Here is a 288,358-nt window from a genome sequence, read left to right on the forward strand (position 1 = left end):
AACAAGTACAGACACTTTTAAGCAGCCAAAATCCTTTACCCCTTAGACTTTCAGCAACCATTCCTAGTCCAGGCCCCCCCAAACTGTCTCTTATATGAATTTCATCTACTTTCCCTAAATCATTTCCACTATTTGCTATGTTTCTCCTCCAGTCATTATATAGTTCTTTTTTTTTGGACCCAGAAATCAAGCGAGGCTGAGTAGCAAAGACAGGCTTTATACTACTTAGGTAAAGCTAGCAGCACATCTTAATATGTTCTTATACTTGTAACTTCACGAAAAAGTGCGCCAGTACCTTTTTAAGAGAAGACGTAGTATCTACTTCACAAGTTAGACATAATTTTTACATATTCTCTAATAGGATAGGTGTATATGCCTGTGTATAGATAGATCCTTAATATACAATATATTTCACTGAAGTAGTCTTAGAAGTCATAAAAGACTTAACCCAGTGCTGAGAAATATTACCAATCGGTCTCTTTCTCTCTCTTTCTCCCTCTAATGAACATTATGAATAATAAATAATATGCTTACTCTCTTGTAGCCAAAATCAGAAATATATTTTCATTTTCCTGGATTATACCCAAAATATGATTAGTGTGCTGTATTAAATTTCTGTATCATATTCAGCCTACACCAAAAATAGATCTAAAAGAAGCCTTCTGGCTTTAAAAAAAAATTAACAAGTCTACTAGAATATCTAATGAAAAATCAACAAAATTATTAAATATAGTTGTTTTAGTTAATGACATGAAAAACAAAATCTGGATAAATAGAATTTAATAGTAATGAGACTTTTTTTCTTATATGCCTATTTTAAATTTACAAATAGCCCTAATAAACAAGAACAACAAATAGCCCTAACAATTAGGAAAAATTCATACCACAGGTAAGTTGATTTTAATTTACTGCCCACTTTATTCAGCTGTCCGGCAAATATTTGTTGCATATCTACTATGGTTCGATGGTGTATATTGGAATTATAACTGTCCCTGCTTTCAGCCTTTTACCTTTTCAGGTAAAAATAAATAGTAATTCCTGTACAGTATGATGAGTGCTACAACAAAGAATAAGCAAAAGCTTTCAGAGTCACCAAAGTAGTCTTGGTAGGGGAGTAATCGGGGAAGGAGTCATAGAAAAAGTGGCATATTCACTGAGGCCTGAAGGAAGAAGAAGAAGTAGAGACAATTATTATTCTATAGGCAGAAAGAAACATTGCATTCAAAGGGCCTGAGGTGAGAGAGAATGTGAAAACTGGGAGAAGCTACAGATAAGTGGGTGAAGAGAAATATCAGAGGCGGGAAGAAAATCTGAAGAATATCAGAGAGAAGATGTTAAAATATCCACTACAAGGCACTTGGGTAGCTCAGTAAGTTAAGTGTCCAGCTCTTGATTTCAGCTCAGAGCATGATCTGAGGATCATCAGATGGACCTGTGTCGGGCTCCATGATGAGTATGGATTCTTTCTCTCCCTATCCTTCTACCCCACCTCCCCTCCCTTCTCTATCTCCCTCTCTAAAAAACAAGACAAAACAAAAAACAAAAACAAATCCAGGAGATTTAGTGACAAGGAAGTTATTCATGTCCTTGGGGGAACAACTACTAGTTGAATTAATGGGAAAGAATGAAAGTCAAGAAAAATGGGCATAGCAAAAATGGACAATTTTTTCAATAGGAAGACAGAAATGATAAGGATGGGGAATGAGAGGTTTCTTAAAGATGGAGAGTCTAGAACATCTGTAAACAATAATGGGAAAAAGTCAATATTGGAGTGTTTGTAAGTAAAACTCATTCACAGTAGCTTTAATGCCAATACTAAGAAGACAGGCAGGAATGGGATTTACAATACAGGAGAGATTTGGGGTTGGCATCTAAAAGTCTTTTAGGTAAGCTGGATCCTTCTGCTTTTTAAATTAAACCACATGCGTTACCTCTGAAAATAATATAGCTATCTGTGCAAAACTATCCTGAAAAGGTTCTGTTTTGTTCCACTCTATCTAATGAGTAATGGGAAGGGGGGGGGGGGGGAAGGCTTAATATGTCTAAGTGGAGACAGCAGTGGAAGATAAAACTTCCTGCAGCTCAATACTTTGTGAAATGGAATATATGGTCACATTTATTGGATTTACAAAGCATTTGGCAATTAGTAAAATGCTTTCACGTTGCATTACTTTTTAGACACATCAACTTAACATTTGAAGTTGCTAAATAATGACAACCCATTTTACAGGTGCCTAACTCAAGAGCCAAAAATCAAAATGACATTTAACAATGGGCTAGTATGTACCAGTACAAAAATAATATACTGCCATACTGGTATTCCTATTTCAAAAGCTGACATTAGCTGGCAACATATTCTATTATTGATATGGTTGTGCAGTTCTTAATTGCTTAATATAGTTTTTCATGCACTGTACTAGTCTTCATTAAATGTTTAGAATTCATTCTTATTGTTTTAAAATACATTTAATTAAAAGTAACCCATAAGTAAATTCATTAAAAAAGTAACTGGCTGTCAGAACAAAAAACAGTTGACCCTTGAACAACACGGGTTAGAGGGGTGTGCACTGCCTGCAGTCAAAAATCCATTTAGGGATCCCTGGGTGGCGCAGCGGTTTGGCGCCTGCCTTTGGCCCAGGGCGCGATCCTGGAGACTCAGGATCGAATCCCACGTCAGGCTCCCGGTGCATGGAGCCTGCTTCTCCCTCTGCCTGTGTCTCTGCCTCTCTCTCTCTCACTGTGTGCCTATCATAAATAAATAAAATAAAATTAAAAAAAAAAATCCATTTAGAACTTTTGACTCCCCAAAACTTTACTGATAGCCTACTGTTGACTAGAAACCTCACCAAATAAGATAAACAGTTGATTAACATGTATTTTGAATAGGTATTATATACTCTCTTCTTACAATAATGTAAAGAGAATACACTTATAGTACTGTAGTATAAAAAAATCTGCATATAAGTGGACTGATGTTCAATGGTCAACTGTATCCCTACTGTTGTGATTAGATTTTGGTTTAACATAAAAATGAATTTCTCCAAATTTTGCTTAACTGTATTTTATTTTTAAAAACATTTTATTTATTTGAGACAGAGGATGAGTTGGGGGGGGGGGAGAGAAGCAGAAGGGGAAGGAGGAGAAGCAGACTCTGCACTGAACAACCTATGACCCTACGATCAGGTCATGTTCTGAGCTGAAATCAAGAGTTGGACACCAAAATGACTAAGCCACCCAGATGTCCTTGGCTATATTTTCTGATTGGAAAACTAAATATATAATTAAATGGCAATTTTTGCATCTGCATTTTTTTCCTTTTCAGATTGCACTAATATGGTCACAAGTTTGATATCATAGTACATACCTAAATGCAATATTTGATAAGTATACTGCATAATTGTGGCAAGTTTCAAAATGCAAACTCTGAGTGATCATGCATTTCCGGTGTATTTGTATCTGAACCAACCACAATTCAGTCTATGCTTAACCTCCTCACTAGGTTTCAATTTATGCCTCAGCTAGGTCATGGACAGAAGCTGTTGTGTCTTTTTGCAGACCCAGATTTTCAAGAGCAATGGAGTGGAACTCAAGTATTCCATGGAGCATGGTGGCAACATGGGATTTTGCTTTTGTTCAGATAAAAATGCGATTACTGACTATTGCTTGTGTGAGCCACCTAATCCCCCATGTTTTGGGCTAGCACAAAGGGTCTTTTGGTATCCCTGAATGAGGCCAGCAGGCAGTTTCTATAAACTTGTTTCTTCCTACGGGAAAAGTTGAAAACTAGAGATTTCCAGTCTTTTAACATGCTGTCAGTGACACAGCTGGAACCAAGATGGGACTCATAACCACATTTTTATCAAAGGTATTGAGAAGTAGCAGAATATGCCATCCCAAAATGTGCCACTTTAACATGTGGATACTTTTGAGCTGAAGGCAATTTGGGAAAAAGCTTATTACCTCTCCCTTAATTGCCTAAAAGAATATAGATACATGGCTTATACCAGGAAGAGAGATAATTTTTTATATTTTATTTATTTATTCATGAGAGACATAGGGAGAGGGAGAAAAGCAGGCTCCCTGTTGGGAGCCTGATGTAGGACTCAATCCCAGGACCCTGGGATCATGACCTGAGCTAAAGGCAGATGCTCAACCACTGAGCCACCCAGGTGTCCCACTAGAGATAATCTTTTTAGATCAGAAAGACTTATCAACAATGGCATGGCAAACATTTGTTTACCCAACATTCACTCTTTTTATCTTTCTGTGAATTGTCTTCCCCTTTGAAGCCCCAGACTCCTATCCTCTCTCATCTGCTCAGGATGGTATATAAGCCTCAACTGGCCTGTGAGTTTCACATCTTTGTCAGCCTCCCATATCTATATAATGAAAATTCTTTTTCTCCTGTTAATGTTTTATGTCTATTTAATTATTAGTCCAGCCGGGCAGCCCCAGTGGCACAGCGGTTTAGCACCGCCTGCAGCCCAGGGTGTGATCCTGGAGACCCTGGATCGAGTCCCACATCGGGCTCTCTGTGTGGAGCCTGCTTCTCCCTCTGCCTGTATCTCTGCCTCTTTCTCTGTGTGTCTCTATGAATAAATAAATTTAAAAAATCTTAAAAAAAATTATTAGTCCAGCCAATGAATCTAGAAAGTGAGGCCAGATACTTGGTTCCTGGACCTGTTTTGAAAGTGAATGCAGGGACTCCTGGGTGGCTCAACGGTTGAGTGCGCCTACCTTTAGCCTGGGGAATGATCCGGGAGTTCCAGGATGGAGTCCCACATCAGGCTCCCTTGTGGAGCCTGCTTCTCCCTCTGCCTGTGTCTCTGCCTCTCTCTGTGTCTCTCATGAATAAATAAGTATTAAAAAAAAAAAGCAGAAGCAGAACTATTTTTCTATTAGTTGATTATTTTAGCTTTATATCCCATTTTGTTCCCTACTTGTGTTTTATGCATCTCTTAATCTCATGCACGCACGATCAATCATTACATTAACTTTGCCTTTTTCACCCAAACTCCCTGTTTACCCACTGCAGAAACCTAATGGGTACTGGATGGTAACATTTGTCTTAAAATTACCTGATGTACCTGATCATACCAGGTCCCAATGGCACCTCATAGTCTGGAAGAATGCATACCTCTAGATTCTTTCAAGGCCTCTCACTTCATGGTTCAAGAAATTCTTCACCCTTTTCTCATGTATTTACCTCTTTCTCCAAACATATAAACTGTCCCTAGGCTCAACAGGGAAGGCAACTTTGAAAATGATCTCCTGCCTTCTCAGTGGGCTGCTCTTCTGATAATAAAGTTTTCTTTGCTTAAAAACCGGGGTCTCAGACATTGGCTTACTGCACATTGGGTGCACAGACAAGTTTGAGTTCAGCAACAAAAGAAAGAAGGGAAAATTTTTCACCAGCAACAATATGAATGCCTTTGACTAATTACTATTTTTTTTAAAGATTTTAAAAATTTATTCATGAGAGAGAGAGAGGGAGAGGGGCAGAGCAACAGGCAGAGGGAAGAAAAGCAGGCTCCATGCAGGGAGCCTGATGTGGGACTCGATCCCAGAACTCCAGGATCACGTCCTGAGCCAAAGGTAGATGCTCAACTGCTGAGCCATCCAGGCGTCCCTCACTAACTACTACTTTGAATAGTACAGGGATACAATGGATGAGGAAAGCTTTTGCATGAGGAAAGCTGAAATTCCATACAAGTACTACAAGATATTATGCATGCTCTAATTCAGCAAAATGTCTACTACCACATGTAGTAGACTGAAACACATGTATCATAGTGTGACTTCCTATCTCCTGGATGGCTAAGGCTCCAAGTTCTGTGAGGTAATGTCATTATGTTACATTCTGATCTGTCTCATCTTATTGATCACTTTTGGCAAGAAAGAGCAGATGATACCAGAGCAGACTGTACAGTTGAAGAAACTGCATATACATTTTCCCTAGAGCACCAGTATTGTATTTGTATGGCCTCTAAGAAAACTGTGATATTAATGGTTTATATTAGAGATCTTCTCATCAGGGAAATCATTCCTGAATCTGTGATTTGCTGCAGAATTAGGTTTTATTTGCCAAATCACTCATCAACCACTACCATCAGTTGTCATACCTACTTTGCTATGGTGCATTAAGACAAGAATCCCCTCAGAAGTAAATTCAACATCCAGCACTGGGCCTGTTGCTCCAATTGTACCTGCCTTCCAAATGGCCGCTGCTATGGATGATGGTGGAACAGTTTCCAGGGCTTGAACACCTGCAGGCCCAGAGGGGGTTGGAGGAGGAAGCATCAGCTCAAAGCTAAAGAGGTGCAATAGGAGGTAGAAACTGCTGGTGGAGAGGCAGGTTTTGCAGGAGCTATGCTGCTGCAGCAGCAGCAACAGGAGGAAAGCGAAAAAACCCAGGAGGCCCCCAGGTCCTCCCACAGCCACATGCCTGTGACCACAGTGGCATGGATGGGAGTCTGTAACCTGTTGGGTTCCTGGGATAGAACAGTGAGAAGTCAGCGTAAGACCCCAAGGCACTAGCTGAAGCTGGCCTATTTTCATTTTCCTTGAGGTTTTTTTTTTTTTTTTTGATGAGTAAAACTAAACCAAAAGTATACATGATTTTGTAGAATTCATCGAATATTACTTTTTAAAAGCTTATCTGTAACTTTACTTTGATTTACTGCTGGTAAATGAAATATGCCCAGATTTACCTTTAAATTAATAAGAAAGCCATGCATTAAAAACATTATTATATTTATTTATATTTCAATAATAAAGTATATAACATGGGTATAAAAATAAATATAATTAGATTATATTTATGTACATCATTTAAATTGATTAGCATTTAGTTTATCAACAAATAACAGACTAACCCTGAAATAATTCTTAGTTTGACAGTCTCAAGTAGAATTAAGATATTTAAGACATAAGGGAATACACACAATAATATATCCATTCTTGTCGTTCATTCAGAGGCATTACATGTTGACAAACCTGCATATAAAAAAAATAGAAAACTTTTACTTTCCTTTCACATGTTGTTATTTTTGGCTAATTTTTAAACAGGAAAACATTTCTAGACCCTATGCAAAACATATCCCTCTGCAGATAAAATTCTATACCATTTGTCCTTAGTGGGGAACTACAATATGACCTGGTATCTAACAGAATAATTCAGCATAAATTCTACTCAAATATAGTATTTGATAGTATATAAATGTGGGTAAAGAGGAGCAGTGGAAAGGGGAGTAAATATCCTTTTCTCACTAAGCCTAGAGCATTTTCCAAAATCCTCACTGGGATTCTGTAGAATCTCTCCTCTTTATTTGGTTCTAGAATATTTTAGGATTTCATGGACAGAATGGAGGAAGAAAGGATAAGAATAGAAGGTTTTTTTTTTTTTTTTCCTTTTTCCCTTCACTACACCAGTTCCAGGATCCCTGCCTTTGAACCTCTGACTAAATTAGAAACGTACAGCTCTGCTAACACCAGAAACTACAACTATTCCTGGCTCTTGACTTAGATGGTTATTTGAAACTTAGAGGCATTTTCTCTTTCAGGTTACATTAGAAAAATCTTAATAATGTAGATGAAAATATTTTGGATTAGCAAAATTGCCATTTAGTATAAGCACTATATTGTTTTTCTGTATGATGCTGCAAAGTACTGTCACGTACATTTTATTTTTTTATTTATTTTTTTTTTTACGTACATTTTATTTTTATCTTTACATTAACCTTGTGAACTATCTAAAGCTGGTAATATTATACTAGTTTCACATTTAAAGAGACAGGAACAGAGTGGCTAAGTGAATCTCTCATAATCATTCAACCAAATAGAACTCTACTAAACCCCAAATCTCCTAATTCCTAATATAGGATGATAATAATATAAATATCATACTCAAAATAATTTTCGACTTCATTTCATATTTCCATTTAGTCATAATGTTAATAGTAAAAATATTTTTTCAAATTGATAAAAGAAAAAGCTTTAATTAGAAAACACTGCATTACCATTGTAGATTTTGGTGCCACTTCTACTGCAAATATGTTGAGTCCTCTGTTGTTTACGCAGTTTTTACTTAGCTCATTGTTGATATGAATAATCACTTTATTATCTGACTATATAAATGCAAACAAAATGATTATTACAAAACACTTTGTAAGTCTTATGATAGAGGTATTCACAGAATCAGTAGAAACACAGAAATTATTGAAACACAGAAACATTAGCTCAGACTGGGTTAGCAAGCAAGACCTAATGGAAGAAGCAATACTTGAGATACTTAGATGTCAGATCATAGATAATCGATAGCCTCTAGGATGGACAGGAAGCAAGAGAAGGCAGAATGCAGCTGGTCAATGAAAGAAATGTAGATACCAAAGTATTCCCTTGCTAAAGAAGCTACAAGCACTCCCCAATGAATTCAAAGGGGCAGGATAACATTAGACTACCTGGATTCATTTCTCAGCTCTACTACTTAGCATGTGACCTTCTGCAAGGTATTTAACGTCCTCATGCTTCAGTTTCTCTGTGCGTAAAATACAGATAGTATTTATCTCATTGGGCTGTTGTGAGAAGTAGATGCATTAATAAATGTAAAGAGCCTAGCAAATGGGAAACTCTAAAATATTATTCATTTTGGTGCAGGGAAGTTTAATTTTCCTTGAGGGAAAGGAAGGAGATGGAGGGTTGAGAATTGATAGCTAACTAGAGAACTCAGAAACTGGTAAGATAGTGACTCCCAGCCACCCTTTTAGTTCTAATAAAATGTAGAGGATGGAAGGGAAAGCATGCTAGGTCTTAGGAATCACCCTTCAAAGCTTTATGATCCACTTGAAGATTGGAATCTCCTGGCTGGGGACCTTAGTCCTCTACCTCATTTTTAAGAATATATATATAATCTGAACCCATCCAACCTATGTTATTTATCTTTGTAATACTCCTCTCCAAATAAAGTTCTCTGTTTCTGCATTGTGGATGTTCCCACTCTTTCCTCTATACTTCACATTAACCGTCTCATGTTACTACTTACACTGTTTCTCTGCTTCTAATGGCTGTCTCTACATATCTAATCCTACCTCGTTTGTCTCCAATCCCATACCACAGTCCCCTTCCCCTCATCATAACTCCTTCCTCAACTTCTATGGTCCAAACTAACATCAACTACAAGAAACACAAAAACAGTAAAACTACTACACAAATAAACAGTCTTATATAACGTCCAATTATTCTCTGGCTTTTGAGAGTATTAATTTTGTCTCCCCAACCAGCCTATGAAAGCAGAGACCATATTACACTTATAGTGGCCCCTATAATGACTAGAAGAGTTAGTTACATAGTATGTACTCACATTGACTCAAAACTCAGCCAAACCTTAAGCACTTTAAGAAATTTATGGTAGGCATAACAATAATGTAAGTCTCACTCAGGAACTAGAAGAAATAACCCAACAGTCCTAAAAATCTAGCCATATAGAGTTAAGATTTTATGAAAATTTACGTTTCTAGAAAGCTTGGTATCCCTTAGCACTTATGCATGTACTCTCTTGGCCTGCAATATCAGAAGTAGCAGGGATGGTAGCTAAAGTTAGCAATAATTGGCTTGATAAAAATAGTTACTGGGCAGTGGAATATATTAGATAAAATAATGACAATCTATAGAATTTCTGATATTTCAAAGTGTGTAAAAAGTTGGGTGAATTATTTTGCTTTGTTTACATTTCTTTAAAACCCACTGTCTGTTATTTGAAATAATTATGTGTGAAGACAAACTACTTTGTACCCAGATTATGCTCTATCTTCAGAGATCCCAAATATTTAATTTTCATAATATAATTATCTCAAACTTTTAAAAAATGCATAAAAATTATGATGCTCAATTTGAATTAGAAACCAGAGAAGAACTGCCCATTATAAATATTATTAATACAATGTGATATTAATTACTATGTAAGAATAGAATAAGAAAGAAGATGGAACACATTAGTAAACAATGCAGTTATGAGGAGAACCACCTCATAAATAATACCTTGTTTTCAATAACTGATGTTATCCAGGTGTCATGCTTATAAGTATGTACAATTATATCTTCATAGCCATCCATTACCCTGGCATTGCCTTTGTTAAGAACAGATTTACAGATGGCCTTCTCGAGTTGCCCACTGCATGCCTCCATATGGACAGCTTTAATTCTTGGCTTGCATTTGTCTGCATAGATATCAATGATAAATGGACATGCCTGATAAGAAAGAAAAAACAAATCTTGCTTTAGCCTTCTGATAGAATTTAAAATAAATAATTATTAATATGTTTATAATGACTTAAGATGTACTGTACCTTCTAATTTGTCCTTTTCAATACACATTTAGATTTTAGAACTATGAATCAAATAATATAAAAAGCATGAAACTATGATTCTTTTTGTTAGCATGTTAACTAACAATTTTCACAGAAAAGGAAAGAAAACCAGGGCAGTGCAGGGTGGCTCAGCAGTTTAGCGCTGCCTTCAAGCCCAGGAAGTGATCCAAAGACCCGGGATCGAGTACCACATAGGGCTCCCTGCATGGAGCCTGCTCCTCCCTCTGCCTGTGTCTCTGCCTCTCTCTCTCTCTCTCTCTCTCTGTCTCTCATGAATAAATAAAATCTGAGAAAAAAAAAAAAAGGAAGGATGATTTAAAAAAAAAGAAAAAAGGAAAGAAAACCATAATCTCAAGCAAATCAGTAATACCTCCTTTAAGTCACAGCACCACCCCTCCATTTGGTTTAAAATGAATATATGTCATATTAGTTATTTAATATCCTTTTCTAACTTTAAGGCTACAGAAAGAAATCATCAAGGGAATATAAAAGAATTATTATATTTACAATTATAAACTTAAATCATGGATATAGAGCACCAAAAAGAATGTAGAAAAAGAAATGTACAGCTCAAAGTTAGTGTAAAAGTACCTTCAAAATCTGAGATCTAAGTGAATTCTGCATTTGGAAATGGATCTTTCTAATGTCCCTTATAGTCTTTACCATAGCCAAAAGATAGTGAACACAACACAGGAGCCTTTGTCTCTCTGTCCAACCAAGTCCTCCTGCCTTGTTATAGTCCCAATACTCTGATCATCCAGATCCCAGAACAAATAAAGCTCTTTCCTACATCAGAGACTTTGTGTATAGTATTCTATCTGCTTGGAAGATTCACATCTTTTTACATGGGTATCTTCAGGTTGAGGCTTATGGATCACCTCTGCAGAGAGAGTTGCTCGGGTCTTCCAATCTCCTGTCCCCCCGCATTATTCTTCCCTAGTTTGGTCTCTGGTTTGTTTCTTTCCAAATGTTTCTGAAATGATTTTATTTTCCATTTAATTTATCATTCTTCTTCATGGAATGTAAACACCATAAAAGCAAGAATTCTGACTATTCATCATTGATCTTTGGTGCCTCTTTATTACAGACTCACCACATGGTAGGCATCCAATATATTATCTGTTGAATAAATAGTGAATTTATACATACAGCTGGTCATCTTTTTATTTGGGGGACAAAAGAAGTCTGAAGTTAGCAGAACATCAGCAGAAATTTTTATTTTTAAGAAAGTTTTTAATGATTCCAACCTTTGGCAATAATAAAGTCATTCTTTTTTTTTAAGATTTTATTTATTTATTTATTCATGAGAGAGAGAGAGAGAGAGAGAAAGAGAGAGAGAGAGAGAGAGAGAGGCAGAGACACAGGCAGAAGGAGAAGCAGGCTCCACACAGGGAGCCTGATGTGGGATTCCATCCCGGGACTCCAGGATTACGCCCTGGGCCGAAGGTGGCGCTAAACCGCTGAGCCTCCCGGGCTGCCCAATAAAGTCACTCTTATAAGAGAGACAGTAAAATGAAACATCATTGGACTAGAAAGCAGAAGATCTGGGTTTGTAATTGGATTTTGCCATTTGCTTGCTATGTGACCTGGAGAAGTTAGTTAACTTTTATGAGGCTTAGTTTCTTCATTGAAAAAAATGGGAACAAATAGTATATATTCTGCCAAGGGCTGTTGGAAATATCTAATAGGTGATATGTGTGAAAATATTTTATAATGTAGAATTCTTAAAAAAAAAGATTATGATAGTTATAAGAATGATTATGGAATTTTATTTTTTTTTAAATATTTTATCTGGGGATCCCTGTGGCTCAGCGGTTTAGCGCCTGGCTTCGGCCCAGAGCATGATCCTGGAGTCCTGGGATGAGGTCCCACATTGGGCTCTCTGCATGGAGCCTGCAACTCTGCCTGTGTCTCTGCCTCTCTCATGAATAAATGAATAAAGTCTTTTAAAAAAAAGATTTTATTTATTTATTCATTATAGACATAGAGAGAGGCAGAGACACAGGCAGAGGGAAAAGCAGGCTCCATGCAGGAAGCCCGACACAGGACCCGATCCCGGGACTCCAGGATCATGCCCTGGACCAAAGGCAGGTGCTAAACTGCTGAGCCACCCAGGGATCCCGATTATGGAATTTTAAAGGTTTAATTTATTTTTTCAGTATTGAACAGATTCTGGTATTTTGCTATTTTTCAAGGGTTGGTTATCATTTTTATTCAACCAAAGAATATCAATACATAAAGATTTATGAAAGTAAAAATCTTAAAAGGCCTTTGTTAAAAATTTTATTTATTTATTCATGAGACACACACACACACAGAGACAGAGAGAGAGAGGCAGAGGCACAGGCAGAGGGAGAAGCAGGATCCATGCAGGGAGCCTGATGTGGGACTCGACCCTGGCACTCCAGGATCACGCCCTGGGCTGATGAAAGATGCTCAACTGCTGAGCCACCCAGGCATCCCTGTTCTCTAAAACTTTAAAAATCTTTATCTACTCTAAAAAAAGCTTCCCTATAACTACATTATATTTTCTGTTCATGGGCTTGATCTTTTATTTATAGGATAGTATAGGAAGGATACTATAAGCAAGAATACTATTCATTATAAATTGTTAATTGCAGAATTACCAATATACAGTAAGGAAGATGAGGAAGACTGTAATAATAAAACCCAGCTTAGGCCATGATACTTATATTTAGCACAAAATTTGGCTCTCAGCTACCTGTTAGCAAGACAAAACTGAGGTAAGATATCACATAGCTCTCAAAATCTAAAAAAAAAGAAGTAAAATTCTCCCAGTTCTGAATTGTAAAAGGAATTTACACAATGAAATTCTTTTTAAAAAATAGGAAAAAGAGGGGATCCCTGAGTGGCTCAGTGGTTTAGCATCTGCCTTCAGCCCAGGGCGTGATCCTGGAATCCCGGGATTGAGTTCCAGGATTGAGTCCCGCATCAGGCTCCCTGCATGGAGCCTGCTTCTCTCTCTGCCTGTGTCTCTGCCTGTGTCTCTGCCTCTCTATCTGTCTGTGTCACCCATGAATAAATAAATAAAATCTTAAAAAAAAATAGAAAAAAGAGGGAGAAACTAGACATGTGTTTTGTATATTCAATAAAGGAACAAATTATTAAGTCATGGTGAAATAGAGGCAATGCTCTTGTAGTAAGAACAATAAAGAAGTTATGTTGCTCTTTGATAGCCTTCAGAGGTTGATACAGTGAATGGATAATCTATTAATTCTGAAGACTGAATTAGAGGGTTTAATAAGAAAAAATAAAGTAAAAATGACTGGTTATGCCTGACTATGGAGGGAAAAAATAAGACAAACTGAGAGTACATAATAAATTCTAGAATAATTAAAATAAATGGAATTTTGTCTTGGTCTACTAAAACCATTCGAATAATGAGATTTCCAAAAATCCTAAGTCCTTTCCCAAAATGTAAACTGTAACTGATACTTTGATTATTCTTTGTGACATCATATCTATTAATTTATTTATTTATTATTATTATTTTTTAATTTTTATTTATTTATGATAGTCACACACAGAGAGAGAGAGGCAGAGATACAGGCAGAGGGAGAAGCAGGCTCCATGCACCGGGAGCCTGACGTGGGATTCGATCCCGGGTCTCCAGGATCGCGCCCTGGGCCAAAGGCAGGCGCCAAACCGCTGCGCCACCCAGGGATCCCATATCTATTAATTTAATAGGTGGGATCAAATTAGAATTCACCTAGACATTAGATTTACCTACATTATACATGATTCAAGAAAGTACCACAGAAGGTTTCCAAATTCCTCTCAGCAAAAGACTCAATATTCAAACCAACTGGAACACATTCATAAGACTACAGACCGATTCTTCCTAGATTATCATAAACCTTTTATTTTTTTCAAATATGAAAATGTCAGGTCATGCTCTTGGTATATTAACTCAGTAAAATCGGACATATCAAAGAATCACTGGAAATTAAAGCTAATATCTTAACTGAATAGCCTCCTTGTCTTAGAACAATTATAAGCATTAACTAAATCAGTCAGAACAACTTCAGGTCTTACATGAACCATTTATGTTTTTATATTTACTTTAATACCAGTATAGTTAACCAGTGTAATATTAGTTTCAGGAGTACAATATAGTGATTCAGCATTTCCATGCATCAACCAGTGCTTATCACAAGTGTCCTCTTTAATCCCCATAACCTATTTTCATGCATCCCTCCGAGCTACCTCCCCCTACTCGAATCCTTTAAATCAAATGTTACCACATATATACATTCCTATCACTAGTGGAAAGTACCTAACATTTTTATACCAATTAGTTAATTGTGAATTGTTGTTTTCTCCTAGCATTACTGTCTGCTGGTGTAACATTCTCAGTCCAACAACTCTATAAACCTTACTGAATTAGGACAATGTCTCCACTATTATTCTGTAAACCAAAAGTATCTATGCTAAGAAGACTTTTTGGATGTTCCTGACTAAATTTGGATGCTCCTGACTAAATTTTGTTTGTTAATGGGTCTCATACTAAAGAAAGAAAGAAACGAAAAATAACACTAGGTTTGACATACAGTAAGTTGCCTAGTCTCTTGTAAAACCTCTTTCCTTACCATGAGATACACTCAAATGACGAAACTGTGGCTCTTTCTCAGACATAAGTAAAATATATAAACTAATAGCTAGTATGCTTTTAGAATAACTTTTTAAAAATGCTATAGAAAAAAAAGGGGGGATTTCTTTTCCCCCTCTGATCAGGTACCCTTTAAAAACGAACAAGGAGGGATGCCTTGGTGGCTCACTGGTTGAGCGTTGGCCTTTGGCTCAGGGCATGATCCCGGGGTCCTGGGACTGAGTCCTACATCAGGCTCCCCATGCAAGGAGCCTGCTTCTCCCTCTGTCTGTGTCTCTGCCTCTCTCAATCTGTGTCTCTCATGAATAAATAAAATCTTAAAAAATAATAATAAAAGAACAAGAGTCCTGGGATCAAGTCCCACATCAGGCTCCCTGCATGGAGCCTGCTTCTCCCTCTGCCTGTGTCTATGCCTCTCTCTCTCTCTCTGTGTCTCTCATGAATAAATAAAATCCTTAAAAAAATTTTTTTACAAAAAACAAACAAGGGTGCCTGGGTGGTTTGCTTGGTTAACCGTCCAATTGTTGTTGGTTTCAGCTCGAGTTGTGATCTCATGGGTTTGTAGGATCAATCCGCCAGTCAGGCTCTGGGCTCTGCAAGGAGTCTGTTGAAGTTCCCTCTCCTCCTCCCTGTGCACTCTTCTGCTTTCTCTCTCTCAAATAAATAAATAAATCTTTTAAAAAAGAGTTTTATCTCAGAAATCCTTCTTGCCTATGGTTTCAAAGGCCAATGACATCAGTAAATGCTGTAAAATGTCTTAAATTGCTCTTAACTAATTTCTCTTATTAAGCTAAGGGAGTGTAGTAGATACAATATTATTCAAAGATTTGAAGTTAATTTTGCACCATAGTCAGAATGTGGGATTCACTGAACTGTTCGGTTAAAGTAGGATATAAAAAGTTACTGTAACTATTTACTTCTTATTTTTTAAAATGGCAAAAAAATTATAGAGAACTTCTCAGAAAAGAGGTTTAAAAGAGATTTTGAATGATGTCAAAGCTAGGTCTTAAACCAAAGTCTCAATACACTTTGTTGATACTACTAATATTATCCTCCTGAGCTGATGTATTTGGAGAAAGGACAGATACTATTTTTAAGTATATAAACAACAAATGTACTATTATCTGATGCATGGCGTGAAACTCATTAGTTCTTTATTTTAAACTTGACACCAAATACAGAATTTAAGAAGTAAGGCCTCATTTTTATTATTTCTCTGGCTTACTGCAAGTCTTAATAGTAATAGCTAATATATACGCAATATATATATAAGTCAAGCACCATCCCAAGTGTTTTACAAATATTAACCCAAGGAGTATTTTTTGTCAAAAGATCAGAATTCCAATTCTTATACGGACACATTCCCCTTATTTTTAGGCTTTATTCTTTAGGACAAAGAATTCCCTATAGAAATGAGACTTTAGCAACTAAAATAGCCATCACCAATTAAGAAACAGAATTTTTTAATTACCAATTTTTTTCTGCATCTCATATACTCCAACTCCTTTGTTCCTGAATTACTTAAATGTTGGCAGTAACTAAATTTCAGGTAAGAACAGGAACTTAATTACATAAACTAGCAGAAACACATTGCTGCACTCACTATTCATATATTGAAGTTCAAGGATTTGAGTGCCCAATTCAAAAGTCAATGTGTCAAGAAAATGTTAACAAAGTAAATTATTATGGACATTAAACCCACTGCAAAACTTTCTGATTGCTTTACCTCTGTCAATTCCAGAGCTTTATTGTAGCCCATTGAGTGTAGAGTTACCCAAAGGTCACGAGGATCTCCTTCTCGATCATTGGCTTCCATTAGATTCAGATCCATAAAGCCTTGTCTTGTTAGTTCATTCTTCTTTGTATCAAAATTGTCTGTCAAAAAAACCAAAAGCTTCTTTCTTACCTAATTTTTTAAAAGGTTTATTTCAGAAAGAGTGTGTGTATGCAAGAGCAGGGGGAGAGACAGAGACAGAGAGAGAGAGAGAGAGAGAGAGAAAGAGAGAAACATAACCCTGCCAAGCACAGACCCCAATGTAGAGCTCCATCCCATGACTCTGAGATCATGACTTGAACTGAAATCAAGAGTCAGATGCTCAGGCAGCCCAGGTGGCTCAGCGGTTTAGAGCCCAGCGTGTGATCCTGGAGACCTGGGATTGAGTCCCGTATCAGGCTCCCTGCATAGAGCCTGCTTCTCCCTCTGCCTATGTCTCTGCCTCTCTCTCTGTCTCTGTCTCTCTCTCGGTCTCTCATGAATAAATAAATAAAATCTTAAAAAAAAATCCAACTTCAAGACGTTCTTAAAGCTATAGTCCTCAAGATAGTGTAGTAGTGGCAAAAGATTAGACAAACAGATCAGTGTAATAGAATAGAGAGCCCAGAAATAGACCTGTACAATATACAGGACTGATATTTGACAAAGGAACAGTCAATTCATAGGAGAAAGGATAGAAGGATAGTTTTTATCAATAAGTGGTGCTAGAACAACTGGACATCTATAGGCAAAAAAATAAATGTAAATAAGGATCTTACATCTTTCACAAAAATTAACTGAGTCATAAAGCCAAAGTACAAATCTATAAAATTTCTGGAAGATAACAGGAGAAAATCTGGGTGACTCTGTGTTTTGCTATGTGTTTTCAGATACAACATCAAAAGCACACAAATCAAAAGCATGACATGTGAAAGGAAAAATAGTTAAGTGGGATTTCATTAAAAGTAAACATTTTTGCTCTGTGAGAAACACGATTAAGAGAATGAAAAGACAAACCACATACTGGGAGAAAATACTTGCAAAACACAGCTAATAAAATTTGTATACAATATATACAAAGAACTCTTCAAACTCAAAAATAAGAAAATGAACACTTCAATCAAAAAATGAGCAAAATATTTGAACCTCACCAAACAAGATATACAGATGGTAAATAAGCATATGAGAAGATCCCATCATTAAGGAATTGCAACTTAAAACAAGATACACACCTATTAGAATGGCTAAAATCCAAAAAACTAACAATACCAAATGCAGAGGAGGATGTGGAGCAACAGGAATTCATTCATTCCTGGTGGGAATAAAAAATGGTACAGCCACTTTGGAAGACAATTTGGCAGTTCTTTTAAAGTTAAACATAGGTTTACTATACCAGCAATCACTAAATTGAAATGAATTGACACAAATTGAAAAGCATATATATACACAAAAATATGCACGAGTGTTTTTTTTAAAAGATTATATTTATTTATTTGACAGAGAGAGAGAGAGAGAGAACAAAAGCAGAGGGAGCAGCAGAGGGAGAGAGAGAAGCACATTCCTGCTGAGCAGGGAGCCCAATGTGTGGCTTGATTCCAGAACCTCGGGATCATGACATGGGCTGAAGGCAGATGCTTAACTGACTGAGCCACCCAGGTGCCCCTGCACATGGCTATATTCATAATTGCCAAGAATTGGAAATAACCAACATGTCTTTATAGGTGAATGAATAAACAAACTATGGTACCGTCATACAATGGAATTATTACTCAGTGCTAAAAAGAAATGAGCTATCAAGCCAAAAAAAGATGTCTAAGTATGAAATTTTCATATTGCTAAGTGAAAGAAGCCAGTCTGAAAAGGCTACATACTGCATGATATTTCAACAACAAGGCACTCTTGAAGAGGCAAAACTAGAGAGACAGTAAAATGATTAGTGGTTGCCAGAGGTTTGAAGGGATGAATAGATACATGAATAGGTAGAGCACAAGGGATTTTTGGGGCAATTAAATTATTCTGTATGATACTGTAATGGCAAGTACATGACATTATATATTTGTCAAAATCCAGAGAACTGTACAGCACAATAAAACCTTAATATAAGCTATGGATTTTAGTTAATAAAAATGCATCAGTATTGGTTCGTCAATTTTAACAAATGTGTCATACTAATGGCAAGATGTTAAAAATAAGGGAAATTGGTAGAGAGTGGAGAAGGAATATATGGGAGATCTATGCAATCTTTACTATAAACCTAAAACTGCTCTAAAAATAAAGTCTTAATAAAAAATAATAAAAATTAAGGTAACTTTAAGTATAAAAAAAGTTTATTAAAATGATCTTCCAGATAAATAATACATTTTCTCATTTTCATGGAGAAGGATGGATAAAATTAATATTATGTAAGACAAGAAAAATAAAATCTTCGGAACTTAAAAAAAGTCCAATTATTTGCAATAGTTCAATGTTGATGAAGGAGACATTCCCTCCAAATCATTTTTTAAGTCAACCCAGTCTTGAGGAATTTTTTGCAGCAGAGTATTCAAGGTTCTGGAGTTTAACTGCCTGGGTGTAAAACTCAGCTGTGAAATTTTACCCTCTTTGATTCTGTTTCCTTATTTGCAAAACAAGCGTAAGAATATACCTCAGAGAGCTGATGTATATAGAAGTACTTCCAACTGGGGGCACCTAGGTGGCTCACTTGGTTAAGCATCTGACTTGATTTCAGCTAGGTCATCATCTCAGGTCATCAATCTCAGGGTTGTGAGATTGAGCCCTACACTGGGCTCTGTACTGGGCATGGAGTCGGCATAAGATTCTCTCTCTCCGGCAGCCCCAGTGGCCCAGAGGTTTGGTGCCACCTTCAGCCCGGGGTGTGATCCTGGGGACCTGGGATCGAGTCCCGCGTTGGGCACCCTGCGTGGAGCCTGCTTCTCCCTCTGCCTGTGTCTCTGCTTCTCTCTTTCTCTCTGTGTCTGTCGTGAATAAATAAATAAAATCTTAAAAAAAAAAAAAAACAGATTCTCTCTCTCCTTCTGCCTCTCCTACCACTTTTCTCTAAAAAAAAAAAAAAGAGAGAGAGAGAGAGAGAGAGAGAGAGAGAGTACTTAGAACTAGTATATAGTAATTTCTCAAAAGATGAGAATTATCGGGCAGCCCCGGTGGCTCAGCAGTTTAGCGCTGCCTTCAACCCTGGGCATGATCCTGGAGACCTGGAATCGAGTCTCACGTCAGAGTCCCTGCATGGAGCCTATTTCTCCCTCTGCCTGTGTTGTGTCTCTGCCTCTCCCTCTCTCTCTCCGTGTTTCTCATGAACAAATAAATAAAGACAAGAAAAAAAAGATGATAATTATCAATTCTACCAATTAAATTATTATTTTTTAAGTAGACTCTACTCAGGGCCTGACCTCACAACCTTAAGACAAAGATCTGAGCTGAGTTCAAGAGTCAGATTTTTAACCAACTGAGCCACCCAGGCTCCCCCAATTTAATTAAACTAAAACTTTATTTATCAGAAACTTTACCTTAAGAAAATTCTAATTATGACTCACTCTTACTGAATGTGCTCTAATACCAACAATAGACAATCAAAAGATTGTATCATTAAAGTTATAAGATGATTATATCTTCCTAAAAATAATATTCTTTTTATTATCAATCTTGTTATTCAAAGCTTAATAACAGATCTTGGAAACTAGCCCTTTATCTGATACGTCATTTGCAAATATCTTCTCCCATTCTGTAGGTTGTCTTTTAGTTTTGTTGACTGTATCCTTTGCTGTGCAAAAGCTTCTTATCTTGATGAAGTCCCAACAGGTCATTTTTGCTTTTGTTTCTTTTGCCTTTGTGGATGTATCTTGCAAGAAGTTACTGTGGCTGAGTTCAAAAAGGGTGTTGCCTGTGTTCTCCTCTAGGATTTTGATGGAATCTTGTCTCACATTTAGATCTTTCATCCATTTTGAGTTTATCTTTGTGTATGGTGAAAGAGAGCGGTCTAGTTTCATTCTTCTGCATGTGGTTGTCCAATTTTCCCAGCACCATTTATTGAAGAGACTTTCTTCCAATGGATAGTCTTTCCTCCTTTATCGAATATTAGTTGACCATAAAGTTCAGGGTCCACTTCTGGGTTCTCTATTCTGTTCCATTGATCTATGTGTCTGTTTTTGTGCCAGTACCACACTGTCTTGATGACCACAGCTTTGTAGTACAACCTGAAATCTGGCATTGTGATGCCCCCAGATATGGTTTTCTTTTTTAAAATTCCCCTGGCTATTTGGAGTCTTTTCTGATTCCACACAAATCTTAAAATAATTTGTTCTAACTCTCTGAAGAAAGTCTATGGTATTTTGATAGGGATTGCATTAAACGTGTAAATTGCCCTGGGTAACATTGACATTTTCACAATATTAATTCTGCCAATCCATGAGCATGGATTATTTTTCCATCTCTTTGTGTCTTCCTCAATTTCTTTCAGAAGTGTTCTATAGTTTTTAGGGTATAGATCCTTTACCTCTTTGGTTAGGTTTATTCCTAGGTATCTTTTGCTTTTGGGTGCAATTGTAAATGGGATTGACTCCTTAATTTCTTTCTTCAGTCTCATTGTTAGTGTATAGAAATGCCACTGATTTCTGGGCACTGATTTTGTATCCTGCCACACTGCCGAATTGCTGTATGAGTTCTAGCAATCTTGGGGTGGAGGCTTTTGGGTTTTCTATGTAGAGTATCATGTCATCGGCGAAGAGGGAGAGTTTGACTTCTTCTTTGCCAATTTGAATGCCTTTAATGTCTTTTTGTTGTCTGATTGCTGAGGCTAGGACTTCCAGTACTATGTTGAATAGCTGAGTGAAGTAACTCAATCGGAGAAGGACAAACATTATATGTTCTCATTCATTTGGGGAATATAAATAATAGTGAAAGGGAATATAAGGGAAAAGTGTGTGGGAAATATCAGAAAGGGAGACAGAACATGAAAGACTCCTAACTCTGGGAAATGAACTAGGGGTGGTGGAAGGGGAGGAGGGCGGAGGGTGGGGGTGAATGGGTGACGGGCACTGACGGGGGCACTTGACGGGATGAGCACTGGGTGTTATTCTGTAAGTTGGCAAATTGAACACCAATAAAAAATAAATTTATTATTAAAAAAAACAAAGCTTAATAATATAAATCAATATTTATTTCTTGTTCCTGATTATGCTATATAAACTTTCAGTCAAAAAGAGATATATTTTTGAAAACTTTTGTATTAATAACACTTCTACTTTATTTGCTGTTTAGATAGATAGATTTAGCAGACTCCCACCTGGCTCACTGATTTTGTCAAGCTTAGACCATTTTAAGAACCAAAGGAGTAGATACATTGTTACCCCAATGACACCAATATGTGAGCTAATCTGCCTCCTGACTGCATTCTGGCCTTCTTACTCTGTGATCCATAGCTGGCTATGGCTTTTTGGTTTTCCCTTTGATCTTTCAGTCCTTGGCTTAAATACACAAGTCCTACCCTCTTCCCAGACTTCTCCTAAGAGATAACAGAATTTGTCTCATTCTCAGTATTTTTCTTTGCCCAGCTTGGTATTTTTAGTTTTTATACCTCCATGTACTTTCTTAATTCAGCTCAAATACAAGAGACTAAAGAATTCTTAACATATATAAAGAACTTCGTGGAGGGCCACCTGGGTGGCTCAGTCAGTTAAGTATCTGCCTTCGGCTCAGGTCATGATTCTGGGATCCTAGAATCATGTCCCACGTGCTCAGCAGGGGACCTGCTTCTCCCTCTCTTTCCCACTTGTGTGTGTTCTCTCTCGCTATCTCTGTCTCTCTCTGAAATAAATAAAATCTTAAAAAAAGAACTTCCTTGAAACTGCTTAATTTTTAATAAAACCCTAGCCTATTAGTTCTTTGCTGCCCTCTCCTGGGCACAGTTTGGGGCTCTTGACAACTTCAATCCTATTAGTATCAAAGAGCTGGGACAAAGTTTTTTTTCATTCTAAGTTCCAAAGAGCAAGGGCTAAAAATGAAATTACATTTAAGTAATTGATATTTTCTTTTGACTTACATATTACAATAACTATCAATTTAAGGAAAACAAATGTTTACATCTTTATGGTCTATACACGTTATTCCTTTTTTTTTTTTTTAAGACTTTATTTATTTTCGAGAAAGATGGAGAGTGTGAGCAGAAAGGAAAGCAAGGGAGAAGGTGAAGTAGGCTCCCCACTGAGCAGAAAGCCTGCCTGGATCATGACCTGAGCCAAAGGTGACACTTAACAGACTGAGCCACCCAGGTGCCCCACAATGCTATTACTTTTTAACTGTCCTAATTGCCATAATAATATTCTATCTTCATAGTTTTATATTTTATTTCTTTTTTTTTAATTTTTATTTATTTATTTATGATAGTCAGAGATAGAGAGAGAGAGGCAGAGACACAGGCAGAGGGAGAAGCAGGCTCCATGCACCGGGAGCCTGACGTGGGATTCGATCCCGGGTCTCCAGGATCGCGCCCTGGGCCAAAGGCAGGCGCCAAACCGCTGCGCCACCCAGGGATCCCTTTATTTTATTTCTTAACGATGAAAGGATGCTACATATTTTTAATATATCCACTAAGAAAAAGAAAAGTGTAGGGTGCCAGGGTGGCTCAGTGGATTAAGTGACTGACTCAATTTCAGCTCAGGTCACGATCTCAGGGTCATGGAGATTGAGCCCTGCATCTGGCTCTGAGCTCAGCACAGAGTCTGCTTGTCCCTCTCCCTTCTCCCACTTACGTACCTCTCTCTCTCTCAAATAAATAAAACCTAAAAGACAAGAAAAAGATAAGTGCTTACCTCGGCAGACAGCCCAAGCATCCTCATCACATTTCTCACCACTTGTTCTCAATTCAAAAAAATTATATTCTTCTAGGCTTAGAAGACCATTTCCATCTAAATCAATTACTTCAAATATATCTGATAAAGTTGACCTAAAATTATAAAGATAGGAAATTATTTGTCCCCAAGGCAACTAGACTAAAAGGAAGTAATATTAAGGCATTAAAACAATTTTTGTGAACTTAAATGTATCTAGATATATTTCTTATTCAGTCTAATATGAGATAAACAAGGTTTTAAAAGAACCATAGTATCTCATAGTATCTCATAGTAAGAACTCAATGAATAGTAATTCCCTCCTTCCTTTCTACTTTCTCTTCTGGTTTTCTCGTCCTTCCCCCTCTGCCTCCCCCTCCTCCTTTTTCTTTTTCTTCTTCCAGATATTATTGTATATATCTAGGGTATGAGAGAACCACCTAAACATTTGGATTTCATATTTGACAGTTATCTAAGTTAACAGTGCAACTAGCAGGGTCTATTCCTAAGGCAGTGTCTAGTCAGGTAGAAATCTATACATGTGTGACTAAAGTTATTTTGCCAAATGTGTGGAACCCAGAAATGAATGGCAATCCCAGACCCGTGAATGGAAAGTCACTTTCAGATGCCCAGTGAATGAGCTGAATTACTGAATTAGAATCTGGGGGTGGGGGTGGATAGGCAATTGATCTATAACCAATCTAGATGTTATAGTCCTAACCTTAACAAACAAAACTTACCTAAATTCCTTTGTAAGAAATAATTCCCCTGTTTCATCTCTGTACACAAGTTGGGCCTCTTCAGTTATTGGTTTTCTTTCTTTCCTTAGCCTACAGCCAGTTGTGGAAGGAATTAACCAGTAAATTCCAGGTCCTAGTTCACCAGTCCAACCAAATACCTTTTCTCAAAAGAATTAAAAAACAACCACCACTATTAGTCTTAATGATTTTTCATCTTTCTTCTGAAACAGAAGTATTATAAGTAATTTATCAATATTCACCAACTCTTTTATGCTTCTATCAATTTTTTACAGGCTTCAAAATCTTTTTATTAAAGGTAGCCCTAGCACAAGACCATTAGATGTAGTTTGTAATATATTTTAAAAACAAACGCCTAATACTATAACAGGTAAGAAGTTATATAACTTCTAAATCTTCCCAATAATCTTCAAAAACATGTGATATAAACGACTTCAACAGGTAGCAAAGAGAGAGATCTCAGAATAATTTTTGAGTTACACTTCCCCAGTTTGATTCAAATATAAAAATATGAAAAAAACAAATATAAAAAATGACTTATAAATCAAATTTCAATAACCAAAAGTAAAAATTAAATGTATTTCAAAGAGTTCTCTATTTGTATGAGCTACCCATATGTTTAAGAGTCCAGTCATGTAGACACAAGCACTGGAATCTAATTATTATGCAATATGGACTATAAAACTATAAAAGATGGTAGAATCCCAGATAAACCTGAACCTTATACAAAATTCTTTTCTATCACAGTATATTTATAATGAGTGCCAAGAATTTTGTATAAGGAACATTTTATTCTACTGTTTCATAAAAGAAAGCATAATGGCATCTCTCTGTGGACCTTCTAGGTGCATTCTGCAACCAAACAGCTTCCTATAAAACCTAGGGGTCATCTCTGTCAAATACATTAAATCTAAGCATCTTCTAATCATGTGTAATAGCCAAGGAAATAGCTATTTGCCTTTCAGCACAGAATCACCCTACAAAATTTTATCTAATATTGTGTCCCAAAACTTTCAAAACACAGATGTATTTTGGATCATCCCAGGGACTCATACACAAAATAAAAGTTGCTTATGTGAATTCTGGGTTCAGCCCTATTTCTGTCCTCACAAGTTCGAGGAACCATAATCATCCTAAAGTAACCACATCCTATCTTGATACAAGACACAATCTAATAAAACCAGGGTCATTTCAAAGACTAAAAGAATGACCAAATCCCTCCTTGGGAAACCATAATCTTGTAAATTGGCCAGATGTAGACTGATATCCAGGAGTGAAAAGCAGTTCCTGCTGTTCTTATGACATGTTATCCCAAGAACTTCCCTTATCTCCACATATAACCTTGAATTGCCACTGTGGATGGCAAACACAAAGCCTTCCATGGGCACAAAACTCTTCCTAAAGAAAATAATTATGAAACTAAAACTGAAAATAAAATCCTTTGTAAACATGACATATTACAGAAAAACAGAAGCCAATATAGTAAAAGGGTAAATAGAAATTCATTCAAAGTTTATTATAGGCTTGCTATGTACTAACATTTTTATACACGGAATATCATAAGAAAGTAATTTTATCCAAAACAAAATGGGAAAAGCTATTTGGACAATGCTTTATCTTGAACTTAACTTCGTAGTCAGTTCTGAAGAAGAGTTTCATCAAAACATTAACTTCTGTCATTTTATTTGTTTCTTGCCTATAACTATTCTCGTCTGTTAGCAAGCCTACAATAAAGACTTTTATATAACATTCCATCAGGGAAATGTTTATCTGTCATTGGACCTATATAAAGATTAAATATGATATTGCAGTAAGCCCTTGAATAGTATTATTCCTGTTGTGTAGCAGATGTATTTTGTAGTCCTCATAAAATAAATAGCCACATTTATGTATCTGCCTCACATATTTGGTCTCTGAGTAAATATATAATTAGAAAAGATCAGAACAACCCCACAGGCAATATATAAAATCATTTAAAAGCATTCCTTCAGATCAATCTGTTTTTGAACCCTATAATATGAGTCAAGCCTGAGGATAGTAATCTTGAAGTTTTTCTTTTTTGCAGTAGTAGTATAAGTAAGACAAACATCTAAAGCAACTTTTCCAAAGTCTTGAATTGCTTGTATTTAGGAAAAAAATCCACTGGCATTGATCATTTTTACTGCATTAAAAAAAAAAAAAAAAAAAAGAACATGTGAGGCATCTGAGCATTTAGAGAAGAAAGTAAAATGTCACACAACTTGTAAGTTATAAAGCCAAGACTACTAATCAATCCTCAGCTCTTAATCTCAGCAAAATAGAAGAAATCTATTACAATTAATAAGGCACATATAATATGCATAGAGCTTAAGTACTATATATATCCTAATTGGAAGGGAAGATAAAAAATTAAAAACAAATATAGAAAAACCACTGTGTCCCCAAACTTGAGATATTATATTTTTAAATTAAACATTAGGAAATAAACATGTATACTTCTCTATTTCGTAGTTCAGTAAAACACATGAGTTGTAGGTTTGCTTGATTCTCATTTTCCTTAAGAATATACAAGGTAGTATCAACTGATAACCAAGGGGATGGTTTTCCTATTAAAAAAAAAAAAATCTTAAAATAAGCAATTACTACTTACTCTGTCCCCTATCTAAAAAAAGAAGTTAGTAGTTTCTTTCCCCTTTAGATTTCTTTTTAAGAAATACACAACCCATTTTCATATAGAAACATCATAGCATTTGTAACTATATATGGTGACCTTGCTAGAAATATTCTATCTACTTTCTAAGAATCATAACTTTCTTAAATTTATCAGAAAGCTGAGGTTGCAAGGCAACCAAGTAGCCAGAAATTCAAGGAAAAACAAACCCTTTCAGAGAGCTGAGATCCAAATACTAGCTTACCTGTGAAGAGGCACTCATAGAAAAGATGTCAGACCCCATCTATGTGCTCACAACTCCATAATTTATGTCTCCAGCTAGAATCTTTTCTCTGAACTTTACATCCATATAATCAACTGCCTATTTGACATTTCCACTTGAATATCTATATCTAAAACTGACCTTCCCCAACCCCTTAAAAAAAACTCTCCATCTATACTCCTCTCTCAGGCTCAGTAAATAGTAACTCATCCTTCCAGTTGCCACGCTTCTAGTCAAGCGAAAAATCTTGAAATTATCTTTAACTTTTTTCTTCTCTCACACATCATAGCCAATCTTCAGAAAATCCTATGGTTTACCCTTCAAAATATATCCAGGTCTACTTCTTATCACTTCTACATTCCTGGTTCAAAACATCATCAGTACTATCCTAGTAGTCTACAATAGCATCATAGCTGGCCTCCTTGCTTTCTCTTGGGTACTCTTCAATCTATTTCTAATATAGCAACCTGACTGCTTTTTTTTTTTTTTTTAAGATTTTATTTATTTATTCATGACAGACAGAGAGAGAGAGAGAGAGAGGGGCAGAGACACAGGCAGAGGGAGAAGCAGGCTCCATGCAGGGAGCCCGATGTGGAACTCGATCCCAGTCTCCAGGATCAGGCCCTGGGCTGAAGGCGGCACTAAACCGCTGAGCCACCGGGGCTGCCCAACCTGACTGCTCTTATCAAAATATGCCAATTATGTCCTGTGTCTACTAAAAATCCTCTGATGGAGTTGAGAGTTGGAATAATGTTGCTCCCAATATAACAACAAGAAAAAGTACATGAACTAGAAAATCATATTTTTTTGAACTCATCAGAGCTGAGGTCTCAGGGCAACCAAGGATCCTGAAAACCAAGAAAAGACACCTTTGCAAGAAGAGAGGAGATGCAAGCATTGGCTTATCTCTGGTACAGCACAGAAGACAAGATGTCATGCACCATACAAGTAGAAGAAGAGAGACCAGAAAAAATACTTGAAGAAATAAAGGTAGAAAATTTTCAAAAAATAATGAAAGACAAGAAGCCAAAAAAATCCAAGCAGAGTAAATACAAACAAATGAACCTCACAATAACAGCACTAACAAGAAAAACGCAAGCACCTAGACATATATTCTAACAGTTATATTAAAGATAAAAGAGAAAATCATGAGGGCAGCCATGGGGAAAATCCTCCTATGCTTCCTCATTTCTCTCAGAAGCCCAAGTCTTCATTATGGCAAAAACAAACAAACAAACAAAATCAGCTCTACCTAATTTTGTCCTGGTTCCTCCCTGTCCTCATCTCCTACTTCATTCCTTCATTCTCCTACCTTATTCTAGCCATCCTAATCACCTTGCTGTTCTAACTCTCTCTCTCTCTCTCCAGGCACACTGTCACCTCAGAGCCTCTGACGGAGTATTCCCTCTGTGTGAATGCACTGCCACTTCTACTCTTCACCTCTCCTTTCCACCAGCCCTACATCCATAAGGCTTATTTCCTTGCCTTCTGTGGAAGACAGCAGAAATGGCTGCCTTCTCTGTAATCACAGCCCACTGCAATTTGACTTTGCAGTTCCTCCAACAAGAGATGAAGTCTATTTCTCTATCTTATAAATCTGAACTTGCTTTGTTACTTGCTGTGAACAACAGAATATAGCAAAAATAATGTGCCAGTTCTGAGCCCAAGGCTCAGGAAGCCCTAAGTGCTCTTGCTTTTTCTTCCCTTTTTTTTTCTTTTTAAGATTTTATTTATTTATTCATGAGAGACACAGAGAGGGAGGCAGAGACATAGGAAAAGGGAGGAGAAGCAGGCTCCATGCAGAGTGCCTGATGCGGGACTCCATCCCTGAACTCTGGGATCACACCCTGAGCCAAAGGCAGACACTCAAACGTTGAGCCGCCCAGGTGTCCCTGCTTTTTCTTTCAAATCCCTGTTATACCGAGAGAACAAGTCCAGGCTAGCTCACTAGAACGTAAGAGATTATATGAGACAGAGTCAAGTTGTCCCAGCTGAGACCTCATATAGAGCAAGCCCAGCCAAGTCCAATAAAGCCAACTGTGAGCTAATCTGCTGTTGATCACAGATGCATGAGTGAGTCCCCCAGAGAAAAGCAAAGCCCAGGTCAAAACAAGATATCTAGCAAACCTGCTTACAAGTGAACAATTGTTTAAGTCACTGAGTTTTGGGGTAATTTGTTATATAGCAGTTGATAATTGATACACCTCTTTCAAAGTCTTTGCTCAAACGTCAACTTCTTAATGAAGCATACACTAACCACTCCATTACAATGGCAACTCATATTCCCTCAGTATTCACAATGCCCTATCCCTCTCTATTTTTCCCATAGCACTTAGCACTTTCTAACATAGCATATCATTTACTCTTTATTACGTTTTGTATTTATTGTTAGTTTCTCCCACTAGAACATTAAGTTTATAAGGGCAAAGATTTTTGTCTTTTTTGTACTCTGATGTATCCTAAGCACCTAAAGTGTTACTTTAGGATATATTAGGTCCTCAATAAATAACTGATAAATAAGTGAAAAGAGGATCTTGCTCTTAAGAATATGCAGAATTGAGCAGACCTGGTGGCTCAGCGGTTTAGCATCGCCTTCAGCCTGGGGCATGATCCTGGAGACCTGGGATGGAGTCCCATGTCAGGCTCCATGCATGGAGCCTGCCTGTGTCTCTGCCCCTCTTTCTCTCTCTCTCTCTCTCTCTCTCATGAATAAATTTTTTTTTAAGTCTTTAAAAAAAAAACAAAACACTACCAACCACCAAAATGTCGTAAGTATCCCACGATATATACTGAAAACCATTCAAATCTCTATTTTAGGAGGCAAAAAGAATGGAGTGGGGAAGAATCTTCTAGTAATAAATTATGTTCTTGGGCAGCCTGGGTGGCTCAGCGGTTTAGCGCTACCTTCAGCCCAGGGCATGATCCTGGAGACCTGGGATCGAGTCCCACGTTGTGTTCCCTGCATGGAGCCTGCTCCTCCCTCTGCCTGTGTCTCTGCCTCTCTCTCTGTGTCTCTCATGAATAAATAAATAAAATCTTAAGAAAAAAAAAGATTTAAAATAAACATGTTCTTATGTAAACACAATAAAAGAAAAAGAAAAATTGATACTTAGAATGATGAACATTAAAAGGATATCTAGGGAAAGCACCCCTATAGACATTTTCCCTAATTAAAAATTATATAATAACCATTTTATTTTTCTATAATAACCATTTCAGACAGGCTATTAATTTGTATCCAGCATTTATATACAAAAAAAAAATTAATGTGAATGCAGTGATTATTAAGAAAGGTTGTTGAAGTCATATGACATAGGACTTTGAGGGTATTCAAAAATATTTGCACTGGGATGCCTGGGTAACTCAGCGGTTGGGCACCTGCCTTCGGCTCAGTGAATGATCCCAGGGTTCCAGGATTGAGTCCCGCATCGGGCTCCCTCCGATGTCTGCCTCTGCCTATGTCTCTGCCTTCTCCCCGTGTCTCTCATGAATAAATAAATAAAATCTTAAAAACAAAATTGTTTGTATTTCGTATTGCTCCAAATTATGTTTCTACATAACTTCTCTTAAACATATTAATTTAAAAAACTGACAAATGGAAAGGCTAAAAATTAATTAGTAAATAAAAAGTTCATTCTGTGTCATGAAAAAACCAGGGTACACTTTGTTCTTGTTTTTAAATGATTTAAAATAGGGGATCCCTGGGTGGCTCAGCGGTTTCGCGTCTGCCTTTGGCCCAGGGCACGATCCTAGAGTCCCGGAATCGAGTCCCGCGTTGGGCTCCCAGCATGGGGCCTGCTTCTCCCTCTACCTGTTTCTGCCTCTCTCTCTATCATAAATAAAAATAAATTAAAATAATAATAAAGCCACTAACTTTAATAAATAAATAAATAAATGATTTAAAATAAAACATGCTTTAAATATACATGAAAAGAACTTAAATACTTTGTAAAATATAATAACACAGTCAAAGTATAAACTAAAGCTTTCTTTCTTGAAATGTATGTAACCAGGATGCCTGGGTGGCTCAGTGGTTAAGCGTCTGCCTTTGGCTCAGGGAATGGCCCCAGAGTCCTTGGATCGAGTCCCCACATCAGGCTCCTGGTGAAAAGCCTGCTTCTCCCTCTGCCTGTGTCTCTCATGAATAAATGAATAAAATCTTAAAAAAAAAAAAACTAAAAACACAAATTTATTCTAAAAAAAAAAAAAAAAAAAAGAAAGAAATGCAACCATGTTTCTTAGGTACATTTTCTTCAGTAAGGCTACCAAATACTTACATAAGTATTTTCAAAGGGAACATGAAATGATATTTTTAAAAATACATGAAAATTTTAAACTTGCCTTCAACTTGACTCAGGTTTAATGGTTTAATGGTTAGATAAACCATGGATCTCTGAACTATTTGCATCCTATATTGATGACTAATGATTTCACCATCTTCTTCTAAGAAAAAGCAACCTTTTGATTGTACACACAGCCATTCCTGAAATGAAGGAAAAAAATTTTTTCAAACATTTATTAAATGTTTCCAGCATGCAGAGTAATAAAGAGAAACCTGAGGAGGATATAAAAGAAATGTCAAATAGAGCCACTGACTTCCAGGAATTTGTGACATCATTAAGAGGTAAAAACAACACACCAAATAGGCATAACACAATTCAATTATAATTGACAGTACTATATGGTTAGAACAAGAAAATAATTACATGTGCAAAATAATAACTCTAATTCCTAAAATAATGCCTGGCACATTGTAGGTACTCAATGGTATCTGACTGATGGGATGGTGGGGTGGCCATCAATGTAAACTGAGAGGGCAATCTACGAACTGTATCTTGAAGGGTTAGTGGAGTTTAGACAGTGAAAAGCTAAGAAAAAACATATGGAAAGAAAAAAGAAAAATAAGGTTCATGACAGTGGAAGAAATACTGAAACAAAGTAATAAATAAAAATGCTGCTACAGGGGCACCAGGTGGCTTAGTCCATTGAGTGTCGACTCTTGGTTTTGGCTCAGGGCATGATCTCATGGGTCTTGGGATCAAGGACCTGCCCCACCTCCCACCCTGATCAGGCTCTGCATTCAGTGGGAAGTCAGCTTGTGGATTTGCACCTGCCCTGCCACCACTCACATGCTGTCTCTCTCAAATAAATAAGTATTTTAAAAAAATACTGCTACCACAATTAGGGCAGGATTAGTGCTTGGAACATACTAAAGATGACTAAGGACCGCTGAAACTGATGTCAAAAGGAAAAGTGATGACTTTGTATTTAAAAGTTAATGTATATGACAACCAAAATAACTGTTTCAAGTCCAGGTAACTAAAAGAACACTGAATAAGTTTTACAGCTATAGAGAAATGCTGATAAACATTAGTTTAGAGAAAAGTTTTTCTATATGATTTATTCTGCAATTTCTGACTAGCCAAATCCCTTCTGATCGAAACTAATAGCTCTATAAGGGATCTCTTAACTAAAGAGATATAAAAAATATAAAGAGATATAAAAATAAAAAATAAAACTCAAAGATGATGCCATATGTAGAAAGTAAAAAATTGGGGCAGCCCGGGTGGCTCAGCAGGTTAGCGCCGCCTTTGGCCCAGGGTGTGATCCTGGGGACCTGGGACTGAGTCCCACATCGGGCTCCCTGCATGGAGCCTGCTTCTCCCTCTGTGTCTCTGCCTCACTCTCTCTCTATGTGTCTCTCATGAATAAATAAATAAAATCTTAAAAAAAAAAAGTAAAAAATTCTCCACTGAAGGTATGAGGAATTTTGCCATTGCCATATGTACAAAAATGGTCTTTAATTTATTATTAGGCTTGTTTACCTATAATGTAAAATATACTTCTGTTCTACTCCTAATGGCTTCCAAACATATTTATAAGGTTTTGAAGTGACTTTAAAAAAATTATTTTGAAAAATTATCTGGAAGGATATTTAGGTAATAAGGCCAAGATTTCACTAATATTAAGAAAGCTACTGAAAAGGTATGTATTAGATGTGAATAATAAAATAAAAAAATACCAGTAATCCCTAATAGAATTATCTACTACGGCACTAAAAAGGTGAGAACAAACATAATTACATTAAGATTTCTTTCCTTTTTTAATGTGTCAAGATTTTATTTATTCGAGAGAGAGAGCAAGCATGAATAAGGGGAGGGACAGAGGGAGAAGCAGACTCCCTGCTCACTGAGCAAGGAGCCCAATGCAGGGCTTGATCCTAGGACCCTGAGATCATGACCTGAGCCAAAGGCAGATGCTTAACCGTCTGAGTCACCCAAATGCCCTGAGACTGACTTCTTACTAACTTCTTTTAAAGGCTAAATTATCCTAACATGTATTTATGCATCATTTTGCTCTTGTACAAATGGTAATTAATTTCATATTTAATATTATTTTCATAGTACCAAAATACACTTAAAATTAGAAAATTTAAAAATAGGGGAAAAAATCTCCATAATTCTATCATCCTAGTTTGATTTCCATGTAATCCATCCTAATACTGGCTTTACATAAAAACCTATTATTTACATTCTAATTAACCTTTTTTATATTATGTCTTTTCCATTTAATGTCATATCCAAAATATTTTGCTATTAAAAAATAAGAACAAGTTGGGAGGACTTACATATCCTGAATTTCAAAACTTACTTCAAAGCTACAGTAATCAAAACAGTGTAATACTGGCATAAAGACAAATATATAGACTAATGGTATAAATAGGCCAGAAAAAAATTCTCACATATATGGTCAGGTAATTTTCAACAAGGATGCTAAGACCAGGGGCATCTGGATAGCTCAGTCAGTTAAGCCTCCGACTCTAGGTTTTGGCTCAGGTCATGGCCTTATGATCATGAGAGCTGGCCCAGTGCCAGGTTTTGTGCTTTGCTCAGAGTCTGCTTGTCCTTTTCCCTTCCCTTCTAAATCCCTACATCCCTATTCCTGCTCACATGCAGGATCTGTTTCTAAAATAAATAAACAATTTTTTTTTAAAGGATACTAAGACCATTCAATAGGAGAAAGGACAATCTGGTCAACAAATGAGACTGGGAAACCTGGATATACAAGTGCAAAATAATTAATTTGTACTCTTACCTTATACCATATACAAAAATTGATATAAAATGGATCAAATACCTAAATATAAGTACTAAAACTAAAAAACTCTAAGAAGGAAAGAGTAGAAAAGCTTCATGATATTGGATTTGGCAATGATTTCTTAGAGATGACACCAAAAACACAGGCTAGAAAAAAATACAAACTGGACTTCATCAAAATTAAAAACCTTTGTGCATCAAAGGACACTATCAACACAGTGAAAAAGCAGCCCACAGAATGGGAGAACATATTTGCAGTCATATATCTGAAAATGAATTAATATCCAGAATATATTAAAAACTTACAACTCAACAACAAAAACCTAAAAAGCCCAATTAAAGAATAGTCTTAAGACTTGAGTAGACATTATTCCAAAGAACATACCAGATGGCCAATAAGCACATGAAAAGAAGCTCAATATCGCATCATTAGGGAAATGCAAACCAGAACCACAATGAGCTACTACTTCCTACCCAATAGGATGGCTATTAAAAAAAAAAAAAAAAAAGGTAAAAACACAAAAAATAACAAGTGCTGACAAGGACGTGGAGAAATTGGAACTCTTGTACAATGCTGGTAAGAATATGAAATGTGAAGTCACTGTGGAAAAGTCTGTCAGTTTCCCCCAAAATTAAACACAGAATTATTATATGATCCAGCAATTCCATTTCTGGATATATATTGAAAAAAGAGACTCAAACAGATATTTGTACACCCATCTTCATTGCAGCATTATTCACAACAGCCAAATGGGAAGAATCCAAATGTCTACTGTTAGATGAATGGAAAAACAAAATGTAGAATATACATACAAATGTAATATTATTCAGCCTTAAAAGGGAATAAAATTCTAACATATGCGCCACATAAACACTGAAGACACTCTAAGTGAAGTAAGCCAGACACGAAAGGACAAATATTGTATAATTCCACTTATATGAGGTATCTAGATTAGTTAAATTCAGAGGCAGAAAGTAGAGCATTATTTGCCAAGAGTGGAAAGAGGAGAAAATGGGGTTACTGTTCAATGGGTAAACAGATTCAGTTGGGGATGATGAAACGCTTCTGGAGATGGATAGTGGTGACAGTTGCACAACAATGTGAATATATTTAAATGCACAGAACCATACACTTAGAAATTGTTAAAATGGAAGATTTTATGTTATGTATATTTTTCCACAATTAAAAAAAATTTTGCTAAGCAATATTTAAATTTTTTCAACTTAACTGGTTCTATAATTACTCATTGAGTTGGTATACCATTACTTATTTCTAAAATATTAGATATTTAGGTCATTTCTAATTTCTCTCAGTATAAATAATAATAAAATGAAGACTACTGGGCAGCCCAGGTTGCTCAGAGGTTTAGCACCGCCTTTGGCCCAGGGTGTGATCCTGGAATCCTGGGATCAAGTCCCACATCTGGCTCCCTGAATGGAGCCTGCTTCTCCCTCTGCCTATGGCTCTGCCTCTCTCTCTCCCTGTGTCTCTCATGAATAAATAAAATATTTTTTTAAAAAATGAAGACTACTTTGTCCAAATGCTTTTCCTTTCATGAATAGTATCCTTCAAAAGAACTCCTAGGCCAAAAGTATACACACTTTTAAGGCTAATGAAACTGATCCAATTTTATAATACTATCAACAATGTAGAATGTTAACAATTTTGTCACTACCATAACTTGGTCAGTAGTATTATCATTTAAAAAACTGGGTGACGGAGAGCACCTGGGTATCTCCATGGGTTGAACATCCAATTCTTGATTTCAGCTCAGGTCATGATAACAGGGTCCTGGGATGAAGCCCTGCACCAGGCTGTCCGCTAAGCAGAGAGTGTTCTGGAGATCCGCTCTTTCTGTCTCCTTCTACCCCTCCCCCAGCTTGTGCTCTCTCTCATTGTCTCTCAAATAAATAAATAAATAAATAAATAAATAAATAAATAAATTTTTAAAAAATTTAGTGGTGGTAGGGAATGATTTCTTAAGTGTGGGTATATAAAATATTCATTATAGCATTCCACATATTTTTGTATATGGTATTGCATCACTTTACATTAATGCAGTTAAGAATGACATAACAATTAAAATGGTAGTGAAACAACTTTGCATTAATTTGAATTTCTCTGATTATTAGCAAGATTGAACTTTTCCCCATGTGTTTGTTTTTGTCTCATTTTGTGTGAAATGTCTACTCATCCTCTTATTTTCTTAGCTCTATCACAGACTCAGTAGTTTTGTTACATATTTTAATAAATTCTTTTGATTTAGATGATGACTACCCTTTGTAAGCTTTGATATATGTATTTTCTCTGTTTTCTCTTATTTTAGTTTTGGTTACTTTTAAACTTATGTAAGTTTTTGATTTTTATATTCTTCTTTGGAGATTTCTTCTTAAACTGAATTTTAAGAAATTACCATTATTGCTGAACTATTACTCAAGCTTTCAGTCAGTCATTAATCACAAGCACTGTCACACCTTTGGGGTATAAAAGATATGTGTACTTTTAATTCTGAGAAATTAAAATGTGACCTTAAATTATTGAAATTCATCTTCGTAAGTATATTGCCCATGACAGAAACGAGTCATTATATATATTTCAACAACATCCCTATGAGGCAATAAGGGGTAGATATAAATTAGTCATTTTAATAAACAGAGAAATTAAGGTACCCAGAGGTTATAAAGAATCTGAATTTTACAAGAAGTTTGTAGAAATATTAGGTCGACAGTCTAAGACTTTTGGATCAATGCTTCTAGCATTAGATCATGTTTCCAAAACAAAATATACTCTGGATACTAAATTCTAAATTTTTATAACTCAATGAGGCTCAAATAGGGGCTTGAGCCAGAAGTTCAAATTCAAATATTAATGATGAGTAAGAGTGTATACAGATTTTCACATAGCCTTCCTGTGAATCCCTTGGATGTGAATTTATTAAGGACTAACAACAGATGCTGACATTACCTCAAAGCCAATTGACTGTAATATAATCAACACAATCCTAGATGCTTACAATTGTTACAGAGAAGAAAGGGAAAGATATACTCACATAGTATTTAGACAAGTTACCATTTGAGAGTTTGAATTAAGATTCTGACATCAAATGGAAAACATGTTTTCCGTTCAAATCAATTTTGACTATAGCATTATCAAATGGAGTTTCATCTCAAATATTTTATAAATATGTTTTTATCATCACCCATCTGGAATGGTAAGGGATATTAGTTTAGAATTATAAAATATTTAAAGTAGAAGAAGTATAAAAAGCAATCCAAAGTCCAGGGCAGCCCCGGTGGCGCAGTGGTTTAGCACCGCCTGCAGCCCAGAGTGTGATCCTGGAGATCCGGGATCGAGTCCCATGTCAGGTTCCCTGCATGGAGCCTGCTTCTCCCTCTGCCTGTGTCTCTGCCTCTCTCTGTGTGTGTCTCAATAAATAAATAAAATCTTAAAAAAAAAAAAAAAAGCAATCCAGTCCAGACTTCTCTTTTGATGGAAGTCTGAAAAATAAAGGAATTTACTTGACAAAATTCTCCTTGATTGCAGAACCAAAGCTGAATCTAGATCTCATTACTTTCTCTCTAAACTACCAGCTATATTTAAAATTCTGTTCTTTTTCACACTTAAATATTGGCCATGATTTTTTCAAAAACTAGTATGTAAAGAAAGTTCATGTTAAAAAGAAAGCTCATGTTTATAAAACTACTATAATAAAATATAAGAAAACATTGTCATTTGGAATTACCCACATATTTAAATGTTAAGATAAACATAATTATCTGGGTTCCTTATTGAAAAATGCAGATTCTTTAATAGCTGGAAAATCTGTATTTAATCATGGGTGTAGTAGCCTTCTCCCCCACGGTTAAAAAAGTGTTTAAACTAAAAAATAACAGGCGTACCTCAGAGATATATTGCAGGTTTGGCTCCAGACCATTCAATAAAATGAATACCACAATAAAGCAAGTCAAACAAATTTTTTGTTTTCCCAGTGCATATAAAAGCTATGTTTACACTATCCTATAGTTTAAGCATGCACTATACTATAGTTAAGCATTATGTCTAAAAAAAATGTATATACCTTAATTAAAAGATACTTTATTGCTAAAAAATACTGATCATTTAAACTTTCAGTAACTCATAATCACTGATCAGAGATAACCATAACAAATATAATGAAAGTTTTATTATACTTTTAAGAATACTACAAGAATTATCAAAATGTGATACAGAGACACAAAGTGAGCAAATACTGTTGAAAAATGGTACCAACAGACTTGCTTGACACAGGGTTGCCATAAACCTTCAATTAAAAAAAAAATGCAGGGACTGGTTCAGTCAGAGGTACATGCAACTCTAGATCTAGGGGTCATGAATCTGAGCCCCATGTTGGATGTAGAGCTTACTTACATGAATAAAACCTTTTAAAAATGCAATATCTGTGGAGTGCAATAAAGTGAAATGTAATAAAATGAGGCATGCCTGTAATGCATTTTGCCTGGTACACTGATAGTGAACATAATAATTTCTGACATTTGAGAAACTCAAATGTAAGAATTTTTCCATGTGCGTATTATACTTCTTGGGGGCAGTGCCATGGGCTGGCAGGAGATGGCTTTACATGGGGAGTGGGTTTAAACATTATTATTGGAGGTCTTTCCTAAATTCCAGTTTTAGAAAAAGTACAGAAAGGAAATTTTTAAGTTTCCTTGGAAATATACTACTAATCTAGATACTACAATACATGGTTAAGAAGGCTGTAAAAAGGGATGCCTGGATGGCTCAGCAGTTAAGCATCTGCCTTCAGGGTTCCAGGGTGTGATCCTGGAGATCCAGGACTGAGTCTCATGTGGGGCTCCCTGCTTCTCTTTCTGCCTATGTCTCTGCCTCTCTCATGAATGAATGAATGAATGAATGAATAAATAAAATCTTAAAAAAAAAGAAAGCTGTAAAAAGGTGGAAGAGCTATTATAAAATAGAAAAAAGACAAATGCCACATTATTTATATCAAGCTTCAATGTAACAATCAGATTATTCTAATACTGAATAATGACTACTAGAATTTGTAGCTCTCCTGCATAAAAGGAAGCAAATTCTTAAGATCTGCCAGAGTTATTAAAAACCCAATGTTTATTCAATCTAAATTTCTTTAAAACAAATAGATTTTTAATCACACAAAGCTTTTCCTCTAGAACTTAGACTAAAATGTTATAACTTAAAAGAAAAAAGTACTGATAAAGTGGCTGGCTCATTCAAATAAATCAATTTGAAAGGATTATAGATTAAGTTGACAGTTTGAGTATTATGAGAAAAATGGAAGGAGGCTGAGTTTTTTAGAAAACTATTAGAATGACAAGAGTAAGAAATTTTACGTGTGATACAGTTTTTTTTAAACAGTATAAAGCAGAAATAAAATAGTAGCTTGTAATTCTTACACAGGGCATAAGGTGGTGCTATATTCTACCAATTCAGGTAAATTTATATAAAAGGAAAAAGAACTATTAACTCATTTGTTATATACAAATTTTATTTATTTTAAATCACAATGTATAAGGAAATGCTGAAAAGCACAAATTAAAAATAGTTGAGTTGAAAATGCTACCTATCAAAAAACTTAAATGTATCATCAGTAAAGTTACATTTTTCTTGGAAAGCTGTAGAGAATGTAATTTGTTTTGACACACAATTCTATATTATTATTAAAGTTTTAGGTGAGGTAAAATTATTAAGCTGTAGATCTAGCATAGACTTAGAGGAATTTATATGTATTGCCATCTAACTGACAAGCTGAATTGATCATCATTTTGAAAATATGAGAAACTTTTATAACAAAATTATTTAGAGACTTCACAAAAATTCAGACAATATTTAAACTATTTATATTTGTATTGTTATGCACATAGACATAAATAAAGCAAATGTTATACAACATATTATACACACATATGCATATGTTCTAGAACATTTGTGTTTTATACTCTATCAACACATATTTAAAACACATTCTAGGAGCCTGTATGTAGGAAGTATTGCATCTCTGGAGTTTAACTCATGGTTTGGGTTTTCTCTAACTCTAGTTTTTTCTAGAATTAGAGAAAATTCTAGTCTATTTTCTCTATTCTTCTCTCAAACAAAAACTCCTGACATTCCTTGCACACTACAAAACCTAAGCAGACAGAATTCAGGATTAGAAAAATAGTGATGAAGTACTTATATGTGATCTATAGAAAAGCTCCTGTAATTCACATTCTTCACTAATTGTGTGAATTTGTAGTTTAAAGTCTGGTTTATGCATACCCCATTTCAACAATTTTCTAAGTTCTGAAAAGAACTTCCTCTGTCCTAATTCCATAATTCTCTACTCCACATGAAATTGAGGTACTCAAATTTGTTTAAAATAAAGTATTTGAACATAATTAATAGTTCTAGTAATTTACTCTATCAAGCTCAATTAAAATAAATCACACTTACACTAAGTGTAATAAGTCAGTCAGAAAAAGACAATTATACACTTTCATGCATGTGGAATTTAAGAAACAAAAGAGGATCATAAAGGAAAGGAGGGAAAAATACAAGATGAAATCAAAGAGGGAGACAAACTGTAAGAGACTCTTAATCATAGGAAACAAACTTGAGATTACTGCAGGGGAGAGGGTAGAGGTATAGGGTAACCAGGTGATGGATATTAAGGAAGGTAGGAGATGTAATGAGCACTGGGTGTTATATAAAGACTGATGGGGGGAGCCTAGGTGGCTCAGTCCATTAAGCATCTGCCTTATGCTCAGGTCATGATCCCAGAGTCCTGGGATCCAGGCCTGCATCAGGCTCCCTGCTCTTGCTGGGAGCTTGCTCCTCCTTCTCCTTCTGCCTGCAGCTAGCTCCCCCTGCTTGTGCTCTCTCTCCCTCTTTCTGTCAAATAAATAAATAAAATCTTTTAAAAATATTAAATTATAAAAATAAAATTTATGAAATTTATTTTAAAAATTCAAAGTAAAATGCAAACAACTGAATCATGCTAAAAAAACAGAATTTTTTTAATTTACAGATTAAAAAAAATATCATTTCAGCTCATCTAAGAAATACCAGATAGTAAACAATAGCGGGCAGTATCATGATCAGAAATAGGATATAAAAAGTCAGGTAAATTATATAAGTAATATGAAGATTATGAAGTATTTCTAAAATGCTAAATTTTATATGAAAGCCACAGAATTTAAAAGTAGACAGTATGCCATCTTCTTTTAATCATTAAATTCTTCTAGTATCTTTTACTTAATTCCTACTTGTCATCAGCACCCTTCCATGCTTCTTGAGTCTTAAATGCAAAATGTTGTCTTTTGTTACACAATCACTACGGCCTATAGACTAATTGTGGCATTGTCTGTGAGATCTGTCCCTTCTGTGGAGCCTGGGTGGCTCAGTCGGTTAAACCATTAAGCATCTACCTTTGGATAAGGTCAATGATCCCAGGGTACTGGGATTGAGCCCCAAGTCAGGCTCCCTCTCTCCCTGCCTGCCACTCCCATCTGCTTGTGCTCTCTCTCTCTCTCTCTGTCAAATAAGTAAATAAAATCTTTAGGAAAAAAAAAATCTGTCCCTTCCTTATTATGTTCAGCCTACTAACCTAGGCTGAGCTGACATCACTTTGTATCAGGATGTCTCTATTAGCTTTTCAGATAGTCTCTCTAAATTGAGGTCTCCATATACAACATATATAGCATAAGTTCTTTATATTTTCATCATATCATTCCCATATAAATATCTACACTTATTTCTTAGTTCTCTAATAATATTAGTAACAATATTACTTATTAAAGTGATTATTACTATGTTCTTGGCACTGTGCTAAATGCTTAATACATGTGAGATGATTTAAATCTTTCAAAAACACACTAAGCATAATTATTCTCAATTTATAAATAAGGAAACTGAGACTCAGAAGGATTGTTGACTAACTTACCAAAGATCACACAGTTAATATACTATGTGACAAAGCTAAGATTTAACCCAAACTCTTAATCAGCATCTAAAACAGTGCTTGGCACAGTTACCAGTCAATAAATATTTGTTGAATAAATGAAATACTATGCTGGACTACCTTGGTATAATATTAAAAGTCAAGTAAATTTTTTATTTTTTAATATAATATACATGTTTTATACCAAGCAAAATAGCTGGCATATATTACCTTTTTAATAGTATTTGTTGAGTTGAACTACATTAAGAAATTGTATTGATCAAAAAAAGAAAGAAACTGTATTGCTAAGGGCCCAATTAACAGGAACACGAAACTGAGAAAAAGCCTTATTACGATTTTAATATAATCCATATTAATATTTTTGTCTTTACACTGGGTAAAATTATTTGTTTATACTTTTGAATTATGTAACCCACAATTATTTAACTAAGTTAATTTTATGAGCATTTAACTTAGTTGCAAAATACAGAAAGCTTTCATTGGTGGAAAATAATATTGTCAGAACACTAAATATTGTGTGTGAACATTTTGGACATGCACATGAAATTGCTTAGGGTGTAGAGATTCCTAAACAGTCTGAACAAAATTCCTTGGAGATAATGTTTTAAAATTTTAATATAGAACAAATGTCACTCTCTAGCAATTTAAAGATATAAGGGACTTCAGAGTTCAATAACAAATACAGAGTTGTTATTTGAAACAAAAATGTAGCCCTTGAGAACAATCAGTTCAGTTTTCTAACAGCAGTTACAGTATGTGGTCATAACCATTTTTCCCCCTTTTACAGAGGTCTCTAGGTACACATTTTTAATGTATCCTAGCAGTTTCCAGTTAATGTTTTATATTTCTGTAGCTATTATTTTCTGTTGAAAGAAAACTAGTAAAGGTTGAGTCTAAAAAGGGAAAACAAAGGAAGAAGATCAATATTAACACTCCACAAATATTGACTTAGTAAAGTGACTTTGTTGTCTTTCTCTCACAGGAATTGATATTGAATGAATGATTTATTTATAAGAAATACCTATGGAAACTATTTGTTAAACAAAACTTAAAAATTGCTTGGCAAAGTACATAATCAGATAATTCTTCAGGTTCAAAAATTAAAGGATCATCATTTTCAAACTAAAGACCTTTTAATAATATTCTTATTCATCATTTTTACTTTAGTATTATTAAAATAGACATAGGTAGAAATGCTGTAATCCGGAGAAATATCTCAAGAGAATTATTCACAAACTTTACTGGTTCTCTGTAGACACCAAATAGTTACTTATAAACTTAATGTCAAATTTTTTTTTAGAAAAAGTCTTACCTATTAATTTAAAATACTCTACCTTTGGGGTGCCTGGGTGGCTCAGTTGGCTAAGTGTCTGACTTCAGCTCAGGTCATGATCTCAGGGTCCTGGGATTCACCCCCAAGTCAGGTCTCCCTGCTCAGCAGGGAGAGTGCCAGTCCCTCTGCCCCTTCCCCTGTTCATGTATGCACTCCCTCAAATAAAAAATTTAAATCTTTAAAAAAAAAAATATATATATATATGTATATGTATATATATACATATATATAAAATACAATACCTTTATTGAGTCTGGCTCAGTTAACTTTGAGTTTCGGTTGCTATTAACATCCATGGTAATTGTAAAGGAAACAGATGTTTTGAACTTTCTGGTTGCTGCCAGTAGAGAACTCCTCATATCACCTGTAACAAGTAATAGTTATTTGGTCTCACATTATGAAAAGTTGTCAATACTAAGTCTGTTTCTAAACAGTGTAGCAAAAAACTACATGTGCATTAATTTCCTTCTTTTTGTTCTTCCTATTGAAATAAAGTTAGAAGTTTCATATTTATCAGACTTTAATGGTCCCTAATATATTGGCTACTAATAAGGTTCTATATTTCAACATGTCACTCTTACCCTAAAATTTTAGTTTTAACAAAATATAATAAGCATAGCCAGGTCAAGTTCCATAATAAAATTTTTACTTCAATAGATTTTTAGAGCTGAGAGTCTAGAAATAGTAGCTAACAAAAGTTGGATTCTCATTTATCATTAAGATAGTAGACAAATATACCCGAATATGACTGTTCATTCTTTTTTTTAATTTATTTATTTTTATTTATGATAGTCACACACAGAGAGAGAGAGAGGCAGAGACACAGGCAGAGGGAGAAGCAGGCTCCATGCATCGGGAGCCCGATGTGGGACTCAATCCCGGATCTCCAGGATCGCACCCTGGACCAAAGGCAGGCGCCAAATCGCTGCGCCACCCAGGGATCCCTGACTGTTCATTCTTGATCAAGAAATCCTTAGTGTCAAAAGTAAATACCTTTATTTGAGAATGTTTCCTGATCAGTTTTTCTTATGGTTCTAGGCGATGGTTTTGGTACTGGTGATGGGTCCCTTTCAGGGGATCCTTCAATGTGGCTTCCAAACTGTTGACGCCTCAGTTTACTATCAACCTCCAGTTTTTCCACAGTAGTTTTGAGACATTGCTCATTGGTTGTCATATATACTTTACAAAACTACAGGAAATAAAAAAGTAGTCCAGTGGGTGAAACATTCAATCATACATCTACGAAGAGGCAAATGCACATTAGTAGGCAAGGGATAGACTGATAGATGGCATATATTTCCTATTGAACTTGGTTACTCATTTTATTTTCTTGAATCAGACTGACCACCCTCAAGTGACCTAGTGAAATGCAGCCACGATTCAATGAGGAGGTCATACTCTGAGTGAAAATAAAATGTTACACAAAGAGAGGTGATTTATTATTTTTTTATAAGACATGTGTAGACTTGAGTTGAGTTTTTTTCTAAATAATTTTTTATGATTCTTCCACCCCAGAAAAGGTATATTCCTGAAGAGTCTCTATGTTTGAGCATGTGTCTGCTGTGTGTGAGCACATGCATGTATTTTACCTTTATTATTTCAAATACAGTCATCAGATTACAAAACTCTTCAGATTTAATTTCAGGTACAATTTCTACACAACATATTCAGTGTGTCACTGCCAATATTAAAAAGATGTGCCCCTTTAAAAATTCACAGGATGAGCACTGGGTGTTATTCTGTATGTTGGCAAATTGAACACACTACTGGACTACTTTTTTTATTTTAAAAAAATAAAATAAATAAAATTGCAAAACATAAAAAAAAGAAAAAAATAAAGTCTGTTTTGTCTGAAAAAAAATTAAAAAATAGAAATAAAAATTCTTCTCCTACACGGTATACAAATTTACATTAACATGAACTGACGTACCTTGATATAGTCAAATTTGCCATCAGCATTTACATCTGCCAAACTTATTATAGCATTTACTTCTTCTTGAGTCATCTTCTCACCTCTCTGAAAAAACAGAATTTATTTTAAAGCAACATGAATATCACTTTGTTACGTGGGGGAACAGGGAGAGTGGAAATTCATTTTAATCTTTTCTACAAGTCAGTTTGAATATATAGTTTCATTATAAATCTCAGAATGAGTATTATGTCAAACAAGAATGAAACCTATATAAAATAAAATTTCATGATTCTATTAAATTTTGTAAAAGTATAAACTTCAGTTTACTAAATTTCAACAATATATATCATATATCCAGTAATAATATTACCACTGAATTTAGGGTAATGATAATTTCTCACAGTTTATCAAGAATCAGAATGGATTCCCAATCCCATTTATACTTTGTTTCTCTTTTACTTACATATATGAACCTATTCTTGAATTACAAAAAGTTCTGGGCAGCAAATAATTGCAAAGGAACACAATGGGACTGCAACAGGGGTTCAATTTTATACTTTATGTTTTATTTACAAAGCACCTTTCATCCAGAAGGATCCTTAAGTACTTTATAAACAACATGTATGTGATTCATTTCACCTGCCAATGAAATAGTTATTTTTAATGTGGCCTTGGTAGCTAAAGCTAGATTCCAAATAGTTTTGCTAGCAATTTGCATATTACAAAACTGTTTCACAAATCTTACCTTTGTTAGAAGTTTATAAAGGTCAGTGTGTAAAATAGAGCCATTATCATTTACATCTAATTGCTTAAATGATTTTAGTAGTTCTGCTTTTGAAGTAGGTTTTTCTTTCCTTAAAATTATACAAAAATCATCAAAATTCAGTTTGGCAGTTTGAGGAGTCCAATATTTATTAATGGTTTTTTGGGATGGATTTCTTCCTGCATGCTGTAGAGCTGCCCAATAAAACAAGTGTTATTTGTTATCATAACATTGGAATTGGTATCTAAGTGTCTTTTTTCTTTAAATCATTATACACTACAATATAATACAGAAGTACATGCACACACCTTTGGGGTTGATAATCTACTGATATCAATGCATGCCTGACTTTCAAAAATGAAAAAAATACATATGTTACCAGATACAGATTCTTGATCTATTAATGCCAGAATTAAATACATTTTTTCTTATTCTGACAGTTGGTTCTCAACCTACATTAACTATAACATCTGATTTACTTTGTAAAAGTGCTTGGAAGAAAAAAAAAGATTAAAAACCACCATCCACTTAATTGTTTTGAATACCTAAGAATAACCACAAAAAGCATAAATTATTACCTTTCCTGGCCTAACAAATACCTTAATGAAATGAGGAAATCATTAATCTGAGAAAATTATTGCCAACAAGTCATGATATCTAAAATGTTCATTATTGCTATAGTAAGGTTTCAAGAATATTAATCATGTCACAAAAGTCAAATACATGCACAAAATTTATCTATGAGCAGTTATAGCCTTGCTAAAAATCAAGAATGTCAATATAGTTTTGAGAGAAGGCTATTATGGAGATGCAATGGTTAAATTACTCTTGATTTTTAACCAGAATCTTTAAAAGTCTTTTAACAAGTTATTCATGAGATATTCTTGTTTTAAAAGGCATGCCCTTATTATATATGTGAATGGCAACAAATTACGATGTGAGAAAAGCTATTTATATGTCATACACACTAAAATATGATGGTTTTAAATAACTGTATTCTGTACAGTTTAAAGGAAGTAAATTGGTAGTTTGAACATAAACAAATCTCTACATATTAAGATATAATACCATCTAAAATGAATCAGTGATTAAGTTTCCCAAGCACAGAGGAAGGAAGTAATAAAATTTTAAAGGTATAACTGTCCTGAACTATGCTACCAACTTCTATTATAAAACCTCATATTGGGCATTTCTAACTATCTTAGGTAAGATTTTACAAGATCTGGGCATTATCAACTAGCACTAAAAAAATGATAATCTGGGTAGTCTACAATATAATGAATAAGGACTAATATATATAAAACGATTTTTAAAAATATCCTCAAGGAAATAGAAACTAGAGCAAGTAATAAATACAGACATTTGTGAGTCCATTATATTGAACATTCATTGTGTATGAGAATACAGGGGTGTTTGTTTTTTTCAGAGACTCAAACTTTTTGGTTCCTAAATTTTATAATCTAAACAGAAGTCCACACTTGAAGTATAAAATCTGTACCCAAGGTCATGATTTATGGTTAGTAACAGATTAGAAGTCCACAGACTAAGAGAAATGTTCCCATCCTCCAGATTATGACAGTACAGCATACCTAGACAATTTAAACTTTGGTTAGAGAAAAGGAAACAAGACAATCATCTAGAGCTAATAGAGCTAACAGAAATTACACCTAGAAAGTCTTTGTGGAAATTTCTAGCAATGGAGATAATATAAGTTTTTTTTTATTTCCAAAGGTTTATTTTGGATGTAGACAAAAGCCCCGATTACCACACTGCCCTAGGAATGAACAAAAGGTAAGTATTTTGTCTAGCATAAAAATGGACAATTCCAGGGGAATCCCTGGGTGGCTCAGCGGTTTAGCGCCTGCCTTCCGGGATTGACTCCCACATCAGGCTCCCTGCATGGAGCCTGCTTCTCCTCTGCCTTTCTCTCTGCCTCTCTCTCTCTGTGTCTGTCATGAATAAATAAATAAAATCTTAAAAAAATGGACAATTCCATAATTCAGCTATTATGAGAATCAGGGAAAAGATAAATGTGTTTTTAGGATCTCCAGCCAACCTCCATCCTTTAAAAGATAAGAATAGGGCAGCCCGGGTGGCTCAGCGGTTTAGCGTCGCCTTCAGCCCAGGGCCTGATCCTGGAGACCCAGGATCGAGTCCCACATCAGGCTCCCTGCATGGAGCATGCTTCTCCCTCTGCCTGTGTCTCTGCCTCTCTCTCTCTGTGTGTGTCTCTCATGAATAAATAAATAAAATCTTTAAAAAAATAAAAATATAATAAAAGGTAAGAATACAAGTACGACTTAAATGAAGTCATGATTTGAAGTCAAAAGTCCATGTGAAAGAAAATACTGGGGTGCCTGACTGGCTCAGTGGGTGGAGCATGCAACTCTTGATCTGGGGGTCATGAGTTTGAGCCCATTAGGGCTGGAGATTACTCAAAAAAAAAGGAAGAAAGAAAGAAAGAAAGAGAAAGAAAGAAAAAGGGAAGGAGAAAGAAAAAGAAAGAAAGAAAGAAAGAGAGAGAGAGAGAGAGAGAGAGGGAGAGGTTAAGTGTTTGGCTCTTGGTTTCAGCTCACGTCATGATCTCATGGATCATGGGATCAAGCCCCATGTTGGCTCCATACTCAGAGGGGAGTAGGCTTGAAGATTCTTTCCCTCTGCCCCTCCCCCTACTCATGCACTCTTTCTCTAAAACAAATAAATCTTTGAAAGAAAAAAAAAAGAAAATGTTATTTTCTGTACAGCTTTGGGAAAATGGGTGTGTAACTCTTTCCCACAAGTGGCACTCAGCATACACTTGATGCTATGTTCAATAACAAAAATGGGGTTTGGGGCACCCAGGTGGCTCAGTCAGTTAAGCATCCAAATCTCGATTTCGGCTCAGGTCATAATCTCAAGGTTGTGAGATCAAGCCCCACATTAGGGTCTGTGGTGGGCATGGAGCCTGCTTAAGATTCTCTCTCCCGGGATCCCTGGGTGGCGCAGCGGTTTGGCGCCTGCCTTTGGCCCAGGGCGCGATCCTGGAGACCGGGATCGAATCCCACGTCAGGCTCCCGGTGCATGGAGCCTGCTTCTCCCTCTGTCTATGTCTCTGCCTCTCTCTCTCTCTCTCTCTCTGTATGACTACATAAATAAATAATAAAAAAATTAAAAAAAAAAAAAAAAAGATTCTCTCTCCCTCTTCTGCTCCCCCTCCCAAAAAAACAAAAACAGTTTTTAAATATACTATTAATTACAAAACAACTTTCTCAGAATAAAATTGATTATGCCTAAACATGTACTCAGTAAGTAGACAGTGTCATATCTAAGAAACTATACTAAGAAACTATACTAAGGTATAACTTAGTAATTACTAATCTAACTAAATTTCTACTTTTAGAATTACTTGGTGCCCATTATTATGTCTAATAATAGTAAAAACCTGTAACTATAAATGTTTAAAGGCTTACACCAAAATACCAATCTTTTGCTAGGGTTTACTTTAAGCTTTGACATGAGTACCTGTATTATCTATAAGTTAAAGGGAAAAAAAAACTATAAACCTCTAGTAATGGTACTATTCTATCCAACCTTGAAATGGAAAGTCAAAGCATATGTTATATGCATAAGTGGCAGAAAGATACAGATGAAAGACATAGTAATAAGAAAGATATCACTGCTGCACTCTACTTTATAAAACTCTAGATTATCTGAACTCAATTATTACACACTAAAGAGATAAACACTGAATAATCCAGATAATTCTCTGAGAGCACCTTAGTAATTCGTATACTCATTGATTCGCAAACTAAATGCCATAATAATGAAAGTCAGGCTAAACTTTTAAACAGGAGATTCATGATCTCAGACTACTTTCAAAAGAATTTTTAAAACCCTAAAATTATAGTTTATAATAAAATATAAATTTTAATCTTTTCAATTTTCATATTCCCCAATATGGACTTCCTCAAATAAGATCTTATTGCATACTAACCCAAGACATTATTGCAAAAATATGTCGGAATTTTTCTTTAAGGAAATCACTTGTAACAGTTGGCAAAATAACTGTTTCTCTATTCATAAAGTTATTAGCCTCGATGAAACTGACATGAGTATTCAGTATTATCTGGTATTGTTTACATTCTCTTGAGAGTAAAGACCTCTAAGTCACTTGATATACCTGGCAAGGACAAAATTCGTTGGGTTTGAGGGATGCTTGCAACCAGAGAAATTTTAGATATGACCATGAAGAGAAGCAAAAAAAGACCCAACTTCTCCACCCACTAAAAACAAACAAAAAGCAAACAAACACTCTTTTAAAATTTTACTTATTTCCTAATATTTATCTTTTATAATCATTTAACCCATTTTTATATATTCTTTACATTTTCCCCAGCATAGGTCGAATTCAGGCCAGTGATTCAGATGCCAAGTGTTTTAAATTCTATTATAGGGAATCCCTGGGTGGCTCAGTGGTTTAGTGCCTTCCTCTGGCCGGGGGTGTGATCCTGGAGTCCTGGGATCGAGTCCCACATCGGGCTCCCTGCATGGAGCCTGCTTCTCCCTCTGCCTGTGTCTCTGCTTCTCCCTCTCTCTGTGTCTCTCATGAATAAATAAATAAAATCTTAAAAAAATTCTATTATAAATCTCAAGTTACCAAATAAGAATTTTTTAAAAAATATTTTTAAGCAAGTAATTGATAGAAGCTCTAAAAATACTAATCTAGTCTATATAAACATTGAATGTTTTATTTTGAAGCTACCAGAATATATGAATATATAAAATGCACAAAAGCATAATGTAGTTCCACTGCTCAAGCTTCCCTAAGAAATTAGGATGATGTAACAATGTAATTTTTACTCCTGTCTTTCTGATCTATTAACTTTCAACAAACAAGGCAAAATACATATATTTTAAGGAAAAATTTACCCAAGTAAAGTTGTTCTTTAGAAATAATGTTTTCTAAGCTGCTTTTAAAAACAGTTAAGTAGGCAGCTCTACAATTCATATAAAATATCTCTTCTTCAGTTAGTGGAAATCTCTTTGTTCGAGGACTTTCTGAAAGCGCTGACTTCTGACTGGAGAAAGATGCATCTCTTCCTGGACTGATGGCCATTCTATTAGAAAAGGATTTAAAAATTTTAGTCAGTGTTAATCCCCTAAAATGTCAATGTTATCTTCCCATTCAAATGGGGGGAAGGGGAATCAAAGCATTAAAGTTTTCATATGTGTGGAAAAAAGACATAATATGCATACAGTTATATTATTATATGCTAAATTAGAGTAAGACTTTGCCAGTTTATATATATATATATATATATATATACACACACATGTATATATCAAATATCTAGTATATAGAAACATAGAAATCAACTGAGTGGAAATACATATAGAAAAAATATATATAGGAGAACAAGAATAAAGCCAAAGCAAAGCTGTAATATAATGCAAAAGAAGTATCATAGAGCAAAGGCAAAAGCAAAGCACACAGCAATACTCTCAAAACAAGAGGATAGTAATTTGGGGCACCTGGGCAGCTCAGTCAGTTAGGCATCTGCCTTCAGCTCAGGTCATGATGCTGGGGTCTTGGGATTGAGCTCAGTGGAGAGCCTGCTTCGCCCTCTCCTGCCCTCCTCCCAACTTGTGCTTGCTCTTGTTCTTGTACTCTCAGATAAATAAATAAAATCTTCTAAAGAGAGAGGACAGTAAGTTAAGTCTTCATAGGGTTGTCATGAGGATTAAATATGTGTAAAGCATACAGAACAGTGCCTTGCACATAATAAGTGCTAAATAAACTTTGAAAGAGTGGAACAGCAGCAATAATGAGAATTTGGATGTAATGTGACTGGGAGTTGGCCATCACCTCAGCAGTATCAACCAGGTCATTTCACCAACATCTCAATAATGCAGGCGCACATTTTAAATGAGTTTTTTGGGATCCCATTTATAGCATTATCCTGAGATTTTACTGCATTTGTTACTAATAATGTGTGGGGTTACATAGCACCTCATCTCATAAGGCTTAAAGAACTATCCTATATCTTAATGTATCCTTATCACTGCGGTCAGGTATCTTTTGTCCCTTTTACAGGTAAGGAAATTGAGGGAGAGAGATGTCACCCAGCTAGCGGTTAAGTATCAAGAGGCAGTAAATTTTGGTAACAGTTTCTTCTTTATTAACGTGAATGAAGGCTTCTTGTACAACAGTTAGCTATGAGGCACTAAATTGTGCTGGTGGTCTAACAGCTTCCAACATTATTTTACCCAGCTTTGACTTCTAAAAATACATTCCAACCTAATAAATTGAATATTTCAAGTTCAACAATAAGACGACACAGGTAGGGTCCCCTTCAGGACTCATTGGATTCTTACTCAGGAGGCCTAAATCACTTGCACCTTCTTGAATTATATAGGTCTTTTACACTTGGGAAAGAAAGATAATAATCGCTTATCATGGATGAAGTACCCTATTTATAATACACAGACTGCCTGCCTGACACTTTCATATTACACCAGATTTAGAAGGACCCCATAGGGATGAGGTGTCACAGTCTGCTTCCTGCAAATTGATATCACTGTAATTAAGCATCAGTTTTAAACACATATGCGTGCACGCAGCTCCTCACCAAAGTGGCGGGGGATGCGGGGGGAGGGGAACTGTTCCGAAAAGAAAGGAAGAATACGTGTTCATTTTGCAACAAATTAGCAAACAATTTTTAAGGTTTTTTTTTTTTTTCTTTTTTTTTAGGACCGTCCTCGAAATAACTCTTTGCAAAAAAAGGGGATTCCCTCCCATGGAAATCCCACAGTAGAAAAATGTTCCACAATTCTATGCTTTCCCCTTTAGTGTGTGTGTGTGTGTGTGTGTGTGTGTGTGTGACGAGAGACTAAACGGAAGCTTCAATAAATATATAACTGAAACCTCCATTTAAAACTCCAGCCCGAGACCGCAACAGGGGCCACCCCGCCCCCCGCCCCCCCGCCGGGAGCCCGGAGAGCACATTGCAGCAAACGGCTCCATAAATAACCCGCCACACAATAGCAAGAAAAATAAACTGTTCGCCAGCGCCCACGGCTTCTGAAGGGCCAAGTGAAAGCAGCGGCGCCCAGGAGCCGGCCCCGCACGGTGAAACAGGCTCGCGGCTCGCCTCGGGCAACCTCCCTGTGCTTCGGGAAGTCTCTTTAGCACCACAACCGCGACCGCGGCGTTAGTATGACAGAGAAGCAAAAGCAGCAGCTGAGAGAGAGAGAGAAAAAAAAAAAAAACAAGCCGAGGCGGGGTGCGGCGCCGAGACAGAGACAGCGAGCCGTCTGCTACCTCATTCCAGCTCACAGGCGAGGAAGCGCAGCCAGTTCCCTCCACGGATTCCGCGGTCCCCGCACCAGCAGCCGGACCGACCTCGGCCTTTCCTTGAATCACCATGGCAACTGCGCCTCTCCGCCACCGGAAATAAGAGTCGGAGCACCTCCCCAAACAGTCCGGGTAGAAATCGCGGGACGTAAATCCGGAGAGGACCGACGGCTGTGCCGCTCGTCTGTCGGGGTCTGGAATGGCCGGAGTGGAAGGAGGGCGCTGTGTTGCACTGGCAGGGACGGGATGAGGTCCTAGGTCCTTAACTAGACTCCTCTCTCCTCCCTCCCGCCCCTTACAGTCGGATCCCTCGAAGCCGGGACGGTGTTTCCAGCGGGCCACTTTGCGTGTGACACCGGCACTGGCGCCCGCCAGGCCCGCGCTTTTCAGGCGCCAGTTTTTAACCCCCGCGAAGGTTCTCTGCTTTAGGAAGAGGCTGCTCGGTTCCTTCTATCCGGCGGTGGTGCTTTCCTGAATGTCGAAATGCCGTAGGTATCTACCGTCCCCCACCCCATTGCTGTTTCTTGGGTCGCTTTGTGAGCAAGGAGAGTAGATAACTAAGTTGTCCTTCAAAGTAACAGTCCGTTATTTTCCTAGCAAAGATGGGCTTACTGGGGGCTAACCAAGCCGTGCAATCCACTGCGTGCAAGGTATGGCAAAACCACAGGTAAGTCCAACAAAGTAGAGGAGCTATTTTATGGAGAAGGAGGAAGACGTTGGGAGGGGGTAGGTTGACCCAGAGTCGGTGGGAGAACAGTCCGTTGAGGTCAAAGGTGGTGACGATTTCTCCTTGGCTGAGTTGCAGGGGTGGCCCCTGTTTTGTAGGAGATGCAGTGTTTATCTTTCCCTATTGGGAGCTGTGATTAATGACTCTTTCCTGTTGAAATTCTTCTGTCGGGGTCTGTGATTGACAGTTCTTCCTAGAATTGACGTTCAGTGGCATAAATTCCCCGTTGAGCCTCCCTCTCTCTCCTCCCTGCTCCACTCTAGTGAAGTTTCCCCTTTATTAATTTTCGCATTTCCTCCCTTTGGTCGAGATCTTTGTCCAAACACATTGCTGATGAAGAGTCAGATTTTTCTAGTCAGTGACCTTTTTGCCACTTAGTGCCAGGAGGGATCTTTCCTGCATGTCCTGTTCCACTGTGGAGCCAAATTGTACAAACTGGAAACCTTTTGAGGTAAAATTTGAGTAACAAGGAGGGGTATTGGGAGAACTTTCAGGCAGTTCCCCTCTGTAGTCCGTATTTATCAAGATTGTAAGCATTGAAGATCATCTTATCGGGTACCTCGGTTTTTTTGTTGTTGTTGTTTTTGTTTTTGTTTTTTTTGCAAAGATTTGACAGCAGGTACAGATTCAAAAGTAAGGGGACAATTCCAAAGTGTTGGATGGTTCTAAACCAGGATCCTAGATCTGAAAGTAGCCAATTAAAAATATTGGCACTTATTCCAACTTAGGAGAAAAAAGTTCCCCTTACAGAGGCAAACCCAGAGTCATGTATGCCTCCTGGAAGTCCCTCCTTAAATCGGTCACGAAAGCAGAACAGCGATGACTTCAAGAGCACACGGAAAGGATTAACCCAGTGCATTTGAGAAGAAACAGTGTCAGTATAAACATGAAGCAATAGCTGGTTAACTTTTTGTGAAAGAGCAAAACTTCAAAGACTTTTTAAAAAATATTATCTCAAAAGAACTTGTTGGAACCAAGTGTGTTGTTAATAATATGGTAAAGTTGAAAATTCAGAAACCATGATTTTTGGACAAGAATCCAGAGTCAGTTAATAGTCCAGATGGAAAAGAGAGACTTCCGTGAATCCTGAACCTTTCAACAGGCCTGGTCCAGACATCTTGTGAAAACTCTCTCATCAGATGTTATCTGTTTCAGTTCCAGTAAATCTTTCTGATCATGTAGTGCTCTGGTCCAGTCAGAGTTTGATGCTTTCTTTAGATGTGTCATATGAATCCAAGAGTTCATTCCCTTAGGTGTGGTGCAAAAGGGTTGGCTAACAGTCCAGGGTAGGGAGCTTTCCAGCAAAGTTGAAGAGAGTCTTTCTGGACTCTTGGAGTCTTTCAATCCCCAAGTTGCAAGGTGTGGTGCTTAAGGTCGTTGTCTCCTGGGAGTGCACTGTGAAAAGATCACTCTACCAAAGCATGGTTGCTTTTAATAGAAACAATTAGGCTTTTACAATATTGAAATATATCTCCTTTTACCAACTGTGGATCAAAGGAATCAGGAACCAAGTGCACTGGATTTTCTGTGACTGTCTCAAACAGTGAAAGGTCTATGAGTTCCCAAAGGAGCAGGTCTGAGATTTAGAAGTAATAAAGGCAGTGCATTAGGCCAATTGAGTCTTTAGGCCAATTTAGACGGTCTCTACAAATTTTGTCAATTGAGTCTTACTAGTGCCACTAGTGTGTTGGACTGACCCTGGGGATTGATGATTGGATGCACAGTAAAAGTAAAACTAGCCAAACAGCAGACTTGTTAAAGCATCTAACTGATAAAATGGGCTCCCCAATCACTGAAGTTCAAGAGGGGTTCACCAAGTAGGGATAAGTTTTTTCTAACAGAATTTTGGTCACAGAAGAAGGGGAAGCCAAAAGAAGACTTTAGTCCAGTGAGGAAACATACAAACCATGACCAAAGCATACTTATATCCATTAGATGGGGAAGCTGTATGAAATCCGTTTGTGAAAATTGAATAGCCTTTGAGGTAATGTAAAGTGTTGGAGAGCCGTGCAGACAGATTTCCCTGTGTTGTGTTTTAGACAGGTGGGGCAAGTGAGGTATAGGTACCTCACTAATATTTCCCCACCAATATTGGTTCATAAACACTATCATTTTGTTAGTAGACCAATGATTTAATGCATGTACAGTGGTAAATAGTGGAATTTTTAAAATTTCTGGTAGGGCCAGATTGCTATTTGGTCCAAGCAAGTTTTTTTCTTTTTATCAAATGAACAATTATTAGGTTTCCAATTTTTTTTTCCTATTCCGGGGCCTATTGTTGGATGTCTCTGGTCAGTTTTTCAAGATTATCATTTGAGATACTATTCCTTTGGACCATGACAGAGGTTTGGCTATTGATTTCCTTGAGAGCAGCATTTTTGGCAGAAATATCAGCAAGGTGGTTTCCTTTGGCATCCAGGGAGTCAAGTTTAGAATGCCCAGGCGCTTAATAGCCAGAGTGGCCAACAAAAATATGGCATCTAATAAGGTCTGGACATAGGAACCATTTTTAATTTATCCCCATCAGGGGTAAGGAAACCTCATTGTTTCCATAACATTTTCAAAGTATTGAGCTACCCTAAAGGCATACTGGCTATTGGTATAAATGTCTGTGGAGAATAGCCAGATTAAAGTTACTATAGTGAAAAAGAATTGTATGAGGACCAGTTACAGGAGGGTTTCATAGGAGACAAAATGACTAAAGAGTGTTGAGTGTAATGAGAATTAAGGAAGGCTTCTTATGCATAGGGCACAAAGATGGGATCCCCTGACTATTCCTTCAGTTGCTTTATCCACAAAGGCAGTGGCTGGAATGGCTCTGAGGTGAGGCGGATATCCCTGTGCTACAGGGTCCAGTTGTTAGCTCTAATACACTATGAGTTGATGAGGGTCTCCCTGTTTTGGGGTGAGTACTCTAAGGGTATTATTCCCTTCCGTTTCATATACAAAGGGAAGTTGATAATTAGGACATCTGAAGGCAGGGGACTTTATTAGGTTTTTCTCTAAAGTCCCAAAAGCTTATCTTTCCAAATAGTAGGGTCAAGTTTGTTATTTTCAAGTAAAGCATATAGAGATTGAATCATAAGAGAAGTTTGGAATCAATTTCAACAGCAGCTACCTGGCCAAAAAAACCTTGTAATTGTTGCTTTGGGTTGGGTTTTGGGAAGTTCAGAATGCCATGAATTCTGGATCTAAATGTGGTGCTTATTTCAAGATCAAGTGCCCTAAGTATCAAACCTGGGTTTGAGTCAACTGTAGTTTTTCTTTGGAGATTTTTTTTTTTTTGGGATCCCTGGGTGGCGCAGCGGTTTGGCGCCTGCCTTTGGCCCAGGGCGCGATCCTGGAGACCCGGGATCGAATCCCACATCAGGCTCCCGGTGCATGGAGCCTGCTTCTCCCTCCGCCTGTGTCTCTGCCTCTCTCTCTCTCTCTCTGTGACTATCATAAATAAATAAAAAATTAAAAAAAAAAAAAAAAGAAAAATGGAGATTTTTTTTTTTTAAGATTTTATTTATTTATTCATTAGAGACACACAGAGAGAGAGGGAGAGATATAGAGGGAAAAGCATGCTCCTCACAGGGAGCCTGATGCGGGACTCAATCCCCAGACCTGGGATCACATCCTGAGCCACCCAGGCATCCCTTCTTTGGAGATTTTATGTCCCTTTAAGACCAAAAGTTTTTGTTTTGTTTTTGTTTTTTAATTTATTATTTATCATTTAATTTTATTTAAATTCAGCTAATTAACATATAATGTATTATTGGTCTCTGTATAAAAGTTATAACAGGTAGATGTTGTCTTCCTGTGAAGAGGTTTGAGAAAGACAGCAGAGAAGCAATCATCTGTGTATTGTAACAAAGTAGAACCTACAGGAAACTTTATATCATCCAATTTAAAGGTTTGTGAAAAGGACTCTCTGTGTAACCCTGGAACATTACTATCCGGGTGTATTGCCATTCTTCCCAAATGAAAGCAAAAATACTTTTATCAACTAGAATACTAAAAAATGCACTGCAAAGATCAATTATAATAAAAAGTTTTGCTTTCAGTGGCAGTTGGTGCCAGTAGTATGAGGGGGTTAGGAAAAGTCAGGTGCTGAGGGAATAACAGTGTTACTTATTGCTCAGAGGTCCTGGTAGACCTTTATCATTGGACATTGGGTTTTCTCACAGGAAAATAGGGGTATTGCAGGGACTAGTGCAAGGAATGATATAGCACTGAGTCTTGTAATCTTATTTTTATTTTTAAGATTTTATTTATTTATTTATTCATGAGAGACACAGAGAGAGGGAGAGGCAGAGACACAGGCAGAGGGAGAAGCAGGCTCCATGCAGGGAACCCGATGTGGGACTCGATCCTGGGACTCCAGGATCACACCCCGGGCTCAAGGCAGGCGCTAAACCGCCGAGCCACCCAGGGATCCCCATCTTGTAATCTTATATATGGGCTTGATGCCTTGAAAGATTTCCTTATTTATAGGGTATTAATTCTGGGGAGAGGTTTTGAGAGATCTGTTTGAATCTTGATTGGAGGTGTACTGTAGATTTTACCAACACCAGTTGAAGATTTTGTCCATAAAAAGGGTGATAGCTGGTCCAATAGGGGCAACTGATCATTGTCCCCAGACTCAGCTATCGTGCCATCAGAGATGGAGCGAACAAAAGATGTCAGAGGATCATTTAATTTGCCTGGTTGACTATTTTGGTTGCTACTATCAAATTTTAGAATTATTTCCCTCTTTGGAAGAAATTCTAGCATATTTTTCTAAGAAATCTCAGCCTAATAAAGGAATAGGGGTAGAGGAACTAAAGATGTAAATAGGGGCATGTTTATGGATTTGAAGTCTCGATAATGTAAAAATAATAGTTCTCCCCAGTTGATCTTTAGATTCAATGCTTCTTATCAAAGGACACAATTAAGAAAATGAATTGTCAAAAGCTGGAGATAATTACAATTCCAGATTTCAAGTTATACTATGAGGCTGTAGTAATCAAAAGAATATGGTACTGACACAGAAATAGAAACATAGATCAATGGAACAGGATAGAAAGCCCAGAAACAAACTCATGATTATACGGTCAGTTACTCTTCCAACAGAGGAGGTAAGAATATGCAATGGGAAAAAGTCTTTTCAACAAAATGGTGTTGAGAAGCTGGACAGCTACATGCAAAAGAATAGAACTGGACCACTTTTTTACATAATGCATGAAAATAAAGTCAAAATGGATTAAGGACTTCAATGTGAGACCTGAAACCATAAAAATTCTAGAAGAGAGCACAGGCAATGATTTTTCTGCAGTTGGCTGTGGCAGCATTTTTCTGGATCTGTCTCCTGAAGTAAGGGGAACAAAAGCAAAAACCATTGGGACCCCATCAAAATTAAATACTTCTGCATAACAGAGGAAACAATCAACAAAACTAAAAGACAACCTACTGAATGGGAGAAGATATTTGCAAATATATATCTGATAAAGGGTTAGTACCCAAAATATGTAAAGACTTATACAGTAGAACACCAAAAACCCCTAAATAATCCAATTTAAAAATGGGCAGAATACATGAACAGACATTTCTCCAAAGAAGGCATACAGATGACCAACAGACACATGAAAAGGTGCTCAGCATCACTCATTATCAGGTAAATGAAATAAAAACTACTATGAGACATCTCACACCTATCAGTATGGCTAAAATAAAAAACACGAATATGTGTTAACAAGGATGGGGAGAAAAAGGAGCTCTTGTACATATTTGGTGGGTATGCAAACTGGTGCAACCACTCTGGAAAATAGTACATAGGTTCCTCAAAAAATTAAAAATAGAAACACCCCATGATCCAGTAATAGCACTATTAGGCATTTACCCAAAGAATACAAAAATAATAATTTGAAAGGATATATGCACCCCTGTGTTAATTGTATTCATTGCACCATTATTTACAATAGCCAGATATGTAGATAGATATAGATAGAATATTATTCAGCCATAAAAGAGTGAAATCTTGCCATTCACGCTAGAGAGTATAATGCTCAGTGAAATAAGTCAGAGAAAGACAAATACTGTATGATTTCACTCATGTGGAATTAAAGGGGAAAAGAGACAAACCAAAAAAAACAGACTCTTAACTATAGAGAGCAAACAGATGGTTACCAGAGGGGAGGTAAATAAGGAGATGGGTGAAATAGGTAAGAATATACTCATCTTCATGAGCACTGAGTAATGTATAGAATTGTTGAGTCACTATTTTATATATTTGAGACTAATATAACACTGTATGTTAACTATATTGGAATTAAAGTAAAAATTAAAATTTTTAAAAATGAATTGTCAGGGTGCCTTGTTGCCTTAGCATGCAACTCTGGATCTCAGGGTTGTGAGTTCAAGTCCCACATAGGGTATAGAGAGTACTTAAAAATATATATCTTAATGAGACACTGGGGTGGTTCAGTTAGCATCTACCTTTGGCTTGAGTCATGATCCCAGGGTGCTGGGATTGAGCCCCTCGTTGGCTCCCTGCTCAGCAGGGAACCTGCTTCTCCCTCTTCCGCTGCTTGTTCCCTCTCTCTGTGTCACATAAATAAAAATTGTTTTTGTAAGTTTTTATTTATTCATGAGAGACACACAGAGAGAGGCAGAGACATAAGCAGAGGAAGAAGCAGGCTCCCCCCAGGAAGCCTGCTGAGGAACTCGAGCCCATGACCCCGGAATCACGACCTGAGCCAAAGGCAGACACTCAACTGAGCCACCCAGGTGTCTCAAAAGTCTTTTTAAAAAAATCTTTAAGAAAATGAATTGACAAACCACTGAATAGGAGAAAATATTTATAAGACATATTTTAAACAATTTATATTGAGAATATATGAAGAATTCTTATAACTTGAACAGTAAAAAAAAACCTTATTATTAGTTCAAAAACTTGAACTAATACTTAATTTTTTTAAAAAGTTACATAAATGGCAAGGAAAAATTTTGTTAGTCATCAGGAAAATGCAGTTTAAAACTATATAGAAATACTGTTAACACCTGGTAGAATGACTTTTTTGTACATTTTACAATTAATAATATGCAAATACTGAATCTTAGTAGATTTGCTTTGCAGGGGGTCTAGGTTAGCACTTCAAAACTAGTTTTTATGTATTCTAGGCTTGAGCAAATGATGTGTTTTCCAGATAATGGGAGCTAGGTTTTTAATGTTGGATAGAGGAATTTAAAATATGTTGGCTTGGCTTTAGAGGTATCAATATGAAATCACAGATTTTTAAAAATATACATATAAAGATAGAGAAGTGTATTTTCTGTTCTAGCTCTGTCCATTGCCTATAAGCAATGACATAAGTAGCAACAGACACATCCAGTGCCCAGATCATGATTTCTACGTACCATTGTCCATTAAAAAGAGCCAAGTCTCACTGAAGCAAAAGCAGTATCCAGGCCCTTGGCCAGAGGATGTTTGTGCTGGAAGGTAAGAAAGATCAAAGAATTATGGACATATAGGATATACTGAAGGCAGTATGAAAGGGGAATGGTTCATTGACAAATCTGGGACAATTAAACATCAAAATATATGATAGGAAGCAATTATAATCCATTGAATAAAATAAAATTCCATGATTCCATAGTGATATAAATAAGTGAATAAATAGAGGGAAAAGGAAAGCTCTTCCTTGGAGTAAAATGCCAACTAAAAATTTAAAGGAATGACAGAATTTGAAAATCATTAGTGGCTCTTTAAAATACTAGGAGAGGGTCCCTGGGTGGCTCAGCAGTTTAGCGTCTGCCTTCGGCTCGGGGCGTGATCCTGGAGTCCCAGGATCTAGTCCCACATCAGTCTCCCTGCATGGAACCTGCTTCTCCCTCTGCCTGTGCCTCTGCCTCTCTCTTTCTCACTGTGTCTCTCATGAAATAAAATCTTTACAAAAAATGAAAAATAAAATAAAATACTAGGAGAGGAATGCCTGGGTGGCTCAGCGGTTGAGTGCCTGCCTTTGGAACAGGCCATGATCCTGGGGTCCCGAGATCGAGTCCCACATCAGGCTCCCTGCATGGAGCCTGCTTCTCCCTCTGCCTGTGTCTCTGCCTCTCTCTCTGTGTGTCTCTCATGAATAAATAAAATCTTTAAAAATAAAGTACTAGGGGACAGTTTTATATGAAGCAAGGTATTTACATATAAGTCTTCTCATTTATTACACTGGAGAAAATTGGTAGGGAATATCTTAATCAATGATCAAATACATATCACTGATATTGTGACAAACCAATATCATGTACCTCAAGTTATCAGGCTCTCAAAAAAATACAGCATCACTGTTTTATGCCAAAAAAATGCATAAGCTTATCATGGAAAAATATCAGATAAACCCAAATTGGCAGGTAGTCTCCAAAAATAGCTAGCCTATACTCTTGAAAAATTCAAGGACAAGAAAAAGTTTGAAGAACAGCTCTACATTAAGGAAGACTAAAGAGGTGGAATGAATAAATGCAATGAATGATCCAGGATTGGATCCTAGACCGGGGGTAAGGGAGAGAGGTGTGGATTGGCTATATTGGAACAAGTGATAAAATTTCTTTGTGGACTGTTGATTGATTTTTTTTTTTTTTTGCTTTCAATAAGTTTATTTTTTAAATTTTATTTAAATTCAGTTAATTGTCATATAATGTATTACTGGTTTCAGAGGTAGAGGTCACTGATTCATCAGTCTTCTATACTACCCAGTGCTCATTACATTCACATGCCCTCCTTCATGTTCATCACCCAGTTACCCCTTTCCCCCCCTACTTTCCTCCCCTCCAGCAACCCTTAGTTTGTTTCCTATGATTAAGAGTCTCTTATGGTTTGTCTCTCTCTCTCTCTGATTTCATCTTGTATTTTTTCCTCTCTTCCCCTATGATCCTTTTTTCTTTCTTAAGTTCCACATGAGTGAGATCATATGATAATTGTCTTTCTCTGATTGACCAATTGTGCTTAGCATAATATCCTCTAGTTCCATCCACGTTGTTGCAAATGGTAAGATTTCATAATTTTTTTGATGGTTGAGTAGTATTCCACTATATACATACACATATGCACACATACCACCTCCTCTTTACCCATTCATCTGCCAATGGACATCTGGGCTCTTTCCATAGCTTGACTATTGTGGACATTGCTGCTATAAACATTGGGGTGCAGTGCCCCTTTGGATCACTACATTTGTATCTTTGGGGTAAATACCCTGTAGTGCAATTGCTGGGTTGTAGGGTAGCTCTATTTTCAACTTTTTGAGGAACCTGCATACTGTTTCCTAGAGTGGTTGCACCAGCTTGCTTTCCCACCAACAGTGTAAGAGGGTTCCCTTTTCTCAGCATCCGTGCCAACATCTGTCATTTCCTGGCTTGTTAATTTCAGCCATTCATACCGGTGTGTGGTGGTATCGCATTGTGGTTTTGATTTTTATTTCCCTGTGCCAAGTGATGTGAGCATTTTTTCATGTGTCTCTTGGCCATTTGTATGTCTTCTTTGGAGAAATGTCCGTTCATGTCTTCTACCCATTTCTCTCTTTTTTTAAAAAAAGATTTTGTTTATTCATGAGAGACACAGAGAGGCAGAGACATAGGCAGAAGGAGAGGGAGACAGGGAGCCTGATATGGGACTTGATCCTGGGATCCAGGATCATACCCTGAGCCAAAGGCAGATAGATACTCAACCACCGAGCCACCTAGGCATACCTCTTCTACTCATTTCTTGGTTGGATTATTTGTTCTATGGGTAGTCCTGGATATAGAATATACGACATGGTAACTACATTTCATAAATACTGTATATTTGAAAGTTGCTAAGTGGGTAGATCTTTTAAAGTTCTCATCATGAGAAAAATTTTGTAGCTGTGGTGATGGTTCATTACTAGACTTATTGTGATGATCATTTCATAGTATATATGCATATCAAATCAGGTATGTTGTATACCTGAAACTAATACCTTATGTGTCAATTGTATATTAGAAAAATTTCCTGATTTTGATCATTGTGATTATGTTAGAGAATGTCTTTGTTCTTAGAAAAGCACACAGAAATATTTATGGTTAAATGTATATGATATCATCAACTTATTTTCAATGACTTATAAAAAAGATTGTACATATAAAATATTGATGATCCCCCAATTTACGATGATTTTACTTAAGATTTTTTGACTTTATCATCGTACAAAAATAGTGCATATTTAGTAGAAACCATACTTCAAATTTTGAATGATCTTTTCCTGACTAGTGATATGCAATATGATAGTCTCTTGTGGTGCCAGGCAGTGACAGTTAGCCATAGCTCCCCATCAGCCCCACCGAGTTGCAAGGGTGAAAAACTGGTATACTTAAAACCATTTTGTACCCATATAACCATTCTGTTTTTCACTTTTAGTATAGCATTCAGCAAATTACATAAGATATTCAGTACTTTATTATAAAATAAGCTTTGTGTTAGATTATTTTGCCTAATTGTACATAAATGTAAGTGTTGTGAGCATGTTTAAGGTACACTAGGCTAAGCTATATTTTGTATGTTAGGTGTATTCGTTGCATTTTCAATTTGAGATATTTTCAAGTAGATGGATTTATCAGGACAAGAATTCAAGAAAGAACTACAGTGAGCAAGCGAATGAGGGAATGGTAAAACAAATAGGACAAAATGTAAATAAGTGATAAGTCTGGGTAAAAGATAACAAGAACTCTTATTCCTAGAAATATTTTTAAAGTTTAAATAAGTAAAAATTAAAAGCTACCCATCAAAACTCATCAAAATGTTTAAAAAAAAGAAAAGCAGAACACCAATGGGTGGATTAAACAGTAAATTAGATACAATTGAAGAAAGAATTAGACAACTAGAAGATAGATCTGAAGAAATTGCCCAAATGCTCTACACAGAAAAGAAATACTAAGAAATAAGAGTTTAAAGATCTGGAAAGTGGAACTAGAAAGTCTAAAATTACTTCTAGATGAAGTCTAGAAAAGAAGAATGAAGGAAAGTCAGTATTTGAAGAGATAAAGTTTAGATTTTTCCAGAACTGTTAAGACATAGATCTATATAAAAGACTACCTTCGAGATAAGACTGTTAATATGACATCTTTTAGGAACCTGCATTTAAACTACCTTAAACAGGTTTGGAAGCTCATAAAAAATTAAGGGAATTAAATATATTCCTCAGTTTGAGGCTGAAGTTTTAAGTTAAAAAAAAATACATTAATTAAATAAATCATTGATCTGTATAATACTTTTGTGCCCATCACTGTGTCAGGTTTGGGGGATTCAAACATGAACAGATGCTATATTTGCTAGGGGTTTTAATTTTTGTGGGAAGCGTAGTTCAACGAGGATGTTTAACCCAGAGAAGTTGCTAATGACATAAATATCTTAGTTCAGGGAGGAGAGACAAACATATAAATAGACTATTTCAACACAAGTTTTTAGAGGTGCATGCTCAAGTCCTATAGTGCTATAGAGTAGAAAAGTCCTTAATGCAATGTGGACTGTGTCAGGGAAAACTTAAGAGGTAATTGTGCGGGGATCCCTGGGTGTCGCAGCGGTTTAGCGCCTGCCTTTGGCCCAGGGCGCGATCCTGGAGACCCGGGATCGAATCTCACGTCGGGCTCCAGGTGCATGCATGGAGCCTGCTTCTTCTTCTGCCTATATCTCTGCCTCTCTCTCTCTCTCTCTCTCTCTCTCACTGTGTGACTATCATAAATAAAAAAATAAAAAAAAGAGGTAATTGTGCTAGAATCTCAAGGGGAGGGTAGACAGCATTGTAAATCTATTATTAATTTTATGCTGTAAAATATAATAATACAAAAATATGTAAAATATCACCTTTTCCCCATACTTAATTCTGATAAAACTATGTGATCCCTTTTGATAGATTTTAGAGGGATTTAACTTATATTTTTTATGTGTATGTATGTGTGGTGACACACACATATATATGTATAAAGTATATATATTATGTATTATATATAAAAGTTTCTGAGGAAGGAAATAATTATTAATGTTTTCTTGTTCAGTTTTGAGAATACTCATGTGAGAATGAAATTATTTTAGGGCATTTCTTATTTTGCCCAGTGACAATTTCACCTTTATCTTCTGGGTTCAGTATTCCCAAATATATTCCTTTACCTCTGTAAGAATTTTTTAGCTAATTCTTTGTTAATCTTTTAATAAGGAAGCTTTTGACACAAAAAACATCTGTTGTCCAATAACTGCTTAAGGTTTTGGTCAGTTTTCTTGTGTAGAATAACAAAGGATTGAATATTTATTTAGGTGCTTTCGCATGGTAACTATATCTCTACATATAACAGAGTAATATTTCTTTCTTCTCACCCAGACATGATAGTGAATTATTGTATGACTACCATGAATGTTGAACACAAAAGAGCAAAGGCTTAAATGAAAGGGAGAATATAAAAAGGGTATGAAAAGATTCTTTTCCCTTCTTTTCTCATTCTCATACATAGAATGGGAAATAAATCATTTCAGATATCTCAATTTACACCAAAGGAGTCATATGGGATGTGAATTTGGTAATTGCCTTTCATCAAAGGATTTCTAAGCATCTCACAAGTATAGTCAATCCTTTAAATATTCTTGCAATATTGTCATCACCATTATAATGAGAAGTAAATGGAAGCACTGATGTTGTAAGTGATTATTTTCCATTGAGAAATGCCCTGCTAGTTTACAGGCCAGTATGATTACTAACTTTATGAAACGTAGATTATGTGATTTGCCCAAACTTAGGGGAGGAATTTGGGGTAGCATCAAGGACCTCTGAGTCTTATCTCTTTTACCAAGTTTATTGCTCTCCCTCCCTACACACACTCTGCCCTCAGCTCTACTGTTAAAATTATATTTAATCCAGTATTTTAAAGGGAAGCTCAAAGGGGACCTGGGTGGCTCTATCATTTGGGTGTCTGACTCTTGACTTTCACTCAGGTCATGATCTCAGGATCTTGAGATTGAGCCCTGCATTGGGCTCTGCACTGAGAATGGAGCCTGCTTGAGATTTTCTCTCTCCCTCTCCCCCTTCTGCCTATTCACACTCTCCCTCAAAGAAAAAAACAAAAACAATGAAAGAGAAACTTGAAGCATGTAATTTTGTGTTTTTTGAGGTGTCAGTCCTCATTCTTAATTAGAAATGAAATGAAAGTTCATTTTTTTCTAGAGTAATTTCTTTTATATTGTCACCAGTGTTAGTACTGTTGTACACTGAAGCTCATGTACTAGTTCTGTTCTGATAGAATCAGAGAATTCTGTTCAGGATTCAGGTAGTATCCTGATACTACCATGTGATAAGTTAAATAAAATAGGGAAGGATAGTCCTACTAATACGACTAATCCTAAAAATATGGTTACTTTCATCTCTCCTTGATAGAAATTGCAAGTCAAATGTATTTATCTTTCCTAAATTCTAAAGAGCAAAATGCCAGTAGCAACCAGAATTTTCATCCCAATGAGTCTAAACTTAGTACACCTAAAAATGAAACAGGGTAATTAAATTATGGGCATAGGTGTAAATTTGGGTTAAGTTGGAAGTGGGAAGTAACCTGCAGAGGTAATAAGGTTACCAGTAGGACAGAGGAAATTAGAATATAGTAGATACGTGCCCATTTAAAAAATTATTTATTTGGGATGCTTGGGTGGCTCAGCAGCTGAGCGCCTGCCTTTGACTCAGGGTGAGATCCTGGAGTCCCTGGATTGAGTCCCAAATCAGGCTCCCTGCATGGAGCCTGCTTCTCCCTCTGCCTGTGTCTCTGCCTCTCTCTCTCTCTCTCTCTCTCTCTCTCTCTCTCTGTCTCTGTCTCTCATGAATAAATAAATAAAATCTTTTTTAAAAATTGTTTATTTTTAGGAGCATCTGGGTGGCTCAGTTTAGTCAGTTAAGTGTTTGCCTTTGACTTAGGTCATGATCCCAGGGTCCTGGGATCAAGGCCTGTGTCAGTCTCCCTGCTCCTCAGGTGGAGGTTGGCTTCTCCTTCTCCCTCTGCCTCTTCCTGTTTATGTTCTCTCTCAAATAAATAAAGTATTTTTTTGAAAGTATTTATTTTTAAATTGTGGTAAATATATATATAACAGAATTTACCATTTTCTTTATTTTTTTATAAAGTTTACCATTTTTTAAAAGATTTTATTTTGGGGGGATCCCTGGGTGGCTCAGTGGTTTAGTGCCTGCCTTTGATCCAGGGTGGATCCTGGAATCCCGGGATCGAGTTCCATGTCAGGCTCCTGGCATGGAGCTTGCTTCTCCCTCCTCCTGTGTCTCTGCCTCTCTCTCTCTCTCTCTCTCTGTCTATCATAAATAAATAAATCTTAAAAAAAAAAACTCTTAAAATATTTTATTTTTATTAGATAGTGCACACAAGCAGGGGGCAAGGCAGAGAGAAGGGAAAGAGAATCTCAAGCCGACTCCACACGAAGTGCAGAGCCCAACATGGAGCTCGATCTTAGGACCCTGAGATCATGACCTGAGCCAAAATCAAGAGTTGGACATTTAACCAACTGAACCACCCAGGCATCGCTGAAGGTTACATTTTAATCATTAAGTGTATAGCTCTGTGACATTAAGTACATTTACCTCTTGCAACTATCACCCTCATCTATCTCCAAAACTTTCCCTCTTGTAAAACTGAAACTTCATACCCATCAGACAGTAAGTCCCTATTCATCCTTCATCCTAGCCCTTGGCAGCCACTATCTATTTTCTTTGTTTATGAATTTGACTACTTTAAGAACCTCATTTGAGTGGATCATTATGGTATTTGCCATTTTGATACTGGCTTTTTCACTTAGTATGATATTTTCAGGGTTCATCTGTGTTGTAGCATGTGTCAGAATTTCTTTCCTTTTTAAAGCTAAATAATATGCTTTTTTGTATATCTATACTACATTTTGTTTACTCATTTACCTGTTAATGGACACTTGCATTACTTTCACATTTTGGCTACTAGAAATAATGCTGCTGTGAACATGCGTATACAAATACCTGTTTGTGTCTCTGCTGTCAGTTCTTTTGGATATATACCCAAAAGTGGAATTGCTGAATTATATGGCAATTCTACATGTAATTTTTTGAGAAACTGCCAAACTGTTTTTCACAGCAGCTGTACCATTTTACAGTCTCGCCAGCAGTGCACGAACATTCCAGTTTTCCATATCCTAGCCAACATTTTCTGCCTTTTCTGTTTTTTTGATAGTAGACATCCTAATCGTTGTGAAATGGTATCTCATTGTGTTTCTGATTTTCATTTTCCTAATATTAGGGATGTTGAACATTTTTTCATATGTTTATTGGCCAGTAGTATATCTTCTTTGGAGAAATGTCTATTTGACATTTCTTTTGGGACATCCCGTTTTTTTAAACCAAGGTAGCAACCCCTAAAACTGCTTATAACTTTACAGAACTACCATACATATATCATTTTTAATTGCCAACTAATACTGGTAACAAGTGAGTAAATACTAAAGGAAAATACTTATCCCATATATCTAATCAAATTTTGTCTTCTTCCTTTATATGTTTCAACCGTCTCTTCCTCTATGTTCCTATTAACATCATCCTTTTCCATGTAACATAATTTCATGTTTATATTACAGTTGTTTGTGTATAAGAGTGAATAAAAAAATAAAAACATATAGTATGTGCTCAATTTAATAACATATTTTAGCAGCGGGCCTAGTTCTAATAGATCTCATAAAATCCTCTGCTAGGTTTGTTCTTTACCTTTCCCCCTCAGTTCAACAATGATTTATTATGCACAGAACCTGAGATCTGAGTTTCTGCCCTTCATGCTGCGTGACAGTGGGCACGTCACATTAACTCTTCCATATTGGATGAATTAAGTGATTTCTTATATTTCTCCTAGTCACATCTATTAAATCTTTTCATGATTCTAGTAAATAATACCAGGTTTTAGTTTACATGCCTGAATTATCTGAAAACCATATCATCTACAATAAATCGTGTTTTTAGATTCTCACTAAACTGTTAAAGTGGGAAATAATGGTCTAACCTGGCTCGCTTTCTTGTTTACATTTATATATTTCCTTGGGCTTCTTAGATCAACCCTAGGACCTAAACTGGAAATCTAAATCCAAACATTTAGTTACTTTCTCTAAGAATTAATCATCAATAATAAAGCAATATTTTGAACGGTTAATATCAAAGTAGGGTTTGCTTCCTTCTAATAGGTAGTATTACATTTTAGTTTTTAAAAACAAAGGATAAAAAATGATGTGCTGTGTACTTAGGTTTTTTTTTTTTTTAAGATTTTTTATTTATTAGAGACAGAGAGAGAGAGACACAGGCAGAGGGAGAAGCAGGCTCCATGCAGGGAGCTCAATGTGGGACTCGATCCTGGGTCTCCAGGATCACGCCCTGGGCTGAAGGCGGCGCTAAACCGCTAAGCCATCAGGGCTGCCCTGTGTACTTAGTTTTTGATTTCTACTTCTGAAATTTTATAAAATATCAAAATATCTCATACACCTAAATAGAGCACTTTATATTTCAAAACTAAATATATATACTTTTTTGGGAATCACTTGCCATTGTTATTTGTTTATACCTCTATTCTCTTCTTGCTTCATTGAGAATTCACATTAATTCCAAGTGGACTTCTAAAAGATATAAGTAAGTTTTCAAAGTGATTTAATTAATCTCAAGAAATAATGTTATGTGATAAGCTAATGTAGATATAATAGCAAAAGAAGTGAGCCCTTTTTTGATAGATTAAATTTTTGTATTTAATATTTACTACTCCATAGTGATTGTAAATTGTCCATCTCCTACTATTTTTTCTTGTTCTTGTCACTTGTTTGAAAGTCAATAGTCAGAAAAAAAAGTCAGTATTTATGAATAGTCCGTTTCTAAGATGTATAAAATTTTTGTTTTCTATAATACAACCTTTACAATGTAATCCTCTTTTTTCTTTCTTTCTTTCTTTCCTTCTTCTTTTTTTTTTTTTTTTTTTTGCTTTATGCACAAATTCTCTAATATTTTAGATCGAGTAATTTCTATTTCTTAGGGATCAAGAAAAGTACTTTTAACATTGCATTTGTCACTGGGAAAACTAGTTTTAATTTATATTGACCTTTTCCTCCTTTGAGCATTTAGTCTGCATTCAATAAAATGTTGATCACTGCTCTTTAGAAGACAGCTGTACGAAATAAAGTATTATAAATATTCAGCTTTCCTTTCTAAGCATTGTCACCAACAGCTGGGCATCCAGTTTAGCAGAACAGATTTTGCACAGAGAGAGCCTGGCATGTTCCTGAATCAGTTTAGTGAGAGAGACAAAAAATAGTTTCTTATGGATTGGGGACTTATAAAGACATAGAGCATCTGTTCCTCAGTTAAGTCATAGTCTGGTAACACTGAATCATGTTTAAAGCTAGAATAATGTGCAAAACTTTTTTCACCTTGTTCATACTTTAATACCTAGTACATTATTACCGCAAATAATATACTTTCAACATCTCCATTAAGGGAGTGTAAATTATTCTGTCCTTATACATAATTTTTCATTAGTGATATTTTAAAACACAAATATATTAATATTTACTAAGATTATTTCATAATATGATTTTAATGCTTGAAGAGTACAATTTTGAAATATGCTATTAAATTTAGTTTCATCATCCTGAAAATTGCTTTGCTTTCATCATATAATATTCTTGCTTTAGTTGGCAAAAGCAACTCAGAATCTTTGTTTAAATATATTGCTCTTAAATATATAGCTGCCTAAAGCATATAAATCTAAGATTTTTTATATATATATATATTTTGTTTGCAGTGTTAGGAGATCACTGAAATTGGATCATCTACTAGAAGCAAATGTAAGTATTTACCTGTGAATTTGTAATTGCATAACAAGTGTATTTTTAATTTTTTAACAGATTTACCTTAATAAATAGAAAAATTGTCAAAAAACATTCTGACATAATTGTGATTGCTACACCATTTTCTACATAAAATGGTTTTTGTAAATCTAGTGTATGGAAGTTCTTGGCCAGATTGAGGTTTTCATTTAAGAGGCAAATTATTTAGAAACCTTAATAAAGTAATTCAGTAGAAATGAATTTACTACTATTTGTGGAAAAAAATATTCTGCTATATAAAGGCACAAGAAACAATATGGAACAGTGGCAGTGCTTTAATCCACGTTCTCTAATCTGCTAAATTGAAATAAAAACATTAACAGCATTTTTATATCAAAAATGTAATTACCTCCCTCAAGCTATCCTGGCATAATTAAACAATAAAATACTAACACTGTAATAAATTCCACCATGGTTGTCACAATAAAAATAAAAATGTACTGTTGCTATTACTTTTTGTAAATCTAGTCATAGTACATTGCCACTGCCGGCATATCATGACATATGTTGGTTTATTATCTTTTCATATCAACTATAGAGCTAGATACAAATACTGATATTGAGATACTTATGGCCTCAGTAATCTTAAATGCAAGTAAATTGGTGAGAAAGTAAATTAAAACAAATAGCTAGTCAATAAACAGCGCTCTTACAAAATCCCATATGAGGATGTCATTTCAAGAAATGGGTGTTATATGGAATTTCCCTTTGGAAGACTCACTGTTATTTAACAATTTACCATTTTTAAAACTTCCTAGATGCTTTTAAAAAAAATTTAAACAAAAGTGGCAAAATAATGCAGTGCCACTAAGAAAATCGTTAGCAGTGCAATTAGCAGTTTAGAGTACCATTATCCTACTTGTTCTGTACAGAATGCAGCTGTGACTGTAATTCTGCATCTGTTTCTTTGGTCAGAATGGTATTTTGGTAGAGGAGTAGTCCAGCTTGAAATGAAATACTGTTCTTTCCTGCCCCCAAACCGTTCTTTGGGAGATGGTAACAGTATTTGAATAGCAAAGACTGGCTATTTAGGAATTCATCCTCTTTGTGAAGTACAGTTGTCATCATGGCAGGCTTTTTATCCATTTTTACTTCAGATTAGGATGTGTCAAGGTAGCCAGTGCCACAGCTAATATCCTGTATTAGAAAAATACATTGTTGTGTTTGGCTCAATCCTATACCTTTAAACCAAAGGGATTTAGCTTAATTTAGCTTGGTATGGCCACCTCTGTTAACTGCAGGTTCCTAGCATCTAGCCTGGGCCTTTCTTCAACATTTCTATTTTCTGACCTATTTCTGATAATTTCTGCTTTTGTACTCTGACCTCATTGTTTGTTGGCAGCTCTATATTCACAACTTAGAATTGGCAACTTTCGTTCTGGTGTTGTCTAAAATTCTCTCTTTAACTGCATTTATGCTTGCATCCACTCCAATTATAACTTAGCCCTGAAGCAGCCTGGCTCCTCAAGTCTACTCACATGTCAATGATCCTGTTGTGGCTGCCTTAGCCCATGCAAAGAAAAATCAGACATTCAAGACATATATCTATAATTCTAAGAGTACCTAATTGCTATAAAACTGCAGAGGAACTAGTAGTAACTTTATGGTCATTTTGCCTTACCAGTATCATACTGAAGGAAGAAGACTGATATCCACAGAAGGGAGATGGCCCTTATATACCAATTGGTTAAAGTGGAGCCTATTCATTCTAATCTACTGCTCTTTCCTCTCTCAGAGATGTTCGAAACTCCCAAATCCCAGTGTTCCCAAAGCAGCTACAGACCTTCATGGAGATTAATGCACCATGATGTTAGGGCAAGTCTGCAAAAGTCATTTTCCTTATGAGTCTCCTAATGGAGAAAACAGAGGTATGAATCATTCCCTATGACCTTCCTTTAATATCTGGAAAGCATATGACTAGTACCATTTTTTGCCAAACCTCCCAAATTGTTGGGGGATAGTGAGGAGTAAAGAAGGTTCCAGTGTATCATCACCTACAGTATTTGAGCTGCTCAAGTTATTGTCCTCCAAGAACTGTTTCTAGATGGATTTTCAGAAATGAAGATGAATTTTATTGCAGACTGCTGCCAACGGCAGTTCAGATGAATTTACCTACCTGATCATATCCATGGTCTTATTCAGGCCACCTCAGAAGGAATGGAAGAAACAGATGCTACAGATAGGAAGAGAGGGAACATACTTCCTACCAAGGCCAACTCAGTAGGCTTGCTGCTTGAAGGAATAGCGGTGCAAGTTGGGAGGAGGGCAGGGAGGTTTGCTAACTTAGACACAGATTCCCAGGCTAGATTACTCCATTACTATTGGTAGAACGCTTCTAAGTCTGATTATTCCTGGAACCTAAACTTGTCTGATTTCTCTGAGACAAGACTGCTGCCAACTCCTGAAATTAGAAAGAACTTTGAATTTTAGGGCATTAGGAAATTTTATAGTTCACATTCTGTAGTCTTACTGATCTGGTTCAAAATCTACTTTCCTCTCTCCTTCCCTTCCTCTCTTTCCCTTCTTTCTTCCTTCTCCTTTTATTACAGAAATTTTCAAACATAAATAAAATAGAATAATAGGGGATCCCTGGGTGGCTCAGCGGTTTAGCGCCTGCCTTTGGCCCAGGGTGCGATCCTGGAGTCCCGGGATCGAGTCCCACGTCGGGCTCCCGGCATGGAACCTGCTTCTCCCTCGTTCTGTGTCTCTGCCTCTCTCTCTCTCTCTATGTCTATCATAAATAAATAAATAAATCTTCAAAAAAAAAATAGAATAATAAAATGAACTTCCATGTTCAACAATTAATAATATTTTGCTAATTTTGGTTCAGATATGTATGTATGTATATGTACTTAGGTGTATGCATGTGTGTATATCTGTATATTTTTTCCTGGCATGTTTTACAAGTCCCAGATACGTCATTGCATCAGAAAATTCTTCAGTATATTATTTTCAATAGATAATGACTTTTTATAACCACAGTGCCATTATCATACCTTACAAAATTAGTAGTAATTCCTTAATAGTATCTCCTACACAGTCCATATTCATATTTCCATGATTGTTTCAAAATATCCTTTTATACCTGGCTTTTTAAAATCAGGCCCCAAGGGCAGCCCCAGTGGCGCAGCGGTTTAGCGCCACCTGCAGCCCGGGGTGTGATCCTGGAGACCCGGGATCGAGTCCCACGTCGGGCTCCCTGCATGGAGCCTGCTTGTGTCTCTGCCTCTCTTTCGCTCTCTCTGAATAAATAATAAATAAATAAATAAATAAATAAATAAATAAATAAATAAATAAATAAATATTTTAAAAAAAAAATATCAGGCCCCAAACAAGGCTTATACATTGTAATGTTTCTTACATATCTTAAGTCTTTTTAAATGTTGTTAAACTTCACCCTCTTTTTTTAAAAAAGTATTTTTATATTTTCTTTTGAGAGAGAGAGAAAAAGCACAAGCCAGGGGAGAGGCAGAGGGAGAAGTAGAAGGAGACTCCCTGCTAAGTAGAGAGCCCATTGTGGGACTCGATCCCAGGACCTGGAGGTCATGACCTGACCTGAAGGCAGACGCTTAACCATCTGAGCCACCCAGGCACCCCCACCTTCTTTTTTTGTACAGTAGTTTATTTTTTTTATTTTTATTTTTTTACAGTAGTTTATTTTTTGTAAAAACCGAGATATTTGTTTTATAAACATATTTCACATTCTGGACTTAGTTGATTTGTTTGCTGTGATGTCCTTCAAATAATTCTCTATTCTTCAAATTTCGTTAGAGACTTGATTAGATTCTGGTTCAAATTTTTTATAAGAATACTTAATAGTCTGTGTGGTTTCTACTGCATCCCCTCAAGAGCACAAAATGATCTGATTTTGGGGTTCGGATATTAACCTGATCCACCCATAATAAATTCCCCATTAATCTTTCTTCAGTTTTTTTTCATTGATGATTATTTCCTAGATCCTTTATTTCACTACAGTTACAGGATAGTGGGATTTTTTTTAATCTTTTTATTATGAAGAATTTCAAACAGAGACAAAAATAATGCACTCCTGTTCATTACCCAGCTTTGAAAGTTATTAATACAAGGCTAATCTTATTTCATTTATACTCCCATACGTATGTCAGTACTCCATACTAGATTATTTTTAAACAAACCTGAAATATCATTTATAAATACTTCAATAATTATTTTTAAAAGATAAAGACTTTTTATTTTTTTATTTTATTTTTAGTTTCTTAAAAGATTTTATTTATTCATGAGAGACATACAGAGAGAGGCAGAGGCAGAGGGAGAAGCAGGCTCCCTGCATGGAGCCTGTGCAGGACTTGATGCCAGGACCCCAGGATCATGACCTGAGCCAAAGGCAGTTACTCAACCACTGAGCCACCCAGGCATCCCAAGATAAAGACTTTTTTAAAACTATAATAGTATTATATTTCTCAGAACTGATGATAATTCCTTAACCATCAAATGGATAGTCTTTGTTCATATCTTCCAATTATCTCATGTAATTTCTAATAGTTCTTTTAATTTCAGCATTTTTATTGAGATATAGTTCATGTAACATTCATCATTTTAAAGCATACACCAGTAGTTTATCTTATACTCACTATTTTGAACAACCATCACCACTATCTGATTCCCCTGCCCCTACCCCCCCAAATCTTATATCTATTAGCAGTTAATTGGTCCTAATTTCTTCCTCTTCTCTTTCCCTGGCAACTGATTTACTTGCTGTCTCCATGGATTTGCTCATTCTGGACATTTCATATAAATGGAATCATAGAATATGTGATCTTTCATGACTGACTTCTTTCATAACATTTTCATGTTTCATCCATGTTGTTGCATATAATAGTACTTCATTCCTTTTTATAGCTGAATCATGTTTCAGTTTTCTTAATTAGATACCTAGGAGTGGAATTGCTGGGTTACATGATAATTCCATCTTTAACTTTTTAAACTGTCAAACTCTTCTATAGCAGCTGCACTGTTTTACATTCCCACTACCAGTGAGTGAGGGTTCCAACTTCTCCAGATCCTTCTTCTATTATCTGACTTTTTGATTTTAGCCATCTTACTATGTGTGAAATATTATCTCATTGTGGTTTTAATTTACATTTCCTTGATGATGTTGAGCACTTTTTCACACGCTTAATGGGCCATCTGTATATTTTCTTTGAAGAAATATCTACTCAAATTATTTACCCATTTTTAAATAGGATTTTGTGTTTTTACTTTTGTGTATTCTGAATACTCTCACCTTATCAGGTATATGATTCTCTGGGTTGTCTTTTCAACTTTCTTGGTAACATCCCTTTGATGCACAAAAGTTTTAAATTTTGATGAAGTCCAGTTTACTTCTTTTATTGCATGTACTTTTGGTATCATATCTAAGAAACTATTACATAATCCCTGGTAATTCAAGTTTTTACTTTGTTTCTATGAATTTTAAAGTTTTAGCTCTTATATTTAAGTCAAAAACCTAATTGAGTTAATTTTTATATATGATGTGAGAGTAGAGGCACGGATATTCAGTTGTCCTAGCACTATTTGTTGAAAAGATATTCTTTCCCCCTTTGAATAGTGTTGATACCCTTGTGAAAATGAATGAACTATTAATGTATGGATTTATTTCTGGACTCTTAAGTTAATAACTCCATTCATCTATATCTGTCTTTATGCCATGACTACACTTTCTTAATTACTGTACATTTTCACAATAAAAAGTTATAATTACTGTAAATTTGAAATCAAGAAGTGTAAAGCCCCTTTTGTTGTTCCTTTTCAACATTGCTTCTGCTATTTTGTATATCTTGCAATTTCCTAGTAATTTTAAGATCACCTTGTCCATTTCTGATAAGCAGCCATTTGGAATTTTGATAGGGATTACACTCAAGCTACAGATCAATTTTGGGAATTTGTTGTCTTAACTTTAGTAATTTTTTCAAACTGTGAACATAGGATGTATTTCTATTTATTTTTATTTTCTTTCATTTTATTCAACAATTTTTAAAATTTCCAATATACAAATATTTTTGGTTAAGATTTTTTGGTTAAATTTATTCCTAAATATTTTGTTCTTTTTGTTGCTAATGTGAATGGTTTTTATAATTTTACTTTATATTGATCATTGCTAGTTTATAGAAATACAATTGATTTTTAGGGGTGCCTGAGTGGCCCAGTTGGTTAAGTATCTGGCCCTTGATTTTGGCTCAGATCATGATCTCCAGGTCATGAGATTGAGCCCCATGTCAGGCTCCACACTGGATGTGGAGTCTGCTTGGGACTCTCTCTCTCCCTCTCCCTGTTCAAGCATGCTTCTTTTTCTCTCTCTCTCTAAAAAAAGAAAGAAAGAAAAAGAAAGAAAGAAAATAAAAAATAAAAAGAATACAACTGATTTTTGAATTTTATTTATTTATTTATTTATTTATTTATTTATTTATTTATTTATTTTAAGATTTTATTTATTTGTTTACGAGAGACACAGAGAGAGAGAGAGAGAGAGAAGCAGAGACACAGGCAAAGGAAGAAGCAAGCTCCATGCAGGGAGCCCGATGTGGGACTCCATCCCCGGTCTCCAGGATCACACCCTGGGCCAAAGGTGGCGCTAAACTGCTGAGCTACCAGGGCCGCCCCATACAGCTGATTTTTGTATATTGATCATGTATTGTGCAACTTTGCTGAACTCATTTATCAGCTCTAAAATTTTTTATAGGTTTATGGTATTTTATACATCAGATCATGGCATCTGCAAATAGAGACAGTTTTACTTCTTTCTTTCTAACTGAATGCCTTTTATTTCTTTTTCTTGCTTATTTTCCTATCTAGAACCTCCAGAACAATGTTGAGTAGAAGTGACAAGAACAGACATCATTGCCTTCTTCCTGATCTCAGCAGGAAAGCATTCAGTCTTTTACCATTAAATACGGTGGAAGCTGTGGGTTTTTCCTAGATGCCCTTTATCAGATTGAGTTTCCTTCTATTTCTAATATTTTTTTTTATTATTTATTTACGATAGTCACAGAGAGAGAGAGAGAGAGAGGCAGAGACACAGGCAGAGAGAGAAGCAGGCTCCATGCACTGGGAGCCCGACGTGGGATTCGATCCCGGGTCTCCAGGATCACGCCCTGAGCCAAAGGCAGGCGCCAAACCGCTGCACCACCCAGGGATTCCCCCTTCTATTTCTAATTTGTTGTTCCTTCTATTTCTAGTTTGTTTTTATCATGAATATTGGATTTTTGGCAAGTGCTTTTTCTACATCTACCGAGATGATCATATGGGTTTTTTTCTCCCTTTATTCCATTAATATGATGTATTTTATTTTTTATTTTATTTTTTTTTTTTAAGATTTTTATTTATTTATTCATGAAAGACACAGAGACAGAGAGAGGCAGAGACACAGGCAGAGGGAGAAGCAGGCTCCATGCAGGGAGCTTAATGTGGGACCCGATCCCGGGACTCCAGGATCACACCCTGGGCCGAAGGCAGGCGCTAAACCACTAAGCAACCCAGGGATCCCCAATATGATGTATTTTATTGATTGTTATTTTTAAAAAATAGGACTTGATGCCCAGCATGGAGCCCAATGCAGGACTTGAACTTATGAGCCTAAGATTAAGACCTGAGTTGAGTCAAGAGTTGGATACTTAACTGACTGAGCCACCCAGGTGCCCCATATATTGATTGGTTTTAACCAATCTTGTTTTCAGAGGATAAATCCCACTTGGTCATAACGTATAATTCTTTTTATTCAATTCTTATTCCAGCTTGCCAGTATGTTGAGGATTTTCGCATCTATATTCATAAGAGATATTGGTTTGTAGTTTTCTTTTCTTGTGATGTATTTGCCTGATTCTGGTATCAAGGGTAGTTATGGCCTTATAGAATGAGTTACAAAGTGTTCCCTATTTTTGGAGAGTTTGAGAAAAACTGATGTCCATTCTTCTTTAAATATTGGTAGTGGGACACCTGGGTGGCTCAGTTGTTGAGCGTTTGCCTTTGGCTCAGGGCGTGATCTCGGGGTTCTGGGATCGAGTCCCACATTGGGCTCCCTGCATAGAGCCTGCTTTTCCCCTGCCTATGTCTCTGCCTCTCTCTCTTTGTGCGTCTCATGAATAAATGAATAAAATCTTTAAAATATATAAATCTTTTATATATATAATATATATATATATTAATTATATATGTAGAATTCCTCAGTGAATCTCTCTGGTCCTGGGCTTTTCTTTGTTTGAAGTTTTTTGAATATTGATCCAGTCTCTTTACTTTCCATTGATGTATTCTGATTTTCTGTTTCTTTATAATTTAGTCTTACTAGGTTGTGTATTTCTGGAAATTTGTCCATTTCATCTAGGTTGTCTAATTTGTTGACATAAAATTTTTGTAGCACTCCATTATAATTCCTTTTATTTCTCCAAAGTTAGTTGTAATATCTCCCCTTCATTCCTGACTTTTGTAATTCTAATCTTTGTTTTCTTCTTTCTTTCTTGGTCAGTCTAGTTAAAGTTTGTTGATTTTCTTTCCAAAGAACCCACTTTTGGATTTGTTGATCTTCACTATCTTCTTATGGTCTTGTCACTTTTTTAATATTAATATTTAATATTTGTTTTCTTCAGCTTCCTTTGGGTTTAATTTGCTTTTTCTAGTTTCTTAAGGTGGAAGTTAAGTTTATTGATTTGACAGCTTCTTTCTTTCTTCCTTTCTTTCTTATTTAAAATAATCCCTATACCCAATGAGGGGCTTGAACACACAATCAAGAGTCACATGCTCTACTGACTAAGCCTATCAAGCATCCTAGCTCCTTCCTTCCTTCCTTCCTTCCTTCCTTCCTTCCTTCCTTCCTTCCCTCCTTCCTTCCTTCCTTCCTTCCTCTCCCTCCCTCCCTTCCTTTCTTTTTTTGAGAGAGAGTGGGTGACCCAGGAGTGGGAGGGGAGCAGAGGGAGAAGGAAAAGCAGACTCTGCTGAGCTTAGAGCCCAATGTCCCACATGGGGCTCCATCTCACAATCCTAAGATCATGACCTGGGCCAAAATCAAGAGTCACACATTTAACCAACTGAGGCACCCAGGTACCCTTCTTTCTTTTTGGATGTAGGTGTTTGTTTGTTTTTTGGATGTAGATGTTTAAATTTCTCTCTTAGAACTGCTTTCTTTGCATCCTATAAGTTTTTATATACTCTATATTTCATTTTTGTTCTCCTCAGTGTGTTTTCTAATTTCCATTTAGGAGTGTATTGTTTGATTTCCACATATTTTTGTATTTTCCAACTATTATTTTGTTACTAATTTCTAATTTAATTCCAATAAGATCAGAAAACTCAAAAGAACACTTAGAAAAACAGATGAATCACCAAATCAGCAACTCAGTAAACTTTATAAGTATCAGGCAATAAAATAACTAGAAAGGAACATTGGAAATGACAAGAACCCTGGGTCAGACACATCACCTGACACATTCTGTTGTATTTTCTCTATTTCAATATAGCGATACAGTTTTGCAGTGATTTTACAGCTTGTAAACTAAACCCTTGTTCTTCTTTAGCTAATATGATACCATAGTTACTACTACAGCAGGACACTGGCTTCAGTACAACAAAAAAAAGCCCTAACTAAAGAGTCTTTCTAGAAGCCAACCAGGAAAGGCCCAGAATTGTGAGTAAGGTTTTTCCTTCTTGCCTTTACATTCATTCATTCATGGGCAGCACAGATGGATACAAATGTATCATTCTTAAAACCTTTGCATACCAATTCAGATCTTTAGTACACACACACGCACGCGCACACACACACACACACACTTACATGAATGATACCTCAAACCTAATCCAGTGAAGGATGAATATGGATGTGAAGCAAGTCCTGTGCTCTAGGATTAGAGGTTTGAAATAAGAATACTTTATTATATATATAGACGATCTTTCATCCAACTTAGCTTCCTCTCTAGGCCCTTCACTTGGCTCAGCCTCTATTCATACGCAGCACCAGCTTCTTATTTATACTCATTCCCAACCTTCCAGTAGAAGGAGATTGAGTCATGGAACAAACCAGTTAAAACCAAACATCCCATGAAACATTTTCATGATGAAGGAATTTCAAGAGAACACTGTGATAGAAAAGTTAGGTAGTTCAATATGCTATATTCCCCCAAAAGATAACTGATAGAAGAGTCTAACCCACCCCCAAGAGATTCCCTCCTGAAGAATGTAATGGCTTCTGGGTTAGGTCCATCAATTTTGTCTCATTCTGAATCTTTTCACTCTGGCATAGGAATTATTATTATATATCCTTTTTTGAAAGGAAAACAACTTCTCTATCTAGGCCACTTTCAGAAGCTTAAGATTGTGGGAGTTTCAAATAAAGTGTACAAGTTCTAGGGAGATTTTCCATGAAAGCCTGTGTTAGGATAGCAGTGTTGGAGTTCCTTTGCCTCACTCCTTCTCCTCATCAAGAGAGAAGAGGAGGTGATGCTGTGGATCCTGAACTAAAAATTATGGCAATACCAGCTGCCCTATACTGACCCTATCTATCCTGCTTTTTCTACTGTTTCTGATTGATGCCTAACCCTTGAACTTTTCTGATTGCAGAAGGATAGTCACTTACCCACCATGGCAAAATTCTATGCCTCTATGAGTAGGGCAGGTCTGTGAATCTCATCCTTTTCCTGAAAGTAAGCTGGCTTTCTCTGTGATGTTGGGGCCTGCTGGGCTTTCAGTGGATATGAGGCTATCATATGGCCAATGCTCTGATAGAAGTGGCATTTCTTGGGCTGGAGTAGTATGCATTCCTTGGCATGATAGTCTAGACATTGATTTGTAGTACCAGTCTTATTTGCATGTGTGCTTCTGCATGTTCTTCCCGTTTGGCCACCTCTCATTCCCAATATTGAATACCCTACCAGGTCTGGACACAGATTCCAGGCCCTTGCAGACTTCTTATAGGTGAACTCCAGGGGCACCTGGGTGGCTCAGTTAGTTAAGCATCTGCCTTGGGCTTAGGTCATGATTCCAGAGTCCTGGGATCGAGCCCCATGTCATCAAGCTCCCTGCTCAGGGGGTATCTGCTTCTCCCTCTGATACTACCCCCTCTCATGCTGTCTCACTCTCTCAAATAAATAAAATCTTTAAAACAAATAAATAAAATATTAAAAAAAATAAAGTTGAACTCCACTGCCTTGTCCTCCTTCCTTCAAGCTCTAGAAGCCCTCCATATCAGGTGGCATTAATATTCTTATGATATGCTAGTTTGGTTGAGGAAACTAAAATTCAGAGTAAGTGGCGTACCCACAATAGCACAATATCCACAGCTAGGACACAGCAAAACTATTATATGATCCCAGGCTTCCTTCCATATAGCACAACTGTTTTTTCTTTAGTGTAATTACTTAAATGCTTTATGAATCTTCATTCTCTTTGGCAACATCTAATTTCTAATACCCTTTTTGGTTCATATTATCTTTACAGTTGATTAAATATATGATAAATTTTTTAAAAATATTTACTTATTTGAGAGAGAAAGGGAGGAGGGGCGGATGGAGAGGGAGAGAGAGAGAATCCCAAGCAGACTCCCCACAGAACGAAGAGCCCGATGTGGGACTCAATCCCACAACCCTGAAATCATAATCTGAGCAGAAATCAAGAGTCAGACGCTTCACCAACTGAGCCACCCAGGCACCCTTGAATTGTTTTTAAATATTGGGCTGAGTCAATAGGAAAAAAGAAAGTCTTAAATATCCATATGGAAAAAAATAGCCTCTATCTTTATCTCACTTGATGCACAAAAATTAATTCAAGAAATGTCATAGTCATAAAGTAAAAGTTAAAAGCATCAAGCTTCTAGAAGGAAATATAAGAAATTATCTTTGAGGGCAGCCTTGGTGGCTCAGTGGTTTAGCGCTGCCTTCAGCCCAGGGCCTGATCCTGGAGACCCAGGATCGAGTCCCACATCAGGCTCCCTGCATGGAGTCTGCTTCTCCCTCTGCCTGTGTCTCTGCCTCTCTCTCTCTCTCTGTCTCTCTCATGAATAAATAAATAAAATCTTTGAAAAAAAAAGAAATTATCTTTGAGACTTAGAGTAGGCAAAATTTCATACAACAGAAGTACTAATTATAGAAGATAAAGTTAGTTAGACTTTATCAAAATTAGAAATTTCTACTCATCAAAAGACACCATTAAGAAAATGAAATAGGCAAGCTGAGGATTGAGAAGAATATATTTGTCATGCATATATCTGACAAAAGACTTGTATCTATAATGTATAAATAAACAATAAAAAGACAGTACAGGGCACCTGGGTGGCTCAGTGGTTGAGTGTCTGCCTTTGGCTCAGGTCGTGATCCCGGAGTTCTGGGGTCGAGTCCTGCATCAGTTTCCCCATGGGGAGCTTGCCTCTGCCTGTCTCTCTCTATTTTCTCCCTGTGTCTCTCATGAATAAATAAATAAAATATATTTTTTTTAAAGTGCAATAAAAACGTACAAAAACTTAAACCAATATATCACAAAAAATATTTAAATGGACAGCACATGAAAAAGGTTCAACATCATTTATCATTGGAAATACAAATGAAACCCACAAATAGATACCATGCCTGCTCACTAGAAGAGCCTAATAACAAAACAGAGTGGCTTTTAAAAAACAGTAGAACTAGGGGTGCCTGGCTGGCTCAAGTGGTAGAGCATACAACTCTTGATCTCAAGGTCATGAGTTCAAGCCCTATGTTGGGAGTACAGATTAGTTTAAAAAAAAAAAAAAAACCACACACACAAGAAGGCACCTGGGTAGCTCAGTCAGTTTAATGTCTGCCTTTGGCTCAGGTCATGGTCTCGGGGTCCTGGGACTGAACCCCATATCAGGCTCCCCACTCAGTGAGGAGTGTGGTTCTCTCTCTCCCCTTCCCCTCCACTCATGTTCGTGCACGCTCTCTCTCTCAAATAAATAAATAAATAAATAAATAAATAAATAAATAAATAAATAAAATCTTAAAAAAAAACACATGAGAATGACTGAAACAGTGCTTAAGGTTGATAAGGTGTGGAGCAGCTGGAACTCCATTTTACTGATGGGAATTTAAAATGATAACAGGGAGTACCTGGGTGGCTCAGTTAAGCATTTGCCTTGGGTTCAGTCATGATCCCCGGGTCCTAGGATCAAGCCCCATATCAGGCTCCCTGCTCAGCAGCAAGTCTGCTTCTACCTCTGTTCTCTCTCTCTCTCTCAAATAAATAAAATCTTTTTTTAAAAAAAGTGACACAAATACTTTGGAAAACTCCAGTTTTTATTTTATATAGAGAGTATAAATCTCTGTCTATCCTATAACCTAGCAATTCCATTCCTAGCTTTCCCAAAGAAATAAAATGATGTATCCACAAAAGACCTGTACAAGAATGATTTTTTTTTAAAAGACTTACTTATTTATTCCAGAGAGAGAAAGTTTGCATTCTTCGAGTGGGAGAAGGGGAAAGGGAGAGAATATCAAGTAGACTCCCCACAGAGCCTGGGGATCCTGACCCAGGCTGGATATCATGACCTGAGCAGAAATCACCAGTTGAAGCTTAACTGACTAAGTCACCCAGGCACCCTGACATATACAAGAATGTTGTTAGCAATTTAATTCATAGTAATCCCAAAATGAAAATAACCAAAATCACTTTCAGTTGGAGGGTAGAAAAATCCTGGTATATTTATTTTTAAAAAGTACTATTTAACAATAGAAAGGAACATACTACTGCCACTTGCAACAATGTAGACTATCTCAAAAATAGGTTGAGCAAAAGAAACCAAAACCAAAATTTACATACTTAATTTATGTGAAATTCAAGAATAGACAGAGGTATCTATGATTATAGAAATTAGAAAGTGGTTACCTATGGGCTAGGAAGTGGAATTTGAGTGGAAGGATGTACAAGGAAACTTGAGATGGTTGAAATGTTCTATATCTTTGGTGATAGTTGCATCAGAGTATACGATTGTCAGAACTCTTAAGGTGATCATTTAAAATCTGTGCATTTTAATGTATGTAAACTATATTTTAATAAACAGACAAAAATATATTTGGGGTGGAATTCACTTTATATTCTGAAAAATATGAGGATATGTGAAAGAATGATGGGAAACAGCCATGAAAACATTTCATTAGCATCTTATTGAGGGTTACATTCAAGAGAGTTACAGAATAGTGTTATCTTTAATATTAAAATTATTATTTTAGGGATGCCTGAGTGGCATAGTCAGTTGTGTCTGACTCTTGGTTTTGGCTCGGGTCATGATCTCAGGGTTGTGGAATTGCGCCTTGCTTTGGGCTCTGTTCTCAGCACAGTCTGCTTAAAGATTCTCTCTCCCTCTGCCCTTCCCCTCACTAAAAAATAAATAAATCTTTTAAAAATAATATTTAAACATTTTTAAATTGCAGAACAATAATGAATATAAATAGAAATACCAGTGTCTCAACTTTTTTAGCCAATGTTTTCTTTTTTCATTAAATTTATTTTATCAGAGTAAAATTTATATATTGTAAAATCCACAGATCTTTAAAAAAACAACAACAACAACAACAAAAAAAATCCACAGATCTTGAGTGTACAATCCAATGAGTTTTAATAAATGTATGCCCCTGTGTATCAAACACCCAGTCAAGAAATAGAACATTTCTATCACCATAGATCTAATATATTGGTTATAGTTTTTCTCTGCTATCTCTGTAAGATCACTGAGATTAGTGCGAAATACTTTTGTTTCCATAACTATCATTACAAATAATAGCAACGAAACCCCAGCATTATTAGAACCATGAAGGATGATAATCATAGTAGCTGATAAGAAGTTAGTTGATCTCTAGGACTGTTCTAAGAACCCTAGGTCCAAATTGTGAAAAGTACCTGAGACAGCTAGTATTTCGAATGTTATAATATAAATTCCTTAATAGTACTAATAATGGATAATAATATCTTAGGTAATACATTCCAGTGACCTAATTAACCAGTGTGAAGGTTATAAAGAATTATCTCCCTTTAGTTGCCTTAATTTTTCTTTTGTTTCTGGTTGTCCAAATATCTGTAGTACCTGTGTTTTAAATATTTCAGTGATAACATAGGATAGTACTTCATAATAATAATAGCAGACCTTTTCCATCGTATTTCACCCCCAAAAAACCCTTAGTACTTTCTAGACTGTTTATAATAGCTAAAAATCAATGAAAAATAGGCACCTTTTTGGTAGAATGTGCTTTAAACAAAGTGACAAAGCAAGCTACAATTTGTGAAAGATACTAAAGGAAAATGTCATCTATATTTGAAATTATGAAGCGAACATTCATTTCTTTTTTTTAGACAGAAAAATCAATGCCCAAATTTTAGTTTTGCTAATATACAAGATTTGAACTCTTTATAAAAGTACAGTGATATTTGGGCTGATCATAGAATCCTTTTTTAATAATGACATTAAATACCTCTAAGGAGTCACTAAATATTATAGGCAGTTATAAATTACTATGGAATTGTGACTTATTGATTTTCCTTTCCCTAATTTTATTCACATCCTGAATTCCTTCCCTTCTCTGGCCAAATCTAGTCTTCTCACCTTTTCTTCCTCTGTTTTCTAAGGATCTGGGAGCTAGTACTCATTGCTGAGTGGAAAGAAGGCTGGACTTCTCAATTAGTAGCTCACTCCTCCCTGAAATCCCAATTTTAACTGTTCCTGCTGTGGATTACATAAGTTCTAGGATCATTTTTAAGCATCTTTGGGGTTTTAAAGTTAGAGGACCTTGATAAAACTTTGAGGGGAAAAATCTTAGAGAAGTAAGATTATGCTTTTTTGTATATCAGTAGCCAGATACATAAAAATGTGTTATTTACTAAAGAACATATAGTAGGATAGTGGGGGAAGGTAGATTTTTATTCTTCCCTCTTTGTATAGTCATTGTAGACAGATATTTTTCCTTTTAACCAACACAGGTGGCCAAAAATAGAAAGCAGAAGAGAAGCCTCAGTATTTTTTCTCTCCCCGCCCCCCCATGAAGGCTCAGTATTTTAAGGTGAAGGGGGAAAAATACACATACATGTGTGTACACGCAGACTTATGAAAGCTAGAAAATGGCTTTCAAAGAAAAATGTATGATCTATAGTTGTAATGTTTAGATATCTGGCAATTGAAAAAATAATTTTTTGGTAAAATAGGAAAACAGATTGACATAAATGTACATTAGTGTAGTGACTTTCATTTCTTGTACATACACAGTGAAATAGTTCTGGGCAATAAATTCTTGGAAAGGTAGGGTAGGATTGGATAAATGTCATAGTTTATGACTGAATACATATAAACAGGTGAGAACTCAAGATGTGGAGAGGTAATAATAACCACCTGATAAAGAGACTTAAAACCTTTTCACCCTACAAAAAGATTGCTTTAGAGTTAGAACTTGATATTACAGTTTGATTTTTAAAAAAGATATTGGTTATATTTGTGGCTACTATGGATACATAAAATTAAAAAATGGAAAGCCTTCTGTTTCCCCAATATAAAAAAGTATTTATCATTTAAAACCTTAACTGTAAAAAAAAAAATTTGATGCTATAGATTCTAGAACTAATATCAAGATTATTGTAAAAGGTGACACAGCCACTATTTCTGCCAGGGTGTCTTAGAAATAAAGAACCATTGACAGTGGAGAATTATATAACAATTTCAAGTCAGCTACCAAACTAAAGTTTAATTCTACAACGTTGGCAACATCATAAGCCATCAGACCCTTTTTTTAATCCCCCAAATCCAGCCTGTGTTGTATGTAGCACTTCTAGATTTCAGGTTTTCACACCTTTTATTTCTGCTTATCTAAGCCTCACCCTTCCTCCTCACAAGAATCCTTCTATAAGATTATTACAGCCCACTTTGATTTTCCCTTTCCTCTCAATTTTTGTAGCTCTCATACTACTGTTAGATCTCTTCTCTGCTGTTTACGAGGCCAGAACAATTTGTTCTCTTTCTTTGTACACATTAGTTAGCAAGTGCTGGGTGATTGGTAAGCATTACAGAAAATAGTTTAAAAGGAATTCAGAACAGCAAGCAATTAATAGTGTGATAAATGGTGTTTGGAGGAAGTGGATCATAAATGGGACCTAAACTAAAGAAAGATTTGATCCTGGTAAAGAAAGAAAAGGCATTCTAGCGTAGGATCACAGAATGAGCTGAGGCCGAAGTGTGCATATCTAAGTGACTGGGACTACAGGTGTCATTTCATATTAGATTAATTAACTAATGAACAAATGAATGAATTCAGAGTAGAGTGGCTTGGCCAAGGTTACTGGACTATTCCTTTTACATCATTCATTCATCACATATTTTTGACTTTTAGGGTACAAGATGAAGAAATATTTATTTTCAGGAATTCAAATTTTAATGGGGCAGACAGAAATGTAAAAACTGTTAAAATAATTTTTAATTTTATTGGAGACAGTAGTTTCCAATAAGAGGTATGCACGAGGTGTGTAGGAACACAGAGGAGAAAGCTGCAGAGAGAATAGGGGGATATCCTGTAGGAAAGGCCAAATTTTCAAGGGCTTTAAATGCCATACTCCATCATTTGAACGTTATTTTGGTTATTCTTGAGACAAGTCACTGTGTCAGAACAACTTTATGAACGTTTAAGAAAGCACCCTTCCTAGGATTTCCTTGTGGGTTTTACTAAGAAACTTCTGAGAGTTTTCTTGGCCTGGCTCCATAATTATACTTCAGGTTTAGCAGACAGCAAAAGTCAAGATAAAACTGGAAGAGTCAGCATCTCTAAACTGTTTGGAAATACCATCTCAGAAGGTAGTAAACCTTTAATATTAGATTTTCACAAATATCAAATTGAGATGCCCTAATAAGTGTGGAGAGCTGAAATATCTACAAAGTGATATTTGAGTTTATTTACAAAGGTGATATTTGAGTACATTTAAAATCTGAAAAGAAAGAGCAAGGAGGGATCCCTGGGTGGCACAGCGGTTTGGCGCCTGCCTTTGGCCCAGGGCGCGATCCTGGAGACCCGGGATCAAATCCCACATCGGGCTCCCGGTGCATGGAGCCTGCTTCTCCCTCTGCCTGTGTCTCTGCCTCTCTCTCTCTCTCTCTCTCTCTGTGTGTGACTATCATAAATAAATTAATTAAAAAAAAAAAAGAGCAAGGAAAATAATACTGGTTTGAATTTTGCAAGTTTTAAAAGCATTCTCAAAGAACTAAACATAAGTATTTTTGTCTCAAATATTTATTTTCAGTCATTTGATTCTTCAAAAATCACAAGGAAGAAAAGTACTAGAACTTATTCTCCAACAACTGGAACTTGTCAAATGAGCCCATTTGCTGCTTCTGCAAGCTCTAAAGAACAAGAGCACAAAAATGAACCATCAAACGGTTAGTTGAACATTCTTTTCCATTTATTGTGATATTTTTCTAGTTATTGGTTAAATCAGAATTTTTATTTAATAATCTATGGATCTTGCAGCTTATTTTTTTCTTTTTTCCTAAGGAATTTGATGTAAAGAAGGCAAGAATATAGGAGCTACTTTGGATATAAATGTAAACTTTCTAGGTACTTATTTTAAAATGCTACTGCAGACTTTGTTCTCTTACTATCCCATCCATTAAACAGAAATTATGGTCTGACTGCCTTCAGCTACTATCAATTATAATGGTTACAGATATACCCCTTAACAAGCTATCCATCATGTGCATAAATTAAAGAGCATGTAATTCAGGTACTGCTGCACTACAGTTTAAGAGAGATACTTCTAAATGTTATTTTTATTCATGTTGTCCATTTAGTTTTATCCACATTTCATTTATCTTTATATAGCCTGCTTTTATTATATTTCATTACCTTCTTTCCTTTTACTATTTTAAATACATTTGCAAAAAACTTACAGTTTTCCACTAAAGAATAACCTAATTTTAATATGAAATTGTTTATTTAAAAATATTGTTAGTTTAAATATTTCTTATTCTCTGGTAGTTTATTGCTAAAATATTTATTTAAAAGATATATGAATCTAGATTTCATAGATTTAATTTTTAATATTATAAAAGGTCATGAATCATTGACATGTCAAGTTTCTATAATATAAAATTCTAAGTAGGCTCAAATTTAATAAAATATATTTTAGATGTGCTGTGATTAGCCTAATTCATATTTTATTGTTTAACATTTATTGAGTGCTAAGAATATACTAGAAGCTACACAGAAACAAAGAAATCTCATTTTACCTAATTTGTTGTAATGAAACCCATAATGAGATCTTAAACTTTTGAATGACTTTTATTTTACTTTAATCAAATGCTTTTTATCTTACAGCTATTACTATTAGGTTTGCTTTCACAAAAATGTATGAAGATGTATACATTTTCTTCAAGCTCTATCTGTTTTTAATACACTTAATATATCCTTTGTTTAAAATTAAAAATTAGTGCCTTAGAGATGGCACATCTCTATACTGAAATATGAATAGATTTTAAGTGGATACGTACTTGATTTCCATATTGAAATTAAATATGGACTTAAGGGAACATTCCTTTTGCCCATAAAAAGATTAGTCACATGATCCCCGTTGACATTTAAGTGGATAATTATACAGATTATTGTACTAAGTAAGCTCTTTTTTAAAAAGTCATATAACAAGGGTTCCTGGGGTGCTGGTAATATTCTATTTTTTAACTTATATAGTGGTTACACTGGTTCATTAAACTATATATATATGTTTCATACACTCTGATATATATGTCTCACATACAAAAATCTCAACATAGGAGAATTCTCTAGGATCTTATATCACATTATGTCACTTGTAATCATTACATTGCTCCTCTTAATATTTCATCTTGTACATGTTTAGAAATAAGAAAGCCTGATTCTCTGAAATAATTTAAGTTCCAAATGATCTCATAACTTCTATTAACAATTCTCAGTTTTTAAATATTGTACAAACATAAGGTGCAACTGAAATAAGCACTTTTATTTAAATAGCATTTTCAAGGGCATTTTAGGTCCAATTCACTTCCCATTACACTTAGGATATAATTTAAAACCATATCATGACTTTTAAGGCCATACATCATCAAATACCTGACCATCTCGTCTATCTCATTTTCTGTTACCCTTCTCATGTTTACACTACTTTAATAACTCTTACTTTCTTGCTATTCATCAATCATGCTAAACTCCTTCCTGCCACAAGATCATTGCACTTGAAGGTCTCTCAACCTATATTCCTTCTGGAATTCTCTTTCTCTAGGTATTTATATGTACTTTCTATATACATTTGAACTGTGTACTATGCGAACAGGTGACTTAGTATTAAATTTAAATACATTCGTACTTATAAAAGAAAGAAAAATCTATTTCTACGTCTTCCCTCTACTTAGAGTCTATATGTGGGCCAAAAATGAGGTGAGTGATTCCAGTTCATACATTTGAGATATATATTTATTTACTTATCGTGATATATGTTTCTCATTGTTATATATGTTTGTGTGTGTATCATTATATTGCTGCCCTCCCCTACCCCTTATCAAATTTCTCCAAACTATTATGCTTTTCAGTAAAGAGGAAGGATGCATCAGACTTATTATTAACTAGAATAGAAGGATAAACATTAAATTTGCATAGTCAAAGAGAGTATTAGAGAATTAGACAATAGATTAGATCTGTAGAAATCATCCAGACTGTAACAATGTAATAACATAGAGAGATAAAGAAATGGAGAATATGATAAAATGATAAAGAGAAATGATGAGTAGAATAAGAAGCTCCAACATATGTCAAATAGGAGTTCCACAAGGAGGAAATAGGGAGAATGGGCTGAGGCAGTATTCTAAGATAAAAGGACTATCAATTTTTCATTATTTCAATTTCACAGTTAAGGAAAGATGAGAATTTCCAGGTTGGAATAGCATACTTAGTCTCAGCAGGATGAATCAAAATAAATCCCACCTAGTCATATCACGGTAAAACTACAAACTATGAAAGACAAAGAAAATTTTAAAGGCCACCAGAGAAAAGACATATAACCTACAAGGGAATGACAGACTGATAGTGAATTTCTCATCTGTGTCAACAGATTCCAGCAGGAAGTGGAATAATACCAACTAAAAATCACAACTGAATTTTTTTGTTCAGGAAGTGAAGATGAAATAAATAAAGATTTTTTTCAGACAAAGTCTGAGAGAATTTACCATTCATAGATACTCCTTGAAGGGACTACTAAAAAACGAACCTCATATAAGTAAACAGCCTCAGGTAAAGGAATGGAATATAAAGAGCAATGGTGAAGAAAATAAATTAGCAAACATGTTAGTAAATTTAATTTAAAATCTAATTATAGGGACACCTGGGTGGCTCAACGTTTGAGTGTCTGCCTTCGACCCAGGGCATGATCCTGGAGTCCCGGGATCGACTCCCACATCAGCGTCCTTGCATGGAGCCTGCTTCTCTCTCTGCCTATGTCTCTGCCTCTCACTCTGTGTCTCTCATGAATAAATAAATAAAATCTTAAAAAAAAAAGTCTAATTACAGAAATGTGACTACAAATTCTGCTGACTATAAAGCGAAAGACAATTTGAGATGGGATTAAAAGCAAATAGGCTGTAATGGCATGGAATATTGATCAGGGAACAGAAGGAGCTAAGATTCTTATAATCTGTAGGGAAAAGAGTATCTGTTAATTGACTTTGTAATTTTTTTTTAATTTACTTGCCTGTAAAAATGGGGAAAATAATAATATCTGCCTCAGAATTCTTGTGAGAATTAAATAAAGTAATATATAGAAAGCACTCAGAACAGTGCCTGGCATGTAGTAAGCTTCCAATACATATTTCCGCTGTTTTTATTGATATCATTATTATTTAGTCTTTAAAAAAAGACATAGGATAATTAAATGTAAAGGGATAGAAAAAATATGTATTAGCTTTAAAAAAAAAAAAGAATAGCTGGTGTAAGAATATTGGTATAGACCAAAATAGACTTTAAGGCAAAAAGCCTTATTGAAGATGATAGGAATCTTTACCTAGTGAGAGAAGGAAAGAGTCACTACCAGAAAAAAAATCCTGAAACTATGTGCATCTAAAACAAAAATAAAACCTAATGAAATAGGGCCAGATTACAAAGAGAGACTCACAAATCCCTAGTTTATAGTAAATTATAAAGTACCTCTTCAAAAACTGATGAAATAGATAAAACCTTAAGAAGGCTATAAACAATTTGAACACAGCTAAGCAAACGTGATCTAATGAGCTGTGGTCAAACAAGTCTGATACCCAGCACGTGATAAAGCATGACCTAGAACTTTTACAAAACTATAACCAGTTTGCAATCACAAAGAAGTCTCAACATACCAAAATTGCTGTCACATGCTCAACCAAAATTCTGTGCAATTAGGAATCAGCAATAAAAAGGCAGCCCTCTAAAAATTTTAGCCCACAAGTTTGGAAACCTAGAGCCTTCGAAATAATCCATTGTTCAGAAAAATCAAAATGGAAAATGTAAAATATTTAAAATTGAATGATAATGACAACAGAAAACTTACAGGAAAACTTTACACCTAAACACTGCATTATACTAAAACAGTTCTTAGTGGAAACTTTATGTTTATAAATGCATGTATTTAGAAAGGAATAATGATTGAAAACAAATAAGCCAAGCATTCAATTTAGAAGGATGGAAAAAGAATAGAACAAATCCCACAAAATACAAGAAAGGAAATAAAAGATATAAAGAGAAAATATTGAATAGAAAACAAGGCAATGATAAAGTAACAAAATCAAAACCAGATTCTTTGAAAAGACTAACCAAATGGTAGACCTCTGGCAAGATTGATCTCTTTTTAAGTGGAAGAAGGAACAGACAATATGTATTTCTAAGGAACTGATAAATTACTATGAGTTTAAATATATGATGAGCAGTTTGAGATATATGAGCCAAATGCTTCTTAATGTGGTCCACAATCTAATTTGGGTGAAAGATTTTAAAACTTACCATTCTGCTTCTTAAATATTAATGTTTTAGTAGCTAAAAAGCAATTCCAATTTTCTCATTGATACCTTTCTATTCAATAATATAGGTAATATTTTAAGAATATTACATTTCTTCCATAGGATCAAGAAAGGTATTTTGAATTTTAAAAAAGGAACCATTAACATTGTTATTTTTCATGAATTGATCCTCTAAAGAGATTCTTCACTCTCCACTCTTGTTTAATAATAATAACTTAGTTAATTAAAAGAATATATGATTTTGGGATCCCTGAGTGGTGCAGTTGGTTGAGCATCAGACTCTTGGTTTCTTCCTTGATTTCATTTCATTCTATCAGCAACTTGATCTCCCAATAACTCTTTTTAGAAAAAAATTACTAACCAGTGTTTAATACATTAGACAAATCACGTGAACCTCTCTGAGTCAAGGTTTTCCTCAACTCATAATTTTTGGTTTGGGACCAAATGATGCCTAAGATGCATACCCACTATAAACTATATGTGTCTAGAAGCAGCCTCATACCAGCCTAAACCTGTTTAAAGAAGCATAGCATCCTGCTTAAGAAGACAATCTTAGTAGCCAGATGACTGGCATTAGATCCTGACTCTGCCGCTTACTATCTTTAGGGCTTGGGTAAGTTATGTGGCTATTCTGTGCCCTATGTTTCCTCATCTGTAAAATGGGAATAAGAGTGACCAATTCAGCGCACCTCGGTGGCTCAGTGGTTAAACATCTGCCTTTGGCTCAGGTTGTAATCCCAGGGTCCTGGGATGAAGTCCAGCATCAGGCTCCCCGCAGGGAGCCTGCCTCTCCCTCTGCCTGTGTCTCTGTCTCTCTCTCTCTCTCTCTCTCTCTCTCTCTCTGTGTCTATCATGAATAAATAAATAAAATCTTTAAAAATATATATTTTCTGTTCTCTGATATTCATAATATCACTAAGTTGGTTCAGAAACTGATTAACAATAATTTCCCTCATTGTTACTTTGGATCTTATGGCTTCTCTCCAAAAACAAAAAAACAAAAAAATAAAAAACCCCAAAACCCAAAACCAGTATCATAACTAAATTATTCAAAATAGTCTTTAATTCTAAAAAGAGAAAAACTTGTGCTTTAGAATTTAGCCAAAGTACTAGTTAACACTCTTGTTTATTAACTTTCCATTATTTGACTCGTCTACATCCTTAAATTCCAATAGTAAGAGTTTATTTAACAAAGGATTAAAGGGAAAAACAGTAACAATATTTTATTGATGATTTTAAAGAACTCTGAGGAAAAAGTCTATTAAAATCCATTTCTCAAAAAATAAAATCAAGCTGGATATGAAATCCCATGATACACATGAAACCTTATTCTCAGAAAATGTTTGCCTAAAGGTTAATACTAATTTCCTGACTTTTGTGCTATGCTATCTACATTCAATAAAGCTCCACAATTAAATATTAAAATATTTTGTTCCTTTAACTGTAATTAATTTTCACATTTTAGAACCATTAGTCAATAAAGTTAGGTGAGAAATAGTAAAAGAATGCTTTATTTGAATTTTCACCAGGTGTTCAATGCCTGCTGAAACATTTTTATTATTGTAAGGGGATCAGATATCTTGTCCTATAAAAAGTAATCAATAGCCTAATAGCATTAATCTCAATCTTCTCATGGAAGGACTTATATTTCTAATATACTTTCCAACTGTTAAATAGGAGTTTTAATATCTCTGAGAATAACATTTGGATCATTTAGCAGAGACTGGACTCTAATATATCATTAAGAGTATTCCAGTTACTGAGGTGCCTCAGTGGCTCAGTCAGTTAAGCATCTGACTGTTGATTTTGGCTCAGGTCATGGTCTCAGGGTTGTGAGACTGAGCCTTGCATTGCAGCTCTGTGGCTTAGGGTTCTCTTGCTCCCTCTCCCTCTGTCTCTCCTCCCCCACAATTAACATGTGGTAAAGAGCTACATGTGAGCCGAAGGTGGCGCTAAACCGCTGGAGCCACCTGGGCTGCCCAGAAAAAATACTTTAAATAAGCTTTTTCTCTAGTAATAGGTGCAAGTAAGAGTAATGGATTAAAAATTAAGTGAAGAAAAAAGTACAAACCAGCATTGGAAAGTCTGTTCCAGACATTAATACGTTAATAAATTACATTTGAAAATTTAAAGAAATTGCCTTTGTGTTATCTGTGTACTCGGTTTCATCTAAAAGTATTGGATCTTCCTGCTATATTACATAGAGCTATACTATCCTATACATATACATATAGAGCATTTGAAATGTGGCTTATCTGATTTGAGATGTGCTACAAGTTTAAAACACACCAGATATCAAAGACCATGTGAAAAAGAGAATATGAATGACCTCATTAATAATTTTATATTATTATGTGTTAAAATATAGTATTTTGAGTATATGGGGTTAAATAATAAAAATTTATTTCACCTGTTTTTCCTTTGTGAAGAATAAGGACATTGAGTTAAGTAATAGTTCCTGTGCCAGTTGTTGAACAAATGGAACAACATGAAAATACAAAATGTAAGGAGGTTGTCACCAATGATGCATTTAAAAAAATTTTTTCTCTGAACTTTTTTCATTAGTAGTAAAAAGTTTGGATTATTCATTCATTTGCTTGCTTATTCATTGAATAAACATTTACTAAAGGCCAGTACACATAAGCCATTAAGAAACGTTTTGCTAATATGTCCTCAAATACTTATTATACATCAAATTGTTTAAATTTTACGGTGTACTATAGTATGAAGTACAGTAGAACCAACTATGAAAGGGAGAGCTCATAAAACAATTATCTATTTGACCACCAGTAAGTGCAAACATATCCTGCTAGAGCTCTAAAATCACATTTACATTTCAACCTCACACAGAGGATCTTTCCAAGAATTTACTAAGCCATTATGCATTTTTTCAATATGCATTTTAAAGTCAAGCACATTTATCAAATTTATTTTACTGTGACATCACTAGAAACTCACTATTTTGTAGATGTTAATATCACCGACTCCTTGTTAACTTTGAGGCAAAAAATAGGGGTGAAATAATACAAAGTGGAAACTTTAAGATGACATTTTTAATTAAAATATTTGATGAGGGATCCCTGGGTGGCGCAGTGGTTTAGCGCCTGCCTTTGGCCCAGGGCGCAATCCTGGGGACCTGGGACTGAATCCCACGTCGGGCTCCCGGTGCATGGAGCCTTCTTCTCCCTCTGCCTATGTCTCTGCCTCTCTCTCTCTCTCTCTCTCTCTCTCTCTCTCTCTCTCTCTGTGACTATCATAAATAAATAAAAATTTTAAAAAATATTTGATGAAAGTTTCCTTTATCTAGTAAAGATTTTTTTCTGTATAAAGTCATCATGAATAAAGAATTGGGATATTGGGAAATAAAAAAAATAGCTATTGAAAAGTTGATAATAGTGATTCCCAAAGCAAATTCCAGGATACTTGTTATTTTCCTACTTTCATTAGTCTATCCTTTTATTTTTTGTTTAAACTTTGGCAATCTAAATTCTATTTAGAATTTGACAAATTTCCCCTTAACTTTAAGTTCTTCTTTTTATTGCATATATATAGAAAAGAGGAAAAAACTGAACCACCTCAGCTTAACCGAAAGGAAGGAATCTACAACAAAAGACAATGATGAGTAAGTCTGTTGTTTTGGAAATCATAAATACATGTATCTTGAAAGAAAAGGATATGTCTTAAAGTGATAATTTAAGAGAAATAATTTATTTGCAGAAATTTAAAAATACACCTGAGTTAAAACATTTTTTTTAAGAAGTAAAATATTTTGTGATGTGTTTTACAGTATTCATGTGATCATAATACATGGTATCTTAATGTTTTTTTAAGATTTCTTTCTTTAGGGCAGCCTGGGTAGCTCAGCGATTTAGCGCCACCTTCAGCCCAGGGCATGATCCTGGGGACCTGGGATCGAGTTCCTTGTTGGGCTCCCTGCATGAAGACTGCTTCTCCCTCTGCCTGTGTCTCTGCCTCTCTCTCTCTCTCTCTCTCTCATGAATAAATAAATAAAATCTTTGAAAAAAAAAGATTATTTGAAAAAGAGAGAAAAAGAAAGTTCAAGTGGGGTGAGGGGCAGAGGGAGGGGGAAGAAGAGAATCTCAAGCAGACTCCCCACTGAGCACTTAGCCCACATGTAGGGCTCAATCTCACTACCCTGAGATGAGATTATGACCTGAGCGAAAACCAAAAGTCAGACACTGAAGTGACTGAGCCACTCAGAAGCCCCTGTGATATCTCAATTTTAATACTCATGAGTACAGTCTACCAGCCCATGAATAAGAGACCAGCTTAAGATAAAACTGAAGAAAACGCCTTTTCAGATTTTATATAGATGGAAAAGTAATCCATCATTTGGTAACATAGTGCCTAACAAATAGTTGGTTCAAGAGCTAGGAACACAGTGAAGCCAACAGAGTAAGAGATCCAGAGGAATTCAGGAGGCTTATATGCCAGTACCCACCTAATTTCATATTGGCTAGCCATTGCTGCCTTGAATGAAAATATTATCTATAAAAATCTACTTCCCGTATATAATCTGGAAAGAATAGTATATTTATCCATTGAGGCTGGAAAATTGAATTAAGCAGAACGGGGGTTAAATTTTCAAAGTAGTTCATATGTTCAGCTCATTTACCCTTTCAGCTATATTAACTATTTGCCACACAATATGATGGATAGGTAAAGAAGAAAATAAAGTTTCTCCCTTTGGGAACTTATGGTGTTATGTTGTAAGTTAATAAACCTTTCCAAACTTAGAAATAGGTTATGTGTTATGTTTCAAATTTTTTAAAAATCATTTGCGTGAAATTCAGAATGCATTTTTCATACAAATATCATAATTTATGGTTATAATGCCAGAAGTCCCTTTTTCTCATAATATAGCTTATCTATAGTATTAATCAGTAGTAGTCTAGATTAAAATATATAAAAATTGAGTGCCATTTAGAGTACAACAGGGACAAAGGGAAGAGTTTCTCAAATTTTCTTTTGACATCTTCTATATCATCATACCCCCTTTATCTACTTTTACTAGATACTTTTCCTAGCCACATTTCCCTCAACTCCAGATATTCTCATGCACCCTGTCCCACTAATATTTTTGTTGTAAATTACTACACCTTCCTTCCCATAAGTAAAGTTCACATTTCTTCAGTGAAGCCAATATCAACTAGATATTAAAAGGAAAGCATTCTTGGGGTGCCTGGGTGGTTTAGTTGGTTAGGTGTCCAGCCCTGGTTGCATCTCAGGTTATGATCTCCGGGTTATGAGACTGAGTTTGAGTCTGGTTCCCTCAGCACAGAGTCGACTTCAGATTCTCCCTCTCTCTCCCTCTATTTCTCCCCCCACTGGTTCTCTCTCTCTCTCTATCTATCTCTCTCAAATAAATAAATAAATAAATAAATAAATAAATAAATAAAATCCCCCCCCCCCAATAAAAGGAAAGCATTCTTTTTAACTTATTAAATACATTTTAAAATTGGCATTATATACACACAGAAAAATCTCAAATTGTACAAAAGGACATACAGGGAGAGCAAGTGACAAGTAACAATTTTTGATGCATGTATAATCTTATATTTGAAAGCAGATACTGAGTGTAATATAAGACTGATGATTCACTGAACTCTATCTCTGAAACTAATAATATACTATATGTTAATTAATTGAATTTAAATTAATAAAAAGTTAAAAATGAAAGCAGATACCTGCTAAATAAACCAAATGAATTTCTGATATAATTATATGAAGTATAACAAACTTAGGAGTAAAAGTAGACAGTGAAGGAGGAAATGTTTTTGGACAACAGTGATAACCATGTAAGCAACCAAACTTAACGCTTGCTTTCCCCTCAGTCAGCTCCACTTAAGCTATTCTAACTTTTTATAGTTTCTTCCCTTCCTTATTCTTCTGAACCCATCAATTTGCTTACAGCTCCAGATTTTTAACAACAGATATCTTAGCAGTGAGCTTTCGAGTAGCAAGGGAGTAAGAACCTATGGTTCACTTAGGAATTTGCCTATATTTATTTAATTTCTCTCAATATTTATTTCTAAAGATCCCAGTTATTTATATATATCACTCCATGACTTGATACTAGAATAAGTGAACTTAAGGACAAGCCAAGATATTTTACAATAGATAAAAATTATGGCTTGCTGATTGTTTTTTCTACTCATTATAAAATTACTTAATCCTACTCAATAAAGCTATTTTACTAGCTTTTGTAATGCGTCCTTCATTCTATTTGCTTAGATTTCTTTTATTACCTTGTAAAGCCATTCTAAAGACTTGTTTTTTTAAAATCTGAAATTGAACATTTCTTATTTGCACATCAGTTTTAAATGATCATAGCATTTTATATTTTGTTTTGGCAATTGTATAGGTTAGGATTGTCCAGAGAAACAGAACCAATCACAGATACATATATGTGTAATAACATAATAATAAGGTATTAATAAAATATAATATTTAATGATAATAAGATGGCATTGATGTAATTGTTATTGATAATTAAAATGTATTGGAGTGCCTGGGTGGCTCAGTTGGTTAATCATCCAGTCCTTGATTTCAGCTCTGACCATGATCTGTGTGAGGGTCGTGGGATCAAGCCATTGGGCACAATGCTCAGCAGGGAGTCTGCTGGAGATTCTATCTTGCCCTCGCCCTCTGCCCCTCCCCCTACTCACATGCATGCACACACACTCTCTAAAATAAATAAATCTTTTTTTTTTAAGTTTTTATTTATTCATGACAGAGAGGCAGGCAGAGACACAGGCAGAGGAGAAGCAGGCTCCATGCAGGGAGCCTGACATGGGACTCGATCCTGGGTCTCCAGGATCACACCTGGGGCTGAAGGCAGCGCCAGACCGCTGGGCCCACTGGGGCTACCCTTAAAATAAATAAATCTTTTAAGAAATAACTAAAATGTATTGATAATGAGTTATATATATATACTTGCATATATAGAGAGAGATTGATTATTAAGAATTGGTTTTTTTTTTTTTCATGCAGTTACACAGGCTTAACTCCATCATCTCCCATCCACAAGTTTGAGACCCCAGAAAGCCAGTGGTGTAATTCAATTTCAGATCCAAAGGCCTGACAACCAGGGGAACTGATGCTGTAAATCCCAGCTCAAGAGTAGAAGAACAACATTCCAATTCAAACAGGCAGGCAGGATGAGTTGCCTAGGTGGCTTAGTGGATTGTCTGTGCCAACTCTTCATTTCGGCTCAGCTCACGTTTTCAGGGTCATGAGATCAGCACCATGCTGGCTATGGAGTCTGTGTCTTTGACTCCTAACAGCAGCAATGTATTTTCACATTTGCTTAATCTTACCACAAACACAAAATAGTTTCAGAATTCCTATACTCATAGCACTGTTATAAACAAACCTGCAAAGCATTCAAGATTTGTTTGCAGTCTTTTTTTTTTTTTTACTTTAATTTGACAGTATATAGGCAAATTACTACGTTCAAAACTACTTGGATTAGTTCTTTATTGTTGTTTTTTATTTTAATTCCAGTTTAGTTAACATACAGTTCTGTATTAGTTTCAGGTGTACAATATAGTGATTCAGCAATTCTAAACATTATTCATTTCTCATCATGATAATTGTACTCTTTAATCCCCATCACCTATTTCACCCATCTCTCCCACAAAGCTCCCCTCTGGCAAAAATCAGTTTGTTCTCTGTAATTAAGAATCTGTTTCTTGGTTTGTCTCTTTTTTTTTTCTCCTTTGCTTGTTTGTTTTATTTCTTAAATTCCACATATGAGTGAAATCATACAGTATTTGTCTTTCTCTGACTTATATTATATAGCCTTATACTCTCTAGTTCCATCCAGGTTGTTGCAAATGGCAAGATTTCATTCTTTTTTGAATAATATTCCATTGTTTATATATGTCACATCTTCTTTACCCAATTCATCATTTGATGGACATTTGGACTGCTTCCATAATTTGGCTATTGTAAACAGTGCTGCAGTAAACATAGAGGTGTATGTATCCCTTTGAATTAATGTTTTTGTATTTAGAGGGTAAATACCCAGTGATGCGATTACTGAAGAATAGGGTAGTTCTCTTTTTAACTTTTTGAGGAGCCTCCATACTGTTTTCTACAGTGGCTGCCCCAGTTTGTATTCCCACCAATAGTGTAAGAGGGTTCCTTTTTCTCCACATTACTTGGATTAGTTCTTTGTTTGAAGAATTAGTTATTCATTTGAAATAGTTCGGTTTTCTTGCTTCTGTTTGTATTCAATTTTAATTTTTTTCTCTCATCTTTTTTAATTTAATCTTTTAAATGATGTCAAACATTAATATGGTTCTAAAAGCCAAAACTTAACAAAAAAGTATATTCAGAAAAGTGTCACTCCCTGCCCCATTTTTCCTATCTACTCCCTGTAGGTAAACAAATTCATTAGTTTCTGGTTTACATTTTGTTTATTTTTATAAAATTAAGTTGTTGCATTTCTTTTTTCTGATTTCTCTTTTTATACAAAGATGGCATACAGTGTATACTCCTTTACGTTCTTTGTTTTTCTGTTAGTGTATGTCCTAAAATTATACCTTGTTAATCAATTTGGCAAGGTTTAAATATAAGAATTCTTCCAACAGGAAAATATAGTTCCATATTCTAGGTTAAAATTTTTTTTTCCCCAGAAAACAAGCAGTTAGTGACATGTCAATAAAGCTCATTTATAAACAAACACCTACACATTAATATTTTATGTGAACTTCTATATCCTTTGTACTCTGAAAGGAAAATATATTATATATTTCACTGGCATTGGCTTTTCTTCCTCTTGGAAATTTGCTGCTGGCTACTGTCACTGCTATGAAAATGCAATAATGGAGACTATCCTTCTGCAGGGTTTATTCCATTAAACTTTTTATTTTCAGATTGTAGATTCACACATATGCTGTTGTAAGAAGTAAAACATGATGCTATATATAGAAAATCCCAAAGAATGCACAATGACTGTGTTCCTTACTATGTAACTGTGAGTAATTAGTGTTTTAGTTTCCATATATGTAAAATGGAGATGTTTACCAAAGAGTTATTTTTAAGATTAAGATATAGCTTGTGAAGTAACAAGTACCATGCTTTGACTTTAGAAAGAGCTCAAAGAAACTTAGCAATATATTTCATCATTACAGTCCAGCTATCATCCAAAACAATCAGTTTAGATAAACAGAATAAGTATAAACAGATAAGCAGAGGTTCTGTGACCTATTTACCTTTTTTCTCTATAAGACATAGTAAGTAGGGGGATCCCTGGGTGGCTTGGCGGTTTAGCGCCTGCCTTTGGCCCAGGGCGCGATCCTGGAGTCCCGGGATCGGGTCCCGCGTCAGGCTCCCGGCATGGAGCCTGCTTCTCCCTCCTCCTGTGTCTCTGCCCCTCTCTCTCTCTCTCTCTCTCTCTCTCTCTCTCTCTATGATAAATAGATAAATAAAAAAAAAAAAAAGACACAGTTAAGTATTAAGAGGATAAAGGAAATCTGAGGATTTTGTCCCTGTAATGTACATATAACTTTCAGGTTTCTTGAAATTATATACAAATACAGTCTCTTACAGATAGTGACTTTTGATATAAATTTTTGGTAATGGAATTAATTACGAGTTCATTTGTGGCCTTTGAGAGTATAGTACCAGTAGAGTGGTAAGGCAGAAATCTGAATATAAGAGTTTAATTTCAGTACGGAGGAATAGAGATTGGGTTTGGACCATTATTTTGAGCAGTGATTTATGGGGGAAAAATTCATTAAATTAAGTAAAAGAATTAAACAGCCTCAAGGGCCAAGCAAATCATATACTTGTAATATTAACCATCAGTACTGCTGTAAGATTCCTGTAGCACTCACAGCTTGGGCCAGAGAGTGAAGGAAACAAATAGGTAGGAAATCCAGGATTACACATTAGAAGGACATGTGTGTGGCAGAAGGTTAAGGGACTTTCTTTTCTTTTTGTTATTATCCCCAGCTTTATTGAAGTGTAATTGACAAATAAAATTATATATATTTAAAGTTTGTAACAGAGTGATTTGAAATATATGTGTGTACCCATTCCATGAAACTGGTTGCAGTCAGGATGGGAGGAGTTGATTTCATCTAGGAAGAAGTAAAAGAAGGAGGAAGAGAAGGAGATTAAAATAAAAATGGGGGTCACCTGGCTGACTCAGTCAGTAGAGCATGCAACTGTTGATCTCAGAATCATGAGTTGAGCCCCATGTTAGATGTAGAGTTTACTTAAAAATTAAAATTAAAAAAATAAAAATGAGAAGAATGATGTATTGTCAACTAGTCCACTGGTCATGCAGTGAAGACAAGTTTTCCTCTAAAAGCAGCTCAGGCATGTGAAGGATATCCTGGAAAATAGTTTCCCCAGTTATTTGATACTCAGGCCATACAGCTAGCTCTCCAAGGTTGTCAAAAACAGTTTGCCTAACTGAGCCCCTCAATAACTATCTTAATTTGAGAGGCAGAATTACCAACAGACCCTTTGGGGATATTACATTGCACAATTCCTGGGGACTCCATTTACATCTTACTCTATCTGAACAGAGAGCCCCTTGGAGTCATTCAAGATAGCAGCCCTGCAGGACCCACCCTTCCCACATAATTACATGAGGGTCAACAAGGAGTATCATCAGTTCATTAAGGTGTGGTAAGATAGTGTAGAGAGGATCTGCTACTTCAGTCCTCCCAGGAAAAGAAGGCAAGGTGTAAAGAGCCCTTCGGAATGCTTCTCATGGTGAAGTAGCCCATTTGCCCCAGCTTTGCCCACTTGAGGCAGTAGTAGTACTGGTATAATGTAGGGGAAACTGGAGGTTCCCAGCCCTGGGTGGGAGTCACTTAAGCCCTCTTGCTTCTTGAGGCTTTTGGAGCTCAATGGAAGGAGCTGGATTTCTTTTATGACACTCTTTCAAACTGAGGTTCAGGTGATAAGCAAGTAAGGCTTTTCATTGAAAATACTTGATAATCAGGGAAAATTTTTAAAGAAAAAAGATCACCTGCAATTCCATTTTCCTCACATAAATTTTAGTTTTTGCATAAATGCTGTTTTTCATTCCTTGTTTGCATACTTCATGTATTTTACTTGGAGGGAACATATTGTACATATTCGTTGCATATGAAAATTTAACATATCAGTCTTATTTTTAATAGCACAGAAATGTTAATGGATAATATTGATGTAATTTTGAAAAGCATTTAAATAAAATTTCTTTTTTTTTTTTTCATAAAGTCAATAGCATAGATTTGTGGTCTCTGAAACAGTAGTCACTAGCCAGCCACACATGGCTAATGAGCATTTGAAATGTGACTAGTCTGAAATGAGATGTGCTATGAGTGTAAAGTACACACTGGATTTTGGGAAAAAAAGCATACAATATCTCATGAATAATTTTTATTGATTACATGTTGAAATGATAATACTTTAGATATGTTGGTTAAATAAAATATATTATTAAAATTAAGTTCACTTCTTTTTACTTCTTTCAATGTGTCTACTAGAAAATTTTAAATTACATTTGTGGCATACATTTTATTTCTATTAGACTGCACTGATGTAGATTATCATATACAGCTATGAGATCATAAAATCGGACAATAAGGGAATAGTTAAATCATCTTTGGCATGTTTACTAGATATAATATTGTGCAGCCTTTAAAATTATAAACCTATGGGTGATGTGGCCAAAAAGTATATGTATTATATTATATTAAGGAAAGAAAGTATGATATAAAATTATAGAAATTGTTTTTAAAATACCTAAGAGAATTTTTCCTGTATGCTAACATGCTAACTAGGGATATGTTCAGAGATAAGATTACAAATGAAGTTTTCTTTGTTTTCAAATTTAAAAGAATGCCTTTGTAACCTTTTTTCACTCTGAAATTATTAAAGCCATCAAACTTACTTTTTTATTTAAAATAATTCCTGGGTAACCCTGACTCAGATCAAGGTAAATAAGAAGATGGTATATTAGGGTTCTCAAAGTGGAACTGTGGAGAAAGGAGCAAGCCAACTAACTAGATCTTCACATCTTTTCCCACTGTTCAGAGGAAATGAAAGCAAAAATCCCAAAGACAGATTGGCTTGTAAAGGAATGAAAGACATTTAACATCTTTCACTACTTTGTAAAGAAAAGGATTAGAAAACTGAATCTGAGATCTTTTTAAAAGAATTAAAGGTGTGAAAATGACTTGCTATTTTAAATGCTTCATCTTGCTAATTTTTTTTCATTTATAGATTCATGATGTTGCTATCTAAAGTTGAGAAATCATCAGAAGAAATCATGGAAATAATGCAAAATTTAAGCAGTATACAGGTTAGCTTTTTTTTTAATTTATAAATAAAATAAATTTTATTTATTTATTCATGAGAGACAAAGAGAGAGAGGCAGAGACACAGGCAGAGGGAGAAACAGGCTCCATGCAGGGAGCCTGACATGGGACTCGATCCCAGGTCTCCAAGATCACGCCCCGGGCCAAAGGTGGCGCTAAACTGCTGAGCCACCAGGGCTGCCCAGGTTAACTTTCTTTTTTCCTTTGAGGCGTATAATTTTTCATATGTCTACTACTCCATTTGAAAAAAGAAAATAGGAAAGAAGCCCCAGATTGGAGAATCCAATCCAGGAAAGAATTTGCAGGGAATATGTCTAATTTACTTTTCATGAGAATTTCTTTTCTTATATGAACACTAACCATAATCTTTTAGTAATATCTGGCTTTTTCACATTTTAAAGTTTGCAGTGTTGACCTGCCAGCAAAAGTTAAATTTCTTACCACAGAGTTTAAGTTTTTCAGATGAAAGGAACAGTAATGAAAGGAACATTACTGATAACTAGACTTACCAGTAATGCTCTATATGTAGAGAACTTAACTCATTTAAGATGTCTTTCTTTTAGGCTTTGGAGGGCAGTAGAGAGCTTGAAAATATCCTTGGTATCTCCTGTGCATCCTGTTTCTTACAAAGAGAAATGCGGAAAACGAAAGAACTAAGTAAGAAAAATTCATGGGTTTTCAGTGGCATCTCTCTGATTCCTTATTTCTAAACATTAAGAATATATCTAATGTTTTCAGTTTTAGAGATAAACTCAATAATCTTTCCCAAATTTAAATCTGATAGACTTTTTTATATATGGCACTACTGGACATGTAATGGAAATCTTATTTAAAGAATAAGAAGCTCTTTCTGGGCCCAATGGCCCAGCGGTTTAGCGCCACCTTCGGCCTGGGGTATGATCCTGAAGACCCGTGATCGAGTCCCATGTCGGGCTCCCTGCATGGAGTCTGCTTCTCCCTCTGCCTGTGTCTCTGCCTCTCTCTCTCTCTCTCTCTCTCTTCTCTCTCTCTGTGTCTGTCATGAATAAGTAAATAAAATCTTTTTAAAAAAATTATAGGGATCCCTGGGTGGCTCTGCGGTTTAGCACCTGCCTTTGGCCCGGGGTGTGATCCTGAAGACCCGGGATCAAGTCCCACGTCAGGCTCCCTGCATGGAGCCTGCTTCTCCCTCTGCCTTTGTCTCTGCCTCCCTTTCTCTCTCTGTGTCTCTCATGAATAAATAAATAAAATCTTAAAAGAAAAAAAATTATAAGAAGCATATATCTTTTCCCAGGATATGTTACTTCAGGGATTCTTGTTGAATATGAAGGAAAAGAATATGCCTTCAGCCTGATAATCAGGCTTTTTAAAAATCTAGTGCTTATTCTTTAAATAAGATAAAATAAGGTATTACATTTTGTACTCGATACCTATTATGTATTACTTCAAATTATCTTTTTCTCATGAAGTTATCCAAGGATGAGAAATTATTCATATTCTATGCTAATTCTTAACATGAGTATTTTTGTTTTTGTTCTTTTAGTGATAAAAGTAACAGAACAAAAACTGTTCGAAAAGAAGTGTTCAGAATTTTCCAACAAAGGTAAAGAGTTGTGTTTTCATTTATATTAAAAGATCCTTTCATCTCATTTCGCCAATTATCATGAGTCCTTTTTTACTGTGGTCTTTTTAAAAGATCATAAATCTCATTTGAAAACCTTATACTGAATTTGGCAGGCCATGTCTGATAAGATAACTTCTCTGATTATTAAACTTTTAAAATATGTTTTGAAATACAATTTTCAGTTTAAGATTTAGATTTTGTCTTTTTATTAAAAGTTCTTCTTGAGCATACAGACAAATAGGAACAAGCATTAATATATAGCAACTTTTTTAATGGTGAATTAGGATTACACAAAGCATAAAAAGTTACTTTGTAACCAGCGTTTTGAAAACTTTCAGATCATTAATGATGTTTGATCTACTGTGAACTCATATGCCTCTGAGCATTTCACAGCATGGGAAACTAAATTAGCAGGCTTCCCATAACACATGCACGTCCATACCTCAGTAAGCAAAATGATCATGGACTATAAAATATTAAAACCTTTAGACCAACTTAAGACGGATCATTTTAATATTACTGACATAAATGCCATTTTGCAATCTCTGCAAGTGGAACTAGGCCTTTAAGCGGGTAGCTATGTTTTAGTCTACCATTTTTGAATACCAATGACTACCAATTATTGAGGACCAGTAATTCTAAGTTCCCAACACTAGGATCAGCAGATCTTTACCTCTACTCTGCACTATATCTATTATCACTGTCATTATAGATAAGGAACAAAAACAAAAAATGTTAAGTAACGTGCCCAAACACACTGCTATTTTTTTTTTTTATTTTTTAAAAAGATTTTATTTATTTATTCATGAGAGACACAGAGAGAGAGGCAGAGACATAGGCAGAGGGAGAAGCAGACTTCATGCAGGGAGCCCAACATGGGACTTGATCCTGGGTCTCCAGGATCACACCATGGGCTGAAGGCAGTGCTAAACCACTGAGCCACCCAGGCTGCCCAACACACTGCTATTTAAATGTCAGAGCAGGAATTCCAACTAAAGACCAGTCTAACCTCAAAAAAGTATGTGTTTTTTCCATTGTTCCATGTTGCCTCTTCCTACAACAAATGAAATCACTTAGTCAACCCAGCTTTTAGATTCAAATGAGGCATAACTGAAACCACTTCAACCAATCTAGTATATTGGATTATATTTAGGATCTTTAACAAGCCAGTGATGAGTTTGCATGGAAAGTACTAGGATTCCCTGTTATTTTCAAAGGCCACCTGGTAATATAGGGCAATAGCCCTGGCAGGACTCCTCCAAAGCTCATGAAGGAAGAGAGCTGAGCAGGTTTCCCGAACCATTCAATGGAGCAGAGTTAACTTCCACTGTGATCCCAAGAATTTAAGAATATGAAGTTAGCTCTTAGAAAAGGCTTAAGACCTCTTCTTTCCTATACTGTGAAACTTGATTATAATGTGTAGCTGGATTTCAGTGGTTTCAGTTTCTTTTTCCTTGAGAAGTTTTAGAGGATCATAAATGGGAAATTGGATTGTTGATTATTTCCCAACCAGAGGAAATCTATATATTATGTGCCAATGGTGTGGATTTTTTTTCAATCTGTAACTTCCTAGAAGTGACCAGAATTAGGCTTTACAGAGTTGGCTTTCACCAATTTTTGAGAAATGAGGAAGGGAAAATTGTAGAATAAATAAGTGAATTGTCACTTTAATATTGGGGAAGAAATTTCCAAAACTATCGTTTCATTCCCTAAACATTTATTAAGACATTAAAGGTATATTCCATGTATTAAAAGTTATCTCTTTTCAGTTATCTATTATATACCAATTCTTTGTGTGTTTATGCATGACCAGCTTTAAAACTATTTTCTAGGATTTTAGGCCTTAAAACTGACTTGCCCATTACCAGGTTTCCCTAAGGACTGAGTGTTTGTTCACGCATAAAGGAGATCCTGTGACTAAATCATGTTTTAAAATTTCTAATAAGGGAACCCTGGGTGGCGCAGCGGTTTGGCGCCTGCCTTTGGCCAGGGCGCGATCCTGGAGACCCGGGATCGAATCCCACGTCGGGCTCCCTGTGCATGGAGCCTGCCTCTCCCTCTGTCTATGTCTCTGTGTGTGTGTCTCTCTCTCTGTGTGTGTGTCTCTCTGTGTGTGTGTGCGTGTCTCTCTCTGTGTGTGACTCTCTCTGTGTGTCTCTGTGTGTGACTCTCTCTGTGTGTGTCTCTCTCTGTGTGTGACTATCATAAATAAATAAAAATAAAATAAAATAAAAAATAAAATTTCTAATAAGCATTGATTATTTGTTGTGGCCAAAATGAAAACTGAGGGATCCCTGGGTGGCGCAGCGGTTTGGCGCCTGCCTTTGGCCCAGGGTGTGATCCTGGAGACCCGGGATCGAATCCCACGTTGGGCTCCCGGTGCATGGAGCCTGCTTCTCCCTCTGCCTGTGTCTCTGCCTCTCTCTCTATCTCTCTGTGACTATCATAAATAAATAAAAATTTAAAAAAAAAACAAAAAAAAACAAAATGAAAACTGAATTTAAATATATATAAAATATATAATAGCTATAGAAATATATATTAGAATATATGTCATCTTCCATTTGTTTCTTGGCAAGAGCTGAATTAGCTCTTTACATTTCCTGAGGTATTCAGATCTTCATTAGCTTTTCAATTAATATTTTTTTAAGATTTTTTTATTTATTTATTCATGATAGTCACAGAGAGAGGAGAGAGAGGCAGAGACACAGGCAGAGGGAGAAGCAGGCTCCACGCAGGGATCCTGATGTGGGACTCGATCCCAGGACTCCAGGATCACACCCTGGGCCGAAGGCGGGTGCTAAACCACTGAGCCACCCAGGGATTCCCTCAGTTGATTTTTTTTAAAGTATTGTTGCCTAAAAAATCTTTTGAAACTTATTTCCTTTAAAATTTGAGTGTTTTTACTGAGTGTTTTTTCCTCTTCTCTCTCTAGCTCATGATGCATTTTTTTATTTTGGTTTTTGATTAAAGATGATGCACATCGACACATTTATATATGTATATATAATTTTTTGCTGAGTTAACAACTTTAAACCCTTTTTATTTGTATATTCATTTTACAAGGATTTAGCTATTGTTTTTGACATCTCAAACTAATTTGCTTTATACATTCCTTATTTGGGGATCTATCTAGCCTTTTGCCTTTTATAGAAATTTCTACTTCTTTCACTATGCTATTATCTATAATTGCTTAAATTTTAAAATATTTGGGGAATCTTGATAATATTAGAAGTTATGTAATGTTAAAAATAACTCCTATAATATATATGAGATTTGTTTTATTAGGTACTTAAAGAAAATAAGAACAAATTACTTTTTTCACAGTAAAAAGAATGTCCTTCAGATTATCATAAAATTTTCCTAGAATAGTTAAAATAGACAATATCAGGAAAATTCCAGCATTTAGGCTATTGTTGCTCCTTCAGGTCAGCCCCCTGGTTCTGTTTATTTTTCCATGTCACTCCTAGCTAGCTTGTTTAGCATCAGTTGCAGCCTTTATTACAGAGAAGTACAATTGTAAAAATAACATGCTAGTGTTTTAAATAAATAGACATCTGACACATTTTTTAAGGCTTTACAGAGGAAATTAAAACATATACAATAACATGAAAAAGTACCCTGAGATTTTCATAGTTTTCAAAAGAACTGGATGTTGCAAATCAGGGGCTGCTTTGATAGAGCATATGAATAAAAGAGGCTCTCCCTTGCTAAATACAAATTTCTTAAAGGAAGGCTTTCTTTCTTTTTTCAGTTACTTAGGAAGTAAGCCTAACTTCATTTTCCTTAATAATATTGGCTTTATGACTCTTAGAAAAATAATGAGATGAAAGGTCCTTTTTCTGTTACATTTGGATGTGAATTTTCATAATTATTCTTAATTTGTTATGCTGAAGATTTAAAACATGACCATTCAATGGGTTGATACAGATGGAATGTCACATTATCATCACATGGTAAGGCATGAAATTTATTTACTTTACATAATCAACCTCTACTTAAAACAACTTGATACAAATATTCCTAAGTCAATAGAGGACATTATATAGCACTTAGTATTTTCATTTTTTCTGGAAATATTAGAAAATACCATCATTGTTTGTCTAAGACCAGTACTTCCAGTAAACAAAATGTTTTTCAAAAGAATGTAAGCAAATTGTAGAACAGTTGCCAAGATATGAAATCTAGACACTTTAGCTTTAGTCCAAAACATATTTTATCTGTTTTGAGAATAATTGTGTAGGTTGCAGTATGCATATTTGAAATGAAATGTAACCATGTGAACTTTACAATTGTTCAAAAAAGTTGATTGTCTCAGCTGTTTGTAATACAAAATATTTCAGAATTTCTAGCCATGGCCTTCAGAAGAAAAGTGCAAGCTATAACGTTTCTGTTTTCTTTAGCTAACTTACTGTCTTACATTATTAAATTCATCTGGGTTATAGGATTTTAAAGTTTTCGAATTCTTGGACTACAGGACAAATTTTAAGCTCTTTCTGTTCTGACTATGAAATAGTTTGATACTGCCTTTTCATTCTAACCACCCACAGAAGTATTTTTTAATTTAAAGATATGTTGTTCTTTCCCCCACTCAGGCTTGAAAATGTATTTATCATACAGCCAAATAATTTTACTCCCTAGAAGACTACTATCCTTTTAGTTTTTTATATCCTAACATTAAATAGTATCTTTTTTCAAATAAATACTTCAGTTTTAAAAGCACTAAAGTTTGAAGTGTAGACATGATGCGTTTTAGAAGAAACAAAAATTCCTTCCTGTGCCTTCATGTTCTTGGTTTATCTGAAGACAAAAAATGGAGATATTAGTTTTGGTGACACAAATCTACATAATGTACAATTGTAGTCCTAGCTCTTTATCAGAATTCTCCTGTCATGTTGTACTTGGTTCATATCTTTCCTATTAATAATGTTAATGCCCTTGTCTTACACTATTCATCACTGTTTTGGGGATACATTTTGACTGCTTACTTGAGATTTGTCTACGATTTAAGGAAAAACAAATTGATTTATTACTTTTCAAAGCCTTTTAAATAATTTCTTCCATGATTCAAATTTTTGTATACTTCTTTAGAAGTATGATAGTTTTTATCTTTTAAATAATCAGTAAAAAAAATTTAACCATAGATTTGAACTCACTTAATAGCAATTATATGTTTAAGAGGTGTAAATAACTTGCTATCAGACATTACGAATATCCAGGTGCTCTGTATGTGCTGATGACAACAAAATTGAAACGAAAGACTGTAATAATTCTGACTGGTTTTCTCTGCAGAAGATATTGATTATTTGTGTGTGGTGAGAGATTTGGAAAATTCAATTAAAGGAGTTGTGCAAAGGTTTCATAAATTTTCCTTCTACAGCATGTACACAGACATTGTTGCGTATTAAATCAATGCAGCACTTCACAATATATTTTCTTTGAAACATAAAAATAAATAACATTTAAACAGTTCTGCTTACTACAGAAACAAATTTTATTTTCTGTGAAGCATTTAGTCATGTGCTATCACTGACTCATACACATTTGCCAGCTGTAACAAATTTTATAGACATTTTCTCCAGAGACATATCTCACATACTATGAATTTTTAAATGAGCAAATGGTGAAGAAGGGATGTCAGCAATATAAAAATTGATCAGTTAAAAGATAAAAGCATAAGTAAAGAGATTTGTATGGTAGTCTTAATAGGTTTTATTAAATAAAAATACTATAAAAAGACAGTAATGAACAGACTGAAGACTAACCATTCTTGAGATGGAGAAAAATTATTCTGGCACATTTAGTAGAAATTGGTTTTATGTCACCTGACAGGTGAACATTTTTTTCCCCTGTTTTAACTCTTAGAGTAGTCAAAAATCTCTTCAAAAAAAGAGTTAGATAAATTTTCTAAGTGGCTTATGTATTAAACACACACATAGAATGATAAAGCAGATATTTATAGTGTTATATAGATAATTATATAGTTAAAAGCAGGACTTCTGTAAAAAGTATTGGGTGAATTTTTCCTCCAGCTCAGACTCATACAAGAGGAAAAGAAGCATTTTTTAATTTATACTGTTCATACCATATGCTTCAGCTCTCTGGAATCTCTCTCTTTGTGAACTCCAGGCCTCTCTACTGCTTCTCTCTCTACCTGGATTGCTCTTTCTTCCTTCTCTGTCTAGCAGATTCCTCCTGCTCATTCTTTAAGATCAGCCTCAGATGTCACATCTTTTATGAAACTCTCCCCAACTTGCCTACGTAAAGTTAAATTGCTTTTTCTTCTGGCCTTCTACAACACTTGTCTGAATGTTTATAAATGTATTATGTTGTAGAGTTGTAGTGTATTGTAATTGTCCGATTATATGGCTCCTCCTGGGCTCCTCCTTGGCAAACAAAAGTCGTATCTCTATGGTATAGCCCCAGAGCCTAGTATAGAACCTGATAGAAGGTCCACAGTGCATGTTCAGTGAAAAAATAAAGACAAATGCAACTCTAAGAATTTTTTAAAGGAATTTAAATATTTTCAAATACTTACAAATTACTATCTCCTTACATGCCTCATCCATTTAATACTTACGGCATGCCTACTATGAGCCAGGCACTGTTCTAGCAGTGGGGATATGGTAATGACCAAGGCAGACATAGTCCTGCCCTCATGATTATAGAATCTGTCACAAAAGACAAATAATTATAATAAAGCATAATCACATAATAATCATAATCATTATATTAATAAGTTTTGGGGCACTTTTTATCCTAAATTCTTAAATGTACATTCTGAAACAGAATTGGGCAAATCAGTAAAATGTTGAAATGAGAATTTATAACCCTGAAGCTGTTTATAATGTAAAAAAAACTTTATGTTTGGGTTCTTTAATTTCATTTGATTCAGCATTTATTCTGTATCACATATTGTGACAACTTACTTTGAAATGTTTTCTGAAAAAAATCTTCTTTCTTACAGAATTGCATCATCTTGACAGCTATGAATTCCTTAAAGGCATTTTAAACTGAGGTAGGATTTCACCTTTCTAACTAAGGTTATTAGCCTTGTGAAATTTCACTGTTTTGTTCAGATGGAAACATTTTACTTATATTATCAAATTTGGTATTGTGTGTCTATGAAGAAAATAGGGACATGAGCTTTGGAAGTGTTTTTGAAATTATATTGAATCTATTTTTATAAATTGTAAGAGGACAATCTGACAGGATGTGCGAGTTAGAAGCTGATTGAAAAGAACTGTTGAGCTCATCAGCCTAGCTTTAAAAGTCAAGTGCATATTTTTAGGTTAGTATTTAGAGGGCTCTTAATTTAGCATCTTTATTTTTTTTTTAAGATTTTATTTATTTATTCATGAGAGACACAGAGAGAGAGGCAGAGACATAAGCAGAGGGAAAAGCAGGCTCCATGCAGGGAGCCTGATGTGGGACTCGATCCTGGGACTCCAGGATCACACCCTGGGCCGAAGGTGATGTATTTATTTAATTAAATAAAATATTAAAAAAAAAAAAAACTAGCCTATCCCAGACTTAGTGGCATCAACATTAAATAAGATTCTTAGAAGCTAACTAGATGTTGCCTACTATCTCTCAGGAAAAAAAAGTAATGCAAAATAAATTCTATAGTGAAAATACATTTCTTTGGAAATTGTATTTCAGGGAACCCTGGGTGGCGCAGCAGTTTAGCGCCTGCCTTTGGCCCAGGGCGCGATCCTGGAGACCCAGGATAGAATCCCACATCAGGCTCCAGGTGCATGGAGCCTGCTTCTCCGTCTGCCTATGTCTCTGCCTCTCTCTCTCTCTCTCTGTGTGACTATCATAAATAAATAAAAATTTAAAAATTAAAAAAAAAAGGAAATTGTATTTCAAATGATTAGTATTAGCTTCCTAACTTTAAAAAATAATTGCAAAATATACACAAAATTGTGTCACTTTCCTTCATTAAAATGTTTATTCTGTTGTATGCAACAAATAATAGTTTTTTTTTTTTTAAGATTTATTTATTTATTCATGAGAAACAGAGAGAGAGAGGCAGAGACACAGGCAGAGGGAGAAGCAGGCTCCCCGCAGGGAAGCCCCATGCAGGACTCCATCCTGGTTCCCAGGATCACACCCTGAGCCAAAGGCGGACACTCAACCACTGAGCCACTCAGGTGTCCACAAACTATAGTTTGTAAAAATAGCTGACATTCATTAAGCACTGTCAATATGCCAGGTACTATTGTAAGTACCTTATACATATTCCATTTAACCTTTTCAGCAATTTACATGACATACAATTATCGACTTTATTTTATAGTTGAGGAAACAAGTACAAAGAGGTTAATAACCTTGTCCTAGAATGATCTAAGAGACAAAGCCAGGATACTAAGCTGAGTAGGCTGGCACCAGAATCTTTGCTTTGCCCAGTCACAATAGTAAACTACGATTGTCAGGGGTCACTACTGGTCAAAGTTTTTAGATCCTGTTAAATAGTAAGGATCTAATATATATGCATATACATATGTACTCATTATAGGTTAAACATTTTATACAATTTCATGGCAGTCCAACAGATAACTATTAGATGGCGATCCTAAATACATAGTTACAGTTATACATCTGGCAAATAACATACATATTGAGTATTTGATGGTCTCATTTGAACTTTGGGGAACTTAAAGTACTGAGAATAGCTTTGTGTTCCTGGATCCTAATAAAGACTAGAACATTAGGGGTGGTCTTCTGAGTCTTTAATATGAATAGTATTTAACAAAAAACTTTCAAGAATGAAGGTTGTCCTGCCACTCAACTTCCCATTTAGTGGGAAGCATTGGAGAGAAATAACAATGAAATGAAACTGGACTTTACCTCTGAGGCATTTTCCTGGGTTCTTTTGACTTTTCTTCTTACTTTGGCACTTTCTTCATAATCTTACCCTACCCTTTCCTTGACTTTAGTTCTCACCTTAATGCAGCTTATGGCTTCCGAATTGATTTTGACCATCTTTCTGAGGTATAAACTCACAACTCAGCTGCCATATATGTTTTGCCCCAAGTGTGCTGATTTCATCATTTCCCCTCCCCCCCAAAATTCTTTCTCATTTGCCTTTTTAGGGATTACATGAATCCAGTGATAAGACTCAAAACCTCAAAATTCTGTCCTTCTTTGTGCCCTCATATGCAACTGCTGCCAGGCCAGATCACTTCTAAAAATGTTTACCTCTTCTTTCCATGCCCCCTGTACTAGGTTATTCCTTCATGACCTCTCATCCAGATTATCCTCTCCATTGTAATCTGCCTCTTTGCCCCCTTGGTCTCTTTCCCCTACAGCCTGTCCTGCTACTTGAAAAATTATGCCTAAGAAGATACCACTCTGCCATATTCACAGTAAAATCCAAATTTCTATTGCATTCAGCACTCTCCCTAATGTGACCACAGCTTACCTTGTCCTGGTGCCTCAGTCACTCCAGATGATGTGCCATTCTTCAGACACATTCCTCAGAGAGAACATTTCTCATTCCTTTATCTTTGTTCTTGTCTCTCCTCTGCTTGACATGTTTTCTTGACATGTTTCATTATCAAAACTTTAACCATCTTTCAAAACCTGCTTATAACTCACCTTACAGTAGGCTTTCTCAGATTCCTCTTTTCCATGTTGTCTCGTTCCTTTTTTATGCATTTGTCATAGCTGCCCAAATGGTATGACTAAGCGAGGGTATTAAATTCTGATTTTGTCCCGTGCCTTAGAAACTTCTGACTGGCACAGTACTCCTGATGCCATTGTGGCCAACTCCCCTGTCTGCACATCAAGTCCTGCCCCCTCTCACACTATGTGATTACTCCGCCTGATATTTATTGTTCATTGGGGGAAATAACCCATACAAATTCACTCCCAGAGCCTTTAACAAGCAAAGCCTTTATAAAATAATGTTACAATAAGAGAGACTATAAGAGAGACAGCTACCTATGGGTCACAGACTTAGACAGTAGCAGTACAAAGACCAGCAAAGGGGTGGGGGAGCATGATTTGGGCTAATATTAATAGAGGACACTGCAGAAGATATTGGGATAATTTATCTAGAAACAACTGGATAAATCACTTGGTAAACACAAGTAGAGGCTTAGTATAAACAGAGCACTTGGGCAGCCCCGATCGCCCAGCGGTTTGGCGCCGCCTTCAGCCTTGGGGTATGATCCTGTAGACCCAGGATCGAGTCCCACGTCGGGCTCCCTGCGTGGATCCTGCTTCTCCCTCTGACTGTGTCTCTGCCTCTCTCTCTCTCTCTCTCTTTCTCTTTCTGTGTCTGTCATGAATAAATAAAATCTTAAAAAAAAAATAGAGCACTTGCATAATGCCAACCTTCTAAAACCAAGTTGATTAATCAAGCTAAAGATACAAGATTTATATTATATACACAAAACAGTAATATAAGCCAAGCTATGATAAGCAATACAAGTTCAGACCCACTTCTTTCCAGGATTCTGGCCAATAGCAAGCACAAAAAGGGATTATGAGTCCATTGAGAATCAAAGTATCAACTTTATTAATGGAGGAATTGATAACCTCAACATGGCAGGCCCTCTGATAGAAGATTAGGGTAACTAATGTGGAGTGTGCCTAAGACAGAAGTGGAACCTCCTCTCCCATACTGAGTCTAAATCTTGAACGCTGTGAATCCCAATCTTGAACCTGAGGAGAAAGCTGTGTCTTTGAAGTAGACCCCATGTCCATGTGCCTCTACAATGCAAAGACCACAGACACACCTATGCTTGATTGCAGATGAGATCTATAGAATGGGCTGGTATCCTTACAGGATGAAATTAGGAAGCACAAAGACCCATTGGACTTGAGAGGAGACCATTAAAGGGATAGTGAATAGTGGGAAAGATGTATAAGAGTGACATATGGGGATCCTTGGGTGGCTCAGCAGTTTAGCCCCTGCCTTCAGCCAAGGGGGTGATCCTGGAGTCCCAGGATCGAGTCCCACATCGGGCTCCCTCCAGGGAGTCTGCTTCTCCCTCTGCCCCGCCCCCCCACCCCTTGCCGCCGTGTGTCTCTCATGAATAAATAAATAAAATCTTTAGAAAAAAAAAAAGTGACATGTATTATTACTAGTGAAATGTGGATTGATCTTCTGGACTTTGGCCAATCAAGTTTGTCACTCTTCCATAGGGTATAGAGAGCAGAAGAGCTGACAGTTCCTTCCTCTTCAGACTAAGGATTATAAACCTTCCTTTCTAAGAACCAAGTGAAGAATAAGCAATAGTATACGAATACACAACAAACATCGATCACCTCAGGATGGAGTGATTAGGTCATTATTTAAGAGTTCATGATTTTCAAATCAATTCTAGTTATTCCACTCTACATTATCTCTGACAGAGGACCGTCTGGACCCTAGTAGTGGAAACTCTGTACTTTACTAGGAAGCCTGAATTTGAGAAATGGTCATTTTGATGGGCTGCATAAACATACCAGATAGAATAACATGAACAAAAAAGGCAGAATAGTAGAATGACTGAACAATAGTAGGTTGGACCACGTCATTGACAGTTATGATCACCAGGCTTAATAGGTTCAGACTTTATTCATTAGGCAAAAGTAGACCAGTGAAGATTATTAGGGAAGTAACAATCCAAAATATGTCTTAGAAAGAATATAATTGCTATATGAAGGATAATTCCTGTCAAAATACTGCTCATGAACTGCATCACTATATCTAAATTGCTTTTCATTTGTGTTCTGAGATACTCATCTCCAGAACCAGTAGGGCAGTGTAGAGATAATATTAATGCTTCTGTAGTCTTGTGTTGTGACATATTATCATATTGAACATAGTTATTTGTTTTTCCTGGATCCTGAATTTGGCCTCAGAATCTTTCTCAACACTTCTAGCAGCCCTGATCAACTTGTAAAACTCCTTCGCATGGTCTGGCATTATAACAGAGGACAGGATTTGGATTACATGTCTAGCACAAGTTCTGCTACCTACTTAGCTCTGTGGCCTTAATAAGGCACTTGGCTCCCCTAAACCTTAACTATAAAATGGGACTGATCCTTACCTTGTGGGATTCTACAAGATAAACTTAACTAGCATCTCCCCCACAGTAACTATGTAATGATAGTCTTACTTTTCTGTATAGTATTGTCATTAGTTCTGATAACTCTGGATCGGTGACCTCTAGGGATATCAAATGAACACCAGAGTGCTTAAAATCTCCTCTAGGAATTCAGACCAGGCTCAACTTGGCAAGAGATGGTGGTGGTCAAGTTGGCAACCTACCTCCTGGGACAAAGAATATATGTGGATTCTCATGAATAGGGAAATATAGGAGCCTACCATCATTACCTCTTAATAACTGCACACATAAGCATGGTAGGGGTATTTCAGGAGTGAAAGGTCCAGATGCCCTATGGGAAACATGCCATCACTTGCCAATGGCTGCTTGGGGGGCAGGTTTCCTCACCCAGAGGTCTGGAGCCAAACGGCAAGAACGTCTGCCACCACTGGGAGGCCCCCAAGGGACATGCTCCGAATAGGAATGCCAGTAAATTCGGTCTCTTTTTTTGGGGGGCAGCTGTTGGAGGAAACACCTGCTGAAAGGCCCTTAAGGCTTATAGACCAAAGGCATGTAGATTTTGGTGTTTTCAGCAAGTGGGTCATGTAGGAGTTTCAGAGATCTCTCAGAAGTATCCCAAGACTGATCTTCAAAGTGGAGAGTGCGATGTCTGAGTAACCCTATTGACAGTTATTTATGAAGATGAATCTTGTTAGAAGACCCAAAAATGAACAAATGAGAGTGCCAGTATCTCCTCTAGGTGCCAGATCACATGGTAATGGGTGTTTGAACCATGGAAGTAATGCATGAGAGGCATGTTAATTTGGAAACTAGTTCTTGATCTAATAACCATCCTATTTATCCTGCAGGCATTAGAAGAAATGTGCCCACTCTGAACACCAACTTCGTCTGCATCTGCCTGACCGTATTTAAAGGAACAGAAACGTCTGTAATTAATCTGCCCAGTAAATACCAGATCAGCGCACTAGGCAGGTGTGTGTCTAGATAAAATTTCTTGCAGCTAATTTAAACTTTCTACACACACCAGTGGATAATCTCAATGTAAATAATACATTTCTCCTGGACCCTTTAATGTGAGCCAACATGCAGGAGAGGATATTAACTTCTGTTCTCTATCACATACACGTCTGTGTACTTTTAGCTTTTATAGATAGATTTGAAGCATTTATGAAAAGAGCACCTTTGGAAAAAGTGTAGGTTTTAAGACTCAGATTAAATTTAATGAGTAGAAGTAGGTACCACTTTCCCATTGAAAGCCCCAGATGCATATTAGATTCTTTTTAAACTTTTTAAATTTTTCTATGAGTTTATTATGTAGCCACTATCTCAGGGATGAGTTTTTCTACTCTACCTATTTCTATGCTAGTATAGAGAAACTATTTTCAAAGTTTTAAAATTGTCACACCTTCTTTTATAAAATAGTGGAATGCATTTTTCGGTACAAATATATTTTTAAGTAGGAAGTTATTCTTAAACTGAACTACACAGACTCTACTGAATTTAAAGAGATCTTTCTTATGGGTCAGTATGTAATCCCCTCAAAATTATTTTGAAGCATCAAGTTTCTATTTTTCTATGGTGTTCTTTTGTATCATCCTCGCACTGTCACAAAATAAAAGGGAAGAGGGAATCACAGGATGTGTTATAACTTGGGTAACATGGCTTTTTAAAACCTCTATTTTTCTTTGATTATCTCTACAAGGGAAAAAGTGCCATTCCCTTGGTACTTGCCCTAAGTCTTGATAAAATTTGTATATTATGGTATCATGTAAATAAAAATACTATATGAAAATCTTTTTTTTTTCTTTATTTATGATAGTCACAGAGAGAGAGAGAGAGAGAGGCAGAGACACAGGCAGAGGAAGAAGCAGGCTCCATGCACCGGGAGCCTGATGTGGGATTCGATCCAGGGTCTCCAGGATCGCGCCCTGGGCCAAAGGCAGGCGCCAAACCGCTGCGCCACCCAGGGATCCCTACTATATGAAAATCTGAAACAAAATTTAAGTTTGAAAATAACTGATTTTCCAGTTAGAGAAATTTCAGATTTACCTCTTAAAATGAAAATGAGTTTTTAAAAACTATTAAATGACATAGATATTAAATAGTAACCCAATTAACTATTAAATCGAATTCCCTTCACTAATGATTTTATTGGTACTACGTAAGATTTTAAAGATAATCTAACAAATATTAAGAACACTTTGTGATACACAGTCCTTATAATAGGACATTATCTAAAATATACCAAAATGATAATTCCTTTGTGTTCTAGCATTACTTTGTGTGAAAACTAACCTTAGGATGTAAGCCAAAGCATATAAACTTGTATTAGTCAGGAAATAAAGGGTTAAGAAGTAGATTGGTTGCATATGTAATGCAACTTATGTACGTATGTGCTTAATACTATTAAGTCAGTTACTGTATGTTTGACCTCTTGATACACTAAGCTTTTGCCTTTCAGAACAGCTGGGTCTGCTAAGAATCATTTCCCAGTTCTCTTCATTGTAGATCAGATGACTCTCGCTTTATCACCCTTGGAGGCCACATGAAGGACAAAGCAGAAAGATCCACACACAAAACTAATGTTTATATGGGGGAAGGGGGGTGCTGCATGGAGGAAGGGGGGATACACGTGGCCCTGATCTTCCAATGAACATAACAGAAGAGAGACCAATTGAGACTTGAAACCCCTGTGTTACTCTAACCATTAGTTACATCCTATCCGTCTTTTACTCTTTCTATTGAACAGAGAGGCTCCTTTGGCTGTCTTGACTTTTGTAAATGTTTCACTCACTTAGTTGTGGTTTATCATTTGGACAGAATGCTACATCTGGGATTTTTCTCCCCTCCTTAAGGCCTCAAGGGAAAATGGCTTCATATTTGATACATGAACATACACCCTGTTCTCTTCATTTTAAGAAGCAAACCTAAGTTTATTGGTATCAGAAAACTACATTTCTCAGAAACAACCCTTCCCTCTAAAATAAACTTGAAAATCACTTAGAAGGGTTCATTTTTTGGCAGGTATATTCATGAAGTAAGTGAGAAATCTTTAACATTTTTGCATTATCTAAATATCATTATATTAAAATATCACAATAACCCTGACTGTCTGAGAGAAGTACTTGGGATTGCCAATATCTGTGATCTTAATTCATCAGACATTTTTGGTATTTTGGAACCTAATCCCTCAAAGTGGACTCTTCTTAAATTGGTTTCTAATAGATACAAGATATTTGACTTAAAATTGCTACAAATCTCCATAAAAGCTGCAGTGTCACTCAATATGATTAAATTATCTGGGGAAAATGTGTATTTCCTTATATGTAGGATTTACCTACGAGATACTTTGAATATGGGTGCATTCTATTTTATTTATTAATATTTACATAATACTTTGATTTTCAAACAATGTTTCTCTGGTCCAGCTTTTCAGAAGTTAGAACTTCCTCATCACTGATTTAAATCAATATCCTGTGTTAAACCCATATATGCTATTACAAAAAATAAAAAATAAAAATAATAGGACTATACCAGCCAGCCAAGATGCTGACATTTGGGCACAGTGATTACAGATGGTGACCATGGACAGCAATGTTCCTGCTGATTCGGCAGTGATTCAAGGCTGCTTTTCTGTGCTGACCTGCCCTTTGAGTCTTTATGCACATTTGCTTTGAGAAAGAATACTTCCTGGTTTTTGCTTCGTCTAAACCTACTTCCTTTATCAGACTTAGAAGCACATACTTTCTTGCAGCCTGTGGCTTTCCACGTCTAGAACCAAATTTTTTTTACGTATATGTGTTCATTGTTTTAAAACAGATCACCGCTTAGTCAATACACCTTGATGTCTTATGAAAGAAATATATTCATTAAAAACATAGGCTGATGTGAAAATAATTGTTTTATTCTTATCACAGAGACTAAAAGAACACGTTTTTCCCCCCGCCCTCCCGAGAGAACAGTCTTTACATAAGAAGCTATAACATGAATATGATACATTATTTTTACCAATTGAGTATGATAGTAAAGATGAGCTTCTCCTAATATAGAATGATACATTATTAACGGCCAAGTTAACATGAAACATGATATGAAGCAATGCTTATGGAAATGGTAATCTTGAACCACTCAAAAAAGATCAAAAGGATGATATCTTGTATAAAACTATTTAACTCAAAATGATCCTAGAAGTTTAGAACTAGTGATCATGAATAATTTTTTTAAAAAATTACTCCAACCGCTTAAGTTCAGTAAAATTCACTCTTTAATTGCATTCAAGTAAATCAGCATTTTTGGAAACAAAGAAGAACATGGTCTAATCTCTACTTTATTGTAAAAGAAATCAAATTTGAACATGTAATAAGACATGTTCAAACTCCAAGCAGTTTAAATTGCCTTCTCACAATAATTAAAAAGATCATGACAAATTTAATCCCTGAGATATAATTTCTAATGAGTGAAAAATACACATTATTTGCATCCTAAAATGTAAGGAAAACTAAATTTAAATACCAAAATTAGTAATTTCCTTTAAAAAGAAGGACTTAATTCACCCAGTAAATTCATTGGATTTGCAAAAAAAAAATTTTAAGACAACAAATCATAGAGTACATTTCCTAAATATAAACACTGGGATTAAGGGTAAGCATTTAGATAACTGAATAATAATAAAACTACAATATGTCGTGGCCACTCCACAGTTAGAAAATAAAAGCCTCCACTGGGCTTGGGTCCCCATATACATTAACTTTGTACAGACAACAATGACTTTTTATTAATTTTTTCCCTATAGTTTTGTGATTATAAAAATGATAATTTCATTTATATGTAGCCAAAAAAGTTCAAAACAACTTTAAGCACTGTTAATATTTTCACATCTGTTTGGAGATAGAACTAGTTGATTTTCTTCTGGTTTCTTCCATTTTTGAAATCCCACATGATTATAATGTTAAAGTATACCAAGAAGAACAGGAAGTTCAAGCAGGATACAAAACAAATTAATACAGAAAATAAGTCCGGTAATTTCTGAGGAGGTTCCAGTGTGACAGTTATCAGTGTCAGAAGTACCATAGTGATGACTGAGATAAGAAACTACAAGGGAAAAAACATGTTTGAGTACATTAAAGATAAATGCCAAACCAACTGAGCTACCCAGGCACCCTACCATATTGGAACACTTTAGCTCTCGACTGAGCTTTAAGACGAGGATCAGCCACATCTTACTCATTTTACCCCTGGCAAAGCACATTGGTACACAGACGCTGCTCAAGTAAATGTAGAAAGCAAGCAGTGAGAAACCATAGTGACTTCCATGAAGGAGGTGGCACATAAATGGAACCCTAAAAGATGTCTTAATGGCTATATTATAACAGGATTTAAAGACCTGAAGAGAGTGATGCAGTGCTCATTCCGGATGGAAGCCTAGGAAAGACAGTAACCAAAAAGGCTCACAAATAGGTATAAACAGGCAGCAAATATCCTCCCCAAAGGGAGAATCCCTGAATCAACCTTACTGAAAAGTGTAAACTTTTGAAGTGAAATCATCAAATGTAAAGTTTCAAACTTAAGGGCCACCTAGGTGGCTGAGTCATTTAAGCATCTGACTCTTGGTTTTGGCTTAGGTCATGATCTCAGGGTCATGCCTTGCTTCAGGCTCTACACTCAGCACAGAGTCTGCTTGAGATTCTTTCCCCCTTCTTTTCCCTCCCCCTCTGCTCCTCCCCCCACTCTCTCTCACTTAAATAAATAAAACTTTTTTTTTTTTTAAGTTTCAAACTTAAAAAATATGGGACTGGTTAGAATGTCATGACACTATGTTCCTGAATGTTAAAGAGGCATGCTAAAATTCCTCCTGCTTTAAACAAACTCCAGCTATTACCCCATTTGTCTGCTTCCATTTACAGCAAAGTTTCCCAAAGTAGTTGCCTATAACCTAACTGCATCCACTTCTCTTCCTATTCATTAGTGAATCCACACCAATTAGACTTTCACCTTTTCAGTTGTTTCAATGAAACTGCCCTGGCCAAAGATCAATAGTGACCTCTACTGTATTAAATCTAATGGTTATTTCTTGAATTATTTGATTTCTCAACAGCATCTGAAATAGCACATCACTCCCATCTCCTTGAAACATTTCTTTCACTTGACTTCCATAACACCATATTCTTCTGGTTTCTTCCCACGTCAATAGTTAGTCCTTCTCAGACAACTTTGCTGGTTCCTCCTCATGTCCCCTACCTCTATGCATTGTAGTATCCCAAGGCTCAGTAGTTAGTCATCTTCTGTACTCACACCTTTGGTGAGCTCATTTGGTGACGTATATTACCTATATGCCAAAGACTGAAATTACTGTCTCCAGCTTAGGCCTCTTTCCCCCTAAACTCCAGACTCATTCAAATGGATATGTAATAAGCATCTAAAACTATGAATACCAGCTATCCTTAATAAGATGAACAGCTGATTTCTTGTCATAAAACACTGAGGCCACAAGGCAGTGGGATGGATGATATTCAAATTGCTGAAAAAGACAAGAATTCTTTTTCAAGCAAAAATACCCTTCAAAAATGAAGGAAAATTAACAGAAGAATAGAAATAAGTTTAACATAAGAAGTGCAAGACCTGTACACTGAAAAATACAGAACACTGTTGAAGAAAAAGAATATTTAAATAAATGGAAATATGTCTGTGTTATTAGATTTGGAAAACTAAGTCTTGTTAAAACAGCAATATTTCACAAATAGATATACAGATTCAAAGCAATCTTTATCAAAGTCTTAGCTGGACTTTTACAGAAATTGACAAGGTGATCCTTGTCAAGGAAACACAATCCTTGGAAATCCACAATGTCCTTGGAAATGCAAGGAACATAGAATAGCTAAAACAGTCATGAGAAAGAACAAAGTTGGAGGACTCCCGTTCTGAGTTTCAAAGCTAACTACAAAGCTACGGTGATCAAAACAGTGTAGCACTGTCAAAATGATTGACACATAGATCAGTGGAATAGAACTGAAAGTCCAGAAACCAATCCTTAACACTTAAGAGAAGCTGGTTTTCTTTCTTTTTTTTTTTTTTTTTAATATTTATTTATTTATTTATTACTCGAGAGAGAGAGAGAGAGAGAGGCAGAGAGGAGGAGGGAGAAGCAGGCTCCATGCCAGGAGCCCAACGCAGGACTCGATCCCAGGACTCCAGGATCGCGCCCTGGCCAAAGGCAGGCGCTAAACCACTGAGCCACCCAGGTATCCCATTAAGGTTACTTTAAAGGAAAAAAAAGAAAAGCACAAACAACAACGGTACCAACACAATTCATTGGTGCTGGAACAATTGAATAAAGCTGGACTCCCACCTTACACCATATACAAAATTAACTCAAAAGGAATTGACCTAAAGATAAAACTCTTGAAAGAAAAAGGGTAAATCTTCATGACCTTTACACAGTGGCTTTCGATGTATACATCAAAAGCATAGGAGCACCTAGCTGGCTCAGTCAGTAGAACATGCAACTTTTGAACTCGGGGTCATGAGTTCAAATCCCACATTAAGCATTGAGGTTACTTTATTCACTTATGTTTTTAAAGATTTTATTTATTTATTCATGAGAGACACAGAGAGGCAGAGACATAGGCAGAGAGAGAAACAGGCTTCCAGCAGGGAGCCCAATGTGGGACTCAATCCTAAGACCCCAGGATCACGCCCTGAGCCAAAGGCAGACACTCAACCATTGAGCCACCCAGGTATCCCATTGAGGTTACTTTAAAGGAAAAAAAAAAGAAAAGAAAAGCACAAACAACAAAAGAAATAGGTATATTGGACTTCATAAAAATTTAAAAAAAAAACACAAAACTTTCATGCTGCAAACACCACCATTAAGAAAGTGACGGAAATCTACAGAATAGGAGAAATATTTCCAAGTCACGTTTCTAGTAAGGGACTTGTATCAAGAATGTATGAAGAACTCTTATAACTCAAAATGAAAAGACAACCTAATTAAAAATGGGCAAAGGATTTGAATAGGCATTTCTCCATAGAAAATATACAAATAGCCAATGAACACATAAAAATTTGCCCAAATCATTGGTAACTAGGAAAATACAAATCAAAACCTCAGTGAGATACAATTTCACTCCCACTAGGATGGCTATAATAAAGACAATAACAAAAATGTCAAGAATGTAGATGGGCACCTGGGTGGCTAACTGGCAAGGTATCTGCCTTTGGCTCAGGTCATGATCCCAGAGTCCTGGGATCAAGTCCCATATCAGGCTCCCTGCTCCACGGGGAGCCTGCTTCTTCTCCATCTGCCTCTGCCTCTGCTTTTGTCTATCTATCTCTCATGAGTAAATAAATAAAATCTAAAAAAAAAAATGTAAAGAAACTGGAATCATGTTGCTGGTGGGAATGTAGAATCATATAGCACTGTGGCAAGCAGTTGTGCAGTTTTGCAAAATGTTAAAGAGGATTACCACTTCTGAGGATATATTCAAGGGAAATGAAAAAAAAAGTGCTGATAAATTTGTAAACATATCTCCACAGCAGCATTATTCACAGCAGCCAGAAAGTGGGATCGACCTAATGTCCATTAACTGATGAACAGATAAACAAAATGTGGTATATCCATTAAAATAGAATATAGTATGGCAATAAAAAAGAGTGAAGTATTGATGCATGTTACAACACAGATGAACCTCAAAAACATGCTGAGTGAAAGTAGCCAGTCACAAAAGACTACTTTGTTTTTTATTTATTTTTTTTTAATTTTTATTTATTTATGATAGTCACAGAGAGAGAGGCAGAGACACAGGCAGAGGGAGAAGCAGGCTCCACACAGGGAGCCCGATGTGGCTCAGTTGGTTAAGCGTCCAACTCTGTTTTTGGCTCAGGTCATGATCTTAAGGTTATGAGATCAAGCCCCATATTGGGTTTCTCATCAGGGCATGAAACCTGCTTAAGATTCTCTCTCCCTCTGCCTCACCTCCCACGCAACTCGCCTCTAAAAACAAAACAAAACTGAACAACTTACCAAATATTGTATAATTCTGGGAAGAAATTTAAAACATGGAAGATATTTCCTAAGAGAAATGGAAAAGGATTTCAAGTGCAGTTCTTCTTCAGAAGTCTTTTCAAATATTGAAAAGGAAATTGCACAAGCTATAAAAAATGCCATTGTTGTCACAACTGAGGGCATTAGGAGTTCATCCTTCAGAAGAAGAGGTAGCATACTGTAAGGGAAAACAGAAAAAACATCAAAAGAGACTTGCTAATTCAAACCATAATCACTGTATAAAAATTTTTAAATAAGCCTATGAGAATTATACTGAAAATATTATATGAATATTGGTTTGACTCACCTAAATGTTGACACAAGTAAAAACCAAGTAGACATAAAAGGAATTTCACTCAAAACTAAGCAGACTGGTCTAAAATGATAAAGAAAGAGTATTTTAATCTTAGAGAACAGAATTTCAATTGAAATTACATATGAAAAATATAAATGCATTTTATCTGTCTAATCTTTAGGGTAGCTAAACAAGCAAAGAAAAAACAGCCAGTAAGGTCTCCATATGGATCACTGATTCATTTTTTTAATTCAATCCAAACTAAGTCTAAACATAAACAAGGTATGAACTCTTCCTAATAACTGAAAAACTGCTTCTTCCAATATTCCATTAATGGATTTTTTTTTCTGTCATATAAACAGCATACAGAACAGATCAGATAAACAAATTCAGATATTCAGAGAAAGAGCTTTTTCATGTTTCACCCTACTTGGGAAATAAATTAATTCCCAGGATAGTGGTTTCAAACTTCTTTTATGATCCTTCATGTTACATATTATTAATCTAAGTTAAAAACTAAAGTTATAACAGATAGGATCGTCCTCTGCCACTGAAGTGAAAACAACAGAGACAAAGAAGAATTATAAGAGGAAATAAGTTGATAATGGTATAAGAGGAAAAAACAAGTAGGAAGCAGCTACGTGAAAAGAGCAATAATACAGGAAGAGGAAGCATAATGCCAATAAATGGAATGACTGGCTTTATGACCGAGTATAGGGTCATGGGTCCCAACTCTGTGACCTCCTTACTAGCACCCCTAATCTCATTCCATTCTGGATTCTACTGTGGCAATGCTCGGGAAAAGGGGGACCTGAATCCTAGTCCCATCTGTGCCTCTTACTTTATGGCCTTGAACAAATGATTAACCATTTTTATCAGGTGTAAATGGAAATCATAATAATAATACCTTATATTGTTACATAATTGAAAGCACTCTTTTGCAAGTATTATCTAATTTAATAAGTAACTTTTAAACCTTTTAAAATAAGGAGACCCAAAATAGTAACAACAATAATAATAGAAACAAGTATTCAACAACTGCCCATCATTACTAAAGGTTTGAACATTCTCCTTTCTTAGGATGACTTTTCCCCATGTCAGCTAGCATATGAAATGTAAAACCTGGGATTACAAACTGAATGAAAACTACTGCAGTAAAAGAAAATACTAGAGGACTTTCAATTTCACTACTTGATTCTTTTTAAATCAGAATTTATGTTAAACACAAGCACATAGTAGGTGCTCAATAAACATTTTCTCTTTCTGGGTCTTTTTTTTTTTTAAGATTTTATTTATTTATTCATGAGAGACACACAGAGAGGCAGAGACACAGGCAGAGGGAGAAGCAGGCTCCATGCATGGAGCCTGATTCGGGACTCAATCCAGGGATTCCAGGATCACGCCCTGGGCTGAAGGCAGACACTCAACCACTGAGCCACCCAGGCATCTCTCTTTCTGGGTCTTAACTCTTTCTCATTTATTCTTTCAATATTAATTTACTGAATACGAGCATTTATTGAAAACTTATATACAACTGCTCTGAAAGAAATACAAAGAGGAATATAACTCCCCTTGACCTCAATTCAAGGTACTTAATATTTATATTCAAGCAGCAAAATCCCCTGCATCCTCAACCTCTAACTCTTTCCCTTCACCATCCTGTTGAAAATGAATCCTGGATCCCTTCCCCTGAGGAAAATGCTACCCCTCAGCCCTCTCAACAGGTTTTGTTTCCACAGCCTTGAAAACAGTTTGACCTAGCAGGAGATAACCTCTTTGCGCTTTATCACCTCTTCCACACCAGTTCTCCCTCTCTCCACCCTAACAATCTCCAGGTTTTAATCTCATGTCCTCCGGCTTCATCCCTCTCAATCCTCTCTTTGTTATCATCTACCATCCCCAAGAGTCACTTTCAACTCCGTACTCACTGTCACTTTCTACAACCCTACTCATCTTTATTCCTGGCAATTTTTACATGTAGATGATCTTCCAACACCCTGACTTCTCATTTACTAGAACTCCTGTCTTCTAGTGATCTCACCTTCATTCCTACATCTTTGGGTTATACTTGGGATTGCAACCCCTCCATAATCACAATTTAGCAACTGCATCCTGACCTCTATCTCCTACCTTTTCAGCACTCCGGAACTCCAGAAATCTTTTGATCCCATCAAGACCATCTATCCATTATCCCTACTACCTTTTTCACTTTGCCTCACTCCTTTGGTGTCTTTTCCCCTTCTCAGCCAGCTTCAATTCTAAGGTCAACCATTAAAATCACTCCCATGCATTCACTCTCAAGCCCTGAGCAAGCCTGTTACCCTCACTAGACAAAACCGCAAACCTGGAAAGACCTCTCCACCTGTACTTATTCCAACCATACTGAGCAACTGCTCTTGAAGGAAACATTTACCCACACTGTTTCACTTTGAAAATGTATTTATTTATTTTGAGAGAGAGAATGGGGAGGAGGGGCACAGGAAGAGGGAGAAAGTCTCAAGCAGATTCCCTGCTGAGTGCAGAGGAGCTCAACAACCAGCTCATTTCAACCCTGAGATCAAAACCTGAGCCAAAACAGAGTCAGGCACTTACTTAACCAATTGAGCCACCTAGGCACCCCTTCTTTCACTTTAAATACATGATGATGATATTCAGGGGTCTAACAACTACTGTATATTCTCTTAATCTGTTCACATTGTAACTCCTTAGAATAATCCACACCTCATAATCTCATAATCCCAACAGTTCCAACCTACTCTTGCCTAATGACCTTGCCTTCCACTGCATTAAGAAAATTGAAGCAATTAAAAGGACTTTCACAGATGCCACCATCACATCTACTCTATTCCCAGCATCTTTACCAATATACCCTGTTCCTTTTTATTAAAATGAACTTCTCCTGCATCTTTCCAAAGCCAGCCCTTCCAATTTGTGCTGTAACTCCTATCCTATTTCCCTTTCCAAGGGGCAATTGCCCCAACTCTTAACCTCCCTCCTGTATGATCAATGTTCACTCTTTATTGACCATTCCCACACCATTATTTCTCCTATCTTAAAGCAAACCTCAGTTGACTTTTTTTTAAGATTTTATTTATTTATTCACGAGTGACACAGAGAGAGAGGCAGAGACATAGGTAGAGAGAGAAGCAAGCTACATGCAAGAAGCCCGATGTGGGACTCAATCTGGGGACTCCAGGATCACACCCTGAGCTGAAAGGCAAACACTTAACCGCTTATTCACCCAGGCATCCCTGACTCTACTTTCTCTATCAATTATTGCTCTCCCCTTTTCAGCAAAGCTCACCTGAAGAACTACCTATCTCACACCATATACAAAAGTTACTCAAAATGGATCAAAGACCTAAATATAAGAGCTAAATCCATAAACTTCTTAGAAATAACATGAGAGTAAGTCTGTATTACCCTGGCTTTGGCAATGATTTGTTAGATACGACACCAAAAGCTCAAGCAACACAACAAATAATAGATAAACTGAACTTCATCAAAAACTGAACTTCATCAAAATTAACTTTTGAAAGTTATTAAAATCTTTAAAAATGCTCAACATCACTAGTTATTAGGGAAATGCAAATCAAAGCCACAATGAAATACCAATTAATACCCAGTAGGATGGGGGGGGGGGGGAAGGAAAAATAACAAGTGCTGGCAAGGATGTAGAAAAACTGGAAACGTCATCTATTACATTACTGGTGGAAATGCAAAATGGTATAGCTGCTGTGCAAAAGTTAGATGATTCCTCAATCAGTTAAATAAAGAATTACTATATCACCCAGGAATCTCACTCCTGGGGATAGACTCAAAGAGTACTGAAAACAAATGTTCAAACAAAAACTTAAGCAGGAATATTCATACTGGCACTATTGATAAAAACCAAAAGGTAGAAACCCAAATATTCATCAAATGATGCATGGAGGGCAGCCCTGGTGGCGCAGCGGTTTAGTGCCGCCTGTAGCCCAGGGTGTGATCCTGGAGACCCGGGATCGAGTCTCGCGTCAGGCTTCCTGTATGGAGCTTGCTTCTCCCTCTGCCTGTATCTCTGCCCCTCTCTCTCTCCCTCCTCTGTGTGTGTGTGTGTGTCTCTATGAATAAAAAAAAAAAAATTCAAATGATGCATGGATGAACAAAATGTAGCATATCCACACAATGCATGGGCATGCATGAGGATGAACCTTGGAAATACTATTTTACATGAAAGAGGTCAGACACAAAAAGCCAAATATTGTATGATTCCAATTACATGAAGTATCCAAAATAGGCAAATCCATAGAGAGAGAAAGTAATTAAGTGGTTACAAGAACTGAAGGATGGGGAAGAGAATGGGGAGTGACTACGTAAAGGGTACAATTTCCTTTGGGGTGATAAAGATGTTCTGGAAGTAGACAGTGGTCAGGGTTGCAAAGCATTGTGAATACTGGTGTATTTTGCCACAATTAAACAAAATGATCTAGACCTATTAAAAGAAAAATTAAAAGAAAACGATCTAGACCTATTTTCAATTTTTCTCTTCTCATTAGTTCTCAAATCCACCCTAATCAGGCTTTCCCCTGCATCACTCCATCAACATTAGCCTTGTCAGAGTCACTAGTGACTCCCATTTTGCTAAGGCAAATGGTCTATTCTCAGACTCATCTTATTTGAGTGGTGGCATCCAATACAATTGATCACCTCATTTTCTTTTTTTTCCCTCAGCTTTATTGAGATATAATTGACATATAAAATTATATGTTTAATGTATATGACACAATGACTTGATAGAAGCACAATTATTTGATATAGGTATATATAGGCATATAATAATGACTATTGCAATAAGGTTAGTAGCACATCCATCAATTCAGTTACCTTTCATGTGTGAGCATGCACAGTGAGAATTTTTAAGATCTATTCTCTAAGCAACTTCTGAGTATATAATACCTGTTAAATATTATTATGTACAGCCATCATGCTGTACATTGGATCCTCAGAGCCTATTCATCTTAAAACTGTAAGTCTGTATGACCACCTTGGCCCATTTTCCTCCCTTCTCCCCTGCCCAGCAACCACCAATCTACTTTGTTTCTAGGAGTTTCTGTGATTTAGATTCCTTATTTATGTGAGGTCACACAGTATTTATCTTTCTCTGTTTGACTTATTTCACTTAGTATAATGCCCTCATGGTTCATCTACATTGCTGCAAATGGCAAGATTTCCTTCTTTTTTATGACTAAATACTATTCCAGAGTATGTGTGAGAGTGTGCGCAGTGTAGTGTTTATCCATTCATCTGTTGATGGGCATTTAGGTGGTTTGCATGCCTTGACTACGGCAAATAATGAACATGGCGATGCAGATACCTCTTTAGGATCATGATTTCATTCCCTTCAAATATATACCCACATGTGGGATGGCTGATTATATGGCAGTTCTATTTTATTTTTGGAGGAACTTCTATAGTGCTTTCCATAGTTACTATACCAATTTACATTCCCAGCAAGAGTGTACAAGTGTTCCCGTTTCTCCTCATACTTACCAGTACTTGTTATCTCTTGTCTTTTTAATAAGAGCCATTTGATAAGAGCCATTCTGACTGATATGAAGTAATATTTCATGGTGGTTTTAAAGATTCTTTTTAAAAATTCATATGAGACAAGCAGTGTATGTTCTCATTCATTTGGGGAATATAAATAATAGTGAAAGGGAATATAAAGGAAGGGAGAAGAAATGTTGGGAAATATCAGGAAGGGAGACAGAACATAAAGACTCCTAACTCGGGGAAACGAACTAGGGGTGGTGGAAGGGGGGAGGAGGGCGGGTGTTGGAGGGGAATGGGTGACGGGCACTGAGGTGGACACTTGATGGGATGAGCACTGGGTGTTTTTCTGTATGTTGGTAAATTGAACACCAATAAAATTTAATTAAAAAAAAATAAAATAAAATAAAAGTTTTAAACTAAAAAAAAAAAAAAAAAAAAATTCATATGAGACAGAGAGAGGCAGACACAGGCAGAGGGAGAAGTAGGCTCCCTGCAGAGACTCCGATGCAGGACTTGGTCCTAAGACCCCAGGATCGCAACCTGAGCCAAAGGCAGACGCTCAACCACTAAGCCACCCAGGTGTCCCTCATTGTGGTTTTGATTTGCATTTTCCTGATGATTAGTGATGTTGAGCACCTTTTCATGTACCTGTTGTATAGCTTCTTTCAGAAAATATCTATTAAGGTCCTTTGCCCATTTTTTTTTTTTTATTGAGTTGTATGAATTCCTTATGTATTTGGGATATTAACTCCTTATCAGGTATATGGTTTACAAATATTTTTCCCATTCCATAAGTTTCCTATTCGTTTTGTTAATCATTTCTTTTGCTATACAGAAGCTTTTTAGTTTGGTGTCCCCCCAGTTATTTATTTTTCCTTTTCTTCCTTGTGTTTTTGGTGTCATATCCAAAATATGATTGCTAAGACCAATGTCAAGGAGCTTCTTCACTATGTTTTTATCTAGGAGATTTATGGTATCAGGTCTTATATTTATGTCTTTAATCCATTTCAAGTTAATTTTTGTGAATGGGGTAAGATAGGTGACATCATGTCCTTATATACCTTCTTCACTCAGGACACCAACTCTCGTGGCTTTTCATCCAGCCTTATTAGCCATTACTATTTGCCTCTTTTCCTAATACCCCCTAACATTGTGTGGCCCAGGACTCAGTCTCTGGTACTCTTCTCTATATATACTCACTCCCTTGGTGATCTCATTCAGTCCCATGATTTTGTCCTCTCTACTAACAAACTACTAAATTTGTTTCTCCAGCTCAACTCCCCTTAAGAACTCCACTCATGGGCAGCCCGGGTGGCTCAGCAGTTTAGCGCCGCCTTCAGCACAGGGCGTGATCCTGGAGACCCAGGATCGAGTCCCACATCGGGCTCCCTGCATGGAGCCTGCTTCTCTCTCTGCCTGTGTCTCTGCCTCTGCCTCTCTCTCTCTCTCTGTCTGTCTCTCATGAATAAATATTTTTTTAAAAATTTAAAAAAATAAAAAGAACTCCACTCATATGTCCAATCAGTTGACTCAGTATCTCTGTTTAGATATCCAAAGATCTGTCCAATACTGAACATGGGATCCTCATACCAGGTCCGTATCTAGCCTAATTCTGTTTCACCTGCAGTCTTCCCATTTCAGTCAATTGCTATTCTGTCCTTCCAGTTCCAAGCCAGAAATCATGGACACACATTTGATTTTTCTATTACATGTTACACACAAATCATCAGGAAGCCTCCTGGTTCTTTTTTAACATCGACAATGACCACTTCTCACTTCTTCCACTATTAATATCTTGGTCCCAGTACCACCATCTATCTTTCTTTCTTTCTTTCTTTCTTTCTTTCTTTCTTTCTTTCTTTCTTTCTTTTCTTTCTTTCTTTCTTTTTATTTAATTTTTTTTTAATTTTATTTTTTTTACCACCATCTTTCAAGTGGATTATGGTAACAACCTTCTAAATGATCTCCATGTTTTCTTGCCCCATACAATCTATTCTCAACCTGCAGCCAGAATGATCCTTCAATTTTTTTAACATTTTTGAGGTATAATTAATTTACAAAGAATTGCACATATTTAATGTATATAATTTGATAAGCAGAGTGATCCTTTTAAACACCAAGTCAGACCATGCTTATTCCCCAGCACCCTTCCATGACTCCCCATTTCCTTTGGAATAAAGCCAAAATTCCTACTGTGGCCTACAAGGTCCCATAGAATTTACATGTCTGTTACCTCTTTAACTTCACCTATTACCCCCGACCTTTGACCACTCCGCTCTGGCCACAATGGCCATTCTATTGTTCACTAAACATACCAGGCATACTCTCATCTTAGGGCTTCACAGAGGCTGTTCCATCTAGAATGTTATTATCCCAAATATCCACACAGCTAATTTCCTCAACATCTCCAGTCCACTCAAATATCTCCTCAATGAGGACTACCTTGACACCTGTATTAAAATTACAACCTATACTTGCTCCTGTACTCTCACCTCCAATACTCCCAACTTCCCTAATCTTGTTTTATTTCTTCCTCATGGCCTTTATTACCTTCTAAAACACTATTTACTTTTATCTAATTATTAGTGTCTATCCTTAAGAATGAAAGCTAAGAAAGTAGGAATTACTGTGTTTTGTTTATAGATATATACCAAGTACACAGAATAGTACTTAGCAAACAATAGGCACTCAATGAATATTTATTGAATGAAATATCTAATGATAGATTAGGTAGGACCAGATCAAGGAAAACTTTTAATGCTGACTTTAAAATATTTTATCAAAATTATATTAAAGCCATGCACTGGGGGCGCCTGGGTTGAGCTCTGCCTTCAGCTCAGGTCATGATCCCAGAATCCTGGGACTGAGCCCCATGCCTGGCTCCCTGCTTAGTGGGGAGCCTCCACTCCCACTGCTTGTGAGCTCTCTCTCTCTCTCTTTCAAATAAATTAATTAAATAAAGCCATGCATTGCTATAAATAATCTAAGTAGAGTTGTAGAGTAGGAGCCCCCAGAAATTCAAGGCCCAAGAGCTAATCTGAGTGGTCATATTACAGGTCATTGAATGGGCTTCCTTAGTATGGGGTAGAAAATCTGGAAAAAATATACATATTTGAAAGCAAACTTTTCCATAGTTCCATCCCCTGGCATTAGGAATTTGTGGAGGGTCAGCCAAGCTTCACATAATAGTGGTAGCAACTAAATCAGGTTTAGACTTTGGGGGATGAAACTAAGGTGTCCTCCTGGTCTGCAAGGATATGAGACTATTTAGTTCCAAGCAAAGAAGCCTTCCACATAGGCACCTTACTATAAAGCTCTGCACTGAGTTTTCAGTACAAGACTCCACCTAATAAAAGCAATCCTCCCTTCCATTTACCATTGGTTATTCTATACATGGATCTTCCATAGGAACCTAGCAAACACAAGATAAGGGGTGGGATTGATCTAGGGCAGGATTCAAATATTCCTATGAGTTCCGGGCAAATACTATTTTAATATTGGGATAATATAGCCCCACTGTTACCCAGTTTCTATGATGACCAGTAAAAAATTGTAATGCTCTTAAAACAAAGTAGTCTAATTAGGGATTGCCAATAGGGTCTGAACAAAGGTTTTGATAAAAGAAACAGAAAGGAGTCAACATATGAAAGCCCCTAAAGAGGTGAATGAAGAGAACAAAGTTATTAAATAGATGTGGAAATGAATGAACTGAGAAAGGCAAAGATGACAAACAGGCTTCAATCTGAGGAAAATCTCTTTGGTTTATTCAATTCTTTTATTATCATATAAAAATATATATGAAGAAACATAAATATGTCAGTAATAATTCTATGAAACTTTCAGCATAAAATACAATACTTTATAAAGTAAAATTAGAAGAAATCATTCTGGAAAAATATAATTTTGTGAATAATTTTATCCAACTACATAGTAACATTTGTGTGGTTTTGTTTTTGGACTTAGGTGATTATATGTAGCTAGTAAATTTATGTATATATTATAAACACATAATAATAAATTAACAAAACACATACTTGAAACATTTTTACTTACAATGATACCAAGAGAATGGACTTTTCATGTACTTGGAAAGAAAATAAAAAGAATGACAGTGCACAGCTAACCTTTAAGGAAAGAGGGGGGAGAATGAAATAACAACTTAAAAACTATAATAGCAGTTTAGTTATGAATCTAAATAAAAATCATCTTAAGTAAAATTTTAAAGCTTAATATATTTTCTATCTAGAAGGAAAATATCTACACAGTACTAATATACATAATATTTTATTCAAATATAGTAAAACATTACTTGAAAAAATAATGATTATAAAGCTATACTTAACTATCTAAAACAAGTTCATTCAGACTCAATTATTAATAAACAAAACTACTAAACACTTCAGACATAACAATCGGACCTTCATCCTTCCTTGGAATCTTGGACAACTTAAAAAGCACTGAAGAAGAAGGTCAAAATATAAAACTGTCAAAACAAATCTATTTTAGTGTTCTTAAATGTACATTTCAGTAAAATATATTAAATGTTTTATAAAGTAATCACTTGCTTTTTTGGGATTTAAAATGAAAATGACTTAGATCTATTTTCAGAGGTTTATGATCTGCATATTAGACATCTATCTACACACATCCAATCCAGAGCAAATCCTATCTATATCACCTTCTAAAAATAATATCCACCCACTTCTCTCCATTCCCCTCTGCTGATGGTGGGAGAGGAGTGGTCTAAGCCACACTCCTCTTTCTCCTGGACTACAGCAATAACCTCCTAATTGGTAACATTCTTGCTTCCTTACAGTCCATTATGTACTCAGCCACCATATCAGATCATGTAAATTTCCCTGTTTAAAATCCTCCAATAGCTTCCCATTAACACCAAGAATAAAATCCAAACTCTTATCTGGGTCCTGCCTTCCTCTTCCAATCTACTTTACTGTCTCCTTCACTCACTTCATACCAGCCACTTCAGACTGTCCCTTTATGTGCTGAAAATGTCAAATGTGTTCCTGCTTTAAGGAAAAACTTCATTTTGTCAAGTCAGAGCACAGATCTTCTTGTGAATGTTCCTTCTGGCCATTCAGCTCAAGGCTCAAAAGTAACTTCCACAGAAAGGCCTTCCCCTATTCAATCTAAAGTAGCGCCCTCTAACCAAACCCCACCAGCACTCCTTTCACATTACACTATTTTCTTCATAGCCTTTATTACTCCCAGATATTTTCTGGTTAACAGATCTATTTTGTTTATTGTCCTTCTCCTGCCACTAGCGTACATGGCCCCAATTAAGAGAGCAGGGATGTTAGCTGTCATTCACTTACATACCAGTACCTAGAAAAGGACCTGGCACATTAGAGGGTACTCAAAAAATACTATTTAAATACATTAAATATAATCATTTTGCTGCTATATATCTATCAAAACTCACACTATCGATTACCTCAATTATAGACTTGTATTTAGAAATAATTCAATCTGTATTGAAAGGAAAACACTTCAAAATAATTGTAATGGGAAATGTTTTCAAAGTTCTCCGAAATATTCAGTAAGAATTCAAAACATCAACAATAATAAGAAAATCATTAATATGAATCTTTTTTTAGTTTTTAAATATAATAGCTTATATTAAAACATAGCAAACAATAAAATTAGGAAATTAAGAGAAAAAAAATGTTTTTTCTGGCTTATTATCCTAAAAGTAATTACCTCTAATACTGCTACAGTTACTCAAATTCTGAAATTCCATTCAATTATCTTTGAAATATACCTTTATTTAGCATGTTATTCCCCAGAAAAATAACATAATCTTATGTAAGCTTGCAAATATTTCAAGTTAGGCCTAGTAATCAGAGCATTACTATTAGTCCTTCTATTCTAAAAAGTCCTATAGAATATTAATAGTAGATGACATAGAATGCTTAGAGTTTATTCTCAGAATGAAATGAGAAATTGTCAATTTAAAAAAAAGGCAATAAAATAGAAAAGAGGAACATGAAATCCTTTTCGCACCGTGGTACTCATATGCACTTCTGAAGTATTTTACTATTATACTGTGTTCTGGCCTGTTTTTGAAATGCAATGTAAATAAGTGGTACACCACCCCAAAATTGAAACACTAATTTCAAAATATCCCCTTGGTAAGTCCGCTAGACTTTTGTTTTCATAAACTAAATTTTCTTGATTAAAAGATATTTTAAAATGTCATTTTAAAGACCAAGGCACAAAGGAATTAAATTTTAAATACCACAGAAATACAACCAGTGAGGAATTTGTAAACCCACTTAGAGAAGCCCAAAGTTGTAGGAAATACAACCAATTCATCTCCAAACTAACACAAGTCATCTTCCTAAAACAGATCTGTCCCCTCTCCTCAAAAATCTTTTTTGGCTTCTCTGGCATACAAATCAAACTCCCAATTTTTTCAACCCAACGTTCAAAGTCTTACCCAATTGGATCCTTTTCGACTCTTATCTCCACTATATCCTTTCCTAAACTCAACATACACACACACACACACACACAAGTCACACAAATTGCATTATTTAATTGCTATTCCCAGCATTGCCTATCCTTTCCCACCACTATATCTTCAAGCTCTTCCTTCTGCCTTCAATCCTCTTCTGCTATATAACCTTCTATTCCAAATCTTGCCCAGCTTTCAAATTTTGGCTCCAATCCTATGTACTCTAAGAAGCTGTCTAAAATCTGCCCCCAAAGTAATACCTCCCTCTCCCACACTATCACAGCACTAAATGTGTAACTAATAGAACTTACTAATACCATCTGCTTAATAGCATAATTATTTGAACATATGTCTATTGCTATTCTTTTCTTATTTGTATTCCCTCATTAACTAATACAAAGCAGAAATTAAATAGCTGTTGAATTAAACTGAAAGATTCTGATTATCCAGCCTAGTATACAACACAGTACCAAAGTATGTCAGACACCCAGTAAATGTGCACCAAATAAATGAATGTCTTATTTCCCAGTCCAGTAAATCTCGTTCAGAGCAAGAAAATAATTATCTGTATTTTTAAAAGATCAGCTGCAACAAGAATTAAGTATATAAAGTAATGAGCAACTTACCAGAGTAAATCTGAATCCTTTGGGAGAGGGCTGAAGTGTTAATTTTATACATGCAGGAAGCAGGCTCAAAAATGTAAAACAAAAGCTAAAAACATGAATAAAAATAAAGCATTTGTTTTTTTTGTAGAGACATATAATTAAAACAAGGAAATATTTTTTAATATAAGGATCACATTACTTACCAACTTAAATTTATTTCAAATGAAAGGTTTTCTTTTTAAGATTTATTTATTTCATTTATTTATGAGAGAGAGAGAGAGAGAGAGAGGCAGAGACACAGAAGGACAGAGAAGCAGGCTCCATGCCGGGAGCCCGATGTGGGACTCAGTCCCAGGACTCCAGGATCGCTCCCTGGGCCAAAGGCAGGCACTAAATGGCTGAGCCACCCAGGGATCCCCTCAAAATGAAAGTTTTTTAATTTATTAAATGTAAATTTAATACCAAGTAACATTTAAATAAAACCACATATTGAAATATTGTAATATATACATGAAATAATACAGAAAAAATTACAGTGCTTATGTTATTTATAGAAAAGATACACAAAGATAGATAACTAAAATGAATTATCAAACATTCAAAAGTAAGAAAACACTACCAGGCATAAAGAAACAATATATGTAACACAAACATTCATGAAATTTAGTCACAAGAGAATCTCTCACAAAAGTTGATTATCTGATTTTCCAGCCCATGGCAAATCAGAAAGAACAAGTTAGAAAGGGAGTGAGCAACTGCAAGAACTTCTCCTAATGATGGCTGATGGGCAGGGAGGAAAAAGAACTCAACAAGCAGAGCAATCTGGAGCCATTTAGTACCATGGCAAACAGTTTTTGAAAGGCCTAAGGACAAGTATCATAACACAATACAATAACTGATGTTCCCACTGTTGGTGGCTTTGTGATGTGTCAACTTGGCTTGACTGAACTATGGCTCCCTGAATTCTCTCTCTACTATGCTCCCACCTACAGTGGGCTACAAGGGATATTCTCAACAGAACTCAACAATAGAGAAAGGCAGCACCCATTTTGTAGCATACACACACACACACACACACACCCCTTCTCTCAGTTACTCAGACACTAATCTTGGTGCTGCTGGGATGAGATTTCGCAGTTGTAATGAAAGTCCCCACTCAGTTAATTTTAATTTAATCAAAAGGGAGATTCTTGGATGGCCCCACTTAATCAATTGGAAGATTTTTAAAAGAGAGCTTAGGGCATCCCTAAACTCAGATTCCAAACAGCAGCTGGGTTCAGACTGACTGTTCTTCCTTTCCCTTAGATATTGCTTCCTGAATGCCTGCCTTCTGGACTTCTGGTTGGTTCAGTCAGACCCCACGATTATATGAGCCAATTCCTTGTTAATAAATTGCTCTCTCTCTCTCTCTCTCACACACACACACACACACACACACGTACACACACACACACACTCCTACTCATTCTTCTCTGGTTGAACTCTAATTGATACACCACTGAAAATCGTGACTCTTCAAGATAATGTTTAATCGTGTTTAGTAGACTTTGTTTGAGGAGGAGGGAAATAGAGAACAATCCAGAAGATTATCATGTAATGTATTTCAAATAAAAGTTTTGGTGTAGGGACACCTGGGTGGCTCAGTGGTTAAGCATCTGCCTTCAGCCCAGGGCATGACCCTGGAGTCAGGCTCTCTGCATGCAGCCTGCTTCTCCCTCTGCCTGTGTCTCTGCCTCTCTTCCTCTGTGTCTCTCATGAATAAATAAAATCTTAAAAAAAAAGTTTTGGTGTGTAGAGGGATAGGTTTATGTTATGTGGAACACTGACTAATGAAGACCACCTCATTTCCTAATGACACCAGCTAAATGAACTATTACCGTAACACTTTTAGAGAACAGTTTACACAACACTATATACAAACTTTGTATCTCTCACCTGATTATTATCTGGATGTGATGTGGCAAAATATCCTTGATCTTCAGAAAGACGCTGAAGCTGCACCAAATATTGGCTACTTTATCCTTAAAACAGATTTGTTAGTTTTACCTTCTGATATAATTGAAGGAAATATTAATCTCTATCAAAGTACAGCCAGCCCATAATCTCTAAATAAACTTTTGAGACACAAAGCTTTTGTTCACAATTTTATAAAGTTGCTTAAACTCTCTAAGGAACACACACACACACACACACTCTCTCTCTCTCTCTCTCCACGTTCTGCAATGGGAGTTGACCTAAATCACTAGCCAACCATAATCTAGACATTCCAAAGAAATGTTTGTTATTTTTCAAAGAGCAGCACACTACCCCTAATACTTAAGTTATTCATCTTTGGAAATTTTTCCAGGAAATCTTATTTCCTAATTTGTAGAATGCGTGTTTTCTGACCCTTTTCATCACACACCTGAAATTATCTCAAGTATAACCTACTAGCAACTCACAATGACAAGAGTTAATTGCTAATAAATCAAGGCATTTAAAGACATTAGCAGTTGTGGTAGGATCACTTTCAAAATTAAATTTGTAACTACAGCTCTCTGCTTTTGAAACCCATCCTCTACACAGCTGCTTAACTCACAGCTGTGTAAGCATAACATCAAGAAAGTAACTATCACTGACAACTGTACCATCCCACTTCCCTCTGTCGATCAAAGAAAAGGCTCTTCAGATTTTGAGGGCAGTAAGTGAACAGAGGTGGCCAGCAACACTATCAAACATGTATGATACCCATTTTTATGATTATCATGATAAATGCTATTTCTGAAGTGGAAAGCAAGGCAAGTAACAGCAAATAACCAAGCAGCTTAGATGGGGAATTAGTTTTTCTTTCTTTTTTTTTTTTTCAAAGATTTTATTTATTTATTCATGAGACACACAGAGAGAGAAAGAGAGAGGCAGAGACACAGGCAGAGGGAGAAGCAGGCTCCGTGCAGGGAGCCCGATGTGGGACTCGATCCCGGGTCTCCAGGATTGTGCCCTGGGCGGAAAGCAGCATTAAACCGCTGAGCCACTGGGCTGCCCTAGTTTTTCTTTTTATAAGTTTTAAGGTTAGAGGAAATATAAAGAAGTTAACACAATTTTCAAGATTCAAACCACAGTTCTGCCAAGTACAAGCTACATGAATCTCTGACTTCAGTTTTCTGATCTGTAAAATGGATACAGTAGCTACCTCAGACCTATTACAAGATTCAAATAAAATTACATGTGAAGTGGGACGCCTGGGTGGCTCAGCAGTTGAGCATCTACCTTCTGCCCAGAGCGTGATCCCGGATTCCCAGGATCAAGTCCCACATTGGGCTCCCTGCATGGAGCCTGCTTCTCCTCCCTCTACCTGTGTCTCTGCTTCTCTCTCAGTGTCTCTCATGAATAAATAAAATCTTAAAAAAAAAAAAATACATGTGAAGTATGCAGCACCTGCTAAGTAAGAGTGGTGACAAAATAGTGATTTTTTGTGATTATCAGCATCAGTAGCACCAGTATCTCCATCAACACATAAGTCATATATTCCTGTTCCATCATGACACCAAACTCTTTCTTGATCTCTTTCAAACTGCTGGTATCATTCTCCTTTAGATCCATTGAAAGATAATCTATAGCAATTTATAGATTCAAAAATTAGAAATATATATATGTATTTCTACTTTTTAAAAGAAATGTTTATCAAAAGCAAATTATCTATAAATATGTTGTCTCTAACCTTATTAAAAGGCCTTTTTGTTTCATAAAAATGGTTTGTTTAATTTAATTACTAAATCTAAATCGTCAAATTATCCAAGTAATAAAAGTTTAACAAGAGTGATTAAGCTAGCATTAAATGAAATGAAAGATTCTCATTAAAAATTACAATGGGTGAAAATTATATATGAATTATGAGATCTTACTGAAGCAAACATGATTATTAGTTTAATAAATAATTTCCTAAGACTAAAAAAGAAAATATAAACCAAAAACTACAGAACTGTTTAACTTTGTAGCTGCAACTTCTCATGCTGTCTTTCACCATAGATTCTATTTCATTAGAAAAATATATAACTGAATTATGGATTTCATGATGGCATAAATATTATCTATTCACTTAATGTACTAGAAAATGCCAGCCAAGCTAGAGGTCATATACTGGATTAAACAACTGGCAAAAAATGACTGCAAGGAGAGCAGCTGAAGTTACTATTCCTTGTGTTGTCTTCTATATGAAATCCCAAGAGGCCACAGCAAAGGTAGTGTTAACAGAAAGGAATGATACTGGACAATAAATTTAATTATAAATAGAAAAAAAAGAAAGAAAGGAGTAAGAAGAAAGGTTTTTTTGTTTTGTTTTTTTTTTTGAGAAGAAAGTTTTTAAACATACCTCAAATAATCCACGATCAACTGGGAAGAGTCTTCTTAGAACTTGCAGCGTTTGCTCCCTTTCCGTAAAGAATGGCAGCCAGCAGAGAATGAAGGAAGCCACAACTGTACAAGCTAGCTTAATTAACAACACAAACCTAGAACAGAAATAAAGGTAGCCAGTAAGATAGGGAGAGGTTAATCATTCTGAGAAATCAGTCTCAGTCTCACTAAAGATAATAAATACAAATGCATAGTAATGATAAATCTATGCCAGTAACAAAGGTTTAATATGGGAGTCTACTCAAATCAGAGTTCACAATTATTAAAATGTATAAGCTCTCCAACAAAAAGACTGTCACCATCTTAATTAACATTTAACTTTTACGTCTTTCCAATGCAGCCATGAAGAAAAATGTCAAATTAGAATGTATTTCTAATGAGTATAAAATGTAAAATGCTCTAAATGGGTGAAATCCTATAGCAATGTTCTAACAAGCCAATCCACATTACCTCCAGTAAATGTACATTGATCAAAATATTTCTCTAGTTAGGAAGATTTAAGTAAAATAATATAGAACATGACTTAATCTCTCTTCCAACTCACCACACAGTCAACACGCTAATAAGAAATCACATAAAGGCAAAATGAAAGACCACCTTCATCCTAGTAAGTATGCCAAATAAATTCTCTGAAGTACTTAAAAAATTCTGTTATTTAAAAGCCACTCACCCCTTTCCTTTCAGGCCTTTTTTAAAACACTTGCCAAGTAAAAAGCAAAAAAATGGCAAGGAGTGGTAAAGTTCCATCTGTTTATAATTTATAGCTAAGCAAAATGCCAGTGAGCCTAGTAGGTCCCAGTCACAAGATACTCCAAGAACACCCCACAAAGCAAAGCCAAGACTCACAGAATTATATATGTTTCTATGTCAAGGAAATTATCTCAAAAATTGATATATCTTGCATTTTATAGAGAATATTTCTTATGTAATTTTTTAAAAATCTTTATTTATTTATTATTTATGATAGACATAGAGAGAGGCAGAGACACAGGAAGAGGGAGAAGCAGGCTCCATGCTGGAAGCCCGACGCGGGACTCGATCCCGGGACTCCAGGATCGCGCCCTGGGCCAAAGGCAGGCGCTAAACCGCTGAGCCACCCAGAGATCCCCTGATTTTAAAATAATATATAATGAAAGTTATTTCTAAATAAATCAAAAGTACTGAAGTGATAAATTATTAAGAAATTGTATATAATGGCCTCAAATATATTAAATTGACTGCTAAACAGAGCAACTGATTTGTTTAGATTTAAAAGACCACTAAATAGTTAACACATAGCTTTGTTTCTGCTAGACTATTTCACAATGTTAGTATAATATAACAAAATCTAGAGAATAAAACAATGATTCAGAGTAAAACACACACACACACTTTGTTGATATCATCACTTTCCTCTATAATATGCATCAATAGTATAAATTAATATATGTCCTTGATCAGAAATTAATACTCTTATAGTAAAACAACATCACAATTAGATTTTGCAGTTCAAAATGAGCTGAACACTCATGTTTACCTCCTCTCCTTCCCAAGACCTCCTTAAAATGATGGGGAATTTTTAAAAGTAAATATTCACAGCTGTAAAGATAATAGGAAGATGGGTTACAACAGGTAAAGGTTTCAACACATTTCTAGAAGACAGAGGACAGAGAAGCATAACAAATAAAATACGATGGAAGAAGCCAGAGCTTAGAAAATGCATAGAGGAAGCCCAAGCGAGCAAGAAGCCAATTCACTCTGCAAGCCCCTGGAGAACTTAAGAAACACCAAGTAGGTTAGAGTGCTTGAGTAACAAGCTGAAAAGAAAACAGGAGGATTAAATGAAAATGCCTACATCAAGACGTCAAATCCCACCTTACTCCAGATATTTGCCACCTCCCCCAGCCACAGAAGGAGGAATATTTCTCCAAAGAAATGGAATTAACTACCCAAGGCAGCTAGTGTAGAAGTGAACACTACAGTGCAAAACCTCCACATTCTGACACGGACCCCAAAGTGTTCTTGGCCAGCTCCCTGCCACTTACCCTATAGTGTGCCAGATTCATAGAGAACTCACATGCAACTTTTTCTTCTGCCTTATTCTTAAATAAGAATAAATATACTAGGACCAAACAGACACTTAAGAAAAACCTATAACAAGAAAAAGAAGCAAAATGAAGAGGGAAAAAATTGACCCTAGAAGAATGGAAATAATCAAGGAATAGTAGATAAAAAGAGTAATTCAAATTTAGGATAAGATTAATAAAATAAATGATATTCAATAGAAGTATTAGAGATAAAGTCAAGATAATCTTCTAAACCATAAGACAAAAGACAAATAGATGCTCAAGACAGAGGTGAGGGGTGCCTGGATGGCTCTGATGGCTAAGCACCCAACTCTTGATTTCGGCTCAGGTCATGATCTCAGGGTCCTGAGATCAAGTCCCTAGTAGAGCTCTGCCTTCTGTGAGGAGTCTGCTTGGGATTCTCTCTCTCCCTCTCCCTTTGCGTCTCCCCACACTCGCATGCATGCTCTCTTCTCTAATAAATAATCACTAAAAAAAGAGGTGAAAGCTCTAACATCTAATAATAATAAGCTCAAGAAAGAGTAAAATGAGAAAATCTACAAAGAAATAATAGCATTTTCCAGAACTAAGGAACAGGAGTCTTCAAAATTAACGAGTCACAAGAGTAACCAAAACAATTGTTGCAAACACCTCTACCTAAACAAATTATTATTAAATTTCAGAGCCCAAAAAGTAAAAAAAAAAAAAAGAAAAAAGTAACAGCAGCAACAGTAACAACAGATAATAATAGCAATATATACTCATAGAGAGCTTAGTATCTCCCAAGTACTATTTTATTTATAAATAATAATTACCTCAGTTCTCAAAGTAAGCATACAAAGTGGGGTGCCTGGCTGGCTCAGTCAGAAGAGCACTGACTCTTGATCTTGGGGTTGTGAATTCAAGCAGATTCAAGAGATTACTTAAATAAGTAAACATTAAAAAAAAAGCATACAGAGTAAGAGTAATTATTATCCCTATTTAACAAATGAGGAAAGTATACAGTGGTTAAAAAATGTGTCCCCACAAAAAGACATAATCCCAAAAACTTCAAGACTTTGAATTTAATCACAGAGGAAATGCCATGACAAATTCACCAGAATGGTTAAAATGAAAATGACTGATAGTTGATGAAGTTGAGTACCTGGAAATCCCACATCATTTCTCTCTCTCTTTTTTTTTAAAGATTTTATTTATTCATGAGACACACAGAAAGAGGCAGAGACATAGGCAGAGGGAGAAAGAGGCAGAGGGAGAAGCAGGTTCCCTGTAGGAAGCCCAATGTGAGACTTGATCCCAGGATCACACCCTGAGTCAAAGGCAGACACTCCATCATTGAGCCACCCAGGCATCCCTGTGTTTTCTCTTTTATATAAAGTCCAGCAAAGGGAGAAAACTAAACTATAGGATTAGCAGTTAGTATGTGGCTATCTTTGGGGAAGGAGGAGAGAAAAGTACTTGGGAGTTGTACAAGTGAATATAGGCAATGTTCAATTTTTTGACACACCAATAGTTTGTCAATACACTGAGCTACACGTTTATATGTTGTGCACTTTTCTATATGAGTATTACATTTCAAAGTAAATATCGTTTTAAAAATCGTGTAAACAGCTTTTTTCTTATCAGTGTTTTGGATATTATCAGAGTATCAGATGGCCACGATCCCAAAATGCAAAGCAAACAAGTCAACTAGGAAAGTGGACCAAAGAAGGACTCTGATTTAAATCTTTTCCAAGTCCTTTGATAAATACACATATTAAATTTGTTATAACTAAAACAGATTGGCTTCAAAAGGAGAAGCTAGGGCAGCTCGAGTGGCTTGGCGGTTTAGCGCCACCTTCAGCCCAGGGCCTGATCCTGGAGACCCAGGATCGAGTCCCACGTTGGGCTCTCTGCATGAAGCCTGCTTCTCCCTCTGCCTGTGTCTCTGCCTCTCTCTCTCTCTCTCTGTCTCTCATGAATGAATGAATGAATGAATGAATGAATGAATGAATGAATGAATAAATAAATAAATAAATAAATAAAATCTTAAAAAGAAAAGAAAAGAAAAGAAAAAGCTATTCATTAATCATGTTGCTGTGGACTATGTCTTTTTTCCTTTGGGACAGCTAGGAACAGACAGTAACAGTTAATTAATACATCCAAAGACACACTGGAGAGCCATGTCCAGATTTATCAACTTTCCTTTAAGATCTGTCTGAATGTTCCTTATTTTACATTTCAAAAAATTACACACATAAAATCCACATAGATTCTAAATACTCGATTTTAAGTTCCCCAAAGCTTGCATTTACCACTATCTGTAAGAGAAACGTCTTGCTTTAACACTCGAAAAACTTTAAGACTCTTTTCCTTTTGTCAGTGCTGTATAACGTTTACAAAAGATAGAAGATATGTGATACCTCTTTAGAATGAGGAAAGCACAACCATACTTAGCAACCATACTCTTTTTCTAACTCTTCCAAAGAGCTAATCAGTGACCAACATTTTGTTGCCAAGCCAAAGAGCAAAGAAGAGCAAGTCTACTTTCAATAAATCTGTACGTTACCCTTCAAGTAAAAGCCTAGTGAAAAGATTCCTTTACATTGTTGTGAAAAATAGTTTATGTAAGCAAGTACCCTCTCAAACAGGACGTTAGTGGATGACATTATACACATTGAGCCTAGATTTCAAAATATGCATCTGACTTCATTTCTGAATTAGTAAAGGATACTGAAAATGTCCATAGTCGATAAGAATAAGGCCTGGATACAGCAATATGCATAAAGCATTAGCAATCTGTAAAGAAAAATATTGTGAAATAAGAAAGTAATGTTACTCAAATCAAACAAGGTAAAATTGCTGTCTGATTTAACACAGCAAATGTTCCCCATTCACCTCCTATTTATAAAAATATTCCTTTTTATAAAACAGTTCTCTAAATACTAAAGTTTTCATGGAAGTGATATGATACCTCCGTAAAATGGAAAAAAAATCACTAAAGGGTATTTGTCAGAAAAAGCACTCTTAGACATACAAATCAAGTAAACTAATTTACTGATTAACCTGTATAAAATGACCCAAAAGGATATCTGTTTAATAGGAATAAGAGAATAGTCAGTGACTTTTCAAAATGCTTTCCAGTTTAGTTATCCTCACAAGCCAATTCAAAATTCAGTTTTACCAGTAAAGTCATAATTAGCATGCTGTGCAATTCAGCAATACAGAACTTCTCAAATTCAGAGCATCTTATTACTAGAATTGAACATTAAAATTATTAGTCTAAGGTAAATTGATGTTTTCTAAATGAAAGGTAATTGATAAAAGAATCACTGTTCTACAATTGCCTATTGCCCAAAGCATGGCTTCTGTAAGCTCTATACTTTAATAGTTAAGCAAATCAGGGATCCCTGGGTGGCGCAGCGGTTTGGCGCCTGCCTTTGGCCCAGGGCGCGATCCTGGAGACCCGGGATCGAATCCCACATCGGGCTCCCGGTGCATGGAGCCTGCTTCTCCCTCTGCCTGTGTCTCTGCCTCTCTCTCTCTCTCTCTTTGACTATCATAAATAAATAAAAAAAAAAAAAAAAAGGAAAAAAAAATAATAGTTAAGCAAATCAACCATTTCAGAGATGAAATTTCAAGTTGCTTTAAAACTTACCTTTTTCTTGGTTGAGATTTCTTTTAAACAACAACAGTATAAAACCACTGCAGGTATATAAATCAGCAAATCAGCAATGAATACTGAAAAAAAAACAAATAAGTCATTTCAAACATGAGTCCATTGGGATTCATAATAACCTATTCAGTGCCGTCCTTCCCCCCACTCTAACCTCAAGTGGGAATTCTGTTAACAGAAGGCTCTCACCCACTCTGGACAATGCCTTTACATGTCTAGCCCCTTCCATTCATTCCCTTCACCTGTGCCTGATTTCAACTGCTATGGTGCTACAATTATGATTAATAAGAGTCTCTTAATTTTCTCTAACAAATTCACAAATTAAATCAATTAGGTATATCCAAAATTAATTCCATCTTTGCTCTGAGACTTAAAAATTAAGAATACTCAAAGGAATACACATTTTTCCCCCAGTATCTGTATACTCTAAATTTTCTGGTGTGAAGTATACCTCAAATGTGGCAAATTATACAAGAATCCTTCTAAATGTTAATATTCATAAAAACTGCATAAACTTTTACTAATTTGGAATGTTCAGTACCTCTAGAACAAAGAAAAACAAATACAGTAAGTTCTTCAACAGTACAACATAGCTATCCAAAGAACCTATTTTTTTTTTCTTGTACCACACTAAATGTAGTGTCCAGAGTAAGATAAGCAACAGTAAACTGTCAGTTTTAGATGCATGCAATCTATTTTTAGCTCTAAATGCCACATTTAAGATGACACTGAAAAAAATGGAATATATTCAAAGGAGCACAACCAGAGGCCTCAAACCATAATCACATTCAACAAGCTAACCATCTAAGAAGTAGTTAACGTATCTAAGAGTACTTAACCCGGAGAAGAGGTGACTTCAAATGTCGGTAGAGTGTTAGGTATACAAAGGATCAGACTTGTTCTATGTAGCCCAAGGAAACAGAACCTAAAGTGATGAGTAGAGGTTCAACATAAGAAGGAAATGTTTAGGGGTGTCTGGGAGGCCCAGAAGGTTGGGTGACCAAGTCTTGGTTTCCAATCCAGTCATGGTCTCAGGGTCCTGAGAGTGAGCCTCATATAGGTTCCATACTCGGCAGGGAGTGATCTTGGGATTCTCTCTCCCCTTCCCCCTACCCCTCCCTCCACTCACACCAGTACATGTGCACCCGCTCTCACTTTCTCAAAATAAATAAATAAATCTTAAAAAAAAAAAAAAAAGAAGGAAATGTTTAATGATTGGGGCTCTCTGAAAATAGAACAGAGTGTTTCTAAAGATTGTAAGTTCCCTGTATATACAGGTGTTGGTTCAGAAGTTAAATAATCTTCCAGTGAGCATGCAGTTCAGAGAGGATTGAAGCACTGTTGGGTAGGGTTTGGGGGGCAGCAGAAGGAAAGATAGTCAAGATAATCAATTGGAGCTGAGATTCCATGACTGGATGAATGATACAGAGAACAAACTCTGACTAAATTTAGACTAATTAAAAATAAATAAATAAATAAATAAATAAATAAATAAATAAATAAATTTAGACTAATTAAGGAAAAGGCAGCAAGGAGCATTAAAGTCTAAGTCATGCTAAGCTTTTAAAGAATCTAGGTGGGGGACACCTGGGTGGCTCAGTGGTTGAGCATCTGCCTTCCATTCAAGGGGTGATCCCAGGGCCCAGAGATCCAGTCCTGCATCAAGCTCCCTGCGGGGAGCCTGCTTCTCCCTCTGCCTATGTCTCTGCCTCTCTCTCTTGTTTCACATAAATAAATAAAAAATCTTAAAAAAAAAAAAAAAAAGAAAGAAAGAAAGAAAGAAAGAAATCCAGATGGTGGGCATGTGGGGGCTCAGTCAGACTCTTAATTTCTGCTCAAGTCATGATCTCAGGATGGTAAGATCAAGCCCCTCATCAGGCTCCTCACTTAGGCTCCATACTCAGCATGGAACCTGCTTGAGATTCTCTCTCCCTCTGCCCCTCCCCCTGCTCACACTCACTCTAAAATAAATAAATCTTAAAAGAAGAAGAAATCATCATCATCATCAACATCAACATCATCTGGGGCACTTGGATGGGTCAGTCAGAGGAGCACACAATTCTTGATCTATGTAGTGGTGAGTTCAAGCCCACATTGGCTGTAGAGATTACTTAAATAAACTTACACACACAAAAAAAAAAGCTTTCAAAAAAAATCAAATCTTACTACTTTCAAGCTCTTAGAATGCTCAATAAACATTTGTTGAATGGATTAACTAATTTAGCCAAAATGTACAGCAATACAATGTATAAAATACAACCAAAAGGTTTACTTTAAAAGAGGTGAAAGAGATTTGGAATGAAGATATTAAAGCAGCAGAGTGGCTTAGTCCGTTGAGTGCCTGACTTCTGATTTCCACTCAGGTACATGATCTCAGGTCCTGAGATTGAGCCCCCTCGCGCGTTGGGTTCAGCACTCAGCATGAGTCTGCTTGAGATTCTCCCTCTCCCTCTTCTTTCGCCCCTCCCACTGTTCACATTCTCATGTTCTTTCTCAAATAAATAAATAAATAAATCTTGGAGAAAAAGATATTAAAGTACAGCTAAGCAACTAAAACTTCAATTTATGGCTATCTGACCTCAGATAAGTTATTAGCATCACTTAACTGTGTTTCTGCTTCCTCAGATTAAAGTAAGAATAATAATAGTATTTGGGTGTTGAAAGAATTGAGATAATAATAAATGTAAAGTACCTACAATGATTCCTTTTTATTGTTTTTTAACTTATATATACATTTGGTCACGTATTATATGTTTATATGTATACTTACAGTTATACAATATTAAAAGTAAGAACAATACAACTTTTTATCAGTTTGTCCAAAATTTTAAAAATCAATATTTGATTTAGAAAATCAATGCCTATTGCTCTTTTACCTGTAGTACGCATGAAGAGCTTATGTGCCTGACTTTCATATCCACGTGATGAATGGAGTTCAATCCAGTCTGGATTTATGAATTTTGCCCTGAAAATCAACGCAGATATACATATACAGTATTACTCATCACTTTTAGCAATAATAACATCTAAGAACATATGAATCTATCTTAAGAAGTGGCCATTTCTCTTATTAAGTGAGAGAATCAAGGCTTTATGCTTTACTCTTTATTTAATCATGTGAAAGTGCCTTAAGCTATAACACAGGGTCTACCTCACTCACCTTCCAACAAAACCATGTAACAATTCATGAAAAGCCCTACGTTTACAATTCTTTCAGGATAAAAACAATCTGATGTGTCACATTTCATTCATTCATTCACTCATTCATTCATTTATTTTATCCTTTGGTTACTACTAAAGGACAACAGTTGACAATAATAAACAGCTAATTATAAATCCTTGAATATAACTAAACATAATTGTTAAAGAAAACTTTTCAACCATATTATATTATTCTGAATACTGCAAAGTTTATCTGAGTATCATGAACTTTAGCAACTAACTTTTAATCCAGGAAGCTAATTTTTACAAAATATAAATGGTCTATTCCAGAAAAAAAAGCTTTGCTATATACAACTAACCATGACATATTTGTGAGTAATCCATGTATAATTAGTAGTATCTCAGTTTCAACACAAAGATAGATTTTTACGTTTCTTGTCTACAGCCATTCTACCCTGAATGTGCTGATTGCATCTGATCTCAGAAGCTAATAAGCAGGGTTGGGTCTGGTTAGTACTTGGATGGGAAATTTTTACATTTCTTTTAGCCTGTCAACCAAAGAAATTATGGAAACATTCAAACTTTGATAGTTAACTATTGGATTGTAACTGATTTATAATCCAATTGCAAAGGTATAGTTCTTTATAAACCACAATGTAAAAGTAGCTACAAACATCTATCCCCTATTCAACAAAGCCAGATCACAATGTTTCTTTACTAAATCTGCTAAGGGCATAAATATTTAGTTACATTAAGGAAGAAAACTGGGGCATCTGGGTGGCTCAGCCAGTTAGGCAACCAATCTTGATTTAGGCTTAGGTCATGATCTCAAGGTTGTGGGGTCAAGCCCTGCATCGGGCTCTGTGCTGAGCCTGGAGCCTTCTTAGGACTGTCTCTCTCTCTCCCTTTGCCCCTCCCTGCTTGTGTATGCTCTTTCTCTCAAAAATAAAAAAATAAAGGAAGAAAGACTTACACATATGCACATAAAAGACTATGATAGGCTGTAAGAGGTGGATAATCCAATCCCCAATACTGCAAATTGTTATCACTACTGTTAAAATACCTGGAAAAAAAAAAAAAAGACAGTAACATTCCATTAATTTTCAAGAAATAGATTTATACTTTAACATCTCATTTAATTAAAATGAAAAAATGTTATCCAAGGTAAAAAAAATTCATCTAAACTTTTGTCTATTCCCCTTCACTTAAAATTGTTCGTGAAATCACAATTAAAAGCTTTTGAGTTAAGTAAATAATTTATTGTCTAAACCAAGATACTCTTGAGAGTAAAAGAGTGAAAGAGGAAGTTATTAATAATTAAGCCATAACAAGAAATGTAAACCAAGATTGTCCCCAGCAAACCAGAACTTATTGTCATTCTATTAATAGAGTAAGTTGATGATTATATACAACAAAAAAATTCACAGCAAAAAAGACAATTTACTTCTGATTATCTAACAAATTAGAGAAGCAATATAAAATCACAATTTTAAAAAGTAAAAATACTGGCATGCCTGAGTGGCTCAGTCTGTTAAGCATCTGCCTTTGGCTCAGGTCATGATCCTGGAGTCCTAGGATCCAGCCTCACTGCTCAGCAGGGAGCCTGCTCCTCCCTCTCCCTCTCTGTCACTCCCCCTGCTTGTGTCAAATAAATAAAAACCTTTTTAAAAGTGGGAGAGGACAGCTGGGTGGCTCAGTCAGTTAAGTGTCTGCTTTCTGCTCAGGTCATGAACCCAGGGTCCTGGGATGGAGTCCCACATTGGGCTACCTGCTCGGCAGGGAGTCTGCTTTTCCCTCTGCCCCTCCTCCCACTCATGCTCTCTGTCTAAAATAAACACATAAACTCTTGAAAAAAAAAAAAAGGTAAAAATATCAGTGCCAAAGAGCACACAGATTTGATTTATGGAAAGAGAAATACCTCATGGAACAGGTAGACTTTTTAAAAAGATTTTTAAGTAATTTCTATACACAACACAACGTGGGGCTCAAACTCACAACCCTGAGGTCAAATTGCATGCTCTACCAACTGAGAGAGCCAGGTGCCCCAGAACAGGTAGACTTTTAATAAGACTTTAAAAACAATAGGAGGGCGGGGGGTGGGGGTGAATGGGTGACGAGTACTGAGAGGGGCATTTGACGGGATGAGCACTGGGTGTTATTCTGTATGTTGGTAAATTGAACACCAATAAAAAATAAATTTATTATAAAAAAATAATAAAAAAATAAAAATAAAAACAATTCAACCAACTTATAATGAGAGCTTATTATATGCAAGATTTTGTGAACTGAAAATGAAAACTAGGTCTAACATCCATAAATTAGTTGTCTCCTAAAGTTAGCCAGAATATGAAGGTACTATATACAATCACTATGACTGAAGAAAGGAAAACTAAGTTTACATAAACAGATTTCTTAATTATATCCTTTATAACTAAGGAGCTTCTTCTATCCAACTTATTTTCTCAGTCCCAAGAATAATTTACAGTAATGGAGACCAAACTATATAACCCACAAATAATCAGTGTTATGCAAGGTATAACATGGGTCACAATGTTTTAGTGTCAGAATCTCTTAATTTGGGATTATAATTTTTTTCTTTTAAATTAACATTCAGGGGGGATCCCTGGGTGGCGCAGCGGTTTGGCGCCTGCCTTTGGCCCAGGGCGCGATCCTGGAGACCCAGGATCGAATCCCACATCAGGCTCCTGGTGCATGGAGCCTGCTTCTCCCTCTGCCTATGTCTCTGCCCCTCTCTCTCTCTCTGTGACTATCATAAATAAATAAAAAATTTTTTTAAAAAAATTTAATTAATTAATTAATTAATTAATTAACATTCAGGGGACGCCTGGGTGGCTCAGCAGTTGAGTATCTGCCTTCAGCTCAGGGCATGAAGCTCCAGGGATCGAGTCCCACATCAGGCTCCCCTCATGGAGCCTGCTTCTCCCTCTGCCTGTGCCTCTGCCTCTCTGCCTCTCTGTGTCTTTCATGAATAAATAAAATCTTTTTAAAAAATTAACATTCAATTCCATTAAATAATCTATTGTTCATCTTCAGAAGGTCTGCTTTGCTTAGTCACATAAAATGTACGTTTGTACAGAAGGGATGGGGATTAATAAAATGACCAATGCATGCTACACAGCCAAGAAGCCTGAGCATAGGGTACTACAGTATGTACCATCTAGTAGTACTTGTCTACTCCAGGAGCAACACCCATGTGAACCATCTAGATCCTATATCTGGCTGGAACTTGAAGCCAAGTAGCAGTAAATTCAACAATCTCCAGGTTATTTGGAGTCCCTTTTGACATCTTGATTCTGGGAAACTGGACTTCTCTGGTACCCTCTGCAGACAGGCACCAATTGTGTTATTTCCAAATTCGTCTTATTACCAGACACACTGGCACAAAGTCTTATTGCATCTACCTCCCAGAGTTGTTGTAGGATTGGGTTAAATACATAGAGCTGTTAAATCACTGCCTGACAAGTACAGAATAGTAGTTCTAACTGCTTACTAGCTGCAAAACTACTAGAATGGATCTAGCAATGGAAAACCACTTTGACCAATAAAATTGCATTTGGTTTTCTTTTCCTTATTGGGCAACGCTATTTTTTGTTTACTTTAAATTTGAGATCCTCTGGAGAGAAGTAAAAGAAGCACTGCAAAAATATATACTTACAGTAAAGTCACTAGTTGAAATAAGAAGAATGATAGAGCTAACAACCTTTATGGAAAAAGTAGCTTTAAAATGTTTCGAGTAAAGCTGCAAAATCTACCAGTAGAAACAAAGCAACTAGTTAATTCTCCTGCTTTATATATTTCGGATATATCTGAAAAGTTGTGTAAATGCTTTTAATATGTTGAAATGTATTTTCCCAATGAATTTCCATATAATCTCAGTAGATGCTTTGTCAGAAAAAATTTGGTTGCCATATGAATTATGAAATTACATTCAAGAGTGTTATCATTAACAAAGATAAATTTTTTCTAATATACAACCTATAATCACGGGTATTTCGGCTTTTAAAAAATACACGTTTTATAAAATTTTTTTAAGATTTTATTTATTTATTCAGAGAGAGAGAGAGAGAGAGAGAGAGGCAGAGACACAGGCAGAGAGAGAAAAGCAGGCTCCATGCAGGGAGCCCAATGCGGGACTCAATCCTGGGTCTCCAGGATCAGGCCCTGGGCTGCAGGCGGCGCTAAACCTCTGAGCCACGGGGCTGCCCTAAAAAAATACACGTTTTAAAGTGAAATAGTTTCAGACTTACAGAAGGATTTCAACAACAGTTTAAAGAACTTCTGTACATCAAAATGTAAAAATTTTTATGACAAAATACATAAGTTTGAAGACAAGAACAAAGAGGAAGAAGATATTTAATTTATACATACACATATATACACACACACACACAAGAAAATTATTAAAATGTCAAATACTGCTGTAGCCGACAGACTTTAAGGTCATCACCATGAATCCCATCTCCTATTGTCTGTGCCCCTGAATACATACAACTCCCTCCCCTTGAACATGGGCAAGACTGGTGACTGACTTGCTTATAACCAACAGAATATGAGAAAGATGATAGATGTCACTCTTGTGCTTATATTTTATGTATATATAAGATTCTGTCTTGTTAGCAAGTATCCTAGAGAGACTTTGACTGACTTTGAAGAGGCAAGCTGTCATGTTTTAGTAAGTGACCATATTGGAGAAGCCACATGGCAAAAAACTGCAAGTAAATTCTAAGAGCTGAGAAGCTTCCAAAAAGAAACTGAAGCCCTCAGTCTTGTAGATGTAAGAAAATTAATTCTGCCAACAGCCTGAGGAACCTTGAAAATGGTCGCTTCCGCAGCTGAACCTCTGAGAAGACTACAGCCCCAGCTAACAGCTGGATTGCATGTAGCCTGAGGCTCTGAGCAGAATATCAAGCCGACCCATGCCTCGACTTTTGACCTAAAAACACCCATGTGATTAAAAATGTATGTTTAGGTGATCCCTGGGTGGTGGTTTAGGTGATCCCTCAGTGGTGGTTTAGCGCCTGCCCTCGGCCCAGGGCGTGATCCTAGATACCCAGGATCGAGGCCCATGTCAGGCTCCCTGCATGGAGCCTGCTTCTCCCTCTGCTTGTGTCTCTGCCTCTGTGTGTGTGTGTGTGTGTCTCCCATGAATAAGTAAATAAAATCTTATTAAAAAAAGTGTATGTTTACGTAATTACTATCTGTGATCATTTGTTAACACAGCATAGAAAATTAATATATAGTAGTCTTCCCTTATCCCAGTTTACTCTCTTGATTTCAGTTACCAGTGGTCAAATGCAGTCTGCAAGCACATTGTCCTCCTAACATATCCTCAGGAGGTTAACAGTAGTAGCTTAATGCTGCATCACAATGCCCATATCATTCACCTCACTTCATCTCTTCACATAGACATTCTGTCATCTCACATCATCACAAGAGGGTAAGTACAGTCCAATAAGATATTTTGAGAGAGACACATTCATGTAACTCTTATTACAATACATTGTTACAGTTGTTCTATTTTATTATTATAGTTATTAATCTTTTACTCTGCTAATGTATGAATTAAACTTTATCACTGGTATGAATATATAGGAAAAAACATAGCCTACAGGGTTTGGTGTTATTTGCAGCTTCAGGCATCCACTGGGGGTATTGGAACTTATGCCCCATGAGTAATGGGGGACAACTGTTACTTTATTTATAAATCATACAAATTAAAGAGAAATAATAAAATCAAATAAATCATACAAATTGGGATGCCTGGGTGGCTCAGCGGTTGAGCATCTGCCTTCAGCTCAAGGTGTGATACCGGGGTGCAAGGATCAAGTCTCGCATCAGACTCCCTGTGATGAGCCTGCTTCTCTCTCTGCCTATGTCTCTGCCTCTATCTCTCATGAGTAAATAAATAAAATCCTTTTTTAAAAATCATACAAAATATTATTTTTTTAGATTTTTATTTATTCATTCATGAGAGACAGAGAGAGAGAAGAGGCAGAGACACAGGCAGAGGGAGAAGCAGGCAGGCTCCATGAAGGGAGCCTGATGTGGGACTCGATCCTGGTATTCCACGATCACGCCCTGGGCCAAAGGCAGGCGCTGAGCCACCCAGGGATCCCCCCATACAAATTATTATTAAAAAGTTCAGAAACACACAAAAACATAGAAAAAAAGATATGAATATGCAAATTTGAAAAGAAATATGTTGATCAGGAAATATATTACAAGATGTTCAATGTCACAATACTCAAGGAAATGGAAATTTTAAGAGTCTGGTTTTAAAAGATAAATTGTTATATACACTGATATATATATATATATATATATATATATATATATATATATATATAAAGCATTGATAAATACATGTAGAAAGAAGATATTCTGGTATTAGTATCCATTACAGCTACTTCAGAGATTCCACTTCTAAGATTCTACCTAGAAATAACATGTGCATAGAGAAAACTTACTTTATTTAATCATTCCCCTACTAAGATATTTTAGTGTTTCAGATTTCTCATTATTATAAACAATGCTGAAATAAACAGCCATGCCGACCAATTATCTTGATTTATAAAACTTTTTTTTAAAGATTTTATTTATTTATTCATGAGAGACACAGAGAGGCGGGCTCAATCCAGGGACAGTGGGTTCACGCCCCAAGCCAAAGGCAGGTGCTCAACCGCTGAGCCACGCAGGCATCCCTGATTTCATTTACAAAGCAACAAGCTGAGCATAAGCTGACTCTTCCCCTAGCCCTAGGTATAAAAACCATGCCTGCACTAAGCCAACCATTTCTTTTTAATGATTGCTTTAAAGGTGGGAAACATTTTGCTCCTTGACAAAAAGGTAAAAAGAAGGTATTCTATTATTACTGCCTTGAACGTGGTTGTATAAAGTTACAATGCTCGTAGCCTGAGCAGTCATCTACTGACCATGGAATGAAAACACTCAGGGGAAGCCTGAGTGGGGTGGCTCAGCAGCTGAGCATCTGCCTTTGGCCCAGGGTGTGATCCTGGAGTCCTGGATCAAGGCCCACATCAGGCTCCCTGCATGAGCCTGCTTCTCACTCTGCCTGTGTCTCTGCCTCTCTCTCTGTGTCTCTCATGACTAAATAAATTAAATCTTTAAAAAAAAAAAAAAAAGAAAGAAAAGAAAACACTCAGGAAGAAAAGCCAATATGCCAAGAAGAAAGAATGGCAGAGGAAGGAATGGAAAAAGCCTGAGTCCTTGATTGCTATTACTGAGCCACTTTACCAGCATTACGACCTACCTCTTGAGATAACTGAATTATTGTGTAAGCTACTATTACTCAAGTTTTCTTACTTGATGCCAAAAGGGCTCCTGATTCCACACATAAGGAATTTTCATCATAAAATTCATCATAAAATTAAAGAAATAAGTTCTCTTTTCCTCTATTACAATAATACACAAGGAATAAATAATGTTTTCTTTTATTTTAGAATTATTATCAAAGCTAACACTTTTAAAGTGAACATGACCAATCCTGATATCATATTTTAAACAACCATGTCACTTGAATGAGTTTTGACTAATTACACTATAGCTAACTCTCTAAGTAAAAAGAGAAAGACTTCACTCTTAGAAAATAAGAAATCACAGAATTCAAACATGAATTGAAACAGATCAGTTTCTCTTAGAATTGCCAGGTGTACATTTTTGGTTTTTCTAGTCTATCCACTCATAAAGAGAAAATTTCTGACATTTATTATACTAAATTGTATTTCTTAGATTTCTTATGAACTTTGTGAAGTATTACATGACCAACTAATGATAAATCATACTTCTTTATACCATATGTCTCTGTTTCTGAGCCTACCATTCAGGATTCTCATGCTACACATTGCTTAATAAAGATTTCAACCCTAGGGATGCCTGGGTGGCTCAGCGGTTTGGCGCCTGCCTTCAGTTCTGGGTGTGATCCCAGAGTTCCAGGATCGAGTTCCGGGATCGAGTCCCGCATTGGGCTCCCTGCATGGAGCCTGCTTGTCCCTCTGCCTGTGTCTCTGCCTCTCTCATTCTCTGTGTCTCTCATGAATACATAAATAAAATCTTTAAAAAAAAAAAAAAAGATTTCAACACTATAAAATTTACCAAGTTTACTTTTAGACATTTCATAATATTTAAGTCTCACAGACCCTAGTTAAAACCAAATCACATAATTATATCTGAGGTATACATTTCTGTTTGTTGTTTTTTTTTGTTTGTTTGTTTGTTTTTTAAGATTTTGTTTATTTATTCATGAGAGACACAGAGAGAGGCAGAGACACAGGCAGAGGGAGGAGAAGCAGACTCCATGCAGGAGCCTGATGCGGGACTCGATCCTGGAACTCCAGGATCAGGTCCTGAGCCAAAGGCAGATGCTCAACCGCTGAGCCACTCAGGTGTCCCTGTTGGGTTTTTTTTTTTTTAAGATTTTATTTATTTGAGAAAGTGCATGAGAATGAGGAAGGGGTAGAGGGAAAAGAAGTAGACTCCTTGCTGAGCAGGGAACCCGATGTAGGACTCTATCCCAGGACCCCGGGATCGTGACCTGAGCCAAAGGCAGATGCTTAAATGACTGAGCCACTCAGGCACCCATTTAAACATTCTGGCACACCATTAAAAACATTTCTGGTTTTTAACAAAGAAAAAGAATGAAAAGGTATACAGATAGTCAACTCTTGATTTTCTGGGCCAACGTAGGAGACAACTGATACAGAAATTGAAAAATGAGATAGATTAGTAATAGAATAACCCACCCTCCATACTGAATTCAGACTATATTCTCACTCCTAGAATCAATGTTTTCCCTACCTAACATTAAGCCAAATGCTTCAATTTATCACTTTTCTCTAATCTTTCAATACTAAATATCACAATTATTTTTTATCAAAATCTTTGTTGAGAAGTACTTACCAGAGAATAGCCAAAAATATAATTATTTTATCCATGTAATTTTTTCGAAGGTATAAAAAGAATTACAAAACTCAAAAGCAACAAGCTGGTTTCCCTCAGCAAATATTACCTTATTCTATCAATCAAGCAAGAAAAAACACATTAAGAATGTACTAATAATTAGAACAATAATACTCACCAGTTAAATCATTGTATGAGGACATGAAACATGCTCAAAATAGTACAATAATAGTACTATAATACTATTAATAAATAATGATAAATATTTAGCTGATCTCTATTTTAAATGCTATGATACTGCCTACCAACCTATTTGTGCATGAAACTCTCTCATAAATGAATTATATAAAAGTAGTAACCAAGAACAAAGAATCCTAAAATGTTTATGGAACCACAAAAGACCCCATTATAGCCAAAGCAATCTTGAGAAAGAACAAGGCTGGAGGTATCATACACTCCCTGATTTCAAACTATCAAAGCTATAGTAATCAAAACAGTATGGCATTAGCATGAAACAGACACAGAGATCAATGGAACAGAATAGAGAGCCAGAAATAAACATGTGGATATATGGTCAATTAATCTATGACAATGGATGCAAAAACATACAATGTGGAAATGACAATCTCTTCAACAAATGGTGTTGGGAAAACTGGACAGCTATATGCAAAAGAATGAAACTGGACCACTATCCTATACCACATACAAAAATAAATTCAAAATTTATTAAAAACTTGAATTTAAGATCTGAAACCACAAAACTATTAGAAGAAAACATAAGCAGTAAGTTCTTTGATATCAGTCTTAGCACTATATTTTTGGACCAGTCTCCTAAGACAAGGGTAACAAAAGCTAAAATAAACATACAGGATTACTTCAAACTAAAAAGCTTTTCCACAGTGAGGGAAATCAACAACAAAATAAAAAAGCAACCTCCTGAATGGAAGAATATGTTTGCAAATCATATACCCAATAAGGAGTTAATATCCAAAATATATAGAGTACTTACATATCTTGTACCAAAAAACAAACAGCCCAAATAAAAAATGGGCAGATGACCTGAATTGCCATTTCTCCAAAGACATACAAATGGCTAACAGGCACATGAAAAGATGCTCAACATCACTAATAATCAAAAAAATGCAAACCAAAACCACAATGAGGTATCATCTCATTACACTGGTCAGACTGGCAAAAAGACAAGAAACAAGTATTGGTGAGGATGTGGAGAAAAGGGAATCCATGAACTGCTGGGATATAACCTGATACAGCTACTATGGGAAACAGCACAAAGGTTCCTCAAAATATTAAAAATAAAACCAGCATACAATCCAGCAATTCTACTTCTAGATATTTATCCAAAGAAAATAGAAACACCAATTTGAAGAGATATATGCATCCCTATGTTCCTTATAGCATTATTTACAATAACCAAGATAAGGCACCAACCTAAGTATCCATTGCTAGATCAATGGATAAAGAAGATATGGTATACTAGTTAACTCTTGAACAATATAGAGGTTAGGAGCCTTGACCCCTGTTACATTTGAAAATCAAATAGAACTTCTGACTCCTCAAAACTTAACTATTAATAGCCATTGACTGGAAGCCTTACCAATAACACAGTTAACACATGTTTTGTATGTTCTATGTATTATATACTACATTCTTACAATAAGGTAAGATAACGAAAAGAAAATGCTATTAAAATCATAAAATCTGGGCAGCCCGGGTGGCTTAGCAGTTTGGTGCTGCCTTCAGCCCAGGGTGTGATCCTGGAGATCCAGTATCAAGACCCACGTCAGGCTCCCAGCATGGAGCTCACTTCTCCCTCCGTCTGTCTCTCTCTCTGTGTGTCTCTAATAAATACATAATCTTAAAAAAATCATAAAATCAAATACACTGATAGTACTGTACTATATTTATTTTTAAAATTCGCATGTAAGTGGATCTCTGCAGTTTGTTCAAACCTGTGTTCTTTAAGGGTCAACAAATAGGGACACCTCGCTGGCTTAGTTGGTAGAGGATCCAACTCTTGGTTTCAGGGTTGTAAGTTCAAGCCCCATGTTGGATATTAGGGTCACTTAAATAAGCTTTAAAAAGTGGGGGGTTGGGACGCCTGGGTGGCTCAGCAGTTGAGCATCTGCCTTAATGATACTGGAGTTCCAGCATCAAGTCCCGCATCGGGCTCCTGCAGGGAGCCTGCTTCTCCCTCTGCCTGTGTGTCTCATGAATGAATGAATGAATGAATGAATGAATAAATAAATAAATAAATAAATATTTTTTAAAAAATACGTAAATAAAATAAAATTAAAATTAAAGAAAGGGGGGCCAACTAAATATCCACAGTGGAATATTATTCAGCTACAAAAAAGAACAAATTCTTGTCATCTGCAACAACACGATGGACCTAGAGGATATTATAAGTGAAAGAAGTCAGACAAAGACAAATCCTGTATTATTTTCCTTATATATGGAATCTAGAAAACAAATGAACATAATAGATTCATACAGACAGGAAACAAACCTGATTATCAGAGTGAGAAGGGGTTGTGGGATGGACAAAATAGGTGAAGGGGATAAAGAGGTACAAACTACTTATAAAATAAGTAAATCATGGGGATGTAATGTACAGCACAGGGAATATAGTCAACAATACTATAATAAGTTTGTATGGTGACAGGTGGTGACTAGACTCATCATGGGGATCATTTCATAAAGTATAAAAATATTAAACCACTATGATATTTACCTGAAACTAACAGGATTTTATGTCAATTATATTTCAATTTAAAAATAACAATAAATGTATTTTAACGTTGAAAAAAAAGATATATTTCCTCAAATAAAATCCCATGAAATGGTTCTTTTGGGTGTTAATGACTCGAATAATTTATCAACATACAGAAAATAAAAAGCAGTGACTAAAGCAATCAACAGAACAATGCAAACAGTTTATACAGTCTCTAATAATCTATTAGGCATCCAATACATCAATAAATAATTGTTACCAGAATATGTTCATTAAAAATGGCACAGGCACAAATTTCTGTAAAGATATAACCACACATAACATTTCCTGAGAGCTCATTTTGTTGCAGATGCTGTTCTAAGTGCTTTACATGTATCATTTTATTCAATTATCGCAATAATCCTGTGAAATATGTATTCTATCATTTGTACTCTACAAGTTTGATAAAACCATGGCAGAGGGCAGCCCTGGTGGCTCAGCGGTTTAGCATCGCCTTCCACCCAGGATGTGATCCTGGAGACCCAGGATCAAGTCCCACATCAGCTTCCCTGCAGGGAGCCTGCTTCTCCCTCTGCCTGCATCTCTGCCTCTCTCTCTCTGTGTCTGTCATGAATAAATAAATAAAAATCTTTAAAAAAGAAAAAAAAAAAAAACAACCATGGCAGAGAAAATTAAATAATTTCACCAAAGGTCACACAGCTAGTAAACTAGGATCTGAACTCAGGCAGTCTGGGCAGTCCGAGGGCTCAGCAGTTTAGCGCCACCTTCGGTCCAGGTGTGATCCTGGAGACCCAGGATTGAGTCCCGTGTCCGGCTCCCTGCGTGGAGCCTGCTTCTCCCTCTACCTCTCTCTGTGTGTCTGTCATGAATAAATAAATAAAATATTAAAAAAAAAAAAAAACTCAGGCGGTCTGACTTGACACCAACATTCCTTACCACTAAGCTACTGCTCTTTCACATCTCATTCATTTCTAATAAAAAAAGCTTTGTGAAACCACCAGAAAAAATACTGTTAACTCAGGATGATTCTTCAGTTTATGTCCAGACGAGCTTCTAAGGCATATAGTGTTCTATCCTCAAAGTTCTTATATTCCAGCTGGTGAGTACATAGGTAACATTCATGAGTATAAAATTTCAAAGATGACCCTCAATATGCAAGGTAATACATCAGAGATATCAGTATACAGGAAAAAGAGGATGCTGAAGATGAATATTTTCCTTTTAAATTATCTTAAATAATCTGTATTACATGATAAACAATAAAATCAAGTTAGAATGATCCATACCATTGTTTGACCGGTAAATTAAAAGTAATTTCTTGCCAGTGTCTCTGAGCTTCATAATCACCAAACATAGGGGGTTTTCCAGCACCTAAGATGAAAGGTAAAAAGAGCCAGACAACAATGTACTTTAATATATCAATAACATTTATTTCCTTATGAAAATTTTCTAAATTATAGAAAGGCAGTGCAGGTTAAAGAAAAGAACACAGACATTATCAAAATAGCAGAGATGAGGCCTGAATTCTAGCACTACTAGTACACTGAATGACTATGTGACCTTGGACAAATTACTGAACCTCCTTAAGCCTCAGCACATTAAAAACAGGATCTACCTAGAAGACTATTGGAATAAATAAGATAATGATGTAAAATACCCAGTAAAGTATGTTGCACACAGTAAACATTTAATAAATATAAGCTATTGTTAACATTAGTTAATAATACTAATTATAAAATATCCAAGTTTATTTTTCCTTCATGAGAAAAACAGTCATATACTGTCTGGTAAATATCATAAAACAATAATAATAATAATCAGTATCTATATTTTACAAGGAGCTTTTGCAAACTAAATATAAATAACTGTTCAAGTATAGAACCAAAACCAGATTATATGTTACAAAGACATTTGTTAGGTCAGGCTTTGCTGTCAAATGAGTGATATAAAGACTGTCAGTTTACAACTTTTTAAAAAAATTTCAAAACTGCTAATACAGGATAATAGAGCTTTAATAACTAACAGTTGAGAGTACCTCCTATGTGCCAGATACAGCAATGAAATAAGTATTATTATTATCCTCACTTTAGAGCTGAAAAAAGAGGTAATTCACCCAGCATCAAGCAGCAGAGTTGGACTTGAACACAGGCAAACTCGCTCTGTAATCCATGCTTTTAATACCTAATTTATATTGTGTACAACTTGGTTAAATAAGTTATTAACCTTAAGTCATGTTAGATGATATAGAGGTAATTCCATTTAGTAAATATCCACTATTCACCTAGCAGGTAACTATAAAATTGTGAGAAGCCCAGACATGTACAGTACAGTCACAAGGTTTTAAATCAGCAACTGAGTATCACATACTGTCAAATATACTCAATAATCCATTAGCTATTAATTAATGCCACATTGGAGAATGATATATTAACACTCACTCAAATCCAACCCAGATTTTCTCCAGCTTTGTAACACTACACTAAGTAGGGCTTTTTGCATTTAATGGCTATGTTATACCAATATTCTTTAGTGGCAAGCATCTTCACCCAAGGAGATATCCCCACTGTTGAGATAATCATGAGAAAAGCAGATTAACATCTCCAAAGTATATACAGAGAGTAACTGTCACAAGCAATTACCCACAGTATAGACACACATATACACATACACCTGTCCCTCTCAAAAAATACTGTATCTTGTTCATTTTTGTATTCTCAGATGTAATGACACCTGGTAGATTGATTCTCAGTGAATGATGAAGAATACTGATACAATCGGCATGCTATAACAAGGATTTTAAGTTCAAAAGATTTGAAATTTTGAATCCCTGATTTTCCACTTACCATATGTGCAACATTAAGTAAGCAATTTGTGATGAAAGACCAAATTATGCTATTCTTTTTTTTTAAGATTTTTAATTTATTCATGAGAGACACAGAAAGAGAGGCAGAGACACAGGCAGAGGGAGAAGCAGGCTCCCCATGAGGAGCCTGATGTGGGACTTGATCCCAGGACTCCAGTATCATGCCCTGAAGGGAGATGCTCAACTGCTGAGCCACCCAAGTGTCCCTATGCTATTCTAATACAATGTTCATTTATTGGTTCTTGCCCAAAACAACTTCAATTATTCTCAGAGGCTGAAATTCCTAAACCTCTGTTCATGCTGCTTATTCTCTATTACATCCCTTCCATCAACTCATATCCAACCTTCAACAATCTCAAATTCCAAATTCTCCATGAAACCTTCCTTGTAAATTAAAAACACCTTGTTGACTGATTTTTAAAATTTTGAGAGAGAGAGAGAGAGAGCAAGGGCAGGGGGAGTGGGACAGGTAGAAGGAGAGGAAAAAGGAAAAGCAGACTTCCACTGAGCACAGAGCCTGACAGGGGGCTTGATCTCAGGTTACTGAGATCATGACCTGAGCCAAAAGTCAGATGCTTAACTGACCAAGCCACCCAGGCGCCACCCCCCCCCCCCCCATTCACTGATTTTTGACTTTGTGTAATACTTATATTTTCAGTATCACATTATTTTGTCATATGACTATAGTATTTCGTAATTGCTACCCAACTAAGAATTTTAGTTCTTATGAACAAGAGACTATGATTTTGCAGATTCAAAAGAAACATATTGCTATGTACATACTTTCATTAAAAACTTAGTTAACTGAACAGGAGAGGAAAAATAACCTATAATTTTTTTAAAAAGGGAAAATGTATCCCCAATGAAGTGCAATTTTTACATGTGTATTTTATAGGATAGGGATGTGTTTCTCTTTTAAAGAATACAAGCACTGTCTATGGCTTCTTTTGTGGGAGGAGGAATTGATTTCTATTTTTTGTTTATTTTGTTTTTGTTTGTTTAGTTCCACTGGAATAATAAAAGTCAGAGAAGATCTTGGATAATTTTCTATACCTGAAAAAATCCAACTATCTAGATTTTCTGAAATTGCTCTAGACTTGTGGTCAATGTGGAAGAATTTACTACCATTCTCGAACAAATAGAAGAATGGATAATGACTCTCTTTAGGTTTGAGAAACAAGTTTCTATCCAGAGTCTGACCTACTTCAATAAATCCAGCTGACACTGGCCATGAAATTAGTACTTAAGTTTTTAAAACTGCTAAAGTGCCCTTAAAGCAACCCAGAAGGACAACCCAACAGTACCTATGGGAGCTTCACCTGAGAAGGACAAAAAGGATTCCTTCCACAGTGATTAATTCTACAAATTCATTTACATAAAATTCAGAATTATATAAAGAAAACACACTAATGTATATTCCTGGAGTTTCAATTTTGTCTTCTTTTTTAAGGAAATGGGCTTAAGAGCACTTAAATATTCCATTTTATTAATTGTTGAACTAACCAGAATTATGCTATAATTTAAAAAACAAGTAGTTTCTTTGATAACAATACATTCTAACTGCCTTTACATTTAAATTTTAAACATTCTAAGAAAAGAGAATTTGGCTAAAATTTTCCAGAACAAAATCCTCCTTTTATATGTTCTTGGTGAATAAAAGGAAACATTATAAATAGCAGTGGATAAGTAGAGAAACCAGTATAATTAAGATTTCTTTTCTTTTTAGTTTTTATTTTTTTAAGATTCTATTTATTTATTTGAGATAGAGAGTGAGAGAGACAGAGAGAGAGAAAGAGAGAGAGAAAACATAGGCAAAAGGACAGAGGGAGAAGGAGAAGCAGATTCCCCACTGAGCAAGGAGCCCTATGCAGGGCTAGATCCCAGGACCCCAGGATTATGACCTGAGCCAAAGGCAGACGCTTAACCAACTGAACCACCCAGGTGACACTCTTTCTTTTCTTTTTTCTTTTAAGATTTACTTATTTAATGGGGTGAGAGTGCAAGAGCAAGGGTAGAGGCAAAGGGAGAGGAAGAGAATCTTCAAATCACCTCCCACTGAGCGTAGAGCCTGATCCCCTAACCCTGAGATCATGACCTAAGCCAAAACCAAGAGTCAGATGCTTAACCTAGACTGAGCATCTGCTTTTGGCTCAGGTCATGATCTAGCATCAAGCCCGACACTGGACTCCCTGCTAAGCAAGAGTCTGCTTCTCCCTCTCTCTGTGCTCTCTCGCTCTCTCAGTAAATAAATAAAATCTTTTAAAAAAATAAATAGGGGCAGCTGGGTGGCTCAGCAGTTGAGCGTCTGTCTGCCTTCGGCTCAGGGCTTGACCCGAGAGTCACGGGATGGGAGTTCCACATCGGGCTCCCTGCATGGAGCCTGCTTCTCTCTCTGCCTATGTCTCTACCTCTCTTTCTGTGTCTCTCACGAATAGGTAAAATCTTTAAAATAAATAAATAAAATACAGTCATACTTTAGTAACTGATATGTTGCAAAAAAAGAAAAAAGATTCTCTATGGCTATCCCTTCTTAACACTCCATACAGCTTTTGGGGGGAAAATTATATTAAAATAAAATAATTTTCCTTTGTTCAAGTGTTGCTTTTTGCTCAGAAAGATTGGTAACACTTGGGATCAACTATAGAGGAACTGTGAATCTCTACAAGACATAAGAAACAACCAATACTAAAATCAGAATTTGCTTCCTCCCTGGAGCTCCTGGCTGGCTCAGTTGGTGAAGCCTGTGACACTTGATCTCAGGGCTGTGAGTTCAAGCTCAATGACAGGTGTAGACATTACTAAAACATAAATAAGCTTAAAAAAAAAAAAGAAAAAAAGAATCTGTTTCCTCCCAAAGCTTGTTTAAAAGTAACAAGCAATATTTATTCAAATTTTTAGGTCTATAAAATTAATTACATAAGCAGCACTTAATGGGTATAAAGTAAATATGTAAGAGGTATACATTTTAGATAAATTTAAATTACAATACATTTAAGTAGTTTGCCTATACAATATATCCATTCCAAAGGAGAAGTAATGGATTAATACTTAGCAAGCTGACCTGAGCTTCCTCACTTGAGTGCTTCCTAATTACAATCTTAAAATAAGATAAATGAAAACTAAAATAAGCATGTTAAAAAGAAATTATGATAACAGAAAAAGTATTCTAATTAAGAGGGAAAAAAATCTCAGCAGAATCACAGATCTCATATTTAATTCTAAATTATCCCAGCCTCCTATGATATAGAAGTTCTTCACATGTGAGTGCTAAAAATGTTATATTCTTTACGGTGGGGCTAAGAACTCTGACAGAATCACCATTTTTTCTTAGCATTTTATTCTTCTCATCTGAAAAATGACAAAAACATATAATAACCACCTATAAAAGATGCCTACAAATATTCTACTACTGTGCAATAACAATACTTGTCCTATACAGTAATCCAAAAGTAATCTTTTTAAGTTGACTTTCTTATGGGACAACTTAATTATTTTTTTAAAGATTTTATTTATTTATTCATGAGACACACACACAGAAGCAGAGACATAGGCAGAGGGAGAAGCAGGCTCCCTGTGGGGAGCATGATGGTAGGACTCAATCCCAGGACCCCAGGATCATGACCTGAGCCAAAGGCAGACGCTCAACCACTGACCCACCCAGGTGCCCCAAGACTGAAGTTTAAAATAAACAGGAGTCCTGTTTTCCAGAAAAAGTAATTGAGTAAACTCAGACTTTAGGAGAGAAATGTTAGAATAAATAACGTAAGTAAGCCACAAGGATAGAAAAGTATTATATATGCTTATTGTCCTTTTCCAGTTTCCATTAAGCATCTGATTACATAGGCCAGTAATACTAAAATAGCGTAATTTCTTAAATTATATTATTCTACTCTATACCTTTAGTTATTTTCAACTTCACCTCAACCCAAAAAGTTCAAAGAAAATAATGTACCTGTCAAAATTAGAAGACAAAAAGAAAATTATATAAGAACAACATAATGGTTAGGAATAAAATAGTTCCTAAAAAAATATAATAAAAATAAAAATAAAATAAAAAGGAATAAAATAGTTCTGAAGGAAGAAAAGGAGATGACCATCCAATGGACCAGTTATGGGTTGAAAGCAAAGGTAACATAAATTACACATTTTACATAACAACTTCTAATTGGGCTTTTCTTCTGACCTCCTTCCCCCATTCTTGCTACCAAACTAATTCCCTCCTTCCATTCACAAACTTCTAAGAGTTGGGGCAGCCCCAGTGGCTCAGTGGTTTAGCACCACCTTCTGCCCAGAGCGTGATCCTGGAGTCCTGGGATCGAGCCCCACGTCAGGCTCCCTGCATGGAGCCTGCTTCTCCCTCTGCCTGTGTCTCTGCCTCTCTCCTTCTGTGTCTCTCGTGAATAAATAAATAAAATCTTTAATAAGAAAATAAAAATAAAGTCTTTAAAAAACAAACTTCTAAGAGTTGATATGCCCTCTTGTTAATTTCCATTTAGTACTCAATTCATTACAATCTGATAATTGAAAGGCTCACAATGGCCTACTGGAGATCTTTTGTCTATTCTTAACTTTCACACTACTTAACAGTCTAGAATTTAGGTCAGTCCTTATTTCTTAAAATTCTCTAATTTCCTGGTTTCCAGGCTCTAATACTCCTTCCTCAAGATTTCTTCTCAACCCCTTTTAATAATTCCTCTTCTCTGTTAAAGTGATCAGTGGTCAAAAAAAAAAAAATTTTTTTTTTTTTTGCAGTATAAATGCCCCCAACCCTGTGGCTTTAACCACCATCAGGATCAGAGTAACAGGGGCCTCTGGGTGGCTCAGTGGTTGAGCATCTGCCTTTGACTCAGGTCATGATCCTGGGGTCCTAGGATCGAGTCCCACATCAGGCTCCCCACAGGGAGCCTGCTTCTCTCTCTGCCTGTGTCTCTGCCTCTCTCTCTCTGTTTCTCATGAATAAATAAATAAAATCTTAAAAAAAAAATCAGAGTAACAGATGGAGCTTTTAAAAACACAGATTAGACCAGCTTCCAGCAACGTGGCAGACTTAGGTCATAAAGACACCTCCAATACAGGGTGGGGTATGGCTGAATTAGCATCGAAACAAGAGAATTCCTTAGGAGACAGAAACAACAAAAGAAATTTAAGATCCAGACAAGTAAGCACTGGACCTGAGGGTATCCAATGACCTCTTCTGGCTATGGGTCAGCAACTGAGAAGTTCTATGCAATGCATAAGGAGGTATAGCTTAGAACTTGAACAGGTAAAAACTTCAATGTCAGAGAATCATCTACTAGGATATAAAATAACAATGCCTTTGGGGAAATGGTGAAGATAGTATTTATCTCTGCCTTGGTTCCTGGTAGTACAGGAAAAAAAGAAGAGTCTCCTGAAAATTCCTAACATTATCACACACTCACCCAGTGTAGGTCCTAAATTCACACCAAGAATTACAGCTAAAGAAACCTTAAGATGAGAATTTAGTTTGACTTTTGTTAATAGAGCTAAAAGGGGCATAGCAAGAGGTACCCTAAATCTTCTGTGGAGAAATACACAGTAAACTTGGGCCTCAAAGAATTCTCACAGATAAAAGTTTCTAGTAACTTGAACTCACAATATTTTTTTTTAAAGATCTTATTCATTTATTTGAGAGAGAACAAAGGCAGAGGGAGAGGGAAAAGCAGAACCCCCACTGACCAAAGAGCCCAATGTGGGACTAAATCCCAGGACCCTGGGAACACAACCTGAGCCAGAGGCAGACGCTTAACCAACTGAGCCACCCAGGCACCCAAGCTCACAATTAAAAAAAAAAAAAAATCACTAAACCCACAAACAAAATACCATGAGCTAGAGTCCAAAGAACCAACAAACCAGGAAATCAGACTGCAGGGATTAGAATTTTCTGAAAGGAAATATAAAATAAGTATTGCTAATATGTTTAAAGAAATAAAGGAAGGCACAGAACATGTTGAAGGAAAAAGAGACAATCAGAAATGATGAAAATGATTTGAAAAGGAAACAAACAGAACTTTTGGGAATAAAAAAATACAGTAACTAAAATTGTAAAAACTCAATGGACAGTTAAAAAACAGATTAAACACAACCAAGGATCCCTGGGTGGCTCAGCGGTTTAGCGCCTGCCTTTGGCCCAGGGCGCGATCCTGGAGTCCTGGGATGGAGTCCCGCGTCGGGCTCCCGGCATGGAGCCTGCTTCTGCCTCTCTCTCTCTCTCTCTCTCTCTCTCTCTCTCTCCATGTCTATCATAAATAAATGAATGAATGAATGAATAAATAAATAAATAAATAAATCTTTAAAAAAATAAAATAAAATAAATAAACACAACCAAGAAGAAAAGTAATGAAAAAGAGATCGGAGGATTATTTAAAAAGTAGTATGAACAAACTATGAAATGGGAAATATAGATTATGAGACATAGAGGATAGGATGAAAGGACCCAACATACATCTAATAAGAGTTGCACAAGGAAAATAGAAATGAAGGAAATGCAATACTTGAAGAGAGAAAGGAAAATATAAACTCAATGAGACAAAGAGATTGTTGTCTGTTTTATTTTCTGCTATATCACCTGCCTTTGGCATGAGTACCCTATACATATGTGGCAAATTAATAAAAGACTAAAGAGCTAACATATCTAACCAGAGTTTTACAAGGAGGAAACAGAATGAGAAGAGACAGAAAGAAGGTTTCTATTGATTAAAGTCAGAAATCCCAGAAAATTCTAAGGATAAATTTTTTTAATACTCATATATTAATACATCATAGTGAAACTGCAACGAGAGAAAAGACAAATTACCTATAAAGAAATAACAGCTGAAATGACAGCTAATGTCTGAACAGAGCAACAGAAACTAAAAGACAATGAAATGAGATTTTCAAAATATTAAGAGAAAAGGATTGTTGGGGCGCCTGGGTGGTTCAGTCAGTTAAGCATCTGCTTTTGGCTCAGGTCATGATCTCAGGATCCTGGGATGGAGTCCCACATCTTCCCCTCTCCTACTTGCCACTCCCCCTGCTTGTGCTCTCTGTCAAATAAATAAATAAAATCTTAAAAAAAAAATTGTCAACACAGAATTCCAAACCCAGTAAAATGTTAGGACCTAGAGCAAAATAAAGGCATTTTCAGATAAAAACTAAGCCACCAACAGGCTCTCACTAAAAGAAAACCTCCCAGGAGGTACCTAGTTGGTTCAGTTGGTAGAGCATGTAACTCTTTTTTTTTTTTTTTTTTTTTTTTATGATAGTCACACACACACACACACACAGAGGGAGAGAGAGAGAGGCAGAGACACAGGCAGAGGGAGAAGCAGGCTCCATGCACCGGGAGCCCGACATGGGACTCAATCCCGGGTCTCCAGGATCGCGCCCTGGGCCAAAGGCAGGCGCCAAACCGCTGCGCCACCCAGGGATCCCGAGCATGTAACTCTTGATCTCAGGATTTGAGTTCAAGCCCCATACTGGGAACTAAAGCCTACTTAAAAAAAAAAAAAAAAAAAAAAAAAAGTTTTTTAATTTAAAGAAAAGTTTTAAAAACCTCCCAAAGATTTGAGGTGCCTGGGTGGCTCAGTCAATTGAGTGTCTGATTCTTGATCTTGGCTCTTGTTTTGATCTCATGGTCATGAGTTTAAGCCCCGCATTGGGCTCTGTGCTGGACCTAGAGACTACTTGAAAAAAACAAAAACAAAAATGAACAAAAAAACCTCCCAAAGATGGACTTCAGTAAGAAAGAAAATTATCTCAAAAGAAGATACAATATGTAAAAAGGAAGGTTAAGCACAGAAAATGAGAAACATGAGGGTAAACCTAAGTACTATTAATTGTATAAAACAGTGATTAATGTCTAAAATCTTAGGCAATAATAACATTTTAATAGCAGAGGTGAGGATTTGTAACTAGTGTTAAAGCATCTCATGGTCCTTGCATTGTTCAGAAAGAGCATATAAATATTAATTTTAGACTTTGTTAAATCAGTATATGAAAATCTCTACACCAATGCCCTGAAAGAAAACAAAGCATAACTTCCAAACCATCAGGAGAAAGTGGAATTAGGGTGGGGAACTCGTTAGTCAGGTCTAAGTGACAGGGATTCAGAGTAAAGATTGGGTATCAGGGTAAAGAGTAAAAGGATAGGGGTGCCTTTTTTTAGAGAGAAAAGAAAAGAAAAGAAAAGAAAAGAAAAGAAAAGAAAAGAAAAGAAAAGAAAAGAAAAGAAAAGAAAAGAAAAGAAAAAAGAAAAGAGAAAAGAAAAGAAAAGAAAAGAAAAGAAAAGAAAAGAAGAAAAGAAAGGAAAGGAAAGGAAAGGAAAGGGGAAAGGAAAAGGGAAAGGAAAAAGGAAAAAGGAAAGGAAAGGAAAGGAAAGGAAAGGAAAGGAAAGGAAAGGAAAGGAAAGGAAAGGAAAGGAGGAAGGAAGGAAGGAAGGAAGGAAGGAAGGAAGGAAGGAAGGAAGGAAGGAAGAACCATATGCTCCACCCACTGAACCAGCCAGGCACCCCTCAGCAACAAGCATTTTTTTTTAAATATCTTATTTACTTATTCATGACAGACACACAAAGAGAGGAGCAGAGACATAGACAAAGAGAGAAGCAGGCTCTATGCAGGGAGCCTGATGTGGGACTCTATCCCAGGACCCCGGGATCACATCCCAGGCCAAATACATGCACTCAACCGCTGACCCACCCAAGGTGTCCCAGCAACAAGCATTTAGAAAAATGATTTTTTAGGGGCACCTGAGTAGCTCAGTTAGTTGAGTATCTGACTATTGACTTTGGCTCAGGTAGGATCAGTGTCATGAGACTGAGCACTGCATCAGGTTCCAAGCTCAGCTGGGAATCTGCTTGAGATTCTTTCTCTTCCTCTTCCTCTTCCTCTGGACTCTCCCCCTCCCCCACTCCCTCTTTCACTCTAAAATAAATAAATCCTTAAAAATAAAAAAATGAGGGGCACCTGGGTGGCTCACTGGTTGACTTCTGGCTCAGGACATGATCCCAGGGTGCAAGGATTGCGATGAGCCTGCTTCTCCTTCTGCCTATGTCTCTGCCTTTCTCTCTGTGTCTCTTATGAACAAATAAATAAAAATCTTTTTAAAAAATGAAAGAAAAACAGTTTTTTAAAAGATATCATCTATAGGGGATCCCTGGGTGGCTCGGCGGTTTAGCGTCTGCCTTCAGCCCAGGGCATGATCCTAGAGTCCTAGCATCGAGTCCCGCATCAGACTCCCTGCATGGAGCCTGCTTCTCCCTCTGCCTGTCTCTGCCTCTCTCTCTGTGTCTCTCATGAATAAATAAAATCTTTAAAAATAATAATAATAAAAATAAATAAAAGATATCTATAACAATGAGAGAAAAATATGTAAGATAGCTAGGAATACATCTAATAAAGGATACATAAGACTTTCATGTAAAAAGAAGACTTAAATAGGGGTGCCTGAGTGGCACAGTCAGTTAAGTAGAAGACTTTTCTTTAGGCTCTAGTCATGATCTCAGGATCATGAAATCAAGCCCTGCATCAGGCTCCTCGCTCAGTGCTATCTGCTTGAATTTCTCTCTCACTGTCCCCCTCTGCCTCTCCTTGTTAAATAAAGGGAGAAGATACATATCATCTTAATGGATTAAAAGTCCCAGTGTGGGGGTGCCTGGGTGGCTCAGTCAGTTAAGCATCTGCCTTTGGCTCAGGTCATGATCTTGGGGTCCTGGGATCCAACCCTGCATCAGGCACCCTGCTCAGCAAGGAGTCTGCTTCTCCCTCTGCCCCTTCCCCATGGTTTGTTCTCTTTTGGGTAAATAAATAAATAAATAAATAATCTTTTTTAAAAAATAAAAGCACAAATCATAAAGAAAAAAGACTAATAAATTTCACTATTTTATCCTGTCTATCTAGACATCTTAGGATGTGGGGTGCCTGGCTGGCTCAGTCAAAAAGCATGCGACTCTTGATCTCAGGGTCTTGGATTCAAACCTCATGTTGAATATAGACATTACTTAAATAAATAAATAAACTTAAAATAAAAAGACACCTTAAGATATGAAAAGAAGGGAGGCCTAGGTGGCTCAGCGGTTGAGCATCTGCCTTTGGTTCAGGGCATGATCCCAAAGTTCCTAGGATCAAGTCCCATATGGGGCTTCCTGCATGGAGCCTGCTTCTCCCTCTACCTATATCTCTGTCCCTCTCTCTGTGTCTCTCATAAATAAGATATGAAAAGATAACCCATAAACTAGGAGAAGATATTAACAATTGTACAAAGGTTAGCTTCCAGAATATAGAATGCTTGAGGAAAAAAACCCAAAATACAGAATCCATTAAAAAAAAAATGGAAATATACAAATGACATAGCAAATATCCCAGAAAAGGAAATAGAAATGGCCAGTGAACAGGAAAATAGGTTTAAGCTTTTAGTAATGAAGGAAAGTCAAATTAAAAGCATAATAAAACATCATTTCACACACTCCAGGGAGGCAAAAATTCAAAATCTTAATACTACCAAAAGTTGTGAAGTATGTGGGGTAACAGGGACCCTTTCCTTTGGGAACTGCCTCAATACTAAAACAGCTTAGAATGGATGACTGAGATGAAATTTGAGCCTGGGTGGCTCAGTGGTGTGGTGCCTGCCTTTGGCCCAGGGCGCGATCCTGGAGTCCCGGGATCGAGTCCCACATTGGGCTCCCTGCATGGAGCCTGCTTCTCCCTCTGCCTGTGTCTCTGCCTCTCTATATATATATCTATCATAAATAAATAAATAAATAAATAAATAAATAAATAAATAAATACATACATACATACATACATCTTAAAAAAAAAAAAAAAGAAACAGACACAAATGTTTTCTGGTTCATCTCTTGCACTTTGTTAAGAGCTCAGGTTGTGTGTGAGCTTACAGAGATACTGAATGAAAATAGGACCTGCCTCCTTTGGTTCTAGCCAAGATAAAAGGATTCCTGCAGTTGGCCCACCTTGTTCATCATAGAGCTGCACTGAAGTATGAAGCCAGGGCCTAAACTGTTACTCTTTGTGATCAGCTGAAAGTGGATTTATGTCTTCTTGTGCCCCCAACCAAATTCTATGACTCACAATTGACCCTTTTTTTTTTTTTTAAGATTTTATTCATTTATTCATGAGAGACACACAAAGAGAGAGAAAGGCAGAGACATAGGTAGAGGGAGAAGCAGGCTCCATGCAGGGCCTGATGTGGGACTCGATCCTGGGATGCCCTGGGCTGAAGGCAGGCACCAAACCACTGAGCCACCCAGGGATCCCTGACCCTTTTTTATATGACTAAAATGTACCCAACCCTTAACATATCCAAAATGGAATTCATTCATTACCTTCCCCACTGAGCCTGCTGTGTTTTCAAGTCTCAGGATCTCCGAACTAGAAACCAAACTCACTGTCAAAATCTTCCTTCTTATCCCCACACACAATTTGTCATTACATTTTGTTGATTTTTATTCAATGTGGCTCTCAAAATTAGTCACTTAGGCCTCATCATCCTTTGCCTAGACCGCTGCAACCAGCTTTGTGCAACACTTCAAATAAGTGTTATAAATTGATGTAAGGCCACAGCACATATATGCTGCCAGTATGGTCTTGCTACCATCAGCCCCTCGTTCTACTCCAAATTCCATGCTGCCTCTATAGTTGTCTTCTTAAACAGCATACCAGATCATGTGAATTCCCTGCTTAAAAGCCTCCACTGCCTAAAAGATAAACCCTCACACATTACTTTGGCTCACATTCTGGCCCCGTTTATTCCTACATCATCATCGATGGTCCATCTTAACCATGCACCCTATATTCCAGTCACACTTACATCCTCAACATATCACAGAGAACTCTTGGTCTTTGTTCATGCTATTTCCTGTCCCTGGAATAGTCTCCCTGCCTCCTTATCTGCCTAGTAAATCCTCCCTCAACCCCTTTCAGAACAAACGTGTTCTTAAAAAAAAAAAAAAAAAAAAGGTTTTATTTATTTGTGAGAGAGAGAGTACACACACACACACACACAAAAAGGTTTTATTTATTTGTGAGAGAGAGAGTACACAAGAGAGAGTACAAGCAGGGGGAGTGGCAGATGGAGAGGGAGAAGCAGCCCCCACCCCCCCGCCACCCTCCAGCAGGAAGCTGGATGGGGGGCTCCATCCCAGGATCCCAGGATCATGATCTGAGCAGAAGGAAGATGATTAACTGACTGAGCCACCTGGCATCCCTACTCCAAGCCTCTCGTCTGAATTACAAGTCTCTTGTGTTCCAGTCTACTTTGTTTATATCACACTATATTTTTATATAGTACGTATTTACAAGTCTGTTCTATCCACCTGACTCTGAACATCTGTAGGGAAATAAAAGGGTGACTCAGGGACCCAATTACAGTGTGGGGATAGGGGGGATTTCCCCTACACATGCAACAAGCAATTCTCAGACACCAACTCCATATCTACAACTCAATCCTAACACTATCTGCCCAAGAGATGCCATCAGATTCCACAGGTTATGGGTTCAGTACTATAAGACTGCCCCTACCCTCCATGTCAGAGGCCAGTCATAAGCCCAGATTCTGGCCAACTAGTTATCAATCAGAGGTTCCAACAACCTCCTCCAACCCTGGATGACAACTGCAAGTCTAAACTGTTTACCTGTGCTTCTGACTGACTGGCAGATGTTCCCACAACCTCCTCCTTTGGTTTGATTAATTTCCTAGAGCAGTTCTCAGAACTCAGAGAAACATTTACTTACTAGATTATCAGTTTATTATAAAAAGATGTAACTCAGAACAGCCAAATGGAAGAGATGCAAAGGGCAAGGTATGGGGAAAGAGCGCTGAGTTTCAATTCCCTCTGAATCTCCATGTGTTCACCAGCTCCATCCTACTTTGGAGTTTTTATGAAGGCTTTATTACAAAAGCATGATTGATTAATCACTGGCCGTTGGTGACTGATTCAACCTCCAGCCTCTCTCCCTTCCCTGGAAATCAGAGGGTGGGACTGAAGGTTCCAACCCTCTAAAGACCCAATTAGGTTTTCCAGGCAACCAGTCCCCATCCATAGATGGGTCCAAAAGCCAGTTATTACCATAGCAAAAGACAACTTTATCACTTTCACTTAGAAAATCCCAAGGTTTTTAGAGGCTCTGTGCCAGAAGAGGACAAAGACCAAATATATATTTCTTATAAGCCACAATATCATAAGAAAATACCATTTATTATTCTTGGTCACACTGAAAGACTTGATCACCAGTAAAGTATTTTTGCCTGCACAGCAGACACTCAATAAACATTCTGGGGTTAAATGATCTGATGTAAGGATCAAATAACAGAACAGTTGTGAAGCATTAATATGCTGATTATATTCCTACACTACCAAAAAAGAAAATATGTTTCATACATATGATCTCAAGTAATCCCCACAACCCTGTTAAAATATATATTAATATTCCCACTTTGTAGAAGGGAGGTACCTTTGTAAAAGAGGTTCATAGAGATTAAATAACTACCCCAAGATCTGGCAGCTAACAAGCAAAGAAAAATGAAGATTTGAGCCCAAGTCTACTGCTGCATCCAAGTGATTTTACTTCTTCATTATTTTTCAGATTCATTTATCTATCTTTTAAATAGCTTAGTTCTGGACTTCTTAGAAGCACAGAGTGGTGTCATAAAAGCACTGATTTTGGAATAAAATACAACTATATTTGAGTCCCAGTTGTCATTTATCAGCTGTCTTATTTTCCACTTGTAAATTAGAGACAATACCTATCTTCAGTAGTGTGGTAAGTAAAAGAAAATGCTAAAAAAATAAATAAAATTGAAATTAAAAAAAATGCTTAGTGTCTAACATATGGTACTTAAAATAGCTCATATTTCTATTATTATGATTATGTCATTTGTCTCTTTACCTCCAACCTGCTTCCTATAAACCTTGTGCATTATTACAAAGTTATTTTTCTAAAACACAAGTAATTTGCCAAGCAGAGTGTTTAGCTAAATCTCCAGCTGCTCCCTCCGCATTGTTTTGTTCCTTCTTTTTATACTCCAATACTGACAACTTAAAACCATGTTCTCGGGGATCCTTGGGTGGCTCAGCGGTTTAGCACCTGCCTTGGGCCCTGGTCATGCTCCTGGAGACCCGGGATCAAGTCCCACGTAAGGCTCCCTGCATGGAGCCTCCTTCTCTCTCTGCCTGCGTCTCTGCCTCTCTCTCTCTCTCATGAATAAATAAAATCTTAAAAAAATAAATAAAACCATGCTCTCACTCTACCATCCTTTTGCCCATGTTCCCTATTTCATTTGCCTAGCAAGTTCCCACTCATCCTTCAACCTTGAACTCAAATGTCATCTTCTCTGAAGTTTTTTCTAATGCAACTTGATCATTCACTTCTCTATGTGACCTTTGTTTTTTTTTTTTTAATTTTATTTTATTTATTTATGATAGGCACACAGTGAGAGAGAGAGAGAGGCAGAGACACAGCCAGAGGGAGAAGCAGGCTCCATGCACCGGGAGCCCGACGTGGGATTCGATCCCGAGTCTCCAGGATCGTGCCCTGGGCCAAAGGCAGGCGCCAAACCGCTGCGCCACCCAGGGATCCCTCTCTATGTGACCTTTGTACTTTACAAATACTTCTAGTCATAATTACCACATTGTCCTGTGACCACTTACGTACTAAAATGTGGACACTTTCAGTACTGGATATTCATGTACTCTAGCACCTAGTGGTGCCTGGACCATGAGCAGTGCTAAATAAATACAGGATTGAATATAATCCTATCCCCTGTCCAGGACCATGTACCATTAATTCTCCCTCCTCTTCTCTCACATCATTCCCAGTCTTATTCTCCATTCCTCTCTTCCTTTCAGTCTAGTAACATGGCCTCTCTACCCTAAACAAACAAAAGCCTCTTTTGATTCCACTCCCACCTTCAGGTACTAGCTCAGTTCTCTTTTTGATACTTAATATGTAATCATTTATCAACTTGTCATCTTCCCCATTAAAATACATTTTTGTTTTCTCATGTCATAAAGCCTATGCTTCTATTTAGCTCTTACACATATTATTTTCACTAGAATTCAATGTTTATTTTCTTGACCATATCAAAAAAGCCTCAAAATTCTTCTGTCCCATGGGATCCCTGGGTGGCTCAGCAGTTTAGCACCTGCCTTCGGCTCAGGGCATGATCCTAGAGTCTCAGGATTGAGTCCCACATCAGGCTCCCTGCATGGAGCCTGCTTCTACCTCAGCCTGTCTCTGCCTCTCTCTGTGTGTATGTCTCTCATGAATAAACAAAATCTTAAAGAAAAATTCTTCTGTCCCAGTCAGGTATCTATAAACTATTACAAAAAGGAGGAGGACAAAACTATTTAAAGGAATATTTATCCATCTTTTAAAGAGTAAAGATGTGTTACCTGAATAAGAATTAAGAGAAACTGTCCACCGTACTGTTAGTCCTATTAAGACCACAATTGTCATCAAGTGCCATTTCTCCATATTTCTTCTTCAAATCTAAGGAGGGAAAAAAATAGGACCAATGCCAAAATACTTTTAATGCATAGTCAGTTACTTCTTTTCTTCATCAGAGAAATGTTATCAAATTCTTTGGGATTAGGAGTTTGAGAGAATTTTAAGTGATACTTCATTTCCAGTTAATATTGACTTTTAGGTCTATGAAGAAGTAGCCTGGAGGAAAAAAAAAAAAGAAAGACCAAGATTTAGCTGAGCATGGTACAACAAAGAACTCATTAAACCAAGTAGGAAGATGAAGAATTGGGGTGTCAGCAAGAAGGAAAGTGGGTAGTTTTAATTTCTTTATTCCCTAGTCCTCTAGTTGGGAAATATACCTCAAAAGGCAGCTCTCCATGTTGTTAAATGGGATTCAATATATGTAGTAAAGATGTGGTAAGGACTGGTTCTTACAAGGTAACAAAGAAAAACAACAGATATATAGATAGCAGAGTCAATTCCATCTAAAGCATGTTTACCTACATGTAAAAAAATATAGTTTAAAAGGCATGATTTATCTTTGGTACAGAGAGGAAGAGGAATTTTACCTTTCTATTTAGTTTCAGAAAGTATTCTACTAATTTATGTGGTTTGATTTTTACTTTTCTTCCAAAATATACTTTCACTAACCACATCTTTCTATCTTATAGAATGAACCTGTACAAGAACTAATAACCCCAAGTTTTTTTTTTTTAATGCCATAATTATTTGGTATTTTTTTTACATGTTTTTATTTAAGTTTGATTTGCCAACACATAGTAACACCCAGTGCTCATCCCATCAAGTGCCCTCCTCAATGCCCATCAGCCAGTTACTCCATCCCTCAACCCCTGCCTTCCCTTCCCCAACCCTTTGTTTGTTTCCCAGAGTTAGGAGTCTCTCATGGTTTGTCACCCTCTCTAATTTTTCCTACTCAATTTCCCTCCTTTCCCTCATAATCCCTTTCACTATTTCTTATATTCCACGTATGAGTGAAACCATACGATGATTGTCCTTCTCCAAATGACTTATTTCACTCAGCATAATACCCTCCAGTTCCATCCACATCGAAGCAAATGGTGGGTATTCATCGTTTCTAATGGCTGAGTAATATTCCATTGTATATATAGACCACATCTTCTTTATCCATTCATCTGTCGAAGGACATAGAGGCTCCTTCCACAGTTTGGCTATTGTGGACATTGCTGCTATAAACATTGGGGTGCAGGTGTCCCAGTGTTTCACTGCATCTGTATCTTTGGGGTAAATCCCCAGTAGTGCAATTGCTGGGTCATAGGGTAGCTCTATTTTTAACTCTTGGAGAACTTCCACATTGTTTTCAAGAGTTGCTGTACCAGTTCACATTCCCACCAACAGTGCAAGAGGGTTCCCCTTTCTCCACATCCTCTGCAACATTTGTTGTTTCCTGTCAATTTTCACCATTTCACTGTGTGAGGTGGTATCTCATTGTGGTTTTGATTTGTATTTCCCTGATGGCAAGTGTTGCAGAGCATTTTCTCATGTGCTTGTTGGCCATATGTATGTCTTCTTTGGTGAAATTTTTGTTCATGTCTTCTGCCCATTTCATGATTGGATTGATTCTTGGGTGTTGAGTTGGTAAGTTCTTTATACATCTTGGACACTAGCCCTTTTTCTGATATCTCATTTGCAAATATCTTCTCCCATTCTGTAGGTTGTCTTTTAGTTTTGTTGACTGTTTCTTTGGCTGTGCGAAGCTTTTTACCTTGATTAAGTCCCAATCATTCATTTTTGCTTTTGTTTCCCTTGTCTTCATAGATGTATCTTGCAAGAAGTTACTGTAGCCAAGTTCAAAAAGGTTGCTGCCTGTGTTCTCCTCTAGGATAATAACTTTTAAGACTGGAAACCCAAGTCTTAAGAGAAAAAGCAGTAAAATGCAATTAACTATTTATATCTTTCTCTTTTTTTTTTCAGTTTTTTCCTTGGGTTGGATGGTTTAAAAGCAAAAAGGTTTGGGCAACTCGGGTGGCTCAGTGGCTTAGCGCCACCTTCAGTCCCGGGTGTGGTCCTGAAGAACCGAGATTGAGTCCCGCGTCAGACTCCCTGCATGGAATGGAGCCTGCTTCTCCCTCTGCCTGTGTCTGTGCCTCTCTCTGTGTTTGTCTCTCATGTATAAATAAATAAAATTAAAAATAAATAAAAATATAAAAATAAATAAAAGCAAAAAGCTTTGAGAAATTATGGGCCACAATTATGCGCCACAGGATATACTTTAAATATAACCAAAAAAATACAATAGACAAATGTAAAAACTAGAAGAAAATTGGCACATTCCACCTACTGGGCAAAAAAAAAATTTTTTTAAGGATGTAATAAAACATGTTAGTTTTATTTATTTTTTATTTAAGTTTTTCATTTTAATTATAGTATAGTTGACAGCGTTATATCAGTTTCAAGTATACAATATAGTGATGAAAATTATTCTCTTATTTAAATATCGCAAAGGTCAACTCTAGAACTAATGAAGTCCAGCATCTCAATTAGGTAGAATGACTCAAAGTAGTAAATAAGGCTATGTAAATATATCATGCAAATTTGGATTATATAAATGCCCTTTTCTCCCTCCTACAGCATCCATTTTTAATCATTTTACTATTCACTAGAACTTCTATCACAGAGGCAAAGTAAGGGGAAAACTTAAAATTCAATCCCTTTCCAATGTTGATTCTTGATTTCATACAAGGCTATTATAAACTACTTAGATTCTTTTTTTTTTTTTTTTTTTTAAGTAGGCTCCACGCCCAGTATGAAGCCCAACATGAGGCCGGGACTCACGACCCTAAGATCAAAACCTGAGCTGAGATCAGAGTTGGACCCTTGGGGCACCTAGGTGGCTCAGTGGCTGAGCTGCCTTTGGCTCAGGTCATGATCCTGGGTCCTGTGATTGAGTCCTGAGTCCCATATCAGGCTCCTGGGAGGGAGCCTACTTCTCCCTCTGCTCATGTCTCTGCCTCTCTCTGTCTCCCATAAATGAATAAATAAAATCTTAAAAAAAAAATTAAAAAAAAAAAAGTCGGATCCTTAACCCACTGAGCCACTCCAGGTACCCTCAAATTCTTTTTTAGTCTAATCCAAAAAGCCCCCCCACCTTTTTCTTTTATTCCTGACAGACACACAGAGAGAGAGAGAGAATGGCAGAGACACAGGCAGAGGGAGAAGCAGGCTCCATGCAGGGAGCCCGACATGGGACTCGATCCCGGGTCTCCAGGATCACATCCTGGGCTGAAGGCAGTGCCAAACCACTGGGCCACCGGGGATGCCCATCAAAAAGCCCCTTTTCAATATGCTGCACTCTACATTCTAGAATTGCAATACAACACTATATTTTACTGAGATATCATGTTTAAAATTGATTTTAGAAATGCTAATTCCTAGATTTGAAAATATAGCTTAACTAATATTCCATCTAGGAAATTTAAATCACTAATATGACCAAGTTAAGTCAATAATTCACAGTTCCAGAAAATCCTGTATAAGTACTTCCTCAGGAATCTTAAGTAACAAAAATAAGACTGCCAATAACACCAAATAATCATAACAAACTTTAAAAGAACATAATGCTTAACTAATATTTGCTGCTGATCAAGTTGGCTAAGAGCACAATGGTGGAAAGGAAAACATAAAGAATCACATTCAAAAAGATCTGAACATCTATGATGAACTAAATCTAATTCCAGAAATGACAGAAATAAAATCAAAGCTCTGCACTTAAATGTGAAAAAAACAAATCAAGAAAAATCAACTGCATGAATACTGAAAGGGAGGTAACATGTCATAAATAACTGTCAGTCCTATAGGAATGCAGAACCAATGACCAGTGTACTTTGATTTAAAAGTAAAAAGTTTAAAAATGAAATTAAAAGTGAAAAGCTTAGAAAAGAGAAAAAAAAATTTTTAAAAAAGTGAAAAGCTTAATTAGGTTTTTTTTTAAGTTTTATTTTTTTTTTAGTAATCTCTATACCCAATGAGTGGCTCAAATTTACCATCCTGAAAAATCAAAAGTTACATGCTCTTCCGACTGAGTCAGCTAGCCAACTGGCCAAGTAAAAAGCAAAAAATATATATGATAGGAAAGGTTTTTTAACAATGATAGCTGTCCAAAAATGAAACAAGCAGCTTGAAAAGGGGGTTCTTCTCTAACAGGTTCAAAAAGAAAACTGAACAACTACTTGAAAGAATATTTTTAAAGTGTAGAACAGATGACTAATTTTTAAAGTGTCTACTAAATTCAATTTTGGAAATATATTATGTGCTAAACTAATATAAATCCTGAAAATACAAAAGAAGAGTTGGTTTCCCAACACATTAATGTTTCCATAATTCCCAAGTTACCCAGGATCATCAGTTTTGAGGTGTTTCTTTGTTATTTAGTAAAATGGATAGGCCTTCCCATCCTTTACAAGTGACTCCCAGTAGAAGTTGAAGGGCATAAAAAACATCTCTTCCTCACTTTCTACTTAGAGTAAAATGCAAGTACTCCAGCCATAAGACCCTTTAAGATCTGACCTCTGCCAGCCTCTCAGATTTCATCTCCTCCCACTTTCCAAGGTCTTCCTACTCTTCCAGGGACCTGTCAATTTCACTCATTATCCCTGTTCCTTTCCTCTACTTGGAATGCTCTCACCCAGCTCAATGGCTAACCTTTTGTCATTCCTCTTGTGCATTAAATCACCCCTACCCCACTCCCAAAGATCATCCCTGACCATCCTATTAAAGTTTCCACCTCTTACTGTTTGAACCATTTACCTTAATTATTTTCACTATCAGAAATTATCTTTTTACACAACACAGAACAATCTCACAAATACTTAGTAAAAAAAAAAACCCTAGATAGAGGCACCTGGGTGGCTGTCAGTTGGGCATCTACCTTTAACTCAGGTCATGATCTCAGTGTCCTGGCATCAAGCCCTGCCATCAGGCTCTCTGCTTAGCAGCGAGTCTGCTTCTCCCTTTCCTTCTGTGATCTCTCTTGCTATCTCTCTCCCTATAAATAAATAAATAAATAAATAAATAAATAAATAAATAAATAAATAAATAAATAAATAAAATCTTTTTTAAAAATAAAAACAAAGAAAAAGCTAGATATTAGGGGTGCTAGGCTGGTTCAGTTGGTGGAGTTTCTGACTCTTGATCTCAGGGTTGTGAGTTCAAGTCCCAAGTTGAGTGTAAAGGTTACTTAAAAACAAAACCTTAAAAAAATAAACAAAAAACAGGCTAGACACCAAAAAATACATATTATATGGTTCCTTTTATGAAAGGCTCATAAATAGATAAAAATAATATATGGTTAGAAATCAATAAAAAGGGATGCCTGGGTGGCTTAGAGGTTGAGTGGCTGCCTTTCGCTCAGGTCGTGATCCTGGTGTCCTGGGATTGAGTTCCGCATTGGGCTCCCTGCATGGAGCCTGCTTCTCCCTCTGCCTATGTCTCTGCCTCTCTCTGTGTGTCTCTCATGAATAAATAAATAAAATCTTAAAAAAAAAATCAATAGAGGTTACCTTTGGGGAGAAGAAGGAATGGTGACTGGGAGAGGTCTCCAGGGAGGCTTTCTAAGAAGCTGTAAATGTTCTGGGACTTTGCAGGGGGGGTGGGGGGTGGTCTTGTTTTTAAGAGAGAGAGAGGGGAGGAAGGGGCAGAGGGGGAGGGAGGGGCAGAGGAAGAGGGAGAAAGAGAGAATCTTTGACAGGCTCCATGCCCAGTAGGGAGCCCCAAGCTGGGCTCCATCTCAAGACCTTGAGGTCATGACCTGATCAAGAGTCCTTGTCTTAAAGGCCTGGGCCATCGAGGCATCCCCAAAGTTGTTTTTTGATTTGAGTGGTGGTTAAAAGATGCGTTTACTTTACGATAAATCAGCAAGTTACAAATTATGATTGCTGTATTTTCTTGTACATATGTTATATTCCAATAAAAAGGCATAAAAGGAAATTACATTTTAAAAAAATGAAATTATATTTCTTTGACAACTAGAATATAAATTTCGTGCAAGCCAGACAGGATTCTCTCGCCTTTGCCCCTAGGTCTATTCCCTGCACTTAGACCAATGTGGCAGAAAGCAAAGTACTAAAACACTTGCCGAATGGAGATCTTCCTGTGTATGAAGAAGGCAAGTAATTTTAGGGTCCTTTGTGGCTAATTATAAGGCTTAACGGATCTCTTCTTGAACAGTAAGAAGGGCTCTGTATTACTTTTTCCATCTGCAAAGCAAAGCACAGTAACTTTCTAACCGACCCACACGACACGAAGTCTTCACGCAGGTGGCAGGTTAAGTTTTCCCTCCTACTTTGCCCTAAGATGAGTACACTTCGGTCAAAACCAAATATAAAACAAAACCTCGGCGGTTCGCTTCGGAACAAATTCCAGGGCCGAATTTGTCTTTTTGAGTCTGAAAGGTCCGTCCCCCAAAGTGGGCACGACACCCAGTGAGTGCGGCTGTCCCCGAGGAGCACGTCTGGCATAAGGGGGTGCGGGGCGTCCTAACGCTTCTCCTCGGCTCCTGCAGCACCCAGACCCTCCAGACCGCAGGCTCAAGGGCGCCAAGGAAGCCCAGGCCGCTGCCAAGCCAACGCGCCCCGCCCCCACCCCCCAGCGAGCCAGCAGGCTGACCCGGGGAGGCCCCGCCAGCTGCCCCTCCTCTCACACCTGGAGCGGGGGAGGGAGCCCGGCTGCCACCTGCGCGCGCGATCGCTGCGCGTCGCGAGTCCCCCTCCGCTGCGCTCCCCTCCGCTGCCCACCCCGGCCCCGCAGTCCGAAGGCCCCAGGCTCCCCGCCTCTTACCCCTCAGCCCGCGCCACGGCGGGATTCGCGCCCGCAGCTCTCCCAGGACGGCGCCTGCGCGCTCGCCCCCGCGGCGGAGCGCTTCCCTCGCGCCTTCCGCTTCCGCGTGCGCGCGCGCGCGTGCCGGGCGCCGGAGCGAGCCCGTCGGGCGTGAGGGGCGGGGCCGGGGAAAGGCGCGGAGACGAGGCGGCGGGCTTAGGAGGCGGAGCGGCCGGCGCTGGAACCCGAGAGGCCTCCGGTCCCGGGTTAGGCCGGGGGCAGGTGGAAAGCCCCTTGCTCTTCTTTCCCGGGATGATGGCCAAATCCTGAGCGGCTGCTTAGTCCACGGATTCCTGTCAGGGGCGCGTCCCGGCTCCCTTCACAGAGTGGAGAGCCCTTGGCTGATCCTCGCCACCGGGCAGTGGGTCTTCCTCAGTGCCCGTCAGGAGCCAGGAAGCCAACCTGCTTCGCCCTCTTCAAGCCTCATGCCTGCGAAGAAGAATGTACTAAGGCTGGTAAGTCACTTCATGCAAGAAACATTAAGCGTCCGACCACTTTTGAGAGCCTGTGGGTTGTGCGGAAGAACAGGCCTGCCTGCCCTCAAGTAACCACTACCCCTCTCCTGTCGGACGGCTTGGATCACCTCTTCCCAAACTTGCCCGAAATAACTACCTTCCCTCCTTTGTTCAGAGAATACACACATTTCTGCCTGCTGAATCCTGCCCTTCTCTATAAACCAGCCCCTCTGATTCATAATCCATAAGTACCTGCAAATATTGGACTATGGCTTCATACTAAGTGGGTCTGCACAACTCTCTGGATCTACTTTTCTTCATCTGTGAATTGAGTGGTAAGTCTAGGTAAACTTCCAGATCTAAAAACTTTATTGTATATTTAAAAGACTGTCAAGGGGTACTTGGGTGGCTCAGTCTTTTATTTATTTATTTTTTAATATTTTATTTACTTATTCATGAGAGACACAGAGGAAGAGACACAGGCAGAGGGAGAAGCAGGCTCCATGCAGCAAGCCCGACGCGGGACTCGATCCCAGGTCTCCAGGATCTGGCCCCTGGGCTGAAGGTAGCGCTAAACCGCTGAGCCACCCGGGCTGCCCGGCTCAGTCTTTTAAACATCTGCCTTCAGCTCAGATCATGATCCCAGGGTCCTGGGATCCAGCCCCATTTGGGCTCCCCCACTCAGCAAGGAGCCTGCTCCTCCCTCTCCCCGACCCCCACCGACCTCCCCCTCCCCCTTGTTCTCTCTTTTAAGTAAATAGATAAAACCTTTAAAAAAATAAAATAAAATGAATGAAAAATAAAAGACTGTCAAAACTAGAAATATGGAGAAATGTGACCAAATCCCTGCCCTCAAGAGATTTTTCATTGGAAAGACATTTTCATGCATAAAAAGATAGAAAGCAAAAAAAAAAAAAAAGATAGCAATAGAAGGGAGTACATGCTAAATGTCAGATCATTGATATATGCATTGAGTACTGTAGTTGAGAGAAGAAATTAAAACTAAATTAAAAGCTATCAGGAAGGGATCCCTGGGTGGCGCAGAGGTTTGGCGCCTGCCTTTGGCCCAGGGCGTGATCCTGGAGACCTGGGATCGAATCCCACGTCAGGCTCCCGGTGCATTGGAGCCTGCTTCTCCCTCTGCCTGTGTCTCTGCCTCTCTCTCTCTCTATCATAAATACATAAAAATTAAAAAAAAAAAAAAAAAAGCTATCAGGAAATGCTTTCCCTGGAGCAGTCAGCTGAGCTTTGAAGGAAAGCCTAGAGGATGGGAGAACTCCAGGCCAAGGAAATGGTTAAAGCCAAAGTGTGGCAGCTAAAAAGTGCAGAACATTTCCTGCAGTTCCAGATGGTAGGTGACAAAACTGGAAAGGAATAATTGGGGAAGAGCCCTGAATGTGGTGGCCGTGGCATTTGGAATTTATTCAATGATCAGTAAGGAGCCATTAAATGACTTTTAGCAGGGAGTCAAGTGTACAGTACAATGTTAGAGAAAATTTAAAGTGGTGATAACCACTTTATCAGATGAATCAGAGAAAGAGATAGAAATCATTATAGTAGTCCATGCATGATTAGACAAAGGCCTGGACTGAGATGGTAATAGTGGAACCAGAAAAGAAAAAAACCAATGCAACAGGAAGAATGGACAGGTCCTGGTAAACAGATATGTAGAAGTGAAACAAAGGAGAGGGTAAAATCATGGAAAGCTCCCAAGGTTTCATGTTGAATTACTAGAAAATCTGGGATGACTGGGTGGCTCAGTGGTTGAGTGTCAGCCTTTGGCTCAGGTCATGATCGCCGGGTCCCAGGATCGAGTCCCACATCAAGCTCCCTGCAGGAAGCCTGCTTCTCCTTCTGTCTATGTCTCTGCCTCTGTGTGTCTCTCATGAATAAATATATAAAATCTTAAAAAAAAAAAAAAAAAGAATTACTAGAAAATCTGAAAGATCTAGGGAAGCTAAGGGAGAAGCTGGCTTGGAGGGCAAGACAATGCACTATATTGAGTTTGAGGTGACAGCAAGACAACAAATTAGTAATCTGTAGATACCAGTTATGAATCAGAGCCTAGAAGAACAATTGGGGTTGAAAATAGAGATATGAAAGTCTTTCATTTGGCTGAAGAATAAGGGAGACAGTTCAGTGAGATAATAGACAACCATACTTCAATAAACCCATATTTAAGGTCAAAAGGAAAAAGACAAGATGATGAAGGATATTTCATGGTTACAAGTATAGGGGAGAATCCAGTACATTGCAAGATACAAATATTAAGCATCTTGTGGACTATGTTTGACACACTAAAAATCATCATGTTTTATTGAATTTTATTGGCTCCATCAATTGTAAGAAGCACCTACAAGTAAGAAAGCTCCCATTTAAACCAGTTATCACTGTAAAATATAATTTCAGAAATATTAATATATGAGAAATACACATCTTCAAATGATGAGATTGGTATAAGCCTCTCTCCTTTCTGCCTAGCTTCTGGCAGAGAATTAACACATTTTTTACTTAAAATGTTCATTGAATAAATAGTAGAAGGGACTTCATAGCCTCTAATTCATAGCTGAACAGCCCCACCACTACATCTACATCCTACTTCTGTTCTTTCCCTCTAGTAGATACTATCGTTGCTGAAAGCCCAGTGCCTGTACATAACAGATTCTCAGTAAATGCATTTTGAATGAGGTCATTAGGGTAAGCCCTCATCCAATCTGACTGTGTCCTTATAAGAAAAGGAATTTGGTCACAGATGTGCCGATACACAGAGGAGAGACCATGTGAAGACACAGGGAGAAGATGGCCGTCTACAGCCAAGGAAATAGGTCTCTGAAGAAACCAACCCTGCTGACACCTTGATCTTGGACATCTGACCTCCAGAAGTGTACCAAAATAAATTTTTGTTGTTTAAGTCATCCTATCTGTGGTATTTTGTATGGCAGCCCTAATAAACCAATACATACCTTATGAAAGGTACCCTCAATACTCAATGCACTAGGCAAACCTCTTCATATAGATCATAGTTTTATGGTAGTTTCTAGCTCTTTCCCAAGATTACTAAGAAACTAAGGAAAACCTTTTCTATCTTGAGCCCAGAGCCTTCCTGAATCTATGTGAAAATCATTCATCTGACTATGGCTACTCTTTAGCTATAAATGAAATAGAATCATTTTTCCCATCTGTACATCTTCCTAATTTGATCCTTGTATGTCATTTTCCTTCATTCTGCAATCTCCAAGTTTCATTATACTCTTGCCCTCTCCAAGGAATAAGCCCACCTAAGTAGGATAGAGTTAGAGTTAACCCCCACATTTCCAAGTTTCATGATAGCCATTAGCAGAATAGTTTCTTTTATATACTAAAAATCTGGGCAGCCCCAATGGCCCAGCAGTTTAGCGCCCCCTTCAGCCCAGGCATGATCCTGGAAACCCCGGATCAAGTACAGCGTTGGGCTCCCTGCATGGAGCCTGTTTCTCCCTCTGCCTGTGTCTCTGCCTCTCTCTCTCTTTGTGTCTCTCATGAATAAATAAAATCTTTAAGAAAAAAATCTTTCATATCCAATCCAGTTGATCCAGACAATAACTCAGAATCGTAGAACAGGTATTATTATCCCTTTCTGATATACAAGAAAACTTGAGAGCAACATTTCCCAAAGCATGCTCTATAGAACTCTCATTCAGTGAAATAAATATTGTAAAAATATATATATATGAATAAATTTATATATTTTCACATATATTTATATATGAAGACAGTCTTGTTGCAGAGATAAATAAATTTGGTAACAATTGACTCTAGGGATGCCTGGGTGGCTCAGCAGTTAAGCATCTGCCTTCAGCCCAGGGCATGATCCTGGAGTCCCACCTCGGGCTCTCTGCATGGGGCCTGCTTCTCCCTCTGTGCCTATGTCTCTGCCTCTCTGTGTGTGTCTCTCATGAATAAATAAATAAAAATCTTTTCTTTTAAAAAATTGACTCTACTAACGTAAAAAGGATTCCTTACTCCAAGTCTTTTTAGAGCCTTTTATGTGTTATGTATATCATGATTCTCCAAGAGAATATGGCATTTTCAGACTTATTTGACCATGGTATCCTATCCCCACATTGTACCGCACCTCCCACTTCCCATCTTACAGAGTGATCCATGAAACACATAGTTGGAAATACTGGTTTGAGACATTGTGTGATTTCTGTAAGAGCAAATAAATGTCAGAATTATGATTAAACATGGATCTTATTTTAATTCATTTTCAGGTCCATAGAAAAGAAGCTCAGAAACATAGAGATTGCATACCAAAAAACGCCAAACCATTGACATGAGGACTGTCCTTAGTAAAACTATGAACTTTGAAAGTTAATTATAAAATAAAACTAAGGGATCCCTGGGTGGCGCAGCGGTTTGGCGCCTGCCTTTGGCCTAGGGCGCGATCCTGGAGACCCGGGATCGAATCCCACGTTGGGCTCCCGGTGCATGGAGCCTGCTTCTCCCTCTGCCTGTGTCTCTGCCTCTCTCTCTCTCTCTCTCTCTCTATGTGACTATTATAAATAAATAAAAATTAAAAAAAAATAAATAAAATAAAATAAAACTAAGTGGAAAAAAAGCAATCCCTAAAAATCAGAAATAAATTAAAAAAAAAAAAAAACCTGAAATGTGTATCCAGTTGGTGGCTCAACTATAAAGAAAATAACTCTGCCAAGTGATTTTAAAACAGGGTAATTTGGGACGCCTGGGTGGCTCAGCGGCTGAGTGGCTGCCTTTGATTTAGGCGTGGTCCCGCAGTCCTGGGATGGACTCTCCCGCATAGGGCTTCCTGCATGGAGCCTGCTTTTCCCTCTGCCTGTGTCTGCCTCTCTCTCTCTCTCTCTCTCTCTCTCTGTCGTGAATAAATAAAATATTTTGAAAAGATGCTTTAGAAACCTTTTTAAAAAAATACATGGTAATATGACAGTAAATTCCTACTACAATATAACCTAATGAAAAAGATCTGTTTAAAAAAATAAAATGAGGGACGCCTGGGTGGCTCAGCGGTTTAGCGCCTGCCTTCCGCCCAGGGCGTGATCCTGGAAGCAGGAAGCCTGCTTCTCTCTACCTATGTCTCTGCCTCTCTCTCTCTCTCTCTCATGAATAAATAAATAAAATCTTTAAATAAATAAATGAATGAATAAAATAACTGCTATTAGTAAATGTGTTGTTGGTATTAGGACTAGTGCTGTATGTGTAAAGTGGGATAAAGAAAATGAAGGTTTATATGATAATTCAAATTGTATCATGCTGGTGTTTTGATATCAAGATTCTTGGTATGAGAAATGAGTTAAGATGTAAAATGGAAGTTAAATATCAGTATAAACTCATGATTTGGGCAGCCCAGGTGGGTCAGCGGTTTAGCACCACCTTCAACCCAGGGCGTGATCCTGAAGACCTGGGATTGAGTCCCACATCAGGCTCCCTTCATGGAGCCTGCTTCTCCCTCTGCCTGTGTCTCTGCCTCTCTTTCTGTGTCTCTCATAAATAGATAAATAAAATATTTTTAAAAATAAAATAAACTCATGATTTATTTTACTGAATTATGGAAGGGAAGGAAAGAGAAGGGAGAGAGGAAGGGAGGAAATAGAAAACATACTGCCTAGCTTTTTTTACTGAGAGGACTTAAAACAAAGATGAACTCAGTAATAATGAGCATCCTTAGCACACAGATTGTGTCTTGAAATACAATCCTATTATAAGGAACCAAGGATCCTGGGAGAAATAGCTAACTTGTTACAAGTCTGGAAAAAAAATAAATATACAAAAATCTGGGACATTTTATTTTACTATCAAGGAAACTATCAAAAACTATAGCCAATGTCAAAAAGTCTCAGGAGCCAACTTGAAGAAACTCCTACTGGCCATAAATGAGACACATTGAGCATCAGTAAGCATAATAACCAATGGATTGAAACACATCAAATTTGAATTGTCTGTGGAATCGTTGCATTCTCCATGAGCTCATAATGATATTAAAAAATCACCAATGGAGGAAGCTAGTAAACCACTTATTTCGAAAACTGGTAAATAAAGAATCAGTTATTCTGCCTTTGTTATACAAATTATTCCACTGGGTAGCCAAATAGTTTTTACATACACATACACAGTCACCCTTGTTTCAAACCACTGAACAGCCTTATAGATGAGACTAATTGCTTTTGGGACTTCAGAAACTTACCTCATATTTGAATGGGACCAAAGTGGAATCAACCCTAACTACATCATTTTCTACTGTGAACAGAGTGATTTAAATGTCTTTATTGCGGGGCAGCCCAGGTGGCTTAGCGGTTTAGCACCGCCTTCAGCCCAGGGCATGATCCTGGAGAGTCCTACGTTGGGCTCCCTGCATGGAGCCTGCTTCTCCCTCTGCCTGTGTCTCTCTTTCTCTCTCTGTGTGTGTCTCTAATAAATAAAATCTAAAAAAATAAATGTCTTTATTGCTTAAATGAAGCTAATTAAGGTAGTTTATAATTATTTATGGATATACTCATTTACTCAACAAATATTTATTGCATAAATAGCCTGCTCTTAAGGCATCTATAGACCAGGGGATCCCTGGGTGGCTAAGCGGTTTGGCGCCTGCCTTTGGCCTAGGGTGTGATATTGGAGTCCCGGGATTGAGTCCCGCATCGGACTCCCTGCATGGAGCCTGCTTCTCCCTCTGCCTGTGTCTCTGTCTCTCTCATAAATAAATAAATAAAATCTTAAAAAAAAAAAAAGTCTATAGACCAACATTATATATAGTCCAAGAGATAATAAATCATTATTATTTTTGCTGTCAATTTCAGATGCCACTTCTAATATTCTCATACAAATTCAAAATTTTCAACTGTATATATATAAAATCATACAAAATAATTTTGTTGATATGGACCATAAAAGAAATAATACATGTTCCCGCCACATAATTCAAACACTGTTGTAACAGAATCTAGGAACAATTCTAAGAAGTTCATATTTTTGTATCTTTATTTATATTGAGATGTAAATAAAACAAGAAATATATATATCTATAAAGGTCTACAGATACAATTTGGCATGGAAATCTAAGTTCTTTAAAATCATAAGATTTTACAACTCTGTTTTTAAGTTACTAAAATGGAAGATGGTGCTTATATCTTTACAGATAAAAAGAGTTCTTTAATGTGGCAATGCAATGTATTCATTGGTTCATGGTCCCCAAACCTCCAAGGAGTGTTACAAATTTACATCTCTCTCATCACCGGATTTTGAATTTAAATTTAAATATATGATATATGACATAACTTAATATATTTTGAAGAATTATAAACATCTATAATTTCCAATAATGAGTAACAATGTTGGGTCAGTGTTTAACTACATTTGTAAAGCCACTGTGATAACACAAATGCTACTTTATTACTTTATCTCCAGTGTCTTTCACAACTGAGTGGATTGTCACACTCTATTATGTGGCACACAGATCCATTGGCTAGAGCTATCAGGGTACTTATCTAAAACAGTCTTTGAAAATGAAAATTTGGGCTAAATATAAAGAAGGCAACCTGCCAGTAAGAGCTATTCAAACCAAAAAGTCTCCCCAAGGGAAATGGTAAGAACTCCATTTTAAAATAATATAAATCAAGATGGTAGAAGGTTCCAACTTGTAAATTTTACAGTAAATACATCAAGATTTAAAGTCAGATTTTTAAATAAATTTTTACTTATAGTAAAGGATGAAAGTCCATACCAGAGAAACAGGGTAAGTCACAAAATAAAGCCTTTGCTTTCTACACAATTCTTTGCTTTGGCTCACCAATTTTTTAAAAAGATTGCCAAACTAAAAAAGAGCACTGAGTAGAAGGGTAAGACACAAAATATGTAAGGTGTGATTTTTTTTATCACCATTTTGTTTTACAGTGGGTTGGGGTTTGGTTTTAATGAGAAGGGAGATGGCAGATATTGTCAATAGCAGCACTCTGCCCCTGGGAACATGGATTAAAAAATCTAAATGAGATACCACATGTGCCCAATAATAGTAGCTACTACATATCACCTGAATGATTCTCATAAAATAAAGGAAGAACCTAGGTGCTTTGATGGTGTGAAGGAAAATAATCCTTCCTAGATATGCAGTGAAGACAGGTTTGGAAAAAACTCTATAAAAAGTTATTTTCTATAATTGATGGAGTTAGTTTTCTGGAATAAGACTACTGTTGAATCCACAGTGGCCAGTTAAGCCGGAGAAATAACCTCTAGGTGCCCTTTCTTTCCTAGGATTTCTTTCAGGATCTGGAGCAGGAGGCTAGGAGGAGGAAAACGTCTTAAATTATAGCACCCAAATTTGCAACCCAAGAATGTATATAAGAAAAAATAAAAACAACAAAAAGAATTTTTTTTCTAAAACCTCTACCCAAAACTGTAATAGACGATCATTGTGTTTACATTTCAAATACTGGAGCACTTATTCTTTATAATTGTTCTTAGGAAAGAATGGAACTATTGCATTACCGTAGGTATACATTTGGTCTGATTGGGAGGGTGGGGCCAGAGAGTACTAAATCCTATTCAAATAAATAAGAGGGACTAAGAAAAGTGTGAACAGTCATTCTCCAAAATATACCCCAGTGAAATGCAATTACAATTTATCACATACCCTGCATTTTCCTCTCCAGAGAATTCTGCAGAACATTGTAGTTTAAAAGAAATGCACCAAAGCTGGTATCTACATTCAGCCCTAATTTAACTCCTTGATTTGTTATCTGCTAGAAGCTTTCTGTGTATACTCTTTCCAAATGAATTTTCCTTAAAGGCATCAAGGAAGTAGAAAACCTTTCTCTAAAGGTTCCTTTTCTAATTTTTGCCTCTTTAAAAAATATTCAGTTCCTGGGCAGCCAGGGTTGCTCAGTGGTTTAGCGTCACCTTCCATCCAGGGCGTGATCCTGGGTACCCAGAATCAAGTCCCATGTCGGGCTCCCTGCATGGAGCCTGTTTCTCCCTCTGCCTGTGTCTCTGCCTCTCTCTCTCTCTCTGTGTCTCTCATGAATAAATAAATATTTTAAAAAATGTATATTCAGTTCCTTTAAGCCATTGCACAATGGGGGATTTCATTGAATTCTGGGTTGCTTTTTTTCTGGTCCTTCCTTGGTGTTACTGATTTGATTGAACCCTGCCCCCCCACCCCAAGATTGTATTGGGTCCTGGGATTGGGATCTAAGATATCCAGATCAAATTTTGGAAAACGTTGTGTCTTAATAATGTTCTCTGCTTTCTCAGCACACTTATCTTACAATGAATTAATAAAGTTTTGGTAGTTGTTTAAATAGATTAAATGTCACACTTTAAATAGAAAGAGAAGGCTCTACCTAACTGACCTATTTTTCATCTGTGATTTAGAAAAAGGCAAGATTAGCATGGATATTGCATTTTCAAGGACCTCACCACTATTAAATAGACTGTTAAGTGCATTTTATGGCTGAAGAGTCTGTTCCCAGTTCAGTCTACAAGACGTGCTAAGTTCATCTCTACCTGCTACATTGAACATTCACTGACTAAAATACTTTCTGTGGATGTAATACCTATGCTCTGTATCTTTTAAGTACATAACTAAATATTTTAAGACTAGTAAAATGTAACTCAATAAAAGTCCCAAGAATATGTGTTGTCCCTCAAGAAAAATACAACGTTCATATTTATCCAATTATATATATATATATATATATATATATATATATATATATATATATATATATATCCTGTACTCCATTAGCACCTGCTTATTATAAGGTAACCAGACTTTGAAAAATAACAGGCACTCATAAAATGGGATTGAAAGTCTTGTTTAAACCAAAAAAGCAACAATAGCTGGTTAAAACTCCATCCTCACATCAGATCATCTTGTGGACAAGATCTGAATGCTGTGAAAAGAATGGCTTATGGGCTTATATTCTATGAACAAGATAGATATTTTACCATTCATTCTCACTGCATTATGGGCCAACTTCAGCATTTTGTTGTAGTTTAGGGAACTTCTGACTCACTATTTACCTTTTTTATTTAGGTGATTTTTGAACATAAAATATCCATGAATGAGCATGAAATAAAATCTTTAATTTAAAAGTTAAAGATAGATAAATTAAGAAATTATTGTCCTGTATCTCCCTTGCTTTCATCAGAATTTATAATCTGGTGTGCTGTGTTAGCAAACACAAAATGAAGTAACTCTGTTAAAGGAGAATTGTGTTAGAAGAGCTACTTACCTGCTTTTGCTTACTTGGCAGAGCAGAACTTTGATTTTAATTGTTTGGTAGACTAATTCAAATATCCATGCATAGTAATAATTAAAGGGATTCTTCAATTCAGAACTTTATGTACCAAAAAGACCTCCTTAGGGGAAAAAAAGATTATCTATCCTGAGGGTTCTAATACCCAGGACTATATCCTAAGCACTTAAACCTTTTAAATTCCCTAACTTTAACTTTCCATGAGGAAATCTTGCTAACTACTCTAAATATATATCTCTTTAAGTTCTTTTTTTCCCCTTTCCACTATAAATAATGATATTTACCTCTGTCTGGTTGTCATGATTATAATCATTCTTCGAGGGGGGGCGGGGCGGGAGGAGAAAGAGAATCTTAAGCAGGCCCCACACTCACCAGTGCAGAGCCAGACTTGGAGCTTGATCTTGTGACCCTGGGATCGTTACTTGAGCCAAAATCAAGAGTCAGCCATTTAACCAACTGAGCCACCCAGGTACCCCTAAATATTAAGCTTCTTAAGAAGGAGGAGTCACTGACTCTTGACTTTGGCTCAGGTCATGATCTCAGGGTCATGAGATCAAGCTCCATATAAGGCTCCTCATTTAGCAGGGGGTCTGCTTGAGATTCTTTCTCCCTCTGTCCCTACCCTGGCTCCATGCACATGCTCTCTCTCTAAAATAAATAAATAAAATCTTAAAAAAAAAAAAAGAGGAAAATGAATGCTTTATTCTTTTCTATGTTCTTTATAATTTTCAGCATAATACTTTGAACTCGTAGGGTCACAATAAACATTTGCAGGATAACTTAAATATTAATTAACCAATCAATTAATAATCAAGATTATATTAATTAAAGACTAATCAGAACTGTTAAAGCGCTCCTAAATTCTCAGTGGGGGCAGCCCTAGTGGCGCAGCGGTTTGGCACTACCTGCAGCCCAGGGTGTGATCCTGGAAACCCGGGATCGAGTCCCACATCGGGCTCCCTGCATGGAGCCTTCTTCTCCCTCTGCCTGTGTCTCTGCCTTTGTGTGTGTGTGTGTGTGTGTGTGTGTGTGTGTGTCTCTATGAATAAATAAATAAAATCCTTAAAAAAAAATTCTCAGTGGGATCAACAAGATAATTTAAATATACTTAGCAGTACATTTGGTTTGTAAAATCTCCCAAAAGGAAAAATCATCTAGAGCCATTTGAGCATTTTATAAAGCAATTTTGACCAAGTTATTTATGACTTGGTAAATTATTTATCCCACAGATATACTAAGACTAGGTTTCTTAAATAAATAAATACATAAATAAAAAATAAGCACTGAGACTAGACAACCTAGATAATTCAAATTCCCATTATAGGGGTGCCTAGGTAGCTTAGGAGGTTAAGTGTCTGCCCTCAGCTGGGGTCATGATCCTAGACTCCCTGGATCAAGCCCCACATTGGGCTTGGGACTCAGCAGGGAGTCTGCTTCTCCCTCGGCCCCTCACCCTGCTCGTGCTTTCTCTCTCTTGCTCTCTCTCTCTCTCTTAAATAAATTTTTTAAAAAGTTTTTTAATTCCCATTTTACTTTTCTCAGAATTGTTTGGATTCTTTCTTTAGTCTTTACCTTCATTTGGTTGAGGTGTAACCTTCAACATTCTCAACTATGAGAGTAATTGGGCTACAAAGTTGTCAAGGTCTCTTGATCAAAGATCATTAATAAGCTTTGTTGGCAAAAGGAAATCTTACTGTGGAATTAAGAGCACAAGACTGGAAGTCAGAAGACCTGGTTCTATCCTAATGCTACCACTGAGTTAACTTACCCCAAACACTTTACCTTTCTGACCTCAGTGTCCTTCCTATAAAATTAGAAGATTTTATATAAGACAATCTCCAACGTTTCACCCAATTCCTCTAAAGATTTTTAAAAAATAAAATTTAAGTAACCTTTACCCTAACACGGGGCTCGAACTTACAATCTCAAGATCAAGAGTCGTGTGCTCTTCCAGTTGAGACAAGCAGGCACTCTCCACCCAATTCTTAAAATCCTATGAATTTATTACAAATAGCATTATTTTATTTAAGTAATCTTTTATTTGAAAAAGTAATGTATGAATGCGGTAAATTAAAAATGGCCACAAATTCTTTCTTTGCAACTCCTCCCAATAAGAGATGGAGTCTATTTCCTCAGTCCATGAATCTGCGCTAGCCTTGTGACTTACTTTGACTAACAAAATGCAGCAGAAATGTTATGTGAGTTCCTCTGGGAGTCTGAGCCTCAATAAGCTTTGCAACTTCAGCTCCTGGTCTTTTTGAACATAGGCATTGTATTAAGCTGAGGCTAACTGCTGGAGACAGATGTATTTCATGACAGCCAGCATTAGTAGCTTAAGTGAGTTTCTCTTAAATTATCCAGTTCTTGTCTGGTCACCAGACAACTGCAACCACATGACCAAGAGAAGACCTTAGGAGAACTGCCCAGCTGAACCCAGCCCTAATTGCTGACCCTTAGAATTGTAACCAAATAAAATAGCTATTTAGCCACTAAGTTTCGAGATGATTTGTTATACAGCAATAGATAACTGGCATAACATATCTGGTTAAAACATTTTTCAGAACAAGCAAAAAATATCTCTTCCTTCCTTCGAAAAACTTCATTCCCCAACCACAGAGACAAGAGGCATCATAATGGGAGCATATTATATCCAAAGCTCTCTGTCTTGCTTGATTCTCTTAATATAATATTAATTTACTGTATATCATCTATATAAATGGTCACAAAGTATTCCATTATATGGATATAGCATAATTTTTTTAAGCAGGCCCCTTCAAATGGACGTTTAGATGGTTTCTGCTTCTTTTTTTTTTTTATTATTTACAAAGATTGATGCAACGATCATCTTGGCACATATACATCTATGCATACGTGTTAGTGTATCTATAGGAGGTAGGTATGAGGATCAAGAATGGTGCTCCCCCACTCAGATATGTGGAGAATCCACTCCAACAAACTTCTTTCCAATAGCCAGAACTAGCAGGGAAATCCTATGGTCCAGCCAATCCCAATGAGGATCCCTACCAAAAGCAACTTAGTTTTTGCTTAGCTTTTTTGTCTCCCTGCCAAAGTCACTCTATGTTGTCCTCAGTGCTGTGTGTTCCTCTTGGTACACTAAAGCAGGCTTATGACCTTTCACCAAAAGCTATAAATGTCATATCCCTTGCCCAGATATCTAGCCTATGCCAAGAAATCTACCCAAGCTTTCTATGATCACCAATCTCACCATGACCTCTCACAGAGAGCCTACTCCCTAACAAGAGAGCTACCAAACAGGTAAATGCAGAATAAAAAATAATAATGCCTAGCTTTCTCTGTATTACATCCCTAAAAGAATACTCGATTTCACTCGTTCACTCCTCAATTTTAGCTCTCATCTTCTTTTGTGCTCTCCAGAGCCCTTTTTATGGCTGGAGTTTTTCAGCTTTCACTTCTTACACTTTTGGAGCTGGCTCGGCCTTCTCCACATGGAAGAAGTGGCTTATAAAGAACACAAACCTCCTATGGCTCTGGTTCAAGGCATATGCCAGCATTCTCCAACCAAAGACTCTTAAATGCTCTCCATTGCCACTTTCCAAAAATACATGAACCCCCAATTATGAGAGACCCAATTTCTGAGTTACCTTACCATTCTGCCTCAGGCTGCTGAAGGTGAATAATACCCAGCATATAGGACCAAGACTTTCTCAGGGCCCTTTCTCCCAGATAAAAGGAAACTTCACTCACATATTCCCAGGTTCTACACCTCAGCATCACTCTTATGCTTTTTTTTTTTTCTTTTTAAAGATTTTATTTATTTGTTCAGGAGAGACACACACACACAGAGAGGCAGAAACATAGGCAGAGGGAGAAGCAGGCTCCATGCAGGGAGCCCGATGTGGGACTCGATCCCGGGACTCCAGGGACACACCCTGGGCCAAAGGCAGGCACTCAGCAGCTGAGCCACCCAGGCATCCCTTATGCTTTCATTAATAATGAATTGAGCCCATCCACAAAACAAATAAGACTAGAAAGTAAGTTACCCTCCCACCCTCCCTTGTAGCTAGAAGTGGCCATTGTGTAAGAGTTCTAGTCAATAATGTATACGGGGAAGTCAGCTGGTAGGGTGGTTGTGAAAGTTTGTTCTTTCCTGACAAAAGGGGTGGATGCAGCATGCTCTGCCCTTTCATCCCCTACCTTTTCTCCCTACATTAAATATGAAAGTAATACCTGGAGCTCTGACAGCCATCTTGCAACCATGGGTGATGTATTAATTTTCTATTGCTAAATGACCACAAACTCAATGGTTTAAAAAACATACCTGTTATATTACAGATTTGGAGATCAGAATTTTTTATTTTTTTTAATCTTTTTTTTAATATTTTATTTATTTATTTGAAAGAGTGACAGAGCAAGCATGAACAAGGTGGTAGGGGGGATGGGCAGAGGGAGAGGGAGAAGCATTCATTCCCCCAATGAATGCAGGGTCCCCTCTGAGCAGGGACCCTGGGATCATGACCTGAGCTGAAGGCAGATGCTTAACCACCTGAGCCACCCAGGCACCCCTTCTCCAGCTTTTAGAGCCTGCCTTCATCCTTGGATCATGACTCCTTCCTCCATCTTCAAAATCAGCAGCATAATATCCTCAAATCTCTGTTTCCCTAACCTCTGCTTCCATCAATGCATTTCTTTCTTTGACTCTAACTCTCCTGCCTCCCTCTCATAGGGACCACATGATTACATTAGTCCCACCTGAATAAACCAGGGTAATCTCCCCATCTTAAGGTTCTAAACTAAATCTACAAAGTCCCTATTACAAGAAAAGACATATATATTAAATATATATATTAAATATATTCAGAGGTTCTAAGTATTCAGATATGGGGGGTGGGCTTTATTCTTTCTACCAAAACTAATATATTCATAATTACCAAAAGCTGAGGATGGTGAAATGAAAAGATGGGAAGAGCCCAGATGCTTGATGACATAGAATCACACTACCAGCCCTGACTGGCTACCTCAGATAATTAAATATCTTCATTGTTTAAGTCACCATTCATCATGTTTTCATTTCCTTGCAGCTAACCACATTCTAATTGGTACATTGCTTTCATTGTGAAAGATTTAACATGTTGGATGAAAGGAGATTTTGTTTTGGAAAGTGTTTTGTACGCTTTGGCCATAGTGAATTCCCTGGAACCACCATATTGTTTTGCCTTTGAGCAGTTGTTCTTCCTTTTTATGTTCTTTTTTACTTTCTACCCTCTCTCATGTGTACACCCTTACACCACCCCCATTCATGTGGCTAATTCATACTCTTCATTTTGATCTGTTCTCAGATGTCCCTGCCTGCCCAGAAGTCTTCTCCCTGACTTAACCTCTGCTCACTAACATTCTGGCTAGGTATCCTGCCTTGGTGTTTCCATGGTAGCCTGACCCTCTCCAATCATACTATTTCTTTCATATTATGGACTCCTTGTCTTACTTTTGGCTGGATCTAGATGCTAAAGGATATCATCAGGAATCAGTTTCCTTCTACCCATCAGGTCTGTGGTTCTTACTCTTGGCTTTATTCCTGAGCACAGTCTTCCCACAAGGAACAAGATAGCTACCAGTACCTTTAGGCTTACCTTTTACCAACTTGGCAACCTCGATGGAAAGAGAGTCTCTCGGGGCATCTACGTGACTCAGTGGTTGAGCATCTGCCTTTGGCTCAGGTCGTGATCCCAGGGTCCTGGGATCGAGTCCCACATCAGGCTCCCTGCAGGGAGTCTCTCTTTCATGTTTGGTCCAGAAAGGCTGGCCTAGTTCTCATTGTCCTAAATTGGGCCAGGGCTGGGCCATATATGAATTTGTGGAGTAGAGATATGGGGTCAGCCCCAACAGAACCCCAAGAACTGAGAATGAGGGAGAGGAATTTTCACAAAGGAAAATTGAGACTTTGCTACTAGAAAATGAGCAAATAGATACTGGGCAGGCAAAAACTGAAAACCACTGGAGAAGATAATATGTATAATGTTCTTTTCTTGAGTATTTACTATGTTTCAGACACCAGGCTGAGCCATTATTTTATTCATTCAGAATTAGTTACTGAGGGATGCCTGGGTGGCTCAGCAGTTGGGTGTCTGCCTTTGGTTCAGGGCATGATCCCAGGATCCAGAATCAGGGATCAAGTCCAGCATCGGGTTCCCTGTGGGGAGCCTGCTTCTCCCTCTCCCTATGTCTCTTTGTTTATACTGAGGAAAAGACTAAGGCATGGTTAAAAGACTCGTTCCAAATCACTAGTCTATGAGAGGCAAGGTTGCACCAATGGAGCAGGTCTTCCTTCTACTTCATCGTTCTGCTCAGTCATCAGGCACCTTTGTGTAGGCAAGATGGAGTAAGAAAACTTGGATAATGGTGCCTATGCTTTGGCAAATAAGTGCGAATCTAAGGGTTTTTCTCAGTCTTCAGTACTCATTAGTTAACAATCTGTCTTATCCTGCTTGGGTTGCTGTAAGAAAATACACAGGCTGAGTAGTTTAAACAACATAAATTTGTTTTTTCATAGCACTGAAGACTAGAAGTCCAGATCAGGGTCTGGCAGGGTAGTTCCTGGTGAGAACTTTCTTCCGGGTTTGTAGATGGCTATCTTCTATGTCCTTAGATGACCTTTCCTCAAGCATGTGTGTATGTGTGTCTGTGCGAGGGTTGAGGGTAGACATGGAATGAATCTGTTGCCTCTTTCTCTTCTTACAAGGTAACCAACCAGTCCTAACTGAGTAGTAGCCCACCCTTATCACCTCATTTAACTTTATCTCCTAAAGACCCTATCTCCAAATACAGTCACATTGGGGGTTAGTACTTTAACATATGAGTTTTGAGGGGGACACAATTCAGTCCACAGGACAGTCCTATTAAAAGTGAGGGGAAGAAACAATGTGTCATCTCAGAAAACATTCTAACCTACCTCCCAAACTCTTTGTGAAGACTTAATTATGAAAATAATTAACTATGGGGAAACTCTTAAGTTTTCATTAGGGCAAAAGAACTCGCAAATCACCTAATAATTCTTGAGTTCTACTATGTGTGCCAGGCACTATTATAAGCACCTTACATGTATTAACTAATTTCATCCTCATATCACATCAGATACTATTTTAATTCTTATTTTATAGACGAAGGAATAGAACCTGTCCAATATCACACAACTAGTAAGGGGCAAGTCTAGGATTCAAACCCAGATAGTCTGGCTCCAGAGCTTGTGCTCTTAACCACAGCTCCATATTACTTATTATAGTTATTTCCAATTTTCTGTGGCAAATAAACAGTTATATGAAACAATTGGAAAATAATATATATTTATACAGCTTATTCATGTAAGCAGTTTAGAATAATAATTTTTAAATTAAAACACAAAAATAGAAGCAATTGCCGATGCCTGAGTGGCTCAATTGGAAGACCATACAACTCTTGATCTCAGAGTCATGAGTTTAGCCCCATGTTGGGTTCAGAGACAAATGAATAAATAAATATAAGGGTTTTTTTTTTTAATGGAAACAATTGAACACTACAGCCAACTCAAGCTAGTAATGCATGAAAAAATTATCCCTCCTAAAACTTTGGGGAGTTCTAGCTATTTTCTTATATATAATGAGAACACTGAAATATTGCCAAGCCTTGCCTCCATTAGTAGAATACTGAATGAAAGACCTTAATATAGGGCACCTGAATGGCTCAATGATTGAGCAATCTGCCTTTGACTTGGGTCGTGATCCCAGGATCCTAGGATCAAGTCTTGCATCAAGCTTCCCAAGGGGAGCCTGCTTCTCCCTCTGCCTATGTCTCTGCCTCTCTCTCTCTCTCATGAATAAATAAATAAAATCCTATAAAATAAAATAAAGTCCTTAATATATCCAACAACAATTTATTTTGTAAATACCAAGTATAATTGAAACCAGAATAACCTCCCCACTAAACTAGGATTACCAATTGTCCCAGTTTGCCTAGGACTATCTTTCTCTTCCAATCCAGAAAATTTGTATCTCTTGTGGAAACAGAAACAACCGTACTCACCCAAACATGTTTTTTGTTCACTATGCCTTTGGTTTTTGGTGCTCAAAAGCCAAAAATTTAGGTTATTTTGTTTCTTCTGGATTCCCTTTCCTGTGGCAGTAGGTGATGGTCTAGTGTGGACTTGAGGGAGGGATAGGATTAAAAAAAAAAAAAGACCAAAATAAATAAATAAATATCTATATATCTAAATTTTATATATATATATATATATATATATATATATATATATATATATATATCATAATATCACAGGAAAGGATATTATGCTAAGTGAAATAAGCCAGACATAGAAAGACAAATACTATATGATCCTATTTATATATGGAATCTAAAAAACTCAAATTAATAACAGAAGCAGAGAGTAAAATAGTTGCCAAGACTGGAAGAGGGTGGGAGGAAATGGAGAAATGTTGGTAAAAGATACAAATGTTCAGTTATAAGATGAATATATGCTAGGGATCTAACTTGCAGTATGGTGATTATAGTTAGTATTGCATTATATACTTCAAACTAGCTAAGAGAGTAAATCTTAAGTGCTCTCACACACAAACACACATACAACAATTGCATCGCAAGAGTCCAAAACATATTTGTAGGAAGCACAATTCTCCTCTGCTGTCCAATCCCCAAATCCATCCATCCAGAGGGATATTTACCCCAACTCCAAGAATTAGCCTGGCTTGGGACAGGTCCTAAAATACCCTCCTCTGCTTCTCCCTACTTGTTTCTCCTCTTTTCTCCCTAGCGCTAGGAAATTTTACATAATTTAGACAGGTGAGACTCTATCTGTTGTTCCAAAATGAGTTGTTAACATAAACTTTTTCCTTGGGTACATAGGCTTTTGACAGGAAAGGAGTCCAGTTCTTTCATAAAGCTTCCTTTCTTTGGCATGACTTTTGCCAAGAACTTCAAAATGTCTGTTTTAAAATTCAAGAACTAAGCAGAAGAGTGCTGGCTCAGTCTGTAGAGCATCTGACTCTTGATCTTGAGGCTGTGAGTTTGAGCCTCATGCTTGGTGTAGCAATTATTTAAAAACGAAATCTTTAGGGGCAGGTACCTGGGTGACTCAGTGGGTTCAGTGTTTCAGGTCTCAATTTCAGGGTCATGAGTTCAAGCCCCACCTTGGGGGTCTGTGCTGGGCATGAAGCCTACTTAAGAAAATAAAAAAATCTTAAAAAAAAAAAATTTTAAAGGGACCCCGAGTGGCTCAGTGGTTTAGCACTGCCTTCAGTCCAGGGCCTGATCCTAGAGACCCGGGATCGAGTCCCACATCAGGCTCCCTGCATGGAGCCTGCTTCTCCCTCTGCCTGTATCTCTACCTCTCTCCCTCTCTCTCTGTCTCTCATGAATAAATAAATAAAATCTTAAAAAAAAAACTTTTAAAATTTATTTATCTGAGACAGAGAGCTCAGAAGCAGGGGAGAGGGGTAGACAGAGAAGCAGTCTCCCCACTGAGCAGGGAGCCTGATGCTGGTCTCACTATCAGGATCCCGGGATCATGACCTGAGCTGCAGGCAGTCACTTAACCAAGTGAGACATGCAGGTACCCAAAATAAAATAAAATCTTAAAAAAAAAAAAAAAAAACTAAGCAGAGACTTTTCTCCATGAATTTCTGCTATAATAAATAATAATACCTAATATACATCATAGTTTATAACAATGGTAATACTTCAGGGCACCTGAGTGGCTCATTGGTTGAGCATCTGCCTTCAGCTCAGGGCATGATCCCAAGGTCCTGGAATCGAGTCCTGCATTGGGCTCCCTGCAGGGAGCCTGCTTCTCACTCTGCCTATGTCTCTGCCTCTATCTCTGTGTCTCTCATAAATAAATAAATAAATAAATAAAATCTTTAAAAAATAAAATAATGGTACTACCTCATGGGGTTTTGGTGAGAATTAAATATGTTAGTATGTATAAATTTCCTAACATAAGTTAGTATTCTACAAGTGTTTGCTGGTCATGCACTAATGTAAGCACTTTACATACATTACACACATTTTCACAACTTCGTGAAGTAGGTACTACTATAATCTCCCCCTTTTTAAAAATATTTTATTTATTTTAAACAATAAAGTTACATGGGCCACATGGCTAGTAAGTGGCAAAGCTGGATTTCAAGCCCAGGCTGCCAGAATCCAAAAGCCTCCACTTTGCCACAATGCTTCTGCCTCAGATAGGAAAGAGGAGTTGCAAAAATTCCGAGGAAAGAAGCAAAGGTTAGCATTTCAAAATATTGCTGCAACACTCTATTTTCAAATGCACCAGAAAAGATGGGATGATGGATAGATGAAAGGATGAGTGGTTGAAAATTCTGTGATAGAGCAAGTGTATTAAAATATTAATGGTGGGGGCACCTGCCTGGCTCAGTTGGTGGGACAAGTGACTCTTGATTTCAAGGTTGTGAGTTTAAGCCCCACGTTGGGTGTAGAGATTACTTAAAAAATAAAATCTTTAGGGACGCCTGTGTGGCTCAGTGATTGAGCATCTGCCTTTGGCTCAGGGCATGATCCATGGTCCCAGGATCAAGTTCTGCATTGGGCTTCTCGCAGGAAGCCTCCTTCTCCCTCTGCCTGCGTCTCTGCCTCTCTCTCTATGTCTTTCATGAATGAATGAATAAAATCTTAAAAATAAAAACTTAAAAAAAATTTTTTTAATATTAATGGTAGAATGGTGAGTATACAGATACATGCTGTAAAATTCTTTCAACTTTTCAGGGCACCTGGCTAACTCAATTGGTGGAGCATGTGACTCTTGATCCCAGTGTTATGAGTTCAAGTCCCATATTGGGTGTAGAGATTAAAAAAAAAAAAAAAACTTAAATCTTAAAAAAAATTCTTTCAACTTTTCTGTTTGAAATTCTCCATGATAAAATGTTGAACACACTTTCCCAAATATTACTGTAACATATTTGTATCCTAAGAAGAGACACTGAGGTGCTTTTCTTTAAAAAAAAAAAAAAAATTATATCTCAGCACCTGGGTGGCTCAGTTGCTTAAGCATCTGCCTTTGGCTCAGGCCATGATCCCAGGGGGCCTGGGATTGAGCCCCCCACGGGGATCCTTGCAGAGCCCTCTGTCTCTGCCTCTCTCTCTCTCTCTCTCTGTTTCTCATGAATAAATAAATCTTAAAAAAAAATCCATCCTATTCAGCATCCCATTACATATGATAACACACATTTAACTGTGAAATTGTATAGGATAAGCAAAGTGCTATGGGGCTCTGAAATAAGAGCAAGCACATAGACTAGCCTGAAGAGCTCAAAGAAGAAGTCTAAAAATATCCCTCAGATATGTCACTGTGAGTCTTATTTCTATGGATTGTGGCAAGGGGGAGGAAAAAGATTAAGTTGCCGTAGTTAGCACAGAAAACAAAGAAGTAGAAGGCTCCTGTGCTAATAATCAATGAATCAACATTTTTAAAGGAGGGTAGTTAGAAGCTGAATGCAAATTATTTAAGCAAATATTTAGATTGTATCCCTGGGCTATTAATGTTAATATAATAATGGGAAACGCTTGGGGATCCCTGGGTGGCTCAGCGGTTTGGCGCCTGCCTTCGGTCCAGGGCATGATCCTGCAGTTCCGGGATCGAGTCCTACATCGGGTTCCATGCACGGGACCTGCTTCTCCCTCTGCCTGTGTCTCTGCCTCTCTGTGTGTGTGTGTCTCTCATGAATAAATAAATAAAATCTTAAAAAAAAATAATGGGAAAAGCTAACACTTATTGAATGCTGATAGGCCCAGGACTATTCTAAGCATTTTACATGTTTTAATTCACTTAATCCTCTCACTATGAGGGTAGGTTCTATGACTGTCCCCATTTTTCAGATAAGGTAACTAAGGCACAGAGAGTTTAAGTAAATTGTCTAAGGCAACACAGCTGAAAGTGATGAAGTCCAAATTTGAAATTAGGTAAATTCATTTCCACACCTGTGCTCTTAACCACTCCCTTATACTGTCTCTCGGTAGGGTTTTAAGTAGTTCATTCATAATCTTTCTCTTTCCCATCTAAATTTAGAACCAACTGAGGAGTAGACACAGGAGTCAGAGACAAGAAATAGTAGTTCTTTTTTTTTAAGATTTTATTTATTTATTCATGAGAGACACATACACAGAGACAGAGAGAGATGCAGAGACACAGACAGAGGAAGAAGCAGGTTCCTACAGGGAGCCCAACACAGAACTCGATCCCAGGTCTCCAGGATCACACCCTGGGCCAAAGGCAGGTGCTAAACCACTGAGCCATACAGGGATCCCCTCTATTTCTAATGAAATCTAAATTAAGTGATGTGCAACCAAGTGAACTTGCTAACAGCTGCTAAATGAGTGAGATTTACCTACCTACCTACCTACCTACCTACCTGCTTACCTGTTTGGTGTTTTGGGAGAGAAAATAGCTGAGATCTCAACCACAAGTAAGGGCACGTTTTGCTAAGGTCATAGTATGACAGAGGTTGAAAACCTGAATGTGTCCTCTCCGAGAGCAGGCAAATCCAAAATGTGCAGGAGTGGCTGATCCACAAATGCTTAGCTCCTTCTCCTAAATTCACTAAACAGATAAGTCCCCCTTCCTCCCTCAGGGCTGGAGTGAATAAGTGGTAAAGGTTCGAGGTGCCTGCATGGCTCAGTTGGTTAAGTGAGACTATTGGTTTTGGCTCAGGTCCTCAGGTCATGATCTCAGGATCATGAGACTGAGTCCTGTGTTGGGCTCCTGCTTAGCTTGGAGTCTGCTTGAGATTCTGTCTCCCTCTGCCCCTCCACTGCTCACAGTCGAATGCTCATGTGCACACATCCTTTCTCTAAAAAATAAATAAAATCTAAAAAAAAAAAAAGTGGTAAAGGTTCACATGTCCTCAAATGAAAATTCCTCCCCATGTAAATAGTAGGAAATAAGTATTTTCTCACCTAGCACTTCTCAATCAGGGGCAACCGGGCAGCTTAGTTGGTCGAGTGTCAACTCTGGATTTTGGTTCAGGTCATGATCTTGGGGTCGTGGGATTGAGCCCCAAGTCAGGCTCTGCACAAGGTGGGGAATCTGCTTGTCTTTCTGTGCTGTTTCCCCCGCTGACTCTCTCTCTCTCAAATAAGTAAAATCTTAACAAAAAATCAGCTGTATCAGATGAAAAAAATACTGGCTACATAGATGAATAATGTGAGGGTTTCCCAAAAAGTGTATATAGTATTTGAAACTGAGGTACCCTTACGAGGGCCTGGAGTACAGAAATCTAAATGGAAGAACTCTTCCCAAAGCAGTATCTAATTTAGATAATCCACTTAAAGTGCTAAACACATTTCCTGGGTTGTCGTAAGTGGTCAATTAACCAATCTTCTTACCTTCTATCATTATTGTTGTGATTGTTGTTCTGTACACAGCTATAATTCACTTTCTGTGTGAGAACACAGAATAAAAACATTTAAATGGTTGACCAAGCCTTGTCCAGATTACAGAAACATTTTACATTTTATAGCACTGTGAATTTTGCAGACCACTTTAACATATATTATTGCATTTGATTCCCAGAACAACCCTGGTAAGGCAGATATTACAACGAAAATTGCATTTTGTGCAGGAGTTAGATTATAAAGTAACATGTAAGCTAAAAAATCAAATATAGTAAAAATTAGTCACAAAATCCCTTAAAGTTGCCCTTAACTATATGCCTTAACAAGCATACAATCTCTCTATTGATCAAATAGTTAGCTTTTTCTCCATTGTTAGGTTGATGTCCCTTTGTTTGAAGTCTAGATGTAATCGCTAGTTTGCATTTAGGAGCCATGTTGTACAAAAATATAAGAGCAGTATATTTAAACACAGATCCCATCCCATTTTCTGTAGCAAGATGCTCACATTACAAAATACATGAAGGAACTGAGACTGTGTGCAACTTCACACCACCCATATACCTTTCCCTGTGTTTCATGCCCATTGAAGAGAACTAAAGGCAGTTTCACATTTTAATAGTTTTTCATTCTTTCTCATACTTTTTAAGTGATATTTGCTTTAGTTTAAGTAAGCCAAATAGACAAAGTTCTCAACTAAATTATCATAATTTGAGGTTTCAAGTGACTTAGTCAAGATCACTAAGCAGCAAAACCCAGTGAATCTTATTTCTATCACATCTTCCTTTAACTATATGATATGATATCTTCCCATTAACCAGACAGTATAACTGAGATGATCTTTACAAGCTCAGAATTAGGTGTTTGCCTTATCAGATCCAATCTAGGCAGAAAGTGACTTCTCCTAGTGAAATCTTAGTGCAGATCTAGAAAAATGTTAAAATTAGTCCACCTAGACCCGAGCTCAGCAAAGACATAAGGCACATGGCCTTGTTCTTGTGAAAGTGCTATCATATCTTTAATGACTATTGTCAAGACCTCTCATCCACAAGACTGAAAAATATCCTGAAAGTGAAAAAGTGATTTACCAAGTGGCACTACAGAGTAAATTGTTTCACATTTGTTAAGTTGTGAGAACACAAAAATGATACCTCGCTCAAACAGATAGAAGGGACAGTGGTATCAGCAACTTCATTTTTAAATATGAAATGTGACAACTATTGGTATATGATATCAAAGAAAAAATAAAGGTAGCCTCATGAAAATATGAGTGCTATAAAATCAGCAAAACTGTAAAGTAATAATAGCCATCATTTTTGAGCACTCCAAATACATTATCACAGTAAATCTTCATATTGTGATCCCCATTTTATAGATAAGAAAACTGAGCTTTAGACAGACTAAATAACTTTGATGAAAATTATATTCAGAAAATGGTAGAGCCAGGATTTGACAGGACTATTAGATTCAAAGTTCATAGTCTTTCCAGAATATCATTCTGCACCTTGAATAATAAACCTTCTTAGCAAGGGAATCGATTCTGAAAATACAGCTTAGCTCTCTTATACAGTAAGTTTTTAGCTCTCAAAAAAAAATTTTTTTTAAGATTTTATTTATTTATTCATGAGACACAGAGAGGAAGAGAGGCAGAGACACAGGCAGAGGGAGAAGCAGGCTCCATGCAGGGAGCCCGATGTGGGACTGGATCCTGGGTCTCCAGGACCACGCCCTGGGCCGAAGGCAGGCACTAAACCGCTGAGCCACCGAGGGATCCCCCTAGCTCTCAAAATTTAATAAAGTTTTTCCTTGTACTTCATCTCACCTATGTAAGAGTATTTAAAAGCAATAACTGTAACCCATTAAGTTCTTTTATTGAATATACTGTACCAAAATGATGGTTCCCAAAGTGGAGGGTGGATTCACTCTCAGGATCCTGTGGGGGAGGTCTTCAATTTATTCATGGGGCCCCATGGATGGTGGTAGTAGAGAAGGGGTGATTTAGTCCTCTACCTTAAACTACAATATATACTATCAATATCAGAGTAAAGGAGTCATTAAACCGCTAGAGGTTTGAGTGACAGATGTCTTGGAAAAACATATCTTAAACAAAGACAAAAATGAAATTAAGGTTTTAAAAAATCTCTAAATTTTTAAACAGTACTCAAAAAACTCTTTTGGCTAAAACTTTAAAATTGTGGTTATAATACTACAATTCTTTCTCTCAGCTAAATTTTCAATAGCAATCTTTACATGGGCAAATATAGAGTCCACCAGATACTTCGAAGTTCAATGTCAGGACTAGGACTAGGAATTAGTCTTGTCTTTTAATCCAATCTATTAATACTTGCACTTGATTCCCTCCAGCAACAAGAGCAACTTTATCATAAAGCCATAATTCCTGATGCATGTGGAAAGGTGATGCTGTTGAAGTACCATCAATAAAGCAGATGTTTCTCAGTGGTTGTGATTAATTTGTGCTGATCTTGATACCACCTTGCTCTTGTAACCAACATTTACATTTGCAAGATGGTAGAATTTGAGAGATGGCTTACTGGGATAATCTGTAACAATGGCAGAAGAAGAAGCTAACTGGGCTATATAAAGACTAAATCAATAGAGACCACACAAACTAGATACAAATTTGAAAAAAATTGCATTAAGTGTATAAAACTAAAGAGCATGTTATATATATATATATATATATATATATATATATATAATATCTTATTTAATTACTCATGAGAGACACAGAGATACGTAGGCAGAGGGAAAAGTAGGCTTCATGAAGGGAGCCCGATGTGGGACTCGATCCCAAGGACTCCAGGATCACGCCCTGAGCCAAAGGTAGTCGCTCAACCTTTGAGTCACCCAGGCATCCCAAGAGCGTGTTATCTTGATTCCAATATGAGGGCAATAGTCAAATAATCTGGGATTTTCCTTTTTTCTTCTTTGTATTAAATAGCAAAATCCATATGAATATTTTTCAGAGAAGATATCTAGTTTCATATGGTGAAGGTCGGGATGACTGACAGGTAAGAGATAACTGTTATGCCAATGGTCATAGCAATGAAAGACAAATTAAATGATCTGTTTAACTATTTAAAGATTTTTTTTTTTTTTTTGGTTTGGTTGGTTAAAACAACATGAGATTCTAACAACCATCTCACAAAACTTTTACTGCCAGTATTTTCTGAACCCAATCCTAGGAGGGGTGACGGTAACTAGGACTTTCCAAGTGAATCTCAGAACAAGGCTCCTGGACAGTCCTAGAACATGTATACTGAATATAGAACCCTAATGCTTTCTCAAAGCTTTATTTAGCTTTTGCTCAGTTTTCCCCACAAACAATAGTTTTCATGGAAAAGCCAAACCACAGTAAATGTTGTTTCTACATAAAGAAACCCAACAGTTGATAATATGAACAACTTATATGGTCATCTTTAATAATAAAATCTAAGCAAATGACTCTCAAATCCTCTATATTTTACTAAATAAACAAAGCAGTTCTATAAAAGAGAGACAGTGTAGCAAATAAAGATGCCCCCAGAAGTGATGAATGTTTGGAGAAGTTTGATTCCTCTTCCACTGGAAGAAATGAAGCAGAATCTTGCTGAAAACTCAAGTGCTCTAGAGGAGGTTCCCATTAGGTTAGAGGTGGAACTGTCTGATGACATTTCATGTAAGAGAAGGCAGAGAAGGGGCAGCCCCAATGGCCCAGCGGTTTGGCGCCACCTTCAGCGCGGGGTATGATCCTGGAGACCCAGGATTGAGTCCCACGTCAGGCTCCCTGCATGGAGCCTGCTTCTCTCTCTGCCTGTGTGTCTCTGCCTCTCTCTCTGTGTCTGTCTTGAATGAATAAATAAAATCTTAAAAAGAGAGAGAGAGAGAGAAGACAGAAAAAACATTCCAGAAAATCAAATTATATTATGAAGCTGACATGTCTTATACCTTTTAGATCTCTAATAAATAGTTTTAAAATTCCTTCATTTAAAATATTAATATAGGGCAGCCCTGGTGGCACAGAGGTTTAGCGCAGCCTGCAGACCGGGGCGTGATCCTGGGGACCCGGGATCGAGTCCCATGGTGGGCTCTCTGCGTGGAGCCTGCTTCTCCCTCTGCCTGTGTCTCTGCCTCTCTCTCTCTATATGTCTCTCATGCATAAATAAATAAAATCTTTTAAAAAATAAAAATAAAATATTAATAAGGTTTTGGGCAGCCCACGTAGCTCAATGGTTTAGCTCTGCCTTCAGTCCAGGGTGTGACCCTGGAGACCTGGAATGGAGTCCCATGTCGGGTTCCCTGCATGGAGCCTGCTTCTCCCTCTGCCTGTGTCTCTGCCTCTGTCTCTGTGTCTCTCACGAATAAATAAATAAAATCTTTAAAAAAAAAAAAAGATAACATGGTTTGGGACACCTGGGTGGCTCAGTGGTTGGGCATCTGCCTTCGGCTCAGGGCGTGATCCCAGTCCAGGGTTTGAGTCCTGCATAGGGATCCCTGCGAGGAGCCTGCTTCTCCCTCCGTCTCTGCCTCTCTCTCTCTCTCTCTCTCTCTCTGTGTGTGTGTGTGTGTGTCTCATGAATAAAAAAAAATTAACATGGTGTTTATAAAAGCATTATCATAAAGAAGGGGACTGAAGAAAAGGAATGGGAAGAAAATAGTCCCCCACACTCTTGAGAAAGACCTGTTTTGATCAATTAACAGCTTTCCTCATCCTCATACCCACGGTCCTCGCTTGCCATTTGCTAGGCAAAACATTTTAGCTGTCCCTTTTGTGCTAGGCAATGTCAGGCAGTAAGAAACTCACAGGGTATCTACGACAACGGTTCATTGGTTGGCCAAGTGGGCTCCAACGAGATGCAACAAACCAGGGCTGCGAGGTTCTGTAAGGCTTCCTGGAGGAGGCGCTGCCTCCCCCCCCAGGTGGAGCTTGAGGGCAAAGAGAACATTTAGGGTTTGGATTTGCTCTGGCGCTGACCCCAAAGCTCTCTGCGATACCAGGCACACGCCCCTTGCAGAATAGGGTAACGGGCAAAATGTGTGGTTGATCTTTAGGAGAAAACGGAGTCTCGCTTACCATGTGTCGAGAGGAGAGAGTTGCAAGGGATGGAGGGAGGAAAAGAAGCAAAGCTCCCCTCTTCAATAAGGGGCGCACGGCAGCCCCTGTTGCCAGATCCCGGGAAGGGACGTTGCAAACGCCAAGTCGGCTCCAGAGGGAGCGGCCAGAGGAGACCTTGCCGCGCACTGGCGGCCGCGCGAGCAGGCCCGAGGTGGAGACCCTCGGGTCGTCCGCCACCCAGGCCGGGTCTCCGGAGTCCTCGCGACCCTCCTTTTGCGACTCGCCAGGGCTGTGGCCTCACTAGAACGTAGTGAACTTGCTCTGGGTTTCCCAGAGATCGCAGGCTGCGGTCCCAGGCCGCCCGAGTCCCCCCGGCGGGTACACATCGCGCGTCGCGAGCCTCCCGGAGCGCCGGCCAGTGGGGCGCCGCGGGAGAGGGCCGGGAGGACAGTCCCCACCACGCCCCTCGCTGCCCCCGGCCCGCGGCGGGCATCTTTCCCGGAGGGGTTTTCTCCCTAATTAATTCAAATTCTCTTCTTCCCTCCCTTCAGACAGGGGGAGCTGGAGTCCCGCAGGCCGAGTCCTCGCGGCTGGCGCAAAGGTGGACCCACAGAGGGAGGGGCTTGGGGGGCCCTGGGGACCGGCTGCAGACACCGGAGCGCGGTGGACGCGCGGCTGACTGCGGGGCGAGGGGAGTTGCGGGCCTGGGGTTCCCGCCTCCTTTCTTCCCTTCCCAAATCACGCGCCAAAAAGAACCTCGAGCCGTCGGTCTCCGCAGAACCGACCAGGGCTGGGCTAGCGGTGCACCGGCGGGTTGGGGCGGAGCGGGCTTCAGGTCCTCGGAGACGCCCCAAGGCTCTAGGTCTTGGGTCTTCCCCAAGCTGAGTCCCGCCCCGCCCAGCGCTTCCCTGGGTTGGTCTTTTTTCTTTTCTCTACTCTTCCCAACCTGACTTGCCCCCATGGTTCGCTTTTTCCTTTCCTCAAATGAACATCCTTCCCTGGTACGTGGAGAACACCCCCCCCCCCCCCCCCCCCGACCCGAGTATTTCCATAGCTTACACTTGGCTGCTGAGTGACCTTGGGGAAGTCCCAGAACCTTCCGGGGCTATGTGAATAGAGGGGAGGGTGTTCTGTAGGACTGTTTTTCTGAAGATGACTCCGAAATGCAGCCCCGAGGGACTAGGGAATGAAGGTGTTCCATCCTCCTCCCCACCTTGCCACTGATTGGAAGAAGCTGTGTGCGTAAACACAACATCATCTGGAAAAGAAGGGCTTCGGTATGGGTTTTATATTAAAATAGGGAAGGGGATTAATGTAATCCTTATTTTGAGAAATTCTGTTGTAAGACACCCCCTCAAGAAGTAAAAAATAAATAAATAAATAAGATGACAATGCTTTCTTCATGGATGATTTTGCAACATTTCTTTTCAAATTTTGTTCTATGCACCCGCCCTCCTTGGCTGGTCTTGCTTCTGGGGAGCAAAGAATGGCCTGTACATTCCTAAGAGGGCAAGGGGAGGAGATGGTAATGGTTAAGAGAGAAGTTGGCTCTGGGTATAACTCTGCCAACTGTTAGAGGGAGGCAAAGAGAGGGTGGTCTTTTATGTGACTTTAGGATCTGGTTACCTTTAATTCACCCCCCGAAGCCCATGTTTTACACTAATGGGCATCTGTCAGCGAAGGGCTCCTGTTTCCCCACTTGCCTCAGATGGTGCAGGCAAAGGGGCAAATAGCAAAGTGGACCATTCAGCCAGAAAAAAAATATGCCAGGCCTCTGGAGCTGGCCTGAGGATTTCTCCTCAGGCCCAAACCATAGTGGAAGAACTTAAGACCAGGAGGAGGTCCACCTTTTAAAAGCCCCTTCTGACCAGCCTCTTTTGCTCCATCCTTCCAGGCAGCAGGGGACTGGAATAGGTTCTTTGACCCCTCTTAGAAAAAACCATTTTTCACACCTAAAATCGAGTTTTTCAAAACCAAACAGTGTTAGTGCTTGGAATAGAGTTGTTTTCTCTGTCCAGAAGCCATTAGAAATACCAAGCAAACTCCTTACATCCCCTTTAGCTCTTTACAATTTATAAAACATTTTTCACTGACACCAACTCACCTAATCCTGTAAGCCCAAGCATCAGATGGACTCCTCATTCTCTCTCTCTTTTTAAAATTTTATTTATTTATTCATGAGAGACACAGAGAGAGAGAGAGAGAGAGAGAGAGAGGCAGACACAGGCAGAGGGAGAAGCAGGCTCCATCCAGGGAGCCTGACGTGGGACTCGATCCTGATCACGCCCTGGGCTGCAGGAGGCACTAAACCACTGAGCCACCTTGAGCCACCCGGGCTGCCCACTCCTCATTCTCATTGTAGAGGTAAAGAAATGAAGAGACTCAAAGAAACCAAGCAGCTTGTCCAAAGTCAGTCACAAAATGCCTAATCCCTGATTGAAACCCACCTCTGCAAGGTCTCTGTCATTCCATCGCTTCCTATCATCCCTTCCCATGAAATAGGTACCCAATCCCTCATGACTGGGCTTGGGCACCCTAAGAATGCTCTTCCAACACCCATCCCTTCCACCCCTCCCAGTGAGGAGAACATTGACTAATTCATGCTGCAGTTTGCCACAATCATAGTGGAGTCCAATGGACACATGACTTTGGAATTGGCTTTCAGATCACATTCTCTTCCAGACAGTTCTTCAAGGAACCCACGTTAACCACCCCCCCCCATCAGCCTTTCATGTTCTCCTCACTGACAAGACTCTTCCAATAAACCATATAAAATAAATAACCTCAAATATAATTCTTAATTGCTACCAAGTCGATGTTTCCTCATCACTAAACTTTATTGCTTCCCAATCTTTAAGACAAACTTCCCTCGGGACTCTGTCCCTTTCAGGAGACAGGCCGAGGAAAGCTGCTTCTCCAAGATTCTACCTGCATGTCCCAGACCCAGAGGATGAACAAGGGTGCCAGGTTGTTCAGAGGCTGCAAGACCAGGGGAGGCCTCGGAGGGTTGGAGCTGGATGCTAGGAGACAAAATGGGTAAGTTTTCCATCTGCTCGTCGCCCCCTACAGGCAACATCCGCCATCGCAGCGAGAGCCCATCACAGTCCGTGCAAGGGTCTTGCTCTAGTCTAGGTTCCTATTTCCCTGGACCTCCGGATTCACCCATTCCCCGAGGAACTGCATGCAGGGACCCCATTCGGGGACTCGGTCCCGGAGAAGTTCTAAGGACTACAGGCCTCGGGACTGGATTGACTTTCTAGAAATGAGTGCTGGAGGAGGTGGAAACCAGTTTAAATTCGTGTGTAGCCGAAAGCTAAAAATCTCTCTCCCATAAAAATCAACCAGCTTCCTTTTTTTTTTTTATTACAAATAAATCTGCCTAAGTGGAATAAAAAGCAGATATCAGTCTTGTTGCCTTTAAATCTCAATGTAAAAAAGGGATTTCAGTGTCTTTCATCGCTGATGCCCGCGTTCATATCAAGGGAGTTTCAACCCTCCCCCCCACCCCCACCACCAAATGCTTGCGTTCATTGTATATATTTGCATTTTCCCTTCTGCTCTACACCTTCGTGGTTTAAAAAGCTTAAACCAAAAAGAGCTTTTCAAAGGGGTACAGTCAGGTCTATCGTCCAGACATCTGCCAGCACTTTAAACAGCCGCTGTCCAGTTTGGGGTCTGCATCTGGGAGTCTCCTATTCTCCAGGAAATAAAGGAAGGGGACCATGTCCAGGCTCTAGTTCAAGGTTGAGAAGCGGCTAGAAGGAAAGTTGCCGGCAGATTCCTCCTCTACTCCCTGCCGCCTAATGCATCTCTGGAAAAAGCCCTGCGGATCTCAAGCGGCGGCTTGTGGCCGAGTGTCAAGCTGCGAGCTCAGGCTCGGCCGGTATTGCTGCTATGCGTGGAAATATGAGCGAGTAATTTTATAAGTAACAAAGGATCAGGGATGGAATGAGGCCTCTGTTATCCAATGTCATTTAGAAGCCTTGGATCAGCAGCTTCTTGAGGCTAAAAGTGAATTCAAGAAGCCCTGCCTTTCCCTTTTCCCAGGGGTGTCAGCTAAAATTAGAAATAACCTCTATGTGTTTGCAATCATGTACCATTTGCTGTTTGTGTAAAAACCGATTAGCCAGACACAACTGTGAAACAACTTGTTACTTTTATAGCTGCAACACACAAACAAATTTAGATCCGTTTAGTTTTCCTTGTAAAAGGAGATTAGAAGGGACCCGCCCGGAGACTGTGTGGTCCATAATCTCTTCTCCGTGAAGGTTACTGTTGCTCCCGTTCGGCCGCGGTTGATTATCAGGTTCTTGTTTATCAAGTTAAACTATCTCACCCCCGGCAGCCTGTTTTATTTTAGGACCCTGATCCAAGAGGAATGTTTACTCAGGACACAATAATGTTTACTGTTTACCAGGAAAACAGATTCGGTATTTTCGAAGACGTGTCTTTCAAAGCGACTCCCTAGCTCACGCCGACAGCAGAGAAATAAGGCTCGGATCCGAAGCCGGAAGGCATCTCCAAGACAAGAGCCGAGGCTGACGCCATCGGCTGGGACTAGCCGTGTTTTGCAAGCAGGACGCGCGTAGGGCCGAGCTGACAGCACTGCTAGCCGGTCCAGTTTTGGAAAGCGATTTCGCATAAGTAATTTAACAGCTAAATTAATTACAAAATAATTAGAATTGATGCCGTTTGAGGATAAGTTGGTGGTGATGGGAAACGGCCTTCTTCTAGATGTTTCATTTCTACATTAATACTTTTTAGGTTGCAACAGCCGATCTACGAGGACATCTCCCCATTCCTGCCCTATGATCTCTCACTTCCCACTAACCTAGACTATGGTTTACTCTATTAAAAAAAGTTTTAAAAAGAGGGGAATAAAGGGGGGGACGGGGGATGTGCACCTGTTTTTTAAGACTGTTAAGGCCACTATTCCTTGGCCTTTCGAAACCCTGCGGGTTGGAGAAGAGGCATTTATAGGAATCCTTCAGGAATCAAAATTATGTTGTAGATTTATTGCCATAGGAAAGGGGTATCTTATTTTCAAAGTATTGTGATAGAATAAGAACTGTCTTATTGATCAGGTTAATATAGGTAATACAGTTACACTGCAAAAATTAAACTGCCGTCACATACATTTAAAAAAAAGTTTATTTGCCACTTCCACTTAATGAAAATTAATAAATTTTTGAAATTAAGATTTGAATGCTAAAATGGGGCATGTTTGTAATTTACATTCCTTAGAAAGGGTAATTGAAATGACCAAGAACTCATTATGAAAGACAAAAGTCTGGTATTTAAAAAAAAAAAAATCAAAAGATCATTCTGTTCTGTTGTTCACACTTAGGTTGGATTTTTAAAAAATGGCAGCTTATTTTATCTAAAGAAATACCTGATCATTCAGACTTAATGGATTGGTATGAATGAGATCATCACCCACATTCCAATTTTATGTGAAATCTAAAAGAAAAACGTTAATATGATATAAACTAGGCATTCTTTCCTTTCTCCAATTAAATTTTTCATACATTCAAATTATGCATAGCTAAGTTTGAAAGGGTCGTTACTTGAAACTCCTCAAATTTCTGGTAAAGATAAAAATACAAATACAATATTAAAATATTGTCGTTTACCTCAGACATCTAAATAAAACACTAGGGAGAACATTTTAAAAATTTATTTACAAAGTTGTGTACAACACGATGGAATAACATTTAGAATACCATATATATTCATTCATATATAAACAGACTTTTATAATAGAATGACACTTTTCGCCTTTTGAAAATTTTTTATATTTAAAATCTCCCAACGTCTCTATACATTTTTTTTTCTCACATAAAACTGCGGAGAGTGAACCTTCAAAAAAAATGAAAGTTCAGAGCTCTAAATCTACTGAATTTTTTTTTCTTAAAAAAATAAGAACCCCAAAAGGAAAGTCAATAATTTTTATACAAATATGTACAAAGAATTTCCCTCCCAGCCCCACGGTACTGAGGGCAGGAGCCGTCGGGGTACATTTTTTGGAAAATTCAGTTTTCGGTTTTACCTGTACGGAAAGCTATTCCCGGCGGGCGGGCGGGCGGGCGGGCGGCGAGAGTTGGCTCCGCCAGCCTAGGTGTGCGCGAAGGGGTGGAGGCCGCCGAAGGTCGGTGTTGAGGGGTCGGGGGGGGCGGGGGGAGGAAATGGAGGAGAGGCAGAGTCCGGGATTGGGCAGGGGGGCCGGGCCCGGGGCGGGGCGCGCAGACCAGGAGTGCAGCGGCCGCCGCGGGCCGCCGTCCGGCCCGCGGCCCCAGCCTTCGGCGCGTCCCTATTGAGCCGGCCACTTTGCTTGCGCGGCGGCGGCGGCGGCGGCGGCGGCCGAGGCTGCGGGCTGCAGGAACTGTCCAGAGAGCGGCACGCTCAGGATGGGCGCGATGGTGGCCGTCGTCCGGCTCAGCGACAGCGGCTGGTGCGTGGCCATGAGCGCCGCGGACTGCACGGTCCCGGGCGGCCGTAGGAAGGACTGCGCCGCGCTGCCGCCCCCGCCGCCCCCAGTGCCCCCAGTTACCCCGGCGCCCCCGGCGCCCGCTGCCGAGCCCCCGGGCGCCGCGGGGCCCCCGCCGATGATGTTTTCGATGCTGAACGACGGCCGGGCGCTCGGCTCGGACTTGATCAGCGACGCCGTGGTGCCCGCAGCGCCCGCCGTGCCCGCGGCGGCCGCGGCGGCGCCCAGGCTATTCAGCTGCAGCTGCAGGCCCGGGCCGAGCTGCGAGCCGAAGGCGGCCGCTTTGCGGCCCAGCTCGCCCGAGGGCAGCAGCGGCACGGCGGGCGGCAGCACGGGGGCCACCGGCGGCAACGCGTACGGGTACTGGAGCGCCGCCGCCGCCGCCGCGGCCGCCGCGGCCGCCGGGTGAGAGTAGGCGCCGGCCGCGGCCGCGGGGTGCAGGCCGTAGGGGCGGCCGTAGGGCCCCGCGGCGCCCGCAGCCGCCGCCAGGCTGTAAGCGCCGAAGCTCTGCATCATGAGCGCCGTCTGCTCGCGCAGGTGCTCCTGCTGGTGGCGCTTGAAGCGTTTCCGGCGCCGCAGGAAGCTGCCGTTGTCGAACATGTCCTCGGACTGCGGGTCCAGGGTCCAGTAGTTGCCCTTGCCCGGGTTGCCCGGCTCGCGGGGGATCTTGACGAAGCAGTCGTTGAGCGAGAGGTTGTGGCGGATGCTGTTCTGCCAGGCGGGGAACTTCTCCCGGTAGTAGGGGAAGCGGTTGCTAATGAACTCGCAGATGCCGCTCAGGGTCAGCTTCTTCTGCGGGCTCTGCAGGATAGCCATAGTGATGAGCGCGATGTAGGAGTAGGGCGGCTTCACCAGGCTGTTCTTGGGCTTGCTGGGGGCCAGGCCGCCCGCCGCGCCGCCGCCCGAGCCCGGCCCGCCGCCGCCGCTCCCGCCGCCCTCCTCGCCGCCCACGCCGCCCTTGCAGCCGTCCGCTTCGGGAGCGCCCGCCTCGCCCCCTGGCCCAGCCCCGGCTCCAGTCGCCTCTTTGGGCAGCGCCAGGGGCTGCTGGTGCGGCGGCTGGGGCTGCCCGTGGAGGGGTGCCGCCGGCGTCACCTCGTCCGCCTCGTCCAGGCGCAGCTCCGCCGGCCCCACGGGGCTGTCGCAGCCCGCGTCGCTGTCTTTCTCCTCCAGCCCGTCGTCGCCCTCGCCCACCACATCGATGTCCACGTCCTCGGCCGTCAGCACCGTCTGGCCGGACATGTCGCTGGCGCTGCCGCCGCCGGAGAGGGTCATCCCTCCTCGGGGTTGGTGGCGGCGGCGGGCGATGGGAGTCGTCAGGGGCTGCCGCCGAGCTCCGGGGAAGGGGGTCTGGGGTGCTCCCGAGAGATGGGAGGCTGGGAGAGGGGAGGGGGGCGTGGGTGGCTCGGGGCCCTCCCGGCTGGGCTCACACTCGGCAGCCCGGCATCGCGCGGCGCGGGCGCTGGCGTCCGCCCCCCGCGGCCGCGCTCCTCAAACTCCGGCCGTCCCTGGCGCTCGGTACTAGGCGCTCGATGCCGCTCCCGGCCGCGGCGGCTGCTCCGCGCCGCGCCCCCCGCCCCCTCACTTCGCCCGCCTTCCTCGGCCTCTGGCCGGGGCGCCGAGAGCAACAGCGGTGCGGACGGGCGCGGGACGCCGGGCGCCGAGCAGCTCGGGAGGGCGCGGGCAGGGGCGAGGGGGGGCAGGGGGTGTCAGGGACGCCGAGCCCCCGTAGTCGAAAGTCCCGTTTTAAGGACTGGCCTGATAGATTACTTTCTACTTAAAGATCCAGCGGGAGGCGGGGCCACGTGACCGCGCGTGACGTCAGGGCCGCGGCGGAGCCGGCCAAACTCAAGTTGGTTCGGGGAATTGTCAACAAAGGGACGAGGGACGCGCAACTCGGCGCCGCACGGAGCGCCGGCATCCCGCGGGCCCGCCCTGGGCCCCCAGCCTAGCTGGAGCCCACGGGTGTGAGTGCCGGAGGGTGGGCGTGAGCGAGTGAGGGCGTGGGCTCGGGAGCGCCCGCGGGACCCGGCAGCTCTCGCCGCTCTGCCCTCCCTGCCCCCTCTCCCTTCCCCCTCCCCCTTTGCCTGCACTCCTTAGGCTGGGACTGGGCAACATAGAGTGAGATTCCCATCCCCCCTCCCCCCCTTTTAAAGAAAACTTAGTAGTCTCTGTTTTGTTTTGGGGGTTTGATTCTTTTTAGCTCTCCAATAAGGGCGGCGCACCCGGCTCCGTCTTGCTGATTAGGCTTCAGAACCTCCCCCCACTCCCGCCTCAGAGCTTTTTCTGCGGAGACACCTACTGAGGGGACAAGTTCCCTGTCCCCCAAAGCCAAAGCACCCGGGTCCTGCCTTCGCTTTCCCCGCTCGATGTGGGCGTGTTATTTATATATATATGTATATATCCCTCCCCCGCGCGGCCACAGCAGCATCAGCTGGGGTTCCCGAAGGTCAGAAAATAGTTATTGATTAATCTATTAGAATAGTTGCGGAGAGAAATAAAAACGACGTAAAATAACAGGGAACCTATAAATAAGAGGCCGTAACTAGCTGCTGGGAGTTGTTAAACGACTTAGCATGTGAAAAAGTCGGAAATGAGGCGCTGGGGAAGGAACCGGGACTCAGCGGCCTGGGTAAGTCGAGTGGAGCGGAGAAGAGGCTTCCCGGCCTCTGCGTTAGACGCCGCGCTCCGGCTGGGGCCGCAGAACCGCGCCGGGAGCTGGTGGTGGTCCTTCCCCGGCCGCGGGGCCCAGCCTCTGGGGAGCGCGGGGCGGCCTCGGGTACGCGGGTGGGCTAGGCTCTCCGTTGCTGTTAACTAACGTGGATTCTCTTCTCCTGCGGCTTAGGTAAATCCTCCAAGGCTTAACTTCAGCGAAACCAGTCGCAGAGCGGATGGAGGAGGCGAGGACGCGGCTAGTTCACACCGTTTCCTTGGCAAGGAAAATCACTGGCGGTAGGAAAGGCTACGGGGATTTAACTGGGATTGGGGGTGGGGGGGGGGGATCGCAGACAGACCGTGGGTGCGTGACACCGCCCGTGCGCTTGGACCTCGCACCTCGGAGTAGTGTTGGTGACCGGGTAAGTCCGCGATGCGCCACCTCTCTGCTCCTGAAGTTTTAGGCCGCCTCGTAGCGACCTGCAAGCGCCTGCCGAGTGTTGGCGGGCCCCTTGAACCCAAGCCCTGTCTGTCCGCTGAGTCCTGGGAGGAGAATACCGGCCTCACCAGAAGAAGGAGAACACGGAGAGAGGTCCGAGAGGAAATATTGGTGAAGTATTTACAGGAGACGCTGGGAAACCGGTTTAATTCTTGCTGGACAGGTGGTGTTTCTGATTCCCTCAATCTGTGTCTCTCTCACCTACGATCCCATCAGTCCTTGGCCTACACATACCCTCGCCCCAAATCCGTAAAGTTACTTGATTATAGGCAGTGAGACGCACAGATTGACTTTCATCTCCATTAGATAATTTCCTGGTTATAACACTAGCCCATTGGATCTCCATTTTGCAGAAAGTTCCTGGTTTGTGTGGAGGATGGGGGTGGGTGGGGAGGGGAGGAGGGAGGCGGCAGGGTATCTCTATCCATCCTGAGATACCTGCGAAACTCCAAAGTTTTTTTCTTTGTATCTAAATGATCCCCGGTTTACCTGACCCTAAAATGCATCTCTGAGTTGATCTCCGAAGCTGCACCTTTTTTGTGGCCCCGCAGGTCCGAAAACCGTTTGCAATGCCATCTAGACAGCCCTCCGCGAAACCAACCCTGAGCGGCGCTGGCAGCCCACCCCTGCACCCGGCTGCAGAGGTGGGGGCTGCAACTCTCCGAGCAACCCAATAATTACAAAAGGAAGGTCGAAGGACAAAAAAAAAAAAGAAAGAAAGAAATTTAAAATTCAGAAATTACTTTCTCCCCAGCTTCGGTTGTCCAGCTCCAGTGGGCGGCCCGGGGCCGCGAGCCCCATCGCTGCGGAAGAGGCTGGACCCGCGTGGCCGCGAGCCCTATGTGTGTGCGCGTGTGTGTGTGTACGTGTGTGTACGTGGGCGCGCGCGGGAGTGTAGCGACTCCAGGGGCTGCCCTCCGCAGTCTTTTTAAAGTAGCCTCCAAATGAGCCTAATTTTGATTCTGCTGCCCGCCAGGGCTGGCTCTCAGGACTCCCTCGGCGCTGCTGGTCGCTGCCTCGCCCTCCCTCGGCCAAGACCTGGCCTGATCCGTCCCCATCCCCGTGTCTCAGTGGAACCCCCCTGGGGGAAGGGGTGCGGAGTGAACAACTCCCAGCCGCCAGTTCCATTTGTTGCGCTTTTTTCATTCGACACAATAAAAGTCAAATTAATTGATTCATACCATTAATTACGGCGCGTAGCGTGAAAAGCAACGCTTCCCCTCGGTTAGAGATCTATTGTGCTAATCTCTTGTTCAATCAGTGTTACCATCTGATGCCGGGTCTGGCCCTTACAGAAACTTTTCGACTCGATTAGCTAAATGATGAGACGTGCAGGACCTACTGGCTGCGGCCCCGACGTCCGTCGCCGGCGCCGGCCCAACCGCTTAATATCGATTTCCAGCGGAGGCAGCGATTTTTTCCCGCGACCACTCTCCACCGGGGGACCTGCCCGCGTCCTCCTCCTTCCGGGCGGCCGGTAGGACCAGCGCAACCTCCCGGGGCCGGAAGGAGGCCAAGCGCCGGCCCAGGTGGGAGGCCGGAAGGTTCCCGCGGCTCCCGCGGCGGGATGCCGCCGGGGCGGAAGGGCCGGGACTGCTAGCGGGGCCGGGACCTGCCCGAGGCGCACTGGAGTCTGGGCCAAGTAAATCCTGTTTGCCCCGTAATTGCAGTTTGAAGCGAAGAGCCCACAAATCGTCAGATACCTCCAAACTTTAGAACAGAGCGAGACTGAAGGAAGATGCGAGACGGCTACAAAGAAAAAGTGACACATTTGGGGGGGGGGGGAGGAGGGGAGAAAAATGTGATAGGGGAACAAATATTAGGAGGGGGAGAGAAATGTGGGTAAATATATTCTAAGTCGCAGAGGGCTTACTGGGGAAGATAGAAGCAGAACGAGTACACAATATTATTGTGAGTGAGGGTAACTACTTGGGGTCACAACAAGCAAACTTCCCAGGAGGGATTTAAAGAAGATGGCATCCAGCTGTCTCACCTGTTCAAATGTTTGAAACGTTTCAGCCCAAGGAGAAGGGAATGAGTCTCCCTCTTTCTCCCGAGGCCGGCACAGTCCATGGTACCTGGACAGAAGCCGCGGAGGACGCGGTGGTGGTGGTGGTGGTGGTGGTGGTGGTGGAGGTGGTGGTGGTGGTGGTGGAGGTGGTGGTGGTGGTGGTGGTGGTGGAGGGGACCGAGTTTCTAGCAATAGGTAACAAGGAAAGTGGAGTCCCGGATCGATAAGAAGGAAATTGAGACGTCTTGGGGGAGGGGAGATTTAGTGTGTTGTGGGGGTGGGGTGGGGGTGAGATGGGATGGGGGAGAAGGGGATGGAACAATTTATGACGGAGAAGACGAAGTTAATTACAGCTCAATTTGGATTCCTAAGTGGTCAACATGGGAGGAGGGGCACGGTCAGAGCGTGTGGGAGGCAGGAATAGCCCACCTACCCCCTTGCCAGGCCCAAGAGAACCCAAGTGCCTTCTTAATCCTCCTTTGCGTCGGAGTATGTGCCAATGGCTTGGATAAATCGTTGGTCCGAAATGAGACAGAATCATGCCCGTGCGCGGGTGCACTTTTCTTATAATCCGGGGAGACAGGGCCAGGTTCTGCGCAGTGAGGGGAGCATCCTCCACCGAGAGCAGCCTCCCTCTCTCTCTTGCAGAGGAAACCAAACGTAGATGGAGCCCATTTGGAAAATACCCCCTCCTTTCTCTTCCCCTCTAGTCCCCCCCCCCCCCCCAAGAACCAAAGTCAGCTCCTTCTCGACAATCTTCGAGATTTGTTAAACTATTATCAGCCTGTACCTGGAAGGCCACCACCGAGCAAGATGGGACAGGCTGAGATGATACCCAGGTCCCCAACCCACCCAGATTATTTCTATTTCCAAGTGGGTGGGATTTTTAAGCTCACTTCCCACCAGCCACAATTGTGTATGTCTCCAGATCTCTTCGGGGTGAGAAAGAATGGGGTGGGGTGGGGGGGGGGGAGGCTAATTTAACGTTCTGGTTTGGATTTTCATCTTAAAACTTCATTTATTTTCAAGGTGTCCGCCACTCCGGGCCCATGCCAAGAAGTGCGTATAAATGGCGAAAGACCAAAGGGAGAGGAGAAGGAGAGAGAGAGAGAGAGAGGATGGTTTCGAATTTATTTATATTGGAAATGTATAAACATCCATTCTGTAAAAGGCAACACGTTTAATTAACGATGAGAGAGCAGTTAGGGGCAGAAAGCTAGTAAAATTGTGTGATAAATTTATGGCATTGTTAGCGTGCTTTTAATTATGGCTATTATGTTAATTATTTCACATTAGCATGGAGTTATCAGCAGCATGTCAGATTTAATCAAAACGAGCCTTTCTCTCGAAAATTGTTCTTTTCATCCGCGAGGAGAAAGGTCCTGGGCAGGATCGGGGCTTAGAAATGACTTGGCATTGAAAGCTCCAGTGTCTCCGACACGGTTTGGAGCGATGCGGCCGGGCCCGGCTGACGGCTGGGTCCCTCCAGGCTACGGAGGCAGCTTGCGGAGGAGCCCAGGGCTGGGTTTTTAGGAATTCACCATTTTCACCCCCTTCGGAGCCGACACTTCATCATACGGGATCATTCTGTCAAACAATATGATGCTGCTCGTTTTTATCTGTCCCACTTTACAAAACCCCCATTCAGCCCGCCGTGGAGCAACAAAAGCCTCGGAGCCGCGCTGCGGCCGCCGGCGGCCCCCGGCGGCCCCCAGCGGCCCCCGCCCGCCCCGCGCGCCAGACCGCGAGGCAACAGGGGCCCGGGGAAAGCAGGCGGCGGGCGCGCGCCCCTCGCCGCCCGGGGAACGCCGCCCGCCCGGGGCCCGCGCGCCCAGGTGACCAGCCCTCGGGTGTGGTCCGGGCGGGACCCGCCTCTCCCAGGCCCGCGCCCGCCCCGGGCGCAGGGCGGAAACACCTTTGTCTCCCCGCGAGCGACTCGCCCACCCAGGCCCTATCGATTTTTTTTTAATCACTGCCGATCGATTTATTGGGAGCGAATAAACAGCCCGTGTTGGAAACGTTTCAATCGTTGCCTGGAGGGTCGGGGCGCTGACGCCGGCGGGCGCGCAGGGCCGAGGGGCGCGCGCCGCCAGGGGCTTGTGGGAAAGCGCCGCTCGCCGCGGGGGTCGCGCGTGTCTGCGCGCGCGAGGCCGCCCCCCTCAGGTGCCCCTGCGGCTGCGTCCCGGGCGAGGAGGGTCCGGCTTCCGCCTCTCGCACTCAGCTCCCTCTGGCGGCGGGGCGGGCGTGAGCTCAGCGCCAGCCTTTCCACCTTGTCACGTCCAGGCAAGTTCGCCCGGGGTTTCCGGTTCCTCAGTAAAGTTTTCCCTCAGGCCGCCGAGCGGCCCCGGAGTCCAGTCCCTGGGACGCTCGCAGGTGGAGGCGCCTCGGGCCCAGAGCAGCTCGCGCCCACCTCGCTGGCCTTCCGGGCCCGGGCCTGCGGACGCCGCTGCCTTCCGGCCCCGGGTCGCTGCGGGGGGGTGGGGGAGGGGGTGTGTGTGTGGAGGGGGAGCCCTTCAGGCGCAGGACCACTCAGTCCCCCGCCCTCCTTCCCGGGACAGGGCTGTGGACGCGCCAGCTGTTGCCTTATTTTTAGCGCCATTCCATTCGCGCGGTTATATTTAACTCGATCCACTCCTGCGAGGAGGTCGCTCGGACATCGAATTCTCGACATCGCAGCCCGGGCCCGCCCGCCTTGCCTCAGGGGCAGGTTGGAAAACCCCTGCCTAAGAATCTTGGACATCTCTGGAGTTTGGCCGGGAGAGGAGAGGTTGAGAGGGCTGGCTCTGGGAGCAGCCGCTGCCGCCGCGCCTGCATGCACACTGCGCAGAGGTGCAGCCTCGTGGGGGGAGGGGAGTCTGGCGAATCCGTCTGTCCCAGGGGAAGGGTTCTCTGCGGGGAGTATCGGGGCTCCATTTCCTTCTTATGCATGGCCCAGAGAATCCAGGTGACCTGGAAGACCTCTTACAACCGTGCCCTTTAGAAAGTTTATGGTTTTCTTTTTTTCTTTTTTTTTTCTTTTTTTTTTTTGGTATTTATGCAGAAATCCCCTCTCCTCCCTGCTCTCAAATACATGCTCCACAGGGTACTTAAATCGGACTTGGATGTTGGCTGCTGAGTTCCAGGCCTGTCTTTTCTTGACAAAAATCTCAAGAACACCATGCCATTGGCTCAGTTACATCCTGGAGAAAGGACCCACTTAGATAGATGTCCTATAGAAACACCATTCTGATACATACCTCATTCACTCAGGTCAGCTGAATTTACAAACAATGCAAAAAGCCACATATTAAGAGTACACATTCAGATGTGACACGACCTGGGATATGGAAACACACTTTTAAAATTTAAATTCCCCTTCTAGCACTTTTAAAGAAGCAACTTTCATAACCTTTGGTCCACAGAAGGCTACTTCCGGTAGCCTCTTTTTGTAGATCTCTCTACTATGTAGAGGAGAAGGATGGAAGTCAAACAGCTGAATTTAGGGAGAGAGGATATACAGTTGACAGGGAACAACAGGCTTTGAGTTGCACGGATCCACGAATAGGCACGTTTTTTTCCGTACAGTACTATAAATGTGTTTTCTCTTCCTTATGATTTTTTTTTTTTTTAAGATTTTATTTGAGGGATACCTGGGTGGCTCAGCAGTTGAGCGTCTGCCTTCAGCCCAGGGCGTGATCCTGGAGACCAGGATCAAGTCCCACATGGAGCCTGCTTCTCCCTCTGCCTATGTCGCTGCCTGCCTCTCTCTGTGTGTCGCTCATGAATAAATAAATAAAATCTTTAGAAAAAAAATTGCTGGGATCCCTGGGTGGCTCAGCAGTTTGGCGCCTGCCTTTGGCCCAGGGCACAATCCTGGAGTCTCGGGATCGAGTCCCACATCGGGCTCCTGGCATGGAGCCTGCTTCTCCTTCTGCCCATGTTTCTGCCCCTCTCTCTCTCTCTAAATAAATAAATAAATAAATAAATCTTTTTAAAAAATTGCTAAAGATTTTATTTGAGAGAGAGAGGGAGAGAAATAGAGAGACCAACAGCAGGGCAGCTGAGGCAGAGGGAGAAGGAGAAGCAGACCCCCCACTGAGCAGGGGACATGGGGGCTCCATCCCAGGATCCTGGAATCACTACTGGAGCTGGAGCCAAAGACAGACACTTAACTGACCAAACCACCCAGACATCCCTTCCTTATGATTTTCTTAATAACATTTTCTTTTTTCTAGCTTACTTTATTGTAAGAATATAATATATAATACATAATACAAAATAGATGTTTATTGACTGTTTATATTATTGGTAAGTAGGTCTCCTGTCAACAGGAGACTGTTAGTAGTTAAGTTTTGGGTGTGTCAGAAGTTATACCCAAATTTTAACGGCTTTGAGGTGGGTGCTCCTAATCCCAGTGTTGTTGGAGTATTAACTATATTTAACAGTATAAATAAATGTATATTTATTCATTTACTCATTTTTCTTTTTTAAGATTTTACTTATTTATTTGAGAGAGAGAGAGCATGAGCAGAGGAGAGGGGCAGAGGGAGAAGCAGACTCCCCACTAAGCAGGGAGCGGATGCAGGCCCAATCCCAGGACTCTGGGATCATGACCTGAATCAAAGGCAGATGCTTAACTAACTGAGCCATCCGGGTGCCCCTCATTTACTCATTTATTAATACTGTGTTGAACAGTTCTAGACTCTGGAAAATGTTAGTGAGGAAAATAATTAAATTCAAGATTCAGGGTGATAAGTACTAATGGTAGAGGTAGAGCATTTAAGAGGTCTCAGTGGATGGGAAATGAGAAAATGTGAAGCTTTCCAATACAGAAGATATTACTGAGCAGCTAGTTCTGACTTCAGGGGCATTGCGGAAAATTAGGGAGGAGTAAATTAGAACCTGGGATACTTTGGGATACTACGATGCCTAACTACTTCTAGATAGTGGGTACTTGGTACTGTAGTTGGATGGAGGCTACTTGGTCTCAAGGGAAATGGGGAACAGAGTGTGACAAGAAAATAGGAAGAAAGGAAAAGATATAGAATAAAAATAGAACTTTGCTTAGAAATTTAGTCCAAGTCCAGTATGGCCCGTTTTAGATTACATGGACGTGCTTTGATGAACACATGAGAGAAAATTAAAAGGGAACATAGATAAAAGGAAAAGATCTGGCGGAAGAGCCTGACAGGGAGAGACTATTGAAAAGACTGGCTGGTAGGCCCATCTACTTTTCTAACCCTATCCTATTAGTTCATCAGGGGCTGGGCACTGGAACTGCAGGGGTAAATAAGGTAGGCTCCACTTTTACAATGTTAACTCCACAAGGTCAGGGATTTTCTTCTGTTTTGCTCACTGTTGTATTACTGGTGCCCAGCTAAACATTCCTTGAGTGGGGAGTGGGGTGAAGGTTGGGGGGTGATGGTGAAGGTGGGGAAGGGGAAGTCATGCTCGATATATATTGGTTAAATGAAGGAATCAGTAAGGCACAGCCCCACTCTGATGGGTGACTTATTCAAGAAAATCCATAGTTAAAATATAATGTGATAAATTATAAATACTTGTAGAATGTTGCAGAAGTGCAGAGTAGACTTACCTAACTCTGTCTGGAAAAGACAAGGAGTATAAGAAAGTTTCCCAAAGGAAATAATGCTTGAGCTGTCTTGAATAATGATAACTGCTATTAGGTGGATGAAAAGAGGAACAGAGTTCTAGGCAGAGAACACAGCATGAGCAAAGACACAGAGGACACATAAGGAGCAGCATGTAGTTTAATATGACTGAAGTAGGAGGTGAGGGAGTGGCTGGAGTTGATATTAGAGAGCTAGAAAAGGGTGAAATCATGAAGATTCCTGAATATTGTGCTAAAGAGCCTGAAGATGATAAGGAGTCACTGATGGGTTTCAACTTAACGATTGGCATGATCAGAGTAAAATGTTGGAACAATCTATTTAAGGGCATGTAAAGGGTACACTAGATGGAGTAAGAGTGAAGGTAGAAGGGCTATTTCAGTATTCCTAAAAGTGATGAAGATGTGGTTCAAATAATTGGCAGTGGGATTGGAGAGAGGGGATGAATTGGAGAAGGATTCAGGAGGTAAAATTGGAAGGACTAAGGGTCTGATCAATAAAAGAGAAAGAGGAGACGCCTGGGTGACTCAGCACTTGAACGTCTGCCTTTGGTTCAAGGCGTGATCCTAGGGTCTGGGATCGAGTCCTGCACCTGGCTCCTTGCGGGAGCCTACTTCTCCCTCTGCTTCTCTTTCTCTTTCTGTCTCACATAAATAAATAAAACCTTAAAAAAAATAATAAGGGAGAAAGAGTTCATGGTAACTCCTAAATAAAAATTTTGGATGTCTGGAGGAAATGTTGGGAGAATACAGATGGAGGAACATTCTCTAGTTTCTTGCTTTTAGTCATCCCCATGACTACTCAAGTTATATCCTTAAATATCAGAGCATGACAATCACTCTCGGATTTTAAGAAAACCCTCATTGTTTATAGAAGAAAATGCAACTCTTCAGAAAAGTTTTAGGTGTGCCATGATCTGGCTCCAACTTACCTTCTAGTTTCATTTGTACTCCATGCTCCAGCTCCATGAGACTATATTATTATTCTCAGGACACATCATGAACTCCATTATATACCAGTTGTGTGACTTTGAGCTAATTTCTTATTTCCTCATCTGTAAAATGAGAATAATAATACCTTCCCTATGTGGTTGTTGTAAGGATTAAATATACCCAAAACACTTTAACACATATTAAAAACATTTAATTTAATGAGTTCTATCTTTGAAATGCCTTTTCCTGTTTTCTGATTGAAAGGCATAGTCCCAGCCTTCTAGGAATTTTCAATTGTAAGGATAGGAGAGGCAGACATTGTAAGCCCTTGAAGGTAGCAATTGAGAGGTTTAGATTATTATTATCTTTATCCTGAAAGTGACTATTGTAGAATTTTGAGCAGGGAAATGATGTGACTGGATATGTATTTTAGCAATATCACTCTGTCATCATTGTGGAAAATGGACTGAAAGGAGAAGATGAGTTTAGTTTTTCACATACTGAATTGGAGGTGCTGGTAGAACTTCTGACCAGAGATAATTAGTAGAAGATAAGAATTTAGAGCAGTGCTAATAGTTATATAGTGTGAGCTATAAATGTGAAGTATGTATGTACTTTAAAATGTTTAATAACTACATTTTAAAAAGTAAACAGGGCAGCTTGGTTGGCTCAGTGGTTTAGTGCCACCCTCAGCCTGGGGTGTGATCCTGAAGACCCGGGATCGAGTCCCATGTCGGGTTCCCTGTGTGGAGCCTGCTTCTCCCTCTGCCTGTGTCTCTGCCTCTCTCTCTCTCATGAATAAATAAAATCTTAAAAGAAAAAAAATAAATAAAAAGTAAACAAATAGATAAATTGATTTTAACGATACATTTTATTTAGCTCAGTATTGCTAAAAATGTCATTTCAACATGTATATGAAAAAATTTGAGATATTTTCCATTCTTTTTTTTCTAAGTCTTTGAAATATGGTGTGTATTTTATTCTTATAGCCATCTCAGTTTGCACTAGCCACATTTCAAGTGCTCCCTAGCCACATGTGGCGAATGGATATGGTATTGGACCACTCAGGTCCAGAACCTAAGAGAGAAATCAAGACTACAAATAAAAATTTGGTAGTCATCAGCATTCAAGTGTGATAGTTCAAGCAATGAAAGTGTGTAAGCTCTGCGAAGCAAATGGGAATGTGTGGGATGAGAAAGCCAAGGAAGTATCAGAGATGGGAAAAGGAAGAAGAGCTCATAAAAGAAAAGTGAAAAAAATCAAGCATAAATCAGGAGGAGTACCACCACAGAAAGCAAGCAAGAGGAACTTTTGAGAAGATAAGTGTAGTCAACAAGGCCAAGTGTTTCTGAGATGTATTTTTATTATGGGTAATTTTTCTTAAAGATTTTATTATTTATTTATTTATTTATCTGAGAGAGAGAGAGAGAGAGAGAGAGAGCCTGAGCGGAGGGGCAGAGGGAGAAGGAGAGAGAATATCAAGCATATCCTGTGCTGAGCATAGAGCTTGATGTGAGGCTTGATCTCAACCCTGAGACCATGACCTGAGCTGAAACCAAGTGCCAGATGTTCAATCAACTGAGCCACTCAGGCACCCCTCTGAATAATTGTTATATAGATATTATTATAAGGGTTTGGCAATCTCTGATAGGAATTATTTCAATATAAGTAGATTGGCTTTTCAAATTCTGGCAAGACAATTATCAGTAGTAGATACCAGGGATGCCTGTGTGGCTAAGTGGTTGAGCCTCTTGCCTTTGGCTCAGGGCATGATCCCAGGGTCCTGGGATTGAGTCTTGCATCCAGCTCCCCCAGGGAACCTGGTTCTCCCTCTGCCTATGTCTCTGCCTCTTTCTCTGTGTTTCTCATGAATAAATTAAATCTTAACAAAAAAGAAAAAAAAAAAGAGTAGATACCGTTTCTTCATTTTTGTGCATAGTCGCAAAATACTGTTTGATTTCATGTGTATTGCCTCTTTCTTTGCATTTGTGCTGTAGTCACAGTGACCAAATGTCCATTGCTACTTGACCTGAATGGTTCCAGTTTAAGCCTACTTTTCAAATATATCTAGGGCTTGTTTTGTTCTTAGAAGTGTCCCAGTTTGGATAACAAATTATTTGGTCACTCTGTACATAGTAGACATAATTTTCAATACCTGGAGCATAGTCAAATGCCCATCAGGTTTTCTACTGATGGATATAAAAAAGTGCTGAAAACAAACAGAGGTGCCACTTACTATAGTTTTAATTGCCTCCCAGTTGGATCAGGGCTTCTCTTTCCAGTCTCCTGAAGTGTTCTGAAGGGAAATTGAAGCAGCATAATCTGTCAAGTAAGACTGTGACTGAATCTTCTTTGTGAATATGTATATACATTTTCATCCCATCCACATTCCCAGGATAATAAAAGTGATTTATTAAGTACTTGCTAGGTGCTACACGCTCTCATATGCAATTTACATGTATTTATTCCTTACAATAATCTTATGAGGGAGGGTGGGGGAGGGGACATAATTATTCCCATTTTACAAATGAAGAAAGTTACTCAACCAGAATTTGAACCCATGCAGTGTGCCTTCAGAGCCCATGCTCTTAACTACTACACTGTACTGTTCTGTAATATCCTCTTTCTTTTCACCTACCCCTTCTATTCCTTCCTCATCCCCAATAACTTTCTCACTGGCACTCACAACTGAATTAAACCTTTCAGTGGGACATACTGATTAAATATTTATATACTTTTAAAAAAGGATTTTATTTATTTATTTATTTATTTGAGAAATAGTGGGGGAGGGGGTGTCGGGGAAGAACAGAAGAAGAGGGGGCAAGCCGACTGCAGTGAGCATGGAGCCTGGCGCAGGGCTCAATCCCACAACCCTGAGATCATGACCCTGGCTGAAATAGAGTCAGAAGCTGAACCGACTGAGCCACCCCAGGTCCCCCAATGCTTCTATACCTTTAATATTAATTATTTGAGTAATAGAAGATGAACAAAGAACAGAGATCTTTAATGTCTAGTCATTACTTTGATATTTTAATTTTTTTTTCTCTTTTGTGGCAAGTGAAGATTTTTTTTCAACCATTTTGTGTTATTTTCTTTCAGAAGGGTCCATAGTACTTTTAAATTTTAATTTAACTTAAGTTTTTAAAGGTGCACTCTACACCTAAGGTGGGGCTCAAACTCATGACCTCAAGATCAAGAGTTACTTGCTCTATCAGCTGAACCAACCAGATACCCTTCCAGTACTTTTTTGATAACTGATTTTGAGAGCTTCTCAGAACAGACAGTCTTAGGAAAAAATGGATACAGAATTTATAATAACTACCTCTAATTATTATCTTTTTTTTTTTGAATATTTTATTTATTTATTCATGAGAGACAGAGAGGCAGAGACACAAGCAGAGGGAGAAGCAGGCTCCGTGCAGGGAGCCTGACGTGGGACTCAATTCCTGGTCTCCAGGATCATACCCCAGGCTGAAGGTGGCACCAAACTGCTGGACCACTCGGGCTGCCCTAATTATTATCTATTACTGCGTTATCTCCAAATTCAGCATCTTATAATAACAAATACTTGGGGGTCCCTGGGTGGCTCAGCGGTTTAGTGTCTGCCTTTGGCCCAAGGCATGGTCCTGGAGTCCCGGGATTGAGTCCTGCATCGGGCTCCCTGCGTAGAGCCTGCTTTTTACTCTGCCTGTGTCTCTGCCTCTCTCTCAGTGTCTCTCATGAATAAATAAATAAAATCTTTAAAAAAATAGCAAGTACTTATTTTCTCACTGTTTCTGTGGATTAGTAATTCATATGGGGCATGGCTTGGTGGTTCTTGCTCAGAATCCCCCATGAACCTGCAGATAAGCTGTTGACTAGGCTACATTCATCTGAAGCCGTGATTAGTGCTCACTCACATGTGCTGTTTGTAGGAGGGTTTAGTTCCTTGCCATGTAGGCCTCTCCATAGGAGTATTTAAGTGTCCTTATGATGTGGCAGGTGGCTCCCCAGATCAAGAGAGAAAGCAAGGCAGAAACCACAATATCTTTTGTGACCTAGCCTCATCCTATGCTATCACTTCTGCTGAGTCTATTGGTCACACAGAACAACCCAATACAATGTAGGAGTGTACTATATAAGAATATGAATACCAGAAGGTGAGGATCGGTAGAGGCCATCTTGGTGGCTGGCTACCCCAGTCCACTTTGTGGTCCCCTAGGATCCATGTTGCTCCTGCATACAAAATGTACTCACTTCATCCTAAGGTTCCCAAAAGTCTCATTTCATTACACCATCACCTCAAAGTTCAGAATCTCATCATAGAAATCAAGTTCAGGTATAGATAAGACTTCTCAGATGTAGTTCCAAAAGTATAGCTCCTTAAGTGCAGTTCTTGATCTGAAGACCTGTGAACTAAACAGACAAATTATCTTCTTTTGCACACACCCAACATATAATGGAGGATAGCATAAGGTAACTGTTATACACTCTTATTCAAAAAGGTACAATAAGGGAATCACATAAGGGTTAGTGGTTGATAGCAACTCTGAAATCCAGTTATACACAGGTTGGCATTCTGTGGTTAGAGCTCAATGCCTGAGAATAAGTCTCCATGATCTTTTTTTTTTTTTTTTTTTTGATTTATTTATTCATGAAAGACACAGAGAGAGAGAGAGAGAGAGCCAGAGACACAGGCAGAGGGAGAAGCAGGCTCCACTCAGGGAGCCCAACATGGGACTCCATCCCGGGACTCCAGGATCACACCCTGGGCCAAAGGCAGGCGCCAAACTGCTGAGCCACCCAGGGATCCCAAGTTTCCATGATCTTGTCTCCACCTTCTGGGTTATTTCTATCCTCCAAATTTTTTCCTGTCTTGTGAAAGATGGCACATGTTTCCAGCTCAGTAGTTTTCTTAGCTTCTTGCTTGTGGAAGTTTGGAAGATCCAAATACCTCTTTTCATTTTGTACTGTTTATGTCCCTTTTTGTCCAATCTGGTGGTGTTTTCTGCCAATATAATTCTCTTCTGCAAGTATGATTCTGCAGGTATCTCCTGTCATCCTTATAGCTATGTGTATTAATGAAAATCCCATTCCAGCTTCATGGGGGTGAAACTTGATTGATTTAATCCAGCTATGATTGTTTCATTCACCCTGCCAGAGACTGATAAAGACATGGTCAAGTGATACCATTTGTCCAGTGAGAAAGAAGGGGAACGTTGTTCGGCATTTCTAGGAAGGGTTTTCTTTACTGACAAAGATCTCTGGGGAAGAAAGAGTTCCTTTTCTGCTATAGACATTGTTAGGTCTGCATATCATACTTGCAGTTGTCATCTTTTGGCCTTGAGGCTAGCAGAGGAAAAAGATGGAAAGCACTTAGGTTCTTTGTTGTAATTGAGCAACTGAATTAATCAATGCCAGAAAAGAAATTTTTCCTTTATTTTTAAACTAGTTGCCAATTGTAGTCATAAATTTATGTATTTATTTATGTATTTATAAATATTTTATTTATTTATTCATGAGAGATGCAGAGAGAGGCAGAGACAAAGGCAGAGGGAGAAGCAGGCTCCCTGCAGGGAGCATGGTGTGGGATTCAGTCCCAGGATCCTTTGATCACTGAGCCACCCAGATGCCCCAGGTGCCCCTGTTGTCATGAATTTAAAGTGAAACCCAGTCAGCATGATTGTATGGTTTTTTTGTTTATTTATTTGTTTGTTTTTGGGGGGCTGATTGCTCAGGTGAAGGCTAGAGGAAAATGGTGGAGAATGAGACACAAACAGGGTTATGTGTTTATGTTTGCCAAGTACAATATGGTACTTTACAAAGAAATTTATTACAATGGATATCTCTCTTTCTGCTTTCTTTGCCCTTCCCCCTTTCCTGTTTCCCCCTACCTCTTTCTTCTCTTCTTTCCCTTTCCCTTTTCCGTATCCTGTTTTTCCCTCCCCTTTCTTCCTCCTGTGGAGGTCATTTCTTTTCTGTCTTCTTTGAGCTACCACTTTTTTTTATACATTGTTTTATTCGATATCCATAACAACCCTGTCTAGTAGATACTGATTAATATTCCCATTTTTAATTGATAGATTAGATTAAACAACTTGCTCATGGTTGCTTGAACTAGAAAATAGTCAAGCATTCAGCTCAAGTCTATATGATTCCAAAGTCTATGTTTTAACCACTAAGCAGGAATGAAAGGAATTCTTTTTTTTTTTTTTTTAATTTTTATTTATTTATGATAGGCACACAGTGAGAGAGAGAGAGGCAGAGACATAGGCAGAGGGAGAAGCAGGCTCCATGCACCGGGAGCCCGACGTGGGACTCGATCCCAGGTCTCCAGGATCGCTCCCCGGGCCAAAGGCAGGCGCTAAACCGCTGTGCCACCCAGGGATCCCGAAAGGAATTCTTATAAAAGTAAATTTACTAGCTCTTGGTATTAAACTAGTGGGTTTCATATATCTACTTATATAGATATATGAACAGAAAACTGTGGTTAAGGCTTCTAATTCTTATGGGAGCCAATACTGTAACTTTAATCAATATAGAAGTGTTTATTTTCCTTTAATACAAAGGAGATAAAAAAGATCAAAATTCTAATTTCTTTAACTAGTTCCACCCTATTAAATTAGCTGGTTCCCCGGAGACCTGATTACTTTCCCACCCTTTAGGTAGCTAAATAGGAGTACAATTTCAGCCTGAGACCTTCTCACCCACCCTTCATCTGTGAGGCTGCTCAAAGGGTGGCGACTACTTCTGATATTTATCCTTTTTTTTTTTTTTTTGTAGAATATTTTATGCCAAATCATGGCCTAGAGAGTTCTGTTGAAGCCTGAGGAAATGAATCTTTGTGTATTAGCTTAGATGACTTTACATTTAGTGTCCTGATTTTGCAGCTGTTTATAGAGAGTCATATTTAGTTTTGATATATCTTTCCTTCTTAAGAATAGGAAATTGGTCTCAAAAAAGCCATGAAATGAGAGATGCCTGGATGGCTCAGTGGTTGAGTGTCTGCCTTGGGCTCAGGGCATGATGCTGGGGTCTGGGATGGAGTCCTGCATTGGGCTCCTTGCAGGAGCCTGCTTCTCCCTCTGCCTATGTCTCTCCTTTCTGTGTCTCTCATGAATAAATAAATAAAATCTTAAAAGAAAAAAGCCATGAAATTTGTGTCTCTGGTAGTCTTATCAGTTTAACTTGTGAGATTACTTAGGAATTCAAATTTTTTTGAACACTGTGCCTTGGAGAGGAAAATGTTTTCTTTGTCCTCTGATTTGGATGTTGTTTAGAGAAAGTGATACTTAATTTTGGAGACCAACAGTCCTCTTGTCCTCTTATAGATCAGTATTGACAACTGACAAAAAGCTGTCATGCCCCCAGGGCATTTACAGTTTTTGAATATTCACCTCTATTTGTTTAAAAGACTTAGAGGAAAACAGCTATACTTACTCTTTTATTATGTTAATCTAATTTACATACCGACTGGAATTGTTTATATAGGGGATTTTGACTGTGGTATTGTTTGCCTAAGGAAGAAAACTTGGTAGCAATCTTGTCATTCGATATTTACAGTCTGCAAGCTGTATATATTTGGGGAATCTTTCTAAAATATTGCATGACAGGAAATTTCAATAAGCATGTTTAAATGAATTCTAAGGAAACAGACAGAAAGGAAATATGCCTCTCTGGTTCTGAAACATTTATCTCCCTGGGTGGAAAAGGGTAGGGGTAAGCCTTTGAATGATAGATAGTTCAAGAGAAAAATACACATTAATCTGGGGTTTAATGTGTTCCCTAAATGTCTTAATTGCTTTTAAAGTCATGTAAATAAATAACATTCAAAGGATGTGAATTAATATCCTAAGAAATGACTTTCCTGAAAGAGCTCCTATTTCAAGTAATATTTATATGGCACTACAAATAATTTTCAGCTAAGAATTAAAATCTGTGGTTGGGAAACCAGAATTTACCAACTGTTAGGTATGAACATTTTTGTTTTCTTTTGTTTTGCTTTTTTGTTTTACCATAAAGCTCATCCTTGCCGTAGGTATTCACATATTATTTTGCAAAGGAAGGAGGGATCAACACTCTTAGTGAGGGGATGGAGGACCATGGATTGCTAAATGTTAATGGTGATTACAGTACTTTAAGGCTAGAAGTTGAATCTAAAGATAAATTCAGTATATCCTTAGTTTTATTTATGAATACAACATTTTATGTCTTACAGAGAGAAATTTTTTTAAAAAAAGGTTTATTTTAAATGATCAATTTTCTGAATTAAAAGTGAGTATAGGGCAGCCCCTGTGGTGCAGTGGTTTAGCACCGCCTGCAGCCCGGGGTGTGATCCTGGAGACCCAGGATCTAGTCCTGCATCGGGCTCCCTGCATGTAGCCTGCTTCTCCCTCTGCCTGTGTCTCTGCTCCTCTCCCCCTCTGTCTCTATGAATAAATAAATAAAATCTTTTTTTTTTCTTTTTTTTTAAGTGAGTATATCTGGAGACCCTTGGATGGCTCAGTGGTTGAGCGTCTGCCTTTGGATCAGGGTGTGATCCCAGTTTGGGGATCCAATCCCATGTCAGGCTCCCTGTGAGGAGCCTTACTTCTCCCTCTGCCTATGTCTCTGCCTCTTTCTGTTTCTCATGAATAAATAAATAAAGTATTAAAAAATAAAGTGAGTATATCTGGTCATAATGCTTCTCCTCACTCTTCCCCTCACAGGCTTAAAATAAAAATCTATAAGCTGATTAACATTTTGGAGAAGTTTTAATATTGAACTTTATTTGATTTGTAAAACTCAGCTTATTTTCTTTTTTGCACCTATGAGTTACCCTCTCCCTCTTACTCCTCTTGGACATGTGAAGGTTCTATGGTATTTATATCTTTGACTCATGATAGGAAATATAAGATTCAGTATATAAATACATGTAACAAGACACATACACATGTGAGACACACGTTTCATAAAACAAGATTCACACTGTGTGTTGTACTATGATTTATTTTTCTTATTCTGGGAAAAAAATGCTAGTCACAACCCACAAAATTGATTTCATGGCCCACTAATGAGTTGCAACCAACAGTTTGATAAAACAGTATCCAGACTCCAGAGAAATAACAGAATTGAACAAGCACATTCTTTTTGACTTGATGGAATTCTGAAGCCAAGTGAAAACCTCCCTCCTTTCTTTATATCATCTTCCGTGTTTTTCTCTAAGCACTTATTTCCTCATGTTATATTCAGACCTGGGACTTCGCAAATTTGAAAGATGGAAAGCTGATTTTTGTCACTGCTAGCTTCGGAAGTAGAGAAGTTGCAGCCAGGAATTGTCTCACGGAATAACCTGCAAAGTAATGAAACAGCTATGACTTGGATATGACTATGAGATCCTGCTGGGGACACTTTAAGCCTATTATAGAGGTGGTCTTTATTAGAGATGTACTCACTTTTTGTGATAGATGAATCTATAGCCTTGATTTTTAAGCATGGTGGATGGCTATTTAAAAAGAATTTCTTTTTGAAAAAATTTACAAATTTCCTAAAATCATAAATCCTTTTGTATTATAAGAAATAATACTAGAATATAAACTACAGGAAAGCAGAGATTTTTGTCCATTTTATTCACTGATACATTCCCGATCTCTAGAACACTGCCTGATACAAGCTGGTGCCCGTGAAATATTTGTTCAATAAATTTAAACATAGTAATTCCTAAAGAATTCCCCAACTGGGACACACCTGTATTCACATAGCATGGACGGTTATACATAATGTTGCTGATCAGCATTGCTTATCACCTGTTGTAGAAGACTCTTTAGGCCAAGATGACATTTATTTAATCAAATTAATTAATTAATTAGACACAGAGCCAGCACAAGCAGGGGGGCATGGCAGACAAAGGGAGAGGGAGGCAGAGGGAGAAGCAGGCTCCCTGTGGAGCAGGGAGCCCTTCCTGGCCAGATGTGGGGCTCAATCCCAGGACCGTGGGATCATGACCTGAGCCAAAGACAGACACTTAACTGACTGAGCCACCCAGAGGTACCCCCAGATGACATTTAAAAGACAACCTCAACGTAGTTTACCCATGTCAATTATACCTTAATAAAGTTGTTATAAAACTAAACAAAACAAAGCAAAAAATAACCTCATTAACATAGAAGTGTTGCTTTAAGTGAGGCAAATGATGCCAGGAAAAGAACAAATAACCAATGGGAGACCAAAGAAATTCTCATATGCATGATAATATCAAGCATTTATTGAGTGCTTAATAGCTAAGTAGGGAAGGAGAAATATTCAGTTCTTTGTCATTCAGTTCTTATATATCTGAGAAGTTGATACTATTTTTAATCCTTTTTCTTCTTGAAGAAATTGAGATTTAAAGGATTTAAGTAAATTGCCCAAGCCTGCACAGGTCATAAGCGGTTCAACTGGAATTTGAACTAACTTTACAGTATTTGAAGTTGAAGCTTATTAAGACACTGAAGTCAATGTATACACTTCAGTTTTATTTTAATTTATTTACTTGTTTATTTATTTATTAAGTAGTTTCCCTGCCCAACATGAGGTTTGACCTCATGACCCTCAGGCTGATTTGCATGCTCTACCCACAGAGCTAGCCAGGCGCCTCTGTATACTTTTTTTTTTTCTCTGTATACTTTTTAAAAAATTCATTTAGTTGGTGTTTTTTCATTATTCAATAAAGCAAATGAATTGAGACCCTGCTATATACCAGGTATTAGGTCTACATTGATAACTGCATAGATGTAGTTCTTGCTCTCATGTCATAGGATCTGATGGAGCAGACAAATAATAGACAAGCTAAGAAACAAAAAATACAAAATGTGATAAAGGAAGAAATAGTGTTACAGTAGGGAATAATAGCTGGTAAGCCTAGGGTGACTTATTTTAAGGTAGAAATGCCTGATGGGTCTTTTAAGATAAGATTTGAATAATGAACCAGTCTAAGAGCATGAGGTAGTTGGTAGATAGAAAGGAGAATGGCAACACTGTGTTCCAGGTAGCAGAATGGCCCAAGGCAAAAGCCTCAAGGCAAAAAAAGAGCTTGGATGGCTGGACAGGAACTTTGCATGGCAGAGGAACAGGGAATGCGGTTGGAGAGGTAGGCCTGAGGCCAGATCATACAGATCATACATCATTGTTAGCCACGGAAAGGAGTTTGAATCCTATTACATATGCAAAAGATAGCCATTTGCAGATCAGTCCTTCTGATAACACTGCCAATACTTGGTAAACCCAGTGCTTCAGATGAAATTTCTGTTTCTAATTCATTAGCATGTATAACATTAACTATTTTGTAGCCCTGTACTGTTATCCAGCCCTCTAATACCTTTTCAAGAGTGCATGTATTTTCTTTGGTAATTTCCCATGTGGAAATGCACATTTTATTTTTATTCCTGTACTATCTGTCCCTTTATTGAAGTCTTACTATCTACTATGGATCCTAACCTGATGAACTTGCAGACTAATAGCAGAGTTTAAATACGTAAAATATTACATTATAGAATAAAATATGTTAAGTGGGATAAAAGATACCAATAAAGTACTCCTGGGAATTTAGAAGAGAGATTCCTTTTAGCCCTGAGGGATTAAGCAGAAGGGGGTGGGAGGATTAAGAGAGCCTTCCTGAAGGAGGTAGCATTTGCTCATGGTTTTGAAAGGATAAGTAGGATTTAAACATTAGGAGGTTGAGAAAAGGCAAAAATCTTATTTAAAAATTCCAAGTATAAATGAGTGCATGTGTGTTTAGTGTGGTCCTTACTGCACTGTGGATCCTCAATTTGATATGATTGTCACCAGACTCTTGGGAGACATCCAGGACTAAAATAGTTTGGATGTGTTATGCCGTAGGATTGAAGTTCATAGCACTCTGCAGGAAATTATCTGTAGTTCTAGCCAGGGCTGTTTGTCTTGATTTTCTCAGCTACTTAAATTTATTAACAAATAATATGAAGACCTAAAGAATTAGAAAGGTAGTTTTAAAAGAGCATTGCATGGGACAAAGAATCCAATCTTTTTCTCTTGCTATCTTAATGAGTGATCTTTTTTTTTTTTTTGAGTGATCTTATTTCTAAAACTATTTCTGTTTCTCTGTCTATAAAAGGGAAAATGATAATTCTGTCCACTATCCTCTACCTATTAAGATACTGATAACTAGGGGATCCCTGGGTGGCTCAGTGGTTTGACACCTGCCTTGGCCTGGGGTGTGATCCTGGAGTCCCTGGATCTAGTCCCACGATCAAATCCCACGTCAGGCTCCCTGCATGGAGCCTGCTTCTCCCTCTGCCTGTGTCTCTGCCTCTCTCTCTGAGGGTCTCTCATGAATAAATAAATAAAATCTTGAAAAAAAAAAAAGAGATACTGATAACTATGAACAGTGATGAAAAAAAGCTCAGAAGAAAGATGCTGCATAAATAAAACAAAAATAGCAATTAATTAATTAATTAGCAACTATTATGCAAAATGATGTTATTTAAACTCTTTTAGGTGGAAAGAACCATGTGGGTATTTGAAATTTCCCTCCTTTATTTTTTTAAACAAGATATCTCAGTTTGAAAGTTAAAAGATGATTGGAGGTATTTAAATTTGTTGTTAATTGTGGTCAATTCACAAGGCTGTGTAAGCAGGGAGTTTATAAGTCTGTCTGTCTTTACTGAGTGGGGAGGAAGGGGGCGGGTGGGTGGTGATTGTGTCCTTTGTTAAAATCTGGAAGTGAAAAGCTAAAGCCTACACCAATGTAAAAAGCAGCATTCACAGTAACTTCAGGATGCACTTATATCAACTACAGTTAAAACATAAACAATATTTGGAGTGAGGTTCAAGATGCCATGAAGACAGGTTTCTTAGAAAGGAGGAGTTTCTTAGAAAGCTAAGGTGTAATATTGGTATATTTTATTCTGAGTGATTTTATGATATAACTTGAAAAAAAATCTTTTTTTTTTTTTTTTTGAAAAAAATTCTTAATTTGAAGCATGGTAAAGTACATTGTGGTGAAGCATTTGCTATATCTACCAATGTCCCGGTTCTCTCAAGCTTGATATATTTAAATAATTGTGATTACTATCTGAAGATTATTCTTTCTGATCATAATTTAAAGATTCTGGTTTTAAACATTAAGAAGACAACAGAAAACTAGGACTTTTAGTTATTTAATAAAGCTGTTTCCTAGAGAACTAAAAAAAAACTCAATACATTCTAACCTTATAAAATCAGAGCAATACCATCAACTATATATTAGTTTTGTATATTGCTTAATCACTTAAAATATCTTTTTCAAAGAAAATATTTTGAAAGAAATCTTGGGGACGCCTGGGTGGCTCAGTGGTTGAGCGTCTGCCTTTGGCTCAGGGTGTTATCCTGGAGTCCTGGATCGAGTCCCGCATGGGGCTCCCTGCATGGTGCCTGCTTCTCCCTCTGCCTGTGTCTCTGCCTCTCTCTCTGTGTCTCATGAATGAATGAATACATAAAAAACTAAAAAAAGAAAGAAATCTTGGCTTTTACATGACAATTGAGAAGTAAACCTTATTCCCAAACCAGGATTTCTAGAGGTTATGTTCTAATATGTAAAATATTTAGAGGTTTAAAACAATATATATTGAAAATACTTCTCTTTTGTCTTTTATACCAAAATTTTAACATTTATCAATATCAAACCAGTTTGAATATGGACTGATGTTATGGGAATGGGAAAATAAACATTCTTGGAGATAGCATACCAAAAAGAGGGTTAGGTTTGTACATAACAATTATACTTAAGTACTTACTGCCAGCTATAGGATAAAACATTAATGATATCAATTATGTTTTAAAAACTTTAAATATATTTCTCTATAGAATAACAAACCTTCTATTACCCTATATATATGTGCATGTATGAGTATGTGTATGTACATATTTTAAATCTTGCTTATTATTTTGAGCCAAATAGATCCTTAAAATGGGTACAATAATAGCTGATAATAAACAGCTGTTGGTAATGTTTTTTGGATCATTGTAAATAATGAATATTGTAATTTAAATGCTTTGGTTTTTTTTCTTTTACCTCTACCTTTTAGTTATGGCATTATGCATCATCTCCAAGTTCTCTTCTTTTTTTTAGATTTTTAAAAATTTATTTATTCATGAGAGACACAGAGAGAGAGAGGCAGAGACATAGAGAGAAAAGTGGGCTCCTCACAGGGAGCCCAATGGGGGAACTCAATCCCTGGATCTGGGTTCTCGCCCTGAGCCAAAGGCAGACGCTAAACCATTGAACCACCCAGGAGTCCCCTCCAAGTTCTCTTCTATGAAATACTCCAAAGTGATAATGAAATATTGATATACAATTAATGAGATATGTTTTAGATAACCATAAGAAGAAGAATCACATCTAAACTTTGATTCCTAATTTGTACTGGCTTGATTATCCATTTTTCTATGTCACTTTTGGATATTGTCTAAAATAAAAGCCCGTTTAAAATATTGACATTTCTCATCCTTAGGGATGATCAAAAGAATGTGCTTTAGTCTGCAAAGGACTTTCCAAACAGGATTCTAAAAATGTTTTGACTGTTTGAAAATAAACATGTAACCTCCCATAATGATCTCTCAGAAAGACAGCATTCATCTGAAAAGAGAAGAATAACTTTAAGCAACACTGCTTTCCTAGCTTTCTAGTTCTGAAATATTTTCCGTATAAATATAATGCATGTTACCGAAATTTAAGTATGTATCCCCCGCCCAAGTTCTGTGAACTGTTGTGTACTTTCAGCCACTGAACTCAGAATAACTGAACTCTGGCCATCTGCTCTCATCCTCAGAGCTCTATTTTTTTTTTTAATTTTTAAAGATTTTATTTATTTATTCATGATAGATAGAGAGAGGCAGAGACATAGGCAGAGGGAGAAACAGGCTCCTCACAGGGAGCCCAGTGCAGGGCTCCATCCCAGAACCCTGGGATCAGGCCCTGAGCCAAAGACAGAGGCTCAACTGCTGAGCCACCCAGGCGTCCCATCTTCAGAGCTCTTTATCTGCTCTCCTGAATTGGGTGCATTTTGCAATGGTAGTGTTTCTCTGCCATTTATCTTGTGTTCCAGCAAATCCATAATGACTGACAAAGGATACACATGAATAGTACTTTGTGATGAAGTAACAAAAGAAGGGTGTCATCCTGGCTGTTAAAATACATTTTAAGGGGCGCCTGGTTTGGGAATCCCTGGGTGGCTCAGCGATTTAGCGCCTGCTTCAGGCCCAGGGCATAATCCTGGATTCCTGAGATCGAGTCCCATGTCAGGCTCCCTGCATGGATCCTGCTTCTCCCTCTGCCTATATCTCTGCCTTTCTTTCTCTCTCTCTCTCTCTCTCTCTCTCTCTCATAAATAAAATCTTAAAAAAAGGGGGGGGGGGGTGCGCCTGGGTGGCTCAGTGGTTGAGCATCTGCCTTTGGCTCAGGTTGTGATTTCTGGGTCCTGGGATCCAGTCAGTCAGGCTCCTCACAGGGAGCCTGCTTCTCCCTCTGCCTATGTCTCGGGCCTCTCTCTGTGTCCCTTGTGAATAATTAAATAAAATCTTTAAAATATACATTTTAAGGCAACTTGAGGTGTCTTCAAGTGAAGGGTGGAGGATATAGGAACAGCCAGGAAGCCTTTAAGGATTGGTGGAGTCTTTGACTATCATAAAAGGCCTTATAAACATCCCTGAAACCTTTCAGGATTGGCATAGTTTTAGGAAAGGTAGCAGAAGATAACTGCTGCTACCTAAGGGATGTAGTGACTAGGGGATTTGAAGAGAACAATTGATGACTTACAAAGCAACTCCACAGGGGCTATGCTAAAACAACTACATATAGACTGATTTAGTTTGCACACCTATTTCAGGAATGCAACCCACCCCCCTTTCCAATACTAAACAGGATCTACATGCAATTAACCTTCACTCTGGCACAAAAACCTAATAGTCTGTGATATGGTGTGGGGAAGTTACCCAGATTTGCTGTTTTTCTCAACATCAAGGAGAAAAATACTGTTCTTTCTTTTGCTTTGGTTACTTAAAATTGTAGTCGTCTAAATAGAGGAAGGCCTCACTACGGTGGATGAAACTTTCTGAGAGAATAGGAATTGTACAATACCTCCAGGACCTTTGTTTTTTTTGTTAGCTCCTAATTTCTGTGAAGTTATTGCAGTTAATACTTGCTGGGTTAAGCGAATTTGTAGGTTATATTTTACAGTAAAGTAAAATAACCTTACAAATTGTACATATAATGTAAGCTTGAAAAAAATCATGCAAAGAAACTTCAGTTTAAAGTTTTCCTAATGGGAGCACCTGGGTGTCTCAGTGGTTGAGCATCTGCCTTTGACTCAGGTTGTGATCCCAGGGTCCTGGGATCAAGTCCCACATCAGGCTCCCTATAGGGAGCCTGCTTCTCTCTCTGCCTACGTCTCTGTCTTTCTGTGTATCTCATGAATAAATAAATAAAATCTTAATAAAAATTTCCTAATGATAAAATGACAGAGCTGACATTTCTCCCCTACTTGTAGAGGTCTTCCTTAGCCACATTACAAGATAAAAATAATGATGATCTAATTAGAACTTTTCTCTAGCACTTTACAAAATAAAAACTACAGTGATGATCTAATTAGAGCTGACAAGAAATTGGGCAAAAAACTTTAAATTATCAAGAAAAAGTTTTTGAAATATGGATATATATATATATTCTTGTTAATGATAAACCTCATCTTGGGATCCCTGGGTGGCGCAGCAGTTTAGTGCCTGCCTTTGGCCCAGGGCGTGATCCTGGAGAACCGGGATCGAATCCCACGTCGGGCTCCCAGTGCATGGAGCCTGCTTCTCCCTCTGCCTGTGTCTCTGCGCCTCTCTCTCTCTCTCTCTCTCTCTCTCTGTGACTATCATAAATAAATAAAAATTTTAAAAAAATGATAAACCTCATCTTAAGTGTGTATTATTCTTTGAGATAAATAATTGAAAAATCTTTATAGAGTACTTTTCATAAACCAGGCACTGTTTTAGGTGCTGGGGGTATATTAGTGAAACAGATAAAGATGATTATTTTAATGGAGATTACTTTCTATCAAGGCAATAAAAGATGTAACAATTTTGTATATTACCTTAGAAGGCAATAAATGTTTAAGGCAAAACAAAACAAAACAAAAGGAGGAACAAGGGAAAGGGACCAGGAGTGCTAGGAGTGGGACAATTGGTACACTTTTAAATAGAGTTGTCAGGGTAAACCTGAAAGGTGGTGACATCTGAGCAGATTTGAAAGAGATATCCAGTTTGCATACTGTCTTCCTGAGATATCTGCATGCCATTTATTCTTTAAATTGGGGTTATTGGGATGCCTGAGTGGCTCAATGGTTGAGCATCTGCCTTTGGCTGAGGTCGTGATTCTGGGGCCCTCGGATTTAATTTAAATTTAATAATTTTTTAAAATAAGATTTTATTTATTTATTCATGAGAGACACAGAGAAAGAGAGGCAGAGACACAGGCAGAGGGAGAAGCAGGTTCCATGCAGGAAGCCCACTGTGGGACTCAGTCCCGGGATCACACCCTGAGCCAAAGGCAGATGCTCAACTGCTGAGCCACCCAGGTGTCCCCAAATGAATAAAATCTTAAAAAAATAAATTGGGGTTTATTTATAGTTATTGAAAATAATATAATACTGCTGGACCCATTCTATATACTAGTTTGAATAGCTATATGGAAAAAGGGAAGATGAACATTAAATACCTCCTGAGGCTAGGTACTGATTACATTATATTCTGTGATCCTGTAAGGTTAATGTCATCAGGGCTATCTTATACCAATGCTTAGGGATACCAAGTATCTTGTTTACAATCACGTAGCTAACTAGGTAATAGAACTGGTGCTGTATATCTAAATCCAAATCTCATTCTCTTTTACATTGCCAGGGCCTGCAAAAAGTTGGGTCAGTTGATCATAGCTCCTAGGAGAGTTGTGTTGAGAAAGATTCTGAGGCCAAATAGAGCATCTGATGGAAATACTTATATCAATATAAACACGAGAGTGGGGTGTGGTATCATGTATACTTACCTCTAAGCTGTCATGCTAGTTTTTGAGATACTCATCTCAAAATTGTTGAAAGACAATTTAGATACAATGATGTAGTTTGTAGCAGTATTTTGAAAGGATCTATATTTCTTTTGCCAAACATATTATTCTTTCTAAAATATGTCACCTCCCTAATAATCTTCTATGTTCCACTTCTTTCCCTTTTTTATTTATTCATTTATTTATGTTCCACTTCTTTCCTATGAATAAACTACTATTAACATGGCCTCAACCTACCTTCCCATAATCCTGCTTCTTTGACCTTTTCTTCTTTTCCCCCCTTTTTTCTTTTTTAAAAGACGATCTGGGCAGCCTGGGTGGCTCAGCGGTTTGGTGCCACCTTCAGCCCGGATCCTGGAGACCCGGGATCAAGTCCCGAATCTGGCTCCCTGCATGGAGCCTGCTTCTCCCTCTGCCTGTGTCTCTGCCTCTCTCTCTCTCTCTCGTGCTCTGTGTCTCTTATGAATAAAGAAAGTCTTAAAAAAAAATCTTATTTATTTATTGAGAGAGAGAGCAGAGAGTGCGAATACATGAGCAGGGGTGGGGGATGCAGAGGGAGAGGGAGAAGCAGACTCCTCACTGAGTCTGGAAGCTGATATGGGGCTTGATCTCAGGACCCTGGGATCATGATGTGAGCCTAAGGCAGATGCTCAACTTGACTGAGCCACCCAGGTGCCCCATTTGCTCTTTTTCTCGTCCATGTGATTTTCTCTGTCTTGCATGCTTACACAGCCCATTAAAATTACCCTTATTTCAAATTACAGCTTCCTAGTGAAGTAGAATGCTCTATTCCTAGGAATGTCTACATAGAGAGGTTGAATATCAGATACAATATAGAAGGAATAACTATTACAGGGAATAAATTTTAAAAATTAAAAAATTTTTATTATTTTTAAAATATTTTGTTTATTTATTCATGAGAGACACACACACAGAGAGGCAGAGACATAGGCAGAGGGAGAAGCAGGCTCCATGCAGGAAGCCCAATGTGGGACTCGATCCTGGGATTCCGGGATCACACCCCAGCCAAAGGCAGACGCTCAACCTCTGAACACCCAGATGTCCCAATTTTTTAAATTTTAATTTAAACTTTTAATAGAGGTGGTATAATTATTAGATAATTGTTCATGGTTATTATTAAAGACCAGTCATGGAGTTAACAGTTAACTGTGCACTACCTACTAATTTTATGTTCTGGGGAGAATTACTTAAACTCTCTGAAATTTCAGTTTCTTCATCTCAGAAGCTTCAGATTCCTGGATATTTTTTAGAATTTGCTTTGTAATATAATACCTGGTATTGTTGTTTTGGTTCAATGTTCCAGTTTAATGTGATTATTGATAATTGTTAGGTTTCAATTTGCCATTTCCCATTTGTGCAACCTTTCTTTGTTCTCCCTTTCCCTCTTGTCTTCTTTTTTAAAATTAAAATTTATTATTTTTTTATGTAGGATGTATATCCAAGGTTGGGCTTGAACTCATGACCCTGAAATTAAGAGTTCCATACTTGGGCATCTGGGTGGCTCAGTGGTTGAGCATCTGCCTTTGACTCAGGTCATGATCCTGAGGTCCTGGGATCAAGTCTCACATCAGGCTCCCTGCAAGGAACCTGCTTTTCCCCTCTGCTTATGTCTCTACCTCTCTGTGTCTCTCCTGAGTAAATAAATAAAATCTTAAAAAAAAAAAAAAAAAAAAAGAAAGAGTTGCATGCTCTACTGACTGAGCCAGCCAACCAGCCCTTTTCTTCTTTTGGGTTGAGTATTTTTTATGATTCTGTTGTATATGCTTTGTTGGCTATTAGTTATAACTCTTTTTTGTTATTTTCGTATTTGATTTAAAGTTTATACTATTCATCTTTATCACACTTTACATTCAAGTGACATTTTACTACATATACAATTTAAGCACCTTATTATAGTATATTTTGGCTTCTCTCTTCTCAGCCTTTGTGTTGTTATACTGTGTTGTGTTTTACTTTTATGAAATACGTATCTCATACCACACTGTTATCTGTTATTATTTTTGTTTATATTTTAATGAGATTTAAATAAGACAAAAACTCATATATTTACTCATATAGTTACCATTTCTGCTGCTCTTTACTTTTTTGTGTAGGCCCATATTTTTTATCTGGTATCATTTTCCTTCTCCCTAAAAGACATTCCTTTTTTTTTTTTTTTTTTTTTTAAATAGATTTTATTTAGGGACGCCTGGGTGGCTCTCGGGTAACTGACTTCCGCTCAGGGCGTAATTCCGTAATTCCGGAATCGAGTCCTACATCAGGCTCCATGCATGGAGTCTGCTTCTCCTTCTGCCTATGTCTCTGCCTCTCTCTTTCTGTGTCTCTCACGAATAGATAAATAAAATCTTTTTTTTTTTTAGATAAATAAAATCTTAAAAAAAAATTAAAAAAAAGATTTTATTTATTTGAGAGAGTGTGCAGAAGGTGGGGGGCTGGGGGAGAAGGATAAGCAGACTCCCAGCTGAGTGCAGAGGCTAACGCAGGGCTCAACCCCAGGACCTGGAGATCATGACCCCGGTTGAAGTCAGATGCTCAACCGACTAAGCCATCCAGAGGCCCCTAAAACACATTTTAAAAAATTTATTTATTTATTCATGAGAAGCAGAGACAGACAGAGGCCGAAGCAGGCTCCATGCAGGGAGTCCGATGCAGGACTCGATCGGATCCGGGGTCTCCAGGGTCACACCCTGGCTGAAGGCAGTGCTAAACCACTGAGCCACCCAGGCTGCCCCTAAAACACATTTCTTAATAGTTCTTGTAGTGCAAGTTTGCTGGCAATGAATTCGTTCAGCTTTTGTATGTTTAGAAAAGTCTTTATTTCATCTTGATTTTTAAAAAATAGCTTTATTGAGATATAATTCACATCAGTACAATTCACTTACATAATGTGTACAATTCAGCTGTTTTTAGGATGTTCAACTATTACCACAGTCAGTTTTAGAATATTTTAATCACCTGAGGAAGAAACTGTATTCCTTAGCTATTACTCCATCCCCTATCTCTCCCATTCCCAAGCCCTAAGTAAGCACAGATTACTTTCTGTCTCTATGAATTTCCTTGTTTTAGACTTTCATATGAGTGGAATTGTGTATAGTATATAGTCTTTTGTACCTGACTTTTTTCACTTAGCATAATATTTTCAAGGTTTACCTTTTTGTAGCATGTATTAGTACTTCATTCTTTTTTGTAGCAGAATAAAATTCCATTGTATAGATATACTACATTTTGTTTATCCATTCATCCACTGGTGGAAATTTGATTTTTTCCCCATCTTTTGGGTATTATGAATATCTTTCTTTAAGATTTTTTTTCTATTAAATTTTAGAGAGTGTACAAGGAGAGGGGTGGGGCAGGGAGAGATTTTTTTTTTTTTGTAAGATTTTGTTTATTTGAGACAGAGAAAGCACCAGCCCTGAGTAGGGGTGGAGAAAGAAGCAGACTCCCTGCTGAGCAGGGAGCCCAATGCAGCACTGGATCCCAGGACCCTGGGATCATGACCTAAGTCAAAGGCAGATGCTTAACAGACTGAGCCACCCAGGCACCTTCTTCCTTTATTCTGAAAGATATTTTCCCTGGATATAGAATTATAGTTGGGCAATTTTATTCTTTCAGTACTTTTTAGATATTGTTCTACTGCCATCTTGCTTGCATTTGTCCTGATTAGAAGGGTGCTGTAATTTTTATCTTCATTCTTTCTAAGTAATGTGACTTTTTTCATAGCTGCTTTTAAGATTTTCTGTTTATTAATAAGTTTAATTAATTTATTATACTGTGTCTTGGCGTAGTTTGTTTTTATATACTTGGGGTTTGTTGAAATTCTTGAATATGTAGGTTTGTTTATTAAGTAGGCTCCATGCCCAGCTCAGAGCTTGAACTCAAGACCCTGAGATCAAGATCTAAACTAAAAGCAAAAGTTGGATGCTTAATTGACTAAGCCACCCAAGTGCCTCTTGAATCTATAGGTTTATAGTTTTCATCAAATTTCGAAAAGTTTTAGACACTATTTCTCCAAATATTTTTTCTTCTGTTTATCCCTTCCTTTTTTGGGAATCCTAGTTATAGGTATGCTAGATCACTTGAAGCTGTTACATAGCATATTGATATTATATTATATTCTTACTTTCTTTTTCCTTTTGAGTATTTTTTCTTTTTTTCTTTTCTTTTTTTTAAAATATTTTATTTATTCATGAGAGACACAGAGAGGCAAAGACACAGGCAGAGGGAGAAGCAGGCCCCCCGTGGAGAGCCCGATGTGGGACTTGATCCTGTAGTCGAAGGCAGACACCCAACTGCTGAGCCACCCAGGCATCCCTTTTTAAGTATTTTTTCTATGTGTTTCTTTTCTTTTTAAAAGATTTTTATTTATTTGAGAGAGAGAGAAAGAGAACACAAGCAGGGGAAGAGGGGGAGGGAGAAGCAGACTCCCTGCTGAGTGGGAAGCTGAATGCAGGACTCAATCCCAGAACCCCAGGATCATGACCTGAGCCAAAGGCAGAGCTTAACTGAGCCACCCAGGGACCCCAATTTGTGTTTATTTTCCAATGTTATGTCTTCAGGTTCATTTTTTTTTTTTCAACAATGCCTAACTTGCTGTTAATTTCAGCTAGCATGGCTCAGGCCATGCTCTGGTCATGGCTTCAATATTCTTTAATGTCTTTACTCAACATATTTAACATTTCCTTTAGCCTTTTGAATATATAAAATGCAGATTATAATAACTCTTAATGTCATTATCTAATAAACCTAACATCTATGTTAATTCTGGCTTGGTTTTGGTTGATTGATTTTCTCCACGTTCTGTCATATCCTTAAACATAGAATATGTAGCATTTTGTGTCTGCTTTTTTTTTTTTTTTATGAGAGAGAGAGAGTGAGAGAGAGAGTACATGTGTTGCAGGAAGGGGCAGAGGTAGAGAGAGAATCTTAAGCAGGCTCTATGCTCAGCATGGAGCCCCACAATGGTCTCGATCCCATGACCCTGAGATCATGACCTGAGCCAAAATCAAGTCAGATACTTAGCTGACTGAGCCACCCAGATGCCCTTGTGTCTGGCTTCTTTCACTGCATAATGTTTCCAAAGTTCATCCATGTTGTAACATGTATTAGAACTTCACATTTTTGTAGACAAATAATATTCCCAGAAAACGCTCTATCACATTTTGTTCATTTATCAGTTGTTGGGCATTTGAGTTGTTTCTACTTTTTGGCTATGATGAATAATTCTGCTATTAATATTCATGTACACATTTTTGTGTGGATATATGTTTTCAATTCTCTTATAAATATACCTAGGATTTATAGCTGAGTTGTATTGTAACTATGTTCAACTTTCTGAAGGACTGCCAAACTGTTTCCAAAGTGGATGTACTGGGCAGCCCAGGTGGCTCAGCGGTTTAGTGCTACCTTCGGCCCAGGGTGTGATCCTGGAGACCTGGGATCGAGTTCCCCATCGGGCTCCCTGCATGGAGCCTGCTTCTCCCTCTGCCTATGTCTCTCCCTCTCTCTCTGCGTCTCATGAATAAATAAATAAAATCCTTAAAAAAAAAAAAAGAGTCTTGGGGATCCCTGGGTGGCTCATTGGTTTAGCACCTGCCTGTGGCCCAGGGCATGGTCCTGGAATCCCAGGATCCAGTCCCACATTGGAGCCTGCTTATCCCTCTGCCTGTGTCTCTGCCTCTCTCTCTCTCTCTCTCTGTGTCTCTTATGAATAAATACATACAATCTTTTTTTTTTTTTTTTAAAAAGAGTCTTGGCTTTTTCCATTAATTTTTAGTTCCTCATATATACCCAAAGCCCATGTTATTTTCCCCCCTATGTGAATATAAAAACCTAAGTCTTTAGATTACTGAAACCTGTTCTTCCCCAAGCCAGCTGAAACTCTCTTCTACCTAATGGTTTAGCAATATGTTCATTTTTGGCACCTAGGATTGATTGATTTCCTTTTTTCTTTTTCTTTCTTTCCTTCCTTCTTTCTTTCTTTCTTTCTTTCTTTCTTTCTTTCTTTCTTTCTTTCTTTCTTTCTTTCTTTCTTTCTCAGTTGTACATTTATTTATGTATATATTTATTTTTTAAAGCTTTTATTCATGAGAGATACAGAGAGAGAGAGGCAGAGACGTACGCAGAAGGAGAAGCAGGCTCCATGCAGGGCCTGATGTGGGACTCGATCCTGGGACTCCAGGATCACACCCTGAGCCAGAGGCAGATGCTCAACCACCGAGCCACCCAGGCGCCCCTCAGTTGTACTTTTAAAATAATGTTTATTGTATTTCTTCCAGCATTTCTAGGTCTTCATAGTGGAGAGGTTGTTTTTGTCATCTTAAATCATTATATTGTCAGAAGTCAGTTTCCTCACCAGTAATGTGGGGAAAATAATTCATTTACCTCTTAGAGTTTTTAGGATTAAAGGAGATAATGTAATAAAGTGGTTAGCATAGTGCCTGATATGTAACCCCAGGCTTGAACTCATGACCCAGAAATTAAGAGCCCTGTGCTCTGTCTACTGAGCTAGTCAGGTGCCTGAGTTATAATTATTAGTTAATGCTGATTGGCAAACTCTAGATGAGAACCCAAATCTGCATAAGGAAATTACTAAAATAAATTTAAAATTAATATTTTGACCTCTTTTTAGGGTATAATGTTGGCCTATTTTAAAGTTAGCTCCCGGGACGCCTGGGTGTTTCAGCGGTTGATGTCTGCCTTTGGCTCAGGATGTGATCCCGGAATCCTGGGATCGAGTCCCGCCTGGGGCTCCCTGTGTGGAGCCTGCTTCTATCTCTGCCTCTCTCTCTGTGTCTCTCATGAATAAATAAATAAAATATTTATTTATTTATTTATTTATTTATTTATTTATTTATTATTTGTTTATTTATTTATGAGAGACAGAGAGAGAGAGGCAGAGACACAGGAGGAGGGAGAAGCAGGCCCCACGCTGGGAGCCCCACGCGGGACTCGATCCCGGGTCTCTGGGATCAAGCCCTGGGCCAAAGGCAGGTGCTAAACCGCTGCACCACCTAGGGATCCCCCCAATAAAATCTTAAAAAAAAAGTTAGCTCCCTTTTTGATAAGATGTGAACACACAAAACTTATCACTTGAGTATATTCTGTCTTGTATTTTATATCCTTAAGTGTCTCATCTCATTTTGATCCTGCCCTGCTTAGAGTGGGAGAAGGATGGAACAGTAAAGATATTTGATGCCTGATTTAACTGAAATGTCTTCTTTTTTTCATTTTACAGATAAATTTCAATTCAATTCCTTATAATGTACCTTATTTTATAAACATGTTGATAAGTTTCTCTATCAAGTTGACATAAAATTAGATAACTTGAAATTCATTTATTTATTTTTAACACTTTTTAAAAAAGATTTTATTTATTTACTTATTCATGAGAGATGGGGTGGGGGGAAGGAGCAGAGGAAGTGGGAGAAGTAGACTCCACTCTGAGCAGGGAGCCCCATGGCTGGATCCCAGGACCCCAATATCATGACCTGAGCCAAAGGCAGATGCTTAACTGTCTGAGCCACCTAGGAACCCCTGAAATTCACTCTATTAAGAAAAATATAATCTCTCAGTCTTTTCGAAAATATATATTTACCAGAAGATATGATTTGAAAGATGTTGCATGGATTAACAGGCTCTCTGGCTCGATTATTTCTACTTAGGAGTATAATTCATTTAAACAAAGGCTTATCTGATTAAAACACTGTGGAAGTGATCTCTTGCATGTTCTTAAAAAAGTGAATGATGAAGGAAAAAAAAATAACAGTATTTTTGACCTGAGTTTTTATGTGAAATTGAAGTGTATGCTGTTCTTTTTGCTTCTTTTCTGTAATAGATATTGTGTTTGTGATTCAGTCTCTGTGTGTGTAGTCCTACTTTTGTTAATGTGTCTTCATTTCTTGGTGAAGGGAAAGCTGACCTAGAACTGTGGTCATTCCTGTGTCAAAGTTACAACAACTGTGGTCACTGAGCAATTACTATGGCAATCCTACTGGTCCTAAAGGGATAGTTGTGTTAGACCAAGATCTAAAATTATCTGTAGAAGGGGAATGAACTGGGCTGTATGAGCTGAGTGAACTGAATGCAGTTTGATCTTGTGTCACTGTTTAACCCAAAAAACCAAATTTATAAAAAGTAATTTATTCTGCAGAAGGATTAAAATCCTAGGGATGCCTGGGTGGTTTAGCAGTTGAGCATCTGCCTTTGGCTGAGGGTGTGACCCTGGAATCCGGGATGGAGTCACATCGGGCTCCCTGTGGGGACCCTGCTCTTTCTCTGCCTGTGTCTCTGCCTCTCTCTCTCTCTGTGTCTCTCATGAATAAATAAATAAATCTTTTTTTTTTTAAAAGAAGGATTACAATCCTAGAAGACCTTTAAGTGCTGCTTTTTAAATTAATTGCTTTTTCCTGACAATTTTTAATTTTATTTTAGATTTTATTTATTTATTTGACTGGGAGCCAAGGGATGAGCATGCATGAGTAAGGGGGCTAGCAGAGGGAGAGGGAGAAGCAGACACTCCTGCTGAGCAGGGAGCCTGATTCTGGACTCGAACCCAGGACCCTGGGATCATGACCTGAGCTGAAGAAGATGCTTAACCAACTGAGCCACCCAGGCACCCCAACAATTTTATTTTAAAAAAATTGAAATATTGGTAGAATTCTAAGAAATGACAAAGAATGACTATGTGGTTTCTACGTCCAAATAAAGTACTATTCTTTTTTTTTTTTTAGGAACATAAAAACATTATTGAACTGGTATGTAAATAAAAACGTTAGTGGTTTTCTTTTTTGCCATGATCTGAAAATATTTATAAGGTCGTAACTGATACAGATTATTAATATATAGAAGAAAGCTCGAAAGAGTGACAAGATGTGTAGCAGTAGAACATGTGTTTCTTTTCGTTTTTCCAGAGAGGTAATACATTTGTATGGGTCCATCTACCTTCTCTCCTTCCCCCACATCTATTGTTCGGTTGTGAGATTTTTGTCTGCAGTTAGTACTCAGCTAGAAGCAAATGAATATCCTACCTTTTTCAAATTTGTTTTTTGTTTATTTTTTTTATCTCCATTCTTTAATTCATTCAATATATACTAAACACTTGTTCTATAACAGGCACTCTGGTAGGTGGTAGGGGTACCTTATTGAACAAGACTACCAGGATTTCCTCAATAAGTTTTTAGTTCTGGACAATTTTTTCCCTCTCTTTTCTTTCATTTTTGTATTTTCCTATTGTTTTCTTCCTGTGCCCTTTCTCTTTTTTACCTTTATTTCTTTCCCTCATTTTCTTACTTTTCTTCCTTTTTTTCTTTGTCAGGGAATTGCTAAAAGGCTTCCCTTTCTTGTTCAGGCTTGTCTAGGCTCAATATATGAAACTCCTTTCTTTGCACCACAGTCTTTTCCCGTGGGAATTCAGGGACATTCATAACTTTTGGCCTGACTTAGCTGTGTCTGTACCTCCTCTGAGGAAAATTGGTTGCCAGCTGATGAGAGTATCATTTCCTCTACTGCCATAGAATCATACTTCTCTGCCTTTCATCATGCTGCCAAACTTTGTGAAGAGTGAATCCTTTGGGGAAAGACATCTTCCTGTCTCTGTCTACAAGCAATCATTTTTTGTTAAAACCATTTTTTAAAAATTGGTTTTTATATATGTATACCTAAATTTATCTCCAATTTGGTTCCATTGGTCACAGAATAGTTTTACCTTACTGGCTGAATATTTTCATTTCTGCTGAGCTTCCCTCAGTGAATATTACAGGGTATTTTCCAGCAGTATTTTTGCAAAAAAGGGGGTGGCAGTAGACAGAAGCCTAATATAAATTCAGATATGGCTATTGTCCTATTGCTTTCTGACAGAATATAGTGAGAAATCAGTGCAATGAGGGTCACAAATGACAGTAGATAAGGACAAGAAAGCTGGGTTTATCTGAAAGCACAGATGAATTAGGATTATAGGATTAATTTTGTCCCAGAAAGTTCTTTTGATCCAATCCTGCCTCTTTAAAGTTGAAGAGCAGAGATGTGACATGCCAGGAATCATACAGCAAGTTAATGATAGCCCAGGCTAGAACTCACATCACAATTTCCAATTTCTTTTTTAAAATTTTTTTTATAATTTTTAAAATTTTGTTAAAGGACAACATTTATCTGTTTTCTTTAAATTTTATTTTTATTTATTCATGAGAGACCCAGAGAGAGAAAGAGGCAGAGACACCGGCAGAGAGAGAAGCAGGCTCCATGCAGGGAGCCAAATGCAGGACTCCAGAATCACGCCCTGGGTCAAAGGCAGGGGCTAAACCACTTAGCCATCCAGGCGTCCCAAATTTCTTTTTTAAAGGTTTTTAAAAAGATTTTGTTTTTAAGTAATCTCTATATCCAGCACATAGTTCAAATTTACAACCCCAAGCAAGATAAGAGTGGCATGTTCTATTGACTGAGCCGCTAGGTGCCCCTCAATTCCTAGTTTTCTTTTTCACTTTGAAGTAGGATATTGAGAAAATTATCTTTTGGTGGGGAGTTATCATTTGATGGAAAAGGATTTGTCAAATCCACTGGGATTCAGACTTTCATACATTTCAGCTGAGAATCAGAGAGTCTAATTGCATATGATTCTTGTGCAACCAGCTGAGATGTTGGAAAGAACTAGTATAATAAAATTAAGTGCTGTCTACTGAATATTCAGTCTGTGTCTTTTAGCTCCTAGATTCATAGGTGTGGGTTTATTTTATGTCTTGTTTGTTGATGTTGTCTGTTGCTTAGGAGAAATATGATTTTTCCCTAACACCAAGTGTTGCAGTTACAGGTAGAGTTGGGGAAGGTAAATTTGCTTTTGATGAATTCAGGGAGTAAGTGATACAATGAAGAGTTATGTATATAAAAATGATAGGAATAAGGAGTCAGAACCCCAAGTTCATCTACTTAGTTGTTATTTGAACTGACTTAGTACACTTTAATCTCAGTACTGCGGAAGTCACTTTGACTCTGGCTTTCCACCCCCCTAACCAAGAATCATTTCTTCTCTGCTACATTGGCATGGATATTACTGTTTATTGGTGTGGTAGCTAGGCTCCAACATGGTCCCCAATGATCCCTTGCCTCCTAGTAATCATGGCCTTATATAGTCCCCTCCCAACATTATATCAGCATTGGTTTGTGTGACCAATAGAATATGATAGAAATAACGGTATGTCACTTTTGAGGTTACCTCATAGAAGACATTGTGGCTTCTTTCTGCCTTGTACTCTCTTGCATCCTTCCCTCTGGGGAAGGCAGCTGCGAGCTTATGAGATACTCAGCTCTATGAGAAGACCACATAGAATGGAACAGATGTTTTGCCTTCTGCCAACAACCAGGGAGGAAAACCAGCTTTCTGCTAATAGACCTGTGAGTGAACCATCTTGGAAACAAGTCCTTTAGTTCTGGTTAAGTTTCAGGTGGCTGCAGCACTGTTGGGCTGTATGAGAGATCCTGCACCAGAGCCACTTAGCTTAGTCACACTCAAGATTCTTGAACCCCAAAACTGTGTAAGATAATAAATACTTGCTGTTTTGAGATGCTGAATTTGGGGGATGATACATTACACAGCAGTAAATAACTATACAACTCACAAAAGTTGAACATTCTCAATTTAAAAACAATTATAATAAAAATAAATGTAGATGTTTTTACTATGAGATTTGACCCTTGGAAACAAACACTGTATTTGTATGTGGCCTACATCAGTATTTTCATTTTATGAAATAGGAAACAGGAATAGAAAGGTCAAATGATTTATGTTGGAGGAGTGGTGGAGGCTAAAAATTGAAACATACTTTTTTTTTTTCCATTTCTCTTTGAACTATGGTTCTGTTAAAATACAGGTAAAGACTAAGTCCAAAGTGAGACCAATAAATTCAAACAAGAGACTTATGATTTGAGGACACTTTCATTTAAAGAGAAGTTTTCTGAGAGCTCTTTGTTGTTGTTTCTAAGATCTTATTTAAGAGAGTGAGAGAGGGGATCCCTGGGTGGCGCAGCGGTTTGGCGCCTGCCTTTGGTCCAGGGCCCGATCCTGGAGACCAGGGATCGATCCCACGTTGGGCTCCTGGTGCATGGAGCCTGCTTCTCCCCCTGCCTGTGTCTTTGCCTCTCTCTCTCTCTCTCTCTCTCTGTGTGACTATCATAAAAAAAAATAATAATAAGAGAGTGAGAGAGAAAGAGAAAGATGAGGGGGAGGGGCAAAGGAAGAGGATCTTTTTTTAAAAAAGATTTTGTTTTATTCATGAGAGAGAGAGAGAGAGAGAGAGAGAGAGAGAGAGAGACACGGGGGGGCAGAGACATGGGGGGGCAGAGACATGGGGGGGGCAGAGACATAGGCAGAGAGAGAGAAGCAGGCTCCATGCAGGGAGCCCGATGTAGGACTCGATTCCGGGATTCCGGGATCACGCCCTGGGGTGAAGGCAGGCACTCAACCGCTGCGCTACCCAGGGATCCCCAAAGGAAGAGGATCTTAAGTAGACTTCACGCTGAGCATTGAGCCCCGTGCGGGACTTGATCTCACAACGCTGAGATCATGACCTGAGGTAAAATCAAGAGTTGGGTGTTTAACTGACTGAGACACCCAGGCACCTCAGCTCTTGTTTGAATATTAAATTATTTCAAGTGGTCTGAGTCATTTTATCTTTACATGCAGGTCAATTATGCCACTTTCAATTAATAAATGTGGAGGGGATTTCAATGGATGATTTAACTCTGGCCTCAATGTGAATTTTTTTTATCAATTCAGCAAACATTTGTCAAGAACACCACTGCTGGCCAGAGGATACAAAGATAGATAATAAAATACCTCGGCTTATTAGTAGCTTATAGGTTAGTGGTAGGGAAGATAATTTCAATAGTGTGGGAAGAGTTCTGATACAGGATTCTCAGGAAACAGGCAGATGTAGAGGAGGTGTACCTAACCCAGTTTGGGAATTAAGGGACGACAAAGGACTTTCTCAAAGGGGTACAAGACACTTTGTAGCATTTTGAATCTGTCTTGGCTGCTTTCTAGACACTTGGGAGTGTCTAGAAAAAGAGTAACAATATTGTATGCTGCCTTCCTGTTATCTTTCATATATGGGTAAGGTGGTCTCTATTTTTGAGCTCTGCTCACAAACCAGAATTCAGCAGGTTCTTTGATTCAGAGGCTGCTCAATGCCTGGAGGTGCTGCTGGTGCCTATGGTGGGTGCTAGGGGCCAGGTGGGGATACAAGAAAAAGGGAAGAGGGGGCAAAAGATAAAAAGAAAGAGACTGGAAGAAATGAAGTGGGAGAGAAAGAAAAGAGAAGGAAATGGAAGGATTAATAACTATGGTTTGTTGCACACTACTAGCCATTGTTTTAAGTGCTTTGCAAACCTGATCTTGGTACTCACAACAGCCGTATGAGGTGGCTGCTGGTAGTATCTGTTTTACTGATTAGGATATTGAGGCTAAAAGATGGTCATTTGCTGAAAGTTATACAGCTAGTAAGTAGCAGAGCTGTGATTTGAACTCAGGTCTGACTTCAAAATCCAAACTTCCAAATCCAACACTCCTAACCATAATGCTGGGAAGGTAATATATTTACCTGCTGTGGTGTGAGAGAGGGTCACCATAGACAATCGCGACTGCTCCAGGGCTGGCTCTGGGATTTTTTTTTTTTTTTTTTTAAGTTTGTAGACAAGTCTTTAACAGAGTGAAGATCCCTTAATTGGATTTGCCTGTTATCCAATATTGCACACCACATCGCATGCTGTGCTTCAGTTCCCTACATGAATCAGTTAGAACCTTCCCATTTAGTCTAATGAACCCTAATTTCAGACAAAGGTAACTGTCACCTTTTGTTTCATCCTGTGCTTTTATTTTTCAAATACCAGAGCCGACCTCTGAACTCAATCTGCACTTGCCTATTGATGCATAAATATCTATAATATCACAGTAAATTAAATTCTATTTTAAAGGGTTTCTATTTAACAATCTGTCAGAACTTTCACAGTATTTGATTTCTGGTCTCCTCCGTCCAGTGACAGGTTTATCTCAATATGGCTTGATTAATGAAACCTTTTATTTGGTGTAAGCACACCTATTATTACCATAATCTCTTAATGCTTGCTTAGGCAACATTGAGGTCTGGCAGCAGGGACTCTCAAAACTTCTAGCTTCTTTAGCCCTACCAGAACATTGGGTGAGATTAACGGGCCGGGAGACTGATGCCCTCCTAATGGGGAGCATGGTAATGTTAGTGTCAGCTAAATGATATAGCACTCTGTCTCAGAGGCTTGGCCAAACTCCCTTTCAACCTCTAGGGTTTAAGAAATGTTTCCGACTTAGTCCCAACAAATCCGCCTTCCTCTCCATTGCTACCTTGTCCTTGCATGTCAGTCACTGGGGGGCGTGGCTGACAGCTCCCTTGGTAGCCGGGCAATTGCAATGTGCACTGTGCAGCTGAGAAGTGGGATGAAGTCTAAAATAAAAGAATATATCGAAAAAGAGTGTCTTAATGAAGCCAAGGGGCCAGGCACTAATAGCTCTTAAGAAATAGAAATGACTTTATGATGGATATTCCACAAGCAACCTTTTCAGAGAAGAAGAGTGCAATTGAATTATGTTTTGTTCCTGACAAGTATTTACCTCGGAGAGGAGCTGCCATTACTGCTGGATTGCCTCCTTTGCGTCCTACATGCTTCCGATGCCCTGCGAAAAAAATATTTTGGGTTTCACATAGATTCAACGCTGTCACTCTGTTTTACTTTGCTATTAAATATTTAGTAGCGTTAAAAGTGAGACATTGAAAATAAAATGTGAAACTTGTTTGTGCTGAAGAAATTGTCTTCTCTGCAGGTTTTTTCTTGCTAGTATTTTCTGCACTGGTAAAATGATAGGCTTCTGCCGTATATTATACTGTTCCTTTATTTGTACCCCTGTCTGCCTCTAATACTTAAAACATCTCATACTTTTTTTCCCCTTTCTCTTTTCAGTTTGTGGTCATTGTGGTTTTAAGTGCAATAGAATTCACCTGGAGAGTTTTGCTGTTTTTAAACTTCCTGAAATAGGAAAGAGAATAAGGTAATATTCATAAATGCGAGTCAAAGTCCTAACAAATAATAAAATCAGATTTTTAAAAAGTGACTGTTATTTCAAAAGAACATATTTTTGAAAAGAGCATGTTAGTTAACATTCTTTGTTCATACTTGAATAATCAGAGGGGAAATAACCCCTGTAAACAATAGAAAATAGTATTTGCTTATCTAGTGACTGTACTAACTTGATAATTAATTTGACTGAGTTTGCAATTTGTTATTAAATATATATACTTATACAGACTTTAAATTGCAGAAGTTCTCTTTCTGGAGTTTCTGTGGTGAAAGGGAAAATACTATAGAAAATATTTCTTTTAAAGTGGTGACATCAGATTTTTATTATTAGTTTAGCTTTAACTGGATTAATTATAATCAAACTGAATAAAGTGTGGTTAACTCTACTTTTAAAATTAGATATATGGTTTAAGAAGATCCATGCAATAAAGTAAGGAAGTAGAGAACCTAGTTTAATTTAAAATAAGACTGAAAGTCAATCAAATAATTCTCAATTAATATAATTAATAATAAAGATCTTGTGTTCTGTTCAAAAAATACATAACATTTTTATTCATTAAAAATATTCTTTTACAAGAAAATACAGAAACCTCTCAATGAGGTACTGAGTGGAGGATTATTATAATTCTCCAACATGTTTCTCAGTTTTTAGTTTATTTCACATCATGCTTTTTAACCTTCGACAACAAATATTGTTGTACCATGAAGACAGCAAATCCAAACAATTACATATGTAGTCCAAAGGCATACACAAGAAAATCAATATTTGACATCTTTGCAACTCCCTCTTTGCAGTAGCGTTCAATAGCTCTTATTCATTATACACTTATATCTCTTTCAGATTCGCCTTTGTCACTGGAAACCCATTTTTTTTTCTCCTTTGACTTCCACATAACTTCTTTGCCCTGTACTTTTACAGATGCCTTCTGGCTATAAATACTAATGAAATCTCTTTGCTTAATTCAATTTTGCTGGTACACTTACAGTTATGACCTAACTTTCCCACGAGAGAGACTGATTGAACATTCCACTACCTTATGGATGGGAGCAAACATTCTTACAGAACTGGACTGACAATTTCCATAATTATAGAATTCACAGCCTAATGACCTTAAAAAACAATAAAAAGACTCTTGTTAATTCCATTTCTGTTACTGACATTCAAGATATTTCATTTTTCACGGGACAACAAATTTACTTTTTTATTTTCTAAAGAGCAGGCTATCCTTTCCCCCCAGATTAAATTTTCTGAATATTAAAGTATTCCATTGAATATTTAGCATTTCTTTGTCTTTTAAAAGTTAGAATATTTATGATCCTTAGAATGCGTTTGACTGATTTATAGCAATCAATTATAAGAGTACGTTTTCAAATAGCCCTTTTAAAAATGAAGAATAGAATAATTAAAAAGATCACAAGTCCTCCCTTGCATATAATTATTTCATTATTTCATTACAGTGCAGAAATTATTTTTGCTGACTGTGAGCAATTTTAATTGAGTGAGATCTGTGTTAATATACGATAGCAAGCAGTTCTTCCTAAGAAATAAGATCACTAATTGCCTAAATTTTTATTCAGTATAGTGAGTCTTATGAGTCACATTGCAATATAAACCTAATCACTAGGTAGAGTGGGTACAATACTTTTTCTGTAGTATAGATATCCTAAAAGCATAACCTGCCTGCTAATTTATTCCTTCAACAGGTTTATTGCCTTATTAAGCATTTGTTTTGTAGAAAATTCTTAATCTATCCAGTTATCATGAAAAAACTATGATAATGAAACATAAAAATTCAGATCCAAAGTCTACTAAAGCTAGCATAAATAAGCAAAGCTAAAACACAGTATCTTTCGTTCTCTTAAATACCAAAATATTTAGCATCTTAGTACATATTCTGGAAGCTTTTGACTTACAAATAAAGACTGCTCCTCATTTATGGAAATCTAGAGAGTAGGATAGCCTGCTATCAAGTAAAGTTAAATTAAATGTTAATAATAAACCATATTCTTGCAAAAATTTAACATTCATCATAAATGTTATAGTATCTTTGGCATATCTAAATATTTTATATGTATCTGAGATATTTTCTTCCCAAAAGAATTTTAAATGTATTTATTATTATGAGAGAATGAATAAATTATAATAAAATCAACCAGAACCATTATCTTAATAACATAGACTGTTTTGATAAAACATGAATAAACATTTAAAAAATATATTTGTTCTTATGTATAGTTTAATATTGAGTATACTGTTGAGGGTGTAACTTAGATCTTAACCAAAAAGTTCTGTATTTGAGTGTATTCTTAGTTTATATATAATTTTTGAAAGTAGAAACAAAGTATTTGAAAAACTTGATATTTATTCATAAATTCATTTGTCCATTCAACAAATATTTAGTAAGCACTCTATGTGCTAGATGTAATTCTAATGTGCTAATACTACTTTCCTGTACCCTTCCAAGAGAACTGCTAACATATTTGCATTCTTTGCTTGGATTCAGGTATGTTTGCTGCTATATGCAGAAGTTGACCAGATTGGTATTAATCACCAATGTAGAAATTACAGAGTTGTTTACAATTCTAATTTCTAGACCAATATTTAATGTGTTAGCAGTGACTAAAACCTTTTGGAAATCTCTAAGAAATGAGTTACTATTGTGAAGAGAACGTTTTTTTTAAAATTTGGAATTTTTAAAAATTGGAGGTCAAGAATTATATGGTTTATAAAGGGTAAAATGAACTATTAGCTATAGAAAGAGACTTTCTCGTGGTAAAGAAGTTTCAGCATAGTGCAGTGGGAAGGTGACATAATCTAGAAGAATAAGAACTAAGCCGTCCAGAGTCCTGGGTTCTGCTACTCCCTATTATTAACTAGCTGTAAGACTTTGGGCAAGTCTTGAAACCTCACTGAACCTTGTTTCCAAATCTGGGAAATGTGAATCATAATCTTTATTCTGGCTCCTCATAGGGATGTTGTCACGATTAAATAGTAGCTTCCTCATTTGTAAATTGAGGGTTGCAGTTTAGAGCACTTCTTAATCTGGGGCAGTCTCAGAATCCCTTTGAAACTATGCAGACTTGTGTGTATATATTCATTTGTACATCTTTCTGGTAGGAGATCTGTAGCTTTTGTCACATTCTCAAATAGGCAAGTGACCCAAAGAAGGTTAAGAAACACTGGATTTGAGAATCTCTAACATCCTTTCTACTCTTAAATTCAAATTTCATTCTTCCTCTCTGAATAATATATATGAAAGCACTTTGAAAGACTGCTAAACAAATGCAAAGTATCATTCTCCATCTCTCTTTATGGATCTAGCCTATGTAAAAGTCACAGCGTTACTTGAAAAGGTGATATTATATTATATTGCATGGATTATTGAATAAACATATTGCCTGGGGGAATTTCTCAAATACAGGGTTCAGTATTGAGCCCATAGGAGAGTTAGAGTGTGTCACAGAGGCTTAGAGAAAATAGAAGGAAATCTAGGTGGGAGTGCAAAAATATTTTAACATAGGTTTAGTGTAGTTTAGTAGGGAGGCTTTAAACTAGTAATTAAAATAGCATTAGGCTATTGATGTAGTTCTAGTCTAGATTATGGCACTCCTAGCTATTTCTCAATTTCTTTTACTCTAAAATGATTTTACTAATTCATACCTCACAAGATTTGGGGAGAGTTAAGTTAGTTAGATTAAATTAATGTAGGTGAAAGTGGTTTTTTTTTTTAAGATTTTATTTATTTATTCATGAGAGAGAGAGAGAGAGAGGCAGAGACACAGGCAGAGGGAAAAGCAGGCTCCATGCAGGGAGCCTGACGTGGGACTCAATCCTGGTCTCCTCGATCCTGGTCTCCTGGGCAGCGCTAAACCGCTGAGCCACCCAGGCTGCCCAGGTGAAAGTATTTTTAGTCAACTGTACAGTGTTACACAAAAGCAAGGAGTTCTCCAGTCAGAGGAGGAAATTCCCACTATTCAGGATTTCCTACTGTGGAGGGGAGGTAGGTTAGGGGGGGTACATTGAGTTAGAGTACCCTTAACCACAGTGAAAAAAATCTGCAAAGGCAGGTTTTTTATCTAAGAAATAGTTGACTTCGGTTTCAGTTTACTTCTTTTTTTCCTGAATTTGCATCAGAATGGAGTGAGAAGAACATTTGGTTCTAGAACTTGTTTGCTTTCTTACTAAGAGTGAGTCTGAGTTCCTAGATAGAAGGCAGAGATGGGATTTCATGAATTTTTATGTTCATAGCCCTATGGAGGTATTAAAAAAGTCTATTCCATTGAAAGCCCGGCTAGTTACTTTCTCTAAGCAATGTTTCCTCTATTTGTGGAGATGATAATAATTTAAAAAACAAAACAAAACAGGATACCATTTATTGAATACTCTATACCACACACTTTATACATGTTATTTTGTTCTAGCCTCACAGCAACCCTGTGAAATATATCCCCATTTAAAGATGAGGATTCTGGGGCACCTGGGTGGCTCAGTGGTTGAGCATCTGCCTTTGGCTCAGGTCATGATCCTGGGGTCCTGGGATGGAGTCCCACATTGGGTTCCCCGCAGGGAGCCTGCTTCTCCTTCTGCCTATGTCTCTGCCTCTCTCTCTGTGTCTCTCATGAATAAATAAATAAACCTTTAAGAAAAAATAAAGATGAGGATTCTGAAGTTCATACAAGATAAGTGACTTAATACTAATATCATAATCACCTTGCAAATTTATTGGAAAGATAAAATTATGTAATGTACTTGATCATACTTTAAAAACTGTTTAGACTACATAAATATAATGCTGCTGCTACTGCTCTTTTGCTTTTTGTTCCTTTTGTCAGCTGCTCTAGCTTCAAAGATTTTTACTTTATGAATAAACAGTCTCCCTATTGAACTAAGAGGATTCTTTGACAGAAGATTTAAGGTACATTGTAACCCAGAAATGCAGATTTGGTCATGTCAGAAAATGGTTATTGCTAGGTTATTTTTGTTTGTTTGTTTGTTTTAATTTTTATTTATTTATGATAGTCACATACACGCAGAGAGAGAGAGAGAGGGGCAGAGACACAGGCAGAGGGAGAAGCAGGCTCCATGCACGGGGAGCCTGACGTGGGATTCGATCCCAGTTCTCCAGGATCACGCCCTGGGCCAAAGGCAGGCGCCAAACTGCTGCGCCACCCAGGGATCCCTATTGCTAGGTTATTTTTGATTGTGATAGACCTATTTTGTCACCAAGTAGCTGCTTCTGGGAGTTGAGAGAGAAAAGGAAAAAGAGGAACCATAAATGTCTGATGAGTGAGACCCTTTGTAAATATTTTGCTTGGAGCTCCTCCCACCTTTTCACCATTCAAATAGATTAAAATTTTGAAAACCAAGATATTCGGACCTAAAGCTAAGATTCAAGGTTGGAGTATCATCAGTTTTAACTGGTGAGTGCAAAACCAGGAACTTTTGTGGGACCAAGACCAGGAATTGGCTCTGAATCTCTTGTTTTTTTGTGGAGCTGAGATTCATATTCACTGTAAATATGCAAAATTGAAATAAAGCTTCATAATATAACAAAGACAGATTTATAATTCTAGAAAGGCACTATCTATTAGCCTGTCATTGGAGGAGTGGTGAAGTCAGATTAGAGGAAAACTGCTGATTACCATGGAGAGTTACCTTTTATTTCTGACAACTATATTTCTCCTTGGTTTTAAAAATACCTTTTTATGAAGCAATTTGGTTTTGTGCAATTTTTTCTCCTTAAAAAATTTATTAGGCAACCTGGTGGAGGAATTTGATCATTTATTGCACATTTACACATTCACTAATAATGATGGAAGATTTTTTGGTTGTCTAGTTTATCAGAGAGAGATGAGCCACACCATAAGAGAGGGTGGGGAATCTGGGCTCAGTGCCCAGGATTTTTCTTTGCTATTTGGATCACTGTGTTTGCTAGAATATCCAATTAATCCCACTTTTGGAGTAATGCTTATTGCTGATGGCCATTGCTGAATTGAAATATTAGGCCATATGTAATATATCTTCAATAAAATTTGGATTTAAAAGCCCTAAATGATGTATATATTTGACACTACTTAATAACAACTGACTAAAGGAATTCCAGAGAATGGGTAGGCTTACTAGTAACTTCTTTTCATTCATGTGAAAGGAAGTTCAGGATTATAAAATTAAACATAGAGAATTAGCCCAAAATTGAGGGTAGGTTTATGCCAATTCTTGAATATATAGGTGGTTGTTGTTGTTTAAGTTTTGGCTCTTCTGTTATATCTCTGGTGAAGGCCTTTCCTGAATTTCTTTAAGACCAGTTCTTTTTTGAGTCCATTTTAGCCATAGTTAGACCATCAGGGGATTCTCTGATAATTCTCTTTTGAGTAATTCAATACATGGCATGATTTTCTCTTATTATTGAACCGATGCCTCAGCAAAGGGTTAGAAGAATTCTGCTGTTTGTAGCAAAAATCTTGTGCCAAGAGCATTAACCTTGAAGTTCTATACACTTTGCAGGTCAGGCAATTACCACAGTTATCCTATTTACTTATTTAAGGATGTGGCAAGAAGAGCTTCCAAAAAATGGACTGATAAATGTGAGTAGAGGGGAAAAATCAATTTCTTTTTTTTTTAAAGGATAGATCCGGAACTGTAATGATGGAAAGAATTCTAAGATTCAGTTATAGAATATCTCTTGAACAGGTCAGGACAAATCGCTTGACGTATTGGAGTATGTCTGTGCAGTCAAGAGTGATAGAATATTTGAAATGAAACAGTACTTAAGAATTTGATCAAATCCACTGGTCTTCAAACTTTGTAAAGGCTTGAGTTCCTTTATTTAAACAAAATCTCATATACTTAATATGTAAAACAGGTTTAGAGGGAACTATTCTCCTTGAAGCTGAAGAGGTTGCACCTGTTCATATGCTTCCCCTTCTTTCCTTCTGAGCTTTGAAAATCAGTCATCTAATCCAACTCTTTTATTCGACAAATATGAATATTCATTTCTAAGAGGAGTGAAGCTACTTGTCCAAGGCTGTATAAATAAAAAATGTCAGGGTTGATTCCCAGACCAGTGCTGTGCTCTATTTACATAACTTTCTACTTCAGACACGCTGCTTCTTGCTTGGAACTTGGAGAAGAAAACAACTAGGGAATACTAGAGAAAATACCAGGGAATACTAGGGAAAAGTAATGTGGTCAGAGTTGTGAAGAAGTGGGTAATATGGATCGCAAATACTGTTCTCTCAGTCTAGAGCTCAACCATTCATAGGACAGGTATTTGTTGATTGTCTATGATGTACAAGGCATGGCTTGAGGCTATAAAAGAAATACAGAATCCTACAATAGAAGAATGTTGTCTTTATCATTCTTTGCCTTGTATTTTCTCCTTGGATGTATGAACAAAAAAGGAGCACGTGGGTGGCTCAGTTGGTTGAGTGTCTGCCTTTAACTTAGGTCATGGTTTCAGGGTTCTGGGATGGAGCCCCCACTTCTGCTTAGTGGGTGGTCTGCTTTTCCTTTTCCTTCTGTCCCGCCCAGTGCTCTTTCTCTCAAATAAATAAATAAATAAATAAATAAATAAATAAATAAATCTTTTAAAAAAGTGAACAAAATGATAATTTAGAGAATATATATCATATAGTCACTACATAGACATAGACTCTGGAGACAGACTGCCTGCTTTGAAAGTGTGGCTCTGACACCTACCTTGGGCAAATTACTTAACTTCAGTACTTTAGTTTTCTCATCTGTAAAGTAGGAATAATAAATTACTTTCATCATAGAATTGTGAGGTTGGAATATGTACTTATATATAACTTAGAACAGTATCTGGCACATACTAGTAAATACTAGGTAAATCTTAGCTATAATTATGGTTATGATTAACATCTCTTACGTCACAGTGACAATTTAAGGGTCTCTTCTTTTTTATTTTTATTTTTTTTTAAAAATTATTTATTTATTCATGAGAGACAGAGAGAGAGAGGCAGAGACATAGGCAGAGGAAGAAGCAGGCTCCCCGTGGGGAGCCTGATTCAGGACTTGATCCCAATCTCTGGGATCATACCCTGAGCCAAAGGCAGACACCCCACAAGTGAGCCACCCAGGCGCCCCCAAAGATCTCTTCTAAATTAGTGTTTTGGTTTTGTATATTACTGTGCATATTATTAAATCATATGGAAATTATATTCTGAATATCTAAATATCTAAGTCACCAAAGCATTATCAATTCAATTCAGTAATCTTCATTTCTTATTTTATAAAATGGTGTCTTTGGGAAGCCTGGGTCCTGTACCAGGCTCACCACAGGAAGCCTGCTTCTCCTTCTGCCTGTGTCTCTGCCTCTCTCTGTGTCTCTCATGAATAAATAAATAAAATCTTAAAAATAAATAAATAAAATGGTATCTTTAACTTGTCTTAGTCATTTCAGGTTGCCATCACAAAGTACCATAGACAATGGCCTATAAACAACAGAAATTTATTTCTCACAATTCTTGAGGCCAGAAGTCCAAGGCCAGGGTGCCAGCATGGTCAGAGTGTCTGGTGAGGGCTATCTTCTGGGTTGCAGATTGACAGCTTCTCATTACACCTCACATGGGCGAAAGAGCAGAGAGATGGAACAAGCTCTTGTGTCTATTCTTATGAGGGTACTAATCCTATTCATGAAGGCTTTACCCTCATGACCTAACTACCTCTCAAAGGCACCACCTCCTAATACAATTACATTGGGTCTTTAGGATTTCAACATATGAATTTTGGGGGAACATAATCATTCAATTTATAATAATACTATAAGTTTAGTGATAGTTCTAATACTCTAAGTTTAGTGATCGTTCTTGCACTGTATATACACACACACATTATATATATATATATACACACACACTATACATACAAATATATATATGTTATATACTATATACAGTATGATATACTTCAGTTATTCACGATTCCTAAGATGCTTTATACATCTTAAATGGGAATCTTGATAATTAGAAATATATGACACTTGCCAGTGATAACATTGTACATTACTTATTCTTTTCAATACATATGCTATCTTCTCAAATAGAAGGTAATACTGTGGATATAGACAAGGTCATGTATATCTCTTCATGTTTCCAGAGTCTAGCCTTGTATCTTGCACATAGAAGGCAATCAACAGATGTTTGCTATGTCATGAATTCTACTGTTAATGACAGCATCTCTTCTCAATTTTAGTTTTTCTTTTCTAATTTTAAACTGTCAGCCTAATTATAATATCTTCTCTACTAATTTTTCTTTGTTCTGCTGGATCTGAGGTTCATAAATTTGTTGAACCATGAATAAAAGCAAAAAGCTAGCACATGTAGGTAAGAGCCATATGCATTGCTTTAATGAATAGTCATAGTGACATATGGAGGAGGACTGCCCAATTAATTATTGGGTTTGATGGAGTTGCTGCCTGCCTGAATGAGTCAGTCCAGGGGCCAATTTATAGTGGCAAAATTCTGTGATGGGCTGGTCTGACCGATAAACAAAGTAAATAAATGAACCAAGTTGACTCAGTAGCCCAGATAATTTGCTAGATTAGCATGAAAATATTATATTGCTTCTTAACAAGATTATTTGCCTACTTTTTGGAAGTGTGTAGAATCTCATGGTGAGATCCCATTTACATGTATTTTCAGTAATTTAATAAATTTCTTCAGCACATATAAACAAAATGTTTTAGTTCTTTAGAACCAATGGCACAAATTGTCAGTCATGTTAATAGTTAAATGAACAGGTGTTTTTAGATTAACTTTTTTTTAAAAACTAACTTTTAAAAGTAGTATAAACCATGAGTACTCAGGAAAACAAACTAAAATTCCACAGGATATAAATTGAAAAGTGTTTTCTTCCTGCCACTCCTAACTCCCTTATACTTCTTTCCCAGTGATAAACAGTGTTACACATATTATTTTATTTTAATTTTTTAAAAGATTTATTTATTTATTTATTTATTTATTTATTTATTTATTTATTCATGAGAGACACACACACACACACACACAGAGAGAGAGAGAGAGAGAGAGAGAGAGAGAGAGAGAGGCAGACATAGGCAGAGGGAGAAGCAGGCTCCATGCAGAGAGCCCGATGTGGGACTCGATCCCAGGACTCCAGGACTACACCCTGGACCGAAGGCAGGTGCTAAACTGCTGAGCCACCCAGGGATCCCCCAGTGTTACACATTTTAAAAAACATTCTTCCTGATATTTTTATTTATTACACGAGCAGGATCATATTTCCCTATTTTCTTACAGTTTGCTTTGTTCTCTCTTAACAACGTATCATACCCTGAATAGCCAGGGGAATATTGAAAAAGAAAACTAGAGCTGGGGGGATAACAATGCCAGATTTCAAGTTATACTACAAAGCTGTGATCATCAAGAGAGTGGTACTGGCAGAAAAACAGACACAGAGATCAATGGAACAGAATAGAGAACCCAGAAATGGGCCTTCAACTCTATGGCCAACTAATATTAGACAAAGCAGGAAAGACTATCCACTGGAAAAAGGACAGTTTCTTCAATAATTGGTGCTGGGACAATTGGACAGCCACGTGCAGAAGAATGAAACTGGACCATTCTCTTACACCAGACACAAAGATAAACTAAAAATGGATGAAAGATCTAAATGTGAGACAAGAATCCATCAAAATCCTAGAGGAGGGCAGCCCTGGTGGCTTAGCAGTTTAGCGCCACCTTCAGCCCGGGGTGTGATCCTGGAGACCTGGGATGGAGTCCCATGTGAGGCTCCCTGCAAGGAGCCTGCTTCTCCTTCTGCCTGTGTCTCTGCCTCTCTCTCCCTCTCTGTGTCTCTCATGAATAAATAAATAAAATCTTAAAAAAAAAAATCCTAGAGGAGAACACAGGCCCTCCTCCTCTTTTTGAACTTGGCCACAGCAACTTCTTGCAAGATACCTCTATGAAGGCAAGGGAAACAAAAGAAAAAAATAAATATTGGGACTTAATCAAGATAAAAAGCTTCTGCACAGCAAAATAAACAGTCAACAAAACTAAAAGACAACCTATAGAATGGGAGAAGATATTTGCAAATGAAATATCAGAAAAAGGACTAGTATCCAAGATCTATAAAGAACTTATCAAACTCAACACCCAAGAAACAAACAATCCAATCATGAAATGGGCAGAAGACATGAACAGAAATTTCACCAAAGAAGACATAGACATGGCCAACAAGCACATGAGAAAATGCTCCACATCACTTGCCATCAAGGAAATACAAATCAAAACCACAATGAGATACCACTTCACACCAGTGAGAATGGCGAAAATTAACAAGACAGGAAACAACAAATGTTGGAGAGGATGTGGAGAAAGGGGAACCCTCTTGTACTATTGGTGGGAATGTGAACTGGTGCAGCCACTCTGGAAAACTGTGTGGAGGTTCCTCAAAGAGTTAAAAATAGAGCTACCCTATGATCCAGCAATTGCACTGTTGGGGATTTACCCCAAAGATACAGATGCAGTGAAAAGCTGAGATACCTGCACTCCAATGTTTATAGCAGCAATGTTCACAATAGCCAAACTGTGGAAGGAGTTTCGGTGTCCACTGAAAGGTGAATGGATAAAGAAGATGTGGTCTATATTACATGGAATATTACTCAGCCATTAGAAATGATGAATACCCACCATTTGCTTCAACGTGGATGGAACTGGAGAGTATTTGGCTGAATGAAGTAAGTCAATCAGAGAAGGACAATCATTATGTGGTTTCACTCATATGGGGAATATAAAAAATAGTGACAGGGATTATAGGGGAAAGGAGAGAAAATGAGTGGGAAAAATCAGAGAGGGTGACAAAACATGAGAGACTCCTAACTCTGGGAAACAAACAAGGGTAGTGGAAGGGGAGGTGGACGGAGGGTTGGGGTGACTGGATGATGGGCACTGAGGGGGGCACTTGATGGGATGAGCACTGGGTGTTATACTATATGTTGGCAAATCAAACTCCAAAAAAAAAAAATATACATTAAAAAAAAAGAGCTGTGAAAAACAAACAAAAGAAAGAGCAAGAAGATCCCCAAATTTCCGGTTTGGGCAATATATCAAATACTTAATAAATTTTTATAAGTAAAAGAAAGATAAAAGAGGGGTGAAAAAGAAAAACCACTGCTGGCAGGTATATAAACTGCTATAACCATTCTGGACAAAGTCTTGGTACTTAGTTAGGCTGAATATGCACATAACCTTTGACTTGTAATTCCACTATGAGGTATATACTCTAGAGAAATCTTGCAGTTATGTGCCAGTAAAAATGTTTACAGCCACACTTGTCATATGGACAATAAACTGGAAAAAATGAAATGTCCATTAACAATAAAATGTATAAATAAATAAAAATGAATAAAATATAGCTCTGTACATAAAAAAACACAACATATCATAGACTTCTTCCCATACAAGAACATATAGATCTACCTCATTAAAAAATAATTGTGTCTCTATGAATGTATCAAAATTTTACAACTTCCATATTAACGGACAGTGTTTGCCATTACAATCAATGCTTCAGTGATCATCCTTTAAGGAGCATCTTTGTGCACTGGTAGATTTATCTGTAGGATAAATATCTTGAAGTACAATTGGGCAAAAAGAAAGTGAATTTGTATTTTAAATAGATATTGCCGACTTGTCCACTCAAAAGAATACATAAAAACGTCTGTTTCCTTATTTGGTGTTTTGCTATTAGTTTGTTTTAAATTTTTAAATTTTATCTTCTAACAGATATTTATTTTTTCTGCTCCTCATTATTTCTGAAAGCCACCCAAATGTCTTTAGGAGAACCATCTCTTTCCTGGGTAGCTCCATTAGTAATAGGTCAGGTGACTCAGTCATGGCCAATCAAGTGCATTAGATCTTCCTAATACATTGCTTTTTGTTTTTTTAATGCCTTTATTTTTTCCAAATTTATTGAGATATAATTGACAAATAAAATTGTCTATTTTTATATTTAAAAGGTACAGTGATAGACATGGGCATTATGTAATGATTACTGCAATCAAGTTAATTAACACATCCATCACCTTACATAGTTACCCTAGTAACATTGTTGTCTGGAGGAGGGAAAGCATGACCTACCTACGTTGTTACAATGCCCAAAACTTCTGTGGGAGCATTAGGAGCAAGTGGTTTCTTTTTTACTGGACTGCAATGGGGGAGAATGTAGGCAAGAAGTTGCTGGCTGGCACATTGCCTCCTTGTTGCATACAGTATGGTTAGGCATCCTGACTCTTGATTTCCGCTCAGGCCATGATCTCAAGGTCCTGAGATGAACCCTGCATGGGGTGTGGAGCCTGCTTGGGATTCTCTTTCCCTCTCCCTTTGCTCCTCCACTTGAGTACATGAACTCACACACTCTCTCTCTCTCTCTCTCAAAAAACAAAACCAAAAACCAAACAAAAAACTAAAAAAAAAAAAAAAAATCCTTCTCAGTTCTTTTTGCAAAGTACTTCACATAAGCAAATTGAATAATTCACATTGACAGATACAAAAGCAACAGTGAGGTTCAAAGAGATTGAAATGACTTGCTTAAAATCACACGCATAGTAAATGACAAAGTCAGTATTCAAAATCAGATTTATTGGTTCCAGATCCTTTGTGCTTTTCACCTCTTTCAGCAATGACAATCTAGATCTTATTTTTTTAATCTCTATCTTATTTAATGGAAGACTTAAAAATTTTTTAAATGATTTTATTTATTTATTCATGAAAGACACAGAGAGAGAGAAGCAGAAACACAGGCAGAGGGAGAAGCAGGCTCAATGCAGGGAGCCCAATGTGGGACTCCGGGATCACACTCTGAGCCAAAGGTAGGCGCTTAACCACTGAGCCACAGGTGCCCCTAATGGGGGACTTTGATTCTCTCCCAATGCTTGTGGAGCCTTCCGTCCTCTAATTTAGAATATGGTTGGCTCGTTCTTTCTCAGGCATGTCTTCTAAACCCCTTTCTGCTAGGCAATCAAGAAAATCTCACCCTCCCCCAAAAGGACTTGGCCTGTTATTAAATCTGGAGTTTACTCTCAGAGTCTTTGTTTTCCAAGATAAAATGATTAGTGGAAAAAGTATTAATTTAGCATTGAGCTAACCAGGTCTAGTTTTGATCCATTAATTCTTTCCTTTAGTAGTTGCATGGCCTTGGCCGATTTAATTAATTTTTCTGGGCCTCAGTTTCTTTCATTTGTCAAGTGAGTATGATAATGTTAATAATGTGTGCCTTACAGAATAACTGTGATGCTGGAGGTTTAAAGAATGATCATGGTACACATTCAATAAGTCATTGTTATTATTAGCAGTGATTACTTCAACTGGTGAGAGACCAAGCTATTATAGGCTCTAAAGACATTTGATAATATTTTGGGGATACTCTCAATATAAGGTCTTTTGGTTGTGTTTGGGAGTTGAGGGGGGAAGAGA

General features: G+C 37.9%; 4 protein-coding genes, 1 long non-coding RNA gene and 1 pseudogene across 16 annotated transcripts; 2 read left to right on the forward strand and 4 right to left on the reverse strand.

Annotated features, from left to right (window-relative positions):
- Nucleotides 1-5,640: 5,640 nt before the first annotated feature.
- LOC112926040 (glycerophosphodiester phosphodiesterase 1 pseudogene) lies at nt 5,641-6,475 on the reverse strand (annotated as a pseudogene).
- A 261-nt stretch (nt 6,476-6,736) lies between these two features.
- Nucleotides 6,737-53,773, reverse strand: EFCAB7 (EF-hand calcium binding domain 7). Of its 3 annotated transcripts, XM_072730723.1 has the most exons (15): nt 53,641-53,743; nt 51,852-52,011; nt 51,249-51,436; nt 46,323-46,534; nt 45,596-45,682; nt 44,659-44,854; nt 43,908-44,029; nt 31,601-31,742; nt 26,823-26,932; nt 24,330-24,487; nt 23,572-23,705; nt 16,721-16,869; nt 10,036-10,245; nt 8,019-8,126; nt 6,737-6,996 (listed from the first exon to the last, which is right to left on the reverse strand). In XM_072730723.1, the coding sequence occupies exons 3-15, from the start codon at nt 51,433-51,435 to the stop codon at nt 6,922-6,924; spliced, it is 1,890 nt and encodes a 629-aa protein (XP_072586824.1). In that variant the 5' UTR covers nt 51,436; nt 51,852-52,011; nt 53,641-53,743; the 3' UTR covers nt 6,737-6,921. The 3 variants fall into 3 exon arrangements, with proteins under 3 accessions (XP_072586824.1, XP_025862720.1, XP_025862722.1); XM_026006935.2 differs by lacking the exon at nt 51,852-52,011 and having other exon boundaries at nt 53,641-53,773; XM_026006937.2 differs by lacking the exons at nt 26,823-26,932; nt 31,601-31,742; nt 51,852-52,011 and having other exon boundaries at nt 53,641-53,773.
- On the forward strand, nt 53,766-123,111 carry ITGB3BP (integrin subunit beta 3 binding protein). 7 transcript variants are annotated; one of them, XM_072730730.1, is made up of 10 exons: nt 54,034-54,161; nt 72,209-72,251; nt 74,029-74,161; nt 90,537-90,672; nt 98,854-98,923; nt 107,557-107,635; nt 108,215-108,308; nt 109,174-109,233; nt 116,222-116,272; nt 122,168-123,111. In XM_072730730.1, the coding sequence occupies exons 3-9, from the start codon at nt 74,135-74,137 to the stop codon at nt 116,269-116,271; spliced, it is 516 nt and encodes a 171-aa protein (XP_072586831.1). In that variant the 5' UTR covers nt 54,034-54,161; nt 72,209-72,251; nt 74,029-74,134; the 3' UTR covers nt 116,272; nt 122,168-123,111. The 7 variants fall into 7 exon arrangements, with proteins under 7 accessions (XP_025862723.1, XP_025862724.1, XP_072586830.1 ...); XM_026006938.2 differs by lacking the exon at nt 74,029-74,161 and having other exon boundaries at nt 53,766-54,161; XM_072730729.1 differs by lacking the exon at nt 74,029-74,161 and having other exon boundaries at nt 54,033-54,165.
- Nucleotides 123,112-125,202: 2,091 nt separating this feature from the next.
- On the reverse strand, nt 125,203-193,496 carry ALG6 (ALG6 alpha-1,3-glucosyltransferase). Of its 4 annotated transcripts, XM_072730728.1 has the most exons (16): nt 193,360-193,460; nt 192,659-192,779; nt 186,474-186,744; nt 169,493-169,577; nt 157,491-157,580; nt 156,232-156,320; nt 153,338-153,420; nt 152,414-152,478; nt 148,326-148,517; nt 147,615-147,750; nt 145,202-145,287; nt 143,288-143,372; nt 140,240-140,310; nt 130,667-130,735; nt 130,339-130,537; nt 125,203-126,410 (listed from the first exon to the last, which is right to left on the reverse strand). In XM_072730728.1, exons 3-16 carry the CDS (start codon nt 186,553-186,555, stop codon nt 126,213-126,215), a joined length of 1,530 nt encoding a protein of 509 aa, XP_072586829.1. In that variant the 5' UTR covers nt 186,556-186,744; nt 192,659-192,779; nt 193,360-193,460; the 3' UTR covers nt 125,203-126,212. The 4 variants fall into 4 exon arrangements, with proteins under 4 accessions (XP_072586829.1, XP_072586827.1, XP_072586828.1 ...); XM_072730726.1 differs by lacking the exon at nt 192,659-192,779 and having other exon boundaries at nt 186,474-186,570; nt 193,360-193,496; XM_072730727.1 differs by lacking the exon at nt 192,659-192,779.
- A 34-nt stretch (nt 193,497-193,530) lies between these two features.
- On the forward strand, nt 193,531-196,768 carry LOC140594747 (uncharacterized). Its single transcript, XR_011995966.1, has 2 exons — nt 193,531-193,853; nt 194,029-196,768. It is a non-coding gene; the product is annotated as an uncharacterized lncRNA (long non-coding RNA).
- A 31,909-nt stretch (nt 196,769-228,677) lies between these two features.
- Nucleotides 228,678-230,744, reverse strand: FOXD3 (forkhead box D3). The gene has a single exon (XM_025989556.2). The coding sequence runs from the start codon at nt 230,305-230,307 to the stop codon at nt 228,859-228,861; it is 1,449 nt and encodes a 482-aa protein (XP_025845341.2). The 5' UTR covers nt 230,308-230,744; the 3' UTR covers nt 228,678-228,858.
- Nucleotides 230,745-288,358: the final 57,614 nt, after the last annotated feature.

This window comes from Vulpes vulpes, chromosome 12 (genome assembly GCF_048418805.1).
Source record: "Vulpes vulpes isolate BD-2025 chromosome 12, VulVul3, whole genome shotgun sequence".
NCBI classification, from domain to species: Eukaryota; Metazoa; Chordata; class Mammalia; order Carnivora; family Canidae; genus Vulpes; species Vulpes vulpes.

Excerpts from the sequence above, each read along its gene's own strand:
- ALG6 (XM_072730726.1), bottom strand. The coding sequence starts at position 186,555 with ATGGAGAAATGGCACTTGATGACAATTGTGGTCTTAATAGGACTAACA. Across the intron at positions 169,578-186,473 it reads TTCTCTTAATTCTTATTCAG|GTGCTGGAAAACCCCCTATG; the intron begins GTAACACATCTT and ends CTTTCATCTTAG. Across the intron at positions 153,421-156,231 it reads GCTCTTCATGCGTACTACAG|TATTCATTGCTGATTTGCTG; the intron begins GTAAAAGAGCAA and ends TTTTTTTTTCAG.
- ITGB3BP (XM_072730729.1), top strand. Across the intron at positions 72,252-90,536 it reads ATCATCTACTAGAAGCAAAT|TCATTTGATTCTTCAAAAAT; the intron begins GTAAGTATTTAC and ends ATTTATTTTCAG. Across the intron at positions 90,673-98,853 it reads CAAAAATGAACCATCAAACG|AAAAGAGGAAAAAACTGAAC; the intron begins GTTAGTTGAACA and ends GCATATATATAG.
- EFCAB7 (XM_026006935.2), bottom strand. Across the intron at positions 24,488-26,822 it reads CTGAACTACGAAATAGAGAA|GTATTTGGTTGGACTGGTGA; the intron begins GTATACATGTTT and ends TTTTGAGAAAAG. Across the intron at positions 6,997-8,018 it reads TGGCACCAAAATCTACAATG|GTTTGTCAACATGTAATGCC; the intron begins GTAATGCAGTGT and ends TTTTATATGCAG.
- FOXD3 (XM_025989556.2), bottom strand. The coding sequence starts at position 230,307 with ATGACCCTCTCCGGCGGCGGCAGCGCCAGCGACATGTCCGGCCAGACG.